We start from the raw sequence: 248545 nt of genomic DNA on the forward strand, positions 1-248545 counted from the left end.
GTTGACCATACCTCTGCTACACCATGAGCCATGCCCACCAGACAGTCAGGAGTGAATATGCAAATAAACCCAACCAAGATGGCTGAGGCCACAGAGAGCAGGAGGGAGACTTGGGTTTCCCCAGTGATGAAGGAAGCCAAGCTTTCCACCTGCCCTTGCTGGGTCAGGCCTCCACTTAAGGCTACAAAGTTTCAATTATAGAAGATACATAAATCCCAACAAAAATGGCTGCGGCCACGGAGCCAGCAGAAGGCTTGGCTCCGCTCCAGGCAACAAAGTTTCAATTATAGAAGATAAGTAAATCCCAGATCACAGGGCCTACACTTGGGTTGCTGTGGGGTGTGGCCAGCCTGCAAACCACCACAGGCCCCTCGCCCAGGCCACCATGCCCCAAGGGAACCTGCATCCTGATCCAGTACACCCTTCAGGGCAAACCAACCAGCTCCCACCCGTGCACCAGACCTACTCCTAACTAATAAAAGAATAATATGCAAATTGACCGTCACTCCTACACACAGAGATGGCTGCCCCTATGTGGACACAAGATGGCTGTCATAAGATGGCCAGCAGGGGAGGGCAGTTGTGAGGGACCAGGTCTGCAAGGGAGGGCAGCTGGGGGCAATCAAGCCTGTATAGGAAGGCGGTTAGGGGTGACCAGGCCTGCAGGGAAGAGCAGTTGGGGGAGACCAAGGCCTGCAGGAGAGAGAAGTTGTGGGGGACCAGGCCTGCAGGGGAGGGCAGTTAGGGTTGAGCAGGCCTGCAGGGTAGGGCAGTTTGGGATGACCAGGTCTGCATGGGAGAGTAGTTAGAGACAAACAGCCTGGCAGGGGAGCAGTTAGGCATAGGGGTGATCAGGCTGGCAGACAGAAGTGGTTAGGGGCAATCAGGAAGGCAGGCAGGCCAGTAGTTTGGAGCTAGGAGTCCTGGATTGTGAGAGGGATTTCTGGCTGCCTGTTTAGGCCCGATCTGATCAGGCCTAAACAGGCAGTTGGACATCCCTCAAGGAGTCCCATATTGGAGAGGATGCAGGCTGGGCTGAGGGGCACACACCTCCGTGCACGAATTTCATGCACGGGACCTCTAGTTTATTATGTACTCCTCCCTCCCCTTGATTGCCTTCTTTATGCCTTTTATTCTATTTGATTTCACTCAGGATGTTGATATATTATGGTAGGAAATATACTTTTATTTCTAATATAATCAAATATAAAATCAAGAAGGAAACTCAAAACCATCATTAAATACATTACTGTTCTTTTTGTTGGTCAAATTAGGTGGAAGAAAAGAGATGAAATATAAAAATTTTCTGGATTATTTTTACCACACCTAGAACATGTCATATTTTACATTTAAAAGGGTTTGGGTTTTTTTTTGTTTTGTTTTTTCTTTTAACAAAGTTGCTCATCTAATTAGTACTGAGAGACCATCTTGTCCCTGGTCCTTACTTTCTTGACTTACAGGTAAAATTAAATTATGCTAATTCCTTGGTGACACCAAATACTTACAAATATTTAGGAATTGGTTTTGGTTTGTCTTGAATTCTGAAACTCTTCTTATCTTAATCTATTCATCCTGTATCCCCTTTTCTCTGCATTTTCTCCTCTATTTTTAACTCCCTTCCACCACATACTTGCACACACATATGCACATGCACACATGCTTTTCCTGTCAGGCCCATGCTTCAAGTTTCTAGAAACCACCTTAGGTCAGGTTTATATTAATTTTCTACTTGTTTATCTTCTTTTTTCTTAGTCTAGTCTTAAAAAATACATCTGGTTTCTATTTTAATCAGTATTCCTCTGAGAATAACTTGTATTATAGGATACAAACAATTCTCAATAAACCATAATGATGCAACCTCTAGTAATTTAAACTTATATTCAATAATTTAAATATATATATATATATATATATATATATATATATATATATATATATATATATATATTATTGATTTCAGAGAGGAAATGAGAGGGAGAGAAAGATAGAAACATCAAATTTGAGAATCATTGGTTAGCTGCCTCTTGCACACCCTCCTCTGGGGATCAAGCCTGCAACATAGGCATGTGCCCTTGACTCAGACCTAAGGACCTTCAGTTCACAGGCTGACACTCTATCCACTGAGCCAAACCAACAAGGGCTTATTTAATAAATAGAGTTCCAGTGCACGAATTCATACACCAATGGGGCCCCTTGGCTTGGCCTGCAGGATCAGGCTGAAACCCACTCTCCAATATCTCCTGAGGGGTTCTGGATTGCAAGAGGTGCAGGCCAGGCCAAGGGACCCCACCAGTGCACAATCAGGTTGGTCAGTCAGGAAGGGACCCCAGGAGGTCTCCAAAGCAAGTCCAGCCCATCTCTCTCAGCCCCAATTGGCCAACCCCAGCAGCAAGCTAACCTACCTGTCAGATCATCTGCCCCCTGGTGGTCAGTGCATGTTATAGCAAGCAGGTGAGCAGCCTGATCATATCATTAGCATATTAGACTTTCATTGGTTGAATGGCCAACCAGATACGTAGCATATTAAGCTTTTATTAGGATTTTAAAAGAACTATTTGTGTAGTCTATCTTGGCAGACTCTTTTTTTTTTTTTTTTAGATAAAATTTATGTATGAGCAATCAGCCAAAGCAAATTAATATTTGGAAACCTATGTTTTCAGAATGAGAAATCTTGGAAACTAAAAGTAGAAAATGATTCACTGTTCTCATTAGCAATTCATTTTTCAGAGTTCACACGTGAAATGACATATGCAAAGTGTTAGGACATTAAGAAGCTAATAAAGCCTATATACTGAAAAACAAAGACAAAAAAAAAAGAAGAAAAAAAAAAAGAAAGAAAATGGAGCCACTAAGAAACAGCAAATATTGAGTAAGAGATTACTGACAACTCCTTACAAAAGCTGTGTACTGTAGGAGAGGATATGGAGTTTGATGTAATTTGGAACAATGGGCCTGAGAAGAGTTTTCAGCATTCAGATAGTATATTTGCCATCAGACAAACCTGGATTTGAGTTACTGTTTTTTGTTGTTGTTGTTGTTGTTTTTAATTTCTTTATTGATTAAGGTATCACATATTTGTCCTCCTCCTCCCATCCCCATCCCAAACCTCTTCCCATGGATACCCCCACCACCCTGTTGTCTGTGACCACTGGTTAGGCTTATATGCATGCATACAAGTCCTTTGGTTGATCTCTCCTCCTTACTCCCACCCTCTCCTACCTTCCCTCTGAGGTTTGACAGTCTGATCAATGCTTCCCTGTCTCCGGATCTGCTAGTGTTCATCAGTTTATGTTGTTCATTATTTCCCCTAGATGAGTGAGATCATGTGATACTAGAAATATGCTTATAAGAACCTTTCAGTTCTTATGAGACAAGCAATAATGGTTATGCTGAGAGGCAAATGAATCAGTCTGTAGTGAGTTCCTTTCTGGGCCAATAGTTCTTTTGAGTCCCAATTTCAATGTTAAACAATTCCTTAAATGTACATGTCAGCAATATTTCAGTTCTGGATGGTGGACAAATGGGGATAATGTAGGTCCAACACTCTCTCGTTTGGTCCTGGGAAACCTGCAGCAATGCACAGCTGCTGACTGCTAGTATGGCAAGGTGTGGTCAGCGTCTTCCATCTCTGGACTGTTTCTCTTCTGTCTTCATGGCTGAAACAGTCCTGCCAATTCGTCTCTGTTGCAGGAATCCACAATGCTCAGGACCTACTCAAGAAGGCAAATAATCCTTTCCACTAATATTTTCAGGGTAAAATAAGATTGTTGTTAGAGTATTAAATTTGACAGTAAAATAGTAGTCAAGGTTTCAGAATAATTTAAATTGGCTAATTGAAATAAAGGAATATTCTAGAAAAATTAATTGTACTGGACACAAAGCTTCCTAAAGTGTTAACTAAAATTTTTATTGGTAGTTCATCTCATGGTAAAATTGTGTAACATGTAATGAACCTAAAGCAGTCATATTTTAGTGCAAAAAATTAAAATGTAAAAGCTATCAAGACTACATTATAAAATTTCCAAAAGCTTCCTAATAAAATTTAGTTTGTTGAGACTTATAAGAAAACTTCATTTCTTTGATATTGGGCCATGGTCGGCAAACTGCGGCTTGCGAGACACATGCATGTGCATGTCGACAATATAAGTATATTTTCTTACATAACTCCATATCATTATCATATCTAACAAAATTACAAATGATTCCTTAATATTGTCACATACTCAGTACATATTTAAATGTCCCAGTTGAATTGTCATTGAAATGTCAATTGATTTACACCATGTTTCAACCAAAATCATCACATTAAATCCCATTATCTGTACTATAATAATAATAATAGCTAGGTCCATGATTGGCAAACTGTGACTCAAGAGCCACATGCAGCTCTTTGGCCAATTGAGTGTGGCTCTTCCACAAAATACCACGGCTTGGGCGAGTCAATTTTGAAGAAGTGGTGTTAGAAGAAGTTTAAGTTTAAAAAATTTGTCTCTCAAAAGAAATTTCAATTGTTGTACTGTTGATATTTGGCTCTGTTGACTAATGAGTTTGCCAACCACAACACACCTGCAGAACATCGTATTTAATGATGACTTAAAAAAGAGAGTCACTGCTTCATTCAACTTCAATATTTCATGTTTTAGTCAATATAATAAGTGAAAAAAGTTATATGACGACACCTGTAGAACTAATGATAGCCAATCTCAATCTAATAATAGCTCCTACCAAGATTTTCTTTTCCTGTTACATGTCTTTTTATTTTAATAATTTTATAAGTACATTGTTCTAAACAGTTTTATTTCTAATTTCTTATTCAAATGTGTTAAATTTGCTGTTAAAAAATTATTAGTGTTCCCTACATATTAGCTGCCTTCCATCAGCCATCAACTGGGTCTTTGTTGAAGCGTTGCCAGAACTTGCTTTGCCCACCCAGAGGACTAGAATCAATACCCCTTGAGGGAAATTGCTTAACCAATGACTGAAGAGAGTTAATAAATGCCAGAACTCCCCCATCCCTCTCCTTGGCTGGGATAATTCTGATGCATTTGTTTTACACTTTTCCCCCAGAGTTTCTCTAGGATTTTATTGAATCTTTTACTGACTACCTTTTCTTCCCTCTCCTAGCCATGTTCCTTGCAACTCCCAATAACCTGCTTGCACTGGAATCTTTGACCCAGACTCTTTGTCTGAAGAGCATAAACTATGCATAGATAGAAACATTAATAATCATAGATATTCATTGGGTATGCACCTGAAACTAATTTAATATTTTAAAAAAATTATAGATATGAGACTCGGCTGGGAAGCAAAGAGGCATGAAAAAGCAGTGGGATAATAAAGATAATGAACAAAAAAAGTTAAAAATAAAAAATAATAATCATAGATATTGAAATACCTTTCATTTGCTTCATTCATTTTTTAATGCTAGCAGAGTCTAAAACTTATTTTCAAAATGATTTAATGAATTGCAGAGAAAGCAAATGTGGCAAAATGTTGAAAATTAGTGGATCTAAATAAAAGTCATAGGGATATTCTATTGTGATAGTTTTGTATATCTTAAGTTTCAAATTTTTCAAGACAAAAAGTTGGAGAACATGCTGAATGACTTCTGGTTTGAAGATGGCAGCATCAAGTCAGCATTCCCCTTCCCTTCATGGAAGGCATCCAAAAACAAGGAAAATAAACAGCACAAATTCCTTTGAAATTCCACTTCCAATGGTGAAATTGGGAGATAAACAAAATTCAATATCACAAGACAGGTCAAAGGACTTCCCAAAATGAGAAAAGAATGAGGGAGAAGTGAAGAAACAGGAAAAACAAGTGGCAGATGAAGGTCATTCTCCAGAAAATAGATATCACAGAGTAGAAGAAATTTATAAATAGAAATTTCGCCACACGTTGTAAAATTTAATGATACACTTCTATGAATGAAAAGCACAAGCATAAAAGCCAAAGCTTAGTGTAGAGATTGAAACGATGTGAAAAAGAAAGCCATCAATAGACATGAAGGTGACATTGGAAGGAACCCAACAGTGAATAAGACACCAATTAAAAGATAGTAAAAAATTTCAAAGTGGAAATATGAGTAAAACTGATATCAAGAAATAGTTTTAAATGATAATTAAAACAAGCAAAGAAACTCTACAACACTGAAGACCCCAAAGAAGCAAACCAAAATAATAGAAAGAAACAATTATTTTAAATATGTTATTTTAAAAATCTAATTTAAAAAATAATTTTCAGAATTAAACTTCTCCAGACTTTTATTTGTAGAGTTTAATGTGCAATTGGGCTTGACATAAATTATAAATAATGCTGCAATTAATAATAGGTGTGCAAATATTCTTTCAAATTAATGTTTCAGGTTTCTTTGGATAGATTACTAGAAATTGATTCAGAGTTATAAGGCATTTCCATTTTTAATTTTTGAAGAAACTCCACTTTTTCCACACTGGCTGCATCAGTTTGCATTCCCATCAACAATGCACTGGGGTTCCCTTTTCTCCTCTTTCCCATCAACACTTGTTTTTTGATTTATTGATGATAGCCATTCTGACAGGTGTGAGGTGATATCTCATCAATGATTAGTGACATTGAGCATCCTTACATATGTCTATTGGCCATCTGTATATCCTCTTTGGAGAAATGTCTTTTAAGGTCTTTTGCCCATTTTTTAATTACATTGTTTGTTTTTGGTGTTGAGTATACGTTCTTTATAAATTTTAGATATTAACCCATTTTCAGGTGTATCATTGGCAAATATGTTCTCCCATTCAGTAGGTTGTCTTTTCATTTTGTTGATGGTTTTCTAATTTCATTGCCTTTTATTTTATTTGTTTTCTTGTCTGATTGCTGTAGCTAGGACTTCTTGTGCTATGTTGAATAACAGTGGTGAAAGCAGACGAATCTATCTTATTCCTAATCTTAAGGAAAATTCTTTTAGTTTTTTCCCATTGAGCATGATGTTAGCTGTGAATTTATCATATATTCTCTATGTTATGTTGAAATACGTTTCCTCTATTCCCATTTTGCTGAGAGTTTTTATCATGAATGGGTGCTGTGTTTTATCAAAAGCTTTATCTACATATATTGATATAAATATGATTTTTTTAAATGCGGTATAGCCCATTAATTGCTTTGCAGATATTGGACCAACTTTGCATCCCTGAAATAAATCTTACTTGGTCATGGTGTATGATTTTTTTAATGTATTTTTAATCCAATTAAATAATATTTTGTTGAGGATTTTAGCAGTTATATTCATCAGGGATATTGGCCTATAATTTTTTTCTTTGTAATGTCTTTATCTGGTTTTGAAGTTAGGATAATGCTGGCATCCTAAAATGAGCTTGGGAGTCTTCCCTTCTCTTGAACTTTTTGGAGTAATTTGAGGACGTGTTAGTTTATCTTTGAATGCATGCTGAAATTCTCCTGTGAAGCCATCTTGTCAATGACTTTTGTTATTCTAAGAAGTTTATTAATTACTGCTTTAATTTCAATAATTGTAATCAGTCTTTTCAGACTGTATTCTTTTTTGTTTGTTTCAAGTGTCAGTATTTTTTTTAATCTTTTTTTTTAATATATTTTATTGATTTTTTTACAGAGAGGAACAGAGAGGGATAGAGTGTTAGAAACATCCATAAGAGAGAAACATCTATCAGCTGCCTCTTGCACACCCACTGCGGGCGATATGCCCACAACCAAGGTACATGCCCTTGACCGGAATCAAACCTTGGCCTGTCATCACCCTTCGGCCTGTCATCAGTCCTTGGCCCAACCAAGTCCACAGACTGACGCTTTATCCACTGAGCCAAACCGATTTCGGCTCTTTTAATTTTTATTGTTGAAAGTATTACAGACATTCCCTTTGGGTTATTTGTTGTTGGTGGTGGTGGTGGTGTTTTCCTCCCATTGACCCTCTCCTCCAGCACCAGCCCCTCCCAAGCCTCCTGCACACTATTGTCCGTATAATAATGCATATAATTCCCCAGTTAATCTCTCCCTCCTCATGCCCCTCTCCAGCCCCACCTTCCCTCTGAAATTCATCAGTCTGTTCATGTTTCTATGTCTCTGAATTTATTTTGTTCATCAGTTCATTTGATTCTACATATGAGTGAGATCATATGATACCTTTCTCTGACTGGCTTATTTGTGTTTCTTCTTGATTTAGTTTTAGGAGATTATATGTTTCTAGGAATTTGTCCATTTTATCCAGATTGTCCTATTTATTGGCATATAGTTCTTCATAATATTTTCATATAATCTTTTGTATTTCTTTAGTGTCAGTTGTTACTTCTCTTGTTTTAGTCCTGATTTTATTTATTTGGGCGCGCGCTCTCGCTCTCTCTCTCTCTCTCTCTCTCTCTCTCTCTCTCTCTCTCTCTCTCCTTCTCTCTTTTTTATGAGCCTGATTAAAGGTTTGCCAATCTTGTTTCTCTTTTCATGGAGTTATATCTTGGTTTCATTGATCCTTTATATTATTTTTAGACTCTATTTGGTTTATTTCTGATGGTTATGTTTCCTTTTATCTATTCAATTTAGATTTTTTCTTGTTCTTTTTCAAGTTAGTTTAAGTATAAAGTTAGATTGTTTATTGAGATTTTTATTGTTTCTTGAAATAGGTCTATACTGCTGTGAATTTTCCTCTTAGGACTACTTTTACTATGTCCCATAGTTTACAGGTTTTTGTGTTCTCATTTTCAATTATATCAAGGTATCTTTTCTTTTATTCCTTGATCTCATCATTAAGCTATTTATTATTTAGTGGCACATTATTTAGTTTCCCTCTCTTTGTGTATTTTTTAGTGTGTTTTTTTTTTCCTTGTGATTGATTTCTAGTTTCATACTATTACAGTTGATACTTGATATGATTTCAATCTTCTTAAATCTATTGAGACTTATTTTGTGTCCTAACATGTGGTGTACCCTAGAAAATGTTGTGTGTGCACTTGAAAAGCAATTATATTCCACTGCTTTGGAATATACATGGGTGCAATGCTCTGAAGATATCAATTAAAATCCATTTGATCTAGTGTGTCATTTAAGGGCACTGTTTCCTTGTTGATTTTCTGTCTTAAAGATATATCCATTTATGTTAATGAGGTATTAAAATCCTCTACTATGACTCTATTACTGTTGACCTCTCCCTTTGTGTCCATCAAGATTTGCTTCATGTATTTAGGTGCTCCTATGTGGGGTGCAGAAATGTTTACAAGGGTTATATATCCTCATGTTGGATTGCTCCCTTTATCATTATATAGTGTCCTTTTTCTGTTATTATAGACTTCATTTTAAAGTCCATTTTATTTTATATAAGCACTGCTACCCAGTTTTTTATTTTCACTTCCATTTGCATTTGCATGTAATATCTTTTTTTATTTCTTTATTTTTGTCTGTATGTGTCTTTCTTTCTTAGGTGGATCTCTTGTAGAAAGCATATATATTGTACTTGGTTTCTTATCCATTCAGTTACCCTGTCTTTTGATTGGAATATTTAAGTCATTTACAATTAAAGTGATTATTGATAAATATGTATTTATTAGTTTTTGTTATTTGTAAGTGCTTATTTTTCTTTCTTCTTCTTAAAGAAGACCCTTTATTGTTGAAACACTGGTTTGGTGGTGATAAATATTTTTAGTCTTGTCTGGGAAGGTCTTTATATCTCCTTCAATTTTATAGCCTTGTAAAAAGTCTTGGTTGCAGGTCCTTGCTTTTCATCACTTTGAATATTTCATGCCAATCCCTTCTGTCCTGAAATGTTTCTGTTGAGAAATCAGCTGACAGTATAAGAGTAACTGTCTCTTCCTACATATAAGATTCTCTATATCCTTAACCTTTGCCCTCTTAATTATGTGTCTTGATGTGGGCCTATTTAGGTTCATCTTGTTTGGGCTCTGTGCTTCCTGGATTTGTGTGTCTTTTTCTTCACCAGGTTAGGGAAGCTTCTAGTCATTATTTCTTCAAATCAGTTCTAAATCCTTTGCTTTCTCTCTTCTCCTTCTGGTACCCCTATGATGCCAATGTTGTTATGCTTCATGTTATCCTATACGTCTCTTAGACTATACTGCTCTGATTGGATGTTTTCTGATATCTTGTCTTTCAAATCACTGATTCAGTCCTCTGCTTCACCTAACCTACGCTTTATTCCTTTTTGTGTATTCTTCATTTCAGATATTCCATTCTTCATTTATGATATCTCCTTTTTATAGTTTCTATGTCTTTTATGCTTGCTATCTCTTTTTTGAGTTCTCACTAAGTTCCTTGAGCATCTTTATAACCATTTTTTTTTTAACTCTGTATCTGGTAAATTGCTTGCCTCTATTTTATTTTCTCTTCTTTTCTGGATATTTCTCCTGCTCTTTCATATGGGTCATGTTTTTTTGTCTCCCCATTTTGGCTGCCTCTGTATTTTTGTTTGTGTATTAGGTAGATATATGCCTCCCAGTCTTGGTAAAGTGGCCTTATATAGTAGGTGTCCTGTGGAACCCAGTGGTGCAGTCCATTTGATCACCTGAACTAGGCGCTCCAAGAATACCCCCTGTGTTGGTTGTGTGATGCCTCCTGTTGTAATTCTGTTGTTGTTGTTGTTAATCCTCATCCAAGAATAATTTTTCTATTGCTTTTCTAAAGAGAGTGGAAAGGGTGAGGGAGACATTGATGTGAGAGAGAGACATTGATCAGTTGCCTTCTGCACACACCCCAACTGGGCCAGGCATCAAACCTGCAACCAAGGCATGTGCCCTTGGCTGTGAATTGAACCTCAACCATTTGGTGCACTGGCCAATGCTCTAACCACCTAGTCTTGCCAAGTCAGGGCTGTAATTGAGTCTTTTTTTTTTTTTTTTTTTTTTTTTTTTTTTGCTATTGGCCCATTTGTTTATAGAGTTGACCCCCAGGCCGGTTGACTGTGAAGATCAATCCAAACTATAGTGTATGTGCTGCTGTGCTGATGCTGACCACACAAAATGGAATTTGCCTCAGGTTCTGGCCTGAGATCACCCTTTGTATTTGCCTCTGTGAAGCTAATTGAATCTTGCTCTGATGTTGTCTAAAGCTTGCCACTGGATGGGTTTGTTCTAGGACATTAGTAGGAACTTTAGTGCAGTTAAATGTCAGACACTGTCTGTGACTGGCCCTGGGCTATCTGTTGGGAGCTGCCAAGCCATCTATAATTTGTGTGGGTATGTGTGGGAAGGACCTAGCTGCTCACTAAGCCCAGCTTCCACCAGCATCAAGCCTGGGGGATGGTGAGCAAAAGGCCCAAGGCACCATGAGGTCTGCCTCTACCTGCTGACTGCCTGTTAGGCTCAGTCACTGAAGGAGCCTCTAGTGGTACTCAAGTTTCATGAGGTGAGATCTCATTGAGTTACTAGGTAGAGTCAGGTGGTGTTCACCATATTTATATAAGTTCAAATTCAATGCTAATACTGGATATGAGGCCATTCAGCAAAAACCCTAGGGTATATTAATGCTAGCTGCCACCAAAGAGTGTCTGTAGACGTCCGATGTGAGCAAGGTGTCAGGGAGTTGTAAGGGTAAAGCTAGCAGGGTTTATCATAGCCATATAGGTGAAGATTTGGCTGTGTGAATGGAGAGCTCTGCACTAGTTGGATATGCAAGGGAAAAATAGCCCTTTTCCTAGAGTCACGCAACTCAGTCTATCTCAGATACTTCCTGGACCTCCAGGAGAGCCCAAATTCAGGAGGCAGGGCTGCTAGGAATGTGTAAGGTGGAGCTAATGGATCTCCTGTGAGGGGAAGGCCCAGTCAGATTCACAGGAAGGACAGAGAATGGCTCTAATCCCAGAGCCACACAACTCAGTCACTGACACCCTCTGAGTCTATCTGGTCTCTACACCCAGGACCTATGCAGCTGACAACTATTCAGGGCTTAAGCTCCACAGGGTGGGGCAACAGAAAGTCCAAGGGTGGGACTATGGCAGGGTGGGAAGTCCAGGCTGATGCCATAAAGAGGAGAGTGCACCACCCCCTCCTTATGCATCTGTGGTGTGGGAGAGTGACAGCCCAGGGATCCTGGCAGTTGTCCCTTCATCTCTCTCTCCAGAGCCACAAATCCCAATCTGTCCTCATAAGACTTTAGTCTGTCTCACGCTCCCTCTATCCAGAGCCCACGGTAAATGGCTGCAAATGCAATTTTGTGTGCTGCCCTTTCAAATAGCACCTGGGTTTCTAGCTGACTTATATTTCTCCCTGACGGATAGAATCCCCACTGATTTTCACAGCCAGGTATTTTGTGGGCACCTCTTCTTGGCTCTGGTGCTCTGGGTTGAAGAGTTCCTCATAGGATACCTTTGCAGCTGAGATATCATTTGGGAATCTCAGGCACCACCCAGGGGGGCGGGCCCAGCTTTTTATGCATCTCGCCCTTCCTACCAATCTCAATGTAGTTACTTCTATAAGATTTCTGCTCAGCAAGACTTTGGTTACTTATTCAGGTTGATTGTTCTATATTTTAGTTGTAATTCCAGTTTGGTTCTGGGAGGAGGTGACTGTAATTTCTGTCTACTCCACTGCCATCTTGGATCCTTCAGCTATGTTTTCATTTCAGACTTTATTCATCAGTTCCAGAATGTATACTTTATTCTTTCTTATGGATCTTAATTATTGGTGAAATATTCTATTTTGTTCATTTTTATTTTAATTTCTTGAAAAAATTTTAAAAATTTTTATGAAAAAAGTATAATATTAAAATAAAGCCTTTTGATTCTGAACTGCAATACATGGATCATCTATGTATTGATCTATGTTTCTATCATGTCCTTTGCTTGTCCTGCAATCATTTGTTGTATACTAAGTATTGTGTATAAAATAACTATAGAGCTTTCAGATCATGTTGTTTTCCACTAGGATGGTTTTCCTTTTCCCGTTTAGGTTGAGGAACTAAATACCATGATTTAATCCATTATTGAGCTGGGTTACAGATTTGGTAAGATTGCCCCACTGCTGGTTCTTTTCTGTTCCTTGGGCTTGGCCTTTGTGGGCTTTTAATTAAAAACCTAGCAAGTCTTTGTATCCTCAGCCATGAAATACTTAAGGAAAGCTAATTCTGTTCTTTGACTGTTTTGGTCTTAACTCTTTAACCTCTAGTAACGCACATTTTCAAAATTTGACACATTATCCTGCAGAGACCAGCCAGGTATTAGTGAGACTTTGTCTCCTAGTCACTGTTGAAGAACTATGAGAGATTTCATGAAGCCTTTCAGAAGCCCTGCTTCTGAACTTTTCTTACCATCTTAGAACTCAGCAACTGTCGAGTGATTTTTTAAAAAAATTCACTTTTATACTGTCTCCATGAGGGTCTAAAGTTCTGATGGTTCATCTCTTCTCTAATAGATGAACTTCTGCCTATGCCCAGCTGATTCTCAGCAGAATCAATGGTTGAAAATAACTGGAGATTGTCCACTCCCAAAGGAAGGACTCTTTCTTTCTTTCTAAAATTTTAACTTGCCTTGTACTCGTGTTTCCAGTGTCCTTAAAAGTAGCATTTTGTAACTTACCCCATTTTTTGGGGGGGTTATTGACATGGAAACATTGTCCTGTAAGAACTACTGCATTCTACTCGGGGGGAAAAAAGTCTCAATTATATTTTTTAAAGCATCTGTATTCTTCTTACAAAAAGATTAACCCAAAACCAAACCTCCTAGAAAAGTTGGGGGGAAAAGCGATGTAACAAAGATAATACAATATTTACCAAAATAAAACAGACAACTTAAAATTAAAGGATAAAGCATTAAAAGAGATAGTCTACCTTTTGACAAACAATCCAGCAGAGGCATAATAAATGTGAATGTATGTGTATCAAAAACATTTTGTAGAAATATATAAAGCAAAAATATTCAGATTCTCAAGAATTAACTGACAAATCAATATATTCCCCTTTAAAATCCATGATATTTTAATCCTCTTATTTAATAATACCCTGATTCTCCTAAAATAAGACAGTGACTTATATTAATTTTTGCTCCCAAAGATGCGCTAGGTCTTATTTTCAGGGGATGTCTTATTTTTCTATGAAGAAGAATACGGTACACATTTATTGTTAAGTGAAAATAAAGGAAATTTATTACCTGTATACGGTTTGGTAGTACGGTAGTTGTCAACACAAACCAGACAAACTGTGAATCCTACAGTATCAAGAATTTACTCATTTATTCAGTGACAATGATGTCATCATGAATCAGTAGACCAAATCTCCCATGTTTAGCCTGGGGGGGGGGGGAGCCTTATTTTCAAGGATGCCTTATATTTCAGAAGGAAACCTGTGAGTCTTATTTTCAGAGGATGTCTTATTTTCGGGGAAATACGGGTAGCTAAATATGACCAAAGAACTAATAAAGAATATATATCAGGAAAACATTAGCAAAATTGATGAGAGAGAGAGAGAGAGACAGAGAGAGAGAGAGAGAGAGAGAGAGAGAGAGAGAGAGAGAGAGAGAGAGAGAGAGAGAGAGAGAGAGGTGGGGGAGAGAAAGAGAGAGAGAGAGAGAGACTATATTCAACAAGTGAAGACTATATATTCCTGCCCTGGCTGGTATGGCTCAGTTGGTTAGAATGTTGTCCTGTATTCCAAAAGGGTGCAAGTTCAATTCCAGGACAGGGTACATACTTAGCTTGTGGGTTCAGTCCTCGATTGGAGCATGTACAGAAGGCAACCAATCCACGTTCTCTTTCTCATCTCTCTTTCTCTCTCTCTCCATTCCACTGTCTCTAAAACAAAATCGATAAACATATCCTGGGGTGGAGATTTTTTTTAAAAGATTAAAGATTCCTTTTAAGTTCAGGTACACATGGATTTTTTTTAATTTCACACATACTAAGTAATAAGTAAAATCCCAGCAATATTTAGATCTTATATATTCCAACTTCCCCTCATCCCAGTGATGTTTTGTCCTCCCTTCTTACCTTATAAAATACTTTAGTCAATAGTTCTTTCTTTGTATTCATTTTCAACTCCTTTTCCAGATTTCCACTTTGTCAATATCTTGACAAAGCCATAGACCTAAATAAAGATAATTATCCACCTTCCCCACATCTATAAAAATGTGCAGCTAAATAACCATAGAGGAAACATACAAACATGCTAAGATCTCATTTCTTATCCATAACTGCATAAGGCAAATGGGCCTTAATCCTGTCAGATAATCATAATAGACTGCCTGGTCATTTAATTCTCCCCCTTATAGAGGCAACTGTTTTCACTTTTTTTCTCTTCAGATCTCCAGCGACATCTTCCCTATTCTGTCTCAGATAGTGATTTTGCTTCCTACCTCAGTGAGAATATGTAAGCAGTGAGAACTTCCAAAAACTAACACTAGTACACCTACCCAATTACCAACGTTATCTACCATATTCTCTGTTTTTTCTTCAGTGCTGCTAGTTAAGGTCAATTATGCCAACATTTCACAAACATAATCTTACTTACTCTTCCGTTGATTCTATGAAGTTGATGATCATGGTACCATTTTACAGTTGATGACATAGGTTCGAAGTCACATTGTTAGAGAGAAACTGTTGCAGCTCTGTTATCTATCCCTTGTTACTCAAAAGGTGGCTCCATGCACCAATAGCATCATCAACACCCATGATTTTTGTTAAAACTGCATTTTAAGAAGATTCCAAGGTGTTTCTCATGCCCTTTGATGTTTGAAGAACATTGCTGTATGTACCATTCAGTTCTTTCCCATGCACTGTCCATTGTAGTATAATGGTACCAATTATTGTCAAAATAAAATTGGTTCTTGGATCATATGCTAGTAACACTCAGTCCTTCTCCCTGAGGAATGTGATTAAGAATGACAGTTCTTCCCTAGGTACCAATTCAAACCTTCCATAAATTTTATTAGTGTCTTGTGGTCTTGCAAAAGAAACTTCTGATGGCATTCCTTCTCTTGGTATGATTGATTTGATTAAATTTTGATCCAGTTAGTCAGAGGAGAACCTTAGTAGCCCAATCAAACAATTTGGGATTACCAGCCTTAGAAGAGCCAATTCTATTCTAATCATTCATTTTGACTATGAATTTCTCATTCATTTAGAAGAGCTTGGTTTAATTAAAAGCAGAACCAAATACGGCAGATTTGATCTTGGATAATGAACTTATTTTAAGGCATATTGTTAGTGGTAAATATTGAGAATCCACCCATGGAAGGAGTTTGAGAGTCCATAATTTATTTTTTATTTTTTATTTATTTATTTTTAATTTTTTATTGTTCATATTATTACAAATGTTCCTTTCCCCCCCCCTTCTCACCCCACCCTCTGCCCTTTCCCCACCCCCCATTGTCCTCATCCATAGGTGCACAGTTTATGTTCAGTCTCTTCTCACATCCCCCTCTCCCCTTTTCCCCAAGAATAAACAGTTCACTCCCCTTCCATACCTCTGATTCTACTATATTCAACACTTAATATTGTTCCTCAGATTTTTTTTTTTTAGTTTCCTTGGTTTTTAGATTCACTTGTTGATAGTTACATATTTGTTGTTCATAATTTTTATCTTTATTTACTTTCTCTTCTGAAAGAACCCCCTTCAGCAATTCATATGATTCTGGTTTGGTGGTGATGAACTCTTTTAGCTTTTTTTTATTAGTGAAGCTCTTTATCTGACCTTCGAATCTGAGTGATAGCTTTGCTGGATAGATTATCTTTGGCTGTAGGTTCTTGCTATTCATCACCTTGAATATTTCTTGCCATTCCCGTCTGGCCTGCATGGTTTCTGTTGAGAAATCAGCTGACAATCGTATAGGTGCTCCTTTATAGGTAACTACCTTCTTTGCTCTTGCTTCTTTTAATATTCTCTCTTTGTCTTTTGCTCTTGGAATCTTAATTATGATTTGTCTTGGTGTGGTCCTCTTTGGGTTCCTTTTGTTTGGAGTTCTGTGCGCTTCCTGGACTTGTAAGTTTAATTCTTTCACCAGGTGGGGGAAGTTTTCTGTCACTATTTCTTTCAGTATGTTTTCGATATCTTGCTCTCTCTCATCTTCTGGGACCCCCATAATTCTGATGTTGGTTCGCTTGAAGTTGTCCCAGAGGTTTCTTACATTATCTTCAACTTTCTGGATTCTCTGGCCTTCTTGCGTCTGCGGAGGAGTGTCTTCTGGCTCTTTATGTTCCAAATCTTTGACTTGATTCTTGTGATCTTCCATTCTGTTTTTAGGACTCCATAAAATATTTTTTATTTCAGACAATGTTTTCTTTATTTCTTGTTGATCCCTTATTATTTCTAGTTGATCCCTTTTCATATCCTCATAGGTCTTGTTTATTTTATCGGCCTTTTCTAGGAGATTCTTGAACAACCTTATAAGTGTGGTTTTGAACTCTATATCCAGTCCCTTTTTGTCCTCCATTTCTTTCGTTTGTGATCTATTTGGTATAGGCATTTTCGCAGGCAGCTTTCCTGATGGGGCGGGGTTTCAGGGTGGAGCCTACAGCCTTGGCTTCTGTCAGCCCCGCCCTATGCGACTCCTGAGACTCAGGGTCCTTCAGTACTTGTTGCGAGAGCCTCTGAGAGAAAGGTGCCCTCGATTTTCGTCTGCTGCCAAACTGTCTATGCTCTCCCCCAATGAGTCCGGTATTGGGGTTCAGTTCAGTTGGAAGTGGAGTTGGAGGTGGCGTTCAGAGCAGTCTGGAGCCCCTGTCTCCCCGTCAGGGCAATCCCACAGCACAGCTGGCCGGCCCTTCTCTGCGCACAGTGTGCGCGCCTCCAGGACCTCCTTTCGCCGCTTCCCCGGAGTCCCGCCTTACAGCCCGGCTCCCTATGGATGAGCCTGGGTCCCCGGGGTCTGGCCTAGAATTGGGGTTCAGAGCAGTTGGAGCTGGGCCCAGCACAGTCGGAGCTTTTCTCTCCTTCCCGCTTGGGACCGCCAGCCAGGCACTCGGCCTCCCTCCTCTCCGGCTCTGTCCTCTCCGCGCGCGCCACGTGTCTCCGTACCTTGGGCTTTTACAGCTCCTCCGCGCTTCCTCCTGGTTTTCTCCTTGCTTCTTGTTGTAGAATTTCCAGTCAGTCGACTTTCCTGTAGTTCTGGGTAATGTCCATTTTATATTTTAGTTGTATTTTGTTGAAATTGTTGTGTGCGGCTGCGGCTAGTTGCCTACCCGAGCAGCCATAATTTATTTTTTAAATAATGAAATAAAATGCTAGGTTCTTTGTTCAGTAGAGAAGTCTAACTTACAGTAAACATTTGGATGGAAATATTTTGGTGAAAGGGCGGGGAACTGACACTGCGTCACTAGGACTTCTGCCAGCACTTTTCCTATTAGAGCACAATGGCTCCAAACAAAGAGGAAATGATATGGGTAAACCACAGCACCCTCCATACAACATTTACACTAAGAGGAAACACAATGAGCTCTTACTAGTTTTCTCCCACCACATTTGACCCCTCCACCCACATTTTGAAAGAAACATACGTATTTAATATAAATTATACATAGAACTGACCTCACCAAAATGTGAACTCTTTACTATTTCATTATCTCAAGGTTTTGAATTTCTTAATTAACAATACTTCACTCTATTCCTCTATGGTAACAGGTAACTAACTGTGCTTTCCTTGGCTTCTGTTTTCTCCATCATTTTCAGAGTGGTAGAGTTGGTCCATTCCTGTTTCATTTACAAAATTTATGATAATTTGAAATAATTAGGCTCATTATCAACTTTATGACTTAAAGGGGAAAAACCACATCACTCACATCATTTGTTAAGCAACTGTAGTACTTAAATGAACTCATAATTAGCCACTAATTATTTCAATCATCCTCAAAGATTTGAGTACAATCCATTATTTCTGGACAAACACATAGTAACAATCAGCTTACACTAGAATAACCACTCCATCATAAACTCCTTTGCTCTTCTCCTTCTTCATATTCTTAGGACATTTCCTAAGGTAACCTTTTGCTGCAACCAGGGTGGTCTTTTCAAGATCCTGCCCAAATGCCTGTTAGCCAATCTCACCCTGTGTACACGCCATTGTCCTAATTCTTTTTCCATGTCTGAACTCCCACAAATCTGATCAGTTGTTTTTGGGGTTTTCTAAATATGTTTCTATTGGCTGCCTACTGCCCACCCCATGCTGGGGATCAGGTCTACAACATGGGCATGTGCACTCACTGGGAATTGAATGGGCAATCTCTCAGTACATGGGAACATGCTCAACAAACTGAGCCACACCGGCCAGGGCAAATCTGATTCTTTTTTTATTGTTTAAAGTATTATAAATAGTAGTACATGTCTACTTTCCCCCCCCCCCCCCCATTGACCTTCCCTGGCTTCCCCTACCCTCTGGCACATGCCCTCACCTCAACCCCCACCCCCACTGTCTTGCGTCCATTGATTATGCTTATATTCATGCAAATAAGTCCTTCCATTGATCTCTTACCTCCCCCCAACCCTCCCCAACCTTCCTGCTATAATTTGTTTGATGCTTCCCTGCCTCTGTATCTATCTTTTATTCACCAGGTTATAATGTTCTTTATTATTCATAAATGAATGAGTTCATTTGGTATTTTTGGTATTTTTCTTTCACTGACTGGCTTATTTTACTTAGCATAATGTTCTCCAGGTCCATCCATGTTGCTACAAATGATAAGAATTCCTTCTTTTTTATAGCAGTGTAGCATGCATTGTGTAGATTAGGGGTGTCGAACTCAATCAGAGAAGGGGCCAAAATCTAAAATCCAGCCTAAATCGCGGGCCAAATGGTTTACTGAACAGTCATAAACTGTCATTGTGATGGAAACGCAGCGGAGTGCAGTGATGACAGCGCGGTGCGGGCCACATTGCAAGGCCTGGCGGGACGGACTTGGCCCACGGGCCTTGTGTTTGACACATGTGGTGTAGATGTTCCATAGTTTTCTAATCCACTCATCTGCTGATGGGCATTTAGGCTGTTTCCAAATCTTAGCTATTAACATAGAGGTGCATATATCCTTTCTGACTGGTGTTTCTAGTTTCTTAGGATATATTCCTAAAAGTGGTATTACTGGGTCAAATGGCAGTTCCATTTTAAAATTTTTGAGGAAACGTCATACTGTTTACCACAATGGCTGCACTAGTCTGCATTCCCACCAACAATGAAGGAGGGTTCCTTTTTCTCCACATCCTCCCCAGCACTGTTGTTTGTTGATTTGTTGATGATAGCCATTCTGACAGGTGTTAGGTGGTGCATCATTGTTGTTTTGATTTGCATCTCTCCAATGATTAATGATTTTGAGCGTGTTTTCATATGTCTCTTGGCATTCTGAATGTCCTCTTTCGAAAAATGTCTATTTAGATCCTTTGCCCATTTTTGATTGGATTGTTTACTTCCTTTTGTTAAGTTATATGAGTTCTCTGTAAATGTTGGATATTAAACCTTTATCGGAGATAACATTGGCAAATATGTTCTCGCATGCAGTGGGCCTTCTTGTTTTGTTGATGGTTTCTTTTGTTGTGCAGAAGCTTTTTATTTTGATATAACCCCATTTCTTTATTTTCTACTTAGTCTCTCTTGTCCTAGGCTCTGTATCTGTAAAGATATTGCTACCACATATGTCTGCAATTTTGCTGCCTATGGAGTTGTGTAGGATTTTTATGGTTTCCCATCTTACATTCAAGTACATTAACCATTTTGAGTTTATTTTTGTGTATAGTGTAAGTTGGTTATCTAGTTTCATTTTTTGCATGTATCTGACCAAATTTTCCAGCGCATTTATTATATTGTTTTGACTCCATTGTATGCTTCTGCCTCCTTTGTCAAATATTAATTGAGTATAATGGCTTGGGTCAATTTCTGGGTTCTCTATTATGTTCCATTGGTTTATATGTCTGTTCTTGTGGCAGTATCAGGCAGTTTTGAGAACCATGGCTTGGTAATATAGCTTGATGTCTGGTAGTGTGATCTCTCCAACTTTGTTCTTCTTTCTCAGGATAGCTGTGGCTATTCAGAGTCTTTTTTTATTCCAGATAAATTTTTGGAGAGTTTGTTCTATCACATGTGTCAAACACAAGGCCCACGGGCCAAATCCGTCCCGCCAGGCCTTGCAATGTGGCCTGCACCGCGCTGTCATCACTGCACTCCGCTGCGTTTCCATCACAATGACAGTTTATGACTGTTCAGTAAACCATTTGGCCCGCGATTTAGGCTGGATTTTAGATTTTGGCCCCTTCTCTGATTGAGTTCGACACCCCTATTCTAGATCTTTGAAATACGCCATTGGTATTTAATAGGTATTGCATTGAATCTATAGATTGCTTTAAGTAGAATGGACATTTTAATGATGTTGATTCTACTAATTCATGAATATGTTATGTTCTTCCATTTGTTTAAGTTTTCCTCTAGCTCTTTTTTCAATGTTCTGTAGTTTTTCAAAGTACAGGTCTTTTACATCCTTACTTAAATTTATTTGTAGGTATCTTAATTTTTTTGGTGCATTAGTAAACGGGATTTTTTTTACATTTATCTTTCTATGAGTTCATTACTGGTATATAAAAAGGCCATAGATTTCTGGGTGTTAATTTTGTATCCTGCTACATTGCCAAATTCATTTATTAGGTTTATAAGGTTTTTTTATGAAGTCTTTGGGGTTTTCTATGTATAGTATCATGTCATCTCTGAATAAGGACAGTTTTAGTTCTTTGCAATTTGGATGCCTTTTATTTCTTCTTCTTATCTGATTGCTATGGCTAGCACATTTAGTACTGTGTTGAACAGGTGTGGTTAAAGTGGGTATCCTTGTTCATCTTCTAAGGGGAAGGAGGTTTAGTTTTTTCCCATTGAGTATGATATTGGCTGTAGGTTTGTCATAAAGGGCTTTTATTATGTTGAGGTATGATTCCTCTATTCCCACTTTGCTGAGAGTTTTTATCAAGAAATGGTTTTGGATTTTGCCAAATGCTTTTTAAGTATCAATTGATACGATTATGTGATTTTTGTCCCTCAATTTGTTTATGTGATATATCACATTTATTGATTTGTGGATATTGTACCATCCTTGCATCCCCAGAATAAATCCCACTTGGTCATGATGTATGATCTTTCTAATGTATTGCTGAATCTAATTTGCTAGAATTTTGTTGAGAATTTTAGCATCAATGCTCAGCAAGAATATTGGCCTATAGTTCTCTTTTTTTGTGGTGTCTTTATCTGCTTTTGGGATTAGAGTAATGCTGGCTTCATAGAAAGAGCTTGGAAGTGTGCCTTACTCTTGAATTTCTTAGAATAATCTTCTTTGAATGATTGGTATAACTCCCCTGTAAAGCTGTCTAAACCAGGGCTTTTGTTTGCTGGAAGATTTTTTATCGCTGTTTCAATTTCTTTGGTAGTCATTGGCCTATTCAGGTTTTTTTTATTCTTCTTGGTTGAGTTTTGGGAGCTTGTATTTTTCTAAGAATATGTTCATTTCATCTAGGTTGTCCATTTTGTTGGAATAGAGTTGTTCATAGTATTTTTTCATAATCGTATGTATTTCTGTGAGATCAGTTGTTACTTTACCTCTTTCATTTCTGATTTTATTTATTTGGGTCCTCTCTCTGCTTCTTTGTGAGCCTGACTAGAGGTTCATCAATCTTGTATATCCTTTCAAAGAACCAGTTCTTGGTTTTGTTAATCTTTTGGGGGTTTTTTTGTTACTTTTGTTTTTTGGTCTCTATGTCATTTATCTCCTCTCTGGTCTATATTATTTCCTTCCTTCTGCTTACATTGGGCTTTTCTTGTTGTTCTCTTTATAACCTTTGAGTTTTAGAGTTCGATAATTCATTACCATTGTTTCTCGTTTTTTTGCAGTAGGCCTGTAGAGCTATGAACTTCCATGAACTTCCCTCTCAAGACTGCTTTCACTAGATTTTGGATTGTTGTGTTTTCATTGTCATTTGTAGCCATGATGTTTTTATTTCTTTTTTATCTCTCAGAGATAAAATGAAATTTAATGAAATTTCATTTCATTAAATGAAAACATTTAATAACATGCTATTTAACCTCTAGGTGTTTGATTTTTTTATTATTGTTTTTATTATAGTTGGTTTCTAGTTGTATGCCATTATGATCTGAGAAGATACTTGATATGATTTATATCTTCTTGAATTTGAAGAGACTTTGCCTGTGTCCCATCATATCTTTGAAAATGACCCATTTGCATTTGAGAAAAATGTATATTTCTGTTGCTTTGGGGTGAAATGTTCTAAATATATCAATTAATTCCATCTGGTCTAGTGAGTCATTTAAGATTGATATTTCTTTGCTAATTTTTGTTCAGAGGATTTGTTCAGTGGTGTTAGTGGAGTATTAAAGCTTCCTGCTATGACTGTATTGCTGTCAACCTCTCACTTGATATCCTCCAGGAGTTTTTTTGTTTGTTTGTTTGTGTGGGTTTTTTTTTTTTTTTTTTTTTTTTTTTTTATGTATTTGGGTACTCGTGTATTGGGTATGTATATGTTTACCAGAGTTATATCTTCTTGTTGGATTGCTAAATTTAGTATTATGAAGAGGCCTTTCTTATCTCTTCTTATGTCCGTCACTTGAGATATAATATCTTCTTGTTGGATTGCTCCCCTTTAATATTATGAAGTGGTCTTCCTTATCTTTTTTTTTATGTCCTTCACTTTGAGATCTAATTTGTCAGAAATAAGTATTGCTACCCCAGATTTTTCTTTTTCATTTCCATTTGCCTGAAAAACCTTTTTCCATCCCTTCACTCTCAATCTGTGTACGTCATTTTTTTTGAGGTGGGTTTCTTGTAGATAGCAGATATATGGGTCATGTTTTCTTAATCAATCCGTTACCCAATGTCTTTTGATTGGTGCATTTAATCTATTAACATTTAAAGTTATTATTGATAGTTTCTTATTTGTCACCATTTTTATTCTTTACCCCTGTGTTCCTTATTCAATTCCTATTTATTTATTTATTTATTTATTTATTTATTTATTTTTTACAGCAGACCCTTTAGCATTTCTTGTATTGCTGGTTTGGTGGTAATAAATTGCCTTAGTCCTTTTTTGTCCTTGAAGCTCCTGATTTCACCTTCAATATTTATTGATAGCCTTGCTGAGTACAGTATTCTTGGATTCAGACCCTTCCTTTGCATGACTCTGTATATTTCATTCCATTCCCTTCTGACCTGATGAGTTTCTGTTGAGAAATCAGTCGCTATTCTGATGGGGGTTTCTTTGTAGGTAACTTTCTGTCTCTCTCTAGCTGCTTTTAAGATTCTTACTTTGTCACTGGTGTATGCCAATTTAATTATAATATGCCTTGGCATCAGTCTTTAGGGGTTCATTTTGCTTGAAACTCTGTGAGCTCCTTGGATTAGTGTGGATTTTTTTCTTCCCTATATCAAGGAAGTTCTCTTTCATTATTTCTTCAAATAGGTTTTCTATTCCTTGCTCATTTTCCTCTCCTTCTAGATTCCCTATAATGTGGATGTTGTTTCATTTCATGTCCCAAAGTTCCCTTAGACTCTCCTCCTGATTTTTAGCTTTATTTTCTAGAAGCTGCTTTTCTTGAATATTTTTTCCTACCTTTTGAGTTCTTTACAGCAGAAATGTCATTTTTTATTTTTTCTTGGTTCTTCTTAATTTCCTCTTGATTCTTACACATATTGTCGAATTTTGTCTTCCATTTTTTTCAGCCACCTTATGACAATTTCTCTGAATCCTTCCTCTGGCAGGTTGCTTGCCTCCATTTCATTTACTTACTTTTCTGGTGATGCCTGCTTTTCTTTCATGTGCAGGCTATTTCTTTGTCTCCCCATGGTTTCTCTTCTCCAGGAGTCTGGTTATGTAGTTATCTCTCTCCTGAATTTATTTAAAGGCACAAAATACAACATAACCAGGTACAACACACAAGGCACTGAATAGAAAGGTATTCATGATATTAATAAACCAAAATAAAGGTGAACACCAGGGAAAGGCAAATAAGAGGATAGGAGAGAAAGAAGAAGAGAAAGAAAGAAAGAGGAAAAAATAAAATTGGAAAAGGAAAAAAAGTAACATAAAAGAAATAGAAGAAAGAAGCGTGGAACAAACTATATATGGGAAGAAAACTCCAATAGAACAGCCACTAATCCCAACAAATGCCAGCAACAAGTACCTGGAGATGAATACAAACTACAAACAACAACTAATATCAAGCAAGGCAAGGGAAAACAGAAGCAAAAAGCAAACAAAAACAAAACAAGCAATAAAAGAATAAGCAAAACAATCTTTACAATCAAGCATAAAAAATCGATATAATCAACAATCAAGCAAACCACAACAAAAGAACAGAGAGAAAAACAATTTTTTGGATAGTGTAGACAGAGAAGAGAGAGGTGTGTATGGACTTGAGCAGAGGATTGGAAATTAGATATATAAATAGGGTGAAATTTTAACAGAGGGTAAAAAGAAAAAATAGGGAAAATCTAAATCAGGAAAAGGGTAAGATAAACAGGACAACAAAAGGGGAAACGTTAGGAAGAGAGTGATGGCATAAAGGTAAAGTTGAGATAGAGTAAAATGATGCTAAAGGGAAGATGAAAATAGAATGTAGAACACTAATCCCAAAGTAAAATAAAGAGAAAATAAAATACTTTAACAAAAAAAAGGTAAAATAGTAGTAATAATACTGATTGAAAATAAAAATATAATAATTAAAAAGGTAAAATCAAGTGAGGAAAAAAGAAAAACATGCATTTCTTAAGTAAAAGATGAAAGAAAAAGAAAAAGAAAATGTATAATAGTGAAGGTCATTCACTTCCTCTACTGTTCTGTTTGGCATGCATGTTTCCTAGACAGGACAGTATTGCAGTTCCCTGCATACCATTGCTCCTCAGTGTTGTAAGCCAGTCCTGATTTTTAAGCAATTTTAATTGTCTTAACGTCTTATATTCCTTTATTTGTTTTCACACAAGAGTCAATTTGTGATTCAACCCATGGGTGGCAGTGTTTCTGGTTTGGCCTCCAAGTCTATAGATCCTCTCCAGCCAGTTCTTAGATCCTGCTTTCCCTGTGGCATTCAATACTGGTTAGTGGGAGTGGGTTGTCCCAGAGCTGGTCCTCTGATGGATATTCCCCACTCTGATCCCCAAGTTCCAAAAAAACAACTTTCCCCTGCTGTCTCTTAGGGTGTCCCCAATTGGGTGATCCTATGTATTGGGCATAGTAATCAGAAGCTAGGATTTAAAGGGGGGAAAACAAAACAAAACAAAACAAAACAGGGTAAATGTGCGAACTCCTGGGTTCTGCGCAAGTCTGTGCAGTCTCCCCCCCCCCCCCCCCCCCCCCCCCACTTGGGACTAAGCAGCCAGCAGACTTAAAAATAAATAAAATAAAATAAAATAAAATAAAATAAAATAAAATAATTTAGGCTGACCTTTTGCATCAGATAAAATTGGGTTGATTTTAAGAGTTCCTTTCTGTTAGCAGCTCTGAGGACCCCCTTCCACATTCATGGATCATGCCAGCCCCAACAGCCATGGATTTTTCTAGGCACAGACTTCCCCCAGTCCTCCAGCTCCTACAGTGCACACATTTCTCTCTCCTGCCAAGAGCAGAGATCTCACCTTATCTCAGGTGAAATCTGATCTTTCCATGGTGGAGTGTAGAGCTCTTCTGAATCAGCGTGTTTGCACCAATTGGGAACCAGTGCTCTGGGGTTTGCAGATATTCGGTGGGTGTCACAGTTGTAGATTTTCAGGCTTTCAATAATATCCACTTTCCCCTTCAAGATGGCATTGTCTCCGCATCTGAGCCTGTCACTCCCGAAGGGAACCCAGCAGCAGTGGAGGCTGTCTGGTCAGGGGAGCCCCATCCAGCAGTCCCTCACAGTCTCCTGGAATATAGCTGTCCCTCAACTCACCAACAAACACTCCCTGTGCGACCCTCAGCAGTTCTTTCTATCTGCTCTGGGACAAGGCTCAGGACATGTCTGTCTATTCCACCGCCATTTTTTCCTCCCCTTTAGCATTTCTTGCTTTGCTGGTTTGGTGATGATAAATTCCTTTAGTCCTTTTTATGTCTGTGAAGCTCCTGATTTTACCCTCAATTTTGATTGATAGCTTTGCTGGGTATAATATTCAGACCCTTTCTTTTCATAACTTTGTATATTTCATTCCACTCCCTTCTTGCCTGATGTGTATCTGTTGAGAAATCAGTCATTAGTCTGATGGGAGTTCCTTTGTAGGTAACTTTCTGTCTCTCTCTGGCATCTTTTTAGATTCTTACTTTGTCACTGGTGTTTGCCAATTTAATTATAATCTGCTTTTGCCGAAACCGGTTTGGCTCAGTGGTAGAGCATCGGTCTGCGGACTGGAAGGTCCCAGGTTCAGTTCCGGTCAGGGGCATGTACGTTGGTTGCGGGCACATCCCCGATAGGGGGTGTGCAAGAGACAGCTGGTTGGTGTTTCTCTCTCATCGACGTTTCTGGCTCTCTCTCTCCCTTCCTCTCTGTAAAAAAATCAATAAAAAATATATTTAAAAAAAAATTACAATCTGCTTTGTCATTGGTCTTTAGGGGTTCATTTTGTTTGAGACTCTGGGCTTTTTGGACTTGAGTAAGTTTTTTCTTCCCTATATCAGGGAAGTTTTCTTTCATTATTTCTTCAAACAGGTTTTCTATTCCTTGATCAGTTTCCTCTCCTTCTGGACCTCATATAATGAGGATGTTGTTTTCATTTCATGTTGTCCAAAAGTTCCCTTAGGCTCTCCTCTTGTTTTTGAAGTTTTTTTTTAGATTCTGCTCTGCTTGGGTATTTTTTTGCTACCTTGTCTTCTAGTTCGCTGATGTAGACCTCTGCTTTTTCTAGCCTACTCTTGATGCTTTCTATTGAGTTCTTTATTGCAGTGATGTCATTTTTCGTTTTTTCGTTATTCTTCATTTCTTCTTGGTTCTTACATATATTGTTGAATTTTTCTTTTTCCAACCTTTTCAGTGACCTTATGACCATTTTTCTGAATTCTTTCTCTGACACATTGCTTGCCTCCATTTCATTTAAGTCCTTCCCCACCCCTATCCCCCACCCCCCGCATGTGGGCTCTTTGTCTCCCCATGATCTCTCCTGATTGGCTGGTGGGTGTCATGAAGGTACAGTCAATTTGCATATATCTCTTTTATTAGTGTAGATTTCATAGTGCAAATCACATGTCCATACTTATCTCAAAGCCATTAGATACTGGGGTAGGATGAATATTTTTGAGCAGCCTAATTGATTACCAAACTCTCCCTAGGAAAACTCTGTATAATGTAATGACTATGTTGACATAGTAAATGCAGATAGGGTTGAGTTTATAACATTGCACTATATTGACCAAGGGCATAATGTAATGGTAAAGCACAGTATGGTAAAAATGGTTCCAAATGTGGCCAGGAAAATTCAGTGCTAATACATATCTCTTTGCTGGTCTGCCTTAACTAAAAAATAAGTCTCAGATTTCTTTAAAGGAATAGATAAAACTTAATCAGTCCTCAGAATTTTCAATATTTTTTTCTCAACAAAGCTTTTATAAGTATGAAGTAATAGAGAGTTTGAATTTATACGCCTTAAGAAATAATATTTTTTAAAAGAAAAAAATATTAATAACAATATTGACTAACATAATTTTTACAATGTGCCAGGCCCTATGGTTTGCAGATATGCTCTTATTTTTATGCAGTTAACAAGTATATAAGGTAACTATTGTCTGAGAAACTGAAGCTTAGAGGAATTCATTTGCCCAAGGCCATGATGTCTACAAATGGCAGAACTGGCATTGAAATCAGTGTGCATCTGACTCCAAGGCCTACGTGCTTAACTCATACACAACTCTGCTTCATGGTGCAGATTGTGTTCACATGTATGTGTTTTACACTATTATCTTTCCAGTATTTCTTTATGCAAATGAAAGCAATTATAATATATATGCTTATTTCCTCTCTTTACTAATATTCTAAAGGCAGCATACTGTATAAGTGAATTAAATAATATACTCTATTCAATGTTTTGCACCTTGCTTCCTTTTATGATATGACTCTTTACATCAATATGGGTATTTCCTCATTGTTTTTTACAACTGCATAGTATTCCTTCAAATGGGGGTGCCTTAGTTTATTCAACTACAACTTTATTGCTAAATACATGGGTTATCATCTCTAAATTTTTAAGTTATGCCACAAATCAATAAACTTGTACCTATTATCTTTCTGACTTATGTAACAGGTTGTGTAGTATATAGATTCAGGAGTAAAGTCTACTGGATCAAAGAGAAAATATGTATTTTTGGTAGATATTGCCAGATTCCTCTTTATACATTATATACTTTTGAGCAGGTTTTAAAGAAAAGAAAGTATGTGGTTTATTACTTTTCTTGCCAATTCTAACTCCAATTCAATCTAACATTGATTCCACTCAAAATTTTAAAGTGCAGATTCCTTGCTAACCAATCATTTAGCCTCTGTCAGAGATAAATCCCCACTTGCTTTTAGTATTTCAGGCTAATATTTAAAATATTTTCATGTGTAATGTTAAAAAAAATCAATCCAAGTGACTTTCCTCAAAACCTCAGAGGTTTCTCATCAACATCTCAGCCTCTATATCTAATTGCTACCTGGTAATTGATAATAATCAGTGCCAGAATGTAGCAGAAACCACTTAGATCACCTGTTTGCTCTGCTCTGTGCTAAGATATCTTAATAACCAGCTTTTCAGCTGACTGACGTAGCTGATTAAATCGTACAGTTCTGTCCTTTAAGACATGGCAGGATTCCCTGGATACCCTCATGTGCACTCATGCTGGTTGCAATGAAAAATTGCCAGATAAAGGTGTGTAGTCAGTAAATTGGAAAAGGTGGACTCTACCATATGGAGGATCAAGCCTCCTATTACATTTAACTAGAGGGTCATGAAAAGAGCTCTGGACTCAGAAGCAAAAGACTTAGATTTGTGTCCTCTCCGTGTATTCTTAATAAATGGTAGCTTAGAGCAAGTCATGAGAAAATAAAATGCAATATTCTTTTTTCTGACTAGGGCAAGCTATAACAATATCCTAAACTTCTCCCCTCCATCTTTGCCTCTGTCCTTGTTTAGAGTGAATCGCTAGGAGAAAGAAGGGCATCGTGTCTTTTTGTCGAGGAAAAAAACAACAGAATTTTAAAAAAAAATATTTTATTTTCTGTTTTAGCTATAGACTTCAATATGACGAAAATTTTAAAGATCCCATCAGCATATACAATATCCACATCCATGGAAGGATCAAAAGCATCAAAACCAACAACAAAGGTTTGGAATAGAGTGATTTTTTTTTAATTCTTCTTTAATTAGCAATATAATTAATTGGACAGCTTCACGGAGATATGTTGGATTTTTCATTCTTGATATATATATCTTAGGAAAAAATTAATGATCAAAGTGATTTATTGAAAAGTTAATCTTATATAAAAACTCTTGTTTTGTTTTTGTTTTTTCTTTAAACATCCTCCTCTTAAATGAGAAAAGATGTGGTATTTACCTTTTCTCACATTTCTGGCACTACTTGTCTCTGGCTTAATACATACATATGGCTATGATCTCAATAAGCATCAGCCAAATTTGCAGGGAAAATATCAGTGGAATTTTCAGTAATGGTTGGCCTGTCCCCACCTCTTAAGCCAGGGTCTTGGAATAACTGAGTGCATATATGTAGATACTGTTACTCTTAAGTCTAAATGCTCTTTTTCTCCACTTTCCTGAAGTGCCTCCAAAACAGAGATCCTATGGAATTGCTATCTTGTGTTGCTTTAGCAAGATATGATTGAGGTTATTGGCTTAAAATTCTGAATTTGATCTCTTAACTTGTTAGACAGATTTTAAATTTGTTGAAGTCTTTATTGCTAAAATTTATCTTAATTATCAAGCAAGTGCTACCAAGTGTAGTTTGTGAGTACTTAACATAGAAACTGGTGATCTGTAGGAGTCCATTTGGAATCCATTACAATATCACATCTTTTTTGATGGCAGGAGGAGAATGCTAGATTTAGAAATCAGGGAAATGTAATAGAAATTGTATATCTTCAACAAGCACTAAATATTGTCTTATACACCTTAATTTCAAGTTGAAGAAATCTGGACAAATGTATGTGTGACTATACAACCTTTTAAAGGTAATACTAGTTAAAACTTGAACGCACATTGTAGGTATATCTTATTGCATTATTGGCCCTGTCCCATGCAGACTACTTTCTCAGCAACTTGTATAAAAATATGGTTGCCATTTTATGAGATACATAGAAGTCATAAACTTAGAAGAATTATTAATATACTAGAGGCCCAGTGCACGAAATTCATGCATAGGGGTAGGGGGATGGGTGTCCTTCAACCCAGCCTGCACCTTCTCCAATCAGGGATCCCTATCACAATCCAGGACTGCTGGCTCCCAACTTCTCACCCGCCTGCCTTCCTGATTGCCCCTAACCGCTTCTGCCTGCCAACTTGATCACCCCGTAACTACTCCCCTGCCAGCCTGTTTGCCCCTAACTGCCCTCCACTACATGCCTGGCCACCTCTAACTACCCTCCACTGCAGGCCTGGTCACCCCTAACTGCCCTCCCCTGTAGGCCTGGTCCCCCCCAACTGCACTCCCCTGCAGGACTGGGTCCCCCCCAACTGTCTTCCCTTGCAGGCCTGGTCTCTCCCAACTGCCCTTCCCTGCTGGCCATCTTGTGGTGGCCATCTTGTGTCCACATGAGGGCAGTAATCCTGTGTTGGAGTGATGGTCAATCTGCCTATTGTTCTTTTAATAGATAGGATAGAGGCCTGGTGCATGGGTGGGGACCAGCTGGTTTGCCCTGAAGGATGTCCCAGATAAGGGTGGGGGTTCCTTTGGTTCATGGGGCCGCCTGGGCAAGGGGCCTGTGATGGTTTGCAGGCTGGCCATGCCCCCTGGTGACCCAAGTGGAGGCCCTGGTATCTGGGGTTTATTTATCTTCTACAATTGAAACTTTGTAGCCTGGAGCAGAGCCAAGGGTTCTGCTTGCTCCATGGCTTTTTATCTTCTATAATTGAAACTTTGTAGCCTTAAGCAGAGGCCTGAGCCAGCCAGGGTGTGCGGAAAGCTTGGCTTCCTCCATTGCCAGGAAAACCCAAGCCTCTCTCCTGCTCTCTGTGGCCAGTAGCCATCTTGGTTGGGTTTATTTGCATATTTGCTCCTGGTTGGTTGGTGGGCATGGCTTGTGGATGTAGTGGAGTGATGGTTAATTTGCATATTACTATTTTATTAGATAGGCTTGGATGATAGACTAGAGTAAAAGGCCTAATCTTAAAAAAAATAAACTTTTATGTGGAAAAAGAGAGGTCCAAAATTACAAACTGCAGAGGTATAGCATAATAAAGCCTTGGCTTAGGGGCATCTAAAAAGGTTTGGGAATTATTTTCAACAGTAAGATCTGTGTGTGTCAATAGAAGAATGTTGTCAACTCCCAAAAGTACTGTATTCTTGGCTATTTAAATAGATACATGGGTTTTACTCTATACTGATTTTACAATAATTGTATATTATACTCATTTTGGAGAGCTTCATTATAAGATTGTAGTAGACCAAGCATGTCAAACTCTAAGGCTAAAACAGGCCAAACAAGGTTTAAGTTTATATGGGCCACAAAAAAAACTCAAAATCTTTTTTTGATAGAGACATACTGAATATAAATGAGTAATCGTTAACATAAAATAATAGAACATTTTAATAAAAATTAATGTTTTTCTTGAACATTAATTTACCCGACACTGAATAGCTGCACAAATTAATAAGCATAACACAAGTAAACCTATTTTTCTTGTTCTTCAAAAGAGAAATATTTCCTATTGCTCACACCAAACAAGTCAGTCCAAGACTAATGATGTGGCAATCAGCTGCTAAAATATTCGCTGCTAGGATTAGTGGAAAGAAATGGTGCGCCTGCGCATAAGGTGTATAGGGGGAATGAATGCAACACGATTATAGTAACCGGTCATTAGCAAACATTGTAGTTAGTTATTAATAATTATGTATAATAGAATATTGTAAAAATCAAGTTACAAAATTTCTATTAAAATGTTTCTTACATACCATCATATTGGCTGGACCACAGAAATTTTTGTTGTGGGCCTCATGCAGCCTGCAAATTTGACATGCTGATATAGACAATCTGAAGCATTCTGAACATAATATAATCAGAATAATGAAGGACTCTAAAACCATATTATTTGAGGAATGGTCAAAATATTTAAAGACATTTCTATTAGAAAAGAAAAATCCTTAAAAACCTTATTAATTGTTTCCAATATGTAGAGAGCTACTGTAGGAAAGCAGGATTAGACTTTTTCTGTGTGGCTCAAAAAAATATTTTTACCAATACAAACCAAAACAATTTTACTTTTACCAATAAGTGAAAGCTATAGGAAGAGAGATTTCAACACAAAGAAGAGGTTGGGGTTTTTTTGTGGGTTTTTTGTTTTTGTTTTTTTTTTAAGCACCAGGGTGTCCAAATGATGAATTCTCATTGGCAGAGCATATATTAAAATAACAAAAATCAAAGTTTAGTTTTATAATCATTATCAGCAATTATCCTGTAATAAATTGACAGAAAACTTCAGCACCAAAACCATTTCTTAGACTTTCCGGTTCACCCCTGGTGATCCTTCCAAAGTTTATAGGATTGTTTATTTCTTCAAAATTAGCAGCAAGTTCTTCTTTGTCGATGAAAGCCTTGTTTATGGAATCAAAGTTTTCTGATAATTTTCTGTTAGATATTTTGTGGGGTGAATAAAAGAAGTCCCAATTTGTGGGACTTCTGTTAGTTGTTTTGGCTATTTTGAATATGTCTAACAAGAGTTCTTTGGGCAACATGGGACCTTCTGCTCTAAAGTATCTCAGAAAATGGCTAAGGCTCAACAAAATACTGATTTTGCATTTAATATCTAGTTCTGCTCTTGCCTAGTTCAACTATCCTTTAAAAATCAGGGATCCTCACAGCCGAAGAAGGAATTGTAAAGTGTAGTTTTTCTAAGTTGAAACTGATAGCTGCAGGAAAAAGTAGCAGAAATGTCTATTCGTAGTATTTCGGTAAGATAGAGTTTTTATCTTACAATACACAAGACAGAAGCCTGGAAAGGGGTCATAAAATTATCTTTTAATACAGGCAAGTTTTTTTTTTTTTAATCTACATAAAGGTTGGCTTGGTTTTGCATGTAATTTAAAAATCAGGCTCGATATAACCAAATGTAAATTGTCATGAGTCAAGGTGAAGGAAATGGTTAGATCATAGAAAATACATCTGATATTGACATTTAATTTTCACCATCAGAGAATTGCTTTTGATTCTCATAGTTCCAATTTTAAAAATAATTCTGGAGAAGCTAGGAATAAATATAATTTTAAAATAAACATAAGTTTAAAAAATACAAAAGAATGTTATGTATCATTAAGAGCAAATGAAAATAAAACCTATTTCCCCACAGAAAATGGAATCAATAATAAATCTCTCTTTTGGGCCTTATAAATATTGAGAAAAGACAACATATGAATAGTTGCTATACTGACTTTGTTTCCCATAAGAAGTCAATCTTGAAGCAATTATATTTATGACTTGTTTCCCTGACAGAATTAGTGGTCAACATTTTTTTCCACCAACACTTTGTTATCCAGCTGCCTCTGATGTCACTTTGTTATCCAACTGCCTCTGATGTCCTTTGTTCTAATGAGAAGTCAGCTGTTAATCATATTAAGGATCCCATATATGCTATTTTTCTCTTTATGTTTTTTGAGATTTTTCTTTTTTGTCTTTGTCTTTCAACACTTTGACTATGATACATCTAGGTGTGAATTTATCTTACTTGAAGTTAAGCTCCTTGGAAAGTTCCAGTCATTATTTTTTTTATCCATTTTTCTCCCTTTTCTAGGCCTCTGTCCACTTTCTTCATTCTTTTTATTTCTATTCATATATATATATATATATATATATATATATATATATATTATTGATTTTTTTACAGGGAGGAAGGGATAGAGAGCTAGAAGCATTAATGAGAGAGAAACATCGATCAGCTGCCTCCTGCACCCTCCCCCCACACACACACACACTGGGTATGTGCCTGCAACCAAGGTATATGCCCTTGACCAGAACTGAACCTGGGACTTTTCAGTCTGCAGGCCAATGCTTTATCCACTGAGCCAAACTGGTTTGGGCTTATTTCTATTCTTCCGAAAAAATAATCTCTATTGATCTAGCTTCAAGCTTGCAAAAGGCTAAGTGAGCTTTACAGCACATACTCATAGATTCATACGTTAGTAAATTTCTTTACTTAAGAAGATGCTTTGAAGTATTTACTTTTACTTATTCTAAGATAGTAAATGGTAGTTTTATTCATAATTATAATGCAGTTATAATTTATTTACAATTCTTTAAGAACACACCAAATAAAAACTGACTTTTTTTTTTTTCTTCCCTTCACAGTCCTGTTATAGTAGCACTGGTCCAGAGTTTAGCCGTATGCTCTTCAATATCGGAGGTCATAGTCCACTAATTTTGTATTTTCTTAAGATGCACGAACTAACTGGTATTTCCAAAGCCATTAAACGACCCAAGGTTAGACTCACTGAAATATCACAAGAACCATATCCTTTTTTAAGCTTTTAAAAAATACTATCTATTTCTAAAATATTCAAAATGTTTTACTAAAGGTCTCAATTAAGAAAAAATAATGCATTTTTAACCAATGATTTTATTTAGCATTTAATTTATGTTCAAAACTTTTGTAGCATGTTGGTTAAAGTATTTTTTCTCTTAGATCCAAGGCTAAGATTTTTCATGCAAGAAAAATAAGTCAAACACAAAACGTAGGAACTTTACAAGCTGATATATTTAGCTCTTTAGTAACAGACTATCTTTGCAACTGACTGTTCAGTGTTCAGTTTCAAACATTTGTTAGAACCATGAGAAATGGGCTTCTAGACATCTTTAGAAGAGAGTTTCAAACATGTTTTAGCTGTGGCATCCTTTGTTCCATAGAAAATGTGTCAAAAAGCTTAATGTGCAGAATATAAAATAAATGAAATTGGAGCTTTGGTTTCAGCAGGGGTGAGGGACCAGAGTTCTATTTACACTCCTGTGTGCCCTCTGCATAACCCATCTTTGCCCAGGCCTGTCTGTGGCCACGCAGATGGACCCCAGGGAATCTAAATAGCATGCTCTCCAAACTGTAACATACATAGCTCTCACTGGAAAAAAAAAAAATCTGAAAACTCTTGTTTACATGTACTTCTATCTCGGAAAACAAAAAAAGAAGTTGCATTTCACCAGTATTTAGTAAACAGGTACCTTCACTCAGCTGATATTTCAGTCTGCATTCTACCATGCTGATAGATAATGATGGCATCTTTTTTTTAGTGTTCCTTTTTTTTAAAAAAAAATTCTTTATCGATTAAGGTATTACATATGTGTCCTTATCCACTCCCCCCCCCCGTACTTCCCATCCCCCCTCCACTCATGCCCTCAACCCTATGTTGTCTGTGTCCATTGATTAGGCTTATCTGTATGCATGCAAGTCCTATGGTTGATCTCTCCCTCTTATCCCTCCCCTCCCCTACCTTCCATCTGAGGTTTGGCGGTCTGATCCAGACTGGTGCAGCCACTGTGGAGAACACTGTGGAGTTTCCTCAAAAAATTAAAAATGGAACTCCCACTTGACCCAGTTATCCCACTTCTAGGAATATATCCCAAGAAACTATAAATACCCATCAGAAAGGATATATGCACTCTTATGTTCATAGCAGCACAATTCACTATAGCTAAGATTTAGAAACAGCCTAAGTGCCCATCAGCAGATGAGTGGATTAAAAAACTGTGGTATAGCTACACAATGGAATACTATGCTGTGGTAAAAAAAAAAAAAAAAAAAAAAAAAAAAAAAAAAAAAAAAAAAAAAAGAGAGAGTTCTTAACCATTTGCAACAGCATGGATAGAACTGGAGAGCAGAGCATTATGCTAAGTGAAATAAGCCAGTTAGAGAAAGATAAATATCACATGATCTCACTCATTTATGGAATATAATGATGGCATCTTTGCTCTTGTGTAATTTTCTGAGCATCACGACAGTGCTGTTTTTTGGGGGGGGAGATAAGCAGATTTATAGGTTATATCATCTATTATAGCTTAACTAAATTAACAACTCACTAGTGAAACAATAGCTTAAAAGATTTCTGGAAAGAACTGTAGATTAATGATAATTATGATGGAAGAATAAATTAGATTCCACATATAACTAAGAAACAAAATAGAAAACAAGAGTCTTAGCTGAGGCAAGGAGAGGTGGGGGTGGGTGAAAAGGTAAAGAGATTTAAGCAAAAAACAAGCAAAAAAACAAAAACAAAAAAAACTCATAGACAGAGACAGCATGGTCACTACCAGAGAGACATGGGAATGGGGGATGTAGAGAGGATAAAGGGAGGTAGGGTAAATGGTGATGAAAAGCAAGATGACTTTGGGAGGTAAACATACAATAAAATATACAGATGTTTGTATTATAGAATTGTACACCTGAAACCAATATAATTTTATTAACCACTAGAACCCCAATAAATTTAATTTTAAATAGAATAAATCTTATAAAAAAGAAATGGCAGACCAACAGACCTCACAGAAATACAAAGGATTGTTAAAAAATACTACGAACAACTTTATTCTCACAAATTTTATCACAGACTTAGAAAGAACTCTCCAAAAATTCATCTGAAATTAAAAAAAAAAAAAGACCTCAAATAGCTACAGCAATCCTAAGAAAGAAGAGTGAAGTAGGAGGAATCTCAATACCAGATTTCAAACTGTATTACTAAGCCACTGTTCTCAAAACAGCATGGTACTGGCACAAGAACAGACATATAGACCAATGGAATAGAATAGAGAATCCTGATATTGACACAAACCACTATGCTCAATTAATATTTGACAAAGGAGGCATGAACATACAATGGAGTCAAGACAGTTTCTTCAATAAATGGTGTTGGGAAAATTGGACAGATACATGCAAAAAAAAAAAAAAAAGAAACTAGATCATCAACTTACACTATACAAAAAATAAACTCAAAATGGATACAGGGCTTAAACATAAGTGGGAAACCATAAAAATACTAGAGACATCCACAGACAGCAAAATCTCAGACATATGCCAAAAGAACTTCTTCACTGATACTGCTCTTAGGGCAACGGAAGCTAAAGAGAAAATAAACAAATGGGACTACATCAAAATAAAAAGCTTTTTCACAGCAAAAGAAACCATCAGCAAAACAAGAAAGCCTACTGTATGGGAGAAGTTGGAAGCCAGCAGGCCTGGATTGTGAGAGAGATGTCCGACTGCCCATTTAGGACCGATCTCAGATTGGAGAGTGTGCAGGTCGGGCTGAGGGACTCCCCTCCCGTGCATGAATTTTATGCACTGGACTTCTAGTATAAAAATAAAAATCTTTAAAAAGACTATTTGAAATATAGATATATATATCTATGTATCATTTTATAAATAATTAATCTAACCCTAAATGTATGTTATACTTTTTAATATCATCAAATGATAATATGCCATTTTAATTTGCAAGGCATTTGTAAACCAACTATCTAGATATCAATGCACATATCTATCATTTGAGGATTAAAGGTTAGCGTACCATTAATAAATGTTAAATTTTATTTTTTTAAATATTTCATTTCACTGTTTTCTGTTTCTACACTGCATATTTTTATAATGTGCATAATATATTAATAAGATTGATGTGTATATAATTTATACATTTAAAATTATACCTATACTAGAGGCACCAAGAGAGAACAATATATTTAGTCACTGTGCAATTTTAAATTAGTCTTCTGAAACAGATACATTTAAAACTAAGTGTAACATCATAGGTAATGTTTATTTGATTCAGAGTGACTTGCCAACATCACAGAAGGGAAAATTGCTTAGTGTCAGTGTTTTAGTATTCATACGTAAACACCTAGAGGACTGGGATGCATATGGAGAGAAGGAGGGAGGAAGTAAATGTAATTGTAAATCACAGGGGTGTTCATGATTCTGAAAGGATTTAATGTACATTTAATAAGAAAAATAAGCTCCTGTACTAATTAGTGTACATTGAATCATTATTAGTTGAAAATTTGAGTATTTTTGTGAATAATTTTTTAACTTGATCATTTAGTATTAGGGTTATGATTAAAATGATGGGAAAAACTTTAATTTCTAGGACTAAGAGAAGAATGTGTAGTGTGTCTTTAAACCATGCAGAATCTTGTACAAAATGTATTTATACCTCCTAATTTTCCCTTCTCACATTGTCTGTACTATATTTTTGTCAACTTTCTCAAGTCCTTTATGTGTTGAGAGAATAACAAATACTCAAAATTTTAATAACTTTCTTACATGTAAAACATAATTATTTTTTAAAAAAAGAAAACCCAGGAACAAATTGTTGGTGTCATTTATGTGGGTCCTGTTAAAAATATGTATTTCTAACTTGAGTTTAGAATGTTCACATTCGGTTGCAGTTTAGAAAGAAACCCAAACTTAATGAAATGTCATAATGAGTGAATTATATTGCTCCAAACATATGCCTCCACCATCATACACACATACACAGACTCTTTAACATGTAAAATCTTTTTGGGGTGGATTATTAAACTCTACAATTGAAAATAATGTGGGATATATCAAAGTTGATCCCAGAAAAAAAGAAAAGAAAAGCTACACAAAGAAGTCATCTGTTGTGAATTATCTGTGATGTGGAAGAAGCGAATAGTCAACAGTGGGGGAAAAAGGGAAGCAACCCTGAGACTCTGAAAGGTCACAAGCTCTGTACAGCACTCGTCCTCACACAGCCAGAGTCCAGCGGGAAGCTCTTCAGAGCCATGTGCAACTTCTTTTCATGTCTATGTACAGAGCGATTTCTAAAGTTTTAGTCACATGTGCACTCAGACTTTTTCTCACTAATATGTGGATAATAGCTTGTGAACTGTTACTAAAGTTACTATCAGTTGTACTTCAACTCAGTAACATTTCAAGTTAATTAATATTTACTAAGGACCTGGTAATTATATATTTTAAATAATAAGTTAGCTAAAAGACAAATGTCCAAAACTTCTAATCCAGAACCCTTCCGACTAGTTATTTTCCTAGTAAAGATACCATATAACACTTTTTTCTCTCAATCCTTCTAAAATTCTCAGGGTAGAGAAAATAGGAAAGCCTACACTGCTAGAAAGTTTGTTCCATTATTTATGAGGTTGTACCCAAAAAATATAGCCCTCACTTCCCTTCAGCTTCAAAAATAGGCATGTGAACATCACAATATTATCTGTTAATGAGACCTTTTAGATAATAGAAACCAGATGTCAGTTTCCTGGAATGGGAGGTCTTTTAAAAATAATTTCTGTTGAAAACACCCAGCCCTCAAAACCCTGTGGATTTTTAGGGCATGGACTCGCTTCCCTGAAACATGATGGAGGGCTGACATTTCCTCCAGTTGTCTACAAAGAGGGAAAACAGGGATGTGGAATACTAAGACTGTGAAAGGGGTGACAATGAAGAGGGAGTTGAAGAAGTAGAGAGGAAACCTAAAACCCTTGGTTGCACTGAAGGGGCCTCCTCAACAGTATGCTGAGGATGTTGGGGAGTTACTCTAATTTGAGCCTGTTCCCCATTTATAGCAATCAATCAAGAAGATGACTTGGATTAGATAAAGTCCCTTTGAATCCTAAGATTTATTATTCTGTTGGAGGAATTTGAATAGTTGTCATCAATGAATAAATTGGTAAATAGATGGATTTTTCCCTGAAATGACAACAATCCCATTTTGTCAATTCTTCTGAGTTCTTCTGAGGCTACACTAAGAAAAAAAAAAATGTATAGACACTATTTTCCCCATTTTTAACTGTCAGCAATTCTAAAACACCAACAGAAAAACCTGCTGATCAAATAAAGCTAAGTTTAGTTTAATAAGGAAGAATAATAATTAAACAATTTTATTTCAAATATTGTTTTTTTGGATCTCAACATGGGTAAATTGAGTGATTATATTTATAGTTTTAGGGCCTGAATTAGGTGATTTTGAGGCAGACCACATAAGTAGGGAATTGGTGGGATTGAGCAGAGTTTATTGATATCATTTTGAATTAGTAGGCCCAGTGAAAACAAGGGTCTTGTAGTAAGCTTTGATGAACAAGTTATTTTAGTTTGTCCAAGCAAGTATCTTACATTATTATTGCTCATTATCAACATTCTTACAAATAGGAACAAAAATGCATGGCCCTCAAAGATTTTAATACAGGAACAACAGTGACATCAGCATCATAATTGAATAAGATATCCCTTGTTCATGTCCCCCACTCAACAGCAATATTGTGGCATCCATCCATGGACAAAAGAACAGCAATCAATCCAAAAGGCATAAAGATCTCAATTTATCTGATAAAGAATTCAAAATAACTGTTTTAAGGAAACTCAACAGGCTACAAGAAAACACAATGAACTCAGGAAAACAATATTTTAACAAAATAAGTTTAACAAAATACATTTTAAAAAACAAACCCAACAGGAATACTGGAACTGAAGAATATAATGAATTTAATAAGAAATGTAATAGCATCAATATCAGAATGGCTCAAGCAAAGAAAGAATCTGTTAGTTAGAAGGCAAGAATTTTATAATTATTCAGTCAGGGGAGAACACAACAAAAAGAATGAAAAAGAGTGAATAAAGCTCACTTAATGTATTGGCTACCATCAAAAGAAATAATCTAAAAATTATTGGAGTTCCAGAAGAAAAGAGGGAAAATGGGGCTTAATTAAAGAAATAAAGGCTAAGAACTTCCCAAATATGGGGAGAGATTTGGATATCCAAATTTATGAAGCTCATGGGTCACCAAGCAAACTCAACTTAAAGAGATCTTCTTCAAGACACATTTATAATAAAACTGCCAAAAATAAAAAATAAATCTTAAAAGGAGTGAGAAAAAGAAATCTGTAACTTACAAGGGAACTTCCATAAGGCAATCAGTGGATTTCTTAGTAGAAGCCATACTGACCTAGAGATAGTGGGATGATATATTCAAAGTGCTGAAAAAAAGAAAATACCAACCAAGAATATTCTTTCCAGCAAAATTATTCTTCAGAAATGTAATAATAAGAACTTTCCCAACAAATAAAAGCAGAACTAATTTATCATCACTAGTCCTGCCTAAAATATTGATAAATGCTAAAATGACTTCAAACTGAAATTAAAGAATACTAATTAGTAATGTGAAAATACTAGTTATATATTGTATACTATATTTTACTGGCATTAAAAAAAGTCTCATAAACCAATGGAAAATAATTGAGAACCCAGTAATAAGCCCTCAATATAGTTAGCTAATAGTTGACAAGAGAGCCAGAAATACTCAGTGAGGAAAGAATAATCTCTAGTAAATAGTGTTGGAAAAAAGTGTATAATCACATGCAAAAGAATGAAATTGAACCTCTATCTTGTGCCACTCATAAAAATGAACTCAAAATGGATAAAAGACTTACCGGTGAAACCTGAAACTGTAAACTCCTAGAAGAAAGCATTGGGAAAAGGGGAGAAACCAAGATGGTGGCATAGGTAAACACCTGAACTTGCTGCCTCACACAAAATACACATCATCCAGAACCACAGGAAGGCTGGATAAGTGGAAATTCTACAACTAGAAGGGAAGAGAAAAGCACAATTAGTGTCAGAGTTGCTACGGAAGTAAAGTGCAGAGGTACTGAGGCACTCGCACATAGAGAGGGCTGGCAACTAAATATGTGGCTAGCTTTTTCAATCCAGAGGGAAACACAAGCTCCCAACTGCTCTGAACTCCAGTTCCCAGCCAGACTCTTGGGACTCAGACTTACATGGGGAAAAACTGGACTGTCTGGCAGCAGACAGAACTCGAGGGTGGCTTTCTCTCAGAGGTGCTTACAGTAATTACTGAGGGACACTGAGATCTGGGGGGGGGGGGGGGGAAGAGAGGGGGCTCATAGGGCAGGGATGATGGGAAGCCATTGCTGTTTGCTCTGCCCTGAGACTCCTCCCCATTCAAGCTGTGCACAGAGGCTTTTGCATATGAATGCCCTGGTCCTTTGAAATCTAAACTTACCTAACAAACTATAGCTGAGTCAGAAAGACCCAGAACCTCAGAACCTCCAAAAGAAGCCCCAAAACCCCACAGCAACTTGCACTGCTACACAGCTACACAGCTGGGCCTCATCTTGACACCTTCAAAACCCAAACAAAAAAGAGGAATCTGCAGATCTCTCAGTAGTTCCTTCTTTGTGGCCTAAGGCAGAGACTAAATTAGCACCTCCATGGAGATCCTAGAGCCAGTGTGCCCAGGTGTTAGAGTAGGACCATCCAGATTACAACTCCTTAGATCCATAAGGGACACACTCAGGGGGCAGATTCAACGAGCACCAAAGCACCACTGAAGCAAGTCTTGCCCAATAAGGTTGTCTCCAGCACAGAAGTTCTCTCATCATAGTCACAGCTAATTCTCACAGCCAATTGGCCTGGAGGTCAATTCCTCCCAGTGATACGAACAACAATCAAGGCTTAACTACAACAAGATTGTGCACACAGCCCACAAAGGGGTGCACCAAGAGTGAACACATCAGGTAAATGGGGAGGCTGAGCCACTGGGCCTTATAGGACACCTAGCACACAAAGCCACTCTATCAGCTCAGGAAAGCAGCCAAAATGTGGAGACAAAGAAACACACCGTAAATGAAAGAAATGGAGAAAAGCAAATATAGAGTTCAAAACCATGGTTATAAGATTTTTCAAGAATTTTCTAGAAAAGGCTGAAAAATTTAGTGAGACCCTTGAGGATATGAAAAAGAACCAATTAGAAAATAAGCATACACTGACTGAAATAAAGAATAATATACAGAAATCCAATAGCAGACTAGAGGCTTGCATTAATAAAGTCAAAGATTTGAAATGAAATACAAAGTAGCAAAAAAAACCACCCAACCATAAAAGCTTAAAGAAAAAAGAATCCAAAAATATGAAGATAGTGTAAGGATCCTCTAGGACAACTTTAAGCATACCAACATCCAAATTATATGAGTGCCAGAAAAAGAGAAAGAGTAAGATACTGAAAACCTATTTGAAGAAATAATGACAGAAAACTTCCCCCACCTGGTGAAAGAAATAGACTTACAAGTTCAGGAAGTGCAGAGAAAAAAAAAAAAAAAAAGGAATCCAAAGAGGGCCACACCAAGATACATCATAATTAAAATGCCAAGAGAGAATATTAAAAGCAGCAAGAAAAAAAGAGTTTGTTACCTACAAGGGAGCACCCATACCATTGTCAGCTGATTTCTCAACAGAAACTAAACAGGCCAGACAAGAGTGGCAAGAAATATTCAAAGTGATGAATAGCAAGAACCTACAACCAAGATTACTCTACCCTGAAAAGCTATCATTCAGAATTGAAGGGCAGATAAAGAGCTTCACAGATAAGATAAAACTAAAGGAGTTCATCACAGCCAAATCAGTATTATATGAAATGCTGAAAGGTATTCTGTAAGAAGAGGAAGAAGAAGAAAAAGGTAAAGATAAAAATATGAACAACAAATACATATCTATCAACAAGTGAATCTAAAAATCAAGTGAATTAAAAATCTGATGAATGAAAACAACAATGCGGTACCATCTCACACCTGTCAGAATGGCCAACATCAACAAATCAACAAAAGACAAGTGTTGGTGAGGTTGCGGAGAAAACCCTCGTGCACTGCTGGTGGGAATGCAGACTGGTGCAACCACTATGGAGAACAGTATGAAGCTTCCTCAAAAAACTGAAAATGGAACTCCCATTCGACCCAGTAATCCCACTCCTAGGAATATATCCTAAGAAACCAGAAACACCAATCAGAAAGGAAATATGCACCCCTATGTTCATAGCAGCACAATTTACAATAGCTAGGATTTGGAAACAGCCTAGGTGCCCGTCAGCAGATGATTGGATCAAAAAACTATGGTACATCTATACAATGGAATACTATGCTGCCATAAAAAAGAAGGATTCTTATCATTTGCAGTAACCTGGATGGAATTGAAGAACATTATGCTGAGTGAAATAAGCCAGTCAATGAAAGAGAAACACCACATGACCTCACTCATTTATGGATAATAAATAACATTATAAACTGATAAACAAAAAGATAGATATAGAGACAGTAAAGCAACAAGCAGACTGTCAAATTGCAGTGGGGAGGACAGGGAGATATGGGGGAGATAAGAGATCAACTGAAGGACTTGTATGCATGCATATAAGCAAAACCAATGGACGGAAAACTCTGGGGGATGGGTACACATATAATACCTTAATTTAAGATATGTACACATATAATACCTTAATTTAAAAAATAAGTAAATAAAAAAATAAAAATCTGATGAACGGAATAATCTGGTGAATATAATAGAATCAGAGTATAGAAAGGGAGTTGACTGACAATCCTCAGGGAGAAAGGGGTGTGGGAGGTGCAGGAAAGATGACAGAAAATCATACACCTATGGATGAGGACAGTGGGGGGGGGGGGGTAAGGGCTGGGATGGGGTGGGAACCGGGTGGAGGGTGCTATAGGGGAAAAAAGAGGAACTGTAATAATTAAAAGTAAAGAAAAGAAAAGCTCATTGATGTTGGTCTTGATGACAGTTTTTTGGATATGACACCAAAAGCACAAGTAACAAAAGCAAAAATTAGTAAGACCTAATCAAACAAAAAAGCTTCTGCATTAAAAAGGAAACTATGCCGAAACCGGTTTGGCTCAGCGGTAGAGCATTGGTCTGTGGACTGAAAGGTCCCAGGTTCGATTCCAGTCAGGGGCATGTACATTGGTTACGGGCACATCCCCGGTAGGGGGTGTGCAAGAGGCAGCTGGTCGATGTTTCTCTCTCATTGACGTTTCTAGCTCTCTATCTCTCTCTCCCTTCTTGTCTGTGAAAAATCAATAAAATATAATCTACTAAAAAACATATATTTTAAAAAAAGGAAACTATCAAAAAAAACGAAAAGGCAATCTATGGAATGAAAGAAAATATTTGCAAATCATATATCTGATAAGGGATTATAGCAAAAACATAAAATGAACTCCTACAAATTAATAGCAAAGAAAAAGCTCTTCCTCAATCAATCAATTAAAAAATGGGTAGAAGATCTGAATAGACATTTCTCCAAAGAGAAATACAAATGGCCAAGAGATATATTTTTAAAAATCAACAAAGATACTAATCATCAGAGAACTTAAAACCACAATGAGATATCACCTCACACCTGTCAGAATTGCTATCATAAAAAATCAACAAACAACAAGTGCTTGTTAGGATGTGGATAAAAGGGAATAATAGTTCACTGTTGGTGGGAATGCAAACTGGTGCATTTACTATGGAAAACAGTATGGAGTTTCATCAAGAAATTAAAAATGGAACTTCCATTTGACCCATCAATCCCACTTCTGAAAATATATCCTAAAAACCCTTGTCAGCTCTGCTTAAGATGTTGCCTCTCTCTAACTTTCTTCCCAAGCTTCCTGTTCTTCTCCTCTCCTCAGTATCTAAAAACTGCTCAATGGCCTTTAAGAAAGATGACACCTGTAGAGGGCTGGGGAAACAGACTTACTGTGCCTGGAAATGGGAGAAATCTAGTGAGAAATGGATATAATTTTTTGCTTACTTTGGAATCAGAGCAACAATTGAAACACAAATGAAATACTTGCAGGATTGCACAAGGCTATCTTGGACAGAGGCTTAGTCTGGGAGAAAATGCAAAGGGGGTTACAGGTTACTTTTCTCCATGGAGAAAAGGAATTGTTGTGTGTTTTTTATTTTTTTATTTTTTATTTTTTTAAATATATTTTATTGATTTTTTACAGAGAGGTAGGGAGAGGGACAGAGAGTCAGAAACATTGATGAGAGAGAAACATATATCAGCCGCCTCCTGCACACACCCCACTGGGGATGCGCCTGCAACCAAGGTACATGCCCTGACCGGAATCGAACCCAGGACCTTTCAGTCCGCAGGCTGACGCTCTATCCACTGAGCCAAACCGGTTTTGGCTGTTGTGTGTTTTTTAAATATATTTTTATTGATTTCAGAGGAGAAGAGAGAGGGAGAGAGAGATAGAAACGTCAATGATGAGAGAGAATCATTGATGGGCTGCCTCCTGCATGGCCCCACACTGGGGATCAAGCCCTCAACTTGGCATGACTTCCTGTTTCATAAGTTGACCTCCTGGTTCATAGGTTGATGTTCAACCACTGAGCCATGCTAGTTGGGTGAGAAAAAGGATCCTTTGCTACTATTCCATATCATTACATTTGTTGACATAATTTGGTATTAAGACTTGGGGAAATCTCACCAGAAGGGTGAGACAAAGAGAAGAGGGAATAGAGTTTGGGAAACTGGAGTCAAACTAACAACCAGAAGCACAGAACTGCACTGAAGTAAAAGGGGTGCCTGGTAACGTTAATCTTGATGTCTATCGAGGGTTATAAGGAGGTCAGCTCACTGTGTCTTTGGCTCTCATGTACCAGGGAATGCTGTCGGAAAGGAAAAGACATAGCTGCTCTGAGGTAACCCACTCTGAAGAAATTAAGAGAAAAGTTGCCCGAGTTTTAGGAATTATAGAAGGCAAAGATGCAAATAGACCCCCTCAAGGTCAAAGATGGACTATGAAGAAGGCAAGTTACAATGTCTGACCAGGATTCCGAGGATAACTTGTTGTAAGGGATGGATCATTGGTTCTTACTGCGTCTGTTTGGGGGAACTAGCTCATAAAAGGCAGTTTCCTTTTTCTCATTATCCTTCTATTTGGATAGCTTCTGACTAGATAGTTTAGAAAACCAAGATTTTGATCCATTTGATCAAATTTTACATGTTGTTCAAAATGGCAATATACAATATTTAGAGCAAACTTTTTTTTTTTTACCTTAAGGAATGAATGAATGATTTTTTTTTAATATATTTTATTGATTTTTTTTTGCCCCCCTCCTTCCCTCCCACACATCCCCTCCCTCCCCAGAGTTTTAAACTTTAAAGAAATATAAATACGTACATATATTGTAGTTAGGTATTTACTATGTGTTTTTTATCATTCAAAGCTACACCATCCAATATAGTAGTTACTAACCATAGGTGCCTACTTAAACTTATATTTAAATTAATAAAATTAAATGAAAGGAAAAATTCATTTCATGAGTTATACTAGTGATATTTAAAGTATTCACAACCCATAATAACCTAATAACTCTCCTGCTGGGCTCGCAAAGATTTCTTTAAAGGATCAGATTTTAAATTATTAAAAATACATTTGACTTACTTAATAAAGTAACTTTATAAGCAGAGAAAAATCATGGACACAAAATAGGATAAAGAGTACATGAAGTATTTAAATTTTGCTCTTAGAAGAGAAAGTAAGGTTTTTATTTTTAGATGACTTTTAATTGAAGCTATTCTAAACTCTGTTGAGTAAGTTGCTAAGTTTCTTCCTTTCACAAGCTCTGCCAGTTAAGAGTAGGGGCCAAGTTTTTTTTTTAAAAAAAAAGTGGTCTGGGGGAGTGGGAGAATGAACATTTGTTTAAGAACTTGAGGAAAGGGGCTTGTTTTACATAAGTAACTATGGGATCATAAGCATTTTGCAGCCACCTTGAGCCAGAGACAATTGCAAAATTGCTTGTAAGATCCGGGCCTTTTTTTTTTTTTTTTTTTTTTCTTACTCAGTTTAAATTCTAGTTAGTGTTCTTCTTTCCTTTCCTTTTCTTTTCTTTTAATACACAAGGCACAAACCACAATTCAGTAAACTTGTTATTAAACTAACTAATGAAATAAATAGACTTTAGTTGCCATGAGTAATCAGCTTCCAGGGATTGGGTTGTATCAATCCTTTAGCCACAATTTGGACTTTGATTATAAACATGTCTCAATGGAAAAATAAGAGAGGAAGCAGGAAGGGTTTTCATCCTGGAGAGTTAGTAATAGTTTAGGGTTATTTTTTAAATTTGGTATAAATGTGGTAAAGCCCAATTTGTATCAAATAAGAGAGGAAATTTTCATTTTCAAAATCTTCAAATGTTGAAAGAAAATGGGAATTCATACTATACTCACTATTGGTCAATTTTTAAAAATCAGTTAGAAAAGCCAGTACTTTTGAAAGCTTAGCATTTAGGCCTAAAAAGAAATACCTCTTAAAAATATAAAAAGTGATTATAATTATTTTCACCCAACCAGCACTGTTACTCTGCACTCACCCCATAAAAATATCTGCCGGCTCCTGACTCCGCGAGATTCTGTGAGGTGCTCCAGGATATCAGAGTGGAAATCCTATCCCAGCCTAGAGCCAAAATCCTACGTATTTAAGGAAAAGCCAAATCGGCTCTTTTGGGTGTTTGCTTTACTTGTATTCTCAGTTTTATTACCAATAATCCAATGTGGGGGGGTGGTTTCAAGAATTTCTGTCTGTAGAGGAGGGACTTATATATTCAATCCAGTTACAAGCTGGGAACTGGGGAGCTTGTCTCAAACCTGAATTTGCACAGCAAACCCAAAGTTTATGTGTTTCTTTAGAATGGCTTTGTGGGGGAAAGGATAAGTTGAGGCTAATAATGAGGATGACTGAAGTCCCTCCAAGCAATCCTTGAAGCTGTGTGGTTGAAGGACATAAATTATAGAAATTGTAGTATCGCTGTAACTCACCCATTTGTTTATCCAGCCTTAGCAGGGAGTGAACTGCTGCCCATAACTAGATTTCCCAGATAGCTAGTGCTGACCATAGGCAACAACAGAATGTTTTATGTTAACCATTTTAATGAAAAATTTCCCTAAAGATATATCATACTTCGTTGACTTCTTAAACAATATAACAACAATGAATTTCCTGATGGTGACTAGACTCTTCCAGATGAAATCTAAATCTAGGACTCAACTGCGTGGAGCTATCAACGAGAAGCTTGTGCAGGAGGTGAAGAGCAGGAAGCCCCTCCTGAGACCCCACTGCTCCAGCACTGGGGCAGGTGTGAGGGCGCCACGCATTCCAGCAGCAAAGACCAGATGCAAGGTCATCGTGACAGAGTCCTGCACCAGGCACCGGGCTAGCCCCGAGGAGCGCCCTTACCCAATTGGAGGTAGTCCAGCACGACAGGGGAACAGATTGCTAGGCTTTTATAGTCTTTATTTCTGTATTTTTTAAATGGTTCTTTTGACTCCTGCTTCAAAAACTGCCCCATGTCTTTTCTCATTCCTATTAGCTCCTTAAAACTAAACACCATGTCTAACTCATTTTCTAACTCAGTGTCTTAACGCCTAGTAAAAGTCCTGGCGAGTTTGTGGAATGCTTTTAGCTAAGTCTGTTGTTAACATTTCCAGTGGCCCTGTTTCCTCAAATTTCTAGACTATGCTACAAAACGGCTGCTAATGATGTGTCAAATAGTGAAACTTACTAAGACAGTAACCTTTTTTTACACATAACACCAGGCCATGTAGAATCTGCGTGAGATTTCAATAGTGATTCTATCTCCCATAGAATAAGGCACATATGCTTAGTTATCTTTTATTTTTGGTGGGGGGGGGGGGAGGATACATGGCTATGCTGTGGATGTTAGACACTGCTGCAAGTCTAACATGAAGCTGATATTGTTGTAATAACTTATTTATGAATAACTGGAAAGGAGCAAAGGAGAGACGAAGAATGGACCCATGCCAAGTAAAGTCTGGGTAGAATAAGGAAGGTTCTTGCCTGTCAGTCACACTTGGAAACAGGTCATTGGCCCGGGTAGGCATGGCCACTGCAAATGTGGGAATATTTGAGATAAATAAGCTCCTAAACAAAGGAGTTTTTACTTTTGCCTCTTGGCTCCTGTTTGCTCCAGCTTGACTCCTGGCCCACAGGACTCTCACACTCTTGCTCAGAGCCATGTGGACCCCGCACAATGGACCAATGGACTGCAACTAGCCTGATACTGTATCAGACCCAGCTCCACGTGGAATGGAAACTCTGGACACTGGCTTTGCTTCTAGTTCTTCTGAATCCCCAACTGCACACCTTCAAGTACTGATTAAGGGAAAGGGGACTTGGCAAACCCAGAAATGTAATTCCATGCAGATAAAACTTTCTACCGCACCCATCCTTCCATCGGGCCTCTGGAAATGCTCACTCCCACAGCACCTCAAGAGCCCCACTCCCACTAGCAATGGAGAAAGACCATCCATCCATTTCTCTAATAACAAAACTATTTCAAGTGTAAGTAAAGGTAGACATTAAGCAGAATATAACTTCTTTAAAATCATTTTGGGCCACATGCTAATAAGTTATTAAGTTTACGAATTAAATGAATTTTGGTGTTTAAAGAAGATTCTGGCCACTGCTTGAAGCTTAGGCTCCTTTTACTTCATATACAAGATCATCATGTGTAGCCTCCTTCTAGAACAATACTTTTGGCAGACAGGAGCAAAGATCACACCGAGACATTCTTTTCTTGAGTCCCCCACATACACAAACTCTCAAAGACAAGGTACTTCCCTTCCACAGCCTTGGTTTCTTCATCTAAATGGGACCCCAGGATTTCTAAGGTTCCTTGTTTCTCTCTGTGATTCAAAACGGAGATCAAAGACCACAGAGTCTGAAATGAGGCCACAAGCATGTTTCCAGGTCTTAGTTTGTCACATCCAAACCACACTGTTGTGTACAAGACCATTTTATTTGTACCCAAATGGCTCCTTATCCATTTAGTGGCTTGCCATGTGACCCCCATGTAACAGCGCCTGAGAAAATAAGTGTGAGGTCTATTCAAACAGTGCAACTGGAAAACATGTTGCCACAGTCATCCCCAAGGAACAGAATATACCCATTCATCATAATTTATAAGCTTTGAGTACTCTATTTTTCTACAGTTGGGAAACATTGATGGCCTTAAGTATCTGAGGGAATAAAAATTAGGATATTAACAAACATTAATTAACAGAAGTCTACTGAAAACCATCATCACTAAATAGTGCAAGAAAATGCTCGGATGTTAGTCAACACCAACATTATACAGCTCAGAACACAACACAAATGTACAACTGTGGCCCAATTTTGTGAACAATGAGAATGACTTTTTAAAGAATGCATATCCAGTTCATTTCAATAATGACATATATTCAAAATTAATAATTTATAATAAAACAAAGTTCTTTGTCTCAATACCAGTAGTAAGTATATAATGAATGTGCAATGCAAAAAAAAAAAAATCCTATTAGAGTGACAAACATATCAGCCTGCTCACAACTACTTAAAACTATGATCAAGAGCACAATATAACTTTGTAGAAGAATAAAGTCTTTGAACCAAAACCAGTTTGGCTCAGTGGTAAAGCATCGGTCTGCATACTGAAAGGTCCCAGATTCGATTCTGGTCAAGGGCATGTACATTGGTTGAGGGCACATCCCTGGTATGGGGTGTGCAAGAGACAGCTGGTCAATGTTTCTCTCTCATTGACATTTCTAGCTCTCTATCCCTCTCCCTTCCTCTCTGTGAAAAATCAATAAAATATATTTAAAAAAAAAGAATAAAGTCTTTGAAATTCTAACAGGCACTTGAAGGAGAAGTTAAATATTAGCAGGAAATAGCTACAGGCAAATTAAATCTCAGCAGCTGGAGACCATAAACATTTTAGGAAAAAGTGTGTCATTGGTCATGCTAGGTGTTCAGTAAGAAGAATGATATCCAGTTTTCTGTGACTTTTACTCAGGAAAGATCTTAGACTTTCAGCGACATGTGCAGCAGGGGGAGGAAGGCAGGCATTAAAGGCAGTCTGGATGCACAGATATCACTTGTTAGAGGAAGATTGCTGAGCCTTCTAGCGTGGTTGGACTTTCTTACAGTCTGGGACATGTAGGGAGAAACTAAAGGTGGTATCAGGCAAAACAGACTGCAGGCTTTGTGCTGATGCAATGAGCAGAACCACTGCCTCCTTTCTACCATGTGCATCACACCAGTCCCAAGCTAAGCAAGATCTGAGCCAGAATTGAGAGGGAGCTGAGTGAGGAGAGAGACAGTTCTCCCTGGCTAGAATCTTGGGGTTCTGGGAGAGGAGTCATATTGGAACACACATGAGAAGAGAGAAGTTGGTAATTTCATGTAAGAAAACTCAGCAATTGCAGAGACCGGTTTGGCTCAGTGGACAGAGCATTGGCCTGCGGACTGAAAGGTCCCGGGTTCGATTCTGGTCAAGGGCATGTACCTTGGTTGCGGGCACATCCCCAGTGGGAGGGGTGCAAGAGGCAGCTGATCTATGATTCTCTCTCATCGATGTTTCTAACTCTCTATCCCTCTCTCTTCCTCTCTGTAAAAATCAATAAAATATATTAAAAAAAAGAAGAAAAAAAAGAAAAAGAAAACTCAGCAATGTTTGCACCATGGCCACAATAATTATGGCAATAGAACCCATCTGGTAGGTATACCCAGTGAAATCTTTTGCAAACATTAAAATAATTAGGACAAAACCAAGATGTGTGGGGGAAATTTTTATACTATATTTGGTAAAGAAAGCAACCACACCATAACAATAAGGTAAAATACATATTTGCATATGACAGATAGAGAGATACTTAGAAAATTAAAAATATTTCACTGTTTGGAAAGTATGATTATGGGGAAATTGTTTTCTTTTGATTAATGTAATCATTAATGCTGCTGCTGTATTCTTACAATAATATCCTTTGCTTTGCTGAAACATTTAAATTAGTAGATTTTTTTTAATATATTTTATTGATTTTTCACAGAGAGGAAGAGAGAGGGATAGAGAGTTAGAAACATCGATGAGAGAGAATCATCAATCAGCTGCCTCTTGCACACCCCCTACTGGGGATGTGCCCGCAACCAAGGTACAGGCCAACGCTCTATCCACTGAGCCAAACCGGTTCCAGCTGAGTAGATTTTTAAAGCTTGGTGGGTTTTTTTTTGTGTTTTTTTTTTTAATCTGCTTTCATTATTTAAAGTGAGGCTTCCACTACTTCCCTTTTAAATTTGAGGACTACTTTATCCTTAATCTTGTTATTCATTGAATAATCAAATGTATTTCTTATGCAGAAAGACATCTCAAAGCCCAAGTTTGAAAGTAATATGGATTCAGCCTTAGGAAGATTTATTTTGAAATTTTACCATTAGGACTTGATTCAAATCTAGGAAAAACACTGCAGTTCATATAGGTACTTACTCTAGTAATGTCACTCAGGACAGCCCTGAAGATAAAGAAATGAGTACAGTGTGATCAGAACACATGGGAAAGTCCCCTTGGCCTTTCTTATACCAGATAAATAAGATCAAAATTAGCATCTAGGAAGACCTTAAAATTGAGCATAAATGTTTTAAATGAGCAAATTGCATTCAGAGAAAATTCAAAGTATTATTGCAGTGTGCTTAGGGATGAGGAGTAGGGAGTGAGGACAGTGTTGTCCCGTGTCTTGGAAACTGCAGAGAGTTAAGAACTCTTCATTATTGATGAGCCTAAGGTCACCACACAGGTGAGGGCTGCCTCGTTGAGTCATTTTCCAATTGCTTCTTCAAAGGGAAGTGTGCCAGACACAGACCTGGGTTCACAAGAGGCTAAGGGACACAGCCATAGGCTGTACCAGAAACAGACGGGACAGAAGCCCCAGCCTCACTAACAACACACTTACACCACCTGCTTACCATCTTTCTTTTTTTAAATCCTCACCCCAGGACATGCTTAGAGAGAGACAGAGAGAGAGAGCAAGAAATATCCATCGGTTACCTTCCGTGCATACCCCAACCAGGGATCAAACCTACCACTCAGTTACATGCGCTGACCAGGAATCTGACTGGCAACCTTTGGGTGAATGGGATGGTGCTCAACCAACTGAGCCACTGTGGCAGGGCTCTGATTAACATCTTTCTTCGTGCAGTTCGCCAAGCTCAGGCTAAGGGAGGCAGCTGACACACGCTACAGCCACTCCAGAGCTTCTCAGAGGTCGAGAGACTTTGAGGTTCTCGGTACACATAGAAATGAAGAGGTTTGACTTAGGGTAAACACACATGCAGTATATAGGTGATGTATCATAGGATTGTATGATTGAAACCCATATCATTGTACTAACCAATGTCATCCCAATAATTTAATTTTAAAATGAAATGAAAAAAATTGTATAAATAGGATTACAGAAATTTTGGTACACTTTTAATATTTACATTTAACAAATTGCTGCTTTTGATGCACACCAAAACAAAAACAAACAAACAAAAAATCCACCATTTAAAAAACTGTAATTCCAGGATTTATGTGACTGTTAAGTTCTAGCATACTGTGGTTGGTGTGGTCCAGATAACAGGATACAAGTTTGAAGTGGTCAGTGGGTCTTGTCTTTTTTCAGTCCTCTCAGTATCACTCCAGACCCAGCATTCAATTACACTTGAGACCCCTCATGCCGGAAGCAAGGCCAGATCCCTTTTTGTCCCCCCACTAAAGATACTGTTTATCTCTCCTGATGGTCCCAATTGGAAATCTTTCCTTAACCATGATCTTATCACACCTCCTGCTCCAACTTACCATGATATTATAAAGGAGGCAAACAGACAATTTGCAAAGAACCAAAAGGATTTTATAATGTAAGTTGATGCCATACTATTGCTAAATATAAAACTGACTCTTTTTAGAGCTGGAAGAGATCTTAGAAACCATCTCCACTGAGCTCCTTCTGAGCATCTTATAACTCGGAGGTTCTTTCCAGGTAAGCGTTGAGGATGCGCTTTGAGCCCATGGAGCAGGATGGACACCGAGTGGGAGGGCCCTGTGGGAGCAGCAGATCCAGCACATACTCAGGTGTTGCGAGTGATGCCTTTGGCAGGTGTTTGTAAGGGGGGGTGCGCTGGGGATTTCTCACGCAGTGTCAGGGGTTGAAGAAGGAAGCTGGGCTGTGGTGTGACTGGGGGATGCACCCCGACAGGGAGAGGCCAGCAGAGAGCTCCGGCGACGAGGGAATTGGATCACTGTCCGTTTACAAAGACGCCCTGGGAGCAGAGCAGAAAAGTTGTCTTCACTAGAAGGAGGTCCCTGGAGCTGGGTGGCAGCGGGGGTGGTATTGAGGAAAGCAAGGCAGGGAGGTCTTTTCTGAAATGTGTGTGTGTGTGTTTTAACCACTTAATTACAGTGATTACTCATGGCCAGCCACAGTATTCTTATGTGCCAGGAAGCTAGAAACGGCTTAATGAGAGGATGTCCATCAATTTTTATAAGAACAAATTGGCAGGATTCAATTCTCCTGTGATGTCAAAGTCACTGCCTAGAGGTCTTACTGCCTTCACTGGGAGAAAGGACGGGTGCCTGGTGCTTTTCAGGAAACACATCAAAGCGAGGTCACTGGAGAGCAGCCAGCCAGGTCCTACCCAGCAGCAGACCCACAGCCTGAGCTGCTGTTCCAGCGGTGCCGTTCCCCTCCCACCCATATTCACAGAGAAGGAGCCTTCCGTTTCCTGTGCTCAGTGGGAGGAGCAGGATGGACTCTGAGTGGGAGGGCCCTATGGGTGTTGCGAGCGATGCCTTTGGCAGGTGTTTGCAAGGCTGGGGATTCCTCACACAGAGTCCTGCACTGGAAGGGGACGCTGAAGAATTGGTTTGTAAAGGACTTTTACTCACACGTGAAAGTCAGCTCATTGCTGATACATTCTTTTACAATTAGAAATGTTTGCTTTAGCCCTAGTTAGTTTGGCTTAGTAGATAGAGCCTCAGTCTGTGGACTGAAGGGTTTGGGGTTCAATTCTAGTCTAGGGCACATGCCCGGGTTGTGGGCTCCATCACCAGTGGAAGGCGTGCAGGAGACAGCCAATCAATGATTCTCTCTCATCATTGATGTTTCTCTCTCTCTCTTTCCCTCTCCCTTCCTCTCTGAAATCAATAAAAATATAATTTTTAAATAAATGTTTGTTTTATTTTAAAATTTAACTCTAATATGTGATTTTATAGGGAAAAGCACAGATGTAATGAAGAAATAAGAATCATAAGAGAGCGGCAGCAAAGAATTGACAAGGAGCTCAAGAGGTTTGTTTCTTATTCAGCATTGTAGTGTTTAAACATTTTAATTGAACAAATGTGTTACATTAAACCACAATGATTTTATTATGTAAAAATACACCAACTCAAATATCTGCAAAGAGATTTTCTATTCAACAGTTTATCTGGAGTAACACTTTAACTTCCTTTATCCACATAATTACCTACTCTGCTAAGTTAATTACTTGCTAACATTATCATCTTCTCCTTTTACTCCACCAGATACAGAGCTTAGGCTCAACAGTTTTTAAAAAGCAAACCCATAAACACCCCATGGTCTAGGGAAGGTGTAAATTCCATACCTACCTATTTAGCTTGTCTTCTCCCAGCTAGTTCTTTGTCCCCCTTCTGTCCCTGCTGCTTACCCTACACATACATTGTCCCCCACTAAAGCAAGAACATTGGGCTCATTGAATTTATCTTATAAGTTAGAGTATAAATAGGAAAGGTGTATTGAAACTAACCCACTTCTTCTAACACACCCGCATGCATGAAAGTGAGCATCAGATGAGCACAACCTCCCAGCAGTCCTCGGGTCCAGCCTGCGTCAGTCACGCGGCCATACTTCCCACTACATTCTGGAATTAGAAAGCCAGTCACCTAGTCACACAACCCTTTACTTTAGAACCTTATCTCACCTTTCCCCAAAACCTTATCAGACAGCTTTCCCCCTTTTGTAACACCGCAGTTGTAAGCTGATTTACAAGTTCCCAAGAAATAAATCTATGTGGCACAAGCTTTCTCCCCGCTAGGATATAAGGAAGAGCATAGAATGATTTTGAGAGCATCGTGCAGGAGGCTCTCAAATGCCCTTACACGTATGCAGTGACGCGTTGGATACCGTGAAGGGAAAATACTCATTTGGATATATACATTCCATGTGTCCGTTAAACCAACAGGCACACCACCAACTAGTAATCCTCGGCAATGAGGGATTCATGGAGAAGAAAGGCAGTTGGAGGAGGGGCCAGGCAGCAGTGATGGCTGCAGCAGTGAGCAGACTGTTGACCCTTGAACAATGCTGACAACCACGCAGCCAAAATTCCACATATAACTTATGACTCTCCAAAGCTTAAGTTGTCCCTGCGCATCCCCAGGGTATGAGTCCCAGGAGCCCTGCAAATATCAAAATCTGCAGAGGCTCACGTCCCTCATGCAAAATAGTGTAGATCGATGCCATTGGCCTCTGCCTCCATCACAAAATCAAAGCCATGGTTTTTAGGACAGTTGGCCCTTGAACAGCACTGGTGTGGACTGTGCTTTAACAGAAAATTATTGGTGTTTGAAATCATATTCATATTTTCCATTCAGACCTGCACAGTCCACACCAGTGCTGTTCAAGGGCCAACTGTCCTAAAAACCACTGAATTGTACAACTTCAAAGGGTAAATTTTATGGTATGTGACATATCTCAATAAAACTGTTTTGTTTTGTTTTTAATGGGGGGGGGGGGTGTATAAATCAAAGGAGAGACCTGGAAGATGGGTTGATGTCAACTGAGATGAACCACGGTCTCAGGATGACTTGCAAGTCACGAAGGTTCTAAGAGGGTGTGACTGGAAAAGGGCACAGGGATATTTTGGAGTAAATAAGACTCTGAGGAAGAGACCCGAACTGTAAGCACATACTTGAGAAACACAGAGAAGGGCAGACCCAAAGCGTAACAAGAAGTGAGGTTAAGGCGATAAAATTGGCAGAGGCAAAGTCAAAGATGAGCGAGGGGACATTTATCACTCACAGCACTAACGCAAGAGGCTTCCAAGAGGTGGCCCTACTGTGCCCTCGGGACGACCCGACACTAAACACTGAAGAAACCTAGAGCAGGCTTTGCAGGGGGTGGCCAATCCAAACTCCATGCTTGCACAAGTATATTTGGAATTCTTAGAAAAATGTTACTTCCTACAAATTACATGGAGGAAGAATCATTTGAAAATTTCCAGTGAAGTTAATAACTTTATACCCTTTTTCATTTTTCTTTCACTCATTCATGCTTCTCTTGCTACTAATGTTTCTCCCTTGTTGCAAGTTCCTACCCTTCCTTGCCTAGGCTACTTCTGCTTCTTGCCTCATTCAAAGATCTGTGGATTCAACTGCTCATCTCCTTCCTAAATAGTTCTTGAGGGAGTACTTGGGGACAGAAATTATGGGAGAGCCCTGAATTCCCACTCTGTGAGCTCAGGCTAGTGAGCACCCTCTCCCTTTTGCCTCTTCCGTGTCTCTCTCTTTGTCCCCCAGGTCTTTCTCTTGCCAGTCCCTCTTCCTCTTCTCTCCCCACCAACCCTTCCTCAAGTCTGTGCTGGGGCCTGTGAGTGGGGTCAGCTCAGGGAGTGCCATGTGCAGCATCTCTCCGAGGAGGACGCCTCATGCTGGGATGCAGTGTCGCACCGTGGTGGAACTGAGGGCTCTAGTCACCCTCTAGTCACCCTCTTGGGTTAATCCTCTGCTACTGGTGAGCTCTATGACCTCCCAGAGGCTGTTTCCTCATTGATAACACAGGATAAACAATAGTAGTACCTACTCCATAAGATTGTTGCAAGTGTAACTGAATTAACATTTGCAAAGTCCTGGCAAGTGCCTGGCACATTAAACTCTGTAAATGTTGGTCTTAGTTGGTGTCAGTATAAAGACTAGTTTGGTTAATGATTTTCTTTGTTCCATGATCAGACTCCAAGCAAAGGCTACCAAGAAGCCTTTAGAAATTGAAAAAGACTATAAGAAGTTCCTACGTAAACTGGTATGTTTTGTTTTTTAACTATTATAATTGAGAAGTCTCTCTCTAGCTTCTCTTACTAGTATGTATACCAGACAATATTTAGTAAACAATATGTGGTTTCATATGATATTAAATCATCCATGTACACATTTCACATGTCCATGACTATCTCATGTCCACCATCCCCATCCCTTGCTTCTGACCAAGGATAATTGAAAACCTCCAAATGCAGTCAGACTTTCAAATTAACAGAAACTTATTGGTGTTTGAAATCATATTCATATTTTCCATTCATAATTGAACAAAAATGTATTGGATCCCAACCACTTTGTTAAATGAATGGGCCGTACCCTCAATTAACAGAAACTTAAGACAGAAGGGAAAAAGGATCTTAACAGAGTGGAAAGAAAGAAGGCTTTCCATTTCCTCCCCTTCTGTTGATGGGCAGTCCTGTGCCTTCGGAAGGGCCTTCTTCCCTCCCAGCAAGGCAAGGACACAAGCTGAAGTCAGGCGTAGGAGAGAGCCTTTTCTTTTCAATATGCCAGGCTTCCTCTCAAAAATCTAGAGTAATCCTCATTGGCTGTGAGTGTAATGTCAAAACAAGTGTTAAACAATCTAATCTAATTCTTATAGGAGCCAGAAAGGTGGGACAGAAAGGAGTAAAATAACTGGGTGCTTAATATTGATATTAAACAAACAGGGCTACCCTTTACTTCCACAGACACAAAACATTTCTTTCTCCCATTTTTATTGGTATCTCCTAACTACTACTGCCAGAGATATGGGACTGGAGATATGTTTATTTAGTAGGAAAAAACACCTGTGCAGGTGTGCAAGGAAAGGGCACACTGACCTCAGCTAGTCAATGATAAACGGTTCAAGTATTTGGAAGTAGGAGGAGCTGTGAAAACTGTGGCACACGGAGAGTACTCTCCTTGTCTAAACCAGGCAACGACCTCCTCAGCTCCAGTTCATTGTTATCCTGTAGGAATGGAGGCCAAAGTATTATCGGATCTCCCACCATCAGCAATTCAGATCCACACTCAAATTCCATCTTCTGCATGAACCTTTTTTTCTCCATGGCCCTTTCCAGACAAGTTTATCTCTCAGAATTTCTAAAACACTTGGTGATTGTCTGATTGGAAAACAGATCTTTTTTTTTAAATATAATAGTGCCTTTAAAAAAAAACAAAAAACTCTAATGTAGGTATCTTTAAAGAATTATATACCAACCACAGATCTTTTGTGGAAAATAGAAAGGTATTAAAAAATTATAATTTAAAGTCGATTCAGAGTTTTCCTTGGGCAGTGTGGCTTGGTTAGAGTGTTGTCCCATACACTGAAAGGACACAGTTCAATTCCCAGTCAGGGCACATACCTAGGTTGCAGGCTTGGTTAGGGCAAATATGAGAAGCAACCAATCAATGTTTCTCTCTCTCTCTCTCTCTCTCTCTCTCTCTCTCTCTCTCTCTCAAAAAAAAGAAGAAGAAAAAGAAAAGAAAAATCAATAAACATATACTTAGGTGAGGATTTTAAAAATGGAATCGATTCAGATTTTGGATATTTGAATTTTAAAAACTCAAAATTCTTTCAATAAATTTGACTTAAGTTTTCTAAGTTTTTGCCTTTCTGCAAAGAAATTTATTTTAGAATAAAATGATGGATTTCCTAGTACTTTCTATATGACTATTATCCTTTGAGAATTATTACAACCAACTTGGCCTAAGCCTCCATGAAACTGAGATTCAAGATGATGATGTCCAACCTTTGAGTTGCACATTAACGAGCAAAAACAATCATAGAATAATAGAAAATTGTGATAATTTTCTGGATAACTCATGCCATAACACAACTCCTATCTCAATTATCAGGTTATATCACTAAATGCTTTCTGGTCCAAATCTTCACATAATTCCAAAAGGCCCTCTTGTCTTCTATCCGTGAGAGAAAGTCATTCATTTACCATTTCCACATGGCCAAACATTTCTGCCCACATTTGATAAACATATACAGGTACCCCCAAATTGGGTAGGGACCCAATCTCAGAACCAACTCTCTAAGCCTTTTATACACTTACTCACATACCTGCACACCAGCCCTACACTGACCCACATAAATGAATAAGACTTGCTAAACACACAATAAAGGGATGCAAAGTGGTGTTTCCCAGAACAGTGAGCAAGCTTCTTGGTTTAGATAGTCACCTGATAAAAAGGTGGGAAGAAAGTAAATTCCATGAACAAACTGGTTTCCATCATTCTCTATTTCAATGTGAATAGAAATAAAGATTTAAAGTGTCTTTTATCTAAGTTTCTCTGTTAAATGACAGAGCTCAGTGCCAAAAGAATTAAAAGTGATTGTTTATGTGATATCACATAGTTAAAAAAGTTAAATGATCAGGATTTTCTTCCTAAAGCCATTTATATATATAAAAGGCTAATATGTTAAGTGTCTGACCATCTGATCAGCTGCTATGATGCACACTAACCACCAGGTGGCAGGCACTCAATGCAGGAGCTGCTGTGACGCATGCAGAGAAATGGCACCACAGACCTGGCACCCACAAAGCAACACTTGGCTTCCCCAAAGTGGGACACAGGCTCCACTACCACCCTGGAGCGACAGCCTACCAAATCCCATTTTGTGGCCCACAGCCCAGCCCGGCCTGGAAACAGTCATGTAGCAATGCCCAGTTTCCTCTCCCTAGTGAAGACTAGTCTCCTTGCAGTTTCTTCAGCCCAGGCACACAACTTGCTTTATAGCCAGATGGAAATACTTCAAAGTTTAATCAAATGTCTGTGAAGCATTTTCCCATGCCTCATCTCATTTGATCCTCACAGAAGTCCTGGAGTAGGTAGATAGGAGACTTGGTGGAATCCTATTTTCTTTTCATTACCCAGAAAACGGAGATTTAGAAAGCTTAGAAACTTGACCTGACTGAAAAGAAATGGTAGACCTTGAAAATGACCTCAGATTTTCTCATTGCACAGAATATAGTAATTCAAACACTGCTGCAGTTAAATATTTCACCCTTTTTTTCTCCCTGCATGATCTATAATAATAATCTGCTTAATGTTGATATTTACTGCTGTGTTGCTGACAATTACCTGAAAGAGAAGTTGGGGTGGGAAAAAAAAGTTTAGCTACATCAGAAAGCAGGTCTAATTAAACAAGTTTATTCTATACACTAGTGGCCCAGTGTACGAATCCATGCACTGGGCCTCTAGTATGCATATAAGATTTTTGGTTAATCTCTTCCCGACCTCCTCCTCCTCCCACTCTCTCTGAGATTTATCCTTCTGTTCCATGTTTCCATGCCTGTGCATTGAGCATCTACCCCCTGATGGTCAGTGCATGTCATAGTTATCAGTTGAACAGTTAAATGGGCAGATGGTCGCTTAGGCTTTCATATAGAGAGATATAAAAGGCTAAGTTGCATCATCCATGCATGATACATATAAAGCTCTCACTGGCACCAATCATACATTGTGTTTCTATCTGTCATCATCAATCGTGAATTTGGTTGACATTACTATTATAGAGAAAGGGTGAACAGCGATATTAAAATATTTCTTCTAATTAATTTCCTCTCAAGATGCACCAATTCCTGCTCTGGACCTCTAGTCTTTTAATAATGCTCATCTTGGTAACTGGGGGAATCTCACACTCAGGAATATGCAGTCCAGGAAAATCTGTGCTTCCCTAATAATGTATTCTTTTCATAGCGGAATGAAGCTAAGTTTGGGAGAGAACTTCTAACATCGGTGTCATCATCATCATCAACAGAAGACAATACCGGGGACGAAGAAGAGCACTGAGAAACCAGAAGTAAACCGTGTTTAAGATACTGTACACAAGTCAATTATTTCAGTTTAACTGTAGCAGTATGTTTAATTCTAGTCCAATCCATGAGGTTGGGATTATTTTTTACAATTCATCTTTAAAAATCTTACAGTCAATAAATCCTAGTAAATCATTCTTAAGGGATCTGTCCAACCATAATTTTGACTCCTACTGATAAAAAACATATTTTAAGATGGAAAAATAATCATTATGAAGCTTAGAGAGCTTGCAACCATTTCTTGGGAAACACATCTTGATAATAGCAACCGTTCATCATAATACAAAACAGAAAGGATTAATTTACTGTGGCATAAGAAGTCCTGCCAGTTCCTAAATGCCCTAAATAGTTTCTCCGAGATTTTTTACATTGTTTAGGCCTCAAGGAAAACCAAGGCCCCGCCTCCGGGTTTGGTAGCAAACAAACTCTGCTTCTCGGGTGCCAGGCGCCGGTCGCCACTCTGGTAATAGGCTTCCTGCACATTTGCTAGGAAGCTGGGCAGCTTGTCAGCAGGTACCAGTGAGACTGTGCAGCCTCCCCATCCTGCTCCCGTGAGTCGTGACCCTTGAGCTCCAAACGTCCTGAAACAATGAGAAAAGAAAAATCAGACCCTGTAAAGGAACATGAGAGTGATTTGGCTGCTGCGTACTATAGGACACACAACCTACCCAAGTGCTAATGAGAGAACGTGTGTGTGTGTGTGTGTGTGTGTGTGTGTGTGTACTGTTTTGTAGGGTTTTCTCCACTGAACTTTTTAGTAAATTAGAAAATGTATGTTGTTGCAGAGGTAATTTCAAATTTAATTGCATCTAAAACTGGCCCTTGGTTTTGGCTCTGAGTAGTAGGTGGCTGCTCTATAGCTTTTCGAGTAGTGATTTCATGGAATCTTCCTGCATCTTCAGGAGCTGGTCTGACAACTGGACTCAGAATTTACCATCTGGCAGAAACCGGTTTGGCTCAGTGGTAGAGTGTCGGTCTGCGGACTGAAAGGTCCCAGGTTCGATTTCGGTCAAGGGCATGTACATTGGTTGCGGGCACAACCCCAGTGGGAAAATATCAGTAGAATATTACCCCTACTCTAGAACATCAGAATTAATGCACACCAGTGACACCAGTGATTCATTTCCCCTCAATAATTTTGTCAATCGATTTCTTGTCATCATCTGTCTTATTCATTAAAATAGGCTTTTCAAATAAAAATAGATGTTGAAGGAAAAAAGCAAAAAACAAAAATGCTTGCAAATAAATAAAAATCACTCCTGTCCTCCTGTCCCTCGCACATTGATTTAGCTGATGGCCTAATAGCTGGAGCCCGGGATCCTAGAATGACTCTGAGTCCATAGGCTGGCAAAGGCCAATTTGCAATTTGGTGATTAGGAAAAAAAAATATTGTTGTTAGTCACATCAAACTCTCTTCCCTGGGGAATATGCTAGAATAATAGAGGTGTCAGCAAAGCACCTCCTCATCTAGAGCACACTGTGCCTCCTCCATTCTAAGGCCCAAAGTATGCCACTTGGCTAGACACAGGCCAGCCAGGTCTCATGTCTTCAATGAATTTGTAGGCATGTTTTCTTACAGTTTTTCATTTGAACAGTTTCTGAAAACTGTGGTTTCAAAGCTGAACCTAAAGCAAACTGAGTATTGTTTCCAACTCACTGCAAACCCCATAGGAATTGTGCCAAAAGGCCATTGTGGTGAGTATCCCGCCAGTTTCCAGAGAGCAGAAGCTCAAGTCTTCCTAGGTGAATGCATTCGCTTCTGAGTCCCCAGAGCGGCTCTGTCAGCACCCGGCCGGCTGTAGATGAAATGGACTCAACTGCATCAGCCACATGGTCTAAAATCATCAAAGCTCAACTTTCCCAAATAGGGAACGATAAGTGCTATTATAAATAGCCTGTGCCCTGAGCCAGAGGCACTTGTGATCACAAATCAGGGTCTGCCCAGCAGCTGGTCAGCAGCCCGCCCAGCTACACACTCACAGGCTGAAAGGGCCTGTCTGCAGTGTCCCCACTGGTATTTAATATGCCCTTCTGGCATATGCCATCAAAATTCTCAGAAACCCAAAAGTTAGGAGACCAATAAAAACTTTTTTAAAAAATATATTTTATTGATTTTTTACAGAAAGGAAGGGAGAGGGATAGAAAGTCAGAAACATTGATCAGCTACCTCTTGACCAGGGATGTGCCCGCAACCAAAGTACATGCCCTTGAGCAGAATCGAACCCGGGACCCTTGAGTCCGCAGGCCAATGCTCTATTCACTGAGCCAAACCGGTTTTGGCAATAAAAACTTTAAGAAGCAGGTGAACCAACGGCATTTAGTGAGCTTTTCATGTTTGCTTTTTTTTTTTTTTTTTTCCCCTCTGGAAGAACAGTAAAACTTTAAGAATATAGGTCCTGAGAGGCAACCATCAGAGAGGCAATACAAGAGTTATAAAAAACCAAACCCTAAATTCCTCCAACTACCACTTTGATGACTGTGGCAAATAGACTAAGAAGAGTGTAGAAAGATTGATCAAAACAACAAAAGAAGTCTCTGCCTTAAAAAGCATGATATACCAAACAAAGTCGAGGGCAGATATGAGATGGAGATTATAGACTATTGCTTTTGATCTTTTCATCACTGAAAAGTATATTCTTATAACTTTCCAGATACCCAATAAAGCCTGACTAAAATTTCCTACTTTTAAAGGATCTGATTTGACCATACAGCACTTACTAAGGTGCTATGTACAGGACAATGGAGGTTGGGGGGAATCCAATAAGACCCAACTTTGATACAAACTACAAAGAGAAAGAGAAAGAGAAAGGAATTTTGCCTTGTATGTATTTCAATTCAATTTTATTTTGAAATAAGTATTTTTATATTATACAAATGTGTATTATTTTATAAAATCTTAAATTCAGGGACAGCTTATATCTATCTCTCTAGTCTCAGCCCAGCATAATTCCAGATATTTGTTAGGTCCTAAAAACTAGCTATTGGGTTTTATATTTGTTTTAAAATATCAAAATATAGGAACTGCCTTATGACCCAGAAATTCTACTTCTTGAAATTTATCCGAAGAAAACAAAACACTAATTTGAAAGAGTATATGCACCCTTATGTTCATTTAAAATAGCCGGAAAGCAGCCCAAGAGTCCATCAGTAGATGAGTAGATAAAACAGCTATTTTATATGTACACAATGGAATACTACTTGGCTGTAAAAAGAAAGAAAGTTTTACTCTTTGCAACAGCATGGATGGACCTGGAGAACATTATGCTGAGTGATATATTATAATGCAGTCAGAGAAAGACAAGTATCTGATTTCACCCATATGTGGAATCTAATGAACAAACTGAACTAACAACCAAAACAGTCAGATTCATAAATAGGTCTTTGGGGGGTGGGGGGAGGAGTTGGGGTGTGTGTGCAGAGATTGAGGAAAAATGAATAAAAGAGAAAGATCACATGGTTAACAGTAATTTGGGGGGAAATGATGGAAGATGTGGAAAATGGTATAGAGGGAATTAAAAGTGATAAAAAATTAAAATAAAGAAACAAATACCAAAATATTTAGGGGTAATCAGGAAAGTAGGCAGGTGAACAGTTGGGAGGCTTTTACTCAGGCTTTTAAAATTCATGTTAGAAAAACCTCAATTATGTGAAATAAAGTATAATAAAGGAAAAAGATACTTGCTCAATTAAAAATATATTTTAAGTTAACAAAATGTAAATTTTAAAGTAGAATTTACTGAAGAACATAAAATAATTTTGAAACCAAGTCAATTATATATGAAATGGCATAATACACTGAGTGGCCGGATTATTATGATCTATGAACACATAATAATATATTATGAATTCATGCATGACTGGACTCCGGCCAGCCTGGCCAAGGGGAGGGGACATGAGCAGTTGGCCAACCTGCCTGCTAGTTGACCTAGTCAAGGGGACAATTTGCATATTAGCCTTTTATTATATAGGATATATACTGAGTGGCCAGATTATTATGTGTTCAAAGATCATAATAATCTAGACACTCAGTGTATATTAGTATAATATATGTAATACCAGAGGCCTGGTGCACAAAATTTGTGCATGAGGGAAGGGGGTGTCCCTCAGCCCAGCCTGCACCCTCTCCAATCTGAAACCTCACAAGGGGTTGGGCCTGAACAGGCAGTCAGACATCCCTCTCACAATTCAGAACTGTTGACTCCCAACTGTTCACCTGCCTACTTTCCTGATTACCCCTAACTGCTTCTGCCTGCCAGCCTCATTACCCGCTAACCACTCCCATGCCAGCCTGATTGATGTCTAACTGCTCCCCTGCCAGCCTGTTTGCCCCCAACTTCCCTCCTTTGCCGGCTTGGTCACCCCCAACTGCCCTTCCTTAAAGGATTGATTGCCCCCAATTACCCTCCCTTGCAGGCCTGGTCCCTCCCAACTGCCCTTCCTTGCAGGCCTGGTCCCTCCCAACTGCCCTCTCCTGCTGGCCTTTTTGTGGTGGCCATCTTGTGTCCACATAGGGGCAGGATCTTTGACCCATGGGGGCAGCCATATTTGTGTGTTGGAGTGATGGTCAATCTGCATCTCACTCTTTTATTAGATAGGATAGAGGCCTGGTCCATGGGTGGTGGCCACTGGTTTGCCCTGAAGGGTGTCCCGGATCAGGGTGGGGGTTCCCTTGAGGTGTGGGAAGGCCTGGGCAAGGGGCCTGTGGTGGTTTGCAGGCCAGCCATGCCCCCTAGCGACCCAAGCAGAGGTCCTGGTATCTGGGATTTATGTATCTTCTACAATTGAAACTTTGTAGCCTGGAACGGAGCCAAGCATCCTGCTTGCTCTGTAGCCAGCAGCCATTTCTACTGGGACTTATGTACCTTCTATACTGTAATTGAAACTTTGTAGCCTTAAGCAGAGGCCTGGGCTGGCCAGAGTGTGCAGAAAGCTTTGCTTCCTCCATTGCCAGGAGCAACCATAGCCTGCTCTCTCCAGCTCCGTGGCTGCCGCCATTACTGTTTGGATCTGTTTACCTTCTATAACTGAAACTTTGTAGCCTTGAGTGGAGGCTTAGGCCAGCAAGAACAGGCAGAAAGCTTGGCTGCTTCTGTTGCCTGGGAAATCCAAGCCTCCCTCCTGCTCTCAGTGGCTATAGCCATCTTGGTTGGGTTTATTTGCATACTCACTCTGATTGGCTGGTGGGTGTGGCTGGTGGGCACGGCTTGTGGGTATAGTGGAGTGGTGGTTAATTTGCATATTACTATTTTATTAGGTAGGATAATATAATATATAATAATAAAAGCATAATATGCTAATTAGACCAAACATCATTCTGGACATCCTTCCAGATGAAGTTGGGGCCAGAGGGAAGTCTGAGTCCTGGGAAGCCAGTGCAGCCAGGGAAAGGAAGGCCTACTTTTACACAAATTCCGTGCATCAGGCCTCTAGTATAATCCTATATAATAATCCTATATAATAAAGAGGCGATATGCAAATTTCCCATCATGCCTTCACACAAGATGGCCACCCCCATGTGGTCACAAGATGGTCACTACAAGATGGCTGGCAGGGGAGGGCAGTTGTGGGTGACTGGGTTGGCAAGGGAGGGCAGTTGGGGGCAACCAGGCCTGCAGAGGAGGGCAATTAGAGGCAACCAGGCTAGCAGGGGAGGGCAGTTAGGGGTGACCGGGCTGGCAGGGGAACAGTTAGGTATTAATCAGGCTGGCAGGGGAGTGGTTAGGGGGTGATCAAGCTGGCAGGCAGAAGCGGTTGGGGGCAATCAGGCAGTTAGGCAGGCGAGCAATTGGGAGCCAGTAGTCCTGAATTATGAGAGAGATGTCCTAGATTGGAGAGGTTGCAGGCTGGGCTGAGGGACAGCCCCCCCCCCCCCAAGTGCACAAATTTCATGCACTGGGCCTCTAGCATAATCATAAGCAGTCAGTAATATATCCTTTACCTGGAAATACTTTGATAATGCTCTGAAGCCTAAAATTTTCTGACTAGAATCTCAGAAAAACAGACCTTCCAGGACAACATATTATTTTTACAGCCAGGTTAGAACCACTTTCAGATCACTTTAGATACAAGAAATCACAGACTTCAAATACTGGTTAGATGAAAAAGTATAAGAAAATATGACTACAAATCTATCTTAGATATTAAGCTGCTAAAGGCCATTGGAAAGCAGTTGGTTTGATTCTAGCTTATGGTATTTCTCCATCTATGTATCTACCTATCTACCTATCTATCGATATCGATAGATAGATAGGTAGATAGATAGATAGATCTGGGTGGATGAAAATACGTGGAAGACAGTGGCCCAAAGAGAAGTGAGCCTGAGGACAGTGGGAAGGGCTCCCTGCCTTTCCTGGGCAGAGCTGCAGGCTAGCACCTGAGCTGGTGGGGAAAGGGCCCAGGACTGTGGTGTGCACCCCGCTCCTCCCCACTGGGGCCTGCTCGGAAGAACAGGCGCTGGAGGCTGAGCAGCTCCGGGGCAATGACACTGTGGACAGCCTTCTGAGGAAGACAGCACTTCTACTTCTGTAACCTTTGTTGGTCTATTAAAATGTGTCATTAACAGCTTGGGCAATAAGGCATCACTGAGTCCTCCTTATTTTAACAAGTGTCAACGAGGAAATAACGGCCTTAACTGTTTTTTCTTAAGGGCAACCAGGGAAACCAATAATGAGCGGTTTCTCATGTAATTGACTTGGTTTCAAAACTCTTTTGTGTCCCTCAGTAAATTCTACTTCAAAATTCAGCAGTTTCTTAAAATTTACATTTTCCTTAAAAAGAGTTATTTTATCATTGGGCAAGCTTCATCTTTATCCTTCATCATTATACTTTGTTTCACATAATTGAGGTCTTCTAACGTTAATTTAATAAAAATAAGTAAACAGCCTCCCTGCAGGAGTGGAGTTTCCTTCTCCCTGCCTGGCCCTTTTCTTTGGATCCTCAGCAGATTTTCTCCTGAGGAACAGGAAAAGGCTCCACTGAGAAAACAGCAAGCACCGGTGACCGCCACCTTCTCCCCTTCTCTCCACCTGAGTCAGAAAGCAGCTTCCTCTATGTTGTCCGACAGGCTGGCTATGTAGAGGCACCTTTCCATTAGTGTGGCTCAGAGCACATGAAGATTCTAGCTTGTGGTTGTGCCCTGAGTATTCCAGGCATAGGAATCCTTCATTCACTTAATTAGCTGTCTTTTGCAAATACTTTACAAACAGGCCTTCAGGAAAACTAAAGGAACGTTAAAGTGCCACAAGGGGACCAGGAGGGAAAGCTGACGATTATCGTTGGCGATTCTCCCGACCTCTTTCCAGCCTTCCTCCTGTCCGGGGCCTCGCTATGCTGACTGTTCAAAGCACTTGAGCACTTAGCACCTCTACCTCTCCTCTTCCTGCTCTCATATCTGACGGTATCATAAGATAATTCGGACCCAGAAAGTCTGACTTCCAAAAATGTGGCTTTTATAGAAACAAGGACATTTCCTCAGGACAAAAATCCAGGAGTCATCTTGTGTCCTGCCTTTCACCCACAGCGATCGTCTTGAGTCTTCCTTCGAGGCATCTGCACAGGACCTTAGCCCTGCCACGCGCCTTTCTCCCCTCAAGCCAGAGTCCTTCCACGGCCCCCAAGGCCCACGTGGTGTGGCCCCTCCCACCCTTCTTCCTTCATCACCCACTGCTCTGTCCTTCCTCGACTGTCCTCCAACCACACCGGTCTTCTTGCTGTGCCTCACATGTGGCAGCCGCATGCCCACTCAGGACCTAGCCGCTTGCTATTGCTTCACTTCCTTCAGGTCTCTGTTCAAATACTGTCTCTTCAGAGAGGACTCCTTCAGCCACTCCATATAAAGATTTCCCCCTCAACCCTGGTACTCTCTATCCCTTCTTATTCTTTCTCATAACACTTGTCACTACCACCCGATTTCTTTTTTATTGTAATTTCTCTCTTTCCCCAAAGAATGTGAGCTCCACACGCGCCGTAGCTTGTGGACCAACCCAGGAAGAAAAAGCTCATTAGCGAGTTGCAGGCGGCTAGCAAATGCCCTTCCACGGCTTTTCAGGTGGGATTCAAACCACCCCACTACCTTACAGGCAGCAACGTGTCCTGATATTGCACAACCCATCCCTCTTCCTCTTATGTCCAAAATGGAACAATATTTGTCCCCTTCAATTTAATGGGCCCTTGATATTTTCTGAAAAGAGCACTTACAATGAAACAAACTCAGGAAGGCTTTTTGGCAATTAGTTGAGCAAACACTGACGGCAGCAGAATCACTGTCATCAATGCTCTGTTCAAATTTCTCAGCAAGCCGGGTTACGCATGCCATGTGCAATCACTGGGGCTGCTTGGTTTAAACTCTTCAGGCTGCGAGTGTGACAATGAGTGAGGCAAGCCATAGGCGCCAAGTGGCAAATTATATTTTCATTACTAATTGCAGACAGCTCTCATATTCTCTTCATGTACTATCTTCTCACAGTGAAAATAGCATGTGGCCATTTGAGTGTTTGCCCAGTTTCCCTTTCAGTTCTCCCAAGGTCACTGGTCCCTCTGGGCAAAGGGACCACTCTCCTCTGTTCCCCCCATGCACTAGCAGTTACAAATGAGCTGGTCTCAGGCCTCCTGAAAGTTTCCCTCTTTACATTTCTGTCTCACCAACCATTCATAAACTGGCTTTCTCATCTTTTTCCCCAAAATTGCCTAACAAAGAGAGAAGGCAGGAAACGCTGGCTCTCTGAGTTAATCCCTTCAGCAACCTCCCTCCAGCCCAGCACTCTATCAGGCTTGAGGCTCCCTTTCCATTTTCTGTTCTTTTGAATAAAACTGAATTTAGGACACCAAACAGGAGATGTCGGCAGAGCCGCAGTGCAGTGGGCAGCACCGGGTAAAATATCAGGATAAAGTGACAGGGGCCGCGTCTGAGAAAAGCTCCCTGAAATGTCTTTCCCGGGAGGTTCTGAATAACTGACTCCAGACCCGGAGCCTCATGAAGCCGTGGAGGAGGCCTCCAGTCTCTCATCACACTGACATTCGGGAAGCAGCAAGGTTGGCCCCATATCACACTCAACTCTTCATACAGGAAGTGCGCAAGGATCATCTTTCACTCAGAAGGCCATGAAAATGTTGTTTTGGTTTGGTTTGGTTTTCATTAATTCAAACAATTGCTTTGGCAGCATCCCCCAACCCCTGCCACTCCGCTATCTCAGCCTCACCGACAGATGTCCACCAGCTGGTCCAGCTCAGGGCAGCTACACTCATACATGTCCCGGCAGCTCTCGTGGCTCTGGTTCATCAGCTCCCCCAGCAGCTGGACCATGTTGTCAGGTGCTTCCTCGCAGATCTTCTTAAACTGGAGCACTCGCGCAGCCTCACTGTACACGTGCTTAGCCCGCTGGTACAGTTTGAAGATGAGCACTTAGGAAGAAAGGGAATGAACACAGGAAGGAGTTACTGGACAACCCAGTGCAAAGAAAAGTACAGTTACTGAGGACTTGCATTTCCATCTTCATTTTCCTCTTCTCTTTTTTTTTTTTTTTTTTTAATATATTTTATTGATTTTGTACAGAGAGGAAGGGAGAGAGATAGAGAGTTAGAAACACGATGAGAGAGAGTCATCGATCAGTTGCCTCTTGCACACCCCCTACTGGGGATATGCCCGCAACCAAGGTACATGCCCTTGACCGGAATCGAACCCGGGTCCCGTCAGTCCCCAAGCCGACGCTCTATCCATTGAGCTAAACCGGTCTCGGCTCCTCTTCTCTTTCAAAGAGGACCTGAATGCAGTCATCAGATCTAATTGGTTCTTTTTATTTATTTATATTTTTTTTTTACAAAGGTCTCTCCTTCACTGAAAGAATTCTTTATAGTCTAAATATGCCTCTTATTAGAATCTGAGTGATGAAAGAGCCAGTGGGCAAAGTTGTACGTTGCCCAAACGTTGTGATGCCGAATTTAAAGATGAAAAGCCTAAGAGACCTGAAGATGAGAGTGGCAGAGACTATCGGGAGAGGGAACGGGATTATGAACGCGATCAAGAGCGCATCCTTCGGGAAAGAGAGAGGCTAAAGCGTCAAGAAGAAGAGCGCCAGAAGCAGAGGGAGTGCTATGAGAAAGAGAAGGCTTTTAAAAGAAAGGAAGAAGAAATTAAAAAAGAGAAAGAAGCACTTCGGGATAAAGGAAAGAAGACTGAAAGTACAGAATCACTAGCCAGCTTAGAAAAAACAGAAAAGAAAGAGGAAGTGGTTAAGAGATCACATTAGAAACAAGGATCGTCCAGCAATGCAGCTTTACCAACCATGTGCTCGAAGCCGAAAACGACTCTGTCCCTCTGATGACAGCATCAAGTCTGGAGATTCAGCAATAGAAAAAAGCAGGAAAGTGGTATTAGCCATAGAAAAGGAGGAGAGGAGTGATAAGTCCAATGGCCATACATGTCCTCCTGACTGTGTAGGCAGCCAGAGAGCATGTATTAAGCAATTCAGAAGTGCCTCCGGGCAAAGGAATAGAGAGAGAAAGGGGGTTGCTGTGCTGGTGGGATACACTGCAGAGAAGAGTATTTTGCGTCAAAGCAGGAACCTGATTGTGGGTACAGACTGGAAGTACGATTCCATTTTTTTTTTTTTTTTCAATTCCTACAAATTAAAGTGTCAGACAAAGATCAGAGAGAGGACATGCATTGCAATTTGCAGGTGGGAAATGTCAAGTAAGGTCTTAATTAGGTATGACATGAGAAGAAGAGAGCCAGCTTTAAAATCAAAAGATTTTGTTAATCCTGAGTTGAATTTTCTTAATTTAATGGAGCAGAGTCTTGTGCAGATCTAGTTACATTCATTGTTGGTGATAAGTGTTGACTTTGTGCATCATAGAAGCAACAAGTATGTAATTGTACTACAAGTACAGTGACGTTTATAACAAGTGTTTGCTTATGCAAAATTTAGATAGTCATGTCATGTCTATATCCTGTGTCCTAAAATTTAAGATTAGTTTTAGATTTTTGTTTGCTTATGTGATATTAATGGAAAGAATATTTTTAGACATATCCTTTGGCCTCTAGCAATTTTTATATTAATAAGTAAAATTTAACCCTTGTTTGGTTCTTGACAATCCAGTCTTTGTTTTATCTTAGGTCTCATGATCTGAGTGCATGACCTGTCCAGGAAGGAAACTGCACCAATATTTGTTCCTGTTTAAATAACAACATTCAGTCTTAGCTTGTTTTGCATTGGTGTCAATAAATATCAACATCACTCAAAAATAAATAAATAAATAAATAAATAAATAAATAAATATGCCTCTATTAAGCGTAGCTCTAACGTTTTATGATTCTATGAAGAACTTCCTCCAGGCCTTTCCCCCCATGTTGTTGTGCTTTCTGAAGAGGATGTGACTGTTGCCTTCTGTTTCCACCCAGTTCTACTCTCTGCCCTTCCCCATCCCAACATCTGCCCCAGGAGGATGGCCTGTGTGGAGCACAACAACATGCTCCCTGGCCTTCTCGATGGGAGAGAGGAAGGAAGGTTGGCAAGAGGCGGAAGGGGAGAGTAAGGTCAGAGTGCTGACTTTTAGCTCTCCCCGGGAGAGCCCTCTGGAGCCAGGTCCATCCTCCACTGAAGGACATCCTTTCAAGGCAGCTTTTTACGTGACTCTCCTCCAGGCTCTGCCTCCAGGTGTCTCTCCCCTAGATCAGTTGTCAGCAAACTCATTAGTCAACAGAGCCAAATATCAACAATACAATTGAAATTTCTTTTGAGGGCCAAATTTTTTAAACTTAAACTTCTTCTAATGCCACTTCTTCAAAATAGACTCGCCCAGGTGGTGGTATTTTGTGGAAGAGCCACACTCAAGGGGCCAAAGAGTCACATGTGGCTCTCGAGCCGCAGCTTGCTGACCACGGCCCTAGATTATCTCTACTGTTTTGGAAGTACTGTGACAGCCCACTTATGAACCAATAGATTCTGCTAAAGTCTCAGGTCACATGTTTCCCCTCCACACCAGCATCTTCTTGGCTCTTAGAGATGGATAAAAAGGCAGCAAAGGCTACAGGAAGTAAGTGTTCATTATTAGAATTTGTGTAACAGTTTACTAATTATAAGTGTGGGGCTAGCTTTCCTATAAATTAATAAAGAATTAAAAGTTTTCTTTCAAAGTTTCTCAATTGAGTCATATTAGACATGTTAAACTCACAGTTGACTGCTTGCATCAATGAAATGATACAGATTCATGTGAATTTTCCTATTCTCTTTCAAAGAGGACCTAAATGCAGTCATCAGATCTAATTGGTTCTTTTTTTTACAGTGTGTTTTGTAATCATCCCTTCCTTCTATTCCCACTGTCATTACCCAAATTTATACTTGTATTCCCTTCCCCACTTAAAACTATTCTTCAGTGATTTCCCAATTGATCTTCCTGTCTTAATCTCAACTTCCCTTGAGGTCAACACTGTCAGATTGAGCTCCTGACACATAGCCTTACTCATGTTCCCAAACCTTTACTGCTTCCCCAGTTTTTACCATAATCCAAATTCTTAGACGCAACATGCTTGTCCCAATAGGAAATCTTCCCTCCAGCCAAACTTGCCAATTCATAGTTATCCAAACACTCCTTGCTTCGGGGTATACTCATTGGTCCACACAAAAAGAGTTTCTTGTTTTCTCTCTCCCTGTCAAAATTTTACCTCCTTTATATGCTCCATGATGTTATAATGGCCCCAGATGGGAACAATCTCTTGACTCTGAATTTGTAACACACTGGCTGTCCATGATCACCCACATGAATGCCATGGACTGCCAGTGTGGTACAAATTCAGTGGTTGAGCATTAACCTATGAACCAAGAGGTCAGGATTCAATCCCAATCAGGGCACACACCCAGGTTGTGGGCTCGATCCCCAGTGGGGAGCATTCAGGAGGCAGCTGATCAATGGTTCTCTTTCATCATTGATGTTTCTATCTCTCTTTCTCCCTCTCCCTTCCTCCTCCTCTCTCTCTCCCTTCATCTCTGATATACATATGAAATATATATATTAAAGAGCTAATACTAGCTTTTGTATTCCACATGTTTCAGTTTTACTTTTTAACTATTTCACCTCCCATAATCATGGGCCAAGTTATAAAATCAGAGCATAGGGTTGGGGCCATAACGGAGATTATTGGTTCATTTTTATTGTAATGTTCCATTTTATGAAGAAATCATCTAGTTTCCAGGTCTACTGCTATTTACTATCGCAGCACAAAAGGCACAATAAAGCAACATCCACTACGACCATAAAGCAGGGCTATTTAGCTGACAAATCACTATACTATACTACAACTGTCAAAAATTTTGTTCAAAATGTTGAATTATTAAAGTTTTCAAATGTACAGAGCAGTAGAGAAAATATTATAGTAAACTCAAAGAGACCATAAATTAAACAATTATTAACATTTTGCCTTATTTTCTTCAATTGATATTTTGTTGAAGTCTTTTAAAATAAATTATAGATGTGACATTTCCTCCCTAATTTGCATGTGCATGTCCACAATATAAGTATATTTCCTTTCATAACTCCATATCATTATCACATCTAACAAAATTACAAATGATTCCTTAATATTGTCACATACTCGGTGCATATTTAAATGTCCCAGTTGTCATTTAAATGTCAATTGATTTACACCATGTTCCAAGCAGAATCTACACATTATATCCCATTATCTATACTAATAATAGCCCAAGTGATCATCACACCGTCACAAGATGCCTGCACATGCAGTGCAGGCAGGGTCCAGCGCCACCATGCGGCGGGCCTGGGGGTCCCATGGCACCAGGTGGTGTGGAGGAGGCCTGTCCCAGCATCTCCGCTGCCTCCAAAGGAGGCGGGTCCCCAAGGCTGCTCCTTGCAGCTTCTGTTGGGGTTCTGGGGCCCTGAATCCACTGCAGAGACAGGACCCCTGCTCCAGCCTACCTCTTTGGGGCAATCCGGATGGGTGGGTGGGACCTACCTCTTTGAGACAATTGATCAGAAGGATCCTGCACTGTGAGAAGGCACAGGCTAGGCTACAGGACCCCTTCCCCCTGAGTTTTTGTGCAGTGGGCCACTAGTGTCTAATAAGTCTCTTTTTTTAAATATATATTTTTATGGATTTCAGAGAGAAAGGGTGAGGGAGAGAGAGAATCATCAATGATGCGAGAGAATCATTAATCAGCTGCTTCCTGCCCACTCCCTATTGAGCCTGCAACCCGGGCATGTGCCCTCAACCAGAATTGAACCTGTGACCCTTCAGTCCACAGACCGACGCTCTATCCACTGAGCAAACCCGCTAGGGCTAAGACATGTCTTTTAATCAAGAATTTAAAGTAATTTTTTTTGATACTCTGGGTTTTGAGTGTCATATACACATAATATAAAGATGTTTCAGGGCCATTTCCTGTAATAAAACTCAATATAGTCCATTAGGGAGAGTACGCTTTGGTTTCCCTTAGGATTACATAGTCCTTTAGGATTAAATGTTTTCCGTTAGGATTAAATATTCTAAAGTAGAAACTGTCCAGAGAGAAGTTTTTATATTAGACCTTAGTAATGGTATTTTGATTTATAACAAGAAGCATTCAGAACGCACCAAGCAGATTGCCAGAGCCTCACAAATCTGGCAACATCTGTGTCTGTTGTCTATTGCAGGATTTTTCACAGCAAGACTCCTGAAGCAGAATGTCAAAGGAGGACTCTGGCTAGGCATTCAAAGGTGTGCCCCCCTGAATGGTATACTCAGTGAGGGAGAGGGCAGAAAAGGCATCTGTTTTCAATTGTGATGTAAAGTCTTGCTAAGGGCTACAACAGATCTGGAGACCACCCTGTGGGAAGGAAAGCAGTTCTGTGTTGGCTGGATATCACTAAAGCTCTCTGGATCCAGGGTTCTGGCTTGTTATTTGCTGGCAACTCATCAGGTCTCTGTTGTACAGTAACCAAAATATGCAAGAAAATCTAAAACTGTAACAGCTTTCTTCCCTGCCACATCTGCATATAAACTCTTATAATCCTTCAGGACAATTATTTTTACTAAAGGATGAAGGAAGTTGTCAGTATCTTTATTCATACAGGCTTTCTATCAGAGCAAATTCAATTTTAAAATATAATACCAGATGCCATTTTCCTAAAATACTACTAGCGTCCTATCCTGGGGACGGGACATCTGAGGACTTGAAGCAGGACATATTGCATAGACTTTAGAACATGAGTTTTCTTCAGTGTGACTCTTAGATAATGACTGATTCTGATCCTGGAATCATGAGACAGATTTTGAGATCTAGGTGAGCATGGCCATATACATTTAAGTCGTAAAAGTTGTTAAATAAATCCACTTGTGTGGATTTATTCAACATGCTGCTCTTCCCCCTGATCTTGACGTGGCTGGCCCAGCATGTTATTCAAATCTCAGACATCACAGCTTTAAGGAGACCTTTCCTCAACTTCAATCTAGAGTAACTCCCCCACCTATACATTCCCTCCATCCTATTTTATTCTCTCAAAACTTAACATCTAATTTTCTTTTCTTCTTTTATTTTTTCCATCACCAATTATCCCCCCTATACCCTCTTCCACCTCCACTCACCACATTCTTTATTTCTGCCTGGTCCTTTTTCATGGTTTCTATGTGCTGGTTCATGCGTTCGGCATCCTTATAATCATTACTTTGAACTCTATAAATTGTAAGTTGCTTACCTCTATTTTGTTTAGCTCTCCTTCTGGAGAATTTTCTTGTTCTTTCATTTGGGTCCTGTTCTTTCTCTCCCCATTTGGCTGCCTCATTGTGCTTGTTTCTATGTATTAGGTAGATCTGCTATGACTCCCAGTCTTGGTAGGGTGGCCTTATATAGTAAGTGATCTGAAAGACCCACTGCACAATCTCCCTGTTCACTTGAGTTGGGTGCCCTAGGAATGTCCCTTAAGCACATTACATAGGCCATCCTGATGTAATGGAGTTTTTATTGCTATTGGACCATCATGTGTGGGATAGACCCCCAGGCTGGCTGACAGTGAGGCTCAACCCCAACACAACATGCAAGCTGCTGTGCAGATGCAAATCACATAAGGCAGAATTTGCCTCAGCAGAGTTCAGTGCCTGTTGATATCTCCTTGTGAATATGCTGCTTGTGAAGATTAGATCCTACTCTGTTGTTATCTGAAGCTGACCACTAGGTGGTTTGGTTCTAGACCTCTTTTGAGGGATTCTGGTGCAGGTCAGTGTCACACAATGTCTGTGACTGGCCCTATGCAACCTATTTGGAGCTATCAGCAATCCATAACTTATGGTTCTCTCTGCTGGACTGGGTGCATGTGAAAAGGCCATGCTGCACATCAAGGTCTGCTTTTACTAGCACCAGTCCCATAGACAGGTCAGCAAAAGTCTCAAAGCACTCAGAGATCCTCCTTTGCCTGTAAGCTGTCTATCAGGCTCAGTCACTTAAAGAGCCTCAGGCTGTACTCCTCAGCAGAAAATAAGCTCACAGGGTGGGGCAAGAGGGATTCCAAGGGGTAGGATATTGTTTCCTTCCAGGTTTATGTGCATGGAGAGGAGTGCTCTGCCTACAAAAATGGTTTCTGCAGTATGGAGAAATTACTTAGAACAGGGATCCTGGCAGCTGATCTGTCAGCTTTCTCCCCATAGCCATCAACCCAGATTCTCCTCACACAGCTCTAGTCCACTCTGCCTTCCCTCCACTGGAGTCAAGGATAAGTAGCTATGAACAAAATTTTGGGCATTGGGTCTTTAAGAGGATAACTGCATTACTAGAGGTCCCTCCCTGGCAGACAGAAACCCCACTGCTTTTCATAGTCAGGTGTTATAAGGGTGTCTTTCCCAGTTCTGGTGTTCTGGGCTGGGTAGCCCAGCTTGTGGTTTGTACCTCACACTTCTTAGGTGAACCCCTCTGCAGCGGATATATCCCTCTGGAACTCCAGCTGCTGCCATGCATTCTCAGGCAGCTCTCTTGAGCCTCTGTATCTCCTACCAGTCTCGATGTGGCCTCTATGTAAGTCCTTGTTATATGGCTTCTCTCCAGCTAGTCTTCACTTGTTATTCAGGATGATTTGTCTGTACTTTACTTATAATTTCAGTTTGGTCACGAGAATAGGTGAATGGAGTTTCCACTTAATCTGCCATCATCTTGGGTCTCCCCCAATTTTCTTATATGTTCATTTATTTGTTGGCTTGTGGTCATTTCTCTCCACTAGAAGTTAAGGGTTGGGAGATCAAGGACCTTGTCTAATTTCTTCACTGTTGTATCTTCGGAAGCTAAAACAGGGTTTGGCACACAGATGGGACTCAATGAATATGTACTGAATGAATAGTTCAGTTCCTTGACTTTATAACAAAAGTGCACCGAATCTTCACTAAATATTTTGTAGGACAAATGCAATAGAGAAAGTAAAGACTTACTATTTTGGCAATTTATGCTTACTAGCACCCTCACAAAAAAATTTTGAAATAGTTTACTAAAAGGAAGTTCAGAGATAGTAAACTCAAGTGTCTAAAGTGTGCCTAATACTCATTATCACAGATGACAGAATTGTTTATATTGTATTTTTCTTCACAGATGTGGGAGAAAAGAGATTTCTAAAACAAACAAAATGTGTTTCAAATAAAAGGGACAGAAAATAGATAATCATAACCAGTTAAAATATTTTTTGTTTTAGACAATCTTTGAAACAAAAAGATGCCTACTCACTTCCACCTTACAAAGATGGCTACATCGCTTATGATCAGAACTCCTCTCTAATCAATTAATTAAACTAGGACACAAACAATTGATCATTTTGTTATATCTCTTGTGGGAAAGAATGAGAGTCTGTGAATGGCACCATTTTCCTCCTAAAAGCTAAGAGTAGCAGGTCAACAGCAGATGGAGGACACACCTATTTAATCTCTAAAAGAGCCCCACTGATTTTTATTATTATTATTATTATTTGAAGAGGGAAACAAAGGTTCTTGCAGGGACTCCCACAGCTGTAGTGAGTTAATAGCTAGAATCACACCTTCCTGAAGGGCAGATCATGTTATAATCATGAACTTCCATTTCTGGGTTTTGCAAAGTCACAGATAATATCCCAGAAGATGTTCCTCCCCTCTATAGTGCACAGGGACTAGAATGTAGATTCATTTCTGCTTGCTTTTTGGTCCTCATATTTCTTTATGCTGGCCTCAAACTTGTCAAGTACATGTTGGCAGACATTCATAAGCTCATTCAGGCCTCTCTGAAATGGCTCAACAGCTGGAAGAGCACCTCGAGTCTGAATTTGTAAATTAATTTTACTCTCAGAGAATGGGTTGTAGTGTAACTACAAAATTCCATTTCTGGGTTCTTCATGATCATGTAATGAAGAGAGTTTCCTAGGGTATAATCCTCCTCATGCAAAAAAAAAAAAAAAAAAAAAAGTCACATAATGTCTATCTGTTCCAGATGCCTAGACCAGTGGTCAGCAAACTGCAGCTCACAAGCCACATGCAGCTCACGAGTCGCAGTTTGCCGCTCTGTTGACTAATGAGTTTACCGACCACTGACCTAGATTCTTGATTGCAATAATTACAGGCAGTTGTTGTTCCTTGTGATTAAGCCTCTATCTCAGTGGTTGGCAAACTCATTAGTCAACAGAACAGCAAACCGTGGCTCGCGAGCCACAGTTTGCTGACCACTGGCCTAGACCATTTCCAGAGCTGTCTTCCTCTTGCCTTCAGCCATTGAGGTCTTCAATCCAGACATTTGTCTACATACGTATTTTTTATAAAAATGAGATCATACTCTCCAATTTTTGCTCCTCTTCCATCATGGTGATGGCTTCTGGGATATACAGGTGGAGCTGGCGCCCCTGCCCCATATCAAAAAATGTGTGAGAGAAGCAGAAAGGAAGGAACAACCGACCGCAGAGCCCCACTGATTTAATTTAATTTAATTTTTGTGTGTGTTTTTTAAAATATCAATATATTTTATTGATTTTTTTTACAGAGAGGAAGGGAGAGAGATAGAGAGCTAGAAACATCGATGAGAGAGAAACATCGACCAGCTGCCTCCTGCACACCCCCAACCGGGGATGTGCCTGCAACCTATGTACATGCCCTTGACCGGAATCGAACCCGGGACCTTTCAGTCCACAGACAGACGCTCTACCACTGAGCCAAACTGGTTTCGGCATTAATTTTAAATTCTTCACTCAAGAGCTGATAGCTTCCTGATTATTACTTCATCTTCTACTAAGAGGGATGCCAAAAGCACTGCATAAGATAGCCATCTAGCAACAAACAGTAGCTCTTACTGAGCACCTGCCATGTGTTCATATTGCAAGAGGCACAAAAGACATGTGAACAGAAGCCCCTGCTTTGAGGAACTTACATCTCAGTTAAACAGACAAAACAAACTATGAGACCATTGGACAGTGACCAACTGTAGCAGATATCCAAGTGCTGGAAATGCTAAAGGTGCACTAAGAAGACAGGGTTTAGTGGAGGAAGAACAGCAGTGAGAGGTGTCATGGGAAGAAGGCCTGAGTCACAGAGCTTTCTTGCTACAGACAGGATGAGCTGCAGGCCCAGCCTGGGAACTAGCAGGGTATGTTTATGTGCCTGAAGAGAGCAAACTGACCAGAACCTGGGGCACCCTCTTGAGGAGTCCGTCCTCAAGCTGAGGTTTTAATATCCTCTGACTCTCACAGATATTATCATTCCCATGTGTACTACAGCACTATTCACAATAGCCAAGATGTGGAAACAACTGAAATGTCTATCACCCCCACCGCCATGTTCATCTGAAAGAAAAGAGGCCATATCCTTCCCTATTACTCATCAACTGAGCACTTCATTTAATTGTCTTATCCATTAAGGCAGTGGTCGGCAAACCGTGGCTCACGAGCCACATGCGCTTTGCCGCTCTTTTGCTGACCACTGCTTAAGGTAGTGTTATGTATAAGAGTAGAGATTTCAAAAAGGTATCTCAAATCCTAAACTGCAACTCATTAGTCGTTTGATCTTAAACAAGTTTTTTGAATTTTTATAGCTTCAGATTCTTCAACTATAATTAAACAAAAAATTTTAAAGAAAATTCAGTATATACATACAATGAAATATTATTCAGTCTTAAAAATGAGGGGAATTCTGCAATATGCAACAATATGGATTGACTTTGAATACAACATGCTAAGTTAAATAAGCCAGACACATAAAGACAAATACTCATGATTCCATTTATATAGGGTAGCTGAAATAGTCACATTCATAAATGCAAAGGCTGGAATGTTAGTCACCTAGGGATGAGGGAGGGAGAAATGGGAATTATTAATCAACAAGCATACAGTTTCTGTCAAGTAAGATGAGTAAGCTCTTGAGATTTGCTGTATGACATTGTGCTTATAGCCAATAATGCTTTTGAGAAGACAGATCTCATATAAAGTATTCTTACCACAATAAAAAATAAATCAAATTTTTAAAATAAATGAAATAATCATCTACGACAGAGAGATCATTTAAATAAGTACAATGAAGGGCAACAGATACTAAGGCAACTCCTCACAGCTAAAATGGAGGCACAAAGTCAAGAGGTGTACTGATCTGGGTTAATCTGAAAACAGAGGTCTCAGACAAAGACTTGAGTGCAGGTAGCAGAAATCCAGGAAGCAAAAGAGGAAGAAAGTGAGATAGGAAAGGAGAAAAGCCAGTGAAACATGCTTAATGAGCAGGTTACCACTGTGGACAGCCAGGGCCCCACTGCTGGGGGTCTCTGTGAAGAACCATATAGAAGGTGCCTCAGAATTGGCTTACCAGAAGGTGGGCATTTATCTATGGTGTTCCCATTGTTTGAGAGTTGCCCCCAGAGGGGTTAACATCTCCACAAATTTGTGCCTGGGCAGTGACTTTGGAGAATGCCCCAAAGAAAACAAAGATGGAGCCACACGGCTGCTAGTTTGATGTGGACTGCTGGCAATGCTGAATCAGGTGGGCGACAGGAAGGGGACACAGTGATCATGACCTTCACAGAGGAAGTGAAGCCAACTGATTCTTAAAAGATAAGTAGGTGTCCAACAAACCAAGTATAAGGTGGGATAAGGTGCAGACAAGAGGCTTAAAAAATTAAAGTAGAAGAACATCATGAGCAAAGACATGGATATTAAAAACCATCAGGTGCTTTTAGAAAATCCCTAGTATCTGGATGTAACTGGAGCAAGAAATGAAGATAACGAACAGACGTAACAGGAAACAGAGTGAGAGAGAAAACTGAAGAAGTAGGCAGAAGCCAGATCATGAGGGCTTTGAAGTAAGGTGTTTAGATTGTAGATACGTGGTTCTTGGCCTTTTAAGGGTTATAGACCCTTGAAAATCTAATAAAAGAGGGATTTCAAAAAGACACCTCAAATCCTAACTACAACTTAGTAGTTGTTTGATCTTCAGCAAGTTTTTTGAACTTTCAAAGCTTTAGTTTCTTCAACCATGATTGAAAAAAAAATAGACCCTCTCCCCCATCTGAATGCACAAATATCCAAAATTCTATAGATAGTACAACATACACACAAATTCCATAAAGCTATCCTTGAATCCAAGTTCAAAATTCCAGCTAGATTTAAGTAAGTATTACAGTCATTATGTCAGTCAGGGTTCTTGTTTGTAAACAACAGAAATGTATACCAGTTAACTTAATTGAAAAGGAACTTATCTTAAAGATATTAGGGAGCTCACAAAATCTATTAGGATTATGTATTCTTATTCTCTATTAGAATGTGAGAAAACCAGGTGGAAAAGGGTCAGGAGCAATGGCAGTGAAGAACACTGCTAAAGTCTCTCCACAGTGTGGATATGGCATTGGACTCTATTGTCAACAAACCCTGTGTCTATTACACTCAAAGCCCCAGACACAGAATGTGCCAGGACACCAGGACAAGCCTAGGACCTCTGCTCACCACCAGATGATAAGTGACCTGTGAGAGACAAATCTCTCCCCTCAGCTTCTACCACAGGAAGCAAGACTCTCCCTCCTACCAACATGCACACAGCAAGAGATTTCCTTAGGAGAGAGGCCTGGATGCTAAGTAGCTAAAACCATGGCACATACCCCCGGCAGCAATGAAACACCATGGCTCTTAAACAGAGCATTTAAGTCTTCTCTCTTCCCTTGCATGACTGAATTCCAAGTCTCCTTCTGTGAGCACATATTAGTCTGTGCATGCCCTTCTTAAAGGATGGTTTCCCCGTCCATCCTCGGAGTCTGAGGAGTGCCGGACCTCCGTCTCCTTCATTCTCAGTACAGTGAGCTTCTTCAGGTAGCTTCATGTGGCCAAACTACATACATGTTGTCTAGGGATGGAAGAATAACAGCCATGGTTTTCAGCTAATAAGCTTAAAAGTAATAAAATATTTTGGGAATCAGACTTAATTTGGATAAAGACTTCATCTGAGGATCATTAAAACAAAATAAATAGAAATGCCGGTCTGAGAGAATTGGAAATTGTTATCATGTAAGTATATAATTAATCTTCTGAGACTCTCACTCCCCAAAATACTTTCCAACTGTTCGGGTAGGGGGCTAAAAGCAGTTGTGGTTTTAGCTGGTTTTGCACAACCCTATAGTTGCATGCCACTGGCAATTTCTCTTAAACACAAAGCTCCACTGGGCTAAACCAAGAGTTGGTTTCCAAGAACAGCTAGCCAGAGGTAGATGGGGAAAACCACGTCAGAATCCACTCCCAAGTCCTCCGGTTTTCTATGCAGCAAAGTTAGAATAAGTCCCTGCTCTGGGGCATGGAATCTTCTGGGTATTTAAGCAGAAGAATGGAAAAACACTATACAATCCTCATTGAAGTTGGGCTGTGGTTTCAAATGTATTTTTCTGGTAATAATATTTTTCATATACATATATATATATATATATATATATATATATATATATATATATATATATGAAGTTTCTGAAAATGATCAAACCCACAAAAAATAAACTGCTATTTTCAGCAACATTAATATCCCATTCCCATGCTGCAAAGACTAAATTAAATTAGCATTTTACATTTAAGAGGGGGGAAAATATTTAACTACCTGCTTTTAAAGCAAAGCCACTGATGAAAAATATACATGTGCACTTTCAACACAAACCACATTAGTCCATGGGAAAACAACATTCCAAGAGGCATTTGTGAATGTTTTCAAATCCACAGCCTAATGCCATCTTTTCCATGGAGAGTAAAGGCACCCCATGTGGTTATAGCTTCCTTTCCTCAGATTTCCAGGAGCAGCAAGAGCCAGCACTGTCTGTGTCATAATAAATTCTCCTGTTCTGACCTCGAAAACTTTGCCTCCCTCAGTTGTAGTCCCCCTCACCTGCATTTTACACTCTGGCAATATACTGAGTGCCTGTTACCTACATGGCCATTTAAATGTCAAGACAGAGCCCAACACTCCCTTCCTTTTCATTCTATACTGTACCTTTCTCGTTCAAATTCTTACCACCCCATGTCTGGACAATGTGCTGCCTTCTAACTGGTCTCTCCTCAACGCTAACCCACCTGTACACAGATGCCGTAATAAATTTCCCAATTCACCATTTTGACTAAGGCATTTCTGCATATTTGATTGCATCAAACACCAGAATATTTTTAATTGTCCAGTAAGTGAAGGTTCACACATTCCAGTCCATCAAAACACACCGAGTCTTCTGAATGTGCTTAATTCTTTCCTTTCTCTTACGATGTGTTAATGCCATCCCGCTTCTCAACACTGGCTTCTGAGAGTGTGGGCTCGATATTGGTATCCTGCTCAGATGAGTTTTGCAATCTCTTTCAATGTCAGCCCAGATGCCACCTCATCCATGAAGCTCGCCGAGAACATTTCTGCCCTGAATCTGTTTTTGAAAGGTCTGCACTGGACAGACAAGGATGGAGACCTGGGCACTGAACAAGGGGGACCAGGAGTGAGGAGCTCTGACTCCTGCCCGCCTCTTAATTTCCCTATAGCAAGAATTGGAGACAATAGACCTACACTACACTTGGGCTTTCCAAAGTTGGTGTACTATTAGGGAGGATGAAAATGGTTCATTTTCATAAGCTTCTAATGAGATGTCCCTCTTCCAGAGGTGCTCACGATGTGACTGGTGATACCCTGAAGAGATCAGTGAGGGTGCTGCTATTGCACAGAAGCCATGGTTACTGGTGTGTGCCAGCACCGCTCCAGGGACCAGGGTGGCAAGTGAATGCACACAGGCGTGAGTTTGCTCACAGTTTCTCTGTGTGTGCAGTTATGTGCTTCCACATAAACAAGTCATGTGTACCCACCAGACACTCCCCTTTATCAGATTCGTTTTCCCTTTTGCTTTGTCCATATGGCTCTTTCCCTTTTGATTTTCTTCTCTGTTCCCTTGCCCCTATAAGAGTAAACTACATTCATTTTTGTTAAGCATATGTATTGCTGTTTCTTGTATTAATCGAATAGAATTTTATATTCCTCATTCTTGGAACACTTTAGAGTTCCCCATTCAAAGACTAAATTATATTGCTTTCCTATGTAGGTGGTCTCTGGTCTCTTCTGCTGTTGCATCAGTAGCCCTTAACAAAAAAAGGCTTCCCAACATCAGAGGTCCTAGTGGACTGAAGATATTCATTCTTGTGGTTTCTCCCACCCCATATCCTCCAGAAAACAATATGAGGAATAATCTTCCTCAAACATTTTATAAAACCATGCAGTGTCTCTGCTCTGTCATGTTTTTCTCTGGAAACTGATAGCATGAATAATGCTCAACTGAGATTTCATGTAGTTAAAATTGTGAATGTCTATACAGATACAATGGAAAATTATTTTTTGTTCCCATTACTATTATTATTTGGCAATAAAATAGAAAAATATTAGAGCCAAGTAAAGTCAAAATTTGATTATCATCTCCCTTTCTTGGTAAAGGATTGCTAAAGCCAATTAAAAAAAAAAAGCAATGGCAGAAAGGTCATTGGATTAAATCAGAAGATTAAGATTTGGGATCTAGCTCTAGCACCTATCTCTGTAGTCTTGTATCTACATGTAACTACAAACTCTCTGACCTCAGTTTCCTCATCTGTGAAAAGGATAACCATGTGCCCTGGGGTTATTGTGAGACTGAAATCAGGTGATATGGGTGATAAGTAATATGTAAGCCATAAAGTAAATACATCTTTTTGTGCTGGGGTTTTGTTTTTTTGGGGGGAGGAGAGGGAAGAAGTTGTACCCCTCCTAAAGAGCAGTCTATGTCAGTGCCCGGTGTTTGCTCTAATGCCATGCTTATCACTTATGAATTTGGAGGTCACATAATCCAAATAAATTAGTCAGCACTGGCCAGCATTTGCCAACAAATGATCACAGACAAAGTTGGTACTCTAAGCAATGAGATTTGTCTCCAGCTCAGCCCAGTGCATCTAAGCAGAAGGACCACTCCGACATGGAGCACAAGCTGGGCCTCCCAAAAAAGAATGCTCCTAGGGGGAACAAAGATGGCGGTGTTAGGTAGACACTCCTAAACAGCCGCCGGGCAAGTCCAAAAAAAAACTATAAAATAAACGTCTATCTCCCAAAAACCAAACGAAAGCTAGCTGAAAGGAAGCCCTACCTCTAGACTGAAAGAGAAAGAGGAGAATCCAGAGCACAAGTGCTGAAAAACTGAGGTAGGGGGGCAAGGACGGGATAAGGGCTGGTGGTGGATCCAAGCTGGCAGAGGGCAGTGCTTTCTTCAACCCGAAGAGAGACAAGCACCCTATGTCTCTGTAATCCAGTTTCTGAGGAGAGACTAGACTGTCTGCCATTGGGTCAGAAAGTGAGGCTGGCTGGCTTGCAGAGCTGAGATTGTTTGCTGTGCTGTGGTGGGAGACATGGGGACGCCATCAGAGAGGCAGCCATCGCTGTTGGCCAAGCCCCAGCCTAGTGACACCCTGAGACTCCGCCTCTCACAACACATCCAAGCTACAAGCAGCAGACTTTGCATATGAATGGCCCTCTCTGTTGCGTTTAGCAAAATTGCAACCTGTGGCAAACAGATCCAAGGAGGACAGGACTGTGGTTCACGCTGTAGCTTCTGTGACAGTACTGGCCTCAGACAGTAGCTGAACTGTACCTCATTGAGACCCAGAAAACAGAGTTCTAGTGCTCAATTTCAATCCCTCACACCCATAAGTGACACATTCGGGAGACGGACTCAGTGAGCACCAAAGCCCCACTGAAACAAGCTGTGTCTCCAGCACAGCAGTTCTTCCTTTATAGACACAGCGGATCCTCTGGATTTTTGGGGTGCCAGAAGAAGAGAGCAAGCAGAATATTGAAAGCTTAATGGAAGAAATAATGACAGAAAACTTTCCCTACCTGGTGAAAGAAATAGACCTACAAGTTCAGGAAATGCACAGGACCCCAAACTGGAGGAATCCAAAGAGGAACACACCATGATGCTAAGAACAAAAGACAAAGAGAAAATCTTACAAGCAGCAAGAGAAAAACAACTAGTTACCTACAAGGGAGTACCCATATGACCATCAGCTGATTTCTCAACAGAAACTATGCAGGCCAGAAAGGAGTGGCAAGAAATATTCAAAATGATGAACAATAAGAACCTACAACCAAGATTACTCTACCCAACAAAGCTATCATTCAGAATTGAAGGTCAGATAAAGAGCTTCACAGCTAAGAAAAAGTTAAAGGAGTTCATTAACACCAAACCAGGATTACATGAAATGTTGAAGGGTATTCTTTAAGAAGAGAAAGAAGAAAAAGGTAAAGGTAAAAAACTATAAACAACAAAAAGGCATCAAATACATACCTATCAACAAGCGAATCTAAAAATCAACAGAATAAAAAAAAATCTGAAGAACAAAATGGACTGGTGAATATAATAGAATCAGGGACATAGAAAGGGATTGGACTAACAATTCACAGGGGGAAAGGGGTCTGAGGGGTGTGGGAAGAGATTGGACAAAAATCTTACATCTATGGATGAAGACAGTGGTGGGGGTAAGGGTGTGGGGTGGGGTTGGGAATCAGGTGGAGGGGAGCTAAAGGGGGGAGGGGGAGAGGAACACCTGTAATAATCTGAACAATAAAGATTTATTAAGAAGAAGAAGAAGAAGAAGAAGAAGAAGAAGAAGAAGAAGAAGAAGAAGAAGAAGAAGAAAAAGAAGAGGAGGAGGAGGAGGAGGAGGAGGAGGAGGAGGAGGAGGGGGAGGAGGGGGAGGAGGAGGAGGAGGAGGAAGAAGAATGCTACTAATAAATCCCCCCTTTCTTGCCTGGCCAGTGTGGTTCAGTGATTGAGCACTGACTCGTGAACCAGGAGGTCATGGTCAGTTAGGGCATATGCATGGGTTGCAGGCTCAGTCCCCAGTAGGGAGAGTGCAGGAGGCAGCTTATTGATGATTTTGTCTCATCACTGTTGTTTCAATCTCTCTCTCCCTCACCCTCTCTAAAATCAATAAAACATTTTTTTTTTAATTTCCACTTTCATAAACTGGCACCCAAAGAACCTAACCTATTTTCCACCTCAGTTTCCATTTAGTTCCTCAAGGGCTTCTTTGTTGATCCTCCAGTATGTGTTTTAGCTTATCTCCTATGCTAGATACACATGCCCATCTCTTCTGGCTCTGGCCACAGCTTCTTTTCCTCTTTGGCCACACGTCTCCCAAATCAGCCTGGCCCCTGAGCCTCTAGAAACCCACACTTTGTACTACACCCTTAGATAATTTCTACCTGTGGGCAAGACCTGCCTCATCATCCTTAAATTATTCCTAGCCAGTTCTCACTGGTAGAGTGTGGCCATCCTAAACAATATCTAAAGGATTTGAGGATTTTACTTTGTGTGTGTTTGTGTGTTGAATTTCAATGGCCTCTAAGAATTTCTAAATCTAATTATTATAAATTTGGAAAGAGAAAATAATAACTGTGCATGAGCATTTGAAATTCTGAATGGCTTAGCAGAGGCTGAAAGCCACAATTTGATTATAAACATCTTTCCCTACACTGTCATCTCAAGGTCAATATCTCCCAACTCACACTCATATCCAGGTAAAGAAGGAAAACAATTTGGGAATTAAGGGAACATCGAATACCGCGTACCTTTGATATCATATTCCATCATCAGAATATTAGTTCATGTTAAAACTAAGTATATGTCATCTTTGCCTCCATTCATACAATCTAAGTACATACAGTGCCACATTCAATAAGAATCACATCTTCCAGAGCATTAAGAGAAACATTTGCTTAATGTTGTAGACCAACCAAAGCACAAACTCAGAAGAAACAAGGCAAAGATATAAAAGGATTTTAATCCCTAAAGTTAAAAATGAGTGCCAAGAGAATTCAGCTGGAAATTTGGCTGAGGTTAGATGGTTGGATCCAGAGATTAAATCAAGTGACATTATTCTAGGATAATCTAAAATCCCACACACTAATTTAGGTTCATAGGTTTTTAAAATTTATTCATTCCAAAAGCAAAAGGGGTAGCCTTTTGAAAAATATAAACTTGATTCATCCATTCAACATAAATATATTGAATGTAAACAAAACAAAAGTAAGTTATAAGAAGTGATGCAAGTGAGCCAGTAGGGAAGTTGTTCTAGAGAAAGATTTAGTATGCATCGCTTTTTACAAAAACTATGTAATCATTGTCTTCAGGGGGAAACTTAAATCTACACTGATAAAAGAGATGCAAATTGACCATCACTTCATGACACCCACCAGTCAATCAGGAGTGAGTATGCAAATTAACCCAACAAAGATGGAGGGTTAATTTGCATGTGCAGGCACCAGGCAGCCGCCCTCCCCTTGCATGAATTTCATGCACCAGGCCCCTAGTTTATACATAAAGAGCAATGCATGTACTAGGTATACCAGTAAATAATGGCAAATTTTGTAATCAAAGAAAACACAATAATTTCAAGAGAAACATCAAAAGTGCTTTATTCTAAGTAATGTCCATCGCTAGCTATACATTTCCCCCATCTTTCAGGTAAAAATGTCCCAAAAGAATTTTTCTTGTTTTGAGGCAAACCATTCATAGACCAAATTTTCACTTGCCACATTTTCCAGACATGCAGTCAATCTTTCCTCCAGACTCTAAGACTTTTGACAAAGACCTTCACTGCAGTGAGGGTTGTTTACTGTGATGGCTGTGTGGCACTCTCCCCTCTTTGACACTAGGTCACTATAAGGTCGAGATCACATACTACTTATCTTTGTATCCAAGCATCTAGCATAGTTCAGCCCAATGAAGTCAATATATATATATATATATATATATATATATATATGTTTGCTGAATTAAAGAAATTGGCTCATGTCTTAAATCAAAGAATACAGGTTATTTCCCTGGAAACTCTCCCTATCCAATATCCTACCCAACCTCTTCACTGTGACCTCCTGGTTCATTGGTTGACACTCAACCACTGAGCCACACTAGCCAGGCGCACCATGTATATTATTTTTAAGGAACACACAACTAGCTGTATCTCTCTGGACATGTAATCCTCTCTCACTCCTCCCTGCCTCTGCACCTGGTCTTTTGTCTGCCTGGAAGTCTTTCAGACCACTTGTCTACATTGGAAACTCGTATTTATTCTCTAACTTTTGTCAAATTGCTATCTCCTTAGTAAAGCCAGCTCTGACTTCTGTCTTTTCTCGCCTCTTGAACCCAAGTGTACCTCCACCACAGCAATCATTACTCTATGCTGGATCAGCTTTTTCTTTATCAGTTTCTATCACTACTTTGCAAACTCCTTAAGAATGGTGCTCGGTTGTGTTTACCTCTGTGTTCCCAAGCTCAGCTTCAGAACCTAGCAGTGGTGGAAGAGGACAGGAAAGCAGAAATAATAAAGAAAGCTAACATTTATGAACAACCCCGTTACCAAGCATTGTTCTTAGTACATTAAACAGATTACTCCTCTAATGGAGGTATTCCTGTTATGCCTACTTCATGTAAAACTAAAGTAACGGTTACACAGCTAGTGAGTGAAGAAGCCCAAGATCCTAATCCAGGCAGACTGGTTTTGGTCCACTGCCTTTCTGGCATGGAGGCCCTCTACCACTACTACTCAACGGTACTGCTGCAGTGCAAAAGCAGCCAGGCCAATATGGCTGTGTTCTGGCAAAAGTTTATTTTACATAAACAGGTGGCAAGTCTGATGAAGCCTATAGGCCAGCTTTCTCATCCCAGTTCTAGAGACTCAGTAAATGTTCGTCACATTAAACTGGATCTAACAGTGTTGGAAACCAGAACCTTCTCCCAGTCCTCAAATGATTCCCTTATCTGATCCAAATCTGTCATTAGTTGCAGCCTTTCATTACTTGACAGGCACTGCAGGCACTCAATAACCAATTGCAGAACTGAACTGAATGGAATGGAAATGGGGTGCTGAGGTTGATCACTGTGCTAAGCTCCCACCCTCACAACTCTACCTCAAGAAACCGCTGGAGCCCTGGCCTGTGTGACTCAGTGGATTGTCTCATACACCAGGAGATGACAGGTTCAATGCCTGGTCAGAGCAAATGTGGGAAGCAGCCTATTGGAGTTTCTCTTACATCAATGTTCTTTCTCTCTCTCTCTCTCTCTCTCTCTCTCTCTCTCTCTCTCTCTCTCTCTCTCTCTCCTCTCTCTCTCTCTCTCTCTCTCTCTTCCAACACACACACACATTTCTTCCCTCCCTCCCTCCCTCCATCTCTCCCTCCCTTCCTCTTTCTCTCCTTCCCTTTCTCTCTCTGAGATGATTTTTTTTTAAAGAATCTTACTTAGATGTACCTGCCCCCAGCTTTGACTCCCCACAAATAAACAACTTTTACTACTAAGAAAAAAAGACACTCCAAGGCTCTATCCTATACCTCCAACCTTATCTGGTCTTCTCAGTATCTGATGTTATCAGTATAAAAACAAAATTACTTGAAAGCAGCATGCAATTAGAAAGAGCTTCCATACTAAAGTGGTCCACAAGTCTCAACCTAAGCAGTGAAGACTTCATGGTGCTCCCAAGTTTGTTCCACAGCAGTTATGAGCACTGTTCAGATTAAACCTTTTTATATACTAAGAGGTATAATAATCAGAAAAGTAGGTAGGGGTAAAAAAGATGAAAAAAGAGATGCTTATGGAATTATGAACTTCTGGAGGGCAGGGACAAAGTATGATTCAGCTTTGCTTCACCAGAATACCTGGCATGCAGCAGACCAGGAAATGTCTGTTAATGAGTGAAAAGATGAATTTAATGAAGCCAAGAATCTAGGTAATTTGCCAAAACACATCCATTCTCCAAATCCCTCAAGCATGCTTCAAAATCAGTGAGATCCTTGTGGAAATTGTAAACTTTTCAGCTGTGAATGGGGAAACAACCCACGTTCTTACTTTCTCTGGCACACTCACCATCCTGAGTATTTGGACTCAGAATTTGGGTCTGAAGTTCCAGCAGGCTGACTCCCAGACACCTGCAGACCTCCTCAGGGCTGTAGGGTTCAGGGTGAAGAGCATCCTCTGTAATCAACAGCATTTCTTCCAGACTGACCCCCAGTTTGGTCTGCACCTCCTCCAGCTGCAGCACTTTATCCCACTGCAAGTTTTTGTGCTTAGCCAGGAGCTGCAAGTTGAAACCAAGATAAATGGTCAGTTTTCATTGCAGAAATTAATATGTACTATTTTAATTACCCAGATTCAACCTAAAGCTGTTTTTGTTTTATTTTGGGTTTTTTGTTGTTGTTTTTTTCCGATTCAACCTATCCACATTTCCCACCATTGCTAGGTGCAGATGTTTGGAATTAAACATGCTTGTGTGACACTCATAGGGTAGTTAAGTATTTTTCTTTAAAAAAATAAAATAAAAACTAATCTTCTGTTGATTCTTTTGCCTGTCACCACTTTCCCTTGGGGCTATTTCTTTGAATAATTTTGTTCTTTCATCCCTATTCAGTTCATCTCAAATATACCACTCTCTATAAAGTCTACCAAAAGAAAACTGGTCAAGTCTCACGTGACGTGGGTCCTGAGGTGGACACTGAATGCCCAATTTCATTAGAGCACTTCCTGTTTACCACAGGCCTCTTTGAAATGGCTAATGAATTTAAGTATCTGGGCGTTTGGAGTAAAGTCCCAGATTTTAAATGAAAACCTCATTGGTGACCTTATGAAAAAACATTTCATTAGGTTGCTGGTAGTTAGCAGAGCTGCATGTTTCTCCACCCTCAGGAAAGGAGTTTGGCTTCCAGTTGTGCCCTGAGGCACCCCCTCAGTCTGCTGGAGGGGGTTAAGTACAAACCAAACCTTTTGTAACCAGGTCTACGCACCAGAACCCCAATCCAGAACGTGTTTCCCTCACTCTCCCTAAACCACTGACTGAGCCCTTCAGACAGGTGACAATCAAAACAGTGTGAAAATAGCTCCATCCTGAGGTCTATAAAATTCAGTCCTGGGTTTGAGGAGGGCAGGTGCAGACAGCACAGCAGCAAAAGGAGGCTAGTTGAAGAAAGGGAAGTTAGTCTGCAAGGAAATGTGCATCTGATTTATTCTTCTATTATGCTGATGATTTGATTTTCTTTCTTTTCTACAGGAAGCAGAGTTTACCAAAAGATCATTGTACTCTGCTTAGAGCTACTCACTTCTGAAGACTGTTAATAACATAAATTCTTATATTTGTTAATCCTCTTTTTAAACCTCATTTGGGGGTTTAAAAATTCATAATTTTAGGCAGAACTCAGAAAAGAGGTAAAAGAATTATGTTTTTAGGTTCATATATTTCACAGAACCTTGTGCCATTTTTAAAGCAAAGACACACACTAAAACCTTTCTTCTGACTTCGTTTGCTTAGCACATTTTGTTAGTGTAGTAGAAGTGTTGGATTTGATACCTCCACAGATTGACCCATTCATTCATTTAATTAATTCATTCATGGCCTATGTTTCAAAAATAAAATTTCAGAAAACTTATAAAGACTTACATAATGCAAAAGGGAAACATACAATATATATATTTTATACAGAAAAAGCTGAAGTCGATGATCTCCTAGAATGATGCTTTCTTACAGATACAGATCCAAATCCAACTGAGATAACAATGCAGCTTATATGGTGCTACATGATTTAAAATATGCTTTTTTGCTTCCTTCAGTCTTTGGTAGCTCTGTGAAATAGATATTGTTATACTATTTAAAAAATGAGAGAAAGTGACATTTGGAAATTAAACCCAGGTCCTATTGATGCCATTATAATAACCTGGTTTATTTAACAGAAAAGGAAAGAAAAGGCAGGCCAGATAGTATAGGCATGCCATTTATTTTCTTTTTTTCTTTTTTTCTTTTTTTAATTTCTTTATTGATTAAGGTATCACATATTTGTCCTCATCCCCCCATTCCCATCCCCCACCCCTCCCCACACATGCCCCCATCCCCCTGTTGTCCTTGACCATTGGTTAGGCTCATATGCATGCACACAAGTCCTTTGGTTGATTTCTCCCCTTTACCCCCACCCTCCCATACACTTCCTCTGAGGTCCAATAGTCTGATCCATGCCTCCTTGTCTCTGGGTCTGTTCTTGTTCATCAGTCTATGTTGTTCGTCATTTCCCCTAAATGAGTGAGATCATGTCCTACTGGAAATATACTTATAAGAACCGAAAATGAGACAAGCAATAATGGTTATGCTGAAATGCAAATGAATCAGTCTGTAGTGAGTTTCTTTCTGGGCCAACAGTTCTTTTGAGACCCACAACTTTGCCAAAAAGCTGCATTTAACATTATCCGCTTTTATTCCCTGCTGATGGGTAGGGGAAGGGATTAGACAAATGCATTTTAGATGCATGCCCAGTAAGGGCTGAGTACTTACCTGTCTGCAAGTCATATCTGGGAACAAATTAATGTCCAGGATGGAGTTCCCCAGCTCGCGCACGCTCGCTCTCTCTCTCCCTCCCTCTCTCTCTCTCTCTCTCTCTCTCTCTCTCTCTCTCTCTCTCTCTCTCTCTCTCTCTCTCTCTCTCTCTTTCTCTCTCTCTCTTTTTAAATATATTTTATTGATTTTTTACAGAGAGGAAGGGAGAGGGATAGAAAGCCAGAAACATCAATGAAAGAGAAACATCGGCCAGCTGCCTGCTGCACACCCCCCACTAGGAATGTGCCCACAACCAACATACATGCCCTTGACCGGAATTAAACCTGGGACCCTCTCTCTCTCCTTCTGTCCCTCACTCCCTCTCTCTCTCAGGACTCCTGCTGCAAGGGGATGCTCTCCCCTGTACCCACATGGCACACATGGACTGATGACTGAAATCTGGCCTGAATGCTAAACCACACCAGCTACAACATGGAACGAAAACTCTGGACACAGGCCCTGCTTCTGGTTTGCTAAACTCCCAGCTGCCCCTCTTTCAGAACTGGCTTGGGGGAAATGGAACATTGTAACCTGAAAAATATAACTCCATGCAAATAAAATCTTCTTCCACATCCCATCCTCCCATGCATATCTTAGAAAATTCATTTTCTATAGATATCACAAGGATCATTCCCACTCATATCGGGGAAATCTGGTCCATTAATTCCTCCTGCATCATTATAACTGTTTCTTGCTTCCCCAAGGCAACATTCTCAATGAGGTCTGGCTGATATTTATTTTGTGCTACTCATGAATTTAAATCACCACTCAAGTCTTAGAAATGGTTTTTGAAAATTAAACTAAGATTGGTGTTAAAAGTAAACATTCTTGTGATTTAAAAACACTTTAATAAATGGATTCCTTCAAAGAAAATGATAGCGATAAAGATAAAGAAGAAGGAAGGGGAAGGAGGGGAGGTGGTCAAGAGGAAGAGGAGAAACATCAAAGAATGGCCCCCAAGCAATGAGAGTGGGGTCTTCCTAAGAACCTTTCAGTCAACAATGATCTCCAAGTTCCCATCCCTTGCCTCCCCTTGAACAAGTCACACTGCCTCGGGCACTACATCTCAGGAAATTGGCCCAAAGATGTGTAGGGAGAAGTCTGCTGCCTTCAAGGTTGTTGTCAAAGGCAGACTCCCTTTGTGCCTTTCTACCACAGTCAGAAGCACTAACATATGGAGGTCCACATTCACTCCAACAGTTTGCCTTTGGGTTCACTTAGCCCTCAGCTGGAGGGTCCACAGCTAATGTGGTGTGTGTTTCAGTTAAGAATGAAATCTACCACATGCCCTCAACAACAGCTGCACAGCCATGAGCCACTGAGTATGTGCACTACATTGCAGAGCAAAATAGAAAAGTCACTTAAGCCCTTTGAAATTTGGCTCAGGAAACAGAAAGATGACTTGCAGATGAGGGCAGAGGATGGGTAAGATCGCTATTGCTCAAAGACAGAACTTCATGAAGGAATTTGCCACTTATGGCCTGGGTGACTGGCCTACTTTAGAACATTTGCAAAGCAGGTCTATGAGTCAGGGCTATGGGTCATTTTGTCACAAGTTCCTCACTCAGCAGGAGGATGAGAAGAGAAGAAAAAGCAGTTCTTTGTCAACATTCACCATTTTGTTTTCACCACTGCAAATATTAAGTGCTCATATGACATACCACTTCCAATAGGCTGCTGAGCCTGTTCTGTGCTCTGAGGACCAGAAAGCAGGTGAGTGCTTTGTCCACAGTCCTGGGAGGAGGCAGATAAACAGCACTGGGACCGTGTTTCAAGTTGGTTTCTCTTGGAAGAAGACCCGAGACAAGAATTTGATGGGTCAGTGATACCAGGAAGTGCTGGTAGAGAAATGGAAAGTAAGCAAGAAGAGAGGCTAATATGAGGTACACTGATGTAGTCAGGTGAGGTAAGGCCTATTGGACTTGTGTGTATAAACTTGAGATGTGTCTTACCCATGGGCAAGAAAGCTGAGATATTTACCCACTAACTCTCATCCCTCATTGATTGAGGGCTGCTTCCAAAGGGAATTGCCTCATTAGCACTACCAGGTTGTCTGGGTGCAAACCAAACACTTTCCTGCAGTTAAAAGATAAAACCCTCAGTCTGAGAGTCACTGAGACTTCCAGGAAGAGAATGCAGTAGGAGAAAGCTAAGATATGGGCTCTAATTCGAAAGCCTGTCTATCAGATTCACCCCTCTTCAATTTTTTCATTGCATATAGTAGTATTAGCAAATCAATGGGAAAAGTACCGGATCAGCTCCTCACCAGCTCAGCAAAGGATAAAAATTCTAATCCCTTTCTGAGTTACTTCTATAAACAAGAACTCATTTAACAAGTTATTTTTCACACAACAAAAGTATCTGGTTATACAAATCACACATTTTTATTAAACTGCAAAGAATACACAATTCAAAGTAAAAAATAACAATAAAAAACCCTAAAATAAGTCATCTGTAATCGCCCAATGAGATAAGCACCAACAGCCCTTTTAATAACCATCCTATTATACAATTCTTTATGCATGTTTCATACATACCTCCAAACATATAATTTGAAATAAATGGGATCATACAAGGCAGTTTGTATTGTACATACTTTTTCTTGGCTCATCTTCCCCTCATCTCCTTCCAACTGCATAGAACTGGCCCCAGGTGACTTCCATGTCTATGTTCCACTCATAAACATCATTCATCACATTGAACTCCCCAATGTTAGTCATCCCTACTGTCCATGTTCTCTGTGTTAGTTTGCAGGCCTGAAGAAATCTACACAACTGTGCATAATGGATCTCCTCACTGCACCCTCAGCACAGCATAGCTGTGGCATTCAAGCATCATGCTCATTCACATGTAAAGGGGCACAATGGAAAGAGGAGGGACAAAGACAAACCTAGACTCATGCACTTACTTAAAACAAGTCACAACATATCTTGTCAGGAAATTCCCAAGTAAAGTGGGACACTTAATGGTTACTTCACAAACTACCGTGAAGATTAAATAGGATAATAAAAATAGAAAAACTTGAAAATGGCAGCAGAGTAGGTAGATTTTCCTCACACCTCCTCCCTGAACCAAACTGGAAATAAAACTAAACTGGAGAACAATTACCCTAAATTAACAACTGAAAATTATCTGAAGAGGAGACTTTTAATAAAAAAGAAAAAGGAGGGAGAGGAGGAGGGGGGGGGGAAGGAGAGGAAAGAGGGGGAAGAAGAGAAATAAATGGAAGAACATAGATTTTTAAAATGGCAATATATAGGAACCTATCATTAATCATTTTAAATGTAATGGCTTAAATGCTCCAATCAAAAGATATAAGGTAGCTCAATGGATAAGACCCATGTATATGCTGTCTTCAAGATCCGCACCTCAGAATGAAAGATACATACTAAATTTTAGATTTCAGACTAAAAGTAAAATGATAGAAAAGAATATTTCATGCAAATGAAAAGGAAAGTTAAGGTAGCATTATTTATATCTGACCAAATAGACTTTAAAACATAGGCGATAGTAAAAAACAAAGAAGGACACTACATAATGATAAAGGAAGCAATCCAACAAGAAGATATAACCCCTATACACTCAACATAGGAGCACCTAAATATATGATGGACATAAAGGATGATTGACACTAATATAGTCAGAATAGGGGATTTTAAAGTTCCATTGACTTTAAAGGATAGATCTTCCAATCAGAAAATCAACAAGGAGATGGCAGCCTTCAATGACACACTAGATGAGTTGGATTTCATTGATATATTCAGAGCATTTCAACTCAAAGCTGCAAAATATACATTATTTTGAAGTGCACATTAGAATTTTCTAGGATTGACTGCATGTTAGTACACAAAACAAGTCTCAATAAATTTAAGAACATTTAAATAAAGTATCTTCTCTAACCATAATAGAATGAAACCAGAAATCAATCACAAGAAAAAAAAACAACTGAAAAATAAAGACATGGAAGCTAAATAACACTGTTACTAAACAATGAATGGGTTAACAACAAGATCAAGGAAGAAATCAAAAGTTAACTTAAATAAATAAAAATGAGAACACAACAACCCAAAAATCTATGGGACACGACTACAAAGTATTCTTAAAAGGGAAATTCATAGCATTACAGACCTATAACAAGAAAATTCCCAAATAAACAATCTAACTTTACACTTACAGGAACTAGGAAACGAACAGCAAAGAACGCCCAAAGTGAGTAGGAGAAAAAAAATAATAAAGATCAGAGCAGAAATGAAGAAAACAGCGTCTAAAAAAACAATACAAAAGAGCAATGAAACCAAGAGCTGGTTCTTTGGAAAATTAAACAAGACTAACAAACCTTTAATCAGACTTATTAAGAAAAAAAGAGAGAGGACTCAAATAAAATAAGAAATGAAAGAGAAGTAATAACTCACAAAAAAAGAAATACAAAGAATTGTAAGGAAATATTAAGAACAAATATATACCAACAAATTAGAAAACTGAATGAAATGGAGAAATTCCTAGAATCATACAACCATCCAAAACTGAATCAGGAAGAATTAGAAAATCTGAATATAAAAATTACAACCAATGAAACTGAAACAGTAATTTAAAAAAAAAACAAAAAATCTCCCAACAAATAGAAGTCCTGGACATCTTAGATGTCTTTACCAGTGAACTTTACCAAATATTAAAAGGTGAACTGACACCTATCCTTCTCACACTATTCCCTAAAATTCAAGAGAAGGGAAGACTTCCAAAATCATTCTATAAGGCCAGCATTTTCCTAATTCCAAAACCAGATAAAAGCACTAAAAATAAAGAAAATTATAGGCCAATATCTCTGATGAACATAGATGCTGCAATCCTCAACAAAATATTAGGAACCTAGACCTAGCAATAAATAGAAAGATCTTATACAACGCTCTCATGTGATTTATTCTGGGGAGGCAAGGTTGGTACAATATCTGCATATCAATAAATATAATATGCCACATAAACAAAATAAAGGATAAAAACCAAATGATCATATTAATAGATGCAGAAAAGACATCTGATAAAAACCAGCACCCATTTATGGTAAAACAAACAAACAAACAAACAAACAAACAAAATTCTTAGCAAAGTGAGAATAGAGGAAACATACCTCAATAAAATAAAGGCCACGTATGACAAACTCACAGCCAATATCATACTTAATGGGAGGAAAAACAAAGCCCAAAGTTAGTAGGAAAAAAACATAATAAAGATCAGAGCAGAAATGAAGAAAACAGAGTTCTAAAAAAACAATACAAAAGATCAATGAACTGTGTTTCCCTTAAGAATGGAAACCAGACAGAAATGTCTTTCTCACTACCCTTAATCAACACTAGAGGCCCAGTGCACGACAATTGTGCACTTGGGGGAGGGGTCTCTTAGTCCGGCCTGTGCCCTCTAAGCCAGCAGGCGGACATCCCCTGAGGGGTCCTTAGTGCTGCCACAGAGGCAGGAGAGGCTCCCGCCACTGCCACTGCACTTGCCAGCAGGAGCCCAGCTTCCACAGGGGGAGCACACTGACCACCAGAGGGCAGCTCCCACGTTGAACATCTGCCCTGGTGGTCAGTGTGCATCATAGCAACAAATCATTCTGTCTTTTGGTTGATTTGCATATTAGCTTTTTATTATATAGGATAGTACTGGAAGTCCACAGCAATCAGAGGGAAAAAAGGCATCCAAATAAGATTCCGCCAAAAGCACTACTACAATAGAACTGATAAATGAATTCAGTAAAGTAGCAGGATACAAAATAAATATCGAGAAATCAGTTGCATTTTTATACACTTACTAGAGGCCCACTGGCCTGTGGGATCCAGCCAAAACCAGCAGTCCAACATCCCCCAAGGGCTGTAGTATTGTGCAAAGCAGGAAGCCAGGGAGGAGCCCTGGCCTGGGCTGGGCTCCCTGCCGCTCCTGCTCATCCCAGTCCCGCTGCACCTGCAGCTCGGTAGTGCTGCCATGGAGACAGGAGAGGCTTGTACCCCTGCAGCTGTGCTTGCCAACCTTGAGCCCAGCATCTGGTGCCTGTCAGTCAGCTGAGCAGCGCTCCTGCTGTGGGAGCACAATGACCACCAGGGGGCAGCTCCTGCATTGAGTATCTGATGGTCAGTGCACATCATGGCGACCAGTCAAAGGGTCGACTGGTCGCTTAGGGTTTTATATATATAGATGAATTGGTGACTTCTGGCACTCAGCATTATCTATCTTCTTCACATACCCTATTTATTGACTTCTGTAACAGTGGATTTTCCTGGTATCCCTCTCCCCTCTCTGGTCCCAATACCATCTTCATCCATGACTCAGTTTTCTTATTATTTAACTGAAGCTGCCTCCTAAGATCAGCCCCTGGCCTTCTGATCTGATCTTGTCACACTCTTTCCCTTGGCAATCTGAACTAAGCACTTGGTTTCAACTTTTAACTCAAAATAAATATATCTAAAGGCTCTAGCCCTAGCCGAGAGATAAATCCCAAGCTCAAATTTCTAGCCACTCATAAGAAAATGCCATGAGGAAATTTCATATCCTCCCACTTTCCAGTCACCTTATGTCCTATCTTCTACAAACCTATCAGTGGCAGCCCTATGCTTTCCATCCATCATCTCAGCTTAAGATGGCAGCCTTATTGACTCAACACTTCGCTTTCACTCCTGTGCATCTGCAGGCAATGAGTGTTACTGAGCACCTACTACTTTGCAGGTCCTGGACAGAGAGCAGTAAAGAAGACACTCATGGCTTCTGACCTCACAGGGTTCAGTCTACCCAAGGAGACAGATGTTTAACAATTACACAGTGAAGAATTTAATCCAATTGTGATAAGCTGCTCTAATAGAAAAGTACAGAATGTGGTCAGAGCATATAAAAGGCAGTTTAACACAATGGAAGTGGGAAGGGTGGTCAGGGGGATACTGCCTCCAAACAATGGTGTTTCTGCCAAAAGGAAGACAGACACCCAATCAGAGAGCCTTTTTATCCCATCCTCACTGACACTTTAAGACCCACTTCTCTTCAACCAAGACAAAGACGCTGCTACCAGACTAATATTTCTAAAATACTAGTGTGACTTTTAGCACAGCACTGAAGGCTCTGCCACAACCTGGCTCCACTACACGCATCCACCCTGTTCCCCAAAGTGTGCGTCCTCTGCCCTACAGCCTGGACTCGCCATTCTAGGAAAACTCCACACGAGTGTCTTGGCAGAGAGTGCTCCACTGAATCAACAGTCTCAGTGAAACTGGCCACTTACCCAAGAATTTTTCTCAAATTCAAGGAAACTGCCAAAGCCCTGAAAATATTATGCCCACTTCTCCTTATTCTTTCACCACAGAGAGAATAAGTTCCACACTGACCACTAAGTGGCAGGAGCTAAAAAACCGCATGTGTGGTGGCCCCTGACCAAACAGGCTCTGTAAAGAATCACGCTGTGAATTTCCCTTAAAGTGTCAAAGGACCACATGAAACTCTCTCCTCCGTTGCTTCACATGTTGCCACAAGGAGCACAGGATATGCAAAAAGCAATAGTAAAATTTCTCTTCCCTTTTTTATTTCCCGTAATATTTATTATTGGCATCACACATTTTATCCCTCAATATAATTAAGGGCTACTCTCTTTTTTTATAGACATAAAACATTTCTGGAAAAATTTTAAGCCACTGAATACATGTAAAATATGAAAAATGTTGTGCTCATTAAAGATTTCTGTCCACTTTGTTAATTTAAGAACATGAAAATGTGCTTCACTTAAAAGTATCATTTACGCAAGTAATAATTATAAATCTCTATTGAGTTTGCTTTGAAATGTTTTTAATTTTAGTTCAATGGCTCTACATGACACTGATTTTTAATGAATCTACATCAATTAGTTTTTAGAAGCTGCTGGAAAGAGAGAAGGGGGAAGGAAAGAGAGGGAGAGAAAGGAATCTTAAGAACAGAAGACAGAGACCAAAGGGATAGTTACCAGAAAGGAGGGGTTAAAAGATGGATGAAAAGGGTGAAGGGAAATATGCTCAATAACATTGTGGTAAGTTTGCACAGTGACAGATGATTACTAGAATTAGTTGGGTAAACACATTATAAAAATGTCAAATCACTATATTTATTATACACCTGAGACTAATGTAACTAATATAATATTGCATACTAACTAAACTTAAATAAAATTTTAAAAAGAATAGTAGAAACTATCAATATTAAAATAAAACAAAGAAAATTCATGGTTATTGATTTAGAGTACTTCCCTGTATTAAGATACAAAAGGTGCTCATTTTCAAAATAGGGGTTTAGAGAGACAGGAGAAGAAAATATTAATACAATTTTGGCATGTAGAGATTTATCTATTCACTCTCATTTTCAAAATTATCCTGATTAGTAATTTCTCCACTGACACCTCATTTTATTGTCTGAAAACGAAAAATTTGTGCAGATTAAAACAAGCTTCTTTACCTTTTTAACATGAGATTTTATTTCCTGATTCAATGAGACCATTTCCAAACAAAAATTATATTCGCTCACATATTACTGAAAAATGGAAAAATGGAATCATATCGTAAGAACAATACGTTTAGCAGAATTCTAGTTCATATTCATAGGCAAAAACATAATCTTAACATCAATAGCTATGTGTGTAGCCCATATCAGCAATTTTATCTTAAATTTCCCTTTTCTGTATAACCTTGGATTCTAGTGATCTGCAGCAACATGATTTAGAAAACATTCTCCATCTTAATAGTCACTTTATTTCTTCTATATTTTAAAAAAGAGAAAAATTCAGAGTATTTAAAGCACATGTGTCAAACACAAGGCCCGCGGGCCAAATCCGTCCCGCCAGGCCTTGCAATGTGGCCCGCACCGCGCTGTCATCACTGCACTCCGCTGCGTTTGCATCACAATGACAGTTTATGACTGTTCAGTAAACCATTCGGCCCGCGATTTAGGCTGGATTTTAGATTTTGGCCCCTTCTCTGATTGAGTTCGACACCCCTAATTTAAAGCAATGTTTATCTATACTAACTGTGAGGAGTATGTGGCCAAAAAAAATAAAATCAAGATGCCAATTTTGCTGACAGAGACCCTTTAAAACACGTATGGAGTTGTGCAGTCTCACTCAGAAGGCATCCTCCAGAACAGGTGGTTCTACAGGGAAGTAAGGTTTTCAGCTGCTGTTTTCAAAAGAGATGTGCTTTTTGTAGCTAATTCCAAAAAGACATTCTTCCCCTCCTGACAATTTTCACTACAGAGATTCAGTCTCAAAATTTTATTCCTCACTTTCTTGTTGAGCCTTTGGAAGAGAGTAGTCACAACATGAATCTACGTCACATGTCTCATTCCTGTTTTAGCTCATGTATGGATCTTGTAGAGAATATGTAATTTTGTGATAAACTCTGAAAACAATGTTGTGTATATCTGAGGTCTTCTCAGGAAGGCAATACTTACTCATCGACCTCAAAATCAGAAATCAACAAAAATAAGCACTCAAACAAATAACACACTAATTTCTTCCATCTCCTGAAAGAGGATGCTTGTTCTAAACAACAAAAAAGGCCACTAACACTAAAACCTTGATATTGAAGTTTTTCATACTACTTCATCTCATATATATACTGATTAAATATTGTGCATATCTCATATTGAAACATTTGTTTTTTATATAATTTTTAGAAATTATCTGAATGAGTACATTCCAATTTTTTAAAATTTAAATAGTGATTTTTTAAAAAATATTTAACCCCAAAACTTTCCAGGGGGGAAAAAAAAAAAGCTCTTATTTTTTCTGGTTCATCATATCTCTCCTCTCCTCAACCTCACAACTTTAGGGGGTAGGAGTAAAACTGAAGGGGTAAGTCAATTAAAAGGGGGAACTACACACTATACATTTCCATGTATAGTAGCTAGCCCAGTGCTGGGCATACAATATACACTTGTAAAAAAAAAAAAAAAGTGTGAAATTGAGCAAAATAAATATGATAGGGCAGGAACATAGGCAGTAATCATTTATTTAACAAACTAGAGACCTGGTGCATGAGTTAAACCAGTGGAGTCCCTCAGCCTGGCCTGCAGGATCAGACCAAAACAAGCTCTCCAATATCCCCCAAGGGTTCCCAAATTGTGAGAGGGCGCAGGCTAGGCAGAGAGACCCCACCAGTGCACGATCAGGTCTGGAAAGGGACGCAGGAGGTTGGCCAGAGAGGGAAGGACTGTGGGAGGGCTCCAGGACATGTCCGGCCTGTCTCACTCAGTCCTGAATGGCCAGACCCTAGCAGTAAGCTACCCTACCAGTCGGAGAGTCTGTTCCCTGGTGGTCAGTGCATGACATAAGGAGCAGTTGAGTGTCCTTAGCATATCATTAGAATATTATGCTTTTATTGGTTTAATGGCCGACTGGACTACCAGACAGTTAGCATATTAGGCTTTTATTATATAGGATGCTTATCTGTGCCTACTTTAGCCTAAGCACTATGCCAGGCATTAGGGATATAAAATGGATACAGTCTTGTTTTTCAGGTAAAATCAAATCAGAAAAAAGAAGACAGACATTAAACAGTTGTGACAGTATTGTTACTGTGATATCAAGTTCAAAAGGAGCCCTACCTTAATCTTAAGGAATAAGAAATAAGGAAGTCAAGGAAGGCTTCCCTGAGGGACAAAGAGGACTGGAGGAGAAGTGTTCTGGGCATGTGCAAAGTCGCTCAGGCTAAAGTGCAATGGAGTAGGGGTGCTAAGAGAAGACGAAGATGAGGTACACAGGCCTTGGATCCTGCATGGCTCTCCAGGTGGTGATGAGGACTTGATTTTATTCCAATGAAATGCAAAGCTTTGAAGGGTGCTAAGCTGAGGAATTACCTAATCAGACTGAAATTTCTAAACCATCATTCTAACTGCTATTTGAAGAATGATTAGGAGAAAGCACAGTGGAGCTCCTGACCCAGATTCCACTTCCCAGCTCCCAGTCTCAGTTCTCTTCACTTTTTAGTCACATCATGAGCTTCGCTGGATCCTCCATAACATTAAATTTGTGTCACTTTTTGGAGCACCTGGTTATATACCACCTGATCACATACTAATCATCTCTTATTTATCTTTCTCTCTCTCTCTTTTTTTTTCAATTGTAGTTGGCATTCAGTACTATTTTATGTTCATTTCAGGTGTACAGCATAATGGTTAGAAATGTATATAATTTACAAAGGGATTTTTTTATCCTCATAACTAACTCTTTACTCTCTCTAGTCTCATGTTCTGGATCTTTTTGTTAATCAACAAATATTCAATGAATATTTTGTAAGATTTAAGGCTGGACTGGCAAGGGTCTTCAAAAACATGGCACAAAGAACTGGCAGGACTCCCTTCTGGTTTGTGTTTCCCCATTAGACATGTAGAAGTATTCTGGGCACAGGGGAGGTTGCACCAAGCCTATATTTTTAGAGTAACCAGTGATGGCCCAGTACAAAATGGTACATGTAAGAGGACCAAGGACTGAAGCTGTCATCACTTTTCTTCTGGAAACAAAATCAGCCATGGTTACTTCCCATCAATCACCTCCAACTTGCTTTCTCCACACAAAAACTGAATCCACTGCCTGTGCTTCACATACATAAGCTGTCCTCTTTTCCCCAGTCCCACTCTAAAAGACTCAGCTGTGAAGTTCATATATTTCTCAATGGCTAGAGGTTGCAGGGCACACCTATAGTTTTATTTATCTCCTGAGTCTGGAAGATTGCTCTAAACCCCATTGTCCTTGAGTTAGAATGTTGCTGCAGTCAGAATGTTTCCCTAATTTTAGGTAAAGAGACAAAGTAATAGGGAACAAAGAGAAAAAGAACCAGAGAAAGTTTACGTTAAGTGAAAATAGTTTACCAAGTTCATACCTTTGCAGCCAGCCGACATTCCATCACCCTGATGTTGAAATGGGAGGTTGCTGCCTTATTCATTTCCACACAACTGTTGGCAATCACAAACACTGCTCCACTGGGGAGTTTCACATCAGTTGCCCTCAGAGGGCTAAATTCTATCAACTTGGCCTATTGGAAGAAAATTTCAGAAAATGTTTAACCATTTATGCACTTATTTATCTTAGTAAATTTTTTCCTAAAAAATGCATTTACCATCAAGAATTATTTGTTGACTTCCAGTTACTGTACTTACAACAGTGAACAAGACAGACACTGTCCCTGCACTCATAGAGCTTACAACCTAGTGGGAAAGGCAGTCAAATAGACAAGTACATTTCCAGATTGTGTTACAATGGTAGTAAAGGGCAGGGTGCTATTCAGACACATACTTAAAATACCTCATCAGATATAGCCTAGCGTGGGCTCCCTTGGGAAAAAAAGGAAAATCTAAACTGAGTCTTAGAGGATGAGCAAGAGTAGGACAGGCAGAGGGTGTCTTTACCCAAATAGGATGTCAAGGTGAGGGAAAAGTATAAGCAAGTTCAGAGGTGAGAAAACACCATGAGGTGTTATTAGAGCTTCGGGAATTGAAAGTTAACTGAAGCTTAGAGTTTGAGGAGGGAGGCATGGTGAAAGGATAGGAGGGGTAAAGCAGGGGTCAAATTGGAAAGTGCTTTGCAAGCCCAAAGAATTGGGACTTTGTTCAGATCTACATCTAACTTACATTAACATCAGGATTCGTGCCATCATGTCTGCTTGTCAGGTCTCATCCAAAACACCCAGGGTATTTTCTTAGCATTAAACCAAATTTCCTCATGCCTCATGTCTTTGGCTTAGGGGAATCAATAACAAATATTCTTAATAAGAAAAAATCCAGGTATTCTGGGAAAATAGGAATCTGATGAAAAACTAAGAAAATATTTTAAAGAAATGTCTGCTTCTACTTTGGAAATGGGCACTTTATGACCAACAACCCAAAACTTCTACTCTGCCTAAGGGAGGAGATAGCCAAGGGGAAGTGGTATCTAGCTAAAGAATTTATTCCTGGCTTACTGTCAACATTCTTTTCCCCACCACTGAAACCCCAAAAATGTTGACAGAGAAAAATTATGCCAAAGAGTAAATGATAAAAAGAGGGGTTGTGAATATATGTGGTAAGAAAACTAACATTTGGGTTTAAAACCAACAAGAGATTAGGAAATGCCATGAGATGAAGTGATTTAGGACGAGAGAGGGAAAAGTGGTCTCAACAACTAGGGAATTGAGAAATCATCCTAACAATGAATTAGGAGGAAGAAAAAAAAAAACAAAAAACTAAACACAAGAGAAAAACAGACTTGAGGGGTGATTCTGGAAGCTTAAGGGAAAGGTGATCACCATAAAACAGAATAGGTGAATTGGTGGTACCTTGAATTACAAAGGAGAGGAGAAAACCATGCTACAATAGAGTCTAATAGAACAGACTGCCAAAATCGAGCATGCTAGGGATCTCATAACCTTCCTCTCTGTGTGAACTTTTCCCTGGCTGATATTTCCAAATAGCTCAATGCCACCTACAGTTCCTTCTTCTGCAAGAAATGATATGGACTGGTCCATCCCTCCTCCTTCAGTGCCAATATACCGCTCACTCTTGGCACAGATTTCCGCAAGTTCCACCTGGAAAAATAAAAATTGATTTCTATCATGAGTACAATCATAATCTATTTCTCATTCACTGCTTTTTAAAAATTTTTCATTTATTTCCAAGAGACAGGAATGGAGAAGTGGAGAGACATCAATGAGAGAGAAACACTGATTGGCTACCTCCTGCACAGCCCCTACTGGGGATTGAGTCCACAACCCCAGGTATGTGCCTTGACCAGGAATCTAACCCGCAACCTCTCAATCAATTGAGCCACACCAGCCAGAACATATCATTCATTTCTTACTGAAGACATGACAGATAGGTTTGAATTCCAGTGCCAACTGTGATCAATTGATAGTAGTTGCCTGGAGCACTGTGTTAACACAAACTCCAAGATTACCATTGAGCTCAATAGGAAAACATACCAAGATACATTATGCCTCCTATGAGATGGAACGAGATAATGACTGTACATGCCATGTATTTACTGCCCTTAAAAAACTCCACAGGGCAAACACTTTCTCCCATCTTTCTATTTGTTCCATCCTTCTATAGACTGGTATCATCTAAAATCTCATATCGACACTGATTCATTTCTGCCTCAGTGCCCTTTGTCTCCTGACAATGAACTATTCCACAGCCAAAGTGGGGTCATCTGACTTTATTTCCCAATCTAAATTAATTCTGTCTCTGTGGCATTTCCATTAAACATTAAGAATCAGAATTAGCATCATTTTACCAAACACGTCTTCACCCAAGATGAAAAGGCCCAAAATATAAACACATTTCTAATCCAACCTTAAAATATCAAAATATCTGTTTAAGAATCTTCAATGGCTTCCTATTGATTAAGTTTAAACTCCTTTATCTAGCATTTCAAAAACTTCCTAAAATATATAACCAATGTGTATACTATATAGTTATATGTATCGCTCTTTTCCAGTTAGATTTGTCTCCTTGACCATTTCACACATTATATCTTTCTCGCTTATAAATCTTACTGCCATTCAATATCCTATACTTGGCTATCTACTATAGGCAAGTCACTGGGCTGGCACTCAAATCTGCCTTCATCAGAGTATTCCTCAAATATTGTTCCCACTATAGCAACCCTTTTTCTAAATTCCTACAATGAACACACCTACTTACTTACTCTACTATTCTATATTTATTCATTTTCTCTTTCTTCTGAGAATTGATTCAGGCCCTATTTCTCAACTGTTTTTCTGGAAGATCCTCCTAGAGTGGTCATTCTGAAACATTGCTATGCTCATCTCTTGCCCCCTTGGTTGCCAATGCCTTCATGCTCAGATTTCTCAGCACGGTACACAAGGTCTTCAATGACTTATCCCTTGCACATTTCTCCAGCCCACTATCCCACAAATGCTGTTCTTCGTCATCACCAAGTTCTCTCATGTCTCAGTGACTTTTAAAATGTTATGTGCTGTCCTCTTCACTCAATATTCCTCTGTCCAGCATCCCCCACTAGTCATCAGGATCACTTAAGCACCAACTAAATGCACACACACCACATAATCTCTCTTCTGCACCCTGTGCAAACCTTATTCTCATTTATCAAACCAGCTTTAAGTGTGGGTGTTCTTGTCCCATGATCCATCAGTTTATGAGCCCATGCAGTGCCCAGATCAGAATCCACTTAACTAACATGACTGGATCAAATAGTGTTTATTATTGCTCTTTAATCATGTTAGGTTTCAATCACATCAGTTTGCCCTAAAACACTCAGTCCTATAAGAGACAAATAAAGAAGGTGTTTCTTTTGTATCCTCTACTTCACACAATGCTGAGCACATGGTAATTCAGTATCTACATGCTGCTTTCGCTTTCTGAGAAAGTTGCCCAAACACCACTTGACAGATTCTCTGTTATATTCCTTGTTGGTCATGTGGATTCACTAACATTAACTCTGCCTCATGAAACAAGGTAAATCTGGGATTTTTACATAATGGGCACTGCATGTGGCCAGCTGAATACAGAGCCTCTCTAAATAGGCACATTAAAAAAAATTAATAATCAAAAGGTTAAAACACTTGGATTTTAAAATGTAAAGAAACAACCCCAGGGAAGAAGTTTGCACAGCATTCAATAAGGAATGGCCAGACCTGGGTTCCCTTCTAAGGGTGACCCTGGACCAGTGTGAAAAGTCATCACCACACAACCACAATGACAGCCACACTTACATACTTTTTTTTTTAATATATATTTTATTGATTTTTTACAGAGAAGAAGAAAGAGGGATAGATAGTTAGAAACATCGATGAGAGAGAATCATCGATCAGCTGCCTCTTGCCCACCCCCTACTAGGGATGTGCCCGCAACCAAGGTACATGCCCTTGACCGGAATCGAACCCGAAACCCTTCAGTCCGCAGGCCGACGCTCTATCCACTGAGCCAAACCGGTTTCAGCATATACTTTTTATCTCTTTTGTGAGAATTATCTTCTTGAGCCTCCAAACAACCCTCTGTTTATTCTCACTATACAGATGAGGACAATGGAACTTGAAAATATAACAGAAAATGGAGGAGCTAGCAATTGAGCCCCATCTGCCTGACTCCGAAGCCGGTATTCTTTTCACACTGGACTTCAATTACTTTCCCCCAACAAATGGAGATGATATCACCTTTTCTTCCACTAACTCAAAGGAAGATGTAATGACCAATGAGGTCACAAAAATTTAAGTATTCTCCCACTTAAGAGGAAAAAAAAACTAAAGCATTAAGAAGTAATATATTCTCACTGGGTGTTTTTTTTTAATTTCTTGATGAATGGCAATAACTTAATACTTTAATAGAAATAGGAGGTTAATTTTTCAGACTATCTATGCAGGAAAAATTCAGAGGGACCCAAAGTCCCCAACATCTCTGTCAAGTCCCCACCACCTGCAGAGCTGTAGACATAACCTATGCCTTACTACCTCTCATGGTAAATTCTAACAGAAAGAGCTCATGAGTGGACAGACAATAATCCACGAGTCCTAAGTGTGAGGAAACAAAATGAAAATACAGAAGTTGGAAAAAGAACGATGACTTGTTTTCCAGTCCCCCCAGAATGCATGAGGAATTCAGCAGTAACTACAGAGAAAAGAAACCAATACCCAGTGCTTCTAAATCTTGGTAAAGTCCAAATAGTTGTGTTACCTTAAATACATTGCTTAATTTTTTTCAAGTTTACATTTCTTCATGTACTATCCTATATAACAAAAGTCCAATATGCTAAGTGTCTGGTCATCCAGTTGGCCGTTCAACCAATCAAAGCATAATATGCTAATGATACACTAAGGCTGTTCAAACCTCTCACTGTGTCATGCACTGACGATCCGGGGGCAGATAGTCAACCAGTCATCCATTCACTATGATGTGCACTAATCACCAGGAGGCAGACACTTCAACCAGTAGGTTAGCTTGCTGCTGGGGTCTGGCCCATTGGGACTGAGAGAGATGGGCCAGACATGCCCTAGAGCCCTAACTTGGTCTCTCTCCTGCTGGCCAATTTCCTACATTCCTCCTCATCCCCAACTGTGCACCAGTGAGGTCCCTCTGCCTGGCCTGTACCCCCTCACAATCCGGGACTCCTAGGGGGATGTCAGCCAGTTTTGGCCCAATCCCGCTCAATTTAGGAGATGCTCCCTAGTGGTCAGTGCACTCCCACAGCGGGAGCACCGCTCAGCCAGAAGCCAGGCTCACAGCTGGAGAATATAGCGGCAGTGGTGGGAGCCTCCCTGAGCTGGCAGTTGGACATCTCCCGAGGGCTCCCAGACTGCAAGAGGGCTCAGGCTGGACTGAGAGACCCTCCCCCTCCCCAGGTGCATGGTCTCTAGTTAATAATAATAGTTTTAGCATGTAAGATTTACTTAGCACTAACTATGAGTCAGTTACTATTCTAGTTGTCTTGTGTGAATTATGTACTTCTTATAATGACTCTATAAGATAGGCGCCACCTCATTTTACAGATGAGAAAATTGAATGGGTTTATAAACTGAGACTAGACTAGCAATTCCTAAAGCTCAAATTCAAATTCAAATTGTCTAATTCCAGAGCCCATATTCTTAATCATGCTATATTACCTCCCATCCATAATACCCAATGAATTAAGTAGAAATACTTTATAAACAATAAAGCACCATACAATTGTTAATTTTATTACTTTTACATAATGAACAAGGAAATCACTTGCTTTGCACAAGTGAGTAGCTAAGACCCCAGCCAAATGTACAAACAGGTATAATTATTCTGGAATATAGGACCATTTTTTTTAAGAGGGACAAATTATTATTATTTTTCTTTTTTAAAATATTTTTTTAATTTTTCAGTTACAGTTGACGTACAATGTTATTGTATATTAGTTTCAAGTGTACAATATAGTGATTAGGCATTTATGTAACTTATTGAAGTAATTACCTCCACAAGCAGGACCATTTTTTAAACTGTTCAGTGAAAGAGAACTTAAAAGATTCTGATGCCCCTTGGAGAATGAACTCAACCATTGGAAGTATGGACCCTGAGGCAATGAGGAGAGTGTATGTTCCATTTAAGGCAACTCAGGCTCAGTGGAGTAGGGTTGGTCCCTGCTGGCCAAACAGAATATCCTTGTGTATAAACTGCAACTGTAGGCCCACAGGCTGGCTTCCCAAGTGGCCCTAGCCCTTCACCCCCATACTACTATAAAAGCAGAAAGGTAAAATCCTAAATGTGTATGAGGTAGGAAGAAACTATAAACAAGTGTGCTATTTTTATCTCAAATTCTTGCATGCTTCTGACCTTAAGCAAACATCAGAGCGAGGCTCATAGCCTTAAATAGAGATGGCATGACCTGAACCCAGAGAACCATTAATGGAGGAAGCTTAGCAGCAGGGGTACAAGTGGGAACAGAGAATGCCTATCATTCTGGATAAGGTGTGGTAGACGTGTGAGCCTGCCATGTCTTTTGTGTCTTTGGGGACACTGGAAATAGAGCTGTAATCAGAAGTGATTTGTAGATGTACTAAGTCAATACTCCATACAAAATTAAATTATGTAAGATATCAAAAGTTCATGAGAATATGAAGGCTCTGTCAAAAACACATTAACAGCCCAGCCAGCATGACTCAATGGTTGAGCATGTATCTGTGGATTGAAAGGTCAGAGCTGATTAATAGTCAGGGCACATGCCCAGGTTGCAGGCTCGATCCACAGTGGGAAGCATGCAGGAGGCAGCTGATCAATGAGTCTCTCTCATCATTGATGTTTCTCTTTCTCTCTCTCACCCTTCCTCTCCAAAATCCATAAAAATATGTTTTAAAAACAAAACACATTAATAGAAGTGTGGACAGAAGCCTACTGAAAGTTAACTTTAAGGACAGACTGAATCAAATTCTAGGATCCAATTATATTTAGCACAGGATATTATCTTCTTCTCTGAGACTCACCTAGTTCTCTTATCTCCCACCACACACACACACACACACACACACACACACACACCCACACGCACCCTGAGAACCCTCAAGCAAGAACAGCAAAGCTCTAACCAAGAAGGGATTTACTGTATTTTCTTCTGCTTTTATACCTGAGTGCTTCGGGAACCTCCAAACTACTCATAACATTTAGCCCTCTCCCTTCCCACTAACATAGGAAAATCATTAGGAAAGATAATTTGATTGCATGAGAAACTTTTCCAAAATTTGTAGCCAATAAACTCATTTCTATTTTGACTTCTTCCCTCTGGACAGTTAGGAGAAACCTGGCATTATTCATAAACCTTCTTTTAAAGCTCCTCAAGACAGCTCATGAGGCTAATTTGGTTCTTTGTGTGGTTCTTCTCTTGAGGCAGCCTGGGGAAGAACCAAAAGTCAAGTGGGCTCCCAAATTAAACAGCTTACCCATCTGCTAGCCAGTGGGGCTCTCATAAGAGGAAAATTACAGGGTTAGATTTAACAGTCACTAAGAAGGGCTAAAGATTCATGAAAGCATTGCCTACTAAAACTGGATATTTATTTTTTAAAGCAGTAATACAAAAAGACTCAAGCTATTAATACAGTAAACTATCTTTGTTTAGCATATTTACTAAGGATACTGTTAAAAGTAGAATAATTACCTAGATAGAAAATGTTAATCTCCTTCTATGGTATAGCCTTGATATTCAGAACACAGACCCTAACCAAGACAGTATCATCCAGCTATTGCTGCCCACCCTAAATGCAAATCAAGAGAAAGAAAGAAAAGGAACAGTCCCATTCACTCATTCAACGATCGTTTAAATACTAGTAGTGTCCTTCAGACAAGTGTCTTACCTCAAGAAGTTCACAATATTGATATTGTCTTCAGGTGAACAAATCTTTCAAAAGAAAGTGGAAAATCAGTGTGTGATTTGCCCTCCAGATCTGCTGTCCACCCACCTGCTGCCTCAGGAGACAGTCCAGGATAAACTACTACATCAAGAGGCTCCTGTGTACTCTACTTCCCACTGGGTTCTCCCAACAGAGAACTCTGGCAGACAGTGGGTCCAGGTTGGAAGGCTTCCTCCCTGCCAAGATCACTTAAGGCCCAAGAACAATAACAACTCAGATTTTACTAGTCCTGGGTTTGCCCTATGCAAACCCTATTCCTTTGCAAATAGTCCCCATGCAATAAGTTGTCCTTTATTATTGAGTGTGTCATCTATTGTCTATTATCACCCTAACTGATATATCTTAGATAACAGAAAATGTTAATGGCTCCCCTGACTTTTCTTTGCCTCGTATATTTTTTCCCACTGTAATCCTTTTCCACCCTAACTTTTAAAATGCCTGGGTTTTTACCTGGGGGTATTTTCAAATTTTCCCCCAAATTGGCAAACCTATTAGCTTGAGCCCAAACAGGCTAGAGAAACTCTTCATGAAATAGCAGTAACTTAAGCCTAGAGGAGACTGGATTCAGACTTGCTTTGTTTGGTAACATGGCTGATGACCAAGCTCTAATTCGGAGACATTTTGAAGTATTCTAAGGTTTAAAAAAAATACAGTTGCTTTAATTTAAAAAAAAAAAAAAAAAAAAAAAAAAAAAAAAGGAAGAAGGAGGCTATTATTTCTTCTTCACATCCCTAACACAAAGAGCAGTCACTCAGAGATCAGTAACTGCATTTTTCACTTCAAAGAAAAGTTGCCTGAGGACAATGACAGCCGAGCACAGCAGATGCAACTGACCCAAAGGCTCAGGCTAAAGAAAAGTTCCAGTAAGTCATGCAGGAGAGAAAAAAAGGAGCTCAAAGTTTTTTTAAAAAAATCAGAAACTACAAAGAAACAAGAGTGAAGAGAATTCTCAAAAGTAAATGTAAAAACAACTCCTAAAATGTAGGCTCATCAAAGAGTTTGCATTAAGCACTCACAAATGCGTATCATGAAAAAAAACAAAAACAAGAGTGGACTCCTCCACCTGAATACATGGAAGAAAACAATGTAATGGCCCTGCAGAAGGCTAGTCGTTGGCACATGTGGGTCTAAAAATATCTGAGGTGCTTAGTGAGGTCAGAAGCACAATTTTGGGATCAGCTCCCTCCAATCGCTAAAGAGAGGAACAAAGACCACTTCCCAACCTAACTAACCTACAGTGTGAGTCACAGAGGGAGCCAGATTCTGAGAGGAGGCCTTCAGCAAGGCAGGAACATGCTATTTTATGTGAAATCGTTTGGGATCCAGGTATGGGGATCCTAAGAAAACATCTATGATGGGTTTCTTCTAGAGCGCTGCCTGTTCTGGGTGAGAAGAAGGAATCTTCTCACATAATAGCCGACCTTTGATATTTCTCAAGTGATCATCCTGGACATACAGATGTGTGTGGTAAGACTATTAAAATACTAGCATGAATCTAATAGGGGATAATGAGATGTAAAGGGGGAGAGAATACAGTACAATCTGTGCTACTCTAAGTGAGGGCCTCAGACACAGCACTGGTGTCACTTGAAGACTGATTCCAAGTGTGACTCTGAACCCACCCCAGACTTGCTCAATCAGAATCTGTAGCTTAACCAGAGACCCCAGTGACTTGTATGCACATTCAATTTAAAAGCACTCTTCTAAATTATTTCCTATGCTGAGGCTTTCTTAGTAAGTTAAGCAGTCAGGGAAGAATCAGAAGGGAAGCAAGCTAACAAATGTCAAATGTCTTCTAAGGCCAGACACTATGCAGGGTACTTTATATGCACTGTCTTATGTAGTCCCCAAAATAACCCTGAAGTGTCAGAATTATAATTGCTACTTCATAGAGAAGGAAATTGAAGCTCCAAATATCAGTAAACTAACCTCACTAAGACTCAGAGCCAGGTAGATCTGCCTCCACAGTCCACCAGACCACCTTGTCCCCTGCCTCTGGACACGAAGGCTGAGCCTAGACCCTGGCCCTGGTGAGCAGAGCAGAATATACACACTCCTAAACTGAACACCCTTCTGGTAGAATAAACAATAAAGGTGACCATGGGCCCAAGGATGCAGACATTTCTGACTCCTCACAACTTCATTTTGTCTCCAGATTTAAAGAAAAGAAAAACACCCATCTTGCTGGATGGTTTGAAGTTTGAGGGCTCTCCCATATCCATCTCCAAATACAATCCCAAATGCCTCCCTCGCAAACAACCACAACCCTGAGTGATTTCAATATAACACTAACATTTTGGTATGATTTCTGCAGCCTAACCATAATAATAGCAGCTAACACATTCAACAGACACTGTTCTTAGCACTTTTCATGTACTATAAATTTCTGATCCATGAGGGAAATTTTTATTACTAGATGAATTCTATAATAAAGAAATTGAAGCATAGAGGTTAAGTAAATTGCCCAAGATCATTCAGCTAGTAAGTGGCAGAGGCAGGATTTGAACTCTTGGCTCCATGCTTTGACCACAATATTATTCTTTATTCCCAAGGGGAGCAGAATTTAAGGGGTAGAACAGCTCCAAGATTCAGGAGCTCCCAAAAGCCTTCCCTGCATACATTTATCTCTCATTGGCACAATTAATTCAATCTCTCTCATTATTTCAATTCAAAAAAAAGAAAAGAAAAAGGGCTGCAAATACATATCAAGGTAACTATTATTGGGAAGGGGGAGGAGAGGAGAGAGAATGCAAAAAAAAAAAAAAAAAAAGTTGTGTAAAGGCAGCAAGAGGCAGAAGCCTGGCCTGATTAATGGAATCAGACAAGAATATGACCACGTCACTGCTACTAAATACCAAAGGGGCTTGCAACGCCTGTGGTAAAGGCTAGTGTCGCTCCCTTGGCTGACAGACCATTTATTTTGGCTCTGACCTTTGAAAAACGTTAAATACGATGATAATAATGGAAGGGCGGCAGGCCTGCAATCTCTGTGGTTTGGCAAGTGTGTCTGGAACTGCGAGTGCCTCCTCCCCGCATGGTCAGAGGGACACTCCCAACCCCAAGGGAGAGTTCTTCACGCAGAGTTCTGAGCAGCAGAGTCCTGTCCCACCCTCAGCTCCTAACTACAGGAAACCTGACTGCTAATCAATCTGGACTCTCAGGGATAAGGTAAAGAAGAAGGGCATGAGATAATTAACTACAACTTCCCCCAGTGCAAAATCAACACCTATTAATTTTCCCAATAGGACTCCAAAGAGAAAAAACTAAAAATTCCCATGAAACACAATCTAAAGTCATGATCATGACTCATGATCTAAATCAACCAAAACCATAACTTGGTATACACATTTGTCTGGGAAAAAAGAGTTCTATGTGTGCAATATTCAATTCACAAAGACTTTGACATGAAGTAGGAAGAATCGCTAGGGTCAGGAAATGGTAGAGAGTATTCAGAGTTGTTACAAGAGAAAGAAATTGATTTTACTGGATTGTGCTCGGATGCTATACCAAGAACATCTACTGAAGGTCATTATGAGAAACAGTCACACATTTGTGGCTATTTCTTCATATAGGCTGCTGTCAAGGTCACTTTCATTATGTTTTGTATGCTGCAATGAATCTACCTGAAGAAATGGAATGATTTCTATTCAGATCACAAGGCCTATGTAGCTTACTACGTTTCCCTTTTTGCCTTGGCTTCTAAGAATCTCAGTAAGTAAAATTAAATAAAACAATTACATTAAATAGTTAAAAATTGGTGTTTTATTTTTTCTTTGCCCTGATTATCTATTTCAAATTTACTAACCTTACTAAAGAAATAATTCCTGATCCTATAATTCCTAGAATTTTTTCAAAAGTAAATATGGACGTGGTACAAGTAAAAGAAAAAAATGAAACATAAAACTTGTCAAGTGGAATATTCATGTTCAGGGGGCAATGACAGTCTAATCCAAAAGGAAGAAAAACTGACTGGGGACACTTATCCTTTGGAAAAATAATATTTGATTGCAATCTCTTTCTCTAAATATTAATTCCCTGTTGTGTACCTACATGTGATCATTCCTGGCACTCCCCCAAATTACGAATGTTATAAATACTGTGTTTAAAAAAGACGAAGGTGAAAATAGAAACATTGGAAGTGATGTTGCATAAACACTCTCTTGGATGCAAATATAGAAATGCCAGACAATTAGCAAACTATTAGCAGAAGGCTTCAAAGGAAGGGTAAATAATGTTTAATGGAACAGAAACTAATCTAGCCCAGGAAACGTGCCAAATTGGCAATGTAATTTGTTACAAAACACATCCACTTCACACACATAGAACAAGAAACACTAAAGGAAGGTGGAAGGAGAGGAGGGGAGAAAAAGATGATGACCCTCTCCAAGAAACACCAGTGAGGATGGGTCCCGGCTGCTTTCCAAGGTAGATATTGGGCTCTCTACTCTTTGTGCCTCAGACAGTAGCTCTGCTCTCTCTCTCCCTCCTCATTACATGAGACTTTTCTTCCACTTATTTTGAGAGGATATATTACTTATTTCTACAACTGAAGTTTCAGCTCTTCAAAGTACTCTGTGCTTTTAATTTTTAATAATAAACTGGTAATTTTAAGTGAGAAAATTTCCTGAGTTCTGTGAGTCATCCTAGCAAATTATTGAACCTGAGGAGGGAGTTGTAGGAACCCGCAAATTTATAGCTGGTTGCTCAGAAATATAGGTGATAATCTGAGACTTGTATCCAGCATCTGAAGTAGGGCATTCTTGCAGGACTGAGTCCTTAACGTGTGGTACAGATGTAACACTAAATCCAGGTAGTGTTCTCTTTGGTTTGAATTAAATTAAATAGAATGGAATGGAGCTGAATTGAATGGAATGGAATGATACCCAGTTAATATCTAGAGAGTGGAAAAATTTGTTGCTGTCAGGGGAGAAAAAAAAAACACTTTTGTTATCAGAAGTGTTTCAAATAAAAATAGTTTATACCCCTCTTCCTCCAAGGTCCCAGCCACTACTCAAAGTTCCCTGAAGCTACTCCATTATTTATAAAACTCAGTATGATGGAGCTTTACAACATATATGTCTAGCCACCCCTACCTATTGCCATTTTCTGGGGCACTGCCCCTTGCCCCTCCTTCGTACTCTCTCTCCCCCTACCAACTATCACCAGGTTACACCTTAAAAGCCTCGTCTTCTGTAATCCTCCATCTTCTAAAACACCCAGCCTACCCACCCCAGCACAGTTCATAGATCCATGTGATCACCTTACTAGCAAACTAACCAGATTCCCTTCTAGATTCACTCCTGCAGGGAATCTTCCCCAGAAAGAAAGAGTCAATTTGGGAGTGTCTGGATCTGTTCCATTTGATCCCAAAAGCTGTCAGCAGTCGTGTTTTTACCATAGAGGCCAGCGAAGTAGAGGAAGCTAGTCTGAAGACAGAGAAGACTGAAACAGAAGCAACAAAGGAGCAAGGCCAGTAACAGGGGCAGACCTAACAGCACTTGGGCTTCTGTCCATTCCTGAAACCTAGCTATATTCACAATCTTAGGCTTCAAAATAGCTCTCTTGTTTCCATTCCCTTGCAATGTGACTTTGAAGCTCCTCCCCACAAAAAGGTGAAATCTTTTTCTCCACTTCCTGAATATGGAGTGTTTTGGCCATGGGACATGCAGCAAATATGACATAAAGAGACCTCTTGTTGTTCTTGGAAGCCTGCAGCCTCCATTTGAGCAAGCCTGAGCTAGCCTGGTGTGTGATACAAGATACATTGCTCAGCCTCCCCATCATCCTGGCTGCCAACCTGCCAACCCAGAAGCAGCTCTGCGTAGCTGACCAGCAGCTGAGAGCAGATGTGTGGATAAGTCTACCCAACACAAGGAAAAGCACTACTAAGATGAATCCAGTCCAAAAGGTTGTTTTAAGCCACTAAGTTTTAAAAGGGTTTATTATACTCACCTTTGTATTCCATAACATATCCCTTGAGTGAGGTTTTTTCCTTACAAGCAAGAGTCTTAATAACTCACATTTTCATTCAAAAACATTTTATCTTCACAGAAGCCCAAAGAATATTCAAACATTCAAATAAGTTTAAACATTTTGCTCCACTGAGTTAAAAAATATATGGAGACCTGTCTGGTTTGGCTCAGTGGGTACAGCGTCGGCCTGCAGACTGAAGGGTCCTCGGTTCAATTCCAGCCAAGGGCACATGTCCAGGTTGGGGGCTCAATCCCCAGTGTGGGGCATGCAGGAGACAGCCAATCAATGATTCTCTGTCATCATTGATGTTTCTATCTCTCCCTCTCCCTTCCTCTTTGAAATCAATAAAAATATATTTAAATATATACATATATATATATACACACACACACACACACACACACACATATATATATATATATATATATATATATATATATATATATATATATCACTATTCACACAATTGCATTTTCTCCTTTCCTAGACTCCAAGATCATCTCCTCTGTAGCTTATCAATTTTTAGCATATATGTGCTGCCAAAATAAACATACCATTTCCCTTTCATAAAATAGATTATGATCTAACCTCTGCTTATTTGTTCTAGCATAAACTCCTGCTGCTTTTATCCTATAGGCAATGCTCCTGTCAAAGTAAGCTAACTTCAGTTTTCTGAATATTACATGCTCTCTATGCCTGTTTCTTTGCAAATGCTGTTCCACCTGCTTTCATTCAATAAATATTACTGAGTGCTGATTGTGGGCAAAGCCTATTATAGGTTCTGAGGAAACAACAGAAAGAGAGATGAGACCAAAATTCTATACTCTTCTCACATTCATAACTGTGACTGATTGCACTTTCATTCTAACTAAATTCAAGTTACAACTCCTCTGGAAAATGGTCATGGCCCCCTAGAATTAAATTACATATTCTAACTGTTCTATCATAGCACTTCTCATTATAACACATTATGTTTCTTCCTCTGAAAAATGGAGTTACAATAATTACCTGCTTTATTGAGTTGTAAGGATTTTTTTTTTTTTTGTGGATTCTTGTTTGTTGTGGGGATTTCTTTTACTTTTTAAACATGTTTTTATTGATTTTTTTTTTTTTAAGAGAGAGAGAGGGAGAGAGATAGATAGACAAACATCGACGTGAGAGAGAAACATAAATTGGTTGCTTCCTGCATGTACCCCAAATGGGGACCGAATCTGCAACCTGAGCATTTTCCCTGACTGGGAGTCAAACCAGTGACCTTTCAATGCATGGGATAATGCTCCAATCAACTGAGCCACATTGGGCAGGGCGAGTTGTAGGATTTTAAAAGCTTATTATATATTTGGTGCACAATCAATGTTGGCTATAATTATTGGCTAACTAGGAATCAGTATCCCAGGATTTTTATACCTACCACTCCCACAGTCTAGAATGCTTTGTCTGAAATCTCTGCTCAAATGTCACCTTATCAGTCAGAATTTTCTTCATCCCCCTAAAATATATCAATACTCCATGCCATTATGCCACTCTCCATCTCATACTCTGCTTGTTTTTCTTCAAGGCTTTACTACTTTATGATATCTTTTCATTTATTTTTCTGTCTCCCCCCAATCAAATGTAAACTCCATGGGAACAAGCATTCTTTTAGTCACTACTCTTCCCCAGAGCCTGGAAAAATGACTGGCAAAAGTAGATATTATATAAAATTCTCTAATTAGATCAGCATATGCAATAAATGTAGTTTCATTGAACTGTGATATTTTTTAAAGTTACATTGATTTTTATTTTCATCATAATAATCAAGGTGACAATGAGTTCAATCTTTGGTTAAGATTATGAATTATTTTTTATTTATTTTAATTTCTTAACATATTTTAAATCCCCAATATTCTATAATTCTATGCATTGCTTTTATAATGAGAAAAATAACTCTCATGGAATCTCTAATTATTCATTATGAAATCAGGAAAAATCTGGAGTATTTAAAAATATTTTTCCACCATCTAAGATAGTATGCTGTGCTTCCCATTTCTATTCATGGCTAGGAACCTACAGCTCACAAACTAGCCCTCAAGACTAAAGCTCACACTTGAAAACTGTATTCTCACTGCCATTACTTTCAGTCAATACTTAACAATTTTAACTATAACACTTCAATTAGAAAGTATTTCATTGATCTTAAAGTTCTGGTCAACAAGCAAAAACTCTCACTTCACCACTTTATAATAGCTATACACTGCTTATCTCCTTTCTCCAGTGAAGAGAAAACTAAGAAGCTGAAAATAAAACTAAGAGAGCATGAGACTGCACAAGTACAAAGAATAAAATTGGGTATTCAGGAGATGTTTCCACATTCATCAGGAGGGATTTGCACCTTAAGAAATACCTCCATTTTTGGTAGCCAATTAGCTGGTATATTTCTGTCACTTCTCTTGCTCCTGGAACACCTCCCAACATATTACCGGTAATTCTTTCACCTAAGAATTTAGGAGGGCAGGGGATAAAACTCAGAAACTTCAAGTTGCGGCCCAACATGGACAGTCTTTGCTAGCACTGTTACTATGGCAACTCTACTAAATCACAAGCTTGGATTAATGGGATGTGCTTTCATATATGTGTACAATAGATAAAGCCTATTAGTAACTAAGAGTATGCAGGACTGGCACAAGGGATACAGTCTCATTTTTAACAACCACTGTGGAACAGACTCCCAACTACTCAACATGGACATCAGTCATAGGAGAGGAAAGAGAGATCTTGGTGAATCACCCCACCCAGAACATAATAACCCTTCAATAAATGTGGATAAATCTTCTGCACTGTGTAAACTGTAAAACTGGTAGACACACAAGTGGTTTATACTAGTATAAGCCCAAATAATTATTTACACTATCACCAGCAAATTACCATGTTGCAAATGAGATCACACTTTTTTTTTAAATTAATTTGGCACCAGACTGCATGCTGGGGATCCAAAGATTTAAAGAAGGGTACTCCCTGTGGGTGAAGACAACACTGTAATCCAAAAGGAAACATCTTTGCGATACAAAGTGAGAAGCACTATAGCAGAGTTAGAGGTTATATTGTTTTCCCTCGGGCCAGAGAGCTTTAATCAAAGTTGGGAGAGTCTATAAATGGTTTTACAGCTACAGATTGCACCCACAGTTCCAGTTGGCCATCTCACAAAAGCCTGTCAATGACATAGTACTGAGTGAGCAAACACATGTGAATGGTTCAGTAGCTAACAACACAGCTACCCGTCTGTCTGCCTTCCGTAGACCAGGCATCAATCTCAAGGCAAATGACAGCATTGCTTAGCTTTTCTTTCCTATGATGTACCAACTCGATGACTGGAGAAACTTAGATCAAATGACCACCCTGCCTTCTATCAACACCACCCACCTGGGAAGCAAAAAGGTCAATGCACACAAGGAAGCACGCACATGACAGGCAGCCGCCTGCCCATGTCAGGCCACTCTTAAGTCCACCTGTTCTCTGCGGAAGCCCTGGCTTCAATCCAATGTTCATCTAGATGGGCTGCCAGTATCATCCCTACAGTTAGATGTACTACTGATCCACCTTTTTAAATCTAACATAAAGCTTTAAAAAATGTAAGCCTGTGTAGCATAAACCCCTTAAAAGATTACAATAATTAGAGATTCAGAGACATGTAAATATTTGTTAGTCAAACCAAATTTGTGTTGACTGGTATTTTCTCTGGAGCCCGACCATGTCATTATACTGAAATGTGATATATACAAAGCCTGAGTGACTGCAAGTGAAATAATGTGACCCTATATACACAGTGACAGTTTAACATTACATTTGCTTGAGTTATTTTTCTGTTAGACATCTCAAACAGTTTATTCAGAGCTTAGTACATTTTGTTTCCTAAACAAAACAATGAAGAACATAAAAAAAAAACTTAAATAGCAGTGCAACAATGAAGGATTTTAATTCCCTGACAAAGCTGAGAATTTGTGATTTTCAAGTCATCAGTATTTTCATTCATTCAACAAATATGCATTGGGTATTGTATTTATTAAAACACAATAAAAAATTAACTAAATATGTTACAGCATCTATTTGTACTTTTATTTTTATTTTTTAAATAAATCTTTATTGTTCAGATTATTACAAATGTGATCCTCTTCCCCCCCAATTGCTCTCCTCCACCAGGTTCCCACCCCACCCTCTGTCCTTTCCCCATCCCCCATTGTCCTCAGCCATAGGTGCACAGTATTTGTTCAGTCTCTTCCCGCACCCCCACTCCCCTTTTCCCTGAGAATCGTCAGTCCACTCCCCTTCCATACCTCTGATTCTATTATATTCACCAGTTAATATTGTTCATCAGATTTTTAAATTCCCTTGGTTTTTAGATACTCTTGTTGATAGCTACGTATTTGTTGATCATAATTTTTATCTTTATCTTCTTCCTCTTCCTAAATAACCTCCTTCAGCAATTCATATAATTCTGGTTTGGTGGTGATGAACTCTTTTAGCTTTTTTTTATTTGTGAAGCTCTTTATCTGTCCTTTGATTCTGAGTGATAGCTTTGCTGGGTAGATTATTTTTGGCTGTAGGTTCTTGTTATTCATCACCTTGAATATTTCTTGCCATTCCCGTCTGGCCTGCATGGTTTCTGTTGAGAAATCAGCTGACAATCTTATGGGTGCTCCTTTATAGGTCACTACCTGCTCTTCTCTTGCTGCTTTTAATATTCTCTCTTTGTCTTTTGCTCTTGGAATTTTAATTATGATATGTCTTGGTGTGGTCCTCCTTGGATTCCTTTTGTTTGGGGTTCTGCGGGCTTCCTGGACTTGTAAGTCTATTTCTTTCCCCAGGTGGGGGAAGTTTTCTGTCACTATTTCTTCAAGTACTCTTTCGGTATCTTGCTCTCTCTCTTCTGGAATCCCCATAATTCTGATGTTGGTTCGCTTGAAATTGTCCCAGAGGTTTCTTATACTATCTTCAACTTTCTGGATTCTCTTATCTTCTCCCTTCTGCAGAGGAGTGTCCTCTGGCTCTTTGTGTTCTAAATCTTTGTCTTGATTCTTGCAATCTTCCAGTCTGTTTTTAGGACTTTGTATAATATTTTTTATTTCAGACAATGTTTTCTTCATTTCTTGTTGATCCCTTATTATTTCTAGTTGCTCCCTTTTCATATCCTCATAGGTCTCATTTATTTTATCGGCCTTTTTTAGGATATTGTTGAATAACCTTATAATTGTAGTTTTGAACTCAATGTCCAATCTTTTCTTTTCCTCCATCTCCTTCCTTTGTGTCCTTCTTCTTGTCTGCATTTTAGTTGTTTCCCTGATTTGATGGAATAGCTTTGTGTGCTAGGTGTTCTGGTAGAACCCAGTAGCAAAGCCTTCCCAGTTACCTGTGGTGGACAGTCTTGGTGTAGCCCTTTGTGGGCTGTGTGTGCAGTCTTGTTGTTAAGCCTTGCTTATTGTTGGTATCACTGGGAAGCGTTGATCCCCAAACCAATTGGCTGTGAGGATCAGCAGTGTCTCAGCTAGGAGGGTTTCCGTACCCTGCTTGAATAGGGCGGGGTCTCGGGGTGGCGCAGACAATCTTTGGTTCCCTGTCAGTCTCGCCTTAGAAAAGTCCTGTTCCTGGAGACTTTTGGAAGATTGGTTGCAGGCGCGCACACCTCTTTGGTAAAGGCACAAACAAGCTTTGGGTTCCTGACAGTCCCTCCTTAGAGAAAGCCAGCCTCTGGGAGAGCTTCTGTGCTCAGCCAGAGATTGAGCGGAGTCTCAGATTGGTGCAGACAAACTGTTTTCCCTTGGGCTCCTCCCCAAGTCCTGCAATAATGGCCTCTGGCTTCACACACCTCTGAGAGATCTCTGCCCACTGCCTGACAGTCTGGCCTCTCCCTGTCTGGGGCCGTTTATCAGAGCAATAGGGTGATTCTGTTTTCCTCTCGGACAAGAAAGCCAGCCGCGTTAGCTGTTCGCCCTCTCCGCGCCAGGAGTAAGCCAGTAGCGAACTCAGCCCGGCCCGCCCTCTCTGCGTGCAGGGAGTAAGCCAGCAGCAATCTCGGTCCGGCCCTTCCTCTCCGCACCGGGATTAAGCCAGCGCCTTTTCACGCACACAGTTCTCCGTACCTTCACAGTTCCTGAGGTTCAGCATGCCTTCTCTCTCCTTCCCAGATGGCAGAGCCTCCTCTCAGCCAGCCGTCTGGCACTTCAGGGCAATGCCTCCCCTGTTTTTCAGTTCTAAATTCAAATTTGTTGTGGTAGGCTGCATTCGGGTGTCTACCCTATGCCGCCATCTTGGTTTCTTCTATTTGTACTTTTAAAACTATCTTTTAAATTCCCGTTATAAAAAGAGAATTTATACCACATAAAATTTTTTTTAGATAGGCAGCAGAACTTCTGTTTCTAGGCATGAGAATATTTCTTATCTTTTCACAATATGTATACATACTGATCACTGTGTTGTACACCTGAAGCTAATATAATGTTATATGTCAATTAAAGTTCAATAAAAAATAAACCAAAATTTTAAATTTAATTAAAAAAAACCCCAGAAGTTATGTAATATGATTCACTGAGAAGGACATCAACTATATAAAATTGCTGGGGGCAAAAAAGTTAATCTTTACCTAATAATAAGGCAACCATCCTGATAAATCAAAATTGAGGAAATCTGACCCCAAAAAATTAGTCTGGACTCTTCAAAATGAAAGACAAGAACCTGGAGAACTGTTCTAGAAAAAAGGAAATGAAAGAAACATGAAAATTAAATGCAAAGATTGAATCAGATGGGGTTGGGGGGAGAAACAGGGAAAAAGTTGTAGAGGACATTATTGGGGCAATTGGGAAATTATTAATTAATATGGACCTCATTTTGGATATTAGTATTGTGTCAACAATGTCTGCAATTAACACTCAAGTTGTTCAGGAAAAAATGTAGAGAAAAAGACAAAGCATTGGTGGCAAAATATTTACAAGGAACTAGGTAAAAGATGTGCATCTTCATTGACTATTTTTGCACTTCTATACATTTGAAATTTTCTCATAATAACATTAACCCATCTATTTATGTGTGTGATATTTAATATTATTGTTAACAAGTAACAATGTATCAGACTTTATACAATATTTTCCCCAGAAATTGAAGTACATAAATGAAAACTTCTAAATATAAAGGCTTCTTGCATTAAAACATGAGTCTGCAAATTATTCTACAGAAAACTTACATTTAATTGTTTTTCTGATGACTAGTTTGCTTTATCACAAAATTTTATTTTCTTCAGAATAGCAACCTTCTTTGAGAAATTAAAATATGTTGTCATGAAAATCAATATGAAAACTACCTAAATTATAAAAATAAAAAGGAACATTTTCATCTCCTTACAGTGTAGAGTTCTTTTACAGCATGTAGAATTTACATATAAAATTTTTTTAATTCTACTGACTGCTTGAAGTTTTGCATGTTTTTTACCAAGCAATAACACAATTTTATCAGAATAAGAAACATTAATCAGATATCCTATTGATGCTCTTGTAACCACAGGAGTAATGACCAAATTTAACTTCCCTGTAACTTACTTCAATTAGAGGAGATTATGAGCTTTGATGACCACACATAAAGTTCCACAGAGGCCTGCTCCAGTTGATTTAAATAAACACAATCAAAATTAACAACTGGTTAATAGCCCAGAATGTCTTCTCATGTGGGATGTTACCCAAGATCTTTGAAACAATTATATTTTATTTGCATGCTCAAAGTAATTAAATCAACATACTGGTCAAAGAGTAACCTGGGTGGTACTCATTAACATCTATCATTTTAAAGTGATACACAAAAAAGCCAACCTACTTTTATGTTGTCCTTGGTAAATTCATATTGGTGCTGACACAAAGCAGAGCAACCAAGTGTTAACAGCACAACCTGGGTTTCTAGAAGATCAATTTAAAGAACTTTATTCATTATAAGAAACAAAATGAAATGGGATTCCCTGTGCCTACTTCCACTATTGCTCCAAAGAAGTTATGATATTCCATGGGAAATAATGTAATTACAGGATAAATTACTCTAATATGTCAAATTGCCAACGTGACAGTTGAATAGTCTACATATGCAAAACGAAACATTAGCACATGTTAACTTTGCCAGCCAGATATCCAGAAAACAAATCCTTTCTTCTCTGAAAAGTTTTATTCTTTAAAAGATTTATTTTTGAAGAAATTAAACATGAAAAACAATGGGAATTTTGGCTTTCACATTTCTCATTTTATTCATTTATTGTGGGATCTGTTGGTATTTAACAGTGAAATGATAACTAGAGAAATGCCATGAAGTTGTGAAATAAGAGTAAAAAGCATAAATTATACCACACTAAACAACAAAATAGGACTTGATAATAAAAATTAGCCAACGTGAAGACAGGAAGATGGCAGCCAAATAAGAAGACCTTTCTTGCACCTCCTCCCAGGGCCAGACTGGAAATACAACTACACTGGGGAACATTCACGAGGAATTACTAATTGAGTCCCACCTGAGGAGGAGACATATCAGGGAAGGACAGAAAACACCTGGAGACCAGAAGGAGGGCAAGGTCGTGAGAGAGGCTGGCCCAGCTTTCACAGGAGTCAGGCTGAGAGTAATGAAGGAGCTCTTGGCTGCAGGAAGGCTCTTTCCCTGAGAAGATCGAGGCCCAGAACCCTGGCTGGGCTCCATAGTCTGGAGCACCAGAGTTGAAACCAGGGCCCACGTGGAAGGCAGCAGGGCTGCTGGATATCAGGAAATCTGGAACTGGTCAGACATAAAGCTGCAGGTTTTATTTTTTGTTTTGTTTTTTTTTATTTTCAAAACCAAGTGCACGGGATTTTCATGAGCAGTGATTCACCTGAGGCTTCAGTGGAGGAAGGGTGGCACAGACTGAAGGTGCCTGAGGAGAGGCTGGATAGGAAGCATCATGGGAAGACATGGGAAAGAGGCAGCTGGGAGACGTGCATTCAGTCGCACAACTCCAAACCAAAACAGCCATTTTTCCTGAAAAGCTCTGGCCCATTCCAGTAGCCACAGTTCAGGAAAAGGAAAACCCTCCGCCCTAGGTGATACAACCCACTCCACCCTCAGGATCCCTGCCTGCCACACCCTGTACCTTTTTTTCTTTCTTTCTTTCTTTCTTTCTTTTTCTTTTTTAATTTCAGAGAGAGGAAGGGAGAAAGAGAAGGAGACAGAAACATCAATGATGAGAGAGAATCATCCGTCAGCTGCCTCCTGCATGCCCCTTACTCGGTATCCAGCCACCAAGGTGCATGTGCCCTGATCAGGTGTTGAACTGTGACCAGTGCTCAACCACTAAACCACATCTTGACTTTTGCAGAGAAGACAGCAGCAGAGGCCACGTCTACAGGTTTGAACAGTCTCAGGAAGGATCAGTCACTGATGTAGGGGTGGGGCTGACCACTAACCCGGGAACTTCATTGGTGCTTCCCCCTCAAGGAAGAGCTGATAGAAACTCCATGTCAAACGGTGATCCGACTAAGCTTAGGATCTCCGCTGAGCTGAGGGCAGAAAAATATTCTAGGTCATTCTCTGAGGAGCAGCTCTGGGACAACCATCACTTTCCCTGAAATATGAACAGCATCTCCCCCTAATAGGAGACTCTTTCAGAAACAGACTTTGAGTGATTAAGATTGACACCTGGCTAGCAGGCAGAGGCAGAGTCCAGGAAACCTGGGTAAGGCTGCTGACCCATCACTGGGCCCTGTGCTGCTAACTAGTCTTAGAGTGCAGCTTGGCCCCTCCTGCATGCGGCCAAGTCCTGTGGAGAAAGACAGAAACTGTGAATCGCTTGAAGCTGAGAGCTGAAGGAGGACAGTTTCTGACAGTGGTTAGCACCTAAGTACCTCCCAGGAAATCCAGAATTGGCAGACAAAACAGACAGCCTCAGTCATCAGAGGAGCAGGATCCAAAGGGAGCTCCAGGGACACTAAACTCTGCTGAGACAATTGCCACTTTATTTTTTATCTCCCATATCTGTCTTATTTATTTACTTATTATTTTAGTCTCTCTTTTTTCTTTCATAGACCTACTTTTTCCCTTCCCTTTTCTTATTTCTCCTGCTTTTTCTATTTTTCCTTTTCTTATTTTTTGTCTATCTGCTTTCTCCTCTATTTCCACTTACATAATTATTTTTTTTCTCTTTTATACCATTTCCTTCCCTTATTCTTTATTCTTTTCTTTTTTTTCACCTGTCTCTTCATCTTCCTTTTTCTTCCCCTTTTTTTTCTTCTCATATTTTATTTTGTTATTGTTCTCTTTTCTCCTTTTAATTCTCTCTTCTTTTGTGGTTTCTTTTGTTGTTGTTGTTGTAAGGATCTTGTGTATGTTTTGTTTTGTTTCTTGTTTTGTTTTGAGAGCATCTGCACAACAGCTCACACAATTTGGTCAGTGATGAGCCTCACAATCAGCCAGCCTGAGAGGAGATTCCTCCTACAAACAAAACAGCACTCAGATCCTAATTACAATAGTAGAGCCCACGTAACTCACACAAGGGACACCAAGCTTAGGGGATCTAAGATACTGCACCACTGGGTCCCACAAAACACTTACCACATAAAGCCTCCCCTCAAAGACTGGGAGGCATAGCAATTTGCTCTAATACATAGAAACAAATACAAAAGAACAGCAAAAATGGGTAGACAAAGAAACAACCCCCAAATGAAAGAAAAGAAGGAAACTCCTGAAAGAGAACTAAATGAAATGAAGGCAAGTGATTTACCAAATATAGAGTTCAAAGTAATGGTTATAAGGATGTTCATTTATAGAATGTCAAGAAAACTAGTGGGAATTACAACAACATGAAACAAGAATTAGAAACCTTAAATAAGATATCTAACATTAAGAAACACGAGAAGGAATCAAAGGTAGATTAAAATAGGCAGAATATCGAACCAGTGACTTGGAGGACAAGGTAGAAAAAAACAACACCACCAAAAAAAAAAAAAAAAACACACCCAATTAGAGCAGCAAAAAGAAAAAGAATTAAAAAGCAGGAGGATAGCTGGGACTGGTTTGGCTCAGTGGATAGAGCGTCGGCCTGCGGACTGAAGGGTCCCGGGTTTGATTCTGGTCAAGGGCATGTACCTTGGTTGCAGGCACATCCCCAGTGGGGGGTGTGCAAGAGGCAGCTGGTCGATGTTTCTCTCTCATCGACGTTTCTAACTCTCTGTCCCTCTCAATTCCTCTCTGTGTAAAATCAATAAAAATATATTTTTAAAAAAAAGAAAAAAAGCAGGAGGATAGTTGAAAGGAACTTTGGGACAACATAAAAAGTAACAACATTCACATCATAGGGGTACGAGAAAGAGAAGAAAGTGAGCAATAAATAATCTATTTAAAGAAATAATAACAGAAAACTTCCCTTACCTGGTGAAGGAAAACGTCACACAACTTCAAAAAGCAAAGAGTTCCAATCAAGATGAACCCAAAGTGATCCATTCCCCAAGACACATCATAATCAAAATGCCAAACATTAAAGACAAAGGAAGAATCTTAAAGGCAGCAAGAGAGAGACAGAAAATTACCTACAAGGGTGTACCCATTAGAATGTCAGATGATCCCAGAGAAAAGGGGGTAGGGGGTGCAGGAAACCTAATATATGCTGAGGGGAGATTATTCAACTTTAGGTGGTGAGCACACATTGCAATGTACAGATCTTATATCTTAGAAATATATACTTGAAATCTATGTGATCCTATTAACCAGTTTTACCCCAATAAATTTAATTTAAAAATTAAATAAGTAAATAATAAAGAAACTAAGCTGAGAATAAGGACCTTCTAAAAATTATAGATATATTTTTATATCTTATATAATAAACAGGAACATTCAAATAAATATTTCATAGATAATTTTTTTTAGTCTAACTTCTGACTTCTAACATTTGTACCTAGGATTTGACCCCAACCTCATGTTTTTATAATCATCAAAGACCTTAGAATAACTAAGTTGGAAAAAAGTTACAAAATACTTCGGAAAATGTATCCCAACTTTGAAATAATAATATTTCTAAATTAGTCAATATGCTTTTAAGAGCATGAGCTACTATTAAATAGGAAAGAATATTCAAAAGAGGAAATAAAAGTTATGTCCATAGAACTAATTTTAAAGATTAAATTTGGGAAATAGGAAATCTTGATTTAAAAAAATACAACACAAAACTTGAGACTCTGAGTTTTTATTAGATTTTCAAAGATAGTAAATACAATCACTTCAAGGGGTGTGGTATTTGCAAATTAGGTCAATATACTTAAGTTTTATTGGCAGGAAATATGCAGTGTAGCTTTGAAAAGCTTCACAATGATTTATGGTGTATCTAAATCTTTCCTTGGAGCCATGGGAAGCTGGATTTCACTTTCAGTTCTCACCCTCACTTTTTTTTGTTCTTTTGAGTGTTGTTTTTTTTTTTCCTCCTTTTTTACTTATTCATTTATTTTAATTAAGATTAAGAGCATTCTGCCCAGAAGTAAAAATATGTGTGGTCAATTCAAGAGCTTGGTTACCCCAGTATCTCCATCTAGTGGGCACTGAGATTATAAAGCTTATTTTATCCAATAAGTTCCTGACTTCCAAGTTTATCAAGCAAAATAAATGTAAGAAAGGAAGAAAAAAGAAAGGCAGCAGGTATTTTCCTGTAACTGTCGATCAGCAATACCAGGAGAGTCATGTTACATCTTTATAACAAGTACCTAAACCCCCAGTGGTCCAATATTGCCAAAGTTTGAATATAGCTTTCCAGTGTTGTTTTATCCATTAATGATTTTGTTGTCACTAAGATCTAGAATCTTGAAAAATCTATTAGAAAATTTAGATATCATATAAGTGTGAGTTTAATTATTATTAGGCAATGCTTCATAAAACAATAGTCATAAAATGCTTTATCTCTTAGATCATAAAATGTTTAGTGTGATAAAGGGCCTCAAAGATTTAATAGCCTAAATTCACTTATTTTACTAGTGAGTAAACAGACCTAGAGACAGAGCCTTCCCCTTGGTACCAAAACTGGAAACTGGAAACACAGAATTCAGGCCCAGGTCTATTTTTCAGTCCCATACTCCTCAGAGTAAAAAATAAAAAAGCAATCTCCCAGGAGAAAACACTGTTTTCTCTGAAACAAAGTATTAATTTTATGTTTCTCTTTATCTCATTCAAATATAATATTAATAATAGACAAAAATGACTGTTTTTCAGATAATGATGATGATGGTGATGACAATTTACTAATTTACTAGTAATCCAAAATAATTAATTACCTCCTTTATGCCAGCCATTGTAAAAAGTGCTCACAAGAAAGTGATACATACCAAAACAACTACTAGATTTAATAAATGAATTCAGCAATGTAGCAGAATACAATGTGGATTGGTAGAATCAACATCATTAAAATGTCCAAAAGCAATTTATAGATTCAATGCAACCCTTACTAAAATAGCAATGGCATAGTTCACAGATCTAGAACAAACACTCCAAAAATTTACATGACTCAAGAAAGACCCCGAACAGCCACAGCAATCTTGAGAAAGAAGAGCAAAGTTGGAAGGAATCACAATACCAGATATTAAGCTATACTACAAAGCTACTATAATCAAAACAGCCTGGTACTGACACAAGAACAGTGAAACAAAACAGAAAATCCAGAAATTGAACCAACCCATTATGCTCAATTAATGTTTTACAAATGGAGTCTCTTCAATAAATGTTGTTGTGAAAATTGGACAGGCATATGCAAAAATGAAACTAGACTACCAACTAACACCATACACAAGAATCAACTCAAAATACTAGTAGATAAAAGACTTAAACATTAGTCACAAAACCATGAAAATCCTAGAAAAAAAACATAGGCAGCAAAATATCAGACATTTTATGGAGAAGAATCATCACAGATTCCTGGCCTAGGGCAAGAGAAACCAATAAAAAAATAAACAAATAGGACTACATCAAACTAAAAAGCTTCTACACAGCAAAAGAAACCATCATCAAATTGAAAAGGGAACACACGGTATGGGAAAAATATATTTGCCAATGATACATCTAATAAGGGATTAATTTCCAAAATATATAAAGTACTTATACAAGTCAACAAAAGGAAGACAAACAATCCAATTGAAAAAATGAGCAGAGGACCTGAACAGACACTTCTCCAAAGAGTACCTACAAATGTCCAATAGACATATGAAAAAACGTTCAAGTCACTAATCATCAGAGAGATGCAAATTAAAATGACAATGAGGAAACACCTTACACTTGTCAGATTGGTTGCCATCAATAAATTAACAAATAAGCGCTGGGGAGGATGTGGGGAAAAGGAACCCTCATGTACTGCTGGTGAGAATGTAGACTGGTGCAGCCACTATGGAAAATAGTATGGGGTTACCTCAAAAAATTAAAAATGGAACTGCCATTTGACCCAGTGATTCCAATATATCCTAAGAATCTTGAAACACCAATCAGGAAGAATATATGAACCCTTACATTCATAGCAGCACAATTTACAATAGCTACTAGTAAGATCTGGAAATATCCCAAGTGCTCATCAATAGATGAGTGGATGTAAAAGCTGTGGTACATTTACACCATGGAAAACTATGCTGCTATATAAAAGAAGGATCTACTACCCTTTGAGACAGCATGGAGAGACCTGGAGATGATTATGCTAAGTGAAATAAGCAAAATAGAAAAAGAAAAATATTACATGATCTCACTTATATGTGCAATCAATGAATACATTAACTGATGAATAAAATAGAACCAGAGGCATGGAAACATGGAACAGAATGACAAATCTCAGAGGGAACATAATTTTCAGATATATCACCTGAGGCAAGAGAAACAAAGGAAAAAATAAACAAATGGGAGGGAGGGGCAGGAAGAGTTTAACAAAATAACATATGTATACTAGTGGTGCAGTGCATGAAATTCATGCACAGGGGTGTGTCTTCCTCAGTCCAGCCTGAACCCTCTCCAATCTGGGACCTCTTGAGGGATGCCGAACTGTCCGTTTAGACCAGATCCCTCTCACAATCCAGGACTGCCGGCTCCCAACTGCTCGCCTGCCTGCCTTCCTGATTGCCTCTAACTGCTTCTGCCTGCCAGCCTAATCACCCCCTAATCACTCCCCTGCCAGCCTGACTGATGCCTAACTGCTCCCTGCCAGGCTTATTGCACCTAACTGCCATCCCCTGCAGGCCTGGTCACTCCTAACTGCCCTCCCCTGCAGTCCTGCATCCCCCACAACTGCCCTTCCCTGCAGACCCCATCACCCCCAAATTCCCTACTCTGCCAGCCTGGTCACCCCTAAATGCCCTTCCCTGCAGGTTTGATTGCCTCCAACTTCCCTCCCCTGCAGGCCTGGTCCCTCCCAACTGCCATCCTCTGCTGGCCATATTGTGGCAGCCATCTTTGACCACATGAGGGCAGCCATTTGTGTGTTGGAGTGACGGTCAACTTGCATATTACTCTTTTATTAGATAGGACAGAGGCCTGGTGCATGGGTGGGGCCACCTAGTTTGCCCTGAAGTGTGTCCCAGATCAGGGTGGGGAATCCCTTGGGTGTGGTGTGACCTGGGTGAGGGGCCTGTGCTGGTTTGCAGGCCAGCCACACCCTCAGTGATCCAAGCTGAGGCCCTGGTATTTGGGATTTATTTATGTTCTATAATTAAAACCTTGTAGCCTTGAGTGGAGGCCAGGGCTGGCCAGGAAGCTTGGCTTCCTCCTTCACCAGGAAAACACAAGCCTCCTGCTCTCTCCAGCTCCATGGCCACCTCCATTTTTGTTGGGATTTATTTATGTTTTATAACTGAAACTTTGTAGTCTTGAGCAGAGGCCAGGGCACGCCAGAGTGGGAGGGAAGCTTGGCTTCCTCCATCACCAGGGGGAACTCAAGCCTCCTGCTCTCTCCAGCTCTGTGGCTGTAGCCATCTTGGTTGGATTAATTTACATACCCACTCCTGATTGGTTGGTGGGCATGGCTTGTGGGCATAGCAGAGGTACGGTCAATTTGCAGGTTTCTTTTTATTAGTGTAGATATACATTGCCCATAAACACAAAAAATAGGGTGTTGAAGGTGGGGCAAGGTGGGAATGCAGCGGTGGGAGTCAGAAAGAAGAAAAAACATAGAGACATTTGTAATACTCTCAACAATGAAAATAATTTTAAAAAAATAAAAGAGGAGAAACCAAGATGGCAGCATAGGGTAGACACCCGAATGCAGCCTACCACAACAAATTTGAATTTAGAACTGAAAAACAGGGGAGGGATTGCCCTGAAGCACCGGACAGCTAGCTGAGGGGAGGCTCTGCCATCTGGGAAGGAGAGAGAAGGCACGCTGAACCTCAGGAACTGTGAAGGTACGGAGAACTGTGTGCGCGAAAAGGCGCTGGCTTACTCCTGGCGCAGGGAGAGGAAGGGCTGGACAGAGATTGCTGCTGGCGGACTCCCGGAGCGCGGAGAGGGCAAGCCGGGCTGAGTTCGCTACTGGCTTACTCCCAGTGCGCGGAGAGGGCAGACAGCTAACGCGCAACTGGCTTTCTTGTTCAAGAGGAAAACAGAATCACCCTATTGCTCTGATAGACGGCCCCAGACAGGGAGAGGCCAGACTGTCAGGCAGTGGGCAGAGATCTCTCAGAGGTGTGTGAAGCCAGAGGCCATTATTGCAGGACTTGGGGAGGAGCCCAAGGGAAAACAGTTTGTCTGCACCAACCTGAGACTCCGCCCAATCTCTGGCTGAGCACAGAAGCTCTCCCAGAGGCTGGCTTTCTCTAAGGAGGGACTGTCAGGAACCCAAAGCTTGTTTGTGCCTTTACCAAAGAGGTGTGCGCGCCTGCAACCAATCTTACGAAACTCTCCGAGAACAGGTCTTTTCTAAGGCGAGACTGACAGGGAACCAAAGCTTGTCTGCGCCACCCCGAGACGCCGCCCTATCCAAGCAGAGTACAGAAGCCCTCCTAGCTGAGACACTGCTGATCCTCACAGCCAATTGGTTTGGAGATCAAAGCTTCCCAGTGATACCAACAATAAGCAAGGCTTAACAACAAGACTGCACACACAGCCCACAAAGGGCTACACCAAGACTGTCCACTGCAGGTAACTGGGAAGGCTTTGCTACTGGGTTCTACCAGAACACCTAGCACACAAAGCTATTCCATCAAATCAGGGAAACAACTAAAATGCAGACAAGAAGAAGGACACAAAGGAAGGAGATGGAGGAAAAGAAAAGATTGGACATTGAGTTCAAAACTACAATTATAAGGTTATTCAACAATATCCTAAAAAAGGCCGATAAAATAAATGAGACCTATGAGGATATGAAAAGGGAGCAACTAGAAATAATAAGGGATCAACAAGAAATGAAGAAAACATTGTCTGAAATAAAAAATATTATACACAGTCCTAAAAACAGACTGGAAGATCACAAGAATCAAGACAAAGATTTAGAACACAAAGAGCCAGAGGACACTCCTCTGCAGAAGGGAGAAGATAAGAGAATCCAGAAAGTTGAAGATAGTATAAGAAACCTCTGGGACAATTTCAAGCAAAACAACATCAGAATTATGGGGATTCCAGAAGAGAGAGAGCAAGATACAGAAAGAATATTGAAAGAAATAGTGACAGAAAACTTCCCCCACCTGGGGAAAGAAATAGACTTACAAGTCCAGGAAGCCCGCAGAACCCCAAACAAAAGGAATCCAAGGAGGACCACACCAAGACACATCATAATTAAAATTCCAAGAGCAAAAGACAAAGAGAGAATATTAAAAGCAGCAAGAGAAAAGCAGGTAGTTACCTATAAAGGAACACCCATAAGATTGTCAGCTGATTTCTCAACAGAAACCATGCAGGCCAGACGGGAATGGCAAGAAATATTCAAGGTGATGAATAGCAAGAACCTACAGCCAAAAATAATCTACCCAGCAAAGCTATCACTCAGAATCAAAGGACAGTTAAAGAGCTTCACAAATAAAAAAAGCTAAAAGAGTTCATCACTGCTGAACCAGAATTATATGAATTGCTGAAGGGGGTTATTTAGGAAGGGGAAGAAGATAAAGATAAAAATTATGAACAACAAATATGTAACTATCAACAAGTGAATCTAAAAACCAAGGGAATTAAAAAAATCTGATGAACAATATTAACTGGTGAATATAATAGAATCAGAGGTATGGAAGGGGAGTGGACTGACGATTCTCGGGGAAAAGGGGAGTGAGGGTGCGGGAAGAGACTGAACAAAAACTGTGCACCTATGGATGAGGACAATGGGGAATGGGGAAAGGACAGAGGGTGGGGTGGGAACCTGGTGGAGGGGAGCAATTGAGGGGGGGAAGAGAATCACATTTGTAATAATCTGAACAATAAAGATTTATTTAAAAAATAAATAAATAAAAAATAAAAAATAAAAAATAAAAAAATAAAAGAGATACAATTATTTCTTTCTCAGGAAGAAACATTTTTAAGGTTATTGACTATTAGTCAGACTGGCTACATTTCTTTTACTCTTAACAGACTTATATGTACTTAAAGATTTAATAAGGCAGTTACCACTGCCTCCCCCAAGCCCTTGAATGGCTGAATGTACCTGAGCCCATCCACCCATAACTGTGCCCTCCAGTTTTGCTGTGATGTTGCTGTTGTTGTTTGGTCTAGACCTTAAAGAGAAGTAAAAACAATATTAACATGTTATAAAAGTGAAATCTGCCATATCTCTTTGATATAACATAAGAGCCAAGTAGGTATTCCTATAGTGAGGCTCCAGAAAGTCTCTGAGAGGCAAGACTCTGGTCTAAGAAACTGGCAGTCAGACCTTACTTGACAGAGTTAAGTGGCCTGGTAGATGAATCATTGCAAATTTTTTTTTTAAATTTTCCTAGTGCTAAACAGTGCTAAGATATATTATTATTTAAAAGTATATATCTTGCTTCACAAATACTATTATTAGAATGTTCCTGCTTATAATACAAATCAGTCACAATTTTAGTTCCTCTGAGTATCTAAAGGTACAAGGTCAAACATGTGGTAGACCAGAGCCATGGTGTTTGTTTAATGAAGCAGATGGCCTTTTTCTGAAAAATTCTTTAAAAAAAATCTCTGCATCTGTCAGAGGCTATTTTGTGTCCAAGTACTTTACTTAAAAATGAAATGAAAGGGTGTAGAATATTTTCAACTCAAGGAAGATAAATTCAAAGTATATACAATTATCCCATCCTATGTGTTTGTTTAAATATAACTAAAGTGGTGTTTGCTTCAGGAGTATTAGCCTAAAAGAAGTCAAGTTTAAAAGGAGAGGTATTTGCAACATATATTAATGCTTAATATCTAGAGTTCTTATGGACTAATAAAATTATGATTGCCGAAACAGGTTTGGCTCTGTGGATAGAGCGTTGACCTGCGGACTGAAAGATCCCAGGTTTGATTCCGGTCAAGGGCATTTACCTTGGTTGTGGGCATATCCCCAGTAGGGGGTGTGCAGGAGGCAGCTGACTGATGTCTCTCTCTTATTGATGTTTCTAACTCTCTAGCCTTCTCTCTTCTTCTCTGTAAAAAAACAATAAAGTACATATTTTTTAAATTATTATTAATGAACAATTAAGAAGAAAATGAGCTCATTAGATATACAATGAAGTCCAAAATATGCAAGTGACTGACAAAAGATATGGAAAAAATGTTTAAACTATCTAATAATCAAAGCTATGTCCTTGGGGAGAACCCAAAATGACAGCATAGGTAAACACCTAAACTCCTGCCTTACACAACAATTTCAAAACTACAACCAAAGACAAAAAATCTATCACCCAGAACCATGGGAAAGCTGGCTGAGCGGAAGTTCTACAACTAGAAGGAAAGAGAAAAGAGCATTCAGGGCACAAACACAGCAAAACTGAAGTCCAAAAGTGCACGTGATCCGGGCTGGGGGCGGGCATTGCTTTCTTCAACTTGAAGGGAGTCAAGCTCCTGATTTCTCTGAAATCAGTTTCTAGGAAGACATGCGGGAACCAAACTCCTACAGGGGGAAGCTGGACTGTCTGCCATTGGGTCGGAAAGTGAGGGTGGATTGCTTGCAGAGCTGTGTGCAGGAATAATCACTTGCTGTGCTGGGGTGCGAGACACAGGGATGTGGTCAGAGGCGTGGAGATGGCTGGCTGGTAGCCATAGCTTTTTGCCCTGCCCTAGCCTGGTGACGCCCTAAGACCCCACCCTGCACAACCTAAAAACCCACACAAGCTCCAAGCAGCAGCTTTTGCATATGAATGGCCTTCCCTACCGCAGCTTAACCTAACAAACTTGCAACCCGGTTTAGACAGCTCAAAACTTCCAAAGCCCAAGCAAAGAGGAGAAAACTGTAGTTTTTGTTACAGCTCCTGCAGGGTGGGCTCAGACGTAGTTGACCTGCACCCCATTGGAGATCTAGAAGCCAGTGTACCTAATGGTTAGTATGAGACACCAGATTTCAACTCCTCACATCCATAAGTGACACATTCAAGAGGCAAACTCAGTGAGCACCAAAGCCCCACTGAAACAAGTCCTGCACCATAAGCGTGTCTCCAGTGCAGCAGTTCTTCCGTTATAGACACAGTGGGTCCCCACAGCCAATTGTCCTGGAGGTCAATTCCTCCCAGTATACCAACAGCAGTCAAGGCTTAACTACACCAAGACTTTGCACTCAGCCCACAAAGGGATGTGCCAAGAGAGTCCACCTCAGGTGACTGGAGAGGCTGAGCTACTGGCCCCTACAGGTCACCTACTACACAAAGACACTCCATCAGCACAGGGAAGCAACCAAAATGTGGAGACACAGAAACATGTCACAAATGAAAGAAACGGAAGAAAGCAAACTATAGGACGACACAGAGTTCAGAACCATATTTATAAGGTTACTCGAGAATCTTCTAAAAACTGCTGAGAAACTTGATGAGGCCTTTAAAGACCTTAATGAAAATGCCACACACACACACACACACACACACACAAAAAAAAAAAAAAAAAAAAAAAAAAAAAAGGAAAAGGACCAGTTAGAAATTAAGCATACACTGTCTGAAATAAAGAATATACAGAAACTCAACTGTAGATCAAGTACCCCATGAATCAAACCAAAGATCTGAAATATGAAGAAACAAAACAAACCCAACCAGAAAACAAAAAGAAAAAAGGATTAAAAAAATATGAAGATAGTGTAAGGAGCCTCTGGGACAACTTTAAGCATACCAACATTCAAATTTTTGGGGTACCAGAAGAAGAGAGAGGGAAAAATATTGAAAGCCTATTAAAAGAAATAATGACAGAAAACTTTCCCTACCTGGTGAAAAAACTAGACTTACACGTTCAGGAAGTGCACAGAACCCGAAACAAGAGGAATCCAATGAGGACCACACCAAGATACATCATAATTAAAATACCAAGGGCAAAAGACAAAAGGAGAATCTTGAAAGCAGCAAGAATAAAACAGTTACCTATAAGGGAGTACCCATACAACTGTCAGCTGATTTCTCAACAGAAACTATGCAGGCCAGATGGCAGTAGCAAGAAATATTCAAAATGATGAATAGGTTCTAGCAAGAACCTACAACCAAGATTATTCTACCCAGCAAAGCTATCATTCAGAATTGAAGGTCAGACAAAGAGCTTCACAGACAAGAAAAAGTGAAAGGAGTTCATCACCACCAAACCAGGATTACATGAAATGCTGAAGGGTATTCTTTAGGAAGAGGAAGAAGAAGAAAAAGGTAAAGATAAAAATTATGAACAACAAAAAGACATCTAATACATACCTACCAACAAGTGAATCAAAAAATCAAGTGAATAAAAAATCTGAAGAACATAATGGACTGGTGAATATAATAGAATCAGAGACATAAAAAGGGAGTGGACTGACAATTCTCAGGGGGAAAAGGGTCTGAGGGATGTGGGAAGAGGTTGGACAAAAATCTTACACCTATGGATGAAGACAGTGGCGGGGGTAAGGGCATGGGGTTGGGTGAGGAATCAGGTGGAGGAGAACTATGGGGGGGGGAGGGGTGAAGAAGAACATCTGTAATAATCTGAACAATAAAGGTTCCATGTTCATCAACAGGAAAAATTAATAGTATCTAATGTTATATGGAGAGACCTAGAATAGCCAACATAATATTGAAAAAAAATAAGTTGGAGGATTGATATTACCCAACTTTAAGACTTACTATAAAGAGATATTAATCAAAGACAGACTCATATAAATATAGTCTCAACCTATCTTTGACAGAGGAGCAAAAGTAATACAATGGAACAAAGATGGTTTTTTCAACAAGTGATGATGGAACAGTTGGATATCCATATACAACAACAACAACAAAAAATGGATCCAAACACAGACCTTACACCTTTACAAAAATTAACAAAATTAACAAAATGTAAAACATCTATACTAATAAAAGGGTAATATGCCAATTAGGCCAGATGAACCTACTATCTTCCAGACAAAGCTGCAGCATCTATTAGGGCCAAGGAGCGCTGGCAGCCACGGTGGCCAGCAGTGGCAGTAGCAGTGGGGTGATGGGGGCAGCACCTTCCTGTGATCAGCCTGGTCGCCTCCTGCAGAGGGAGGCCAGACTGTGGCTTAGGGGAGCGGGCCTAAACCATCAGTAGGACATCCCTTGAGGGCTCCTGGGCTGGACTGTGAGAGGGGGCAGGCCAGGCTAAGGGACTGCCCCCCCCGCCCTCAGGGCACAAATTTTTGTGCATTGGGCTTCTAATCACACTATAAAACTTCTAGAAAATGACACAAGAAAACCCCTAGCTGGCAGAGGATCTGGTGATGATGGCTTTGTGGTTTTTAGTCCTCACCTGAGGACCCTTTTTCTATTGATTTTAGAGAGAATGGAAGGGAAATGGGAAGGAAGAGAGAGAGAAAGATTGATGACACATCAATTACTTACCTCCCACATATGCCCCTCATGGGGCCAGGGATTTGAACCTGCAATCCAGGTATGTGCCCTTGACCAGGAATCGAACATGTGACCCTCTAGTACGCAAGCTGACACTCAAACCTCTGAACACACTGGCCAAGGTAACGACGACTTTTTAGATACAATACCAAAACTTGACATTTGTAAAAGTAAACATTTCTGCTCAGCAAAAGACAATGTCAAGAGAATAAAATGAGAAACCAGCCGAAACCGGTTTGGCTCAGTGGTAGAGTGTCGGTCTGCGGACTGAAAGGTCCCAGGTCCGATTCTGGTCAAAGGCATGTACCTTGGTTGCAGGCACATCTCCAGTAGGGGGTGTGCAAGAGGCAGCTGATCGATGATTCTCTCTCATCGATATTTCCAACTCTCTATCCCTCTCTCTTCCTCTCTGTAAAAAATCAATAAGGTAAATATTTTTTTTAAAAAATGAGAAACCACAGGTTAGGAGAAATATTTGCAAAAGATACATCTGATAAAGGACAGTTAACCAAAATATACAAAGAACTCTTAAAACTCAGCAATATGAAACAAAGAACCTGATTTAAAAAATGGACCAGAAACTTTGACAAACACCTCACCAAAGAAGACACCCAGATGATAAATAAGCATATGAAAAGATGCTCCACATCATATGTCATTGGGAAAATGCAAATTGAAACAACAAGATCCCAGTACATATCTATTTAAAAAAAAAAAAAAAAAAAAGGCCTAAATCAAGAACTCCAAATGCTGGTGAGGATCAGAGAACAGGAATTCTCATCCACCACCGGTGGGAATGCAAAATGGTACAGCTGCTTTGGAAGACATTTTGGCAATTTCACAGGTTCCAGTCATCGCTTCTGTACTATTCAACCGAGCCTTGCTTCCTAGAGCACATATACTCTTAGCAGCGGAGACTCTGCCAGTCTTGGTCTCTGTCAGATGAATCAGTACTCATAAAAAAACTGGAGTGTTTCAGAACATTCCCTATAGGCAGATAAGGGCTACTGTCTGAAAAGAAGCTTACATCTGTCCATCTGCATATCAAACATTGCAAGGCCTAAGAAATTAGAATTTCCCCCACAACCGGAAGGCTGTGCAGAGGCATCTGCAAGTAAGAAGTCATGTTGGGCCTCTATGTCCAGTGTTTCAGTTTGCATCTCTTTGTCCAGTGATTCTAAGACTGGCTTGGTGGTCACAGTGCTAACCTCACTCTCTTCAGTTTGAGTCTGGATATATGAGGCTGAAAATAACTCTTCGATATCACAATCAGTTGCGGGATTCTGAGTTGGGTCAGATGGGAGCTGGGTGTTAGGTTCAATATTCGTGTCAGACAACAGACTACAATTTTCCAGTGCCTGACCAGGCAGACTAATTGACAATGTTTTCTAAATCACTTAATAAATCTAGAGTTTGGGTCTGATTATCTGGCATGTTCTTTGAAGGAAGCATACTGTTGTGTGCACTGAGGTTTATAACTGGTGCAGATTTCTCAATATCTTGATTTAAAGTCTTAGGCTGGTTCTGGGGTAACAAACCATGAGTTACAGTCTCTCTACCAAGCTGCTGCTTATAATACTGTCTGTAGAAGCACTGCATGATGAATGGACACTCTCAAAAATGTCTCCACACATTACAGCTTGGTCCATCTGTACCCGGTTTTGTTGGACTTTGCATTCCACTGGTTCGAGTTTCTCTGGAGGTCCCACCTGACTGGAAACAGGCATCTAAAAACACATCAGTCTGAGCGGCTATAAATGAAGTTACCTTAGGACTGGGCAAAAACGTTTGAGTATGAACACAAACAGAAACTTGAGAACCAAATGTCAAATCAGTTTGAGAACAAGATGGTATAGAGAAATCGGGGCTTACCCACTGTGCAGAAGGTATTACCGTATTTTTCGGACCATAAGACGCACTTTTTTCCCCCCAGAAGTGGGGGGGGAAAGTCCCTGCGTCTTATGGTCCAAATATAGCCTACACATATACTTCAAAAAAAAAAGTTTTTTTACTTGCCCGGCTCTGTGTGGTCTCTGTGTGCTTTCCCGGCTCTAAAATGGTTCTAAATGCTGCTGTTTACTTTACAGGGTTGATTACATGTGTTCATGACTGTGATGTTGGGTTTTAATGCACATAAAATATTTTAGGACACTATTTGTTTCAGAATCTTTTTTTCTTCATTTCCCTTCTCTAAAAATTGGTGCGTCTTATGGTCCGGAGCGTCTTATGGTCCGAAAAATACGGTAAATGTTGGTTGTTGTAAGGCAGATCTGTCCGTACATTGAATAAAAAAAAAAAAAAATGCTGTGCTTTTGACATTTGCTCCCTAGTTCTTGTAAAGGATTCAACGGACTTTGATCCAAAGTTCATTTGAACACCTATATTTATTGGCTCACCAGCAAAAGGGTTCACCATTTTTGAAAGAGGGAGGTTCTCCTTAAGAGAGAGGGCCTCTGAATCAAGGCCAAGGATCAGGGTTCCTATTGACAAGACCAATTAGTGCACAGCACCAGAGACAGAGCTCTGATGGTGGACACCTAACACCACAGGCTGGGCCAAGAAGACAGGCATAGGAGAAAACTACAAAACAGGTAGTTTAACCAAAGCCACTTCTGAGGATATCTTGGCACTATTGTAAGAATCTGCTTTCTGGCATTAGGGCCACAAGAGTCTTCAAATGAAGCGACTAATTTTTATTTCTAAAATTTCTAATTCTTGAGTGCCTAATCTCAGGGTTGGTTGGTTGCTCAATGAGTCAATGGTCTTATTGGACAACTTCTGCTTGTGCAGGCAGTTTTCCATTTTCCTCTTCTTTCCAGGTGGACCCTGTGTTCTGCAGGGATCTGCGACCAGTTGGGTAGATGTGTAACTGTAATGCAGTTCTACTGGCAAAAGAACTACCACACGTGCATGAAGTTTTCCCCCATCCTCTGTGTGGCTCCAGTTTCCATTCAGTGCCATATGAATTGCTGCATTTACTACATTTATGCTTCTTTTCGGCGTACATTTTTATAAAATGCCATTTTACAAGAGAAATTTGAGAAGATGGTCTGTCAGGGCCCCTAGGGCCGTGGTCAGCAAACTGCAGCTCGCAAGCCACATGTGGCTCTTTGGCCCCTTGAGTGTGGATCTTCCACAAAATACCACAGCCTGGACGAGTCTATTTTGAAGAAATGGCGTTAGAAGAAGTTTAAGTTTAAAAAATTTGGCTTTCAAAATAAATTTCAATCGTTGTACTGTTGATATTTGGTTCTGTTGACTAAGGAGTTTGCCGACCACTGTTCTAGGGTATCCTTCAATTGAACGACATTAGAATTCCAGCACGGTTTTCAAATCCTTTCTTAATGTTGGATTTTCTATACCATCCTGCAGTAGGTGGCTCTTGACCAGGTGCATGTTGAATGTGGGGCTGCTGGACAGGATCTTGCTGCAGCTGCACACAGTGTACAAGGTATCGGTCTGCAGGGCCCAGACACCTTGCTTACCTCCCACTGGATCAATCCCCCTGCTGGTGACTGTCAGCAAGACCTACAGGCTGCTGCTTTGCTGAGCTGGCAGAGAGCTCAAGGCTGGTGCCTTTTAGTGATTGGGTGGCACACAGGCCTGAGGCAACAGCAGCTTCCCTCAGTTCTAGGGACAGGCAAGAGTACTCAAGGTCAGAGCCTGGGGTCCCACAGCAGTCGCTGCCTCAGAGGCCACCATGATTCCGCATAACCTGTAGCAGCTTTATTCATAATTGACAAAACTTGGAAGCAACAGAGATGTCCTTCAGTAGGATGGATAAATAAACTGTTTTACATCCAGACAATTAAATACTACTTAGAACTTAAAAAGGGCTGAGCTACCAACCATAACAAGACATGGAGGAAACTCAAATAGATATTACTAAGTGAAATATGTCAAGTCAATCCGAGAAGGTTATGCACTATATGGTCCCAATTTTTTTTATATGGCATTCTGAAAAAAGACAAAACTATGAGACAATATAAAGTATTTACCAGGTATTAGGGAGGAGAAACGGAAGAATAGATACAGAGGATTTTAGGGCAGTGAAACTACTCCGTATGACACGATCACGGATAATACACATCATTATCAATTTGTCCAAACCCATAAAGTACAACACCGTATGAACCCTAATACAAAGGGAGATAATGATGTGTCATTGTAAGTTCATCAAGTATGACTTAATGTACCTCTGGTGCAGAACGTTGGGGGAGGAGGGGGCAGTGCAGAAGAGGCAAGGGGTAGGTAGCTATGTGTGTGTGGAAGCAGGGGTATAAGGGAAATCTTTGTACCTTCTGCTTAATTTTACTATGAACCTAAAACTACTCTAAAAAATAGTTATTTTTAAATTATTAATTTTTTTTAATTTTAAGTTAAAATGAGAATATCTTTAACCCAATATTTCTATGTCATTAGGTTTATGCTAAGAAAATAACTGATAAAGTGTGTGGGGGGGAATATGTGCACAAATATTCTTCAAAACCTCTTTTATAATTGTGGAAAATTGTAAACCTAAGTTTCCACCATAAAAGTCTAGTATGTCCTTGTATAGAAATATAATTATTAAAATTAATGTTATATATAAGCTTGGGAGAAAAATTGAAATGTCTAACTATAAGGCCAAATGAATTATAGTATGACCATATAATATTAAACAAGGAAGCCATTAATATAGGCTAATATGGAATGATTCTTTATACTATTAAGTGAAAAAGCAAATCACAGGGGGAAATAAATGTGTGTGTGTGTGTGTGTGTGTGTCTGTGTATGTGTGTGTTTATCACAAAAAAAGAGAATGTATATATTACAGTGGATAATGTGTCCTTTGGAGGATTCATAAAAATTCTTTAACAATGGTTGGTCCTGGGATTGAAGGAAATCTTACTTCCTTTTTTATTATTATTAAAATATAAGACATATAGTTAAAGTGCATTAAGCACAAAATAAAGCTTAATAATTTGTCACAAAGAGGACACCTATGTAACCCACCATCTAGGTCAAGAAATAAGTACTGCCAGCCCCCGAGAAAGTCCCTTTCATGTCCCCTCCTAATCATTCCCCTTCCTTAATCCCAAAGGTAGCAATTATACTGAATTTTGCTTCTAATTTGCTAAAAGTTTTTGTTTGTTTTTTTATCATGAAGAAATGTTAAATTTTACAAAATGCTTTTCTTTGTAAGATACCATATTCTTTATTCTTTATACCAAGATACCATATCTTTGTAAGATACCATATCCTTTATTCTATTGGTATGGTAAATTACATTGATTTCAATTATTAAACCAACCTTTAATTCTTAAAACAAACTCAAATTTGGCTATGATGTATCATTCTATTATATTATTGGATTAAATTTGCTAATAATGTTGTTTAGAAATGTTTGCATCTAGGTTCATGAAAAAGATTGACAGTAATCCTCTTTTCTTATAATGTCCTTGGGTCAGATTTGGTTTCAAGGTTTGATATCAACATTTGTTTGTAAGCACAGTTATACTGGCCTCACAAAATAAGCTGGGAACTGTTCTCTCTGTTCATATTCTGTGGAAGAATTTGTACATGCTATTTTTGTGTGACATTTCTATTTTTGTTATGATCCATTCTCCATGACTAAATTGTAAGCTCATTAAACCAAAGACTATACACAGGGTTTTCTGTCTCCTAAACATCCAACCCTTTGCTTTGGATATGGCAGGATTTGAAAAACAAATAATAATAATCATTATATTAACAATTATTTTTTTAGAATAAAATTGGTCAATCCATAAAAAACATTCAATTCATATTAGTAAGCATATTCATTAAATTCACTTCCACCTATTTTGGACATCAGAAAGATCACAGAATGTTAAGGCTGGACTCATCTGCAGTGTGCTCCCTATGTCTACAATACTGTTCACATTACACCATAGGTAACAGCGTCAGTGAGTGGGAAAAGCTCCTATTTTGAATCAATTCTCAGAGCTGGAATCCAGATAGCTCCATTCACAAGTGGTTTGTCTTTGGTCACATTATATAAATTCTCTGAACCTCACTATTTTCCTCTGCAAAACTGAAATAATAATAAAACTTGCCTTATAAAGCTATTATGAGGTTCAAGATGATGTGTCTATGACATCTAGGCACTATAGTAATGGGTGGGGGCATCTTTTACTCTGACATAAACTCTTAACGCATATTTAAAGTCATATAAAGTCATATTTTTCAGTGGTAAGCTCCAAAACTTCACCTCCAGAACATCAATGCCTTAAACTGTTTCCATTAGTTAACCTTTTCCTTCTGAGTCACTTCTCTATACAATTCAGTTTGTTTCCTTACTTTAAAAACTTTGTACCATTACAAAACTTTCCTGACTCTTAACTTATTTTCCCATCTTACCTATTTTTCTTGCTAAATTCTTCCCATAAACATTTCCAAAAATTTCCCATCATGAAGATCAGGGAACTAGAAATATTCAGCAAATGTAACTGTTTTGCCCTGTGAATTTCAAGAAACAGCTAGCTTCACTTACAAGGAAACAGCCCTTATAAACTCAGGAGAAATTGAGACACGGGAAGTTTTACATAAGTTACAGAGTAAATTATCACAAATGGGGCAAGGTCTAGAGCCTTTCATTGTCCTGATTACTCTATCAAATATTAGTCTGTGTAACTCTTCCTCAAGATGGTTACATCACCTCTACAAAACATAAATGCTTGAAAATAAATTACAAATCCCTCTGAATTTAGTAAGGAGGTAATTTGACCTTCTATTTCCATCTTTTCATTATTTTCACTGCATACAATGAATGCAGCAGTAAGGGCAATGCAGATATGTAGTATGCTTGATATCACCTATATTGTCCCATTATATTGGATAATGTTTAACTTATTGCTGGGTGCGAATAAAAGTTTGGAGGCCTGGAAACACAGTGACCTAATAACGATAAGGATCTAAGGATCACAAGGAAAGTTCAGAACACAATCAGGCATGAATTTGCAGCAATAGTGGTTTCATTTGAAACCACTTGGAAACAGTGACCCATATTCTTCCCCATCTGCTGCTCCCTGATTAGTCTTTTTGCCTTAGTTTATGCTAAAGGCAAACATGTATTTAGCGTAGGAAAGGAAATGGAAAAAAAAAAAAAAAAAAAAAACAGGTGACCCAAACAATCTCTGCAAAGTAAGGCTTCTAACCTGCAATCAAATAGCTTAGTCACATCATCAAGTGAACCCAAATTACTCAAAATCATTAAATAAATGATTCAGTCTCGAGTCCTACTCCCAGAAAAAATGTAACCAGAGATGCAAACACCATCCCACAGAATTGAAAGAAACTTCGTTCTTTTTTTAATAGATAAAACTATTAGTATGTGGACGGTTTTATATTGCAATATTAACCACATCAACTTAAAGTTTCAAACATTTTAAACACAGGCCACCCAGGGCTAACCCTAGCGCTCCTGGTTTTTGTACCAGTGAGCACATGGCTTCAGTCCATGTTCAACACTTAATTAAGAGATTTTTTTCAAAGATTGTAGTCTGGATTTACCATCTTCTTAGAGGCCACGCTGCAGTTCATTAGCAGCCAACATCTGGCTGGAATGCTTTAAACTACCATTTTCCTTAATCATTATATAGACGAGGTTTTTGTTATTCTAAGCAAACTCAAACAATGTCCTTGTACAGGCTTCTAACATAGTAATAATTAGTGACAGTGCAAATTGTTTTCTGATTTTCCTTATCCCGTGTAGCAAACTGCTATTAAAACATTCAAATCATAGTTTAAACTTTGTATAACTGTGAGATTCTTTTCATTTTATAATGTAGACCATGTCTTTACTTTTTTAAGCGCAAGGTCTCATTCGGAAGGCCAAGAAATATTTAATTTGAATGTAGCTATAAGGAAAAAAAATGTAGCTTTAAACTTTCTCAAGGAAACAGCCCTTATAAACTCAGGAAAATAAAAACTTGAACACATTTGGCACAAAATTTTGAACATTCCACTTACTCTGCTTCTGAACCTCAAAGGTCACTTGCACAGTATGGATTTCAAACTTCAAAAACACTCCTCTGAAAAGAGTATCAGCCCATGTCTATACAACTAACTTGCCCCTGAAATTTAGTTAACTAAATCTGTTCAGGGACTTCAGCAAGTAGAAAACATCCCTGTAGTCAAATAAGATTTTAAAAGGAATTTCATGAGGCTGCATAAGAATTTTTAGGCCTCTGCTGACACATATTTATAAGTCTGGCTCAGAGAACTGTTACAAGACACTTATGGGTTCGCTCTGCCCGAAATGCCCTTGGGCCTCTCCCAGGACTTTGTTTCGAGACACAGCCTTCACTTCCTTCAAATTTTTTTTAGGACTCACTACTTACTTAAAATATTCCCTGTTTAATTTCATCATAAAGCCATTCTTAAAACACTGTTCCCCTTTTTACATATAAAATATTTCTCACCTTGGATGAGATAGATGCCCAAGGAATAGGTCTTCTGTTACTATTTCATTATGTACAATATATTAAATTTCATAATGGCATTAACGATACACTCCATCTCTCAACGCACTCCGTATCTCTCTCTCTCGTCCTCTCCTCTCCACCATCTCCCTCTTTCACTTACTCCTCACTAATCTATCCTTCCTCCTTCCTTCTTCCTCTTCCTTCTCTCCCTTCCTCCTTTACCCTCCCTCCCTCCCTCCCTCCTTCCTCCCTCCCTCCCTCCCTCCCTTCCTTCTCCTTCCTTCCTTCCTTCCTTCCTTCCTTCCTTCCTTCCTTCCTTCCTTCCGTCCTTCTTTTCTTCATTTCTACTGTTCCCTCCCATCCCAAGATTGGGTACAATGTGGTACTCCCAGCTGAAAGTACTCTACTATCCTCAGCTCACAGCCCTTCAAAGGCCTCCTATTACAGTTGGAATGAAATGCAAGTAAGACCCTCTGACCACCACTCTCAGCTCACCTCCCACCACTCTACCCTATCCCCATTCACCAGCCCCAAGACCTATAAAGGCCTCTGCTATTTTCCCTCAGGGCTTTTGCACTGGCTGTTCCTTCTGCCTTTCTTCTCTGCTCACTCTCTCAGGTCTCTGTTCAAATGTATCCCCTTTAGAGAGGATTTCCCCTAACTCCTTATCTAAAATAGCTGCTTCTCCTTACTACCGCCCACTTTTCTTTATAGCCCTAGCTGATATTATACTATATAATTATTTGGATAGCTATTCATTATCACCACAAGCACCAGCATGTAAGTTCCATGAAAGCAGGGTCTTCACCAATTTATTCTCAGCTGTATCCTTGCTGCCTACTATATGCCTGGCACATAGAAGGAATCTAGTAAATGTCTGTGAATAGCTGCTTCTGAGACTTAGGAAATTTATACTGTAGCTGAAAAACATCTTCTCTAGACACACTTACTCCACTGCTCCCTGCTTGTTATTTCAACCTTCACCAACTAAGGTAGTAAGGGATTTTTCCTCCTTACTCTTCAACATGAGGGATACAACTCAGCTATATATTCTTCAACAGTACCCCCCAATCCTCCAAAGTGGGTCTTCTGACCATCATTTGCTCAGTCCATCATCTCATTAATTCAAAATCAACACCTCACCCCACCCCAGTAGAGAAAAGATTTTGTAGGACACACTTTAGTATCTAGGGCTTGCCTTTAGAGTTGTAAACTATCACCCAAGCAAGGCAGTTATCTCTAATCTAAGATCCTTAAAATTTTGTAACTTGTTCTCCAAGGACAACCCTAAGAACACAAAGAAACTGGACACAAATCTAGAGCAACCTGAATCCTGAGCTGACAAAGTACAGGTATACCTTACAGAATGTCTCACCAACTAACATTTTCTGGATAGAGTACTTCCTGGGTTTTGATACTCAGACTTCATAGATGGTATGTATCTCTCAATATAAGGTGTTTATGTAAGAAAATATAGTTACATACCAATACCTAAAAACAACACTGTTGACAAAATAGTATGCAAAATACTGGAACACCAGGTGTTGACAGAGAAGACATATGGAGGATTACTATGTAAAGTAACTGCGTGTTAACAACCATATTAATTGTTTGATGTTCAAGAAGGCTGTTTTGAGTCTTTTTCATTGTATTTCTGAGTTACTTACATAGAGAAGTTTTTACTGTGTTTTTGTAACATTGTAGAAAATTAGTGGAGTTGAGTAATACATTATAATTTCTCCTACTTAAAATAATAAGTGCAGACCTCTGGCTTTTGGAATGGACTGCTGCCATTAACTGGGAGATGCCTGCATTTTCTTGGATTCTTTCACCCAAAACCCATCAACAAGCCTCTCCCTAGGCCTTTCTGATCTGGTCACAGTCCAGCAGCTCATCTGTTCTTAATCTCTAACTTTGACTCATTGAATCCCTTCTCCCCTCTTCATCTTCCAGCTCCCCCAACACACTAATTTGGGTCATCCCTTGCCCCTCTTACCTTTCATTCCATTAACCACTTCCCTCTGTCCTTCTCTTTATTTTCAATTAATTTTTACTTTCACAGAAGGAATTTATGCACGTAATCTAAGTGATCAAATGAGCTACAAGGATTATAATAACAAAAAACAGTCCCTAGTCTCACCCTCTCATCCCCACCCCCAGTGCTGTGCCCAGAGTCACTGTCAACACTTGGCTCTGGCTTTAAGTGATTAAGTCTCAGTTATGTGCTACCTCCTGATTACTCCATTTTAAAGTTTACCTACCTCCTTCCTACTATGGTAAATGAGGATTCTAGCTCACTCACGCCCACTTCCCTTGCCCACAATCTTTCTCAATAAATTTACGCCAAAATTTTTGTTAAATTCATATTCAATGCATTAATTATTAAGATGTTGTTTGTTTATGAGCCAAATAAGATTTTCCTGATAAGATTTATCAATTTTACTTGTTCCCTCTCTCTTCTGGTTCTAATCTGTACTGAGAGTTTTCTAACTGCTAGATGTCATGGGTATAAGTTATTTTGGGATTTCTCTTCACTAATGTTCAAAAATTACCCAGCTTCTCTCTCCTACATAGGATTCCCCATTTCCCAGTTCTCATGTCATCTTTCTTGGTTTATTCCTCAGTTTTTGCATAGATTACATCCTGTAGACTTTTAGACTTTGCAAGTTTGAGAATATTTTATTCTATCCTTATACTTTATCAATTCACTTACTATAAGCTAAATTCATATTTTGAAGCTATTACTCTGTTGCCTTGCATCTTCTAAAGTTGTTTTTGATAATTTTCATTCCTGATCCTTTGATGGTTAAGTTTTCCTTCTTTTCTCTTGCTCTCTCAGTCAGCTTTAATGTGCTTTCTATTAACATTCAAGTTTCAAAATTCTCAGATGGTATACTTTGATTTGGTGTGTGTGTTTTTTTCTTTTTTCTCTGCAAAAAAAATTTTTATTCAGGTATAATTTGGGGATTTTTTTTTTCATTTATTATGTTGAGCATATAGTGAGCACCTTTCAATATGAGAATTCATGTTTTTATTTAGGAGAATCATTTTTTGTTGTTTAAAGTATTACATATGCCTCCTTTTTTCCGCCGGTTGACACCCCCCAGGCCACTCCCACCCCTGAGGGCAAGCCACCACTGCCCCAGTATCTGTGTCCATTGGTTATGCCAATATGCATGCATACAAGTCCTTTGGTTGAACTTTAACCTCCCCACTTGCCTTCTCTCTGAGGTTGGACAATCTGTTCAGTGCTACCTTGTCTCTGGATTTATTTTTGTTCATCAGTTTATGTTGATCATTATATCCCACATATGAGTGAGATCATGTAATATTTATCTTTCTCCAACTGGCTTATTTTGCTTAGCATAATGCTCTCCAGTTCCATCCATGCTGTTGCAAATGGTAAAAGTTTCTTCTTTTTTATAGCAGCATAGTATTCCATTGTGTAGGTGTACCACATCTTTTAACCCACTCATCTGCTGATGGGCACTTAGGCTGTTTTCAAATCTTAGCTATTGTAAATTATGTTGCTATGAACATAGGGGTGCATATATCCTTTCTGGTTGGTGTCTCCAGTTTCTTGGGATATTTCCTAGAAGTGGGATCACTGGGTCAAATGGGAGTTCTATTTTTAACTTTTTGAGGAATCTCCATACTGTTTTCCACAGTGGCTGCACCAGTGTGCATTCCCACCAGCAGTGCACATCCGCATCCTCGCCAGCACTTGTCGATTGTTGATTTTGGAGGGGGAAAAATTTTTTTTAATAATTTTCTAGTGAGTTTTCTCTATTTCACCTTACTAGTCAGATATCAAATTTCTGGAATTGGTTTATAAATTTTCCTATCTTTCTCTCTCTTATTGTCCAGTCTTTTTATTTCCTATTCCAGCAGAGAGTTCTTGCAATCCTTTTACAGATCATTTTGTTTTAGCGATCATATTGTTAATGCCCCAAAGTGCTTCCTTATTGTTCGTTTATCTTTTTAAAATAACATTCTATTCTTTCTAGAGCATTCTCTTTTATCTCTGAGGACATCGAGGCTTCTTTGAAGCATTTTTCTGCTTTCAGCATTGTCCTTGTTTTCTTCTCTATTTGTTTGCTTCATGTTGGAGGCTTTCTTCCAAAGTCTAATTATCTCTTACTGTTCTATCACATTTAATAGTGAGTCACTAAAAAGCTGATTAGAAACTTTGTAAATGGGCTTCGAACAGGGTCTTAGAGTAGCAAGAAAATTTTTGTGGGAGGAGGTCACCAAATGTCATTTTGTCTCCAAGATGGCTAGTTTCCTCTCAGAAGGATCGTCCATTCTGTCATCTTGAAACCTCTAGCCTTTTCTATTTCATAGGTCTTTTATCACACCATACTCTTCCCTCAGTTCCATTCTGACTCATAGTTTCTGTCTTCACTGTTGAGATGCAGAACATCCTTTAATCCCCTGATTTTCAATTCTGCTCTCCTCCAGCTTTTCTTTATACTTAGAGCCCCCATGTTATTTCTCCAGAGACTCCTGTAAAGGTGGAAGGAAATGGTCTCCTTATTTACCAGTGGGCTCTGAGAGTCTGATGGATCCTCAGAAAGACTTTCAAATAAATTCCCACCTGCCTTTTCTGGTACTGGTGCCTCTAATTCGTAAGCCTTTCCAGAGGGCTGTGAGCAAGCCCTCCCTTCACAGCACTTGGCTCTGACCTTTCTCCAGTCTGCTAAGTCATGCACCATCCTTTACCTAGTTTCCATCTTTGTATCTTGTGGTTTAGGGTTATTTATGTCTCTTTGATTGTATCAAAGATGGAACTTGTGCCTTCTTTTCCTGTTGCCCTGATGTTTCGGGATGATTATTTGAGAAAAGAAGAATGAATGAGTGATGGGGGCGGGGGCGGGGGGGGGAGAATAGATATGTCTTCATTCTGTCATCTTAAAACCTCTAGCCTTTTCTATTTCATAGGTCTTTTATCACACCATACTCTTCCCTCAGTTCCATTCTGACTCATAGTTTCTGTCTTCCAGATTTTCTGGGTGAGTTAGATATCATTAGACTGGTTTCAGACATATGACATTTAGGGTATTAATGAATTAACAAGTTCCACATGGGATATGATAAGTAGGGATACCTTTTTGTTGCAATAATTATTGTCTTAAATTGTATAGGGCATACTCTTTTCCATAGTGCCTGCACCAATTTACATTCCCACCAACAGTGCACAATGGTTCCCTTTTCTCCACATCCTTGCCAACACTTGTTATTTCTTATCATTTTGATAATAAACATTTAACAGATCTGAGGTAATGCATCATTGTGGTTTTGATCTGCATTTTTCACATGATAAGTAATGTTGAGCATCTTTTCATGTGTCTATTAACCAATTGTATGTCTCTTTGGAAAAATATTCAAATACTCTGCCCATCTTCTTAATTGGATTGTTTGGGTTTTTTCTCCTTTGCTGTACAGAAGTTTTTTAATTTGATATAATCCCATTTGTTTATTTTGTTTTTGTTGCTGTTGCTTTTGATGTCAAATTTTAAAAAATCATCACCAAGACCATGTCAAGGAACTTACCACCAATGTTTTTTTCTAGGACTTTTATGGTTTCAGGTCTTACAAATAATTAATTCATTTTGAGTTCCTTTTTATGTATGGTGTAAGATAGGGTTCTGTTTTGTTCTTTGGCATGTGGATGTCCATTTTTCCCAACATCATTTATTGGAGAAACTGTCCTTTCTTCATGGTATATTTTTGGCTTCTTTGTCATAAATTAATTAATCACATACATGTGGGCTTATTTTTGGACTCTCTTTTGCATTCCATTGATCTATGTGTCTGTTTTTATGGCAAAATAGTTGCTATTTTTTACTTTGAAAGCACAAGGACATACAAATTTAATTCCAGAAGTTCAAGTTTTCTTTATCTTCTTTTCACTTAGATCAGTGGTTCTCAACCTTTCTAATGCCTCAACTCTTTAATAAAGTTCCTCATGTTGTGATGACCCCCAACCATAAAATTATTTTCATTTCTACTTAATAACTATAATTTTGCTACTAAGACCATTGGAAAACATCATTTCTCTCTTTTCTCTTATACTATATAAAATTTTCAAATGGGAAGTTTAGATAGCCTTAAAAAAAACTAAGCATGTAGATGTCTTTTCTCTTGATCTGCCTGATGCCCAATCTGTGTTCCCAAACCATTTATAAACTTGGTAGTGTATGTATATGAAATAAAAAGAACCTATGATAACATTTTATTGAAACCAGAACTCAAACCATTAATTAAAGCTAAGCACACCTGCTCTGAACTGAAAAGTTGGAGATTTATGTGAACTTGTAAAGTTAAGGATTTCTGACCTCCAGTAGGATTTATGTTTCCTTTAAATAAGCACTTCCTCTTTGTAACGCAATATTTTTTTAAGTTTATATCAGTGACTAACCTTCTGGCATAAACAGATATGCTGTTCAGTTCCTTTATTGCCTGGTTTTACCCACTGTTTGCCAAATATTTAAAGTTTTGGATGAAAATAAGCAGGTTCAACCACAAGGCCTAGAATTTCTTGTTCTGAACTTGTTAATGAGGTGATCTAAAAGATATCCATTCATTCAAACTCCACACTGTAAATTAAGAGCATTTCAATATAGTTATTCACAGATATACTCACTGCTTGGAAGGTATCAACTACCTTAGAGTGGTTTATTACAAGCAAGACTTGTTAAGTTACAATACATGCATGTATAGTCTGTTCAGTAAGACAGTTTTCCAATCAAAGGAAGACATTCTAATGTTCAGATTCAGATACAAATACCTTAGAAAAAGAGGTTTCTGTGAGGTTACCTTGGATAGGTTCATTCCCAGAACTGTGAGTGTCACCAAGCCAGCACAACAGACCAGGGCACTGGAGCTGGAGAGGCCAGAACTTGGAGGGATAGTCCCATCCACCAGGCAATTCATTCCCGCCAGGTCGCTAAGACCAAAGTGTTCCTACAGATAAAAGAAAAGACAGCACTAGTCACTTTGGTGTTGAATTCAAGGAGTAGCAAAGTGTTATTTTACTCCGCAGGGAGCAAAAGTCTATCAATGGACTTATTATGCTATTTATAGAAACTACTTGTGCAATTCAGTTGCATCTATGATATTTCATGTAAGGGTATGATAATATGAGGATTACTTTTTACTCTGTTCAACAAAAAGCTACTGATCCATTTCCTAAAATTGCCTTGAATTATCTTTTTCTTAGACATTAATTGATTTGAACAAACATGGGAAAATAATTGAACAGTTATAATTAAACTTCTCAAGTAGCAAGAAATGAAATGCACAATTATTAGCAAGACAGATTTAATGGCTATGTAATACACCCCAACACTTTGAGATGTAAAACTCTAACATCAAGTAGTAGCTTATTTCTATGGAGTGTGTTTCTTCAGAAGGGCCTCTGAAGAAAAAGGACTGCAAACTTTCAGTTCTGTTTTCCTATGGAAAAACCTAGGCAATAAAATATTAAGAGACTTTCCCAAGCTCATGGGTAGGGAGCTTAGGAGTAGGACCCAGGTCTCCAATTTTTGGATGAGAACTTCTCCATTGCAATCAGAAATCTGAGCCAGCACACTGTCACTGTGATTTAATGTAAGTCAGCTCTATGAGGAAATCCAGATTTTTACTGGAGTTTATAGCTACAATTTAGCCATATGGTAGCTTTCAAGACAGCCAAATTATAATTCAGCCACAAATAAGAGTACAGACTGTAAATAAAGCAGGGAAACTCTTATTTCTCTGATCTAAAGATAGAAAGCTCTAGGTTATTTAGATGAATATGTAGGATGCCACTTAGGATGCTAACACATATAACCTTTGTGGTTTAAGATTAAAAATAAATTCAAGCCCAGCCAGCACTGCTCAGTGGTTGAGCATCAACCTATTAACCAGGAGGTCACGGTTCAATTCCTGGACAGGGCACATGCCCAGGTTGTGGGCTTGACCCCCAGTGTGGGGTGTGCAGGAGACATCAATCAATGATTCTCTCTCATCATTGATGTTTCTCTCTTTCTCTCCCTCTCCCTTCCTCTCTGAAATCAATTAAAATATTTTTTTAAAATCACTAAGTAAATTCAAAGCCACTTCCTCATCAAGAAAAGTACCACTGTTTGCAAATTACTCAAAAGGCTTAAAACCAAAGTATAAAATACTATTATATTACATAAGAATGCATTTCATCATATTCAATGGAGAAATTTCTTTTTTTTTCTTTTTTTTAATATTTTATTGATTTTTTACAGACAGGAAGGGAGAGGGATAGAGAGCTAGAAATATTGACGAGAGAGAGACATCGACCAGCTGCCTCTTGCACACCCCCTACTGGGGATGTGCCCATAACCAACGTACATGCCCTTGACCGGAATCGAACCTGGGACCCTTCAGTCCGCAGACGGACGCTCTACCGCTGAGCCAAACCGGTCGCGGCTCAATGGAGAAATTTCAATAAACTGTTATAATAACCAAAGTAACAACAAAACACTACAAAAAAAAAAAAAAAGAAAAAGACTGGTTTAATTTTTTGTCCTTTTTTTCCTAAACTGGCCAAACTTCATGCACAAAGAGATACAGTTGGATATATACTTCTCTTCTTGATTTCAAGTCATCTAAAAATTTCCTTTCCAGAAATACAAACAGATTATAAACTGCTGCTGCCAATGCCTTTAAAAAAAAAATTCTTGTTGAATGCTATATATTTTACCATAAACTGATTCACAGGGTTTCATGAATGTGAATCATACTTACAAACTTATCATGCAATGTTTAAATTAAAACTTAGATTCAAAAATGCAAATGGCTTTTGCCAAATTCTGTAATAGCTCTATCCCAAAAGGATAACATGTTCAATTTAATATAAACAGATTATCCTCTGGACCTTTCTAGTATTTTAGTTGGAAGGTCTCTGAAAAGGCTAGCTTGAAATTACTTTTCTGTCAAAAATTCATTGCACAAACCTGCTTTTGCACATAAGTTATCAAACCAAAAAGGATGGCTTTGGGACCTGAAATTCTCAAAAGCAACACAAAACAACATGCATTATTTAGGTTGCCTTACCCATATGCTACAAAAGGCATGCTGCTATGAGGAAGATCAAATTGCATTTGCCAGGTAAATGCTTCCAAATACTGTAATTCCCAGTAACAGATATGACAAGTCAAATCTTTTGAAGGTTTAAAACCTTCCAATAACTTTTCCCATAAATTTTTACCATGTATCTGGGGGAAGGAAGGAAGGATGGAAGGAACAAAGGAAGGAAGAGAAGGAGAAACTCCAAGTCCAGAACCTATAATTAGAGACTACACATAAGAAATAAATGCAATGTGTTTCTGTGACAGGCCACTGAGCGCTGGGCCACTCACGACAAAGTTTCAGGTCAGACTGCCAGGCAATAAGGAATACAAGCTCTCTAAAACATGGATTTTAATAACAAAATTAATTGATTTAACAAATAAACTTTCTTTTTGTCCTTTACACTTTTTTACTTAGGAGAAAGGAAATGTTTTATTTTCTCATTCTTGTACACAACATTAGAGATGTTCAAAGTAATTATTCAAAGTTTCTAGAAAAATACTTTTTATTTTTTTATTTTTTTAATCAGAGAGGAAGGGAAAAGGAGAAAAAGATAGAAACATCAATGATAAGAGAATCACTGATGGGCTCTGCCTCCTGCATGTCCCCCATTGAGGATCAAGCGTGCAACCTGGGCATGTGCCCTTGACCAGAATCAAACCCGGGACCTTTCAGTCCTCAGGCCAATGCTCTATCCACTGAGCCAAACCTGCTAGGGTGGAAAATACTTATTCTAATAAATTTCACTACATTTTTGTAAGCCCACCTGATAATAATAGTAGTTACCATTTATTGAATATCTACTATACATCAAGCATTGTGTAATCCTTGCAACCACCCTGTTGAGATAGCAGTGACATCACTTTATAGATAACAGATCTGAGACTTAATATGTTAAATTAATGCAGCTGGAACTAAATGTGAATAATATTACTAGAATGTATCCTTCAAAAGAAAATTTGGAGGGGAAATTAAAAAAAAAAAAAAACAGAAACATGTCAGATGTACCTGACCTGTGAACAGCCACAGCTGTCCCTGTGAACACCACCCAGAAAAAGTCTTATCTACCTCATCCCCTGAAATATTTAAATTAGCAAAACAGAACAGAAACATTAGTTGGTATTAAAAGAGACAAAAATAATAGAGTAAATAAATCTTGATACAATCGCCATCACAGTCTCAAATGTTAGTAGGTGCCTTATAAACCAATTTACCTGAATTCCTTTAAATCCACATAGGAAATAGTTGTGCCACAGAGGCTTGGTTTTGTCGATCTGAATGTTGTTAGTACCAGTACTGAAGTCCCTGCAAAAACAAGACACATAACTATCAGGCCAGGCCTTGTGCTGCAAAATCAACGGCTGACTGCTGCCATCTTGTGCCCAGGCAGTGACACTGAAATCTCACCTCCCATTTATTTTCAATACAGTATATGCACTTCACGCCTACCCCAAAACAACCAACATCTCCAGCCGCTAAAAGTTAAGAGAAGTTATAGTGACCTTAATAACTAAACTACTTCCAACTGACCCTTCTTATTTCCTGAAACAGAGAGGATCAATATGTTTTAGCATAATCTATACCACTTTTTATTTCATGATGGTCCTTGTTATGCTAGTGTAAACCTTATCCTTTGGCCCTGCTGTTTGGCGCATTGATAGTTGGAATGGAAGCCTTCTTCCCCACACTCTCCGTCACCCATAGAATTTTATCATATGCACAGTTTAAGGAAAAGGGGAATAAATAAAACAAATGATTATTTTGATTATCATAACTCATTGAATAAAATAAGATGCCATAAATCTACACTGATATAAATTAACAAATGAATAGTTACATGAAGGAGAAGGGAAAGCACTTCCTTAGAATCAAATGCCAACTAATTAGATGTAGAAAAATGATAGAAATTTTAAAAAATCACTATTTGGCAAACTCCATGGTAACTGTTTCATGAAAGAATCAATGGATGCTAAAGTCACTGAGTAAAAACTTGATGAGATAAAATATACTTATATACACTCCAGGTATTTCCTCACCAGATATTATTTAATGGAGAAAAAAACTTGCCTGAGCTCAGCTGCTATAGCAAAAACTTGTTCTATAGCATCACATCCTGGGGGGAAAGGGCCTCTATTCACCAGTTATTTCTGCATTCATTGGCTGATTCTTTTTTTTTTTTTTAATATATTTTATTGATTTTTCACAGAGAGGAAGAAAGAGGGATAGAGAGCAAGAAACATCGAGAGAGAGAGAGAATCATTGATCAGCTGCCTCCTGCAAACCCCCCACTGGGGATGTGCTCACAACCAAGGTACATGCCCTAGACCGGAATCGAACCCAGAACCCCTCAGTACACAGGCCAACACTCCATCCACTGAGCCAAACCAGTTCTGGCTCATTGGCTGATTCTTGTATGTGCTCTGACTGGGGATTGAATCCACAACCTTAGCATATCAAGATGATGTTCTAACCAACTGAGCTAGCTGGCCAGGGCCTCCTTGTTGACTTTATGTCTGAAGGCTCTATCCAGTGGTGCAGGTTGGGTGTTAAAGTTGCTTACATTATTGTAGTGCTATCAATTTCTCCCTTGAAGCCTGTCAATAGTTGCTTTATATATTTTGGTGCTCCTGAGTTAGGTGCATATATATTAATAAATGTTATATCTTCTTGATGTCCTCCTTATTACATAATGTCCATTTTTACCTTCTCATTACTAATTCTTTTGGCTTGAAGTCTGTTTTTCCTTAAGTATGGCTACACCTGCTTTCTTTTGGATGCCATTTGCTTACAGCAGTGGTCGGCAAACAGTGGCTTGCGAGCCACATGCGGCTCTTTGGCCCCTTTAGTGTGGCTCTTCCACAAAATGCCATGGCCTGGGTGAGTCTATTTTAAAAAGTGGCATTAGAAGAAGTTTAAGTTTAAAAAATTTGGCTCTCAAATTTCAATCACTGTACTGTTGATATTTGGCTCTGTTGACTAATGAGTTAACCACAGGCTTAGAGTATCATCTTCTGCCCCTGTCTTATTTTTCTGCCCAGCCTTTTCCTAAGGTTCAAAAACAGGCACTCATTTCCCACCAACATTTTTCCCTGCATTACCTCACCCATCTGCTTTCTCCATTCTTATACCCATGTTATAGAATACTAAGAAAAACGTCTTCAAAATGAGCAGACATGACTCACTTTCCACTTACACATTTTTTAAAAATATATATTTTATTGATTTTCCACAGAGAGGAAGGAAGAGGGATAAAGAGCTAGAAACGTCGATGAGAGAGAAACATCGACCAGCTGCCTCCTGCACACCCCCTACCAGAGATGTGCCCGCAACCAATGTACATACCCTTGACCGGAATCGAACCTGGGACCTTTCAGTCCACAGACCAACGTTCTATCCACTGAGCCAAACCGGTTTCAGCCTCTTACACATTTTACTCATTCATTCACCTGTTCTTCCAACAAACATTTGACCAGTGTCTACCCTACTTGTGTCAGGAACTAGGTTGGACCATTTACAAGAACAATATTATCAAAAAAGTAAATACTTAGCCCCAGCAGTTTGACTCAGTGGAGACAACTGACTAAAGGGTCCCGAGTTCAATTACAGTCAAGGGCACATATCTCGGGTGCAAGCTCCTCCTCAGCCCAGGCCCTAGTCGGAGTGTGTGCAGGAGGCAACCAATCAATGTGTTTCCCTCACATCGATGTTTCTCTCTCTCTTTCCCTCTCTTCCACTCTCTCTAAAAATCAATGGAAAAATAACCTCAGGTGAGGATTTAAAAAAAAAAAAAAAAAAAAAGGTAAATACTGAGGGGAAAATTTAACAAATCATGTACCTTCAAAACAACAAAATACTTTTGAGCAAAAATGAAGACCTACATAAATGAAGAGAAATACTGTGTTCATGAATTAAAAGAATAAATACTATTAAGATGTCAATTCTTTCCAAATTGATTTATACATTCAGTTTAACCCTAATAAAAATTCAAGCATGCTTTCTCATAGAAATTGAATACCTAATTCTAAAATTAATGAAAAAATGCAAAAGATCTATTATAGCAAAAACAAATTTTAAAAAGACAAAATTAGAAGATTTACACTACCTGAGTTCACAGGGCTTCTTACAAAGCTACAGTCTTCAGACACTGTGTTATTAACATAAAGATGCACAAATATATCAATAGAACAGAATAGAACCTAGATATATATCCCTACGTATATTACCAATTGCTTTTCTAGATAATTCAATGGAAAAAAATAATTTTTCCAATAAATGGTGGGAAACAATTGGACAGCCACAGGCAAACACAAAAACCTCAGCCTTTATTGCATGCCACATACAAAAGTTAACTCAAAATGAATCATAGACCTAAATATAAGAACTAAAATTTTAAGTTTAATGACTGGGGAAAAGTTTAATGACTTTTGGTTTTAAAAAGGTTTCTTAAATGCAGTCAAAAACTACAAATTCAATAAGTAGGCCTGAAAAAATCAATAATTAGGACTTCATCAAATTTAAAAACTTTTCTTCTTCAAACTCCACAGTAAAGAAAATGAAAATTCAAGTCACAGATTGGATGAAATATTCTGCAAAACATACATCTAACAAAGAACTTGTATCTACAATATATTAAAAAACTCTTATAGATTACACATCAATAATAGATGATGAAAAAACTACTTTAAAATGGGCAAATTATTTGGACAGACCATTAATCAAATAAGATATATAGATGACAAAAATATATGAAATAATGTTCAATATCACTAGAGAAATTAAAAACCACAATGCACTACTACTATACATTTATGAGAGTGGCTAAAATTTAAAGACATGTTAGCAAGGATGTGGATCAATTGGAACTCTCATACACTGATGGTGGAAATGGAAATGTTACAACCACTTTGGAAAATAGGCAAATTTTTTGAAAAGTTAAACCAGACAGTCCAGCCCTATGTATTTACCCAAGAAAAATGAAACACATGTCCACACATAGATTTGGACACAATTATTCTTAGCAGCATTATTCATAACTAGAGTCCCAGTGCACTAAATTCATGCATGGGTAGGGTCCCACCTGGCTGACAATCAGGACTGATCTGTGGGTCGCTAGTCACTGTCTGTGGGGTGACCGGTGGGGCGATCAGGACCCCATATGCACCCGCTTTGGCCTGGCGTCACCTGCTCGCTGACCCAACCCCCTACCGCCACTGCCAGTTGCCATCTGTGGGGCAACTGGTAGGGCCATCAGCAAGGTGACTGGGGCCCCCACTCACACCCGCCTTGACCTGGGGCCACCTGTTCACTGGCCCTGCCCTCCTCCCTCCTTCCCCCGACCTCACCCACTCCACCACTGACGAAGGTCAGTGCACTTCTAACTCCCAATCATTGGAACTCCCTTCCATTGGGAAAATTTGCATATTGGCTTTTTATTATATAGGATAGCCAAAAACTGGAAATGATCTAAGTGCCCATCAATGGTGAATAGATAAATTATGGTATCTCCATGCAATGAATGCTACACAACATGTGAAGAATTCTGGGAGACATGCTGCATACTCCCTAGGGTCCTACTAGACTAAAGCCCCTTATCCTCAGCAGAGAATACTTGTCTTGATAATTTACCTCTGCTTCCCTAACTCATTCTCTATGCTGTTTCACTACCACTCCTGGAATCATTTACCAATACTCCACCTTCATCCAAGTCTGTCTCAGGCTTTGTTTTTGTGAAAAAAATAAATCTGAAACCACATATTTATAGCAATGGGAATTGTTAAGTGAACTGGACTAAATAAATATGACAAATTATTATGCACCCAATATTAAATATTTGCAAACAATGACACAAAATTGTGTTTGAGATAATGTAAGGTTTCTCTCTAACGGGTCCAAAATGTATGTAAGATATATTCTCAGTTATGCAAAGTAAATAGAAAATAAAAGGATCCTATACAATAAGTTCCATACAAAGGTAAGGAATTTCTATATCTTGTACAACCTGGTATAATGCCTTTTCAAAGTCTCACATAAAATAACTGCAGAATAAACATAACTGCAGGCAAATTGTCCAATGAACAATAAGCCAAAAATATAATGTGCCAATTATATGCCAATTTTTTTTTGTACTTAGCAAGTCAAATCCATCATAATATATTATTAGCAAGTAGGTCTCATCTCTGGAATAAAAAGACAGTTCAATATTTAAAAGTCATCAATATAATTCATATTTTTTAAAAATGATCAATATTGAGTAGATATTTAATAAAATTCCATACCCATCAATTATTGTTTTTAATCTTAGCAAACTGAGAATTAAAAACAATCCTTTTTAAAAAGACGGTGCCTAAAGCAAGGAAGGACACCCCTACCCCTCCCAAAGCTAAAGCAAAGGTTTTGAAAACAAAGAAAGGCATCCACAGACACACAAAAAAAAGATCCTCACGTCACCCACCTTCCAACAGCCAAAGACACTGAGGCTCTGAAGGCAGCCTAAAAATCCTTGGAAGAGTGCACCCAGAAGAAACAAGTTTCACTGCTATGCCATCATCAAACTCCCCCTGACTGCACATCAGCCACAAAGAAGACAGAAGAGAATGGTACACTTGTGTTCATTGTGAACATCGAGGCCAAGCACCAGATCAAACGGGGTGAAGAAGCTCTGTGACATTGATCAGGCCTGATGGAGAGAAGAAGGCATATGTTCGACTGGCTCCTGACTATGATGCTTTGGATGTTGCCAACAAAATTGGGGTCATCTAAACTGAGGTCAGCTGCCTAATTCTAAATATAAAAATTTTGCACTGTAAAAAGAAATTAAAAGATATAAAAAATAATAGCAACAACAGAAAGTATATTCTTAACTTAATTAAAGCATATATACTAGAAAGTTAAACCTATTATATACTACTCTATGTTTGACACTGAGGCTGCAGCACTGAAGAAGTGTGGCAACAGTACCTGAATTCACAAAGCTTATAATTACTGGGGGATAGAGACAAGTAAGCAGCTAATGGCAATACAGCATGGTAAAATGTTATGACAAGAGAATCAGAAGGTGCCTTAGTAACGTAAGAAAGGCACCAGCTCTGATTTTCCTGGAGATAATTACCGCATTAGATGATGAATAACTTCTAGGCAGGTACAGAGTTATTTTCATCTTTGTATTGCTCAGTATCTAAAATAACGTCAGACACATGATAAATCTTCAGTAAATATTTCTCTTTTTTATCTTCATTGTTCAAAGTATTACAGATGTCTCCTCTTACCTCCTCCTCCACTGCCCCCATCCACCCAGTTCGCAACCCACCCGATGACTTCACTACTCTATTTTCTGTGTCCATAGGTAATGCATATCCTATATAATAAAAGGCTAATATGCAAATCGACCAAATAGCAGAAGGACAAGTCAATATAATATGCATTGACCACCAGAGGCAGATGCTCAATGCAAGAGCTGCCCCCTGCTGATCAGTGAGCTCCCACAGGGGTTGCGTCACTCAGCCAGAATCTGGGCTCACAGCTAGTGTCCACAGCTGTGGTGGTGGGAGCCTCTCATGCCTCTGCAACAGCACTAAGGATGTCCCCTGAGGGCTCTAGGACTGTGAGAGAAGGCAGGCCTGGCTGAGGAAACCCCTCCCCAACCCCCCGAGTGCACAAATTTCATGCACTGGGCCTCTAGTATGTAGATAAGATTTTTGGTTAACATCTTTCTGCCCAACCTCCCCCCATCCCTCTGAGATTGTCAATCTGTTCTATGTTTCCATGCCTCTGGTACTATTTTATTCATCAGTTTATTTTTTTCATTAGATTGTTTCTTTTGATTTTTAGATTCAATTGTTGATAGATATGTATTTATTGCCACTTTTTTTTTTTAATCTTTTTCTTCTCCTTCTCCTGCTCCTCCTCCTTCTTCTTCCTCTGCTTAAAGAATACCCTTCAACAGTTCATGTAGCCAAAACTGGTTTGGCTCAGTGGATAGAGTGTCAGCCTGCAAAATGAAGGGTCCCAGCTTCGATTCCAGTCAAGAGATGTACGTTGGTTGCGGGCACATCCCCAATAGGAGGTGTGCAGGAAGCAGCTGATTGATGTTTCTCTCTCATCAATGTTTCTAATTCTCTATCTATCTCCCTTCTCCTCTGTAAAAAATCAATAAAATATATTTTTTTAAACACAATAGTTCATGTAATATCCATATGGTGGTTTAACTCCTTTAGCTTTTTCTTGTCTTTGAAGCTCTTTATCTGACCTTCAATTCTAAATGATAGCTTTACTAGGTAGAGTAATCTTGGTTGTATGTCTCTGCTATTCATTACTTTGGATATTTTTTGCCACTGCCTTCTGGCCTGCAAAGTTGAGAAATCACCTGACAAGAATATGGGAACTCCCTTGTAGGTAACTAACTATTTTTCTCCTACTGTTTTTAAGATTTTCTCTTTGTCTTTAACCCTTGGCATTTTAATTCTGATGTGTCTTGGCCTCTTTGGGTTAATCTTGATTGGGCCTCTCAGGCTTCCTGAACTTGTAGACCTATTTTTTCACCACGTAGGGGAAGTTTTCTTTCATTATTTCTTCAAATAGGCTTTTAATATCTTGCTCTCTCTCTTCTCCTTCTGGTACTTCCATAATGCAAATGTTGGTACATTTAAAGTTGTCCCAGAGGCTCCTTACACTATCTTCATATTTTTGGATTCTTTCTTCATTTTGCTCTTCTGACTGTTTTTTGTTTCTTCATATTCCAACTCATTGATTTTATTCTCAGAATCCTCTACTCTATTGTTGAATGCCTGTAAATTATGTTAGTGCATGTTTAATTTCTGACATAATTCCTTTTTCATGTCTTTGAACTTCTCACTAAGATCCTTGGAAGTCTCACTAAATCTGCTGAAACTCTCATTAAGATCCTTGAATGACATTATAGCATTGTTTTAAACTCTGTATCCAGTAGTTTGCTTGCTTCCATTTCATTTATTTATTTTTCTGGAGATTTCTTCTGTTCTTTCATTTGTGATATGTTTCTTTATCTTCATAGTTTGGCTGCTTCCGTGTGTTTGTTTCTATGTATTTGTTAGAACTGTTATGTCTCCTGGAATTGGTAGAGTGGCCTTGTGTAGTAAGTGTACTGTAGGGCCCAGTGGCTCAGCCCCCCCAATCACCTAAGCTGGGCACTCTAGGCATGCCCCTATGTGAGCTATGTGCATAGTCTTGAAGTTGAGCCTTGTAGTTGATGCTGTTAGCATCACTCAGAAGAGCTGACCTTGAGACCAATTGGCTGTAAGAACCAGCAGCATCTACAATGGAAGAGCTAATATGCAAGAGATACCCCTGTGGAGCAGGCCTTGCTTCAGCGGGGCTTTGGTGCTCACTGAGTCTGCCCCTTGAGTGTGTCATTTGTGAAAGTGCAGAGCTGTAATCTGATATGGTCTGAAGCTGTCCACCAGGGGCCTCCTGAGAGGAGCCACCCAGCAGAAGCTACAGAGCAATCAGCAGATGGCTGCTACTTGTGTTGGGCTTGGAAGTGCTCAGGTGAGGCCAAAATATAAAGCAAGACATGCTGTCACTAGTTCTAGGTTTTGGGCCTCTTATTGATAGGTAAGGGCACAATGACATGCTAGCTAGCTGCTGCTTGTTTGAGAGATTTTAGGAAAGTCTGAAGCCTGAGCCAGGACAGGCTGTTCATATGGAAAAGCCGCTGCAAATAGCTTGGTTGTGGCAGTCTGGATGTACTTTCTTCTTTACTTCTCTAGCTGTAGGACTTCTATTCAGCCAGATTTCAGGAGGATCTGAATGATGGCTGTTCTGTATTTTAGTTGTAATTTTGATGTGATTATGGGAGATGGTGAGTACCAACATTTACCTATGCTGCCATCTTGGTTTTCCTCCTTCAGTAAATACTTCCTTTTTTATTGTTGTTAATTCTCACTCAAGGATATTTTTCCATTGGTGTTTACAAAAAGTGAAATAGAGGGGGAGAGACAGAGAGAGATAAACATCCTTATGTGAGAGACACATCAATTGGTTGCCTCCAGCACATGCCGCAACCAGAGCCAGGAATTGAGCCTGTAACTGAGGTATATGCCCTTGACTAGAATATGTAGTCTGTGAGTCAAAGCTCTATCCACTGAGCCAAACCAGCTAGGGCCAGTAAATATTTCTTAAATGAATGAGAGAACAAACAAAATAAACAAATATTAAATAGTAGCCTTAGATTCTTTTGCAAGTCAGATACAAATTTTCAATAAGCTAAATCATTTATTATAAAGTTGATAGCTCCTAAAGATTCATTTGGATATAAACACACACACACACACACACACACACACACACACACACACACACGTGCATGCATACAACATAGTACCAATCCTAAATACTCACGGGTACAAGGGATTTGTATTAGCCAGTTGGAGAGTGTGTGTTTTCACAGGTTCCACAGCTATTAACATATCTTGTTCTACAGCCATAGGAAGCACAGAATATCCACAGTAATCTATATGTTCTCCTAGGAAAAAAAGAAAGCATGTTTCATCATTGAAAACATACAACAACACAAAAGAAGCAAGCACAAGATGACACTGAGGAAAAAAATTTGACCACAAGCTAGGTTTTTACAGAAAATAAATACTATGGGAAGAAACTGATGGGGGTTTCCTTTTCTCCCAGACATCTGAGCCAGAAACTACTGCTAGCAGAAGTATAATAGTTATTATATTTTCTATCAATTTTAGACTTCTTTAAACATTTGTAAGTTTTTTTCCATTTTTTAATTCATAATGAATACTTTCAAATAACTGTGAAGCATCAAAAGCACTATTCTTTTTTCTGTTGTTTTTTGTATCAACTTTTAAAATATGAATGATTGACGCCTTTAGTACTCTCTCCCTCACATTAACATTATGTGAGTCCTATTTTCTTCCTTACTAACGAATGAGATCACCAAAGGTGAGGGCTTTGCTTTATTTTTCTTTGTGGTCTAACCAAATGCCTTACAAATTATACTGGCACTGGTAAATTGTGTTGAATATGCTCCATATAGCTATGATAGCTATGATAAAGAAAAATAAACTAGAAAAATAATATTTATCCTGTATTACTTTATATATAGTAAGACAATATAGGAAGTAAACTATTCTTTTAATTCTAATTCTTCCATGAAACACCAGGAAGAATTTTTTTTCTGTTATACCATAATGTCTTCAGATTATCACTTAAATTCAAGGTTGTTACACATAACATTTAACTACAAAATAACAATTCAAGAAGGTGGGCTAAGCAAGCTCATTTATATTTCCCCATAGCAGGTTTTTTTGTTTTGTTTTGTTTTGTTTTATTGATTTCAGAGAGGAAGGGAAATGGAAAGAGAGATAGAGAAATCAATGATGAGAAAGAACCATTGATCGGCTGCCTCCAGCACAACCCACACTGGAGCCTGCAAACCCAGGCATGTGCCTAGACCGGGAATTGAACCAGGACTTCCCAGGTCATAGGTCTATGCTCAACTACTGAGCCATGCCGGCCGGGCCCCGTACCAGATTTTTATATCTAATTGCTCCTATGTCAGACATTGAACAACTGAGAAATGCAAAATGAATGGAAGGCAATTCAATTCCATAATCATATTTTTTAAAACAAATATTATTTTACATGTTCTTACAGATAACAAGCCTTTTCTTTGTACATTGATATGTCCTTTAAAATAATAAAACAGACTTCTGGTCAAGATGGCAGAGTTCTTCCAAAACCACATAAAAAATACAACTAAACTACAGAACAACCATCATTCAGAACCACCTGAAATCTAGCTAATTGGAAGTCCTACAGTTAAGAATATAAAGAAGAAGCCATATTGAGACTGTTAAGAACAAAGGAGACACAGAACAAGCTGTTCCCATACCCACATATGGCAAATATATAAAAATCAGGAGGAATATCTCAGCTGTGGAAGTTCCCATTAAGGATTGATGGGTTCCAGCTCCACAGCAGACCCCCTCAGCCCAGGGTTCCAGTGCCAGGTAGAAGATTCCCCATAACTCCTGGCTGTAAAAACCAGTAAAGATTGTGGCTAAGACCAAGGGTGGCTGGAGTCCCAGGCAGTTCCTCTTAAAGGGCCCACATATGAACTTACTCAGACTCACTCCCTCTGAGTTCCAACAGTGGGGCAGCAGCCTGAAAGGCACCAAAGACATATTTGGAGGAACTGAAGTGTCTGGCATCAGGAACAGAGCTGGAGGGACAGTTTTCTCCAAGACAGAAGTACTGGTAGAAGCCACTGTTCCTTTTCTGAGCCCTTCTCCCACAGAGCCGACATGTAGGCACCATATTTGAGACCCCACCAACCTGTGGGCCCACCCAAGCTGTTTCCAGTGACTTTTCCATACAAATGACCTGTCTTGGCTGATTCTTCAGACTTTCCTAAAATCTCTCAAATAAGCAGTGCTGGCCTCAGTATGCCCTGTACATCTCACTAACTGGTTCCAGGCCTAGCACTAGTGACAAGCTGGCTTAGGGTCCAAACTTGGCCTCTTTTGGGAACCGCAAAGCCAAGAACAAGTAATGGTCATCTGCAGTTGGATTTGTAGCTCATGCTGGGTGGCCTCAGGCAGAACACAGATGGTGGCTGACCTTGGCCTGCACCTCCTGGGAGGCCCCAAAGCCAGAGCACCCAATGAACAGCTTCAGACACATCAAAGCACCACCAACCACCTCCACAAGCAACTTAGCAGGCACTTCAGACCTGCTGAAGTAAGTCCTGCTTGGTAGGATGGGCCCCTGCATAGTCTATCTTTCACAGTGGTCCCTGGCAGTCTTTATATCCAGTCTTCATAGCCATCCCTCCCATTGACATGCCAACAACAATCAAGGCTCAACTGTATCAGGGGGGTGTACACAGCCCACACTGAGGGATGCACCTGGAATGCTCACCTCAGATGAAGGGAGAGGCAACAGCACTGGATCCTACTGGATACCTACTACATTAGGCCACTCTACCAAGCCTGGGAGATATAGCAGCTCTAGCTAATATATAGAAACAAACACAGGGAGGCTGCCAAAATGAAGAGAAAAGGAAACACATCCCAAAAGAACAGAACAAAACTCCAGAAAAAGAACTAAACAAAATGGAGACAAGCAATCTACTAGATGCAAAGTTCAAAATACTGGTTATAAGTATGCTTGAAGAACTCAGAGATATGGAAGCCATTTTTAAAAAGTCAGAAATGAAGAAAACATTAACTGAAATGAAGAATAATTCAGAGGAAATCAACAATAGAACACTGAGAATCAAAACAGCAATTTGACATATAAGGTGTCCCAAAAACTTTATACACACTTTACAGCTTCTAGCTCAATTGACATTTTTTCCTTTTCAGATTTAATCCATTGGAATTAATAATTATTCAAAGTGTGTATACATTTTGGGGGGACACCATGAATAAGGAAGCAAAAGTCATCCAATCAGAACAGAAGAAAAAAAAGAATCCAGAAAAATGAGGACAGTATGAGAAGCCTCTGGGACAACTTCAAGCATACCAACATTCATAGCATGAGGATGCCAGAAGTAGAAGAGAGAGAGCAAGAAATTGGAAACCTATTTGAAAAAATAATGACAGAAAATTTCCCTAACCTCATGAAGTAAATACACACACAGGTCCAGGAAGCACAGGGAGTTCCACATAAGAGGAACCCAAAGGGGACCACAACAAGACACATAATAATCAAAATGCAAAAGGTTAAAGATAGAGTCTTGCCGAAACTGGTTTGGCTCGGTGGATGGAGCCTCACCCCGCGGACTGAAAGGTCCCGGGTTCAATTCCAGTCAAGGGCATGTAACTTGGCTGCGGGCACATCCCCAGTAGGGGGCGTGCAGGAGGCAGCTGATCAATGATTCTCTCTCATCGATGTTTCTGGCTCTCTGTCCCTCTCCCTTCCTCTCTGTAAAAAATCAATAAAATGTATTTTAAAAGACAGAGAGAGAGAGAGAGGGAGGGAGAGAGAGAGAGAGAGAGAGAGAGAGAGAGAGAGAGAGTGTGTGTTAAAAGCAGCAAGAGAAATCCAGTAATTACCTACATGGGAAAAATTTGCAGGTCAGAAGAGAGTGGCAAGAAATATTCAAACTGATAAAAAGCAAGAACCAACAACCAAGATTATCCAGCAAAGCTGTCATTTAGAATTGAAGGACATATAAAGAGCTTCCCAGGCAAGGAACAACTAAAGAAGATCATTGCCACCAAACCAGGATTACAAGAAATGCCAAAAAGTCTTCAGGGAGAAGAAAGAGAGGAGGAAGAGGAAGAAGAGGAGGAGGAGGAGGGCAAGGAGGAGAGGAAGAAGAAGAGGAGGAAAAGGGAGAGGAGGAGGAAAAGGAGGAGGAGGAGGGGAAAAATACGAACAATAAAATGGCAATTAATACATATCTATCAAGAATTAAATCTAAAAAACAAAATAAACAAACATGCAGAAAAGAAAAAAAGTTTTAATAAAAATAATAAAATAAAAAGTAATAAAAATAAAGGGCTTTTCCTCAATTGACAATGACCAATAGAGAAGTGATTTTCAATGTTATCTTTCTCCCCAACTTCCTTCAAGAAGATAATAATACAAAACAATGGTTCACAAGTAAAAAAAAAAAAAAAAAAAAAACTATGTATTTAAAGAAATGGAACTGCATGGAGGCACCAAATTCTGTTGGGAAAGCTGCAGTGTGGATGAGAGCCTTCTGTCAAGAATTATGGAAATCCTCTGGGTAAGGAGCAGGTGGGGAGCAGGAACTGCTGGCAAGTAGGATAATAAGACAATTACATTCTGCATATTTTAACAGAAAATATAATGTTTTTAATAAGCACTGAAATTCATTTCATCCCAAGCATTAACTAAATTAACCACATTGAGACATAATATCCCCCTCCCTTTTTTAAATCAGAAAATAGTCAATAAATTTACTAGAATAAGAATTACTTATCAGTAGACACAGCTGATCCTCACAGCCAACTGGCCTGGAGCTCAGTTCCCCCCCCAGTGATACCAACAACAATTAAGACTTAACTACAAAAGGCTGTACACACAGTCCACAAAGGGGTGCACCAAGAGTGTCTACCTCAGATAACTGGGAGGCTGACCCATTGAACCATATAGGACACCTTAACACACAAAGCCACCCTACCAACTCAGGGAAGCAGCAAAAATGCCGAGACAAGGAAACAGATCACAAATGAAAGAAATGGAGGACAAAAAGCAACTGGATATAGAGTTCAAAACCACACTTATAAGGTTTTTCAAGAATATCCTAGAAAAGGCGGATAAAATAAATGAGACCTATGAGGATATGAAAAGGGATCAACTAGAAATAAAGAATACATTGTCTGAAATAAAAAATATTATACAGAGTCCTAAAAACAGAATGGAAGATCACAAGAATCAAGTCAAAGATTTGGAACATAAAGAGCCAGAGGACACTCCTCCACAGAAGCAAGAAGACAAGAGAATCCAGAAAGTTGAAGATAATGTAAGAAAACTCTGGGACAACTTCAAACGAACCAACATCAGAATTATGGGGGTCCCAGAAGATGACAGAGAGCAAGATACCAAAAACATATTGAAAGAAATAGTGAAAGAAAACCTTCCCCCACCTGGAGAAAGAATTAGACTTACAAGTCCAGGAAGCCACAGAACCCGAAACAAAAGGAATCCAAAAAGGACCACACCAAGACATATCATAATTAAAATTCCAAGAGCAAAAGACAAAGAGAGAATATTAAAAGCAGCAAGAGAAAAGCAGGTAATTACCTATAATGGAGCACCCATACGATCGTCAGCTGATTTCTCAACAGAAACCATGCAGGCCAGACAGGAATGGCAAGAAATATTCAAGGTGATGAATAACAAGACCCTACAGCCAAAAATACTCTACCCAGCAAAGCTATCACTGAGAATCAAAGGCCAGATAAAGAGCTTCTCAAATAAATAAAAAAAAGCTAAAAAAGTGCATCACCGCCAAACCAGAATTATATGAATTGCTGAAGGGGGTTCTTTAGGAAGAGGAAGAAAAAAAAGATAAAAATTATGAACAACAAATATGTAACTATCAACAAGTGAATCTAAAAACCAAGGGAATTAAAAAACCTGATGAACAATATTAACTGTTGAATATAATAGAATCAGAGGTATGGAAGGGGAGTGGACTGACAATTCTCGGGGAAAAAGGAGTGGGGGTACGGGAAGAAACTGAACATAAACTGTGCACCTATGGATGAGGACAATGCAATGGGGGGTGAGGAATGGGCAGAGGGTGGGGTGGGAACCTGGTGGAGGGGGTAAAAATGAGGAACTTTTGTAATAATATGAAAATTAAAGTTGTTTTTTTTTTTAAAGAATTACTTATTAGGAAAATCCTTAGTTTTGAAACTTTACCCACAAAACTAAAGAAAGCTTGGCTCTGATCTGAAGCTACTGCTTCTTTTCAGTCCTTTCAAGATTTCAAGTTGTTATTCTCCCACTCTGCTGTTTCCAGGTCTTTTTCCTGTCCTGTTCTTCGGATGCTTGACCACATTCTCTCCTCCTCATCATTCTCATCTATGACCTCTTAGATTCTCAGTTCTTCAGTGAAGACCTTAGCATCTCCTTCCATCCCAATCCTGCTATAACCGACATAAAATTCAGATAAACAACCCAGTCTAAGGCCCCACTTCCTAATTCCTTGACCTCTGGAAAACCGCACCTCCTCCCTGCCTCAGCCATCTATTTACTCCCATGGTTTTGACTATTTTAGTAATGCCCAAACACCTTCTTATCACCTGGAACTTTTCTGCCTATGAAGTTTTAATTTCAAATACCATATTCTTTACTAACACCATCCTGCTTTCCTGTTTTCCAGACTCAGCTCTTTGGCCTCTCAACCCTATAAATTCCCTACTACCTTTATTGTTTTTTCTACTCAGCACAGATTCCAGGGTCCATATCATCAACATCCTAATGTCACTGCCATTCTCTTGTAACCTCCATATGAAGAAGAAAAAAAAAATCTAGAACAAACAGAAGCAACTTAGACCAGCTGAAAAGAAAAAAAAAAAAAAAAAATGAAAACTCTGAATAGCAGTATTGCTATAATTCTTTGGTCTCCAGGTCTAGCCAGACCTCAATGTTCTCAGCAAACCTTTTGTTTTTCCAGTCATCTCCCTCTCCCATCCTTCCTCCCAAGGCTATTTCATATTTTCTGCCTTCTCCTTAAACTTACAACTCCTCCCACCCATAAAAACTCCCTCAACCTTTTATGCAAAAATTATATATTTACCTACATCAACCTGTATCCTTTTCTTCCTTGCCTTCTGTTAAAAAGAGTCAAGGAGACCCTCTTCCTATGCTCTAGATACCAGCCCTCTTGCCCTCTAGGGAATTCTGCTCCATCAGTTCCTCTCTTTTCAATCTCTCTCCCCACTGGATTTAATCCGTTGCCCCTCCCCCCTCATTTAAACATCCCATATTTTTTTATATCTCTATTATTTGCTTTGAAGTAAAATAAGATCACCTAAGTTAATAATAATTAAAGCTATTGGGTACGTGGGAATTTATTCTATTACTAGAGACCCAGTGCATGAAATTCGTGCACTCAGAGGGGTCGTCCCTCAGCCTGGTCTGTGCCCTCTTGCAGTCAGGGAGCCCTTGGGGATGTCCGACTGTAGACAGGGAGAGGGCCTAAGCTGGCAGTCAAATATCCTTAGTGCTGCCACAGAGGTGGTAGAGGCTGCCACCACTGCAGCCACCACTGCAGCCGTGCTTGCCAGCTGTGAGCCCAGCTTCTGGCTTAGCAGTGCTTCCCCTGTGGGAGCACACTGACCACCAGAGGCAGCTCCTGCATTGAACATCTGTCCCCTAGTGGTCAGTGCGTGTCATAGCCATTTGGTCAATTTGCATATTAGCCTGTTATTATTTAGGATGCCAATTACTTTTTTGTATGTTTTCACTTTTCTTTTCTTTTTAAATATATATATATATTTTTAAAATATATTTTATTGATTTTTTACAGAGAGGAAGGGAGAGAGATAGAGAGCTAGAAACATCGATGAGAGAGAAACATCGACCAGCTGCCTCTTGCACACCCCCTACTGGGGATGTGCCCGCAACCAAGGTACATGCCCTTGCCGGAATTGAACCCGGACCTTTCAGTCCGCAGACCAACGCTCTAACGCTGAGCCCAACCGGCTTCGGCTTCACTTTTCATTTTATAAGTGTTTTTTTTAATCCTCCTTTGACTCCTGAAGTTTTCTCAGTTCTCCATCCTATTTTCTCTCAATAAAAACAAATCATTCTCACAAGAAGACGGCCACTGTTCCAGTTTTATATATTATGGCATTCTAGCACATGTTGGTATTCAATAACTATTGGTAAAATGAATATCATCAAATCTCATGCCGCATTGTTTAAATATGACTTCAACTGGATAGGGAGCTGCATAAGTTTCCTGTTGTGGATGGAAAAGGAGCTTCTACAGAAAGTAATCTTGCAGGGTGATCTGACCATAAATTCCTAATTGGGCAGGCTATGGTTGGTAGTCATGTCCCAGGCATATATCTTCTTTAGGAAAAGGTTTATCTTTGCCTTAAACAAGCCCTGTCCATTGTTTCTGTGCATCTACGTTAACACCTTTGAAGATGGCCCCTCAGAACCCTCCTTTTAAAGCTTGAGTTTAGCCGAAACCAGTTTGGCTCAGCAGTAGAGCGTTGATCTGCGGACTGAAAGGTCCCAGGTTCGATTCCAGTCAAGGGTATGTACCTTGGTTGCGGGCACATCCCCAGTAGGGGGTGTGCAAGAGGCAGCTGGTCGATGTTTCTCTCTCATCGACATTTCTAGCTCTCTATCTCTCTCCCTTCTTCTCTGTAAAAAATCAATAAAATATATTTTAAAAAAATAAAATAAAATAAAACTTGAGTTTAACTGTCCTGTACTCCCCTGAATTGCTTTCTCCCACCTTCATGTAACATTTCTAATTTTCCTTCTTTAATCTCAAATGTATAAAAGAAACTGCAAAATCTTCTCCCAAGTATTTGTGATCTTGCTCCTGGCACATGTTGTTAGTGTGGCTCAAATAAACTCTTTTAAATAAGTGTTTTAAAAAGAATCATTCTTCAGGCCACCAAATAATTAAAAGCAAGGAATTAGACCTAGCCAACTTGGCTCAGTGGATAGAGCATCAGCCTGTGGACCAAAGGGTCCCAGGTTCGATTTCAGTCAAGGGCACATACCTCAGTTGCAGGCTCCTCCCAGCCTGGGCCCAGGTCAGGACGTGTGCAGGAAGCAACTAATCAATGCATTTCTCTCACATGGATGTTTCTCTCTGTCTTTGCCTCTCTTCCACTCTCTCTAAAAAATCAATGGAAAAATATCCTCAGGTGAGGATTAATAACAAAAATAAAAAAATAAAATAAAAATGAGGAATTACAGGATTTCCAGTATTCTTCTACTACAATGAGTAAACATAAAATCATCAAAATTACTCACAGTCTAAAAATGTAACCTGCAGCACAGAAAAATATTTTCATTCTTATGAAACAACATTAACAGCTAGTTTCAACAAATTTATAAATTTTTTAAATGAATGGGAAAAATTAACATTAATAACATGAATTGGGAAAGATGAAAGTATAGTGTGGTTTCTTATATAAAAGCTTATCTTGCTAGAGTAGGTATATGTGAAATATTCTTTTTTTTTTTCAGTTCTCAGAAAAAAGTAAGAAAATAATGTAGTAAAAAAAAACTTGGATCTTATCAAAGTAGGAAAAATATTAGAGAAGGAACTTTTGAAATACCTATTATGTTGACCCTTCCTGGTGCCCGAACATAGAACTTGGGAATGGATCCAAACTTAGAGTTAAACATCTCCTTTAGCTTTAGCAATCTGAAAACAGGAGTAGAATGTGTCAGAATATCCACATAATAGAAAAATCCATAAAATACATATGTGCAAACATATTTCATATACCTATCATCATTAGTTACCCTTAAAAAGTAAAAAAAAAAAATAAATAAAATAAAAAATAATAAAAAGCAAATCTTTTACTGAGATACTTCCTTTAGAACCCCAGGAATAACAAATATTGAAACTCCCTAAGTGAATTCTAAGAGTTTGGATGTTCTTTCATAGATGCAAACCTGGCACATCTTGTTGTGCCAAAAAGTAAGGAAGTGCTAAAACGATGATGTAACATGTCAGGACACAGGTGCCCACATACAGGATCCCACTGCCCAAATCTAAAACAACTTAATCGACATAGTAATAAAAGACATCATATTAGAACCCACAGAATAAAACAAATCAGTATGTCCATACTAACATAAATAACTGGAAGAGCCCTAGCCGATTTGGCTCAGTGGATACAGCCATCAGCCTACGGATTGAAGGGTCTGGGTTTGATTCCAGTCAAGGGCACACGCCTGGGTTGTGAGTTCAATCCCCAGTAGGGGACATGTAGAAGGCAGCCAATCAATAATTCTCTTTCATCATTGATGTTTCTATCTCTCCCTTTTTCACTGAAATCAATATAAATATATTTTTTAAAATAACTGGAAGAAAAGGAAAAACACTTCATTACACTAGAATGACAAATAATAAATATAAAATTTATGGGGGGGAAATGAAAATCATCATTTAGTGACCATCATAGTAACAATTTTTTATTCAGCCAACGATCATCAATGGATGCTAAAACCAGTCAATGGAAGTTTGATATGAAACAGAATATGAACATATTTTTAAATGTATTGTATTGATTTTTTACAGAGAGGAAGGGAGAGAGATAAAGTTAGAAACATCGATGAGTGAGAAACATCAGCTACCTCCTGCACACCTCCCCAACTGAGGATGTTCCCACAACCAAGGTACCCTGGGACCCTTCAGTCCACAGGCCGACACTCTATCCACTGAGCCAAACCGGTTAGAGCTTAACATATTTTTTAAAGATTTCATCAAAAGATACTTAATAGTTACAGAAAAAAATAGTAACTTTACAGTGGAAAAACCAGGCAGATGTATCCTTAACCAAGTGATCCCAGTTAACAGCATTGGTAATGGGCAAATAGACATCATGTGCCTCCTGATATGATGTACTGAGAAAACAAAATTACTTGTTTGTAGTATTCTTATCAAAAAAAGATATAGCAAATCTAATAATGAAGAAATATTATGTAAAGTCTGTTAAAAAGGAAACAATTTTAAAGTATAATTATGACTCTTACACAGGTATAAAATAAACATGTCTTAAACATTTTTATCTCATGAACTAATGACAAAACCAGTAAAATATTATAACCAGTTAGAAGGAGAAACCAAAGTACTACTCATATAGTCAAATAAGGAATGTTGAAATGAATTTACAAGTAAACACAAAGCTACTAAAACTGGTTAATAGCAACAATCGACTGCATCCCTCTAGACATAATTTGCAGTTTCTATGCATAAGAAGCATTTGCACTCTATTAGTTTTCTGTGGCCTACAGCACTGTTAAAGGGCTTGACTGTAATGAAAGGCTCAGAGACACAGAAATCAGATCACTTGAAAGGTAGGTATGCCAGGCAACTTCTGATTCTCCTTGGAGACACCTAGTAATCTTCTGATCCATTTCCAAGTTTTTCACAAGTTTTCCCTGCAACCCAGATTGAGAGATAGTCTATAAAATAACTGTTCGTGAAATACAAAGAAAGACGGAGGAACTGTCTGCCCACCAAAATAAAAGATATTTAAAAAACAAAACAAACAAAACAAAAAACCTAAATGCACCATGTCCTCAATTGAATCCTGACCAAAAAAATATAGTTATTATTATTATTTGCTATAAAAAGCACATTAGTCGGATAATTGGTGGGATAATTGTTATTGAGGTATGTCAATAGATAATGTCATATTGATGCTAATTTCCTGATTTTAATCACTGTATTCTGGTTGTGTTAGAAAATATTCTTGTTTCTGGGAAACACACTCCAGTATTTAAGGTAAAAGAGGCAATGATGCCTCATCAAGTTAATCTCAAACTGTTTAGAAAAATATAACATAAAAAAAGAGAGAACAATAAAACAAATATGGAATAACATTAACATCTGGGAAAGCTGGCAGAAAAGTACGCAGTAATTTTTTACTATATTTGACTTTTGTGTAAATCTTAAATTATTTCAAAATAAAAAGTCTTTAAAAAGTATTTGCTGATTCTTTACTAAATAACTTAAAAAGGAGATTAATAATAGTCATTGGCCTCTAGGAATATAAAAGTCTGTCAGAAGAGAAAGATGGGTAAGCTAAAAAGTACAATACAGCATGACAATAAATACAGTTCTTTGAGAGTAGAGAGAAGCTATTTAGCTCCTACTGTGGGAGAATGTGGATGAAGATAAATCCAAAAAGAAAAGAATAAGAGAAGGCTTCCAAAAGAGGCAACAGTTAAAATTAATTGTAAAGGATGATGTCAGACAAATGGGATGTTGTGAAGCATTCTAGGCAAATGGAATTCAAAAGACCAGCATGCTGCATTCAGAAAATTATAATGAGGGCTTTAAATACATCAAAAGAGCCGAAACTGGTTTGGCTCAATGGATAGAGCATCTGCTTGAGGACTGAAGGGACCCAGGTTCGATTCCGGTCAAGGGCAGGTACCTTGGTTGCAGGCATATCCCCAGTAGGGGGGGTGCAAGAGGCAGCTGTTCGATGACTCTCTCTCATTGATGTTTCTAGCTCTCTATCTCTCTCCCTTCCTCTCCGTACAAAATCAATAAAATATATTAAAAGAAGCAATTGGCTGAGAACAGATGTTTAAGGATAAAGTGATATCCATTTCACACTTGACAAAACTCACTGGGGAGTGCATGAAAGGTGGGTCATAGGAAGGCAAGGCAGAAAGAGAGAAATCCAAGTGGAGACAGAGAAGGGTGAAAATTAAGTTGATAGTAAGGAAGTCTAATCCATAGGAATCAGTGACCAATTAGGTGTGGGAAAGAGGGAGAAGTTTTCTAGCTTATTTAACTCCACTAGCCTCAATAGGGGCTATTTCTGCCTGTGAAAATCACATACAGACAAAATTCAAGTTCTGCTGAACTTGAATACTTATTAATTTGCTTTCATAAACACTGCAAACACAAACAAGATGAAGTACTAACAGAACATTAAAATAAGTCTCCTAAAATGGGTTTAGTAAAATGATTTTGAGTTATTAAATTTTGCATTATTTTCCCGAACTACCCCAGGAAAGCATTCTGTTCGTGCCTTTCTATACTTACTCCATCACCAAGAGGCTTACCATACAATGCTCCTGCCTTTGAAATTCAAATGCAAAGAGACTGTAAAGGAAAGCATTTTTCTTGAAGAATAGAAAGAACTGGTATACACAATATTTTCTAAACCTCGAACCTAATCTATACATATAAAAGCCAAGTGACTGGAATGACTGGAATGACTGGAATGATCAGTAGCTATGACATGCACTGCGGCCAGCCAACCAGCCCGATGGGAGTGGGGTTGGTCAGCCAACCTCTCGTAGCCCCTCCCCATGGCTGATCCTCACACCCCAAGTGGGGGCGGAGCCAGTGGCCAACCTCCTACGACCCCTCACCATGGCCCACCTGCCCTGATTGGTCAGGGCAGGCTGGCTGGACCTCACCTGTACATGAATTCATGCACTGGGCCTTTAGTCCTCTAATAATGAAGCAATATGGCTATAACTGGGAGAGTAGCTGTATTTTTACCACACTGGGCTAGTCACCAGCAAGACTCCATCACTTAAAATATAGTCACTTAAAGTATGCCTCCAAAAAGAGTATAGTGAACATTTCCAATCCTATCTAATAAAGAGGGATTATGCTAATTGACCCTCATGCCCTCACAAAAATGGTGGTGCTTTGGCCAATAAGGAGGGAATATGCTAATTGACTGCCACACCCTCAAATATGGCTGTACCCACAGCCACAAGATGGCGGCACCCAGTCCCCTTAGCCCACCAGGGTGGCAAGCATGTGACAAGTCCTCCAGTCCCCTCAGTGCCACAGCCGCCCAAGGCCGCCTGAGGCTCAGGTAACCAGGGCTGGCCAAGGCTTGTGCTGCGGGCAGTGGCAGCAGCAGAGGTGTGATGGGAGTGTTGCCTTCCCTGATCACTAGGTTACCTCCCACTCCTGAGGGCTCCTGGACTGTGAGAGAGCACAGGCCAGGCTGAGGGAGCCCCCAATCCAGTGCATGAATTTCCATGCACAGGGCCTCTAGTATGAACATAAGAGCCCCTACAAAGATCACATTGGTAAAGGCAGAAATGGTCAAATTATCACCACACAAATTGCTGAATCTGGTGATCTGAATGCTCTTTGGACTTCAGATCTATTTTAACAGCAGTCTTAATAGAACTTGAGAAACAAAAAATATGACTTTAGCAAATGAAATAGAGTTCAATATAAGGACTAATTCTCTGAGGACCCTTGGGTGACCAAATGGCTAATTGCAAAGAATGAATTAAAATTTTAAGAGACAAGACATGTATCTTTAGTTTGACGATATGATCTTAGACAAGTCTCTTATACTATCTGTGCTTCTGTTTTATCTTCACTCTCAACATATCAAGAAAAATATGAATTTTTAATACTAATTTAAGAATACTTAGTTATAAATATGTATTTTCATGGTGAAGGGAATCAAAACTTGCCACTTCAAAATATATCATTTGGCAGGAGGATTATTTTAAGCTGAAGGCAATTTAAGAAATAGCAAACACAGGAGGAGCTCTCTACTCTCCATCTATCTACCTAAGAGGAGGGCATAGATTTCCCTTTCTGTAATTCTCCCATACAAAGAGATGAAGACTCTTATCATTAAAGACTTCACTAACAAATTTACATAAACAAACCTTACTAAAATAGCTCTTATCATTTTCCATTAGTTTCCCCCCCGTATAGTTACCTTCCCTCAACTTGCCATCCCTACAAACCCAACCCCCTTCTTTTTGTCGAGTCAATTCTCACATTTTATCATCCTTTGTTAAAATGGTACATAACCTCGCAGCCCTAACCACTTCCTTGGGTTTTCACTTCTTTTCTGGAAGCCGCCACGTGAATGTGAAATAAACCTTTTCCCCTATTAATCTATCTTTTGTCAGTTTAATTCACAGGCACCAGCTCCTAAACTTAAGAGAGTAGAGGAAAACTTTTTCCTCACTTAAAATCCCAATTTTAATGAGTTGTTCTATCCCTCATTTTCCTCAACTACAAACTGGGGATAATGACAGAAGTTACTGCAAAGGTTTGTTATGAGAATAATAAGAGCCCAGCTACAATGGCTCGGTATTTGAGCATCAACCTATGAACCAGGCAGTTGCTGTTTGATTCCCAGTCAGGGAAAATGCCCAGGTTGCAGGCTCAATTCCCAGTGGGAGTTGTGCAGGAGGGAGCCAATCGGTGATTTTCTCTCATCATTGTTGTTTCTATTCCTCTCTCCCTCTCCTGTCCTCTCTGAAATCAATAAAATACCTAGAAATAAACTTAGCAAAGAATATAAAAGACCTATATATTGAAAATTACAAAGCATTATTAAAAGAGATTAAAAAAACACAAAACAAAATGGAAAAATATCCTATATTTATGGGTTGGAAGAATCAACATAATGAAAATGGCAATATTACCTAAAGCAATACACAGATTTAATGCAATTCCCATCAAAATACCAATGTCATTTTTTAAAGAAATAGAACAAGGAATCATCAGATTTGTATGGAACCTCATAAGACCCCAAATAGCCAAAGTAATCCTGAGAGAAAGAGCAAAGCTGGAGGTATCATGCTACCTGACTTCAAATTATACTACAGAGCTACAAGAATGAAAACAGCATGATATTGGCAGAGAAACAGATATGCACATCAATGGAACAGAATAGAGAGCCCAGCTATAAGAGCACATGGAAATGGACAGATAATTTTTGACCAAGGAGTCAGAAATCCACAATAGAGTAAAGACAGTCTCTTCAGTAAATGGTGCTGGGACAACTGGACAGCCACAAGTAAACAAATGAAACTGGATTACAATTTGTCCCCATGAACAAAAATTAATTCAAAGTGGATCAAAGATCTAAATATAAGACCTGAAACAATAAGTTACATAGAAGAAAATATAGGTACCAAACTTGGTTCCTTAGTCATAGAGAACATTTTATAAACTTGTCCCAAAGGCAAGGGAAGTAAAGGCAAAAATAAATGAATGAAATGACATCAATCTAAGAAGCTTCTGCACAGCCAAAGAAACTAACAAAACAAAGAGGCAGCCAACCAGATGGGAGATGATATTTGCAAACAGTAGCTCTGACAAAGGTTTAATTTTCAAAATGTCTAAAGAACTCACAAAACTCAACACTGAGCAAATAAACAACCCAAACTAAAAGTGGGCAGAAGACCTGAAAATATACCAGTCTCAAGAAGACATAGGAACAGCCAATAGATATATGAAAATTTGTTCAACCTCATTGGAAATCAAGGAAATGCACATCAAAACTACAATGAAATCCCACCTCACACCTGTCAGAGTGGACATTAGCAATAAGACAAACAATAACAAGTATTGGAGGGGCTGTGGGAAAAAGGGAACCCTGATTCACTGCTGGCGGGAATATAGATTAGTACAACTATAGGAAGCAGACTGGTGATTCCTCAAAAAACTAAGAATCGTGCTACCATATGACCCAGAAATCCCTCTTCTGGGTATGTACTCAAAAACCTTGAAATCATGTGTTTGCAAAGATATATGCACCCCCTGTGCTCATTGCAGCATTATTCATGGTGGAAGATGTGGAAACAACCAAAGTGTCCTGCACTAGAGGACTGGATAAAGAAGATGTGGTACATAAAAACTGTGGAATGCTACTCAGCCATAGGAAGGAAAGAAATAGCACCATTTGCAACAACATGGATTGACCTTGAGAAATTATGGTAAGGAAAATAAGTCAGCCAAAAAAAGTTAAGAATCATATGATTCCATGCATATGTGAGATATAAAACTGAAACTCATTAACACAAACAGCAGTGTGGTAGTTGCCAGAGGGAAAGGGATTGGGGTAGGGGGTGAAGGGATTCCTAACATATGTTGACAGGAGATTTGACTTTTGATTGGTGGGCACATAGTGCAATACACAAATCTCGTAACCTAGAAACCCACACCGGAAACCTATATGTTCATGTTGACCAATGTCACCCCAATAAATTTAGCAAATAAGTAGTCACACCAAAAAATAATAATAATAAAATAAAGCTCTTGACATGCTGGAAAAGACGGAAATGTCCTTACTTTAATAAAGGCTATTTACCAGAAACAGCAAACATCATATTTGATGGCAAAATGGTAGAAATATTCCCATTAAAAACAGAATCAAGACCATACTGTACTACACTATGCTTTCACTCAATACTATACTACACTACATAAAATGTAAAAGACATAAAAAGTTTAAGTGCTATACTGGGAACAATATTGCATAATATATTTAAAAAACCCATACATCCATACAAAAAAATACATATATAAAAGCTTCTGAAAACTAACAACAAAATAATCCAACATAATAAAAGGGTAACATGAAAATCCACCTAACAGTGGAACTATGGGGTCCCTATGACATGCACTGACCACCAGAGGGCAGACACTCAACACAGGAGTGCTGCTCAGCCAGAAGCCCTGAGCCAGACTCTTCAAGGCTGGTAAGCACAGCTGGAGTGGCGGGAGCCCCTTTTCTGCCTCCATAGCAGCGCTAAGGAAGTCCTATTGAAGGCTCCCTGACTGCAAGACGGTGTAGGTCAGGCTGGGGGACCCTCCACCCAGTGTACGAATTTAATGCACCAGTCCTCTAGTCTGGTAACATTTTTTGCCGAACCGTTTGGCATAATCAAAATTTTATTTTAAAAAAATTTATTTGATTTCAGAGAGGAGGGGAGAGGGAGATAGAAACATCAATGATGAAAGAAAATCATTGATCAGCTGCCTCCTGCATGACCCCTACTGAGGATTGAGCCCACAACCTATTCATGTGCCCTGACTGGGAATCGAGTCATGACCTCCTGGTTCATAGGTCATTGCTCAAACACTGACCCATACCGGCTAGTCAACAATCAAAATTTTAAATGTTCATTACCTTTGGCCCTGATTCCATTTCCATGAATGAGTTTTTGTTTTGTTTTTTAAGGAGATTCCATTTTTCTTCTTTTTTTATTTCATGAATGAGTTTTAAGAGACATTCACAAAAATACTCAAAGATATATGTACAAAAATGCTAACTGTAGCATTGTTTGTAAAAGTGAAAAATCGGAAACTAAAATATACACTCTTAAATAGTTTAGCAGTTAAATAAATAATGGTATTCATATTATTATATTAAACACTCTTGGTCCTTAAAATAGTGAAATAAATCTGAATGGAGTGATATGGCAGAATCTCTAAGAAAAACTGCTAAGTGAAAAAAATTACAGAAAAACAAATATGATTCTACTCATATGAATATAATAATACCATTTTGCATAAAATGGTAACAATATTACAAGGTTACAATATATTATTAGGATAAAATAGTCTTACAAGGATACAAATCAAATGGATAACTTTTATGAATCGAAGAATTGACAGCACAGATTAGGAATCAGAGACTATAGTAAGTAAAGGAACTGTGGGGTTTCTGGGCTTTCCTGAATATACTTTTACATAATTCAAATCTTTCCTATTGAGAATGCATTCACACAGCACCATTATTCATAGAAACAAAAGGTGGAAACAACCCATCAACTGATGAATGAATGAATAAATAAAATGTGATCTATCCATACAATAAATATTATTCAACCATAAAAGGAATAACATACTGGTAACTTGTTACAATATTGGTGAACCTGGAAAATATATTAAGTGAAAGAAACTCATCACAAAAACTACATATTATTTGATTCCATTTATTTGAAACTTCCAGAATAAGCAACTCTATAGAAACAGAAAGTACATTAGTGATTGCTTAAGACTGGGGGATGCAGAATTCTTCTGAGAATGTAACAATTGCACAATCCTATGAATATACTAAAAACCATTTCACTGTAAATGTTAAACAGGTAAAATATTTGTATGAGAATTATGTATAAATATAGCTGTTAAAAATAATAATCCAACAGTTTAAAACTTAATTCCAAAGAAAAGGAAAAGAGAGAAGACACCATTAAAAATAATAATAATAATAATAATAATAATAATAAGCTAGAACAGTGGAATTTAAAGTAGTTTTACAATACAGAGAGCATGTAAGATTGAAATGCAGAAAAAAAATCAGAGCTTCTATTTCTATTTTATTTTTTATATAAAAACAATAGAAAAGAAGTTCATCCAAATATTAAATGTGGTTGACTAATGCCTTTATTTAGGGCAGTGGTTCTCAACCTTTCTAACACCTCGACCCTTCAATACAGTTCCTCATGTAAATATCTGTGTTTTCCGATGGTCTTAGGCTCTACAGCAGCAGTTCTCAACCTGTGAGTCGCCTAAGACCATCGGAAAACACAGTTATATTACGATTCATAACAGTAGCAAAATTACAGTTATGAAGTAGCAACAAAAATAATTTTATGGTTGGAGGTCACCACAACATGAGGAACTGTATTAAAGGGTCGAGGCATTAGAAAGTTTGGAAACTACTGGTTTAGAGGATCATGTGTCCTTGATGTTGAAGAGGCATTCTGAAGAAAGAACAGGAGTTCCACAAGAAGACAATCTGATCTTGACACTCTGATGCATTTTTTTTCCCTTTCAGCATATTGCAACATATGACCAGCTAGGTGGATTTATAGATACACTATCTAAACTTAACTTAAGTCACCCCTACTAAAATGAATAAGTGGCTGACACACTGCTTGAAGCTAACAATCATATTGCATACACAAGTGAAAACAAGAAAAAGGTAGAGCACAAATTCATCTGACTGCTGTTATGATCTCTTTTGTGGCTAGGACAGAACAGTATTTGTTGCATGAATGAACACTGAAAGTCAGAAAAGGTAAAGATCTCTATAAGAAAATTTTATAAATAATTCTTCACTTTTAGTAACTATTACCACCATTTCCCCTCCCCCAAAGGGAAATATTGAGCATTTTTATTAATATCATATAAATCAAAAGACAGAAATTTATACATAGATATGCTTTATGTACTAGTACAGGGTGTCGGATTATTTTCATGTAACAAATTCTTCATAAATTTTATTGGAAGCATGTGTTTAACAAAGTGTCCTAATTCATTCAAATGTGTAAAATGTGTAAGGGCAACACTATTGTGCAAGGGCCTCCAGAGAATATACTGACATCCAAAGACATTCACAAGCCCTAAATCGGTTGCTCAGTGGTTAGGGCATTGGCCCATAGACTGAAGGGTCCTGGGACCAATTCCGGTCAATGGCTCATACCTCACTCAGTTAGGGAGCATGCAGAAGGCAATCAATCAAAGTCTCTCTCTCTCTAACATCAATATTTCTCTCTCTGTCTCTCCCCCTCCCTTCCACTCTCTTAAAATCAATGAGGAAAAAAAATATCTTTGGATGAGGATTTAGGGGAAAAAAAAAAAAAAAAGACATTCATTCACAAGTAGTCTAAATTAGCGCTAGTCTCCATAACCAAAAATTGTGTTTCTTTCTGGTAACTAAAGGCCCACTGTTTGCTGGCTTAAGGGTGAAAAAGTACTTGCAAGTTTTAGTAAGTTATATTATCAACCGTCACAGGATGATCATATATCAGGAAGTAGGGAGAGCTTGCAGACTTAATATTAAAGAAAAAAGTTATGGGGGGTGGGAGTAAAAATTAGAAACAGCAAAGGGGGAGGCATTAGAAAATCTGAGTCAAAATTACTTATCTCTACAAAGTATCTGCAATATACCCTTCAAATGAAAAGATTGTCCACTAGGTATCACTAAGCTATTAGTTATTATAAATACTGGTGGCATATTAACTCCCAAAGTGGCAATTCATAGATTCCATAATTTGTGTAAAAGGATGCATACACCAAGGGTTTTGTTTTGTTTGTATTTGTTTGTTTGTTGGGGACAGTGTGTGTGTGTGTGTGCGTGTTTTCAGTGAATATTTTAGAAAGGAGACCTTAAAAAGCACTATCAGCCAGAGGCAAGACAGAGAGAGAAGGGATTTAGAGTTCATTTGGGTATTTCTGCTAAAGCCCTGCATAAGAGCATACCACCTTGAGCAATAAAGGGAAAAGAAGAATTTGCAAAGATGGAGAGAAACACACATTCCTGACAGGAGTCAAGGTGGAAATGCCACGTGGTCTTCCTTGAAAGCCCAGCAGCGCAGCCTTATGAAAATCTCAAGGATTCTGCTCCCTCCCAGGGGAAAAATCGGTGCCCCGGTGTCCGGTGAAGCGTCAAATCCCTGGACAGCGTCTGCACCTACCCAGGCGACCCCAAACCCCCAAACCGCGGCAGCTCCTCTCCCCCACCTGGGATGTTCTGCCACCTGGACTCGGCACGTGACAGGGCCCTCCGTGGCCATATTTCGCTAGACCCTTCTCCCTTCGGCAGTTCCAACTGGTAAAGAAAGGCTCCCAACGCGATCACAAGACATCTGCTGCGGGAGCCCCTTCTTCCGGGCGACACAGGCCGCACCAGCCAGCGGAAATCCTGCAGATTCGCCGAGGTGGCTGCTCCCGCCCGCCCCTCCCCCGGCTCCTCCCTCCCAGGCTGTGCGGCTCCGCCCACCCGGCAGCTGTCAGGTTCAGCCCCCTGGCTGCTGGAGCTCTGAGCTGTCCCGGACTCCATGCAGCCCTTGTCCCAAGCACAGGCGAAGCTGACTTCGTAAATTTTCCTTCTGCGTCCTAGGCTTAGGTCTGAGTACAGTGTTATAAGCTGGAGACTCGGGTTGCGCTCTCCTTGCCCCGGCCCCCACCCTTTTTCTAAAGTTAGGGCTTTTGTTCTTTAATGATCAGCAACTACCCCAAAACGTTTAGTTATTGCCTCTTGTGTGGGTTGTTTCCAAATCAGGCAATATAAAATTGATGCAACGCTTGATTTAAACACATTTGCATTTATCCCAGACTAGATGCTTCAGTAGGCCTTCCTAGAATACATAGCAAAAAGAAGAAAAACGTGTCTAAAACTGCAAGAGTCCTTAGTCTCCAGTTCAACCCCTTCATTTTTCAGTTCCCTAGAGAAGTCTTAGATGCCCTATATCAAGAAACATAATAAACAGAAAGTGCTTTCATTAGCAAGAGACGTGGCATAAGGAAAATAGTATAAGAAAGTAATGTGAGTTTTGTTTTTTGGTTTCCAGTTGGGGTTCTTTTAGTAGTTTGAGAACAAGTTATTTTAAAAGCAATGTTTTATTAAAATAATAACATAAAAATTTGGAGGACAAAAGTTACTAATTATTTCCATACTTTTTTTTTAAAGCATACTTCACTGGAGTCTCATCAAAGGTCACACATGTTCAGAAGTAGGCTGGATTTTCATTCCAGCCATAGAAATGGTCACACCAGCATTGTTATCACGTGTGTGTTTTCTTGTCTCTAGTCTAGAGTCTTGCTACTCAAAGTGTAGTCAGACCAGCATCACCTGGGAGCTTATTAGAAATGGACAATCTTGGGCACAACCCACTAAATCATATTTTACAATATAAGCCATATATTTTAAATTATTTTTAAATCTTTTTTCTTTAATTCAGTGAGGTGACATTGGCTAATAAAAACGTGTGTTTCAGGTGTACAATCTTATAATATGACATATGTATATTGTATTATGTGTTCACCACCCTAAGTCAAATCTGAATTTTCTATAAGTCATTTTTAAATGAGTAGAGATACATAGAATTAACTGTAATAATACATTTTATCCAATATATCCAAAATATTATTTCAAAATATAATCAGTATAAAAATTGTTTTATATTTTACTTTTTCATAGGAACTCTCCAAAGTCCAGTATATATTTTATACTTATATCTCAATTCCAATACCAAGATGTAACAACTGTATTAGACTCTATATAATTAGACGAGAAGCTCCCTGAAGGCAAGAACTGTTTTTACAGACTCTGGGGTTTTCTATGCTTTATGATATTCTTTTATTAATTCTTTCTTAGGATTATTGGTGGGGCAAATATTCCATAAAAACAACACAAAAAGCATAAAGAATTGTCAATAGTAATAAGCCAAATAACCCAATTTTAAAATGGGCAAAAGAGGCGCTGTTTCTCAGTGGTTAAAGTTTATGCTCCTGCACCAGTTCTATTTCCAGTAAGTTAAGGGGGCAGGTTGAACCCTGGCCCAGGTTGGGGATCAGTTGAAGAGGCAATTGATCGATGTGTCTTTCTTACATCAATGTTTTTCACTCTCTCTAAAAAAATCAGTGAGAAAAATATCCTCAGGTGAGGATTAACAACAACAAATGGGCGAAAGAGCTGAAGAGATACTTCACCAAAGAAGATGCATGGATGACAAATAGGCACATGAAAAGCTGTTCAACATTAGTCATTAAGAAAATGAAAATTAAACCCACAATGACATACCACTATATTCGTACTAGAAGACTAACCTTAAAACTGACCACACTACCTGTTGTCAAGGATGTGGTGCAACTGGAACTCTTAAACACTCGATGGATATACAAAATTGAAAAACCAGTTAGGAAAACAATGTGGCAGTTTCTTAAAAAGTTAAACATATACCTACTATATGATACAACATTCTACTACTAGGTATTTTCCCATGTCCATATCTACTGTTATATAACAACCAGAGGGGTGGTGAATGAAATTTGTGCATGGGTGAGATCCTGAGGCCTGGTGGGCCATTGAAGCAGGAGTGTCTGGAGTGGAAGGGCAGGTCCCAGTTGACCTCTGGGCCAGCAAAGGAAATAGAGTCTCCCTTAGCAAGATGGATTTCCAATCTTGTATAATGTAATTATGTACATAACCTTTGATGTATCTTTTGGTTACAAGCAAATCACATTTACTTATCTATTATCTATAATAATAAAAGCATAATATGCTAATTAGAGCGGACACCCTTCCAGACGAAGCCAGGGCTGCAAATTTCATGCATCGGGCCTCTAGTACCTCAGTAAAGCTGAAAGTCAAAAAAAAGAAGCAGCAGTCACAGAGCTCACCGACACTGAAGAGGTAAAGGATTATCCAAAGCATAAATAATAAGGAAACCACCTTATAGTCCATCCACCACATTACACAAAGTTAAATGTTCTCAGCACCGTATTTGTATTAGTCAAAAATAAAAATAAAAATAAAATACCAATCAACAGGTAAATGAATAAACTGTGGAATATCCATATAATGGAACACTCAGCAATAAAAAGAAACAACCAATTGATACATGCAACAACATGGATGAATCTCAAAATAATTATACTGATTGAAAGAAGCCAGGCAAAAGAGAGTACACACAGTATGCTTTATTTATATAAAATTCCAGAAAATGTAAACTTATCGATAGTGAAAAAATAGATCAGTGTTTTCCTGGGAAAACTGAAGGGAGAGGATGGATTACCAAGAGGCAATGAGGAAACTGCAGTGATAAATATGTTTATTATCTTGGTTGTGGTAATGGTTTCACAGGTGTACACATGTCAAAATTCATCCAATTGTACACTTTAAGTATGTGCAGTTTAATGTACCTCAATAAAGCTGCTAAATTATATCTCAACAAATCTTTTAAATATGTCTTTTAAAAAAAAACACAAGATCCACATCAAAATAAAAATGTATTAGATACCATTGAGTAAAATCGATATCAAGAAAAAGAATGCCATAACTGCACAAAGTATTCAGAATAAGCTATGCAAATGAGGTGACATTTAAATGAACTTTTAAGGACAAAAGGTATTCCCAGCACAGAAAGATTACTTAATTAACATGTTTATTTATTTAACAAACATTCATTGCATTTGTGTACACAAGGAGTGTGCCTGTATGTACTGTGAAGACTTATTTAACCTCTCTTAGCAAATTTCCAGATTGGTTTACTAAATTTGGAGGTGGCTTAGGATAGTATGATTTATTTGAACAATTCTTTCTCTCTATTCTAGAAGTAAGTAATTTAATTAAAAAGCAGAAAATTCTATAAATTCAATCTAAATGAATTTTTATACATTTACATTATATAATCATTATGTACATAGTTGATAACTTCAAAATTATTATTGACTAAAAAGCAAAACTATATAGCTCTGATTACTCTGAGCAAATGAATTTCTTACCACCTTTGGACTCTATTCTCTCTTTGGGGGAAGAATTATTAATTTCAGGTAGAGTAACCATGTGATTTATTGTCTAAACTTCTGAAGTGACAAATGCTAATAATTATTTTTTGTGGGAAAACAGTACCCAGGCAAAGTAGGATGGATAGTCACCCCAGTTATAGGGGGATTTTGTTTTGCTTTAAGGTGAACAGATTGCAGATCTCTACCCCAGATATACTGAATCAAAATCTCTGGGATGGAGTTTGGGAAGCTACAATTTAATGACTGCTATGCTTGGGAAACCCTGAGCTTTAAAGTGATATCATTAAAGGCTCTTCCAATTCTAAAATTATATATTTAATAAGGAAATTTTGAACATACACTGGCTACTAGATGATATCAAGGAATGATTAATTTTCTTAGTGTAATAATGATGCTGTAATTACATAAGCAAATCCTTATTTTTAGGAAACACACATAGCTGCACTAAAGAGTAATATGTCATGATATTTGCATCTTATTTTTAATTGATCCAGGAAATACTATACACACAAATAAGGCTGATAGTGGGAATACACATGTTCACTGGACTATTCTTTCAATTTTACTGTATGTTTGAAATGTCTTATAATAAAACATTGGGAGGAAAGGGCTAGTAGGGAAAACTTATTTATGTTAGACAGTGTTGTTATATGACTTTTAAGAACCATAACCAAAAATGTCATTTCAAGTGATTACTAAAAAATTCCAGCCTCTATCCTCATTTGACTTTTTTCTAAGGCAAAAATAAAATGACAAATTTATTCACTGTAGGACTGTTTCAAATAGTGTTATTTGTAGCTGAAGCCGGTTTGGCTCAGTGGTAGAGCGTTGGTCTGCGGACTGAAAGGTTCCAGGTTCAATTCCAGCCAGGGGCATGTACCTTGGTTGCAGGCAGCAAGAGACAGCTGGTCAATGTTTCTCTCTCATCTAGCTCTCTAGCTCTCTCCCTTTCTATTAAAAATCAATAAAATATATTTTTTAAAAATAGGTTACTTTTGAAAAATTCTAAATGGATGAAGCCCTGGCGGAGCTTGAAGATGGCGACCGAACAGTCGGACTTGTTCTGACTCTGGTCCCAGAACAGATAGAAACAGCGTCTGAGTCGCTCAGGGAATGTTGATTGGCAGCTAAGGGGCTTCGGAATTCTCTAGGAAGGTAGTGTTTGTATTTTGAAATTTTAAATCAACGCAGGAGAAGGAACACCACATAACCAGACATCCTGAGAAGAGAGGCCATGGGGAGACAAAAACATAGTCCGCACATGAAAGAAAAGCAGGCATCACCAGAAAAGGAAGTAAACGAGCCCGAGGTAAGCAGCCTACCAGAGCAAGAATTCAGAATAATGATCATAGGCTGGCTAAAAAGAATGGAAGAGAAATTTGACAATAATCAAGAAGAAATGAGGAAGAACCATGAGGAATTGAAGAAGAACCAAGAAGAAATGAAAAATGACATCGCTACCATGAAGAACTCAATAGAAAGCATCAAGAGTAGACTAGAGGAAGCAGAGGACCGCATCAGTGAGCTAGAAGATAAGATGGAAAAAAATACCCAAGTAGAGCAGCTTCTAGAAAAAAAGATTAAAAAGCAGGAGGAGAGCCTACGGGAGCTTTGGGACATTACAAAACAAAATAATATTCGAATAATAGGGGTTCCAGAAGGAAAGGAAACTGAGGTAGACATGGAAAAAGTATTTCAAGAAATAATGACAGAAAACTTTCCTGAAATAGAGAAGAAAAAACCCACACAAATCCAAGATGCTCGCAGAGTCCCAAGCAAAATGAATCCCAGAAGACAGACTCCAAGGCACATTATAATCAAATTGGCAAACAACAATGACAAAGTAAGAATCTTAAAAGCAGCCAGAGAGAGACAGAAAGTTACATACAAAGGAACCCCCATCAGACTAGCAACTGATTTCTCAACAGAAACTTACCAGGCCAGAAGGGAATGGGATGAAATATACAAAGTCATGCAAAGGAAGGGTCTGAATCCAAGAATACTGTACCCAGCAAGGCTATCAATCAAAATTGAAGGGGAAATCAGGAGCTTCACAGACAAAAAAAGACTGAAGGAATTTATCTCCACCAAACCAGTAATGCAAGAAATGCTAAAGGGTCTACTGTAAAAATAAAGAAATAGGAAGTGAAGAAGGAACACGGGTATAGAATAAAAATGGCGTCAAATGTGTACCTATCAATAATAACCTTAAATGTAAATGGATTAAATGCTCCAATCAAAAGACATAGGGTAACAGATTGGATAAGAAAACAAGACCCATACATCTGTTGTCTACAAGAAACCCACCTCAGAAAAAAAGATGCACACAGACTGAGGGTGAAGGGATGGAAAAAAGTTTTCCAGGCAAATGGAAATGAAAAAAAAGCTGGGGTAGCAATACTTATATCTGACAAATTAGATCTCAGAGTGAAGGACATAATAAGAGATAATGAAGGCCATTTCATAATACTAAAGGGAACAATCCAACAAGAAGAAATAACCCTGGTAAATATATATGCACCCAATACAGGAGCAACCAAATACATAAAAAAACTGCTGGAGGACATTAAGAGAGAGATTAATAGCAATACAATCATAGTAGGAGATTTTAATACCCCACTGTCACCCTTCGACAAATCATCTAAACAAAAAAACAGCAAAGAAATATCGATCCTAAGTGACTCACTAGACCAGATGGAATTAATTGACATCTTCAGAACACTCCACCCCAAAGCCACAGAATATACATTCTTCTCAAGTGCACATGGGACATTCTCAAAGATAGACCACATTTTGGGTCATAGGCAAAGTCTCTTCAAATTCAAGAAGATAGAAATCATATCAAGTATCTTCTCAGACCATAATGGCATAAAACTGGAAATTAACTACAATAAAAATAATCCAAAGAAATCAAACACATGGAGACTAAACAGCACGCTATTAAACAAGGACTGGGTTACCAGAGAAATCAAGGAAGAAATTAAAAACATCCTGGAAACAAATGACAATGAAAACACAACAATCCAAAATCTATGGGACACAGCAAAAGCAGTCTTGAGAGGGAAGTTCATATCCTTACAAGCCTATTGCAAAAAACTAGAAAAAGGGGTAACAGATGATCTAACTCTACAACTCAAAGAGTTAGAAAAGGAGCAACAAGAAAAGCCCAGTGTAAGCAGAAGGAAGGAAATAACAAAAATCAGAGCACAGATAAACGACATAGAGACCAAAAAAACAATACATAAGATCAACAAAACCAAGAGCTGGTTCTTTGAAAGAATAAACAAGATAGATGAACCTCTAGCCAGGCTAACCAAGAAACAAAGAGAGAGGACCCAAATAAACAAAATCAGAAATGAAAGAGGTGAAATAACAACAGACCCCAACGAAATACAACGGATTGTTACAAAATACTACGAACAACTCTATTCCAACAAACTGAACAACCTGGAGGAAATGGACATATTCCTAGAAAAATACAAACTTCCAAAACTCGATCAGGAAGAATCTAAAAATCTCAATAGACCAGTGACTTGGGAAGAAATTGAAACAGTCATCAGAAAGCTTCCAGCAAACAAAAGCCCAGGGCCAGATGGCTTCACAGGAGAGTTTTACCAAACATTCAAGGAAGAACTAAAACCTATCCTCCTCAGACTTTTCCAAAAAATTCAAGAGGAAGGAACACTTCCAAACTCCTTCTATGAAGCCAGCATCACCCTAATACCAAAACCAGATAAAGACAACTCAATGAAAGAGAATTACAGGCCAATATCCCTCATGAACATAGATGCCAAAATCCTCAACAAAACCCTAGCAAATCGGCTCCAGCAGAGCATCACAAAGATCATACACCATGACCAAGTAGGATTTATTCCAGGAATGCAAGGATGGTACAATATCCGCAAATCAATAAACGTGATACATCACATAAACAAATTGAAAGATAAAAATCATATAGTCATATCAATTGATGCAGAAAAAGCATTCGATAAAATCCAACACCCTTTCCTGATAAAAACTCTTAACAAAGTGGGAGTACAAGGATCATACCTCAACATAATAAAAGCTATATATGATAAACCCACAGCCAACATTATACTCAATGGGCAAAAACTAAAACCATTCCCTCTAAGAACAGGAACAAGACAGGGATGCCCACTTTCGCCACTCCTGTTTGACATAGTACTGGAAGTACTAGCCATTGCAATTAGACAAGAGGACGAAATAAAAGGCATCCAAATTGGAAAAGAAGAAGTAAAGTTATCCTTATTTGCAGATGACATGATATTGTACATAAAGAACCCAAAAGACTCCATTAAGAAACTAATTGACTTAATAAATGAATTTGGCAATGTAGCAGGATACAAAATTAACGCCAAGAAATCCATGGCATTTCTATACACCAACAGTGAAACTACAGAAACAGAGACTAAAAAAGCAATTCCATTTACCATCGCACCAAAAAAATTAAGATACCTAGGAATAAATTTAACTAAGGAAGTAAAGGATCTATATGCAGAAAATTACACGACATTGAAAAAAGAGATAGAGGATGATGTAAGGAGATGGAAGAACATACCATGTTCATGGATTGGTAGAATCAACATCATCAAAATGTCCATACTTCCTAAAGCAATCTATAGATTCAATGCACTCCCCATTAAAATACCAAGGGCATATTTCACTGACCTAGAAAGAACTCTCCAACAGTTCATTTGGAACAATAAAAGACCCCGAATAGCCACAGCAATCCTGAGAAAGAAGGGTAAAGTAGGAGGGATCTCAATACCGGACTTCAAACTGTATTACAAAGCCACTGTTCTCAAAACAGCCTGGTACTGGCACAAGAACAGACATATAGATCAATGGAATAGAATCGAGAACCCAGATATCAACCCAAATCAATATGCTCAATTAATATTTGACAAAGGAGGCACGAATATACAATGGAGTCAAGACAGTTTCTTCAATAAATGGTGTTGGGAAAATTGGGTAGACACATGCAAAAGAATGAAACTAGATCACCAACTTACACCATACACAAAAATAAACTCAAAATGGATACAGGACTTAAACATCAGACGGGAAACCATAAAAATACTAGAAGCATCCTCAGGCAGCAAAATCTCAGACGTATGCCAAAAGAACTTCTTCACTGATACTGCCCCTAGGGCAATGGAAGCTAAAGAGAAAATAAACAAATGGGACTACATCAAAATAAAAAGCTTTTTTACAGCAAAAGAAACCATCAACAAAACAACAAGAAAGCCCACGGTGTGGGAGAACATATTTGCAAATAACACCACTGATAAAGGTTTAATCTCTAACATCTACAGACAGCTGATACAACTAAATAAAAGGAAGATGAATGATCCAATTAAGAAATGGGCAAGGGACCTAAATAGAATATTTTCAAAAGAAGACAGAAGGAAGGCCAAAAGGCACATGAAAACATGCTCAAAGTCACTAATTATACGAGAGATGCAAATCAAAACAACAATGCGGTACCATCTCACACCTGTCAGAATGGCCAACATCAACAAATCGACAAACGACAAGTGCTGGCGAGGTTGCGGAGAAAAAGGAACCCTCGTGCACTGCTGGTGGGAATGCAGACTGGTGCAACCACTGTGGAGAACAGTGTGGAGTTTCCTCAAAAAACTGAAAATGGAACTCCCATTTGACCCAGTAATCCCACTCCTAGGAATATATCCCAAGAAACTAGAAACACCAATCAGAAAGGATATATGCACCCCTATGTTCATAGCAGCACAATCTACAATAGCCAGAATTTGGAAACAGCCTAGGTGCCCGTCAGCAGATGATTGGATCCAAAAACCATGGTACATCTACACAATGGAATACTATGCTGCCATAAAGAAGAAGGAATTCTCATCATTTGCAGCAACCTGGATGGAATTGGAGAACATCATGCTGAGTGAAATAAGCCAATCAATGAAAGAGAAACACCACATGACCTCACTCATTTGTGGATAATAAAGAGCATTATAAACTGATGAACCAAAAGATAGATATAGAGACAGTAAAGCAACAAGCAGATTGTCAAATTACAGCGGGGAGGGGAGGAGGATCTGGGGGAGATAATAGATCAACCGAAGGACTTGTATACATGCATATAAGTACAACCAATGGACATAAAACTATGGGGAGGGAGGGGATATGGGGGAGGGAGGGGGGCAAAAAAAAAATCATTAAAATATGTAAAAAAAAAAAAAAGAAAAAAGAAAAAAAGAAAAATTCTAAATGTATCAAAATATCAGCTTAAGTAAATTAAGTTGCATTGGTTCATTCAAAAGAGATTAAACAACCATTAAAACAATTCTCAATGATATATTGTACACAGGTCTTACGCTGTTACATAACGAGGTATTGAACAAAAAGTATCCGAAATTATATCTGTGCTATAATTATATAAAATTTTCGGACTTAAGTGGGCAGAACTGGAAGTTAATATGGAATGTGCTGTTTGAGAAGCAGTTTTTCCCCTTTTATTTCATTTTCTTAATTTGAATTATGCTCATGATTTTGTACAATACAGTATATTAAAAAAAACAGTCGCTCGCCGCTACCTTCATGTGGTCCTAAGGGCAGTAAAGGTCAGTTTACAATTGGTTAAACAACTGAATAAGATCTGGGGCGGCTCAGCTGATCGATGTTTAACTAATTTGGGATATCCACAGAATCGTTTTTGCCGACTACAAATAAAACAAACATTTCGTGTAAACGATATCGCTGAGAAAGTTTCCAAAATTCACAGGAACACCCACCACCACGTGCGGGCTACAGGAATGTAAATAATGATGGCAGACATCACACTACCTGTCATACACGACGGGCATGTCACCCTTTTGTCCTCGAAAGGCTGCCCTAGGCTGCCTCTTATTTTCACCAGAATGAGGTGGTTCCAGGGTCTCGGGAAACGGAGGAGACCGTCCCCTAGCCTAGGAGGCGGGAAACCGCTCAACGTGTTTCCCAGTCCCTTCGGCTGAGCGCCGCGGCACCAGGCTACGCCCCAGTTGCTAGGTTTGGTTGCTAAGGCGCCAACCGTTTCGCCGGAAGAGGGGGCGGTGCGCTCCCTTTTGGCGCCGTAGCGAATCCTCTCCGCGCCGAGCGCGTTAGTTCCGGAAGGAAACGTTCAACTCCTCTGAGAGTGACGGGAAGGCGAGGAGACGCGGGGAGTGACGCCTCTGAGCCGCGGAGGATTGTGGGAGGAGGTTGTCTCCAATTTCTCCTCCCCCTCCCCCTTTCCCGGCCAAGATGTCTGACATGGAAGATGATTTCATGTGCGATGATGAGGAGGACTACGACCTGGTGAGGCGCAGCGGACGGACCTCTGGGGCGGGAGGGGGTTTCTGGCCGGAGGGGCCAGGGCAGGGGCGGCCGCGGCCTCTGCCCGACAGACATGTGCTCCTTCCAACTTCTCCAGGTGCAGTGACAGGACGGGTTTACCTCCTCCCCATTCCCGCACTAGCGGGGGCCCTGCTTCTCCTGCAGGGGGGAGGGGATGGGAGAGGAGGCGGCTTTGGGGGGTCTGGGGCTTTGCGCTCCGAGCTCGGGCGCCTCCTTCGTTGACTCGGGCGCCTCCGGCCTCCGGCGGCCGGTTCTCGGCGCGGCCACCTCCTCCCCCACCGCGCGAGCCGCCGCGGGGGCCTTGAGGGGGTCTAGGCCCCGGCTCTGCCCTTCGGGCCCAGCGTTGCGGGGTGGGCCCCCTCTTCCCCCTTGAACTGAGCGGGTGCAAATGCCGGGAGAAGGGTCTGAAAGCTGAGGGCCCTTACTACTCCCAGGCCTGACCATGAAACGGCCTTTATAAGTCTCCTGGAAACATAGCTTAATTAGTCCTGCCCAGGGTTCGTTTTTGGTGTAAGGGTAAAAGTGCCGTGGAGATTTAGCTGGGGGGAAAAAGTAGTTGAACTAGTTGTGTTTAAGGAGAAAAGCTGGGGAGGAGGTTCTGTTTTTGTTTGTTTTGATGAGGGGAGAGGGTAACCGGGGGAATTGACAGAAATTTCCCGTTATTCAAAGTTAAACATATCAGTAGTGAAGACATAAAGCAATCGAATGGTGACTTTTAACTTTTCAGTGTTCAATTTATATACACGTGTGTGTGTGTGTGTGTGTGTGTGTGTGTGTGTATGTGTTTTTAATTCACTAACATTTCAGGTTGCTACCCAACATAAGATAAAGTGGCCCAAGAATCAATGTCAGCTGGCTTTTCTGTTTGTTTGTTGGGGGGATGGGGGGTTGTGATGGTTTATGTATATTACAGTGATGCTGCATTAAGGTAAAGTTTAGGGAGGTCTAGCTCCTCTTACATTTTAAGTCCCGTAATAATTTTTGTATGAGTGTAAAACTTCTTTGTAATTTCCAATTAATCTTTCCATTCTAAAAGAAGACACATTTGCAAAAGGGAGAGGGGGTGCTTACTGTTACTTGAAAGTCATAGTAGAGGTATTAACCAGCGTTAGAGTTAGATGTGAAGTTTTGCTAATGGCTATTATTTCTGCCTTACATTTTTAGTTTGTACAAACCAAACCGGTGGTAGGCAATACCTTGAGTTTATTAAGAGCATGTTACTTGTGATATGCTAGGCATTTTTATGACATGTTTATATTACTGTATTTGTAAATATGGAAGTGTTTCTTTTAAATGGGCTTGTATTTTTAGTTTGTGTTTTTAAATTTTCTGCTTATGTCTTATCAATAGTTTTCAATACATAAATGACTTATTATCACTATGATTAACTTGAAAGTCATCTACATTAAGCATATAATGGAAGGAAGGCAGTGAGAATCCTATTGTCCCATGAAGTACTCCATTTTTGTAAGAATTTTAATTAAACATACATTGTTTAACTTGACTATGTTTCTGAAGCCTAAGGCCTGTACTACATGTACAGCATAAAGTTGAATGTATAGTTGTTTTGTCTTTTTTGAAAACTTCTTAACCATAAAAGTGAGATCTTACTTAAATGAAGAAATTTACCCCAGCATTCTTTCGAATAGTTGTTCCTCTCCCCATATCTCACTTGCATAGATATCATTCTGGGTTCCCACTCAGATGTCATGTAGTGAAAGCGTTTATGCTTTGTTTACTACTAGTGAAACTTTTGGTGGCATAAATTTTACTTAGTAATTTATTTTTTACTACCTTAATTAATATTCTTAAACCATTATGCATTTTTTAAAAAGATTACTTACATGTTGCTAAAAGGGAAGTTTGCTGTTTTGTTTTAATACTTATTTCCCTGGGTCTTTTTTTTGTTTGTTTCCTCATTTTAGTCAAAATGCTAACTAAAGTCATGAAGATTTCCAACCATAGATATATTCAGCATATATTTTATAGTTTGTTGCTTGATAAATTTTAATGCCTAAGGTACCTGTGTTCTTGCCCAATATAATGGAAATAGGTAGTTACATTGGAAAAAGTAAAAATCTGTTTCTAAAACTATAGAATGTTAATCCAAGAAAGTAAATAATGATTTGTATAATACCTAAGATCTAAGAGAAAGGAGAATAAACTTGGTTAAAAAAAAAAAAAGAAACAAACAAACATAAAAGAAATTCAATATCCTTGACTTCTAAGATCTTTCTTATTTTTATTATAGGCGGAAGCAGGCACTTTCTAAGCATAGGAATTTATGTGGCAGGGAATGGAGAAGTAGGAGATGGTAAATGTCTTTTAATCCAATGCTACTTTACAGATTTATAGATTGATAGTGTAATAATACTAAAACCTATTGTGCCATTCATTAAGTTGATAAGGCCATTAATGAGTTCATTGTACTGTGATTCTATAGTCCAGTCATTCTAGCATGAAATTGCTTAATGTTTCTATAATATTTTTAGAAAGGGTTTAAAACAGATTGACTTCATACCAAAAGTTTTTTTTTAGTAGATCCTATAATAGGCAGGGCATTGTACATTTGCATTTAAATGTATTACAAAGGGGGGGAATTGTCAAAAAAGGTAAAATATTCCACTTAGTTAAATTTGTATTTGCAAGCTTTGAGCCTTATTATATTGCCTTAGTCAAGCTTAAAGTTGTGATTAGTGAAGAAATGTTTACTACTATTGTTTTTCTTGTTTTACTGTATAGCAGTTTTAATGCCCAAAAATTTTACCTTTTTTTGTCTACTTCTTTGGGAAGTGAGAGTTTTAGCTATAGGATATCTTACAGAATCTCTTATTTGCCAACATTTTTTGAAAATCAGCAGAAAATGATGGCTTGAACATTAGTTTCTCATGTTACAAAGATCTTAGAACATGATTTAGCAAATTAAAAAATAACTTTGTTTTATATTTTTAATATATTTTTACTGATTTCAGAGGGGGAGAGAGAAATAGAAACATCAGTGATGTGAGAGAATCATGCACTGGGCCTGCAACCTAGGCATGTGCCCTAATCGGGAATCAAACTGTGACCTCCTGGTTCATTGGTCAATATTCAAAGATGGGGCCACACTGACTGGTCACTAACTTCTGTTTTTTAAAAACTGAATTGAATAGCCATTTGGTGTGAATGAATCAAATTATACCTATTTTGCCTTGACCAGTGTGGCTCACTGGTTAGAGTGTTGGCCCATGAACGGAAAGGTCTTGGGTTTGATTCCTGCTCAAGAGCGTGCACCTGGGTTGCAGGTTTGATACCCCGCCCTGATTGGGGCATATGCTAGAGGCAACCAATAAATATGTCTCTCTTACATTGACATTTTTGTCTTACTCTCTTCACCTCCCTTCTTCCACTTCCTGCCTCCCTTCTACTCTAAAAAATATCCTATAAAATATAAAAAAAAAAACTAAAAAAAAACTGAATTGAATATGATACCTTAATCAATAAAGAAATGTAAAAAAAAAACCACACAAACAAAACTGTATTGATGTGAACAGAGTATATCATCTAGTTTGAAAAAACTGATAGATTGATATAGGACCAGGACAAAAGAGTACCGTGTTTCCCCGAAAATAAGACCTACTTACAGGTTTCCTTCTGAGTGAAATATAAGGCCCCCTAGGCTAAACATGAGAGATTTGGTCCACTGATTCTGAAAGAAAAGGAGTCACAAGAAATTCACCAGGAAATTCAGGAATTGGATTGTTATGATGATGTTTCAGAAGATGATGACATGATTGTCATTGAATAAATGAGTAAATTCTTGATACTGTAGGATTCACAGTTTGTCTGGTTTGTGTTGACAACTACCGTGCTACCGTATCATATACAGGTAATAAATTTCCTTTAACAATAAATGTGTACCATATTCTTCTTCATGGAAAAATAAGACATTCCCTGAAAATAAGACCTAGTGCATCTTTGAGAGCAAAAATTAATATAAGACACTGTCTTATTTTCAGGGAAACAAGGTAGCTTTAGGGATTTGTGAGTTTAGTATAAAGATTCTCACTTTGTCATTCATTGTGCATATAAGGAGCTGCAAGGTTATAGATAATTTTTCTGAGACTGTTGTCCCAATAACTTATTGCTTGGAAAACAAAATGTTGAGGATCTTTAATAATAAATTTTTAAACACTATACCTCTTATAAGTCTGTGGCATTATTTTCTATGCTGAATATGTTCTTCATGAAAATAATTTTTTATTGATTCAGAGTGAAAGAGAGAGGGATAGTTAGAAACATCAATGAGAGAGAAACATTGATCAGCTGCCTCCTGCACACCTCCTACTGGGGATGTGTCCGCAACCAAGGTACATGCCCTTGAACAGAATAGAACCTGGAACCCTTCAGTCTGCAGGCCGATGATCTATCCACTGAGCCAAACTGGTTAGGGCCATGAAAATGAAATTTGATTGTACAATTGAGGCTTCTAAAAGGAACAGAATGTGTTTAATTATAAATAATTGGAAAGATCCCCAAATTATCAATAATAGGGGACATTAATACTAATAAGATAATGATAGATATATTATTGTTTATTCATGCTTTCTTCACTGTGTTGGCTTAATTGCCTTCGCAGTATAAAAGATGTAATGTGATAAGATATGTACACATAATACCTTAATAAAAAATGAGGGGGAGGAAAAAGATATAATGTGGCATCTTCCTAGTATCATAACCCCAGAGGTAAGAGGATATTCTCTGCTAGCTCTAATGGGGAAACTCCAGGAAGGTCTGTATGGCCTTCTGTGAACACTGCCTCACGTAGAGAGGGAGATGAGTTGCTCCGTCCCCTCTGTGGGAGGAGTACTATAGTTAAAAACCTTTACCTGGTAGAGGAAAGGTTAGTTAATGCTGTGCACATAGTGAATCATAAATATGTAATTTGTACTACAGTGTGATTGGGTGGGAATAAAATTTATTTTGTTGAGTGGGGACAATATAGAAAAATATCTGGAAAGTGTCAGAAAATTAAAATTTGATCATTTCTTTTTTTAAAATATTTTTTATTGATTTTTTACAGATAGGAAGAGAGAGGGATAGAGAATTAGAAACATCAATGAGAGAGAGTCATCGATCAGCTGCCTCTTGCACACCCCCTACTGGGGATGTGCCCGCAACCCGGGTACATGCCCTTGACCGGAATCAAACCCAGGACCTTTCAGTCCGCAGGCAGACGCTCTACCACTGAGCCAAACCGGGTTTTGGCTGATCATTTCTTTAAAACCTTTCACAGGGAACCTATATTTTATTGCTGGGAGAAGAGGGGTAGGTTGCAGAGTATAAATGATAAATACAAATTTTACTTTGATCTTGGGAGGCCAAACAGTGATTTTTGTCATTGCTCAAAATTTTTTTAATTTGTCTTAGAAATTGTTCCATGTAAATATCCAAAGAGCTTTTTACAGCTGCATTGATTGTATGTATGTCCCATACTTTAACCCATTAGTTCCCTTTTAATAAAAATTTGGCCCGTTTTCTTTTGCTGTTATAAACAATGTGCAGCTTTTTTTCTCTCTCTCAACTTCAGCTATAGCCAGGTCTTGTCCTATTTTTTAAGTGTGGAAAATTATTTTTTTGATGGCCCAACTATTAATAAGGTGGGCCATCAAACCGAATGATTCTGTTTTAGGATAGAAACATCTAATTAATGAAGTGAGTTTGAGAATTTCAGAAGTGTTACTTAATTATCCATGTCAGTATAATCAGAGTAATTTCACTACCTCTTTATACGTTTTGGTGCATTTTTTAAAAGGTCTATTACAGTACTTCATTACTTCATAAATATACCCTGTATAAGGAAATTAGAGAGATTCAAATATGATAAATAAAAACATAGGAATGGGAGATAGTTCTTATATGCTAAGAATAAGATAAACTTAAGTTTTTTCACTCACTCCTAACTTAAATCTGTAAACTCTGAGTACACAGAATGCATTTACAATCATATACTATATCTCAAAACGAACACATAGACCTCAGGGGGAATTAGAAACTTCCTGTAGGGTTCCATCCCGCATTTGACAGAAGAGGAACTAAAGCATGAGTGTTGGTGACTTACCTAAATTTATACAACAAATTAGTGGGAAAGTCAAAACTAGAGTCTAGCCTGGCAGGAGTGGCTCAGTGGTTGAGGGTCAGCCTATGAATCAGGAAGTCATGGCTCAATTTCTGGTCAGGGCACATGCTCTGGTTGTGGGCTCAGTTCCCATTGGGGGGCAATTGATTCACTTGATTGATGTTTATTCATGTGATCAGTGATTTAATCACATGATCAGTGATTCACATCGCTGATATTTCTGTCTTTCCCTCGCTCTTCCTCTCTGAAACACATATATATGTTTGTATGTATTTGTGTGTATGTACACACACGGGTCCAGGTCTAATGACTTTTATGATGTCTTTGGGGGAATTTAATTTGAAGACTGAAAGTTTAGGACACGTATTTTAAAAGAATATTCTAATTAACACCATTGATAAGGTACATTAACTTGAGTGAAATTTTTTAAAGTTTGGATAACTTTATGAATGGCTAAATCACAAATGGCTGCCTAGCGCTTGGATTATATCTAGTCCTTATGGATAACTTGAGGACCGTTGCCTGAAATTTGTGCATTAGGTCCCTCAGCCAAGCCTGTGCCCTCTCACAGTCCAGGAGCCCCCAGGGGATGTCCGACTTATAGCTTCGGTCCTCGGAGAGTGGGACATCCTTATTGCTGCTGCAGAAGCAGGAGAACTGTTGACCCTGGCTTCTGGCTGAGTAGCACTCCCCCTGTAGGAGCGTACTGACCATGGGGGGAGGGGGCTCCTGCATTGAGCATCTGCCCCCTGGTGGTCAGTGTACATCAAATCGACCAGTTGTTCTGCTGTTTGGTCAATTTGCATATTAACCTTTTATTATGTAGGATGGGACATTGCCCTTCACCTGTTTGCCCAGCATTTAGTACAGCTTATCTAGCAATGGCCAGTGGTGACTCTTGTTTTCCTAGAGCACATCCTTAAGAAATCTATTGGCAACAGACACAGGAATAAGTAGGTGAAGTCTGGAGCTGACCCTGTTCAGCGGTGGCTATATTCTGACATCTGCTGGCTATTGTGTGTGGTATTATTTTGGAACATTCAGCCACTTTTCATTTCAATTATACAAACACTTAATTGAACATTTTGCAGTATACCAGGCTCTGGGCAAGTATACCAAGATGAGGAAGAAAAAGTTCCTGCTTTTGAGAAGTTCATGGCAGTTCAGGTGAGGGTTGAAACAACATACACACAAGGCTTCAAGTTGGAGAGGTGAATGTCATGTAGAAGCTTGACTAAGAAAATGTACCGTATTTTTCGGACCATAAGACGCACTTTTCCCCCCCCAGAAGTGGGGGGGAAAGTCCCTGCGTCTTATGGTCCAAATATAGCCTACACATATACTTTTTAAAAAAAAGGTTTTTTACTTGCCCGGCTCTGTGTGGTCTCTGTGTGCTTGCCTGGTTCTAAAATGGTTCTAAATGCTGCTGTTTACTTTACAGGGTTGATTACATGTGTTTATGACTGTGATGTTGGGTTTTAATGCACATAAAATATTTTAGGACACTATTTGTTTCAGAATCTTTTTTTCTTCATTTCTCTTCTCTAAAAACTGGTGCGTCTTATGGTCCAAAGCGTCTTCTGGTCCGAAAAATACGGTAGTTTGCTAAGAAGAGTTGAAAAAAGAATCACAAAGTAAACCCTGATTAATATGTTTTCTAGGTATGTTAGAACAGAGTAGCATCCTAGGAAAAAAGTGGGAAGTTTGTTTGGAGGGGAGGTGGTTTAGAATTCCTAGGAGAGAGAACAGTTTGTGCCAAAGCACAGATTTTAAATTGTGTGGAATATTTGAGAAAGGAAGAATAGATTTGGAGGGATAATCCAAGATGGCTGCCCAGGTAAACACCTAGCTGCAGCCGCACACAACAATTTCAATAAAATACAACTAAAATATAAAATGGATATTACCCAGAACTACAGGAAAGTCGGAAATTCTACAACGTAGCAAGGAGAAAACCAGAAGGAGGAGCTGTAAAAGCCTAAGGTACGGAGACACGCGACGCACGCAGAGAGGACGGAGCAGGAGAGGAGGGAGGCTGAGTGCCTGGCTGGCGTTCCCTAGCAGGAAGGAGATAAAAGCTCCGACTGTGCTGGGCCCCAGTTCTGACTTCCCTGAACCCCAGTTCTAGGCCAGACCCCGGGGACCCAGGCTCATCCATAGGGAGCTGGGCTGTAAGGCAGAACCCCTGGGGAGCGGCGAAAGGAGGTCCCGGAGGCGCGCACATTGCGCGCAGAGAAGGGACGGTTGGCTGTGCCGCGGGATTGCCCTGGCGGGAAGGAGACTGAGGCTCCAGACTGCTCTGAACACCACCTCCAATCCCACTTCCAACTGAACTGAACCCCAGTTCCGGACTCATTGGGGGAGAGCCTAGATTGTTTGGTAGCAGGTGAAAATCGAGGGCACCTTTCTCTCAGAGGCACTTGCAGCGAGTACTGAAGGACCCTGAGACCCAGGAGACGCATAGGGCAGGGCTGACAGAAGCAAGGCTGTAGGCTCCACCCTGAAACTCCGCCCCATCTGTAGCTGCGATGCGACAACGAAGTAGATCACAAACGAAAGAAATGGAGGACAAAAAGCGATTGGATATAGAGTTCAAATCTATGCTTATAAGGTTTTTCAAGAATTTCCTAGAAAAGATCGATAAGACCTATGAGGATATGAAAAGAGATCAACTAGAATTAATAAGGAATCAACAAGAAATGATAAGGGATCAAGAAGAAATGATAAGGGATCAACAAGAAATGATAAGAGATCAATAAGAAATACAAGAATACATTGTCTGAAATAAAAAATATTATACAGAGTCCTAAAAACAGAATGGAAGATCACAAGAATCAAGTCAAAGATTTGGAACATAAAGAGCCAGAAGACACTCCTCCACAGAAGCTAGAAGGCAAGAGAATCCAGAAAATTGAAGATAATGTAAGAAACCTCTGGGACAACTTCAAGCGAACCAACATCAGAATTATGGGGGTCCCAGAAGATGAGAGAGAGCAAGATATCGAAAACATACTGAAAGAAATAGTGACAGAAAACTTCCCCCACCTGGTGAAAGAATTAGACTTACAAGTCCAGGAAGCGCACAGAACTCCAAACAAAAGGAATCCAAAGAGGACCACACCAAGACAAATCATAATTAAAATTCCAAGAGCAAAAGACAAAGAATATTAAAAGCAGCAAGAGCAAAGCAGGTAGTTACCTATAAAGGAGCACCTATACGATTGTCAGCTGATTTCTCAACAGAAACCATGCAGGCCAGACTGGAATGGCAAGAAATAGTCAAGGTGATGAATAGTAAGAACCTACAGCCAAAGATAATCTATCCAGCAAAGCTATCATTCAGAATCGAAGGCCAGATAAAGAGCTTCACTGATAAAAAAAAAAGCTAAAGGAGTTCATCAATACCAAACCAGAATTATATGAATTACTGAAGGGGTTCTTTCAGAAGAGAAAGTAAATAAAGATAAAAATTATGAACAACAAATAACGTAACTATCAACAAGTGAATCTAAAAACCAAGGAAATTAAAAAAACAAATTTGATGAACAATATTAACTGTTGAATATAATAGAATCAGAGGTATGGAAGGGGAGTGAACTGACGATTCTTGGGGAAAAGGGGAGAGGGGGTGTGGGAAGAGACTGAACATAAACTGTGCACCCATGGATGAGGACAATGGGGTGTGGAGAAAGGGCAGAGGGTGGGGTGGGAACCTGGTGGAGGAGAGCAATGGTTGAGGGGGAGGGGGAGGAACGTTTGTAATAACATGAACAATAAAAATTTATTTAAAAAAATAGATTTGGGTGGTGTGGATGGATCACAGATTGCTTCGGGGGAGCTGTCAGGAATGAGTTATTGTATAAGTAGGTTGGAACTATTAGTGTGTTGTTTTTTAATACCTTTAACAATGTCCAAGTACTTGTTTCTTTTTCGAATATTGCTTAAATTCTTCTTTGTTTTTTAAAGCATTCTTAATATATTGAATAAAATCTGTTTCACTTTTTAAAAACATTTAACTTTTACAAAATTTGGTTATCTCCTATTCTTCTGATATAAGGGAATTCTGTTTAGCAACATTTCTTTAAGGCGTTTCTTATATTTCCTATTCTAACTAATGACACTATAGTCATTAGAGATAACTTTCCTTTATCTTATGTCATGTGCTAGGTCCTTTTTAGTTTACATTCTCAACATCACTTAACATCTTCTATATTAATTCTATTCCCTTTCTTTTCCCCCTCTTCTACCTTTGAGAATCAGACCGCCATCCTCTCTTGGCCAGACTATTGTAGGAGTATTCAGTGGGCTACTTCATTGCTACAAGAGTTCTCTTCCTAAAACACAAATCTGATTATTTCTCTGTAAACTCTTTTAATAGCTCTCCATTTGATCTTAACTTCTTGCTAGACTTCTATAGTCCTGTTCCTCTGTTCTATACACCAGTTTGCCTCTCATCAGCTCATTATACAAAGCCTGTTCTTCAGCCCAAACTATCCATGGTTCTTCCAAATATGCATTGCTTTTTCAAGCTTCCCTGTCTTTCATACATTAACTGCTATGTTTCAGATGCCCTTCCTCATTCATCACTGGCAACTCTTATTCATACTTTTATAATTGGTTCAGGTAACTTTTCCTTCCTCTAGCTCACTCAAGATTAATTGATTACTCCTTTTTTGAGCTGCCACTGTACCTCGTATGTGTCTCTGTTACTGCTTTTAATGTGTTATATTGCTGGATTTTTGCATATTGGTCTCCGAGTGGTTTGAGAAGAGGAAGACTTAATTTGCATTTTTCTGAGCAAATTGTACTTAATTGTGAGTATATATTAAAAATCAATATCATAGAGTATAAATAATAGAAATCTAAACAGAATGAAGACTTCTCAAAATGTCATCAATTTAGAAATCATGATAGTGTAATAATTGAAAAGTAATTTGCTGTAATACACAGCTTGCATTGATGGGTGTGATTTGCTGAGCCACAAATGGCAGGTTAATGGTGTCTTGGAGACTGGTTCAAACCATATGAACATGATGTTGCGGAACAAAATAGGAAACTGCCCAGTTATAAGAAGCCAATCAGTAACATCAGTTGTGCCAATTTTTGTGTATTTATTTATACATTGAAGCAGGGGTTCTCAAACTTTTTAAAGTGGGGGCCAGATCATGGTCCCTCAGAGAGCTGGAGGGCCGGACTATATGAACTACTAATTCCTACTGTAACACCTCGGCTGCGCTCACTACCCAAAAAACCTGGCGGGCCGGATCAGACTCCTCTGCGGGCCGCATGTGGCCCGCGGGCCGTAGTTTGAAGACGCCTGCATTGAAGCAATAACATTGAAGAGGTTAATTGCACTTATGCAAAAAATATACATTCCATTTCTTAACCTATACCATATGAGAAAACAAAAGAATATATTCACAAAATGTTGGAGTAAATCTTATTTTAATTAATGTGGTTTTTGAGGAGTTATAGCATCTAAAATTTAAAAATATCATTAGTCTGAAGCCAGTCAGGTCCCAGAAGATTAGGTAACTAGTCTTGCACTATAAACTGGCATCCAGAGATGTAATGGAAAGGCACTCTGGTAGACATATTAGCAAATGCAAAGGTTCTGGTCTTCAACAGTGTTATAATCATTTCACCAACCACCAGGTAATTCAAGTTAACATTTTTAATTCCTAAAACATTTTCTATTTCCCCTTTTCGGGCAGCTTCACAACCTGCTGCCATCATGGGTTCCTCTCAGCTTCTGTGTCCCACTTCTCATATCCTTGCCTAAGTTGTTTTTTCTAATCTGTTATGGATAAGACACCAAAAATAAATGGGCTTTGAATGACAGTCCAGATTCTTAGACTTTGAAATAGGTGTAAATAAAAAAAAAAAATTAATTCCATATTCAAAGGTGAATTCTGAAGATTTGTATTTTAGAAAAGTCTTCTGCTGGTTGAGCTAGCTATTGCTGTATGTTATTGAACAGTTAACTAAAGAATAAATTATTTTCAGCCTGGCCCATGTGGCTCAGTTGGTTGAGCGTCATCCTATTATCAGGAAGTCACAGATTTGATTCCTGGTCAAGGCACATGCCTAGGCTGCAGGCTCAATCCCCAGTAGGAGGTGTGCAAGAATCAGCTGATCGATGTTTCAACTTCTCCCTTCCTTTCCCTGAAATCAATAAAAACATTTTTTTTAAAAGAAATTATTTCCGCCAAAACCTGGCTCAATGGATAGAGCATCAGCCTGTGGACTGAAAGGTCTCGGGTTCGATTCCGGTCAAGGGCATGTACCTTGGTTGTGGGCACATCCCCAGGAGGGGTGTGCAAGAGGCAGCTGATCGATGTTTCTAACTCTCTATCCCTCTCCCTTCCTCTCTGTAAAAAATCAATAAAATATATTTTATTTAAAAAAAAAAAAGAAAAAAATTATTTCCGAAGGTGTAGAGTAGGTTTTATAGATCTGAATCTTTAAGTTTTTCTTAAAGAAAGCAATACTTAAGCTATTGTATAATGATATGCAGTAGTTAACCAGGTTAAAAGGCGTAGAAAAAGGAGGGTGGCATATAAAGATGAGAGAGTTGGCCACTTGTGAGTAAGGGCACAATGGTTGCAGCAAAATAAGTGAGGGAGAGTGATACATGGCTGGATCTATAGTAAGGAGTCACATATTGATGACTTTTGAACTTGATGTTAAGAGCAATGGAAACCATTTTTAAGAAGAGAAATGATATAATTTACATTTTATGAAGATTATTCTGGCTGTTTGCCATGGCAAGATTGGAATGTAAAGGTTAACAAAGAGCCTTACCCGATTTGGCACAGAGGATAGAGCATTGGCCTGCAGACTGAAGGGTCCCAGGTTTGATTCTAGTCAAGGGTACATACCTGGATTGCAGGCTTGATTCCCCAGTAGTGGCCCGTGCAGGAGGCAGCAGATCAGTGATTCTCATTATTGATATTTCTATCCCTTTCTGAAATCAATATTAAAAAAAAAAGATATTTTTTAAAAGTGAGTTTTACGGTATATAAATTATACCTTAATAAATCTGTTATGTTTAAAAGTAAAAAAAAAAAAAAATCAAGGTTAACAGAGGGAAAGGCTGTGGAGAGTTAAATGTGGCTTTGGTAGGTGAGGATGATGGCATGGGAAAGAAAGGGGGAAGTGCATAGATTATGATGAAGGTAGAATCAATAAGGGCTTTTTATGTTCCAACAATATGATTGCTTGTAGTTACTTCCCGATATGCTGTTTTGTATCTGCTGTTCTTTTTTCCCCACTCCTATTTTGTCTAGCAGGCAAACTCCCACTAATCTTTTAAAACCTCCCTCAGAAACTATCACTTGATATGCAGGTTGGCTTTTCGATCTTTATTAATTGCTTTTTAGTTTGACCAGTTTTATTGTAGTCAAACCTATATTATAGGGTTAAGAAATGAATGACTGATCATGAAATTTATTCACTATCCCAAATTTGACCTCATCCCTAAGTGTTCCAAAGGGTTTTCATATCAATTTAAACATAACTAAATTGCTGTTCTTGACCCTGTGAGTATGAGGGCCAGTGCTTCATGTCCTTACACAAAGAAATAATTATCCTCCAGAGGGCGCACGTTACAAAGTCACTGTGGTCAGATAAAATTGGTATTATACTAATATCAAACATGCCCTTCCATCTACTGGTCACAGGGAAAAAAATCATCTTATGTATTTTTCAGCTTTCTAACACTACACTTATGAATATACCTTTTTTTCATTCTTGAGTCTTTATGAAAAATTAAAGAATTTTCTATAAATATCTAAAAAATATTAACTGTATTTAGATCTAGAAATTACAATACTGTTCCTGTAATTTTGTGTTTACTTTCTGGCACTATTCTTTTTCTTTCTTTTTAATCTTTATTGTTGAAAATATTGCATACATCCTATTTTTCTCCCATTGACCCCTTATAAACCATCCCCACCCCAGCCCTCCACTACCCTATTGTCTATGCCCATGGATTATGCATATGTGTGTGTGTGTGTGTGTGTATATATATATATATAAAGTTCTTTGATTGATTTCTTCCCATCCACAATTCCCCCACTCCTGCCTTCCTTCTGAGATTCAACAGTCTGTTGTTTCATGCTTCTATGTTTCTGGATCTATTTTTTCATTAAATTCCAAATATGAGTGAGATCATGTGATACTTATCTTTCTCTGATTGACTTATTTTGTTTTTAAACTTGTATATACTGCTCCTCAAAGTAATTGTTTTACTCCAACTCTCTGCTTTGTTAAGTAGTAGAAACTGAAGCTATGTGATAAAAGTCATATAAAATTATACAAATTCATTTTGTTGTACTTATTTTGATTTATTATAAAGGTAGCTAAATTACATTGATATAACTGAGTAGCTGTTTAGTAATCTGGAATACCCATAAGGCAAATATTCTTATTAACATATTCACCAGTAGATTACTCTGTCATCCACAGATTATCCTGGGTAGTTAGATGTGGTTGAATGATGAAATTTAGACTTAGGGAGTAGAGAAATTTGGATTATGGAACTAAAGATGAATAATTAGCACTCATGTAGATTTTTGTCGAGTTCAGTGACTAACAAAAGGTCAGTTTACAGAATTGAGGGCCATTACCAATGTTATTTATTTGCACTTTGCTTTTGTGTTGGTTCTATGGAAATTATAGTTTTGATATGAAAGAAAAATTGTTTTATTGTACTATCCACTTGATTTTGGCTTTTCCCCTAGTTTTTAATATAATGGTTAAATAGGGCATTTTACCTCTATATCCAAGGTTGTTAATGTTGTTTATAGTTGTATGATATTTCTGTCTTTTCTTTTTACAGTGTAGTTGTGTGGGTTCCTTTTTTTTTTTTTTTCATTTTAACATCTGTTGTTTTGGTGTTTTTTTCAAACACACAGGAATACTCTGAAGATAGTAACTCCGAGCCAAATGTGGATTTGGAAAATCAATACTATAATTCCAAAGCATTAAAGGAAGATGACCCAAAAGCAGCATTAAGCAGTTTCCAGAAGGTTCATATTTTTTCTGGTTGATTCTGTGTCTTAAAGCTTTTTTTTTTTTAAATGACGTCTTAGATCAAATAAGTTCCAAGTGACTTTACCTCAGAAATGTGTGATACTTAGTGATAATCCTATAAAATTTTTGCATTTTGCAGCACAAAAGTCCTATATAATCATCCTATGTAATAAAGAGGTAATATGCAAATTGACCACCATTCCAACACAAAAAAATGGCTGCCCCCTTTTGGTCAAAGATGCCCACCCCCATGTGGACACAAGATGGCTGGTAGTGGATGGCAGTTGGGCAGGACCAGGCTAGTATGGGAGGGCAGTTAGGGGCAATCAGGCAAAAAGGGGAGCAGTTAGGCGTTGATCAGGCTGGCAGGGGCGTGGTCAGGGGGTAATCAGGCTGGCAGGCAGAAGCGGTTAGGGGCAATCAGGTAGGCAAGCGGTTGGGAGCCAGCAGTCCTGTATTGTGAGAGGGATGTCCCACTGCCCATTTAGGTCTAAATGGGCAGTTAAACATTCCTTGAAAGGTCCCAGATTGAAGATGGTGCAGGCTGGGCTAAGGAACACACACCCCTCCCCACACGCCCCTTCCCCCCCACCCCACCCGCACAAATTTTGTGCACCAGGCCTCTAGTATATTTCTAAAGGTCTGTCCTGTGGTTTTTTATTTCCCATCTAGCTTTTTATAGCGCCAGGGTTATTGTCCTGAAAAATTATTATGGTTCTGGTAAGGGAACCAACATTATAGTAAGTAGATATCCCTGCAATCTTTTGGGGACAGATTACATAGGTGTAGTTTCATAATTAAATAATGTGATTTCTTGACTAATGATATACTTTTGGGTTATTCGTACCAACGGATAATAGACTATGGAAAAAAAATACTTCTGGAACTATATAATAATCAAGAAGTAGTTATTACTTAATTTTTGATGAAGAAACATCAAAATAAACTCCTTAAGTAAGCATTTTAAGATTGTTTCTTTTTAAGCCTTTAAAAATAATATTGAAAAATTGAATTCTTGGGGAAATATTTTTCTTGCATATGATGTAAAATAAATTAGAAATTTAGTTACTGAATGTCATTAGAAAATAATAATATTAAGTTAGACTAAGAATTTCTTCTTTTTTTAGGTTTTGGAACTTGAAGGTGAAAAGGGAGAATGGGGCTTTAAAGCACTGAAACAAATGATTAAGATTAACTTCAAGTTGGTAAGATTTGTTTTGAAAGGAATTAAAATAATAGGTTTTAAAATAAAATCTGTAGGTAAAAACCTCATGCGACAAAATACCATTATATCTACTTGTTTAAAATAACTGTTTATATGTTATCATATTTAGGCAAGTTTTTTTATGACTACAATAATACTAAGTTTTAAAAAAAGTTCTAAATAGCATACAAAGTTTTTTTTGTTTTTCAACAGTTTTTTGTTTGTTTGTATGTTTGTTTGTTTTTTAAGAAAACTTACCCATTAGGTACATGGGCAATATTTGCCTGCATTATTAATAGAGTAATTTCCCCACAAACTATTAGCATTTAACATTTTACTTTCAGAATATTAACATTCTTCTTTTTATTACAAAGAGTTTCTCTTCCACTGATTAGGCCCAGAACCTATCATTATTAATTAGCATTATTATTGACTTCACTCAGCTTGCAAATAATTTGTTGGTAAATCTAGTTTATTGGTGGCTTTATAGCTCTTCAAAATATATCTTGTTTTCTGTTCTGTCACTCTTTGCTGTTCCTCATGTCATCTAAGCACATTCCTATGTAAATGCTGGACTTGCTCTTTTATCTACCCGACATGTTCCTCACGGATAGCCATATTGCTATTTTCATCATTTGATCAAGTTTCTATTCAAATGTCATCGTATATCAGGATGTCCTTCCCCTGACCACCCTCTATAAAATAACATGCTTCCCATCATCATTTACTTTCATCTTACCCTGCTGTTTTTCTTCTTTGCATGTATCACCACCTGATCTGTTTACTTATTTATTACTTTTATGTGACCCCTCCCACCCCAATCCATAGCGTGAAAGTAACATGAGAACAGGACTTCATTTTATTCATCATTATATTCCTAGCACTTATCATAGTGACTGGCATTCAGTAGATGCACAAATATTTTGTTGACTGAAGAGGGAACCAAACCAGTGGTTGGACATCCCCAGAGGGATTGCTAGAGAGCGCAGGCCAGGCTGATGAACCACCACCACCACCACCACCATCACCATCACCATACACACGCGCGCTTCTCTATCCTATCTCCATCTGAAATTGAACTCCCTAAATTGATTAGTGACTATCCAGTTAACTTCACTAATCCTGCATCCTGCTCTTTTTGGTGTACTCTCAGTCTGACATCATCACCCATCTCCATGACATCTACAGAAACTATCCACAAAATATTTTAGCTCAGTTTCTTCCCCAAAAATATAAGAACTGTTTAAAATGTTAAATGTTATTAAGTATACTGTATATTGTATTTACATATAGTTAAGGAACCCTGGCCAGTATATGGTGTCATCCTGTGCACCAAAAGGTTGCTGGTTTGAAGTACATGCTCAGTTTCAGGCTCAGTCCCTGGTAGGGGGCATGTAGGGAGCAGCCGATTAATGTTTCCCTCTCTCTCTCTAAAAAATAATTTTTTTTTTTTTTTTTTTTTTTTTTTTTTTTTTTTTTAATATAGTGGCCGAAACAGGTTTGGCTCAGTGGATAGAGCGTCCCAGGTTCGATTCCGGTCAAGGGCATGTCCCTTGGTTGCGGGCACATCCTCTGGAGGAGGTGTGCAGAGGCAGCTAATCAATGTTTCTAACTTTCTATCTCTCTTCCTCTCTGTAAAAAAAATAATTATATTTTTTAAAAATAAATAAGTATAGTGGGAAAATAACTTTATTTCATTTGCCCTTTTCTAATTCTGCTGCTATGATATTCTCAAAGTAACTCTGTGTTACACAAAGCCCCTGTGTTTTCTTTCCATTTATTGTTTGTGAAAATATTTATTGTATTTAAATCAGTAAACTGGTTAGAGGGCTGTGGAAAAAGCAGCAGATGTCTCAAGGTGTAGAGATTTTGATTAATTATAGTGACATTAGGAACCTCATGTTAACTCTTAAGATTTTGTGATTTGAAATAATGCCAAGAAACCCTATAGAAATTCTGTTACTGAAATTAAAGCAATGTGCTGTCTTAGCAGTTAAGAGTGATTTAATTTTTGAACCCATTTAAGCATATCCTACACACAGGGCTTGATTTCACCATTGTACCTAGAGCCAATATAGGAAGCAAGGAAGGGAAAGGATGATATATGTTTTATGTTATTTTGCCTACTTTCCTCTTCGACATTTTATTTGTTCTACATACGTTAAGGTTTATATGGGTAGTTTCAGCTTCCTTTCCTGCCCCTTCATTTTCTGGTTGGTTCCGAATAGGACCCATTTGCTGAGTAGTGGTTTTGGGCAGTAAAAAATTAACAGGTTTGTTATCAACTACTCTGTTTGTTCACAGCAGATAAAACCAATTTACCTAATCTTTCCTCAATCTTTAATTATAGTAATAATTTTTGAAGTAATGGCATAAGAAAATGAAATCAAGTCTTTTTTGTTAAAATCCTATTTTAAGATATGATCTCAAAATTGGGACAGTCATATTTTTTATTTTCCTTTTGTCAAAAGATACATTCTGTAATTACCTATTAGCAATTTACTAATAGGATGTTACTTAATATTCCCCACATGCTCATTCTTGGAAAGAGAAGTAGTTTGGTATATAATACTAAATCTTTTTCTGTGTTCTATCCATTTTTTCATTCACCCCTATTACTGTTTTCACTTTTGTAATTCAGTTCTTGCTCAGAAAATTTTAGGGAGTCGTCTTACTTTTTTTTGTTTGTTTGTTTTGGTTTTTTTTTTTTTTGGTTTTTTTTGTTGTTGGTGGTTTTTTTTTGTTTTTGTTTTTGTTTTCTTGTCTCTTAGGCTATATCCCAGAGCAGGGCATAGTCATAAGCAGGAAAATTACAGTATCATTAGTTTATTCTTCACCCTAATAAATGTTTTTTTTTATTACTCAAGGAAAAAAGCATAACTGTCAGTGCTCCGCCTTTCTGTGCTGGAAATTTTACTAGTAGTCCTTTATTTCTTCAGATCTTTCATATTTCCTGGAATAACCACAGTATTGCAAATAGAGCTGCAAGGAATGGCAACATTAGCTACATCTACTTTTGAGTAGAGCCTTACATGGGAGAACTTTTCTTGATTGTGGAATGAATACCTGTGAAGAGATTATTTTACATCGCATTTTAATGCAGAGTCAGCCAATACTAGGGAGAAGAGAAATGTAACTATTGTTAGAAAGCATCATGGTGAAGAGGCTATAGCTGATACCTGCATAGATGGTCCCCAAGGCATTTTAAAAGTTGTATTTATATTTTTTGGCTGATGGATATTTTAGTGCTTTTTATGACTTAAATAAATGTTTCTTGCATAGAAAGGAACAATATCTAAAATTTGAAAATAAAAAGTATACTTTCCTGGCCAGCATGGCTCAGTAGTTGAGCTTTGACCTATGAACCCAGAAATCACGGTTTAATTGCTGGTCAGGGCACATGCCTGGGTTGCAGACTTGATTCCCAGTAGGGTCGTGCAGGAGTCAGCCAGTCAATGGTTCTCTCTCATCATTGATGTTTCTATCTCTTCTTCCTCTCTGAAATCAATAAAAATATATTTAAAAAATAATTTTAAAAAATAAAAAGTTGTACTTCTTCATTGGCTAACTTTATAAATTTAGTTCATGCATCTGAGTAATTCAAATTTAAGTTAAAATGTTTATAGTGTTTCTGTCATAGTTTCTCTATCATAAAACTATTATTCTTCAGTTATGCTGTAATATATATTATAATTTTAATCGTTTACATATATTTTAGTATATAAATGTGTAATAATGCATTTTTCTTAACTCACAGACAAACTTTCCAGAAATGATGAACAGATATAAACAACTATTGACCTATATTCGAAGTGCAGTCACAAGAAATTATTCTGAAAAATCCATTAATTCTATCCTTGATTATATCTCCACTTCTAAACAGGTTAGGTTCTGGTTTTCTTCTTGGTACCTCTCAGTGTGCTTATTATTTATATTAAAGATTTTGTTTTTGTTTTGTTTTAAGGCCTAGAAATTTTATGGAAGCATTTTTTGTTGTTGTTAGTGTGCTTTTAAAATTTTGTCAACTATTTTCTTGATTATGGTACTAATTATGTGATATTAGAAGGTATTAACTCTAATCTCCTTACATAATATCTTCATATGCTGACATAATCTACACACAGTTTTTACTGGCTGATATTAGATTCCCCTTTACAGTTACTATCACAATTCCTTCTACACTCCATCAATACTTCAGGCAGCCATCCTGAGCTACTTAAATACTTAACAGTGAATCACAATCGATTTGTATAGATTTGATTATAAAGATCCTTCAGAGGAGAATCTGTATTCATGTAGTTAGTGTTTGGCATTACTCATTAGGTGTTTGTTCAAAAAATGCTTCTGTTAAGAATGGATGGATGGATGGATTGATGGATGATGAAAAGAGGGACTGTTGATAAACTACAATGAGCATTGGGAGTGATGGTGCTTTCATTATTCTAGATTTTGATTAAGAAAAGCAATGGTGATGTTTATTTTATTGCTAAGATAATTTTTAATTTGGATTGTTTTTTCATATTCTTTTAAGCAACATAGTCCTAAGTTTCGTCTTTCTTACACTGGTATTTCAGCATAAGAAGTATTCTCTATATCATTTAATATTTCTTAAAATATTTGATACTTTTTATATTCATAATAAAAAATGTTCATCGCAAAATCAACCTTTTGTTCCATCTATTCTACTAGATACCATTTTTATTTCTTGAGGCAGTGTACTATTTTTACTCTATGTAAAAGATATGTGATTAAAATAGAGGAAGAGAAAGATAAACTTATGTTTTGTTTGAACATTTGTATTTAATGACACTAATTCTAAAGGTGTTATGTATCAAAGGGGCTTGTCTTAAGTGGGAAAATGTTTTCTGAATTTTATAAGTAAGTACCATCAAAACATTTTTGTACACTATTTATAAACGTTATGCCAGATTGTGGAGAAAGGGTTAAGTAATTATAAAACTTCAGGATTGTATGTTGTTTCATACTATTATATATAAGCTATTTGTCTTTTGAAAGTAAGAATAGATATTGAATGGGCAGCACTTGACTTATTCTGTAAACCATTAGTAGTCATAAATAAATAGGCAGCCCTTTCTGAAAGTATCAGTCTTTCCTATTCTCATTTCCCCATTACTTCTTGATCCTAGTAAGTAGAAATAGTGCTTGCCTCACAGTACATACCAAATAAGAGTGAATAAGGAAACACTGTTTATAATAGTACAACTAGTTCTGTGTATGGTTCATGTACTTTTAAGATAAAATGAGTTATTAGATTAGAAAGGACAAATCTATACTGTTAGAGTATTATATATTTTCTGTTGTTTTGTGTGTGTTTTTTAATTCACATTAAACCATCTTGGCATGTATCTTTTGTAAATTTAGTCTATTATTATGTATTTTTGTGGACTGTCACAGGCATTTGGTAAGATACAGATGATAGTGTACCTTATGTATATTAAAGTTCAAAGATGCACTTTTAGTTTGCTCAAATTAACTTTATTAACAGGTACAAATTTGCTGTTTACAATTATAGAATTCTGATTTTTTATGTCAGATGGATTTACTGCAGGAATTTTATGAAACAACACTGGAAGCTTTAAAAGATGCTAAGAATGATAGACTGTGGTTTAAAACAAACACAAAGGTAACGATTATAATTATTTACATTTTTTCTTTTGAAGAGTGGGTGGGTGTCCTTAGTAAAACTCTCATAAAGATGCACACCTCCTATTGAAATGTTTTGTTTTTAATAAATTCCTTTCTTTACAGCTTGGAAAATTGTATTTAGAACGGGAGGAATATGGAAAGCTTCAAAAAATTTTACGCCAGTTACATCAATCCTGCCAGGTAAAATTTTCTTAAATTTTTTTTTAAAAATATATGTTTTTATTGATTTGAGAGAGAGAGAGAGAGAAAGGAAGAAGGAGAGATAGAAGTATCAATGATTGACTGCCTCATTCATGCCCACTCCCTGGGATCAAGTCCATAACCTGGGCATGTGTCCTGACCAGGAATCAAAACAGCAGTCTCTTGGTTAATGGGTTGATGCTTTACCACTGGGCCATACCAACTGGGCTCCATTAATTTTTTATTAACATTTCTTAATAATAAAAAAAGCATGAGAAAACTTTGTATTCAAAACATTGCTTATTGATGTTTTTGTTCAAGCAATATCCCAAAAATGAAATTTGGAAAATAAGTTATACCAGAAAGCTCATTTTTTCTGAGCATTACATTTCTTCTGTTTTACTCCTAACTTCAGTTCTTGTTTGTGAGATGAGGCACAGGTATTAATAAATGAACAGGCCAATCATTAATACTTACTAAGAATAAGCCTTTCTTAATTAGTTATGCAGAAAAGGATATTATAGACATATATAATGAAGATGTATATTCTAGTTTATAATGTGTGAATCCCCTATAACAGCACTATCCAGGAGTTGGTATGATGTGAGAAACACTATCAGTGCTCTCCAATGTGGTAGCAGTAGCTTCATGTCATTAGGCATTTTAAGTGTGGTTGGTGTAAGAGGGGTGCTGAGTTTTATATTTCAGTTAATTTAAAATGATTTTATTGATTTCAGAGAGGGAGAGAAAAAGAAAGATCAGTGATAGGAAAGGATCATTGATTGGCTGCCTCCTGCATGCCCCACACTGGGGATCAAGCCTGCAACCCGGGCACTTACCCTGACCAGGAATCAAGCCATAACCTCCTGGTTCATAGGTTGATGCTCAACCACTGAACCATGCCAGCGAGGCTCATTAATTTAAATTTGAATCACACATGGTCTGATGGTCTGGACAGTGTACCTCTACATAATTTTTAGCTATGATTTTTATATTTCCTTATTGTCTTGATAAATAAGTTATTTGATATTAGTTTTAATGTTATGTAGAAATACTGTTTTTAAAAGTTGACACTTTTCACCCTGTCCAGTTTGGCTCAGTGAATAGAGCATGGCTTGGAGACTAAAGGGTTCTGGGTTCAATTCTGGTAAAAGGGCACATGCCTGGGTTGCAGCCTCTATCCCTAGTGGGGCATGCAGAAGGCAACCAACCAGTGATCCTCTCTTCATTGATGTTTCTCTCTCTCCTCTCCTCCTTTCTCCATTTCTCTCTCTCTCTTCCTCTCTGAAATCAATAAAAATATATTCTAAAAATTAAAAGTTGACGCTCTTCCGAAGCCGTGTACTATTATTTTAATTATATATGATTTCTGTGAATGTGGGAAAAGTTGATCAAGAATGTGTTAAAAATTAATCACCTGCCAATATTTTTTTTTTCTCTTTTTAGTTTTTTAAAAATAAGAAAAGTATTTGTAATTCATAATAGTTTTGCTTTACAAAAGCAGGTCAGTCATTTATGAATTACTTCTTACCTACACTTCTTAGGAAAGCTTAGTTTGTTGCATAAATAACTGTCATTACGGTCCCACATGAAATGGAAGTTATAGCCGAAACCGGTTTGGCTCAATGGATAGAGCTTCGGCTTGGGGACTGAAGGGACCCGGGTTCGATTCCGGTCAAGGGCATGTACCTTGGTTGCGGGCACATCCCCAGTGGGGGGTGTGCAAGAGGCAGCTGATCGATGACTCTCTCTCATCGATGTTTCTAACTTGCTATCTCTCTCCCTTCCTCTCTGTACAAAATCAATTAAAATATATTTAATAAAAAAAAAAAAAAGAAATGGAAGTTATAGAGAAGCCATTTCTGAATGGGGAAGGATCTTTCCGTGTATACATAAGGAATATGAAAATTATGCATGATTTATTTTAGTGTATAAGGAAAACATCTAGATTGTAAATAATACAGTGTAGCAGTGATGCTTGATCATCTGACTGTACAAATTGTCTTGCAGAACATAATTTTTACTCTGCTGTGATTCATTAGTGTGTAACTAAAAAAGTTTTAAGTTGGAAGACCAAATAAATAATACGTTTTGGCTTTGTATAAATCGTATTTAATATTTATGATTATCTGACTATTGACTATACTAGAGGCCCGTTACACATAGATTCGTGCAGTAGTCCTTCCTTCCCCTGGCTGCCAGCACCGGTTTTCTTCCAGCACCCGGGACCCAGGCTTTTGCTCTGGCCACTGCCTTCTTCCTTCGCTCCGGCCAGAGTCTTTGCTGACTCTGGCCAGAGTTTGCAGGCTTCTTGCTGACTCTGGCCAGAGGGCCGTTCCTGTAGCTCCTTACACACACACACATACACACACACACCCGCCCTCCTCCTCATAGCAGGCGTCCTGCTGATTTGCATATCCCCTCCTGATTGGCTGGTGGCATCACGGAGGTATGGTCAATTTAGGTATTTCTTTTTTATTAGTGTAATGCTATTTTTCTGAATATTGACCATATGCATTTTGTGGTTATCTTTCAAAGTTGAACTCAAATGTCACCACTCTTGTTAATTTTTTTGACATCCTCCAGGAGAGTTAGTCCCTTTCTCATCCATACCAACCCTAGGTACTTGGTTCATGCTTAAACTGCAGTTGTTATTATTTATAATGTAATTTATCTTAATAGCTTAATCTACTGATTGTGAACTTTTAGGCCAGGAACATTGGCTTATTTAACTTACCCAAAGTAGACCCAGTGCCAGGCACAAGGTAGGCACTCAGGTTTTTATTTTTTATTTTTTATTGAATCAGTGGATCTGAAAAGGTTGTGAATATTTGGGAAAAAGCATAAATAACCTCTTAGGTAAAAAATAAACATTATAACATTTTCTTTTGTAATATTTTGATTGATTCCAGAGAGAAAGGGGTAGGATGGGGAAGGGGGAACAGAAATATCAATGATGAGTGAAAATCATTGATTAGCTGCCTCCTGCAGGCCCCCAATGAGATTGAGCCCGTAATTCAGGCATGTGCCCTGACCAGGAATCAAACCATGACCTGGTTCATTGTTCTGTGCTCCATCACTGAGCCACACAGGCCAGGCCAACATTATAACATTTTATACATAATAATATACCTCTGGCCATTTTTTTCTTACAGAATACCAGAAAGTATAAGTTTACTTTTTGGCCATTAAAGGTAGTCTTCTTAGGGCTCTAGGTCCCAATTAAAATTTGTAGCACATTCTCACACAAAGTAAGAAACTTATAAATATAAGGTAAAAATCAAAGATTACTAGGCTGACTGTGAATTCTATCTTGAATTCTAAAGTTTTATTTGCTTTCCTAGACTGATGATGGAGAAGATGACCTGAAAAAGGGTACACAGTTATTAGAAATATATGCTTTGGAAATTCAAATGTACACGGCACAGAAAAATAACAAAAAACTAAAAGCACTCTATGAACAGTCACTTCACATCAAGTCTGCCATCCCTCACCCGTTGATCATGGGAGTCATCAGAGGCAAGTTTGGTTTGGAGAGGGTGGGCAGTGTCCTGGAAGACATAAAGTTGTCATTGCAAATAACTGAATGACTCTGAAGGTCATTTCTGTTTTAGTGAAAGTAATTGGCAAAGTAGTGAAGTCAATGAAATGATATAGTCCTAGAGAGAAGTGAGGATGGATTTTTGTCTTATAAATTTATATCATTGAAGATAATAATAGAAAATGTATTATCATAAGTTCTATTCTAGAATTGCAATAATGTATGAAAAATTATGTTCTATTTCAGTTGAGAAGAAAGACTTACAAATGCTTTTTTGGCTGATTCCATATAATAAAAGGATAATATGCAAACCAACCACATGGCAGAATGACTGGTCGCAATGACATGCACTGACCAACCAGGGGCAGATGTTTAATTTAGGAGCTTCCCCCTGGTAGTTGGTGCGCTTCCACAGCTGGAGTGCCACTCAGCCAGAAGCTGGTGAACGCAGTGGCGGGAGCCTCTCCTGCCTCCACAGCAGCAACTGATGGCTTAGGCCCACTCCCAACATCCCCCAAGGACTCCTGGACTGTGAGAAGGCACAGGCCAGCCTAAGGGACCTCCCCTCCCCCAAGTGTACAAGTTTCATGCACCAGACCTCTCATGTTTTAATAAAGAGCTTGTTTTTTAGAGGTAGTGTACCCTGGGGCTAGTACGGTTCATGTAATAAGAATTAAAAGACTGGAAGCCAATGAAATAATATTCATTTAATTTTTATAAAATGCTCAGTCTTGTTATGACACTGAATATGTTATCTTATGGTTTATTCCTCTACAGAATGTGGTGGTAAAATGCACTTGCGGGAAGGTGAATTTGAAAAGGCACACACTGATTTTTTTGAAGCCTTCAAGAATTATGATGAATCAGGAAGTCCAAGAAGAACCACTTGTTTAAAATACTTGGTCTTAGCAAATATGTTAATGAAATCGGGAATAAATCCATTTGACTCACAGGAGGTATGTGTGTTCATTTCTGTCAGCTGTCTTTCATGGAAATAAACTTTGTACATATAGTTAATTGTTCTTTTACTATTTAGGCCAAACCGTACAAAAATGATCCAGAAATTCTCGCAATGACGAATTTAGTAAGGTAAGAGTCTATATTTCAGTTAAGGTAAATTTATTTAGAGCAGTGAAGAGAAAGGAGAGAACTTTTTAGAATTCAGTTAATTCTCAACAATTACTCTTTTATAAAGTATTTGTTGCTTTTCTCACCTGTGTGCTGTTTTTCAGTAGAAAGCTGACTAGATGTTTTCAAACAATTTCACTGTACTTACTGTTTATACCTGCCTTAATCCAAAATGAAATTCTGAATTGGTCCACATAAATCAGGAATTTTCAATAAGACAGTTACTTTACTCATATGTTTTAGAGTGGAAAAAAGAGGGAGAGACGGAGAGAGAGAAGCTTCGATATGTGAGAGGCACATCAATTGATATTTGAGAGGCACATCAATTGGTTGCCTCCAGCACATGCCCGGGTCAGGGGATGGAGCCTGCAACTGAGGTACGTTCCCTTGACTGGAATCAAACTGCCAACCTTCTGTTTATGGGCCAATGTTCTAACCACTGAGCAAAACTGGTAGGGCATAAAAAACGATTTAAGAAAGGTTTATCTCAGATAATTTTCTGAGGTAAGGAACAGAAGAGTCATATTGATAAGATATCTAAGGGGTTTTTTTGATAGCTTCCATGGAGAGAAATGACTAATGATGTTTAGCAACTGAAAAACCTCTCCTGTAACTAATATTAAGTAAAATCATAGAAGATAAAAACAAGCAAAAAGCCTTTGGGGGGCGGGGGGTGGAAGGGCATAGTTTTGCTAAAGAAATTGGTGAACAAGAATTATTTTTCTCTGTGCCAGGAATAAATGGAGCCCAAACTTCAACGGACTTTCTGTGTAGAAAAGTATGAGAAACTTAATAATTTTCCAAGGCATGAAAAATGAAGTGAGGGACATAGAGCAGGGTTTTGTGTTTTTGCAGATATATGTAGGTAATTTACCTGAGTAGACATTCTCTTTTTTTTTTTTTTAATATATTTTATTGATTTTATACAGAGAGGAAGGGAGAGAGAGAGATAGAGAGTTAGAAACATCGATGAGAGAGTCATCGATCAGCTGCCTCTTGCACACCCCTTACTGGGGATGTGCCCGCAACCAAGGTACAGGCCCTTGACCGGAATCGAACCCTGGACCCTTCAGTCCCCAAGCCAACGCTCTATCCATTGAGCCAAACCGGTCCTGGCATAGACATTCTCTTTTTAAATGAAAAGAAAAGTACTTTTAGATTATAAATTCAGTCACCAAATATTAATTTTATATACTTGGAAAAACTAGCTATTTCATGATATTGTTTACTTTGTTTTTACGTGGCTATGATTTTTATAAATTACTAGGTTCTTTAAGGAAACCTTAATTTTAGTTATAGAAGTAATGACTTTATTTTAAGGGATCTACGAGTGGTTAAGGAATAAAAACCCTAAGTTGCAACATTTAAAAAAATGAGTTTCTTTACTACTTATTTTTTTCATCTATTTTAATAAATATTTGTTGAATTGATTTTAGTTATAAAAATAAAATTTAGTTATAAAAAATAAATTTCTTCATCTTTATTTTAAATAGTTTATTCCACCTGCATTTGGCCACATTGACTAAGATGTGATTTAGCTAGAGGTTAATTAACTTCATAATACTTTTTAAAAATTTTTTTTATAAAGTTCACTTTCTAAAGTGACAATTTAAACTTTAGAACTCTTAAAGAAATATGTTTTTCCTAGATGTTAATATTTTATCTAAATTAAATTGATTTAATAATTAAAATGGATTAAATGCTGATTTATCAGATCATTACAAAACAATGGCTATATTTATATATTTATTATATCTTACAATTTACTTCAGCAAGGCCTCTCATCCTGGGACTTGGAAACTTACTTCAGCAGTAAATTTTTACCCAAACAAGTGGCCTGTGATACCCCGCATTTGGTATAAGATTTTCTTAAGCCACCTGAATAGTGGAAGAATCTTTGTTAAAATAAATGTGTATGCAAGTATTTTCACTACTTGAATATATCCTCCAGTGTATTTATGGTTATATATTTGGAGTAGGTAAGAAAGTAATGCTTCCTAATTTTATCTTCCTAGTCAGTTGCCAGCAGACTAGAGGAAAATAATTCCTGTTGAAGCACTTGAATCAGCTGCCCCTAACATGAAGTTACATTGCGACCCATCAGATGGAAGCACAGCAGAGGGCGTGCAGAATGGCTGATGATATGTCTTACATATAAAGCAGACAGTGGTGCCATATCCAGAAGGTTGGCTTCTTCCTTCTCAGCACCTTTAGCAGTCCCCACAGTGCCTTACAGAATCATTTCAGGCCTAGATACTAGGTACCTCAGAGAATGAGGAACATAAATCAGCCTTTGGCCTTCTGCAGCAGGGTCCATCACTCTGCTTTGCGTGTGTGCCCATTTGGCACTAATGGTCCACCACAAATAAAATTTTCTGCTGTTTAGCTCTGAAATTTTCAGCTAAAGAATTAGGAATCAGATGTTCCTTTTGGAAAGTTTGGCAGTTGCTGGTAGCTTTCTAGAAGAAAAAAAATTAGGAAGCTGCATTTTTGAATAAGCTTCAGAGAGGATTTACTGTTGTATTTGAAAGACAAGGCTGACCTCCTCCATACAGTAGTATGCATGAAACTTAGTTTCAGAGGGATTAAATGCACAATTTAATTTGAAAACATCAAACATTAAACAGTCATTAAACTGGTAATTCCTACCAACAACTAGATTGTGAGAAAATTTCAATTAGCTATATGTAAATATATAACAAAAAAATTAATTTTTATTTTATAAAACTGAAAGCATTAAAAAGAAAATTCATTTTAGTTGCAGCTGAATGTGTGTGTTTTTAACTCCGATTCCCATGACAAACTATAATATAATTTAGGTTTTTGCATATAAAAATTGAGACACAGGCTCTTTGGGTTTTCTGATTTAATACATGACTTCTTTATGTTTCACAAAATATATACTTTTCTTTTTCTGTTAGTGCCTATCAGAATAATGATATCACTGAATTTGAAAAGATTCTGAAAACAAATCACAGCAACATCATGGATGATCCTTTCATTAGGGAACACATTGAAGGTATATTCTTTTGGCTACTGGAATTTGTTACTTTCTTTATCACTGTCTTAAGAGTACATCTTAGTGGAGCTGAATAGACTTAAGCTGTTTGTCTTCTGTTTATTGCAAAGTGTAGCAGTATTTCTAAATATTGTCATGGAATAGAATACTCCCTGAAATCATAAAGATGTTTTAAAGAAATCACAGCCAGTTTCGTATTAACATAATCAAGTTCTTATATAATGTCCATTTCATATAAGAATGGACATCATTGGCTGTCTCTTTTCCTTTTTTATTCTAATGTAAATATTGTTGCATGTTTTTTACTGATGATTAGTTTTAAATTAATTTTTAGAATTTATTTTTTTAAATATATTTTTATTGAATTCAGAGAGTAAGGGAGGGAAGAAATACCAATGATGAAAGAATCATTGATTGGCTGTCTCCTGCATGCCCCAGAATAGGGATCCAGCCGGGGTGGGCATATACTCTGACTGGGAATCAAACCGTGACCTCCTGGTTCAAGGTTGATGTTCAACCATTGAGCCACACCCGGTGGGCTGGAATTTATTTTTAACAAATAGCAAAAGCATTGAAAATAGCCCATTATAGATAATGCTGAGATGCGTTTATTTTGAAACGTTAAAATTGTAAAAGTAAGTGTGAGATTTTTTTTTTAAATATATTTTTATTGATTTCAGAGAGGGAAAGAGAGAAACATCAATAATGAGAGAGAATCATTGATTGGCTGCCTTCTGCACACCCCATACTGACATCAAACCTGCAACCCAGGCATGGGCCCTACCTGGAATCAAACTGTGACCTCCAGGTTCATAGTTCAACACTCAACCAGAGCCACGCTGGCTGGGCAAGTGTTGTAAGATTTTTTAATAAGTTCTGTTGGATTCACAAAGACAAATCATTCCTTATACCTCTTATACCTCCAGTATTCCCACCTGTTATAGAACTATTGAGGGGTTTTTTAATAACCATTTGGGAATATAAAATTGCAGATGTATTAGGAAAATCCAAAGGATACTTTAGAAGTAATGTTTTTGTTCCCCACCTTTCTTTACCTTTCATTCTACAAACATTTTTAAAGTTCGTATATGAACCTAGAATTATATTGTACTTTGTGGAAATAGAACAATAGAAGCCTTATGCATGAACTCCAATCTGGTATTTTTTAAGAAGGCACTTGTACATGAAACTGGGGAAAGTTACAAAATCGTTGTATCCTCCTATATAATAAAAGGCTAATATGCAAATTGTCCCCTCTGCAGGGGGTTCAACCAGGGGCTGGTCAGCCAACCACCCACAGCCCCTCCCCTGGGCTTTCCCCTGATCTAAGTGGGTATAGGGGGCCTATCAGGGCAGGCTGGCTGTACTCCCATCTGTGCCCAAATTCTTGTACTGGGCCTCTAATAAAATGTAATAGTCTTAAGTTTTATTTATAAGAGAGCATAAAGTAAGGAACTTCGCTGGTGCAAATCATATCTTCTTGAAAGATGTTAACTACAGAGGAAATGATGAGTATGGAGCATTGAAAAGGCAGGGGGATATTTTAGGTAATGTCATACATGAGCAAAATTAGGGAGGTAATAACAAAAAGTTACGGGAGAAGCTTCTAATCATATTATGCATTTGTTGGGCCCAAATATTTTTAGATCCAAATACCTTATATCCTTGCCAGACTGAAGAAGTACATGATTATTCATAAAGATATACAAACTTAAATGCAAATATGTCATCTTAATTTTTGTCTTTTCAGAGCTATTGCGAAACATCAGAACACAAGTCCTCATAAAATTAATTAAGCCTTACACAAGAATACATATTCCTTTTATTTCTAAGGTATTTATATTAATGGATTTTAATATTTATGCCTGTTTTTTTCATTTAAAATAGTTTAACTTTGTAACATTTTGTAGTATTATGTTTCTTAAATACAGCATAACTTAAAAGCTTTACTTTTATTTTTTTTTAAAAAGCTTTACTTTTAATATGAATTTTTCTGTGTTTTCTTGGTGTAAATTGAGTTAACAGAAAAGAGAAATAAGAGTCATTAAATTTCTTTTTAAAGATTCTCTCAGCCTCAGAGAAAATTACAGAAGAGAGGGTAGTGGCTAAAATATATAATTGATGAAGAGTTAACCCCAACCATAATAAAATTGTGGTAAGAATGTATTTTAAAAGTTACAAAGTTAAATTTTATCATACCTGTGCTCTCAGAAGTATTTTGAAGTGATAATGAAATTTGTTATAAATTTTCTCTTCACTAATTTTTCTTTAAGTGGTGGAAATGAATTTAAAATCAGAATGATTTTATAAAATCGTGATTTTTAAAAAGGTTTAATTAATAGAATTATAATGGTTCTTTTGTCTTAGGAGTTAAACATAGATGTAGCTGATGTGGAGAGCTTGCTGGTGCAGTGCATATTGGATAAGTAAGTATTTGGCCATTTTTATCATAAAATGTTTAGGACCATGAAGTTTGAATGATGATGGCAAAGGCTGTAGCAGATAAATTCTTGATTTTTCATTAGAAAACATCCTCTGGTTATGATTTTTTGCTAAAAGAGAAATATTTATAAGTGTGATTTTTAAAAAAATAAATGAATGAGGATATAAAGTACATGATCAGTGAAAAAGTTCTAAATGCCTTTTAAGAAAGAATTTTTCATTCAGTATATGGCTTATGTATAGTTAAAGAATTATTTAATGATTAGTATTTTTTGTACAAGATATGATATATAATAATTTTTAAATTATATTTTTTAAAAGCAGTATGTTATTTAAAGCTTCACAAGTTATGTTTGTTCTTAATTAATTGGATAAATCTATACCTGTTGGTTCTTTCAATGAAATTGATGACAGGTATGGTTTCTGTCTGGAGTTTAAATAAGGCAATGACTATTATAATTAACCCTGAACTCAATCATTTATAATATAGCTAGCAGTGGGGTGGGGCTTTTTGCATTTATTGATATTGTGGATATTTATGAAATATTAGTCTAGAACAGTGGTCGGCAAACTCATTAGTCAACAAAGCCAAATATCAACAGTACAACGATTGAAATTTCTTTTGAGAGCCAAATTTTTTAAACTTAAACTTCTTCTAACACCACTTCTTCAAAATAGACTTGCCCAGGCCATGGTATTTTGTGGAAGAGCCACACTCAAGGGGCCAAAGAGCCACATGTGGCTCTCAAGCCGCAGTTTGCTGACCACAGGTCTAGAAGATATGCTTAGTGAAAATAGCTTGTAGACGTGTCTTCTTTTATTTATTTCCAGCACTATTCATGGCCGAATTGATCAAGTCAACCAACTCCTTGAACTGGATCATCAGAAGAGGGGTGGTGCCCGATACACTGCACTAGATAAATGGACCAACCAACTAAATTCTCTCAACCAGGCTGTAGTCAGTAAACTGGCTTAACAAAGAACAAGCTTTTACAGACATACTTAAGGCAACAGTGCAGAGATGTAATTCTTAAGAACTGGGAATGGCAAAACTACTGTCGGTTGATGTGTCCTGAAAATTATTGGAGTTATGGCAGAAGTGCTTTTTTTGATCAACTGGTTTGTGTTTTGCTGCTGCATTTATCCCAAGAAAAACAGCTTTAATCTCCAGAAGAAAACCAAAATGCCATGGGATTTATGCTGTATTGACATCTTGCCCTAAACATACAACATCATAGTAATTTGTCATGGGCAACATGACCAGAGAGAAGATTTTTGTCATGATTTTAAATACACTGACATGCTACTGTTGGTTAAATTTAAACATGTTTTACCTACAGAAATTCTCTCACAAATAACCTGCAATAACTTGAAATGCATACCCTTTTGAACACTTCCTTTTCTCATGTATAAATTAAAATGTTTGCTGCATTTTGCAAAATGTCAATTCTCCAAAAATGTGTCCGTATATTTCTGTACCTGCAGTGTAGTAAAGGTTTAGATGAAACCCCATAATTATAGTGGCATACTGTCACTTAGGTTTCAAGCAGCAAAATAAACAGTGCAGCTCAGAAATTGTAGTTTGGTTCTTGATGTTTTTATTACACTTGGGTTTTTGTTTTGGTTATTAGTACCTTAGAAATTTCAAATTTTATCATCAGTTAATTTTTAAAAGCTTGAGAGCAAATAAGTTAGCTGTTTGCTTTCAAGTTTTTAGAGTAAGTCTATTGAGAAAGTAAGTAGAACTAGTTTCTAACAAAACATTTGCATAGTACTTTAACAGTGATGCTTTAAAGGAATAAAAAAAAATTTTTTTTATAAGAATGATAATTCCTTTTTCAAAGAGTAAGTTCTAACTCTTAGAATGTTCACCATAAACAAATATGCCAGAACATAGACAGCTAAATGAATGTTACTCTGCATAGTGTCATACTGGAAAATAGTTTCCTAATTCCAGCTATTTACCATTGCTCAAAGTCTTGGATTTTGCTCTTTTAGAATTGCATTCATAGCTAATTTTAAGTCACAAAAGCTATTACACTTTGTTTGTTTGTATTTAAAGTACTACCAAGATTAAATGTCCTATAGTTACCATTATTTGGCACTGAGTAACTTTTTACCATTTCTAAAAATTAAATCTTTGAGGTAATCTTTGAAAGTATACAACTAACTGGCTTTGGAGGCAGTCTCAAAAGAGTTTTACAGGTATTTTGAGCAGTGGTAACATAGTTAAGAGAATGAACTGTGGCCTTCCAAGGTGTCTACCTTAAAGGATTCGCAGCTCATTTGAATGTATTAAAATTTGGATTTATTTGTTCCTTTTTTTAAAAAAGTTCACAGTATTTTGTAGTATCTAAAGGAAGAAGTAAGATTGAGATAATTTCTTTGGTTTTTCTATTGCTTGTTATTATGTTAAAAGAAGTGAGTGGCAGTTCAGGAGGAAGACTGTTTGTTGTAACTGAAGAATGACAACCAAGAATTTTTGATCATTAAATCAGATTTTATAAACAGTGGAAAGAGCATGGACTTAAGACAAGGCATGCTTATTCGGTTTTGTCAAAATTTTACGAAAATATGTGATATATATTTATACTAAAACTATATAATCCTTAGATTTAGGAAAGCAATCAGTTAATGACTTCAGCAGATTAAAGCAGTATTAAATACAGGTGCAAGTTGGAAATTGTAGAAAACAAAGAAAACAGGACAAAATGTCTCTGGTAGGGAATAAAAAAGTTTAAGATATAAATTATGTGTATTTTCTTTTTTACATAAATTTGTGAAAAGTGTGCTAAAATTCTTTCACATGAGTGATTATTAGGATTTATTTTTCAATATAATTTGGAGACCATTTGTTACCCAAATAAACATGACAAGTTTCTGTGCCTGTATTCACATATGTATGTGAAAACTCTGGGAGGGAAAGCCCTATTTACTCTGAGTTGGTAGGATTAGAATTCAAAAGAGTAGAATGATATGATTTAACCCTTACTTTCTAACTCTTACAATGCCCAGTCCCTCTGTGATATCTTTGCTATGTTTAATGTTCATTTTCCTGTTTCTAGAGGGAAATCATGCACTTGTTATTCTTTAGGAAACTGGCTAACTGTATAACAATATCCAAAGTTACATCATAATCTTTAATATGAATCACATAGGTTTTGTTTAATATTCCCTAGATAAAGGCTTAATCTTTTTTTTTTTAAGTCCTTGGCCACATTTGTTCTGGAATATAGGTTTTTTTTATAATATCTTAACAGTCTGACTAATTTAACAATTTATTTTTCCCTTCATACATTTTCTATGTTCTTGTGCATCAAATCTTGTAGAGTTGAAATCTTAAGAGATTGCTTATCAAACATAACTAAATTGAAGAGAAGTAAGAAACATGGCAAATTTTTAACATATAAGTCTTTCCTTTTGTGAAAACTGAAGGAACAAGCAGCATACATCAAATTGTAATGTGTTTATCTCCTTCTTTTTAATTCTAAGCCTGGATAAACTCCCTTTGGTTGCCACAAATACTACATGCTATCTGTTTATAAAAGCTAGATTTCTGTTATTCATCCTAGTTCTTAGTTTGATTTTAAAATTATTAATTAAGTATTTTTTCCTCCATATCTGAATGTAGCATAACCTTTTTGTAAAAAGATGGTTTGTGTAATAAGTATTGCTTTCATTATCCATGATGGATCCTGGCTGAGAGGCTCGGTTGGAGCAACATCCCGCACACCAAAAGGTTGTGGGTTTGATTTCGGGTCATGGCACATATGTAGGTTGCAGATTCAATCCCTTACTGGGGTATGTACAAGAGGCAACCAATGTTCTCACATAGACGTTTTTTCTTTCTTTTCCTTCCTCTCTAGAAATGAATGAAAACATCCTCAAGTGAGGATTAAAATAAATAAAATATCCATGATGGTAAGAATTTTTAAAGACATTTTCTTTTTTAACCAATAGTCTTTATGATTATTCAAGAAACGGGTGAGTACACTTGTTTTGGGGTAGTGATGAAGTTAAGGGTGTCTAATAAGCATAAATACAGCAGATTATGTTGGAACAGAATTGAGTCCGTTTAGTCCATAGGATAACAAGGTATTTGTCTAATGGAAGCTTCTTTTTTAGAAGACTCAGAGAAACTCTAGCCATTTATTACCAAGGCTGCTTTGTAAAAAAATACTATTTTAAATAAACATACAAAGTTTTTATTTATTTTAGGTCTTTAAGGTGAAACTTTAGCATACAAAACTCTACTAAAGATAGTTTTATTCTTTATATTGATTTATAATATCTTCTTTGGATTTATAACATCTTTTTAAAAAATATATATTTTATTGATTTTTTACAGAGAGGAAGAGAAAGGGATAGAGAGTTAGAAACATCGATGAGAGAGAAATATTGATCAGCTGCCTCTTGCACGCTCCCCACTGGGGATGTGCCCGCAACCAAGGTACATGCCCTTGACCGAAATCAAACCTAGGATCTTTCAGTCCGCAGGCCGACACTCTATCCACTGAGCCAAAACCGTCTCCACGATTTATAACATCTTGAAGAAGATAAGCAACATTTTTGAGATATGTAACATAACAAAGGAATTGTCTTTTTCAAATTTTTTGGAGATAACATTGACATAAGAAAGTTATTATTTTTCTTTATTTCTGACCCAGATAATTATTCCATAAATTATAGCTAGTAGTCATCATAGTCAAGTACTTTTTTGGGGTTGAAAGGATTTACTTTGTCCATCTTCTTATTCACCTTTTAATATTAGGCCTTTGATCTCACATCTAATATAATTAGGTCTTTAACTATTTTGTTTTGAAGTGCCAATAATAGTGTCTAGGTACTTAGAATAAGGCCTCAGAACTTGAAGCTCAATGTGTTTGTATGTCTATAAATATTTCTTTTCTGAGACTAGCACAGCTAGAGTGCAGACAGGAGGCCTGAGTAGGGGCGACAGGGGATTGAGAAAATGAAATAGACACAGAAGCAGTAGGGAAAGGACTCAGAGACGATACAGCGATACAGCAAGTTTATTTTATACTGTAAGATACCAGGAAGTTTTACTAAAGTTTAAGATAAAAAAAAATAGCCGAGACCAGTTTGGCTCAGTGGATAGAGCGTCGGCTTGGGGACTGAAGGGTCCCTGGTTCGATTCCAGTCAAGGGCATGTACCTTGGTTGCGGGCATATCCCCAGTAGGGGGTGTGCAAGAGGCAGCTGATCGATGACTCTCTCTCATCGATGTTTCTAACTATCTCCCTTCCTCTCTGTACAAAATCAATAAAAATATATTTTTAAAAAAAAGATTAAAAAAATATGTGCATTCTTGTGACTTCTTTGTAATTGTCACTTCTGGGTGGACCCAGATAATTGTGTTTGCTCCTGGTACCTGGCTGGATTTAGATAATGAAATCCACCCCCTGGCGCCTGAGCTAATGGTCAGACTGACAACACACCTGTCTCTGGCAAGGTATGTTTCCAGGGCATGGCTCTGCCGGGCACTACTGGATTCAGAGGACAATCAGCTCAGGGGCCTTTCCCAGTCACTCCCTACATAGGACCAAAATCAATTTTTCTCCTTTCTTTTTTGGAAGATTTTACTTTTTTGTTGTTGTTGTTTTTGTTTTAATAGATTTTTATTGATTTCAAAGAGAAAGGGAGAGGGAGAAAGAAACATCAGTGATGAAAGAGAATCATTGATTGGCTGCCTTCTGCATGGCCCCTACTGGGGGTCCTGGGATCGAGCCCACAACCTGGGCATGTGCCCATGGGCTGATGCTCTGTCCACTAAGGCAAATGGCTAGGGCTGAGAGGTTTGTTTTTATTGTTGTTGTTTATTTTTGTTTTGTTCGTTTTTTTGCATTAGGTGTCCCATCCCTACACCCTCACCCTGGCAGCATCCTATATATGTGTTGATAAAATTATAAGTAGAAGTAATTGGTAAGAATTTCCTTAATGTAGACATATCAGATATTCTTAACTTTTATAATGTAAGCATATCAATGGTTCTATTTTACTCAAGATTATTAAATGTTGCTGTTTCTTCTAGCTATGATGTGCCCTTCATGGCATGGATTAACCAGTTCAAAAATTTGTATGCTTTGAATCACTAGCTAAGATTTGAGAAAGTTTAGCTTTTGGAATTTCACATCAAGTTACAACAGTAATGCCATTTCAAGGATTTTTTATCTTATTTTTTGTTAATCTTCACACAAGGACATTTTTTTTTCATTGATTTTTAGAGAATGGATGGGGGAGAGAAGAACATCAATGAGAGACATTGATTGGTTGCCTCCGGCAGCATACTCCCCAACTGGGGCCTGAGATCCAACTTGCAACCCAGGTACATGCCCTGGACCAGGAATCAAACCTGAGACTCTTTGCTGCACAGGCCAACACTGATGATGTAGCACCACTGGGCAGGGCTGCCATTTGAACGGTTTAAAAACTGTAATAATTAAAAGTCAATCTTATACTATCAAACCATAGGGCATTAAAGGTAGCTTGCCTGTTTTTGTGGAAATTCATCTTATATGAGTTTACAAGTTTAAAAAAGTAATCTTGAAGTTTTAATCATCCCATGAAGTTGTGAAAAGTTTTTACATGCTTAGTTACTGTTTTAGTGGCATATTAATGCTGTGTTGAATATCTGATTTTTGTTTTAAAAGTTTTTATTTTTGTGTCAATCAAGAGATGGAGGAATAGAAAACAGGATTATTTTATTTTGCAACTTATTACATAGTTGCATTATGAGTTTTCTCAATTTTCTTTATCTCACGAAAAATACTAGCTTACTAGTAATAAATATGACATTCTGATTGCACACTAGGTATAAAAAGCAGGTGACTAGGAGCATGACAGGGAGGGGATGTCTGTCTGCCTAAAATTGGAAGTCCTACAAGTTATGATTTGAGAATCAGCTGATGTGTACAGGATGAGTCACAAGATGCTTTAAGACTTAGGTACTTGAGGATTTTTTTACTGAAGTACACATTCTTGATCGGTAATAAAAATTTTATAGACTACCTCAGATATTTACTGTGTAAACACTAGTTTCAATTAGCATAAGGCCAGCGCAGTGTCTTTAGACAGTACACTTTATATATTTGATTAAGTATTCAATAATGTATACTTAACTAAAATAGTTTTTGAATGTTTTTAAAATGTTTCTCAGAAACAGTACTGAACATTTTGTTCATTTGGATTGAAAATCGGGGTTTGTTGACTTTTAAGATTATCCTGTTCTGCTTTGAAGCATTCATGGAGGAGTTGGCGGCTCCTAAACCCTGTTTAATGCTGTCATAGAACAAGTCATGTTGCAAACAAATGTCTCCAGAGTTACTCCAGGATGAAACATTTCTAAGCAGGAAATTAAGCAAAGAAGTGAAGGAAGATCCCCGTGATGGTGCTTTAAAATAAACCCTTAAAGAGCTGCAATATCTTAGAAACCACTTGTGAATTTATCATGTATACAAAAGTTTATTTAAGAGAGATTTAGTTTGCCTACCATGTACTAAGGTAGAAGGATACCATAAGGAACAAATTATTCCTGTGCTCAAAGAGCTTAATTCTATGGGGAGAGGCAGATGAATAAAATAATTTCAGATGGAGAAAAATCTAACAAGTGAAGGTAGATAGGCATTGATGAGGGTGTGAATGTTGACTTAAAAAGTGAATGAAAAAGAGCTGCCCATGCAAATCTAAGGGAAGGGCAGGCCAGGCAGAGTTTGCATCTCTGAAATTAGAAGGGTATGTCAAATTCAAGCAAAACAGCGTGATGTAAAACAACATAAGAGGTGGTCAGGGACCAGATGACGGATAGTTTATAGTTTGAGATGAGATTTCTTTTTTTTCTAAATATAATGGGATACCATTGGAAATTTAAATTCTGATATGCTGTTTTAAAAGGATGGTTCAGAATGTTGTGTGGAGAAATTATATGGGGCAATAACATGACCAAGGATGCCAGCAGGAGCCCTTTGCAAAGGTTGGAATGAAAGGTGATAGAGTCAGTCTAGGATTTGGAAAGGATTACACAGAATAGTGATTGGACTATAGGATTCACTTATGAATTGGAATAGAGGGTTTTAAGGAGACAAGGATGATTTCCTACTGAATAATGTAGAGTGCTATTACTAGGTGAAATGGGAAGACTTGGGAAACAATTTTAGCAGAAAAAGACAGAATGAGCAAAAGAAACAAGGGGACTATGACCTTGAAACTAAACAGTAGTGTTACAGAAACTAGGTTTAAGTTGAATGCAGAGAAGAGCCCTAGGGTTTAACAAGATAAAAGTCTTCATTCAGCATTGAAAGAAGTCCTACGGCAATCAGACAAGAAGAAATAGAAGGCATCCAAATTGGGACTATAAGTGTCATTATTTGCAGATAATACTATATAGAGAACACTAAATCTACCGGGGGGGGGGGGGGGGGGGGGCACTAGATAAATGAATTCAGTACAGTAGCAGGATAAAGCCCTAGCCGGTTTGTCTCTGGATAAGAGTGTCAGCCCGCAGACTGAAGGGTCCTGGGTTCAATACCATTCTGGTCAAGGGCACATGTCTCAGTTGCAGGCTCCATTCCCCAGCCCTGTGAGGGGGTAGGCAGTGGGAGTGGAAGGAACCTATGAGGGAGGCAACCAATAGAGGTGCTCTCATATCCATGTTTCTGTCTTTCCCCCTCCCCACTCTGTAAAATTCAATGGAAAAATATCCTCAGGTGAGGATTAACAAAGTAGCAGGACACAATAAATATCCTGAAATAAGTTACATTTTTTAAAAAAGACTTGATTTTTAGAGAGAGAAATATCAATGTGAGCGCAACCTTGATTGACTGCCTCCAGCATGCACCTACGAGGGATCATGCCCAAAACTTGAGCATGTGCCCTGACCAAGAACCAAACTGGCAACCTTTTCACTGCACAGGAGAATGCCCAACAGGGCTATACCAGCTAGAGCTCTGTTGCATTTTTTTACACTAATAATGAAAGGGATCCCATTTACAATTGCATTAAAGAAAACAATCCCATTTACAATTGCATTTAAAAAAATACCTATGAAGAAATTCAACCAAGGATGTAAAAGACTTGTACTTGGGAAATTATAAGACACTGAAGGAAGAAGTTGAAGAAGATACAGATAAGTGGAAGCATACACTGTGTTCATGGATAGGAAGAATTAACATCATTAAAATGTCATACTGCCCAAAACAATCTATAGATTTGGCGCAATTCTTATCAAGATACTAATGGTGTATTTCTCAGAACTAGAACAAATATCCAAAAACGAATATGGAACCACAAAAGATCCCAAATAGCCGTATTGAGAAAGAACAAAGTTGGTGGAAGCATGCTACCTGATATCAAACTATACCACAAGGCCATAATAATCAAAACAGCATGATACTGGCATAAAAACACACATAGATCAATAGAACAGAGAACCCAAAAATAAACCACGTAGCTATGGTCATTTAATATTTGACAAGATGGCAAAACCATACAATGAGATAAAGGTAATTATTTAATAATGGTGTTGAAAAAGTTGGACAGATATGTGCAAAAAAATAAAACTAGACCACCAACTTACACCATACATAAATAAACTCAAAATGAATTAAAGACAAGTGTTAGACTCAAAACTATGAAAATCCTGAAAGGAAACAGTAAAATCTTGGACATTTCTCATAGCAATATTTTATCTGATATATCACTCCAGGCAAGGGAAACAAAAGAAAAAAGTAAATAGGACTATATCAAACTAAAAAGTTCTTGCACAGCTAAGGAAACCTTCAACAAAATTAAAAAACAATTCACTGAACGGGAGAACATGTTCACCAATGACACCT

At 38.5% G+C, this 248545-nt stretch overlaps 3 protein-coding genes and 2 pseudogenes across 9 annotated transcripts; 2 read left to right on the forward strand and 3 right to left on the reverse strand.

Annotated features, from left to right (window-relative positions):
* Positions 1-55262: 55262 nt before the first annotated feature.
* On the forward strand, positions 55263-63734 carry LOC118721606 (protein FAM227B). The gene is made up of 4 exons (XM_045582731.1): positions 55263-55603; positions 56958-57032; positions 59709-59778; positions 63483-63734. Coding segments are annotated over exons 1-4 (240 nt in total). The 5' UTR covers positions 55263-55601; the 3' UTR covers positions 63576-63734.
* On the reverse strand, positions 63623-206051 carry GALK2 (galactokinase 2). 3 transcript variants are annotated; one of them, XM_036442674.2, is made up of 10 exons: positions 205830-206051; positions 183532-183620; positions 174113-174236; positions 164953-165043; positions 161471-161617; positions 110878-110976; positions 109297-109449; positions 94936-95146; positions 72796-72997; positions 63623-64179 (listed from the first exon to the last, which is right to left on the reverse strand). In XM_036442674.2, the coding sequence occupies exons 1-10, from the start codon at positions 205847-205849 to the stop codon at positions 63972-63974; spliced, it is 1344 nt and encodes a 447-aa protein (XP_036298567.1). In that variant the 5' UTR covers positions 205850-206051; the 3' UTR covers positions 63623-63971. The 3 variants fall into 3 exon arrangements, with proteins under 3 accessions (XP_036298567.1, XP_045438655.1, XP_036298559.1); XM_045582699.1 differs by having other exon boundaries at positions 205827-205956; XM_036442666.2 differs by lacking the exon at positions 205830-206051 and adding an exon at positions 195201-195412.
* LOC118721595 lies at positions 81538-82447 on the reverse strand (annotated as a pseudogene).
* LOC118702132 lies at positions 122622-149906 on the reverse strand (annotated as a pseudogene).
* A 115-nt stretch (positions 206052-206166) lies between the features above and the next one.
* COPS2 (COP9 signalosome subunit 2) lies at positions 206167-241017 on the forward strand. Of its 5 annotated transcripts, XM_036442702.2 has the most exons (14): positions 206246-206321; positions 208612-208674; positions 221397-221510; positions 222642-222719; positions 226476-226601; positions 228252-228362; positions 228488-228565; positions 231910-232084; positions 232884-233062; positions 233143-233195; positions 236156-236253; positions 238004-238086; positions 238621-238679; positions 239527-241017. In XM_036442702.2, exons 2-14 carry the CDS (start codon positions 208672-208674, stop codon positions 239669-239671), a joined length of 1302 nt encoding a protein of 433 aa, XP_036298595.1. In that variant the 5' UTR covers positions 206246-206321; positions 208612-208671; the 3' UTR covers positions 239672-241017. The 5 variants fall into 5 exon arrangements, with proteins under 5 accessions (XP_036298584.1, XP_036298589.1, XP_045438676.1 ...); XM_036442691.2 differs by lacking the exon at positions 208612-208674 and having other exon boundaries at positions 206167-206321; XM_036442696.2 differs by lacking the exon at positions 208612-208674 and having other exon boundaries at positions 206167-206321; positions 228273-228362.
* Positions 241018-248545: the final 7528 nt, after the last annotated feature.

Source organism: Pipistrellus kuhlii, unplaced genomic scaffold, assembly GCF_014108245.1.
Source record: "Pipistrellus kuhlii isolate mPipKuh1 unplaced genomic scaffold, mPipKuh1.p scaffold_m20_p_1, whole genome shotgun sequence".
In the NCBI taxonomy this organism is placed as follows: Eukaryota; Metazoa; Chordata; class Mammalia; order Chiroptera; family Vespertilionidae; genus Pipistrellus; species Pipistrellus kuhlii.

Coding starts and splice junctions, on each gene's coding strand:
- GALK2 (XM_036442666.2), bottom strand. CDS start 195,253: ATGGCCACGGAGGGCCCTGTCACGTGCCGAGTCCAGGTGGCAGAACAT. Junction 95,147..109,296: donor AATGTCGGCTGGCTGCAAAG/GTATGAACTTGG, acceptor TTCAACTTGCAG/CTCCTGGCTAAGCACAAAAA. Junction 64,180..72,795: donor CAGCTGGTGGACATCTGTCG/GTGAGGCTGAGA, acceptor TCATTGTTTCAG/GACGTTTGGAGCTCAAGGGT.
- COPS2 (XM_036442691.2), top strand. CDS start 206,268: ATGTCTGACATGGAAGATGATTTCATGTGCGATGATGAGGAGGACTAC. Junction 232,085..232,883: donor GATCATGGGAGTCATCAGAG/GCAAGTTTGGTT, acceptor ATTCCTCTACAG/AATGTGGTGGTAAAATGCAC. Junction 238,680..239,526: donor GTGCAGTGCATATTGGATAA/GTAAGTATTTGG, acceptor ATTTATTTCCAG/CACTATTCATGGCCGAATTG.
- LOC118721606 (XM_045582731.1), top strand. Junction 57,033..59,708: donor ATTGACAAGGAGCTCAAGAG/GTTTGTTTCTTA, acceptor TTCCATGATCAG/ACTCCAAGCAAAGGCTACCA. Junction 59,779..63,482: donor AGAAGTTCCTACGTAAACTG/GTATGTTTTGTT, acceptor TTCTTTTCATAG/CGGAATGAAGCTAAGTTTGG.